Source organism: Phyllostomus hastatus, unplaced genomic scaffold (assembly GCF_019186645.2).
Source record: "Phyllostomus hastatus isolate PE091 unplaced genomic scaffold, TTU_PhHast_1.1 phas_scaffold_182, whole genome shotgun sequence".
NCBI classification, from domain to species: domain Eukaryota; kingdom Metazoa; phylum Chordata; class Mammalia; order Chiroptera; family Phyllostomidae; genus Phyllostomus; species Phyllostomus hastatus.
Genome location: NW_025334013.1, coordinates 26,548,150 through 26,791,000, shown reverse-complemented (window position 1 = coordinate 26,791,000; position 242,851 = coordinate 26,548,150). Strand labels below are relative to the sequence as shown.

The window sequence follows — 242,851 nt, the reverse complement described above, 5'->3', positions numbered from 1 at the left end:
ATGGAAACTCTCATTCATTGCTTGTGGGATGGAAAATGGTGCAGGCACTTTTGCAGACAGTGTGGCAATTTCTTATAAGACTAAACATACTCGGCATATAATCCAGTAGTCATGCTCCTTGGTACTTACCCAAATAAACTGGAAATTTATGTCCACAAAAAACCTGCATGAAAATGTTTATGGTAACTTTATTTATAATTGCCAGAACTTGGAAACAACAAAAATGTCCTTCAGTAAGTGAGTAGGTAAATAAATCGTGGCCCATCCAGACAATGGAACACCATTCAGTTGTAAAAACAAATGAGCTATCAAGCCATGAAAAGACTTGGAGGAAACTTAAATGCATATTATTAAGGGAAATCGCCAATTTGAAAAGGCTACATACAGTATGATTTCAACTATATGACATTTTTTAAAAAGCACAACTGTGGAGAGAGTAAAAAAAGAAAAGAAAGATAGAAAAACATCTGTGGTTGCCAGGAATTAGATGGAAGAAATAAATAGGCAGACCACACAAGATTTTTAGGATGGTGAAACTATTCCGTATGATATTATGATGTCACCATACAGTTGTCAAAACCCGTAAAATGTACATCGAGAGTGAACCCTAATGTAAGTTAGGGATTTGTGGCAATAATGGTGTGTCAACGTAGGTTAATCAATTGTGGCAAATGCGCCGACCACTCTGGTGCAAGGTCAGAAGGGGAGGAGGTCAGGGTGGGGAGGCCAGGGGTACATTTTGCGGCTAACCTAAAACTGCTCTAAAATATATAGTGATTTTTTAAAAAAGTCTTTAGCACAAGACTTTTCAGAGCCATCACTATTGGGATATTGTATCCCAGACGCACAAGAGGCATAGAACACGCAGTCTTCCCAAACCTGTCTCAGCGTTCTTGCGGAACACCTTTGAACATCTCACCTACGGCTCCACTCTCCTCTGTCCCGACCACCGTGGCCTTTGTTCAGCTCTTCTCCTCCCTCTGGTCCCCTAGATCTGGTCTTGTTTCTGCAAATACTGCTCTCAGTAGCTGCCTAAAGCTCACATCCGACCATGTCACTCGCTGCCTACAACACTTCAGGCTGAATTTCCCGTGGTACAGGAACCCCCTGCAATCTGGCCCAACCCCACCTGTCTTTCCTCTCACTGCACCCTGATTCACGTTCCTCAGAAGCATCAGACTGCTGTGCTTCCCCGAGTGTTCTGTGCCCTCGTAGGGCTCTCAGTCTTTTCACACGGTGTTCTCTGTCTGGAGCATTCTTCTGCCCACCCCAGCCCACCCACTGGTTAATCACCATCTATCCTGCAAGTCTACTGCCCCATGAGACTGTGAGCTTCTTAAGAGTAGGGACTATGTCAAATTCACTTTTTCTTATCTCTTCTTTCCAAATTCTAAAAGCTGATGGGCACTAAGGCTCGGTCCTCTTCTCATTGGGCTTTCTTGGATGACAGCATCCAGTCTCAGGGATTTATATGCCATCAGCACCCTAGTAGCTCCCAGACTCATACTTCTAGCCAAGCAGTATCCACTGCAGATGCTTACCCTTGTTCTGCTCTCTTTCTAGATCCCCACATAGCTGGCTGCTTACTCAGGCCTTAGTTCAAAGGTCACCTCCTCCTGACTTCTGCATGTAATGGTCGCATGCCCACTTTCCCCCCTTCACCTGCCTTACCTCGTATTATGTTTGAAATAAAGTAATTTATTTACTTGTTTATTGTCCACCTCCTTTACTGCCAGCATGAGAGATTGGGGAGTTTTGACTCATTGCTTTATTCCAGAGCCTAAGACGACAGTGTTTGGCACATGGTAAACACTTACCTAACATTAGTTGAATGAATTCATGCCTAACATAGGTCTGGCACATACGCCTTGCTAACGTTTCAGTGCTGTGTGCCTGATGCTGTGCTGCGTGCACCACAGGAACTGCGTCATTTAACCCTCAGTGTTGCCGTTGGCCCCGTCTCACACCGAGACATGGAATGTAGCAGTCAGCCCAGGTCACAGAGTAAGAAGGGATATGAACATTGGCAGCATGAGCCAGAGTTCGCTGTCCTAGCCGCTGTGCTCTCCTCTCACATCTGGAAGTACTGGAATGGTGTATTCAGAGGGAGGGAGGGAGGCGGGAGGGAGGGAGGGAAGTCCCCCGGGAGGGAAGGAGGATGGACGAGTGGGGGCTGGGGGTGGTACTTCCAGTTCTGGTGTCCTGTGATGCTAGCAGGTGCAGATTCCCACAGTTCCCAAGCTCAGTCTCTAGGCACCACTGGATAAACGCCCCCTTTCCGACTGCCTGAGCCTGGGCCTGGCCCTTGGGTTGCCCATACAGAATATTTTTTAACTACAGGGAACTGACCCAAAAAGCAGAAAATGTGGGTGAATTCACCCTCCTCCAAGAGCGACACACAGTAACAGCAAGCAGTCCTTCCCTGCAATATTTATTAAGGAATTTACACATACACAGGAGAAAGGCAACCAGAAATTGTGGTTCCCACAGTTGAAATCTTTTAAGCAAAGTTTTCTTGTTTTAATTTTCAAGTAGGGTGAAGAGTGACTGAGAGGAAAGCTGTCCAGGCTCTCTGCCTCGTACACCTGGAGCAGGTGGGGAAACAGAGCAGCCAGGGAGACACAGGTATAAAAGAGTGATTGGCAGGTTGGGAGAGGGGAAAGGAGGACGAGAGCCATCAGTGAGATTGCACTTTTTTAACTATAAGAAAAACTGGCAAGCCAGTTTCAGGCTGTTGATAAATTATTTCCTCTCTGTTGTAAACCTAAACCTGAAAAAACAAAAACAAAAATACCCAGAGCAGATGGGGGGAGAGTGGGAGGTGGAATCCACGCACACACACACGCACACACGCACGCACGCAGTGCACACGTTAAGCTCTGCATTCCCTCTGGTGGGGCCGGTGCTCCAGCCGCAGGCAAGGCGGAGGCAGGGAAAGGGCTGTGTGTTTTCTGTGGGACCTTCATAGAGTCTTTGGTGCTAACAAAGGCTGACAGAAGCAGCGAGTCCCGATGCCTCAGATCCAGAAAGCAACTCTGGGCTCAGGAGGGTAACATTTTTGTTCATCCTCATAGATGGGGGTTCGTCTCTCCCCAGGGGTAGGCCCAACCTGATCTAAGACCCAAGAAGTATTTAATTTTATTTCAGTACATTCTTAATTCCCATAAATCATGGGAACATGATGCTTCCCGCTTTAACCAATAATTTAAACATGTAGAAATAGTTTATTAACACACATGGAAGTAGCTCTAAACCCTCCCCTCTTTGCCTAAAACAATACCTACATGCCCCTCCAACAGTCTGAAAGGAGGGTTAACCTTGTGGGAAAGGTACTCAAAAGTGTGCACATTCCTTCCGCAGTATTAAGTGCCTTCTGCCAACAATTCCTAAGGTGCTGGTGTGGGGGAGCACTGGGGGTGCTGGGGAGGAGGTCAGGATAGCTCGGGGACATGTACAACGTAAAGCAACAGAGAGGTCTGTGTGTTTGGGAAGTGGCTGTGCTGGGCAGAATGCCAAATCCCAAATGACAGACTGAGCAATTTCTAAACCAAACAGAGAGAGGTGGGAGAAGGGGGGGGCTGGAAGAGTTGGGGAAAGAGGAGCAAGGGGCAGAGAGGGCGGAGGAGAGGGGCAGCCGCACAGGTGTTCTGTTTTTATTTCCACATCTGCGGGCTGAGAGTCTGATTTGCTGCCTGTCCATTTCCGCCGCTCATCGACTGTCCATAGCTCAGCATGCCATTGGCTCCACAGAAGTTCATCCCTGCCATCTGCTGGGTCATCTGAAAGGGAGAGAGGAGACTTTCAGACGAGGATGTGGGCATGCAGCCAGCTAGTGCAAAAGGCAGGGTAGGAGTCCTTCCGTCTGCGGGGATGGGGAGGAGGAGGCAAAGGGGAACTCTGTCGTGGCACATAAGTGCCCTGAACCGCAATAGATCATTTCAAAGACACCAGAGCTCGTAAATGAAGGACTGCTCAGAAAAGACGTGTTGACAGAGACTGATGCTCAGGGAGGGAGAGACGGAGTCCTGCGGCTAGGCCACAGAAGAGCAGCATGGGAAGTGGCTCTCTCCTTCCTTTCCAGGCTCTCATCCTAAACAGAAGGAGCCTATTGTTAATTTGCCGAGGCCAGCCCTGAGAGCAGGGAGAGACCCCCACGCCAGCGCTCCTGTCTTCTCTCCAGCAGAGAGTTATTACTGCCAGTGAAAGTGCTTGTTGCACACTCCAGAGAAAAAGAAAATGGACTGTTCAGGAAGAACAAAGGCAGGCCAATAAAAAAAAAAAAAAGACCAACGTGTCTTGAGTGTGTGAGAAGGGAAATTGGGCGACCGGAGCCCCTGGAATAGGGCCCGGGTGGGGTCGGGGCCTCTCTATGGGTTGCTTTGAAAGACTAGCCGCTGCAGTGAACAGAAGAAACAATTTATCAAAGCAAAATGCCTTAAATTTCCTATGCCTAGTACATTTTCCCCAGAAGCTTTTTCTTTAGGTCTGTTTTTCTTCCACCAACCTTTAATTTCAAGCTTACAGGAAATTTGAAAGAAATAGTACAATGAAACCCATTAAGAAACCCCTTTCTTACATTCACCAATTATCAGCATTTCACCATATTCTCTGGCCCATCTGCATAAACTGTAAACAATGTTGATGGGCACTGGAAACTGTGGGTATGGGACCTTTCACCCCGGAAGTCAGGATGCATTTCATAAGAAATAACCCTCTCCTAGAACCACAACGCAATCAACACACTCAAGAAATGCAAGATCAATACAATATTTGATACACGCTTCATTTTCAGATCTCTTTGGTCTACTTTAATCTAGAACACTTCCCCTGTCTCATTTTTCCTTTTTCCTGACATTGTTTTAAGAAGCCAGCTACTTACTTAACAGAAAATCCCTCAATTTGGATACTATATCATGTTTTCTTATGGTTGGATCCATTTTTGGCAAGAATTCTACGTCAGTGATATTGTGTGCTTCTTAAGTCTTCGTACAAGATGCCAGAAAGCACGCGATATTAAGTTGTTCCATCGCTGGTGATTTTACGCTGGATCATCAGGCCTAGGTAGTAGCTGTCATTGTGTTTTTCCATTGTAATTAATACATAATCTGAACCATATTTCTTTGAGAATATGTGAATACCCTGTTTTTCTACAATTATTAGTAGTCATTCTGCAGTAAAGGCTTTCTCTCCCTGTATCCCACACCCATTTAAAAATATATGTCACTATGGACACATGGATGTTTTTCCTGCAGCGTGTTCTAGTCTATTAGTGCCTTTCTTAGTTCAAGAGCACCCTCTTCTGTTGGCATAGTGAACTGAGTGTTTTGAGGAGGGGAGGACCGTGTGTTTCTGATTTTGGGACTCTTCCACTTCCTGTCACCACCAGGCCTCCAGAGGGCATGTCCTCCTCTTCAGTCATCCCGTCGCCCGAGAAGCAGTGCTTCCCGAGGCCACCGTCTATAATCCTGTATATTTCAGTCCCTTATTTCTGATTCTCCAAATAACCAAAGTCCTTACCTACCAGGCCTCAGACCTCTTCTCAACTTGTCTCCAATCTGGGTCGGTCTTCCTCTTTCTAGAGGATGATCTTGTCTGTCTTCTATCACCTCTGGCCTCCTGTTCCCTTTCCTCTTTTCTTTTTCAATTTTAGATTTTATTTATTTGTTTTTAGAGAAAGGGAGGGAGAGAAACATAAATGTGCAGTTGCCTCTCATGTGCCCCCAACTGGGGACCTGGCCCACAACCCAGGCACGTGCCCTGACTGGGAATCAAACCAGTGACCCTTTGGTTCACAGGCTGGCGCTCAATCCACTGAGCCACACCAGCCAGGGCTCTTTTTTTGTTGTTGTTTTGTTTTGTTTTGTTTTAGAGAGAGAAAGAGAAAGAGAGATCAGTATGTCATTCCACTTATTGATGCATTCATTGGTTAATTCTTGAATGTGCCCTGACCAAGGATCGAACCCACAACTTTGGGATGATTCTCTAATCAACTGAGCTACCCGGTTAGGGTCCCTCTCCTCTCTTCACAGCCTTCTCCGTGATGCTGGCTCCGCTGGATTTAGGTGTTTATATGCCAAGTGCCATGTAATTTGAAGTGTGTAGTATTCCGTCCACGAGACATGGTAGCCATGGTTCTGGGAGGTTTTATTTGTTCTCCTTGTCTATCTGTGTATGTTATTCTTGTTTTGGTTTTGATGAATGCATAGGGAGATTTGGATTTAGGCAGTTACCCTTATTCTACATGAACCCAGAACTCTGCAGAAAGCCTGACTTTGGAAAGAAAACCTAAGCATAAGAATGTCCCTAGTGTTATCTCATCTATTGGAAGGATACAAACTATAAGGGATAGACACAAAGCGAGATGGCCTTGAGGAAGTCTGAAAATTGAAAACTCTTGTCCCAAATAAAATAGGGTAGCTTACCTGAGTAAGGTTCCATTGCAGCTGCTGGGCTGGCTGCACCCCGTACACAGTCTGGGGCATAGCTGCCATGCCTGCCATGTAGCCCGCCTGCTGGGCGGTCATCATTCCGTTTGGCACGCCCATCACTGGAGCCTGCATACCGCCCATATAGCCTGCAGGCACGGCCATGGGGGCAACCATCCCGGAGGCTCCTGGCTGAGCTACCATGCCTACTGGTGGGGTCATCATGCTTCCCATTATGCTGTTAGGGGGTGCAACCCCAGGGAAGCCAGGGTAAGCTGTGGGATATGCCATCTGAGCAGGAGCCATGAACATCGCTGCCAAGAAAACACACACACAGATCTGTTAAGAAACCACACAAAGTCAGTCCAAAGTGTCACTGGCTATGCCTTTTGCTCTAGAATTTCTCAGGACTACTCAACTCAGAATGCTCTTTTACAAAGCAAAACAGTGAGTTAGACAGAATCCCTGCAAGGCTTGCTATGGCTTACCACCGGTGGGTTTCTGACCTCGCCACATCCCCTTTAAGGTCTAGATACAGACCTAGAATCAGATGTCACAAAGGTATGACACTGGACCCCACAGAAGAATCTGCTGATACTTTGTGGCTTCATAAGAAATGTCATTCATGCGCAGGCTTGTTTGGAGTATGATGTCACAATCCCACAGCAGCTGCCCCAACACAACGAACAACTCCCGCACTTAGTCCTCATGTCTCTGCCTGGCACGTTGGCACGACCCCCACGGAATCTACCTTGAGCAGGCATCTGCGGCGTCTGGGACCCGTACAGTGAGAGGATGGAGTCTTTAGAGAGCTGTTTCTTGCTTGTTTCTTCTGATTTGCTCCCTGGCTCTGGAAACAGGTTCAGGTTTTCAGGAACAGAGCCGGCACTCCCTGCAGTTGGCATGGAACCTACAACCTTGGGGCACAGAGCGCAGGGGGAGAATTGGATGGTCCCCAGGCGGGGTCTCCGTAGGGACCTCCCTCATCGCTCTGCTGCTTCTAACTTTTGCAATAAGAATTCATAGCTGAAGTTAATAGCCTTCTGACATTTTTATCATACAAATATCTGAAAACACCTGATAGTTAAGCTATGGAACAATACTTTGTTCTTTAACAAAACAATGTGATTTGCTAAAATAAATTACAATAAAATTTAAAAATAAAAGCAATCTATAAATGATGCAGCCAGAAGTAACTGAATTTAGATACCAGAGTAGCCATTTACTTGTTGTATATCAAGAGGTTAGTCAATAAATTTTCTGAACTAATGTTTCCTCATCTATAAAATATCCATTTTGGCCCTGACTGGTGTAGCTCAGTGGATTGAGTGCAGGCCTACGAAGCAAAGGGTCGCTGGTTCGATTCCCAGTCGGGGCACTTGCCTGGGCTGCGGGCCAGGTCCCCAGTAGGGGGTGTGCAAGAGGCAACTACACATTGATGTTTCTCACCATCTCTTTCTCCTTCCTTTTCTCTCTCTCTTTACAAATAAATAAATTAAATCTTTTTAAAAATATCCATTTTGCAGGGTTGTGGTGAAGATTTCAAATTATAAATGAAATATACAAAATAATATACAAAAACACCTAGCACTGTGTATGGTACATAGCAAATATTCCTCAAATAGTAGCCATCAAATGTTTCCAGTCTTTCATACCTACAAATTCTCTGGCAATAACTCAGGCTGAGGAGTTGACCTAAAGTATCAGTTTTTACAACCTGACACCCCTCAGACAGAAGCCCATTCAAAGGGCCCACTCTTGGGGGGCAGGAGAGAATGGAGTGAATAGTAAACTTAGGCTGTAACAGAGGCAACACAGTGTTAAGGAAAGAATCAAGAACCAAGAAAACCAAAGTTCCATTCCACCAGGGAGGCATGACTTGGATCCATGATTAAGTTATCAAAACCACCCTTTTCAGAATCCTCTTTAAATCCCGAGGAGCCCACAGGACTCACCTGTCTGGAAACCGAAGAAGAGGGGGATGGAACAGAGGCCAAAAGGTCTAAGTCCTTCTCCAGGGTATTGCTGGTCTTACTGCTCACAATGGAGCAGGCCACAGGAGCGTCTGGGAAGGAAGACCGAGGTTACAATGCAGCACTGCTCACGAAGCCCACGCCTGCCTTCTACTGTAGACACAAAGACGACCGAGAAGGCCCATATGCTCCATCATGGACCTGGAAATCCAGGCTTCTGGAATCGTCTCGCTTGGATGGCGCATCCCAAGAGAGGCCTCACCCCCCGTTCTCAAGCGCACTCCGGAGAAATGTGTAGCCCAGCTACCGGGCCCAGGGCAGCAGAAACCCAGGCCTGCAGGCTGCAACAGCACCACGGCAAGGGGGCTGGCTAGCTCCTTCCTGGCTGAGGGACAAAGCCGTGTAGGACTGATTTTCAGAGAGAAATTAAAGATATAGAAATTAGAAGCCTAAGTAGCCAATAACCTAAATCCGCAGAAATGGACTGAAATAAAGACAACCACCAGTACTGTGAAAGATAAAGAATAAGCTACACTTATAAGCTACACTGAAAGGGGCATGGTTTCTAAGACGTGGAGAAAAGTGAGCTCTAGGTGAGGGGTTGCACCTGAAAACTGAGAGGATGGGGGCAAGGCTCACAGGGGCGGGCGCAGTGAAAAGGGCTAACATGCACTGAGTGCGTAGTATGTGCCAGGCTTGGGACTGAGAGATTCAGAGGCATTATCTCACTTCATCCTTCCAACAACACCCTTGAAGTGGAGACTCAGCATCGCCACGTAACACTAAGCGGCAGGGCTGGGACCCTGGCTCCAAAGGCCGTACTGGTAACCACTGCCCCGCTCTGCCGCTCTGACAACGTCTCAGGAAACTCCACCTCGGCGCACTGCTCAGACGTACAACAACAGGAAGAACACGAGAGAACGCTCTCAGGGACAAAGACACACGCCAGAGACTCCCATCTCTACCTCTCTTCCCGGGATCAGAGAGAATTCGTCAGAATTTGTAGATTACGGGAGTGGGAAAGTCTAACTCTTACCAAGGCCCAACAAATCCACGACGGGCGCTGCGGATTTCGGGGAGCTTTTCCGAGGTAGCTGTGGGTCTTCCTTTTTCTGTGGCTGAGGTGAAAATATGTTATAGAGAGAAATAAGCAGGTGTGTTGAACCCTTTTTTCCCCTCTCCACTGCAAAACCACAGGTACTGCTGTGGTGTGGTTGCTGCTGTTCAAAGAGACTTATCAAAGAAACCAAACTCAGGAAGTGTCAGGTGGAAGAATCAGGGGGCGCGGGGCACAACTCAAACCTGAAGTGGAAAACAGAGATACCATCTGTGCTCGCCTGGCTTTCTGAAGAGACAGATCTGTCTGGAACCAAGACGAGCACAGATCGGGGAGCCGACAGAAGTTTTGGGTCCCAGGGAAAAACGAGAATAAAGTAGGTGTCTGATGGCACAAAAGCCAAAAGCCAACAAATCTCCCAGTGATTAGAAAACCTTTAATACTAAAAGGGAGATCAGTCTGAAGATTACTGAATTCACTCTGCCGGTATCACTATTGACTGTGTTCACTAGACAGTGTGATTCGGAATGATGATGAAACACTCTTTCTTAAGCAAACAGTAAAAAGTCCCCTCTCCTAAGATTCCAAGCTCTGATACTGGAGTATCTACTACTACAGCCACCGTATGTCCTGTGGAAAGAGAACAGTGTCCACTTCAATACGACAGAGCAAGAATACGAGAAGTGATTGTTTAAAATGGATCAGCATGGCCTGGCTTCTGGCCTGTTCTTAACTGCAACAGGAAATGAGGTGCAGAAGGTCTAGCAAGAGAAGGACTAGAGTAGGGGTAACATCCATTCAGAAGGTGTCGCACAGCCTTGATATTGCGGCATGGAACGTGCCTCTTGCTTAAATGCAACAGACACGGTTCCTAATCCACCATCTGGCCCCAAAGAGAAGTGTTACAGAGCAGATTAGGCCGCAATTGGCAATGGGAAAGAGGCAGAAATGGCAGCGGGCGATCTAATCCCAGTGTGGAACCCTGTAGCCCCAGGTGCAATGCGCTGCCCCACACCAGCCTCCCCACCTGCGAGCACGCCTGAGGCCGCCCACACAGTGCGGACGCTCTCCCACTTACCATTTTCACTTTCTCAAAAACGACAGGTTCCACTTTTTTCTCTGGAGCTGGCTCATTCCCTCTTTTCCACTTGTCATCTTTTTCTTTCTATAATGATTTTACAAATAAGACAAAGAACACAGGCTCAATGGTGATGAACAGTTTGCTAAATTATCATTCCAAATGTCCAAAGAGGGAACAAAAAAAATCCCTACTGAATCTGATGCAAGAGTCTGACAAGCCTGGGAGCTTCGCGGTGTGGGGCCTGAGAGCCGGCCTCGTCCGCTTCAGCCTCAGTCTCCACGAGGCATCTTTCAAACATCTCAGGCACCTACCCTCCTAGTTCTGTCTCGCGACTCTTGAAACGCACAGTGTAGGCTCTCTGCCGAGGTTAAAGCCTCTCACCCATCTGCTGCCCCTTTCCGACTCAGGTTTGCCTTGCTCATGACTTGAGCCCTCCTACCCCCAATCTTGGCATAATTCAGTAAAAGAAGTTCATGTTCAGACTAACAAATATCCTTTGTGGTTTTATAAATTCAACCATAAGTTCTCTCAATCTTTGCCTCTTTTTTAAAAACTCAGGAAATGAACTATAATTTCAAGCTTAATGATTAGGAAAACAAAAATCAAGGAAATAAAGCCAAAAAAAAAAAAGAGTAAAAGGATTAAAGTATCCCTTTCAGGGTGTCCTGAATGAGCCACCTGTATAAAGCCAAAAAGCACATCAAAAATAAAATATCAGAAAGTCTACCAGTTTGTGTTACTTTCACAGGTAGTTTCGTAACGCTTTCACAGATGCTACTGGTCACATTTTAGAAATCAAATAAACATTTAAATGTTAACCAGAACCACAAGGTAAACTCAAGAACATAGGCATATGAAAGGAAGTACTGCATACATGTGAAAATGTTCAACTTTGCTAATGATCAAAAAGTGCAAATTATGCTTTTTTTTCTGAAAGAAAGACCTTAGTAACACCTAATGTTGGCAGAGATGACATAAAACCCATACTCTGCTATAGTGCTGAGAAGACAGTATCATACAGCACAACTTTTGGAAAGTATGTTGGCATAAGTATGAAAAATGCTGAAACATATTGACCTAGATAATACCATATCTTCTAATATATTTTAAGAAAACAACCCAAAATATGGAAAAGTTCGTATGCACCATGAAATTCACCTCACAATTATTTATGTGAAGAAAAATGTAAATCATGACCTTTATGCCACAGAAGGAAAATGGTAAGATAAACTGTGATCTAAGTACATCAAATAAAAAATACTGAAGTAGCCTTTTGGCAAACAGGAGGTATTTCCCCCCCAAATGAAGACACGCGGTGGGTGAGACAGGGCGTTTTCGTGAGCAGGCCGCCCGTCCTCACGCAGCAGCCTCCCGCCTCCCATCTCCGGGATCCCATCTCCGGGATCCCATCTCCAGGACCACCTGGGATGCCCTCTTCTGGTCTCCGCTAATGTCACGTCTTCAGGTCCAATGCACAGAGGCAGGCACACAGACCACAGTATTCTAGAAAACGGATACTACAGGAAATGGATTCTATAAAGGAAGTGCGTGTGTTTTGGTTTCAAATCCTTCCTGATAAGCCATCCAAGCCATAGCTCTTCAGTGGGTTGATCTTCCTGGGAACAGTTATGGTGGCCTCCAGGTCCCTGTTCTGGATGACTCTGAGGTAAGAGTCCTTCGTACTGAGTTGAGAGGGTTCATCTTTACCTAACTGCAAGTTTTACCTTGCCTTACCTTAACCACTTACTTGCCTGTGTGGTTAATGCCTTTTCACACAACCTCAAAAATCAGTCTGGAGCTGATTCCAGTTCATTCCTTTTCATTCAACGTCAAAAGACCAATTTGGAGCTTTAAATTATGTGGAAGACCTTACAGCCCCATGTAAACTTCATGATTTTACTATCACATCCTCCACTAAAATAACTAACTAGATGGATGACAGATAAACAGGACCTGTGCTAGCATAAGAGAATCCCACACTCTCTACCCTTCGTGTGGCTCAAGAAAGTAGTCAATTATACCTAAGCAAATTTCCTGTAGAACCTTGTCAAAGCTCTCTAGGTAGTCCTATGTACTGGTTCTTTAGTTGACAGTAACCAGGCTTGTATTCTTCCTCCAGAAACCGTGCCATATTTCCTCCTGTGCGTTATGCTGGCCCTCGCTACCACACATCCTGGTCCAGACTCTGACCACGTGCCCGGGACGGAAAGTGCGCCTGGCCGCGGACAGTCTTCCAAGACCCTCCTCAGGACAAAGTGTCCCAGTGCAATCAGCCCATTGACACACAGGAAATATATGCTGCCCAAGTTGAAGAAAACTGGTGATTTAATTACATTTAATTTTGTTGACTTCATTTGTAGAAAAAATATTCATGTATGTATGTATGTATGAAGGGTTTGTGTGGCTGTGTATATATAAATAATATACATATAACATATATATGCACATACACATATAGATGTATGTACATATACTATTCTATTTGATCTCATATGCCCAGCACGTCTGAAGAAATAATTTGGAACTGGAAGTCACTAACACCCAAATACAAATCAAGGCAAAGAACTCACTGACGGTTTGCCCTGTTCACCCAGAAGCCAAAGATTTTTCCATGACATTTCATGGTCTTGATTCAGTAACTGGCCCTTTTCTACTTCTGCATCTTTTTAAATTACTTGTTGTTCAGTTACAGTTGTCCTCATTTTTCCCCCCATTACTGTCCCCTCCCCTCCCCTCCCTCATCTTCCACATCCAATGCCCCCCGCCCCCGCCGCCCACCCCGCTGTTGTCTTTGTCCACGGGTCCTTTATACACGTTCCTTGACACTTCCCCTTCTTTGCCCCATTGTCCCCCAACCCCCTCCCTTCTGGTCACTGTCAGTTCTGTTTCTATTTTGCTCATGTGTTTGTTTTGTTACTTCTGTATTTTTTAAATGATAGTTGTTTTAAGATTTTATTAATTTATCTTCAGAGAAGGGGAAGAGAGGGAGAGAAATGTCAATGTATAGGGGAAACATCCATCAGTTGGCTCTCACACACCCCCAGCTGGGCACCTGGCCTGCAACCCAGGCCTGCGCCCTGACTGGGGATCACACCGGCAACCTGTCGGTTCGCAGGCTGGCGCTCATTCCACTGAGCCACACTAGCCAGGGCTAAATTGTTGGGAACCGCCCTGACTGGTATCAGAAGCTGAAACCCCCGCCTAGCTAAGGCTAAGGGAACGCCCTTGGAACCGTGAGCCAGCAAGGAGACAAAAGCTTGTCTTCCTGGCAGGAATGCTGCTTCTGCTGCTTTATTCATAACTGAACCCCAAAAAGCTTGGTCGGTTAGCCAAAGACGGGTAAGATTCCCCACGGGGGAACGACCTAAGCCAGGCACGATCACTTTGGGAGGCCCCCCCAAAGAAGGACTTGGGGGGCTGCAGCAAAAGGGGGTGATGGACCCTCGCTCCTCGGCTTTGACATAGCCTGAGTTCTCAGCGTCTGGGAGAAAATCTCCTTATCTCTTGGTTACCTAGTTCCCTTGCTCCACCTAAGCCTGAAACAATGACAGGGTGGTGCAGCTCGGTACTGAGAAGTGCGGATTCCCCAGGGTGATCAGGCCTAAGAAAGAATATGTAAATTACTGTGAAACCTTCTTTGTTTAGAATGCTCTCAGTTGAATGAGAAGGGTCTTAGGAGGAAGTTAGTTTGTTCCTCAGTCTTACAGCTCTTTGACCCCCCAACTCAATAGACCGGCAGAGTTCTTTGTTTTCTATAGTTCCTTACTTCCCCTAATGAGTACTGTACTTTACCTGAATTATTATGCAGCATGAGCCCAATAAAAGCAGGTATGGACTGTAAATCGGCGCGCTCCCCACTAGGGGGGGTGGCCATTTCATCCCTACTTCCCCACAGAAACTAGTCTGTCTCTGTGCATGTGTTGTGTTTATCGTCGAGCCATCCACAGCGTTCCGTGGTCACTGCTGGCCGGTGACCCCACGCGCAACACTAAATGATAGTGTTTGAGCATGCTGGTAGGTGTTCTTCAAATTCTTACTGTGAGTAATAAACAGATTACTTATTATAAACAAAACTTGAAAGATTTATAACCAACCCTAAGGGCATTGATGTCCAAACTTCGGTCCATGTATTTCTTCTTCTCATATTTATCTCGAATAAATCCCTCGACAGCTCTGCAAAAAGCTCATTAAGGATAAATCAAGCAAGTCTTTCCCGCAGGATGGCTATAAAAGGTCAACCTGGACCCCGTGGAACGCCGTTCTCCTCTCTGCCTCCTGCCTCTCCACATGCAGCTTCCCGACCAGAACCGTGAAGTGTCTCCTTCGCGGTTACTGCAGGGAACCCTGTTGCCTCTGATTTGCCTTCAGAGAACTGATAGCCACAGGTGGGATTAATTTTCATGTTGACAGCAGAGGAGCCTGTGGCTGTTCTAGAATATGGATAAAGCAGCAGTCAATTACCTATTTTAGAGCCCTTACGTCTAAACAAAGGTAACTGAGTGGCCTTTAAAAATATAGACTCTTGCACCCCATGGCCAGATCCTAATCAGTGGGCTTTCTTTCTGCAGGGTCCCCAATCTGCACTGTAACAGGTGCCACCTGCACCAACCAAAATGTGAACTCTAACCAGATGGTCCACAAACCACATTTTGAGAAGCATTGCCTTTAGAGGGTTTGGTTTCGTGAACTAGGTGCTACCCTATGTTGGCAGTATGGGGGAAAGTTATTAATTGGCCAACAACAGTTAATTCTTTCACATAAAAAGGCCCTAAAAGTGACCAGTAGTTTTGCTGATTCAACACAACATATTAAACTATTTTTACCAAACAATAGCGTCAGAGATCCAAAATCTACTGGAGATGTCACTTTACAGAGGAATTCACAGCTAAAGACTGCAGTCTTAATTCCTGAATGAGTTTTCCCCACGCAAAACCGCCATTCTGACATAGAAAGTTTATGCATTCTTTTTGGGGGTCCTGGTTGCAGGAGACAGAGAAAACATAGCTACAACTAATCCACACAGATCAGATCTGACTTTGCTCAGACAGATCATGGGTCTTGAGTCTATGTGACTCTCCCAAATCACCAAAATACCACTCAGTCTTCTGAGTTGCTCCAGAAAAGATACGGGTCTATCTGAGGTCGCCGGAAGGTCTCAGGAAGGTAGGCTTCATAAAGTCGGTTGGCCTTTCCATTCCCCATCTCTTGCATGCACTGCAGTCAGAGAGATGTGAGAACACAGAATGTCAGAGCTGGGAAGAACTGGAAAACTCAACCAATGACAGCATTTTACAATTGAAGAACCAGCCTAGTGAGTGGCAGAACCAGGATTGAAACCCGTGTACTTTGATTTCTGACCCACGATTCTCTCTCCTTTGCCCCCAACCATCTGCCCCCAAAATTGTCTTTCCCAACCCCAACCCCTATGAGCTCCTCTCCCTGAAAGATCTGACACGGTATATTTAATTCAGTCATAACTCAAGATCCCATTTGAAAGTCCAAGACACGCAGCTACCAATCAAAACGTCCACTTGGCAGCAATAATCAGCGCCTCGTCGGGCAGGCAACACACAGGCAGTAACTACGTTTGGAATTTATACTACTGATTAACCTGCTCAGCTTAGTTACCAATAAATGTGTTTTAACTAGGCTTTTTTTTTTTAATTGTAGAGGGGAAAGGACGGGGAGAAACATGGATGTGACAGAGAGACATCGACCGGCTGCCTTCCACACCCGCTCCAACGGAGGAGGGAACCTGCAGCCCAGGCTGGGGCCCCTACCAGGCGCCAAACCGGCAACGCTTCGGTCTGCAGGACAGTGCCAACCCACTGAGCCACACGGGCCGAGGCTTAATAAACTCCTTAACACTTGTGAGAGATAAATCCCAGGAACTTATAAAATATTAAAATTCCCAAATGCTCCAAGGCACGTAATTTCCTTCATAAGATACAGGAAAGTGAACTGAAAAATACTGATATAGCTCAATGTTTAGACCTTTAATAAATCTACAAAAACAGCCTAAAGTATTTCTAAAGTCATGTTCTGGTTAAGAATAACCTCTTATTTCCACTATCAACTTTAGCAACGGGTTTTCTTTGGAGCAACTCTTCCACCCTCAGAAAGAGAATATTGTTTCTAATTAATTAGTACGAGAAGTCTCAGTACAGGGAGAGAACAGGGAAGACGAGGTCACACGGAGGTGCCGATCTGAGGCCAGCTGGGCTCACTGACCCAGGGTCTCACCCCCAGCCCACCAACCTGACAGCAAGCAAGAGGCACATGTGCATTTTAGCAATAAAATGTTACAAGTCTGCAAGTTAGAGGGTGTTTTTTTTAATTTTGTTTTTAGAAAATATCTAAAACTACAAATGTTAGATCTGCAAATGCCAAGAGTCTTAGAAAACAATCCAAAGATCCCCCTATCCACCCTCCTGGATACATGGGGTCCTAGACCACAGGCTATTTGCATTTTGAAGTAAGTAAAATAAAGGTAGAATAATTTGTATTTTAAATAGAAAGATGAAAAATTTCTCTATTAAGGTATGAGAATTTGGCATAAGCATTTGACAACTAAATTCTCCTGTATCTTCTTCACCTTTATGCCCAGTTTGAAGTTCATCCCGAACTACAGTAACTCACTTTGGGTCGCATAAGTACCTGAATCTGTTCTTGAGTCCACTGGTCAAGGTTAACTGATTTTACCCTGGATATGTGCACCCCCAGATTCCTGTGGATTCCAGCACATCGGATGCAGATGAACACACCGATGTTCCAGGAGGCCCATCGCGGCCCTGTGAAGGTCAGGAACAGGACAGTGAAGTACAAATTAAAACAATGTTCAAGGCCCAAGCTGTAATATTTAGATTATCAAACATTTCTGCTACAATGTAAGTGAGAGAATTGTTACCACAATCGCCTCTCTACTGGTTTTGTTCACTCCACTATGGGTCAGCTTTTTTGTTGTTGTTTTTAATTTTTTTTTAACTATATCATACAGTGGTTTTTAGTATACAGGGTGAGACAAAGATAGGTTTACAGTTGTTCATATGGAAAATATAGAATAATTAATAAATAATAATACAAGAATAAACTCTGTTTCGAGTACCCACAACTGTAAAACTACTTTTGCGCCACCCTGTATTCACACAGCTGTGCAACCGTCACCACTGTCTAATTTCAGAACATTTTCATCACCCCCAAAAGAAATCTCAAACCCATAAGCAAGCACTCCCCATTCCTCCCAACTCCTGCCTACCCCCACCCCAGGCCTGGCAACCATACATTTAATTTCTGTTTGTACAGATATGCCATTGCGTATAAATGGAAGTACACATTCTTGTGTGGAGTAGCTTTTCACAATATCTAATCATATGGGTATTGAGATGTAGATGCTATAATATTGTTGCTTACACAAAGAAAAACCCTAGGAGAACAGGGCCCAGTTATGTCGCACTGTACTCAGTCCCACATGAACAGCCCTCCCTCAAGCAACTTTTCAATGGTGGTGGGCCTGGACTCACTTTTCCTGCTAGGAAAAAAGATACAGTCATGCCATGCCAGCCCGAGGTTCAACCTGAAATTTAAAACTTTGTTTATCCTCTTCTCCCTACCAGGCCCATAAAATATGCATCCAGATGAACTTAATAGGAGAACCTTGGGCTGATGCCCCTGCTTTACCCAAATACAGAATCACCTAGACCATAGGTGGCACACACACAAGGCCCACGGGCCGAATCCAGCCCTCCACCTTGTTTTATCCAGCCCGCACCTTGTTTCTACCCAGCGGCAGTGCCGAGCTCTCACTTAACTGTTAAGCAGTAGTTACATTTACACAGTCCTAAAATTACATTCAGCCCTTTGAAGGCCACCGCGAGGCTGATGAGGCCCCCAGATACAATGAGTCTGATACCCCTGATCTAGATTCAAGACTGTCACATAAGGATGCTCACTGAAATAAAACAAGAAATCTTAGATATGTATTTTAATGAAAAACCATTACATAATCTCTCATTCCCTGCCAACTTTGCTCACCCTAATAATCACTCTGGAAAACTATCAAACTTGTCTTCATAATTTTTTGCAGGAAAAAGCAACTTACTTTTATATGATACCTGCCAAAGACTTATTGAAAAATCACTAATGTTTCCTCCTCCATCATTCCACTAGGCAGAAATTTACCACATAAAATAAGCATGATATCAAAGTTAGCAGTTATGATAAAGAGGTGAAAAGACACAAACTGATCTTCTTCAGAAAGAAACAGGACTTTGTGTTTTGAGCAACTAAGGGTGAGAGGCCAGACGCAGACAACTGTTCAGCTGGTCTGCAGTTTCGGACAGCAGTTCAATAAAGGAATGCTAGAATCATATGCCAGATTATTCTCAGAAATTTGAATCCACAGTTATTATAAGTTAGAATGCAATTTTTTGACAAGATATCACTAACACACTATGGCAAGTACTACAAACACAGACGGCGCAAATCCTCCTTATGGCCACCAGGTGGTGTGCTCTGCCGGAAACTTCACCCCAGTACTTTCCCATCGCTATGATCGCAGCAGACTCAGATTTATCTTCTAAAATGACCTTCAGTCCCTTTGAGTCCCTAGATGGATTTGCATAGTTCTGCTGTATAGCTAATCCACACACAAATGATTCACACACTTCTTCCTGTGACAGGGAGTCACATAAACACAAAACGAAAAGCTCAAACAGATATGAGTGAAATTTCACAGGAGGCTGTATGTCTATTTTAGGTTGCAGATTTCATAAAGGAATTCAGATATGATCTAAGTTATGTAGGGTTAAAAATGGGAGTAAAAGTTAATGGCTCAAGTTTCTTTACCATTTTCCATTTGTTCTAGATTCCAGAACTCATGATAAAATAGTTAAAATATATTTGTGAACAAATCCAGAAGCCAAAAACACTGATTAAAGTAAGCTGTGGAGCACAGGGAATATAGTCAGTAATGCTGTAATAGCTACGTATTACTATGTACGGTCCACACATATATAACTACGTGTAGTGTCGGACAGGTACTAGACGTATGGGGTGATCACTTCATAAGTTACATAAATGTTTAACCAGTATACTGTACATCTGAAACTAATATAATATTGAATGTCAACTGTAATTGAAACAAATTTTCTTTTATTTTTAAGAGTTAAATTAAAAAGTTAGCTAGGGAATGTGGGTTACGCTGTTGGCTCCCTGGAGAAGGCGATTCCCAGTCCTCTAAGCCACCACCATCACAACTGTGGAACTTCTCCAGACCCCCTTCCAGAGACTCTGCCTCTGAGGAACAAAAGACTAAGACCTGATACTCTGGAGCTACTAACAAGGCCGTGGTGCAGAAATACAGGCAGTAATACTTTCACGAAAAATCAGGAGAGCCTCCTCTGCCCCCTCCCACGCCCCTCCTACAACCTTTCCCCAGGGAAACAGTGATAGTTCTATCCTGGGCACTCAGCCTCCTTTAGTTTTAAGCCACTCGATTTATCAGTCAATAGCTGCATGTTCCATAAAAGGTTCTAAAATTGGAGAAGAAAAAATAAGAAACAAAAGTTACTTATATGGCTGAAAATGTGGGAAAACTGTGACATTATTAAAAGTACAGTCTTGCCCTGGCTGGTGTGGCTCAGTGGGTTGAGTGCTGACCTATGAACCAAAGGGTCGCCAGATCAGTTCCCAGTCAGAGCACATGCCTGGGTTTCGGGCCAGGTCCCCAGTAGAAGGAACATGAAAGGCAGCCACACATTGTTGTTTCTCTCCCCCTCTCTCTTTCTCCCTCCCTTCCCCTCTTTCTAAAAATAAATAAACAAAATGTTTTAAAAAATAAAAGTACAATCTTTGCACCAGATAAAACTTAGACTTGTATGTCAGCTCCATCAATAATTAGCTGTATGACGTTCAGAGAGATACTTAAACTTCCCAAAATATCGGTTTCATCATTTATAAAATGTATATAATAATATCTACCTCACAGTTCTTAGAATGCAGAGGGACAGTGGTATCAAATGAGATTTCCAGAACCTATTTCCAATTCATCCTCCTCATTGATAAGGGCTGGTTAATTCATTCATATGTATATGCCACCACTCCATACAACTCTAGAGAATGATTCTTGTTAGACAGGAATGAGTTCCAGTCCTAAAGTGTCAGAACAAAAGTTGACTGACTGAATAGAAGAAGGAATTTAACCTGGATCCAATTTCAAAGTCTTCTAGAAAACATGAAATTTTAAGCAGCTTCCTTTATCTCCCTCAAAATATTCCTTGAAAATGCACGATGCAAACCCCCAGCTGCCTCCCTTCTCTGCTACCTAGCCCACGCTGCCCCTGTGCCCGCACAAGCCTCCACTGCGCATACCAAGGAGGGCCCAGAGCTGTCAATCCGGCATGCTTGGATTCCACAGCACCTGGCACTGCTGCTACAAGGCCAGAGGACTTAAGTCTGGTGCACTTGCAAAGATAAACCAATTGTCCAGTACACATCAATCATGGCAACCAGGAGAAAAATATAAAAGATACCATTTTGAAGTTGAAAATACTGACTCTGAGAGGCAATATTCTGAACACTTTTGAAAGCAGAGGATGGACAAAAGGATGATATTAATTGGTGGTGATGAGCACAACACAACAAGGTCATGGCTCAGGAACCATAAGCAATATTAAAATTAATATATAAGCCCTAGCTGGTGTGGCTCAGTGAATTGAGTGCCAGCCTGCAAACCAAAGGGTCACAGGTTCAATTCCCAGTCAGGGCACATGCCTGGGTTGCGGGCCAGGACCTTAGTTGGGGGCCGTGTGAGAGACAACCACGTATGGATGTTTCTCTCCCTCTTTCTCCCACCCTTCTCCTCTCTGTAAAAATAAATAAAATCTTTTAAAAAATTAACGTATAATTGCAGTGATACTTCAATAAGGAATCAGTGAAAATAAAGAAGCTATATGAATGTGGGGTATGAATTAAGACTGTAGTAAGTACCAGCACCAGGGAAATCTGGGCTTACACTGACAAATACACTGGACTTTCACTTTGATGTCTCTCTAGGGATTATGACTCCATTTGTAAAATGGAAAGCACATAAGTAATATCCAATTTATATTCAAATCCTGGACAGCTTCTGCTGTCCAGTAACTTCTGGTGCTCTGCTACAAATTTCTCTTGCTGCTGAAACTTCCCCCATGACCAGAGCTGCTAGGCTTAGAAGGATTCTGGGCTTGAGAAGTCAGCAGAGATAACAACTAGAGAGTTACAGATAGAGCTTGAGCTACTATTATCATAATTACAGTTCGATGGCTTCTAACCTATGGAGTTCCAAACAAATAAATGTTGAGGGGAAAAAATGAAATATTTTAAAAATCAATGTCCATATGTAGACTTGCTGGCATCATAAAGCTGTTGAAAAGCTCTTTAAAGGTCAAGGGTGGGAGAGAAAATCTCTTCCATCTTACATCCAAGCCCTGTTGCATCTACCTTGGAAACTTTCCCAAAATCTATCCATCTCTACCTACACCTCTCATCTCTCGCCCCTAACCAGTCATTCTTTCAATAGTGTTTGAGAATCTACTATGTGCCAAGCACTCTGTGTGCTAGTTATTACAGATACATAGGCAGAGACAATAAAGATGAGATTCCCGATGCAAAGAGCTCACGGACTAACAACTAACTGGTCTCCAGACTCCCACCAGGATCTTCCTAAAACAGAAATCTCCAGCTCAGGCCTCCATGTACAAACCTTTCATGTAGTTTCATGTAAAAGGTGAAAATGCAAATGGCATAAATTTTCTAGGCACATCACAAACTGTGTTCTCTATCTCTTGCCACAAAACGTGCTCTTCCTCTATTTTTCTCCATCTTAATGAAGTCCGCCTCCAACCACTCAGATGCATCAGTCAGAAATGTGTAAATCATCTTTGATTCCTCTCTCCTTGGACCCTCATATCTACACCATCACCAAAGCCAAAACATCTCTCAAATCAGCCCCTCTCCTCTCCACGTGCAACACCACTTCCCTGCCCCACAGTCACCAGATCTCCCGGACTGGAGCAATGATCTCCTAATGTCTCTCCACTTGCACTTTCACAGTTCTTTTTCCTCCAAACCCGAGCCCAAACCATTCTCCACAAAGCAGCTCGAGCTCTTAAAGCAGCAAACGTAACTTCGTCACTCAGTTGCTTAAAACCCTTCTACAGAAGTCTTCCTTCTATCACTGTCAGACTGAAGTATAAAATCCTTAACATGGTCTCCACGGTCTTGTATGATCTGGCCCACCCCTACTTCCCCAGCCTCTCAGCTCGGACGACACCAGCGTTCTTTCATTTCCTCAAAACACCAACATGTTTTTTATTTAGGGACTTTTTACATGCTGTTCCCACTGCCAAAAAAGCTCTTTCCCCAGCCACCAGCCACCACTTGCAGCCTGGTCAGCACCCATATATCACAAAGGTCTCAGCTGCAAAGTTTCCTTCCTTGGCTCCTCAATGTAGGTCAGATTATCATCTCTCTTCCATCTTTTCTTCTTGTTTTTACATTTTATTATGGAAAATTTCAAACACATAAAAACAGAGTATAATTAACCACCAGCTTCAGCAATTGTCAATCTCTGGCCAATCTTGCTTCAGCTATACACCCTCCTACTTTTCCTCGCCCCCAATCTTGCAACATTTTCAGGCAAATCCCAAATATCACACCATTTCCTCTGTGTATAGTTTGGTATATATATATAAAAGATAAAGACTTTTTAAAGATTATAAACTTTCATTTACCCTTCACTTGTTCTAAGTCATATCACACTTTATCATATATTTATTTGGCTGCTTCACATGTCTTTGCCACTAAACTATAAGTGCCACAAGAGCAGAGAGTAGAGCTGTGACATCACTGTCATATTCCCAGCACGTAACACAGTTCCTCACACATAGCAGTGAGGCAAATTTGGGTAAAAATTAGTTAAAAGTAAGTAAAGCCTTTGACTCCCCTCTCCCACTGCCTGTAAAAATTCACCAGGGAAGCAACAGGTAAAGTACACAAAGAAATGTATGAAGAATGTTCTAATAAAAATTAGAAACATCAACATATTACACAAAGGAACTATGGTATCACCATACAATAGAGAAAACAATTTGTAGCTCTCGAATTTATTTAGAAATAAATAAATTCATTTAGAAATATCTCCATGTTATATTAATTTTAGAATCTAGTTTTAAACCAGTGTGCATAGAACAACACCATTTTTGCTTAAGAGTATGAATAAATGTACATGTAGGCACGGAAAAAGTATCTGGAAGGATATTAAAAGCTTCTGGAAGGATAAGTAAAATATTAAAAGCAAAAATATTAAAAGTATCTGGAAGGATAAGTAAAATATTAAAAGCTATTTTTTCTGGGTAGTAGGGTTACAAAATATCTATTCTCTACATTTTTATATACTCTCTGGCTGTGGGACAAGTTAAAACTCCTTCACACAACACAGAGCGCCCTTTAAGAGGCTGTGCTTTACACGTGCTGAGCGACTCATCATTCTGAACATGCCCTGCGCTTAAACCTTGGCCTGCACTGTTCTATCTGCCTGGAGTGGCTTTCTCCCCATTTCCTGCTTGACGAACTTCAAAATGTGGTCCACCATCAACTCTTTCGTGAGGCCCTCCAATGGAATAAATCTTGACCTTCTCTGTGGCTACTAAATAGTCCACTGAATGCTTTGTTCTTCTAATACTTAATGTCTTTTATAATTAGTTGCTCACAGCTCTCTCTTGCCCTAAAGAGACTGTGAGCTCTAGAGAGCAAGGAAAATGCCCCTTCACCACTGATCCCAAACACTTAACACAATGCTTGCAAATAGTACATGCAAAATGTATTTATTAAATGAATTCATCAATAGGAAAGATAAAAGTAAAAACTGCTTCCTGTTTTGGAAAATGAAGGGAGAAGTTTTCAAACCCCTCAAAGGCAGAGCTATCACACAGAAAAGGGATTAGTTTACTCAGGTGAGGCTCCCAGGGCAGAAGCAGCATCAGTGAGTGGAAGTCAATTTCAGCACACTCTGGAGAAGAATGTTCCAACGATTAAGGTTGTGTGAAAACAAATGCAGCGTATCGGGAACTAGTAGAAGCCCAGTATGTACAGATGTTCAAGCAGAGGCTGGATGACCCGCTCTCAGGGATGGGGGGGAAATGACCCCTGCACAGTAAGCCCCAGGGTCCTCCTGCTACTGCAGCTCTACTAGCTGATTTGTAGGTAACTTTTAGGTCCCTTCCTGTGTGACCTTCAGTGAATGATTCTGAAAATGCAACACAAGATGATTTATTTATGAAAATGTTAGGACTTGATGAACCTAAAAAACTGAGTCAAATTCAGTTCATGGAGCCTGTGACTAGTTTAAACATAACAAAAAACTGGCTTGTTGTAAGGAAGAATCTACTGGGGTGGTGAACACACAATACAACACACAGATGATGTTATTAGAGAATTATATACCTGAAACCTGTGTAATTTCATTAACCAATGTCACCCCAATAAATTCAATTAAAAAAAAGGAGGCCACGGCTTCAGCGATTCCCAAAGCCTCCATTAGATTCATACTGGACGTGGGTTGCTGCTGAGCAAGTCACAGCCTGGACACGAGCAGTGGTGGCTGAAGGAGCACTATTGAAGGATGGTGGTGGAGGGCGGGGAGGAGCCTGATAACTATCCATTTGCGGTTGAGGAAGGGGCTCTTAGTGATCTATTTTTCAAAGTATACAAACATGCTGCAGGTCACATTTTTAAATAAAAAAAGACCTTGTGGTTTCTTATACATTCCTTCTAATTCATCATGTTCTTTCGACTGAACTCTAGTTGTATAACATCAATTTGAAATAAAATTAAAGAGGAAGTGGATGATTTTTTTTTAAATGAGGCTGTAAGACACTGGAACACATAATAAATATCTCTACTTTAAGTAGCTAAGTCATTTATATTTGGGTGCTTTTAAGGACAGGTCAGCCCTGACCAGCATGGGTCGGTGGGTTGGGCGTCATCCCACGAACCAAGAGACCGCTGGTTTGATTCCCAGTTGGGGCACGTGCCTCATTAAAGGCCAGGTCCCTGGTTGGAGGCGTGCGAAAGGCAATTGATTAATGCTTCTCTCTCACATCAGTGTTTCACTCCCTCTCTTTCTCTCTTCCTTCCCCTCTCTCTAGAAATAAATAAATAAAATCTCCTTTTAAAAAGGACAGGTTAACTTGTGGCTGGCATAACTATATAGAGAGAAATAGTTTAGGCTTTTCTTTCTTCACAAAAGGAAGTAGGAAAAGCTATATGAGATCACTGATTATCAAATTTTGAGCCGGCTGAAGAGTAGATCACTTTGAGGTCTGTACAGTGTATCTTTAGTTCCAAAAGTATAGAATCTGTCTTAGTCAAGAAGTGTCTTAAAGCTAAATAAGGGGAAACATTGATGGCTGATAAAGGAAAGGAAATATTTAAACTTATAAAAAAATAAAGGAACAGTTTTATGTGCTGAGAAAACTGACAAAAAACAGAATCTGGGCTATCTTTTCCCCTTCTATTTTTACTCATGATTCATTTTTTTTTTCAAGACATGGAGCTGTGTACCATACTTGACTCATAATCATAAGGGAGATAACCACACTCTCTGCCTGCATTACGTGGCCATTGCACTATTTCAACCTGGACCTTTTCTCTGTCACGTCAACAGTCAAGAATTCATTACATGGACACAGGGCCTCATGGTCTGCACAGGATCCTGGGTCCCAAACTGCTGTTCAAGGACACGTTCGGCATGTTGAATCAACTAGGTGGTCTTAAAATTTTTTTTTAATTTAAATAAAAGGAAGAACGTAAATCAACAAACACTGATTTGAAAACAGGGCTTACTTCTCTTTGTCTTGGCCTGTCCTTAACTCTAGCACAAAAATTAGGAGTCCAAGTGAAGGAGTTTATTTGTTTTAAGAACAATTCTAATGCCAGTTACCTCAGTTCCACTCCTTACATCCCTGCCCCCTGTGATTCACTACAAAACACACAGAAACACCAGTGCCATCCTGGAGCATTTAAGGAGGGCTCGGAGGCATGTTTACAAACCTGTGTTCATCTACACAAAAAAGAATTCACCTAGTCCTCTTTTCCAAAATAACAATAAACAGTAACCGTGAACTTCTGTAAATACCAACATTTTAAGGAACCATGAGACCAAAATAAGGACTTACTCAACCTTTGTTCTCAGAATGCTCTGCAAGAGAAGTCCCTTTCCATCTGGTTCATTCTGCAAGAATTTTGTTTCCTTTGGTCAAAAAGAGACATTGTCACCCTGGCCTGAGTGGCTCAGTGGGTTGAGCTCAGACCTGCAAATGGAAAAGTCTCCAGTTCGATTCCTGGTCAGGTCACATCCCTGGATTGCAGGCCTTGTCCCCTGTCAGGGCATGTGCAAGAGGCAACTGATCGATATTTCTCTCACACATCAATGTTCTTCTCCCTCTCTTTCTCTCTCCCTTCCCCCCTTAAAAAAGGGGCAGGGGGACACTGTCCACAAATACCGACTGAGCTATATCAAGAGCATCTAATGAAACTTCACAGAGAATTAATCAAGGAGGGAATTTACTGCTTAGAAATAAAAAGATGCCCTGTCTGGTGTGGTTCAGTGGATTGAGCACCAGCCTGTGAACCAAAAGATTGCTGGTTCAATTCCCAGTTGGGGCACATTCCTGGGATGCCGGTGAGGTCCCCAGCTGGGGGTGTGTGAGAGGCAACTGATCTATGTTTTTCTCACACATCGATGTTTCTCTCCCTCTCTGTCTCCCTCCCTTCCCCTTCCACATTCTACTTATCCAGGGGTCAGGTATTAATAAAAGGGAAATGAACATTTCCACTGGCCTCTGGAAATAAATAAATAAAATCTTAAAAAAGAAAAAAAAAAGAAGCTTCCCAAAGTGTATGAAAACATCAGAAGTACAACTCCTGTGGAAAGACAGCTAAAGACCTAGAGAGACAATTGGAAAGAAACACTTCCTTCTATCAGAGATGGATTATGTCCCATGGGGGGAAAAGCTCAATGAAGTTGGTTGGCATCTCCATCCACTGAGAGAAAGCTCAATGAGCAAAGGAAAAAAAAAAGGTCACATGAGACAAATATTGGCTAAACAGAGTTTAGATTCCAAGCTTTCCTTTAGTGGCTCCTTCGCCCCTGCTATTGAACAAGCAGAGGCCTGAGAGGGTCAGTGTGTGTCTCTCTCCCTCCAGGAAAGGAGGAGGGTTAAACTGAGGTCTGAGGGACCCAGGGTCACGTTCAGTTGAGATTAAGCTTCCACAATAGCAGCTCCTGAACATCCACAAACACAGGAAAACATTTGCCTATCTATGTTCTCTCTCTTTAAAAGTAATTTTGATTAATCTGTTTTTAATTAATGGCTATTTATCTGATGCCACATTTGCTCTCTTATTATAATTTCTAAAATTGTATTTAATATAATGCTTAGAAGCATATTATTTGTTTCACTGCACTCCAGAATTCAACAGATAACTATTGTACTTTGACTGGAATAAAAGATCTGCTATTACTTAAACCATTTATTGAAATTCGACATGAAACAATATAAGAAAACAGTGAGCTGTTATTAAAAATCTATAAAAGTAACAATATTTATCTCAATAAAGTTTGGTTTTAAAAACAATATAGTCCTGGCTGCTGTGGCTCAGTGGATTGAGTGCTGGCCAGTGAACCTGAAGGTTGCTGGTTCAATTCCCAGTCGGGGCACATGCCTGGGTTGTGGGCCAGGTCCCCAGTTGGAGGAGTGAAAGAGGCAATGATGGATGTTTCTTTCAAACATCAATGTTTCTCTCTCTCTCTTCCCCGCTGTCTAAGAATAAATAAAATATTTTCTAAATAAAATAAAAACGATGTAAAATAGCAACAACAAAAAACTAAACACCAGCTAAACTTACTAATATTTTAATTAAGTTAGCCCTAAATGAATAGATTAATTTAGGAAAATTGGTATCATGGAATTATTTGGTTTTTGTTAAATAAGTGCTCCCACGAGAGACTAGTATAAAAGTGTGGTACATATTGCTGGATCTCCAAGTGGGAGCCTCATTCTTCCTGGAGAATGTTGAGTTTCACCTGGAGGATAATGTCTCTTATGCCAGTGTCCTGAGGAAGGGGCCTGGGGGCCTATCTACTGAGAAATGAGTGAAAGAGCCCTAAGTGAGCAGCAGCACAAGAAGGCTAGTTGGGCTTTTACCTCTAGGTCAAGTTCTCTAGAGAGTAAATTTCCGAGGGGTGGGTCCTTAGATAGCACCTCACACACAGAGGAGGACCTGGTGCCAAGAAAAAAGAAATCAAGCCAGGTAATTAAGAACCTGCACCTACAGCCAAGGCACCGAAGTCTCAGGAGTGTGAGTGGAACAGAACTGGGAACAAGCCAAGGCAAGGTCAGCAACTAAACCTTACAAGGGTGACTATTTTTTAACTTCTTATATTTTGTGGTAAATTCCCCTTTTTGCTCCCTCTCTGTACTCAAGGTTCTAAACAGTCTTCACAGGGCTGAGGGGAAAGACCAAAGGAAGTGACTGGTGTCTATAAATGAAGCAGAGCATCAGGGCAGAGGCGGCAATGTGACCACCGCTTCACTGATCCAGAAGCAGCTACCCAACGTGGGAGAGAGAAGCAGGGCACTCAGGGGCCCCTGGGGCACCTTTTTGTCTCTTCCTGTGCATTCTCCTTCCTGAATTCATATTTCGGAGATTCTCCGTTTTGACCCATAAGAAACTGGACTACTTACACTCCGAGGATCAACTTAAAGTCTCTCACAACAGCTTTACAGGGATCGTTCCATTTGCAAAACATCATTTTGTTGAACTCTTGCCCTATCCACTTCCTCCATCCCATTCCGACTCCCACGGCCCTCTGTGTTCTCCTGTGACACTCACCTACGGTTGTTCTGTTGTTGGGTGTCATTTTTGCTTTTATCTTTGTGAGCTCCCTTACAACTGCCTAATTTAGTATACTTAAAAACAAAACAAAACCCTAGTGTGGGTATTTGTGTTACGTGAACTTGAGATTTGAATCGCTGATTACTCAGAAAATCATCCAAAGGTAATAGAAATATCTTGCACAGAAAGTTAGGGGAAAGAGTGTCCTTGCTATTCCTTGTCTCGGGGTAGCCCATGATATTTTGGCTCTAGCCAATTTCCTCTGCACAAAGACTCTGCTTAAACCATGTATGAATAAGCTAGAAAAGTAGCGGCTAAGTCATAGCTTTTCTGAAAAGGGGAGGGAGGGAAGAAAAAATAGCTGCTTTCATTGGGAGCAGGAAGGAGATTATTTCATTAGGAGCTAAACAGGGAGACTATCTCAGTACAAACAATTGTTTGCCTTGAAGGCTCCATGTGGCCAATTACTCCAGCAAACGCTCAGCTGGAATGGAACCTGGAGCTTGCCAGGACCGAGGGATGGCGACTGACACAGGCTCAAGTGTCAGCTTCATCACATCATGGCTTTGGGGTCCCAGAGCATCCATCAAGATGCTCACAGAACTCACTCTACCCCAGTCAGTAAACAGCATCATTCTGCACCCAACCAGCTAATTATGTAAATTTAAAAGAGATTAAGAAAAGATAGCATTTGGGCAAATGCGAAGTTATTCAACCTAAAACTGACATTTTATAGCAAACCTAACAAGAATAAAAATTAGAACCCACAAGAGAGTTAATACACTTCAACCACTACCTCAATAGCTAACATCAGGCTCAGGGAGGAAGTGTGCATGGAGGGATTGCTGAGCTAACAGCCAGACAATCATTTCAAAGTCTGCAGGTAGACCTGATATTTCAAAGCTTGACATGATAATTAAGCTAATTTCCCCATCAATCATGGCCTCACTTCAGGTAACAAGTGCTAAATCTAACTAACTTGGTTCTCCAGAAGTCACTTTCTTCACTCCCTAGGGACATTTAGTTCTTAACATTTTTGACATTACTTCAAGTTAAAGCCTTAACTTCCTCTTTGCAATAACCAGTATCTACTCCTATTCTGAAAAACACCGAAGATGCAAAGTGAGCCTGCCCACTTGGGGTATGCACATCTTTAAAAAGAGCCATATCAGATATGGCTACTCACCAATGAGAGTACTCTTCATTCCCCAACCCCAAATAGGTAATAAGCAAAGAGGAACAAAGTAAAGATGGGCATTAAGAACAGCCCACATTCAAACAGTGCCACTCTCTTCCCTCTAGAAGAGTGATATTCAACCAAAGCAATTTTCCCACGAGGTGACTGTCAATGTCTGGAGACATTTTTAGTTGTCACAACAGGCAGGAGGTGGGCAGTGCTCCTGCCATCTAGTGAGCAGAGGCCAGGGATGCTGTGAAACGTCCCGCAGTGTACAGGCCGGCCCACAAGAAAGAAGTGTCCAAAACGTCAAGAGGACCCAGCAATTCCACTTCTAGGAATATGTCCAAAGAAACCAGCAACACCAATTTGGAAGAATATATGCACCCCTATGTTCAATGCAGCATTATTTACAACAGCCGAGATTTGGAAGCAGTCTAAGTACCCATCGGTAGATGAGGGGATAAAAAAGCTGTGGTACATTTACACAATGGAATACTATTTGGCCATAACAAAGAAGAAAATCTTAACCATTGTGACAGCAAGGATGGACCTGGAGAGCATTATGCTAAGTGAAATAAGCCAGTCAGAGAAAGACAAATACCATATGATCTCACTTATATGTGGAATCTAATGAACAAAATAAACTGACAAACAACACAGAAACAGACTCATCCATACATAGAACAGATTGGCAGCTGTCAGAGGGGAGGGGGATTGGGAGAACCGGGTGGAAAAAGTGAAAAGATTAAGAAAAAAAATGCAGACACAGACAACAGTATAGTGATTACCAGAGGGGAAGAGGCACTGGGGAGGTAGAAGAGGGTGAAGGGGGGTAAATGGTGAGGGCAGGAGACTTGGGGTGGTGAACACAGGACAATATACAGCTGATGGATTATAGAACTGTACACCTGAAACTTATATAATTTTATTAACCAATGACACCCCAATAAATTCAATAAAAATGTATTTAAATCTTTAAAAAATTAAAAAATGGACTTCTCTTTGGCCAGTACCATTAATGTTATACTCTATGCAGCATAATAAAGATCTTCAAATGAGGAATAAAAAAAAATGTCAGGAGTGCTGAGGTTGAGAGGCCTGGCTCTAGAGGGACTATTTATAAGCCACTTAGTTTGGAGCATATGAGATATAAGAATATACCAATTCTGTGGAAAAGCCTCTTGTTTTGTAACAAACAATTTAGAGTACAGAATTCCAAAGTTGTAAAGAACCTTAAGGATGACCTACTTCAAGCACAGCTGGAGAAACGAAGGCCCGGGGAGGTCAAGTCATTTACCCGAGTACACAGAAAACTCATCAGCTGGGCTGGAGTTAGAACCAGCGCTGTTATACACCCCAAATGTGTGTTATACACCCCAAGTGTGTGTTACTCACCCCAAGTGTATGTTACACACCCCAAGTGTGTGTTATACGAAAGAGGTGATGACTAATGGTCACTAAATTGATATGCTGTTCTTTCCTACTACAGCACACAATTCCCTCTCTGCTGCTGCTGGGAAGCCCGACATCTGAGATTGTGCTTGAAGGCTTATCCACACCTCTCCCGTTCCACATGCCTCTTCCTCAAAGGAAGCCTAGAAGCGGAGAAGAGTGTAAGACACTAGAGCTCAAGAACAAGCGGCCAAACAGAAAATGTTTTCCAGTTGTTTGGAGGGAAGCTCATGCCTTTCACCCAGGCAGTGGCTTTACACAGAACCTTCTGAGCCAGCACACGAACCTTGTACAAGACCATGAACGTGTGAACTTCTCTCCACCAGGGTGTGCGGCAGCTTTCCTAACACATTGGAGGAGCCCCAACTGGTGGCAAACACATAGGAAATCGGTACTGGGTTCACTGAATCACAAGGGTATCCAAACAAGCTAGAGAGCTTTCATTTCTAAACAAACAGCAGAACAGAAACGAATTCTGGGATCAAAGTACAGATGGTTAGTCCAGTGGCATGCTCAGTGTTAGTCACCAAAACAGCCCTGGCTAAAGGGAGGAGAGCAAAGTCACGATGTGCCCTTTCAAAAAGAAAACATTCACTACAGTGTTTCAAAACCTAAGTGTTTCAAAACTGGGTATAATGACATCTAGGTCAGAAAGTGTGGTGCAAGAGGGTGGGGCAAAGGTGCCAGCCATGTAAATGGAAAGAGCCTGTAAAGAGAACATCATACAGATAAACTCAAAGCAGGTCTCTAGGGGGAAAAAAAAAATCATAGCTTCAAAAGAGCCATAGCAAGGTTTTTCAGATTAAACAAACCTGTTCCTGTGGGAACAAGGACAGTCTCCAGAGCTGCTGCAAGGTTATCATGAATGTCTACGGCAACCGAGAACAGTGTCTCAATATTTACTCCCATCCCACACGAGTCCGAGGGACTGCTGTTTCAGCCTCGTGTTTCACACCCCGGGCTGCATTTTCCCCGAGACGAGGTGTCACACTACAACTCCTAGAGAGAGGACAGAGTGCTAGCTTCTCGACTGGCTCCAGTGTTCCGTGTGACACAGAGGCCAGGGCACACGAGAGAAACGGCACGAAGGAAGGGATGACCACAAAGCAGCCGTGAAAGCACCTGCTCAGCTTCCTGGAATGCCACGGATTTTCAAATACCTGAGTTAATAGTATGAAGGTGACTTTCAAAAGACAAAGCAATGTATGCACACACATGATCTGAACACACATTAATGGAACAGTAGTGTTTATGATGCAAATGTTAGACGCTATGGGCCAGACGCTGTGCGTTCAGTCTGCAGATATAAATGAGACATCCAAGGTCTGTCCAGAGGTATCCAGCCATGTAATATGAAAAATAGAGACATTTTTTAAAGAAGATACATATACAAGAAACATTGTACACAGGACAATGATGCCTCAGTCCCGTTCAAAGTAGGCACCTTGGGACCTCACACAGTTCTCCCAATCGCCATCAGTTGCTCTGTCTTATTTTCCTGAATCTCATCAATGGTATGAAATCTCTTCTCTTTCAAAGGTCATTTTAGTTTTGGGAAAAGCCAGAAGTCTCAGGGTGCCAAATCTGGGCTGTAATGGGGCTGAGTCACCTGGGTGATTTGATGTTTTGCCAAAAAAACTGCACAAGGCATCATGCATGAGGGGGTGTATTGTGGTGATGAAGCTACCCACAGCTGCAGCCTTCTGCAGATTCACTGCTCTACTTGCTTGCTCAATCATTTTGAATGCAGTGGCCACACAGTACACATGCTCACTCAGCAGCATCTACCTCCTGCACTGATTAATACACTGAAGTCGTCATTGTCCACACATGCGCATTCCAGTCCATTCTCCTTGGCTGCCAGGTTCCATCAATGTTGTGCAAACCATTCTCAGTATATTAACAATGCCTGGACTTTTCCCAGACAGACCTTGTAGTCCCTGTCTTCTTAGAATTTACAGCCTCGAGAAAAGCCTTTAAAAAATGCAGTCATGCCCAGCTGGTGTGGCTCAGTGGTTGGAGCATTGTCCCTGTAACCCAAGGGTGTGAGGTTTTAATTACTGGTGGGAACATATGACTAAGTTGGGGGTTCAACCCCATCCCATCCCAGCATAGATCCCTAGTCTGGGTTCATAGAAAGGTAACCAATCGATGCTTCTCTCTCCCTTCCTCTCTCTCTCTCTCTCTCTCAAAAAATCGTATGAAAATGTCCTCAGGTGAGTAATAAAATTAAAAAAAAAAAATGCAGCCACTATTATCACTTTTCTACCAATGGAGGGCCTCTACTCCACCTTCCCAGGGAACTGAATGTAAGCACAGGAGGCCTGTATGAACAACCTAAGATGCTAATCAATGGCACTGCAGTATGTCCACATACGAAGTGTACAATGTGGAAGACTGTGCGTGAGACATAAGAATATATCTTGGCCCATCCTGCTGTGATCATATCCCTTAAAGCTGTTCCTTAGGGTAAAGCCAGGGCCCTCCCCAGCCCTCCACTCCTTGCCTCCACAGGTGTCCACTGCTGCAAAGCAGTTCAGAACGACGGTCCCCCCCAGCAAGGCCACCTCTGCATGGGCTCAACCCAGAGGACTCCCTGATAACATTTGACAATTAGAGGGCCCAACCGGCTACTCAACTCTGAACAACCATCAGTCTAACAGCATCATAAAAGCTTACATTGTACCATTATTTAAAATACTGAAAAACTAAAACCCAAATGTCCAACAACTGGGCAGGAGCTAAGTACTGACATATTCAAACAATATACAAACAGAGCATAATAAATGTATTTAGGTGTTTTTAATGTCATGAAAAATGCTTATGATAAATACTAAGCAAAATAATTATTTTTTAAGAGTTTATTTATTTTTAGAGAGGATGAGAAGGGAGGGAGAGAGAGAGGGAAAGAAACATCAATGTGTGGTTGCCTCTGGCACACCCCCAACTGGGGACCTGGCCCACAACTCAGGCATGTGCCCTGACTGAGAACTGAACCTGCAACCTTTTGGTTCACAGGCCAGCACTCAATCTACTGAGCCAAACCAGCCAGGGCCATTAAGCAAATAATTATATAAAATTATTATGGTATAAGCTTAAGTAAAAATGGATGAAATGGAATATGGACAATATCTTGTACATCATTATATTTCATTCCCCTCCATGATTGTTATCACAAATATGAGTAACTTTCATAATCAGAAAAATAAAGTTTGTGCTTTGTAAAGAAACTACATTTAATGATGTTTAGCTAATAAGTATAAGGATTCTTCTACCTCACCCCTACCCTCCACCACCAAAAACCCCACAAGACAAAAAATAACTGCTCTGGGAGTCTGTTCCCATGGTAACAATTCTCTTCTCCCCGCCCCTTGCAAATACATAAGACATCTAATGACACTGAGCCCTATTTTTATTCTGCCTACAATATGGACCCTCGATTTGTTTTGAGTCACTTCTGTCATACCGCTTCTGTCATAGAGTAGGCTTAAAACCAAGCCAGAACGCTCAGAGGAGCTCCTCTGGAGTCTTCCTGATTCCAGAGCTGCCTTTAATGATGCCTTCTCTCACATATATGCTGGGCACGATATTATAGTCACTCTAAGAAAGACCTTTTCCCAAAATTCTCCCCGGTCAGAAACAGTCTCTCTAACCAAACTCCTCGTGCCTACCTTCAGAGAGACAAAGTGCCCAGTGCCAATCAGCTATTCTTTCAGTAAAAATGCTTTCAACATAGCAGAACAGCCTGAATCTTTTCTTTCTTTTGCAAATCAGCTGTCACACTTAAATTGGTTTCCATTAGCCGTGCTGTTTACAGCTATTTGAACAAAAGCATCATGGTAAGAACAGGGAGTTCCCTTTTTACTTCTCATTGGAGGGCATGCGTTAGTTATAACACTAGTGGTAAAGGATCAACAAGAAAAAGACACCAGCACCCCTTCCTCCTTGAGTTTTATGCTGCAGCAAAAGATGTTCCCAGCTCACAGAGAAAACTCTGTAGGAAGTTATTTTTCAAAGGTACAGAACAAGAACAACCATCTAAATAATATTAAAATGATTTTTAACTCAGGGCTGGGAGCCCTGGAGAATTTATTTCTAAATCCACACACTGTGGACTTCCACTAAGACAAGAAAAGAGGAAGAAGGTAAACAACAACATGTATTTCGTGCACGCTGCAGGAAGCAACGCTGCAGGATTAACATGTAAACCCACATCTGGGCATGTAAGCTCTCTGGTTGGGGAATGGTGGTCTTTCCATCACTAGCAACTGCTGCAAAAGACTGCATGGCTGTTTGCAAAAAAGAAAAGGTATTCTAGTCTCTCAAACCCCTGTGCTGGAAGAATAGGTTTATCAGCTACAGCTGAGAGTAGGTCTCTCTTCCTCCTATATTTGCTCTACTATTTTCAACACATCATAAAATGAGAATGTTGCACATTTGTTTTTTGGTTAAGGAGAAATGACATAAAGCCCGAGGAATCCAGTCCTCACTGTTTTGGATTAAGAAATCTCTTTCTTGAAAGTTTTGATTTGAAGTAAAAAAAAAAATCAATATGGCATCCTTCAAGTGGCTTCTGAAATCCAGTACTTGCTCAGAAACCATATTCTATATGCATTTAAAAGCAAACAAAATACCCATAGGAAATATACAAATAGGAGTGGGGAAAAGGGCTACATTCAACAAAAATGGTCAGAAAACTATTTAACATTACTTGAAAATGAAAAAAACTCAGCAACAATAAAATCCTATTACAACCCGGTGACATGTTATTTACAAAGGTGGGACTCCAGGGTGAGTTTCAGCCACACACGAGGGGAGACGGGGGTCAGGGGAATGCTGGACAAACTAAGACAACTGCCAGGGCAACCTTACGCTGATGGGTGGCCACAGCTGAAGGCAGATTTGACTCATCTCTGGGGCTTTCCACTGGGGAGGGAGCTGCGGTGCAGCCGTCAATGGACCAGCATCCACAAAGCCTGTGGGGAGATACAGGATCCAGAAGAGTGGGGTAGGGAAGGAGAAAGTTTGGAAAACCGAAGAGTCAAATACAGTAGCAAAACAGTGTACTCACTAAACCTCTTACGTTGAAACAAAGTGGCTGAAAAAAACTGCGATTCTGGAAAGCAGTCTGACACGCTTTTTATATTACACTTTAATTACTAGTAGAATTATAGTAATGCTTCTTAAGAGGAAATTAATTTTTGGAGAAAAGAGAAAAACTATGAAACCAATGCAATTTTCACTCAAACAACGAGGGCCCCTTATCTGTGGCCTCTGTGGAAAATAGCCTAAAAGCAAATGTACTCACACTCCACTGGAAACCTCTGCTGGTGGCCTACTTCCACCAATTCCATTAACGTAGCAGGGGCCCAAAGGCAGGTGACCTGGTTGACAAAAAAAGTACTTCTAGAATGCGCTGAACTTTTTTCACGGAACTCATTAAACACTTTATAATCAAGAGGAAAAAACAGTAAAAATAATTTGGGAAGTTTTGCCTTTAATTGGAACAGCAGAAACTTTCTTTATGAGGTAAAAGACTTTTCAGGTCCTGTAGAGAAGGAAGTATGGATAAATCCAGTAATCTTACCTCCCTCCGCAAGTCCATCTGAAGACGTGGGTGGGGCGGGGGCGGAGACAGACAAACCTACAAGACCAGTTAAAATATGTGGCACAAGGAAAATCAGCTCCACTGCAATTACCTTAATTATCAAAGAAAGACTAATGTGCACGTGTTACTGACTCAAGTCTTTCAGTTTGTAGATGGGACAAACTCAATGCACATACATCCTGCTAAGGCTTCCCAGAACTGACAGAGTGGGAACTTATTTTCTGAGTAACCAAACAATAAATCATGCCTGGCAGCGACCAACGGTCAGATCAGATTCAACAGAAGCCAATCTCTGTAGTCATGCACCCTAATTATATAGGCAATGACAGAGTCCTTACATCACTTCCTGAGAGTAATTATCGTTTTGGCAACAGCTATGATCCTTTAGAAGCACACAAGGTTGTATCTACCTTCTTACCTCTTGTCCAAAATAACTCAACTATTTACTATAAGAAGAAACAATACATCTTGGAGATTCCTTTTTTTTTAAGAGTTTATTTATTTAGTTTTAGAGAGAGAAGACGGGAAGGAGAAAGAGAGGGAGAGAAACATCAATATGTGGTTGCCGCTCACGTGCCCCCTGCTGGAGACCTGGCCTGCAACCCAGGCATGTGCCCTGAACTGGGAATCAAACCTCGACCCTTTGGTTCACAGGCCCACGCTCAATCCACTGAGCTACACCAGTCAGGGCCTTGCAGATTCTTTTTTAAGTGCTTTTGCTTGTTTCCACTCGGATCATACCCTTGCTCCACTCTATCACAGGGAACGGCACCTCCCTTGCCAACCAATTTCTGGGTAAGTTCCATCAGTGGCTGGTACTGATAAGGATGAGAAACAGGAGGCCCGGGGAAGCCAGGTAACGCCCTCCCCCTTACTTGATCTGAGTTCCAGCTGCCACCAGACAGCTCTTCTTTCCACGCTTCTAGCTCCCACCAGATGGCTCAGGCTTCTGGCCTTTGGTGCACCAGCACCTTCTAATTTCCTTGGGGTGCAGTAGCTCCCAGGTGTTGCTAATCTCTGGGCGGCCGCATCAGCCCATTTACCTTCTCAGCTCTTATATCATCTGTGTAACTTACTCCATATATTAAATTCCCCTAGCTTGTACCATCTATACAGGTTTCTGTTTCCCTGATGGGTCGCTGACTTTCAAAAATATTTTAAAACTTAGTTTTCCTGAAAATCAAACATTCATATAATCTATAAAAGATTTCTTCTAAGAAACCAAGGATTTATGGATGACAAAAATCAAGCCATTTGTTCAAATATTTACTGAGAACCTGGTCCATGCCGAGCACGGTTCTAGGTGCCAAGAACACTGAGGCGAACAGAACAGGCACCAAGGCCCCGCCCTCAGGGAGCTTCCGTTCTAGTGGCCATGTTAACTGTGGCTAATTACAATTTTAGAAAATGAACGTGTATAGGAATATGTCATTAACAATAGAGAGATTTGGCACAAGTGAATTCACTTTAAGGTGTTCTACTCTGCATAGACTTGATCCTACCTTTTCAATGGGGTAGCTGAACTGTCACATTCCAGAGGCCAAACAGAACTTCTTCAAAGTTAGAATCTACTTAGACTGGCCACTTGTGCTCAAACAGAAGTGCAACTGTGATAAGGGTATAAGCAGACACAATAACACAAGTCAGGCATTGAATATGCTTAGAATATAAAACGTAAGTGTCTTTTATGCAGATTCCTGCTTGGCATCTTTTTCACGGGGGAGATCATATGAAGGAATTGAGTCTGAGGCTGTTTCATAAGTCATTTTGTCCCTTGTCTATGGCACAGGTACGTTCCGTCAACATAACATATTGGACAGGCCAGCTGCAATGTACATAATGAGTAAAGTGTTGCAGCTACAAATTGCATGACATTATTTCCAAGATGGAATTTGCAGGCAAAGGAATAAAAACAGACAATGACTCATGTGGTGAACAGTTATATAGACAACTGTGCCCAAGAAAGCTGCCACCTACGTACCACAATGACATCAGATGAAAAATGCAGAAAGTGGTTTTCTGATTTGTTTGAAAGCAATAGATTTGCTGAAAAGTGTACTGAGAGATCAGACTGCACTGCCTGTTCCACGTCCTGAGCGCTGAGTGACCCCGAGCACACATCTAATGTCCAGCACCCTTAGACTGCTTGAGTATAAAAGCATGTTTAGCCTCAAAAACCAACATCACCAACTCCAGAAATGACATAATACATATTGCTGTCATTTCACTAGACTTCTCTGACATAATTTAATGTATTCGTGAAAGTGCACTTCCATGGAGATCTTGTGGGCATGGTACCCTGACCTCTCTTATGACCCAGCAATTAGAAAATGCCTCTACAATACTCATGCTTCCATCTGAGTAGCAGGTAGGCTTCCAGTAGTATGGGCATCTAAAGCATATTCATAATCTCAGTCTGCAGAGCAAATCAGCTATAGAGGTAGGACTTTAACCTTATTGGCCCCAGCCTACCTTATCCCTTGCCACTCCCCAAACGTGTAGTCAAAATACACTAAAGATCCCCCTAACCCACATACACAGGACACAGCACACCCAGCAGCCTTCACACACTGTTTCTTCTGCCCAGAATGCGAAGTCCCCTAAAGCCACATGGCAAAGTCAGGCTCATCGTTCAAGACACAGCCTACACGTCTCTTTGAAGCCACGACTTCCTGAGGCCAGCTTGTTTGCTCTCTGCAGTGCTTCCGTTTCTCCCTGTCCACAGTGCCGTAATGCTAATGACAACATTGCCTCATTCATGTGTTTACACCTCTGCTTCCTCATGAGACTGTAGAGTCCTCGAAACCAAAGACCCTAGCTTTTAATCTACATATCCTGGCCCAGTGTCTGACACAAGTGGGTGCTTTAGAAATAATTTCTGAATGAACATATGTAGTGTGGGACTGCAGGCTTGCAAAGAGTTCCCCCTAAAAGTCATGGCATTTTGTCATCTCTGTCCCACTGCCACAGGATATTTCAAGTACAAGGAGAACAAATAGGAAAGTATCTCCCAGGGAACAGGTTTAACACATTGATATTAAAAGACAACCTAATAGGGAATTGGACAAGTTACTTTCAGTAAAACTGTGTCAAGCCAACCAAAACTGTCAGAATTCAATTGTATTAGCTGTAAAACCCCAGAAAGCTATTTGATCCTGGCTGGAGAAGGCTGTTGGACTAAAGGTGGAAGCAAAACTCTTTCTGTTGTCTAGATTGGATGGGATTTTTTTAGCCTCTCAAAAGGTGCCATAGATACAGCTAAAATAATTAAAAATTGATAGGAAAGTTTATGTTCTAAGGAATGATGTTTAACAAGGAATGATTTAGCTACCAACAGAAAACAAATGTAAAGCCAAGCTAGATCAATTTACCGGAACTAACTAGGACTACTATTAGAAAATTAGGACTACTATTAGGAAATCCCAACACAAAGATTAGTTAATTAGGACTACTATTAGGAAATCCCAACACAAAGATTCCCTGGTCCAATCTTTCATACAAGTGTGAAAGAGTCAGGAAGCACCTGGAGGCCATCCTCAAGGGTTCATGCATGAAGCACAAGGGCAAAAACGCCAACACCCCCACATGTAGGAAATGGTTTGGCTTAAGGACTGGGGAATTATTGGGTGAGTCATCATAACTGTGGCTTCCAGGAATTAGAGTGTTTAAGGGTATAAAGTCAGAGAGGGAAATGAATAAAATCAAGATAAAATAAATACGATCAGCAATGTTAATAATAAATAATGCTTACATCTGTGTAACACTTTTATTTACAAAGCACTTTTATTTTCAAAGGAGGAAACTTAAACTGACAAGGTTCGTTGGTGTGCTGAAGGTCACAAAGCTAAAATAAGCAGAGTAAAGGAGTTTAAATGGCTATTTCGACATCAAGTCTACAGCTCCTTCCATTCCTCTGCTTCTTTGCCTCTTGAAAGGTGGGCTTCTAGTGCTATGGATGGGCCTGGGACATATTCTAAGATGCCTTTAATGAGATCAGATGTCTCCAAATCACTTCAGCATGTCGTTCAACTTAAACAAGTAGCCCAGGCATAGCCTTAGAAAATTCAAGGGAAAGAATGAAGAAGCCCCTCGATGTTGCAAATCTTCAGGTTATCCGTGTTATACTATTAATTGAAAAATGCCAGGTGCCATGAAGGGTGGATTACACCCACTGTTTGCACAAAAGCACTGCATAGGACTATATTTAAATGCAGTTGCTGGTCTATGCATAGATTATCTCCTAAAAGACACATAAGAAATTACCTGTAGTGGTTACTTCCAGGAAGGGAAAAGGGTGGCGAGGGAATCGGGGCAAGAGCACAACTTTCCACAGTACACATTCCCTTTTAAACCTTTGGGATTTTGAGCCCCGGCTGGTGTGGCTCAGTGGATTGAGTACCAGCCAGTGAACCAAAGGGTCACCGGTTCGATTCCCAGTCAGGGCACATGCCTGGGTTGCAGGGCAGGTCCCCAGTAGGAGACTCATGAGAGGTAACCACACATTGATGTTTCTCTCCCTCTCTGTCTCCCTCCCTTCCCCTCTTTCTAAAAATAAATAAATAAAATCTTAAAAAAAAACCTTTGGAATTTTGAACCATGTGCAAGTGCTACCTTTTTCAAATGGTAAATTGAAATTTAAGAATATAGAATGGGAATTAAAACAGAGGCAATGGTTAGGTGATCCTAGGTGACACATTTCAGAGACAGGAAGTAGCAGAAGAGAAAAGTAAAAAAGTATTACAAAGTTTCTGTCAGACTCCAGAATTCCATGTGGTATTTCAAAGTCTGAAGTAAATATTCCTCAAGACCATCGCTTTTTTTTTTCATTTTAATTCTTTCTTTTCCTCCCACTTTTTTCTTTTTAAAAATCTTTTTTGTTTTTTTTCTCTTTTACTTTCTTTTCTTTCATTTTAATTCTTTGCTCATTACACAGCTCTCAATTTTTTTTACGAACCTTGATACTGAGAAAGGAGTGTCCCAACAGTGGACACAAGTATTCAGGTCATCAGAAAGGTAGATCCTTCGGTGGTAAATAAGATAGTGTCTAGTTTAAACCTGTCACTAAGGAGGTTGATAAGGAGTTATTTCAGGCACACTGGTAAAATGCGGAACTGCAGAGCTAAAGACTAAACCTTGGACCCGTAAGACGCCACCAAGGGTCTATCATAAAACAGGACCCAGCCTCACCTAGATAGAGTCACCATGGACACACCTGGGATTTTCAGTATGTTTGTCCTATCACTTCTACTACTTAAGTCAGTCTAAAAATTTACCCTAAAGGTCACAATAACTTGAAGATTTGGGACGGTGAGGAAACCACATCTTTGGGCCTACAGCGAGCCATAGAATTTTTTGTTTAAGGCAGGGCCAAATCAGCTTCCTTTCCCACATAGTGATCGCTTCTGTGCCTTAGAGATCCCAGAAACTGGTGGGTCTTGTGTTCAAGGGAATTTTTAAAAATCCAGGACCAACAAAACTTGTACTACATAAAGAGAACACATTCTTGTTCTCTATTCTAATGTTTAAATTATGAATTTAAGCCCTGGCTGGTATGGCTCAGTGGACTGAGTGCCGGCCTACAAACTAAAGGGTCACTGGTTCAATTCCCAGTCAGGGCACATGCCTGGGTTGTGGGCCAGGTCCACAGTTGGGGCACGCGAAAGGCAACCACACATTGATGTTTTTCTCCCTTTCTTTCTCCCTCCCTTTCTCCCTCCCTCCCCCTCTGTCTAAAGATAAATAAATAAAATCTTTAAAAGTATATATAATAAATAAATAAATTATGTATTTAAAGATAATAACATCCTGCCCTGGCTGGTATAGCTCAGGGGACTGAGCACAGGCCTGCGAAGCAAAGGGTCACCAGTTCAATTCCCAGTCAGGGCACATGCCTGGGTTTTGGGCCAGGTCCCCAGTAGGCAACAGGCAACCTCTCCCTCTCCTTCTTCTCTCTCTAAAAATAAATAAATAAAATCTTAAAAAAAAAAAGAAAGAAAGAAAGAAAGAAAGACAAGTGACAAAATGGGAAGATATTAAAAAAAAGATAATAATATTCTGCCCTGGTCAGGTAGCTCAGTTGGTTAGAGCGTCCTCCCTATACTCCAAGGTGTGAGGTCAGATCCCTAGTCAGGGCATGTAAAGGAATGAGCCAATGAATGCATAAATAAGTGGAACAACAAATCGAGGATTCTCTCTCCCTCTCCCTCCCTCTCTCTCTCTCCTTTCCTCTCTCTCTCTATACAATCAATAAAAAAATAAAGATAATAACATTCTTAAGTATAAGGTTTTAAAAAGAAGAGTCATAGCCAAAGAGTTATTTTCAGAACATTACCAAAATACCTGCTCATAGACCTGCAGTTCAGGGCTAAATCGTCTAATTCAATATTAATGGATTAGCAATTACTCACCAGGTCCTGTACAATTAGCTCTCAATTTTCTGAGTAAGAAAAGACATGAGACATAGAGACAAATAAACTCAAATCCAAGTCTCACTCTAGCCAACAGTTTTTAAAATCCTCCTCCCATTAAATATATTTTTTGCCACAGGTAACAGACAACTTAGTCTACTGATGTCTCTTCTCTCCATGGTCAGACAGCTGTTCACATGATATTATGACAGCCAATGTCAGGGAAAAAGAGGGGGCACACGAGTGAGAAGAGCTGAAAGAGTGGCAGGGGTCAGATAATCCACAAACTGGGTAAACTGAGGCCTCAACAAAAGCCTTCTTGCACTGAATTGAAAGATGATGACTGACATACTGTCATCTCAATTTTAATACAGTGGCCAGGTCACTGAAGCCACAAAGCTGAAACGTAAAACTAATTTATAAAAAGAAATTGTTTCAGGAACCAGGATTCTACCATCAACAGCAGTTAATAAGGTTTACAAGCCAGCAGTTGCGAGTTCTCATTAAGAATTAACTAATGTGCCCTGGCTAGTGTAGCTCAGTGGATTGAGCATGGGCCTTCAAACCAAATGACCCCTCATTCAATTCCCAGTCAGGGCACATGCCAGGGTGGCAGGCCAGGTCCCCAGTAGGGGGCATGCAAGAGGCAACCACACACTGATGTTTCTTTCCCCTCTTTCTCCATCGCTTCCTCCTCTCTAAAAGTAAATTCAAAAAAAAATTAACTAATGTTTCATTACCTGACACCCAATAACAGTATTGATAAAGAACAATGGAAAATTTAGAGGAAGAAGTGATTAATCAAACTCTCTCTCCCATATGCTGTATTTCATTGGAATATGAGTAAGTATAAGAGTGGTATGACAAATGGGAGCGTGGGGGTGGTACCAGTCATCAAAATGGCATCTAACTCCCCAATGGAGCATGCTCACTCCAGTGGGTTGCTTCACTGTGACTCAAGATCTGTCAACTGAGGACATAGGGAATTTGAGTAAAGCCAAGAGATACACTCCTAAATTTTAAAGAGAATCTTTCTGTAGATCTAGGACAAGATCTAGCAAGAGCCAACTTAAAGAAATTAACCTCCTCAACATAAACTGATTCTAAAGCACTTTGGAAAAGGAGTTCTTGCTAATGCAAAAATTCAGGAAAGAAGTCTGGGGGTCTGCTTTCCCAACGACACACTCCATCTGGTAGAGGGCCCTAAAATAGACTGCTGGGTGTCCAGTAGCATCGATGTATCATCCCCCGTACTCCTCACACAACCTTATTTTTCTAAAATAAAAGGTAATTAGTGGAAGCATCAATTATGCATATACTTCCTTTCTCAATATTGATAAGTACAAATACATTTGAATCCTCTTGTACACTATATGCCTAATACACTATATGACAAATCCACTGCATTATGAACAGAAGTAAACTAACAACAGCTCCCAAAATGTAACTACCTCTTTCTCCCCAACCAAAGAAAACAAAAAGTCCCAGTTCCTACAATATTCTAAATACTTCAGGTAGAAAATAAGGAAACTAAATATTTATAGACATCTGTATCTATAAATTACAAGTGCAAACATTTTACTAATAAGCACGTTTCCCTATCATACTGATTTTCATTGGATCAAATCATGAATCTTTAAGGGAACAGAAAACGTGGTTATGACTCTGCCAATTTATAATAATCATATTTCACCTTTAGAAGGGAATCGTCATGGAAGCAACAAATTCAATGCATCCTTTGCTCCCTTCTCTCCAGTGATTAAACGGATCCTACACTACACCACGGCCACAATCTGCTAGTTTCTGCCACCACACACACATTAGGCCCCTAACATACTCCACAAGCCAAGGCCAGGCTGTCTAGAAATCCGCACTGTGTCACTGCATAAGGCAGTTTCCCACTGCAAAGATCCAGGAAGAAAGCCACCTAGCCACTCTGTCAGATCTCACTCAGCAAGTCTGTAAAATGACAGAAGGAGCTGCTAACCAAAAGGCAAGCAGCAAAATCACCACCTTTAAAAATCATTTAAGCACTTTTCCTCCCCATCATCATCACCTTACTTTCCTTCTCTCCCTCCCTCCCTCTCTTTCCCTTTCTCCCTCTCCCTCTGACACATTCACACACTCACTGCAGTTCACCCCCAGCTTTGCAAGCGGAAGGCTGGGAGCTCTAGGCTGCCTCTGGAATGACAACTCAGAACACATTCAGAGCCCTGAAATACAGACACACTCACCTGCACACATCACGCCACTTCCACCCCCACCGTCAGCCCCCAACACACACACACACACACACACACACACACACTCGCCCTCACAACCTCTCTCCGCACCAATCCCGGCGCTGCAGAACACCTAGCAGGCTCAGCAGCAAGAGTAGCACGAGGTTGCCATCTAGGATGATTGGGGCGGCCTAAGCTCCAGAAACACCGTACCCACACAGACCACCTCCCAGGCGCGGCCCGGAGGCTGGAGGACCTCCCGCCCGTCAGGGGTGGGGGTGGGGAGGATGCGCTACCTTTGGACTGGCAGTCCGCACAAAACTTGTTATCTTCCTCCAGCAGTAGGTTGGCCAGGACCGCCTGGTACCGATCCACGTCCTTCACCGACTTGCCCGTCATGGCCAGGGTGCCGGCGGGGGCAGAGGGCGACGCGCCCTCCTCGCCCCCAGAAACCTTGCCCCGGTCTGTAGGTGAAGACTCCCGCTTCCCCGCCCAGGGGTACCTCCTGAGCGGGGCAGAGCCCTCTCCTCCGGCCCCGCGCCCCTTCTCCGGACAGCCGCGCCCGCCCCCCTCAGCAGCCCCTCAGCAGCCCCTCAGCGCGGCGCCCCCTGGCGGGCTTAGGGAAAGACTCGAGTCCAGAGAAAGCTGCCGGACCAGGGACCCTCGGCCCATGCAAAGGGTGGTCTCGGGCCTGCTGGGTGCCGGGCACAGAGACGACCACCCGGCTTCTCTGCCTGTCTGCGTGCGGTGCGTCCCGGGCCTCGGTTTCCCAGGCAGCTGCCGCCTGCTCCGCCACCACCCCTGCCTTCTACTTCCGGCAGCTCTTCCTCTCCACCTCCACCCAGCCCCAGCCCGCGCATGCGTCCCGCCCCCACCACTTCGTACTGGGCTCTTCCCTGGGCTCCGCCTCTCAGGAACCAATCCGGGCAGAAGTGAGGGGCGGGGCTTGGGGTGGGGCGGAGGGAGGAGAGCACGCCCCATGCATGCCCTTGGAAAAGAATGAATGGAGCCTGGTAGAAAGGGAGTGGAGGGAGGGAGAGAAAGTAAAGAAAAACAGCAATGAACTTTTACTGAGGTCTCACTATGTGCCAGGCACTGTGCTAATCTCTTTACATGAATTATTGTAATATAATCCTCAAATCATCTCTGAGAGTTAAATAATCATCCTTATGTAACCTGGAGGTTAAGGATACCCCAAAGACTTCTGGCTTATTCTCTCCTTCAGCAGTAAAATAAAACGGCCAAGCTTCTAACCCACGATAAGGAAATGTCATATCCTCCCCAAATTTTGAGAGGATTCTGACCAGCTCTCACTTGGAATGGCTGCTTCCACTGAATTCTGGGTCCCCCTGTTCATTTGCCTTCCCCTTGTGACTTACTACCATCTTTGGTTTGTGTGTTTTTTGCCTGGTGCTTAGATGTTTTCTTTTTTTCCATTCCTTAAATCCTCCCCAAGTAGTCCAGTTTTGTGCAGCAGACTTTTACTGCAGGTTATTTGGAGGGAATGATGTAGAGAGAAGGGGTGATTACAGCATACCACAGATTAGCAACTACCTAAAAACAATGATTAAACACAACTGCCCAAAGCCACCTTTGCTACAAAGAATTTCTCAATGACTGTTCTTTTCTTTAGGGATCCACCTGCCATCTGGCAAATGTATTCATTCACTCATTCGGCAAATTGTTACTGAGCAACTTCCAACTTAACTATCAGGCACTTTCTGGGGAAGAGAAAACAAAGTGATCCAATCCACAGTTTTAAAAACCTCACTGGCTATCAGGGGACGAATGGATGGGGAAGCTGATGAAAGCAGATCTCAGTTATCGGGCCTCTGGCGAAACCCTCTCCTCCATCTCTCCGCTTTCTCCCAAGACAAGGCTTCCCTCAAAACATTAATCTCATCAGAGGAAAATGAAAATTTCCTATTACTTTATTAATCAAAACAATTTAATCCTGTGTTGAAACCTCTTTTAGCTTTGCCTAAGAGGCTTGACTTTAATAAGCACAAAGTCCTTTAAGGTATTTTTCCTACAGAAAATCTCAGCCCTTTGTCTAGAAGGAATTCTGCCTTCCTTCTAAGCTAATTGTCTCAACCTGACATCAGTTTACAATCTATTTTCTTACTATGTAACCTATTTAACTTTTCTTACTTTAACACCGATTTTATAAATGAGGAAACTGAGACTTAGAACAATGGCCCCATCCAGGGAAGAGCAGAGCCGGAGTTTCTAACCCCGGTGTCTGCGATTCCAGCGATTTCAGCCTCACTGCTGTCAGAGTTCTGCTTGTGTTGTCCTTTCTAGTTCTCAGGAAAACCCATCAAGATAGGTCTGAGCATAACCATTTTTCAAGAAATGATGAAACAGAAGCTAAAGTTTACCCAGTTTATTGTAGTAATTGTGCCTCGGTTCACATCCTCTATTTCCTCTTTTCACTAGGCAAATAGCCTCCCTGTCTTAGTCTAGCCCTAGTTAAACTGATCCTTCACCTCACTCTTTGGAGAGAGTTCCTAAATGACAAATCGGATTGAATCACGCCCTCCAGCTTTAAATCCTTTAACGACTCTCCATCATCTGTGACAGCGCTTCTCACGTTTTCCCATGTAATGAAGTCTGCTGGTTTAAGCACACAGACTAAGGGACCAGATGACTGTGTTTAAATCCTTGCCTTCACGACTGTGTGACTTTGATCAGCTTGCTTCACCTCTCTGTGCCCCAGTTATTTCATCTATAAAACGGGGATTGTGATGATATTGATAATACCTATTTTATAAGACTGTTGTGAAGCTTAACTGAGACGACATCTGTAATATATTTAGAACAGCTCTGGGTGCATAGTGACTAATAGACAACAATTAATGCTCTTCACAAAATATGCCTGGCTGTCTGCCTTCTGGGAACTTGGTAGGATTTTATTTCCTGTCCCTCTTACCATTAGTTGAGTGTGGCTCATGAGTGTGAGGAGAAAGGATGCGTGTCACCTCACGCCTGCAGCATTTGTTCCCTGTCTTGAGACTCCTCTGATTCTTTTCCCCTCAGGCATGTCAAGCATCAACTGTTCAAGACGGTGACTGTCTTACTCAGTTCGAAATACCACAGACTGGGTGGCTTAAAAACAGCTGAAATGCACTTCTCACAGTTCTGGAGAGTGAGAACGCCAAGATGAAGCACTGACAGATTTCAGAATCTGGTGTGGAGAGGGAGAGGATATAGGACAAGACATCTGAATTCTCATCTTCTATGGGAATATGTGGATAAGCAAAGCTGAAATTTGTAAATTCCAGGAACAATAGGTAAAAGTTGAAAACAATCGCCTCAGAGGAGTAGGAATCAGAGTAAGTAGGTGTGGGGAGGGTATTAGCATTTGTCATTAGAAGCCTTGTATAACTAGATTTTTTAAACTATGTACATGTTTAACTTTGACTTTAAAAATTTTTTTTAATTAACCTAATATTTAAAAAACTCACAGTCACCCTGGCTGGTGTGGCTCAGTGGATTGAGCACTGGCCTGTGAACCAAAAGGTCGCCAGGTCCCTAGCTGGAGGCATCACATTGATGTTTCTCTCCATCTCTTTCTCCCTCCCTCCTCCTCTCTCTAAAAGTGAATAGATAAAATCTTTTAAAAAACCACATTCCTACTATGTCCACATCCATGAGACTCTAAGACATGTCGCAAAACATTTGCTGTTGAAACAGGTTTTACCCCATGCTAAGTTAGCCTCAGATGAACATCCTGCTAGATTTTTCTCCTCTTCTGTCCTCCCCACAAAGTCCACAAAGTTTGCTTGAAAACTAAACAAATAGGACTATATTTCTCTCATAGAACAAGAAATCCAGAGGCAGACCAGGTGTGTACATCAACTCAGCTGCCTGGCAAGGCCATCAGCACCTAGACTCCATCATTCTGCTTTGCCATCATAGCCTATTGCATTTTCATCCTCACGTTCAGTGGTTCTCCAAAGGTGGTCCTCAACCTGGCGCCATCAGCCTCGCCTGGGGACTTGGTAGCACTGCAAACTCTCAGGTGCGCTCCTGACCCAGGAATCAGAAACTCTGGGGACAGGGCCCAGCGGTCTGTGTTTGGAGGAGCCCTCTGGGTGATTCTGATGCATACACGAGTTTGAGAAGCATTGCACATGCTGTCACCTCATGGTCACAAACTGGTCACCACTGCTCTAAACACCACATCATCTTCAAAGGCAGGAAGAGGAGGAATAGAGTGCCCCCAATCTGACTGTTCCTTTTATCAGGAAAGCAGACATTTTCCCAGAAGCTCCCAGCAGACTTTCTCTTAAGACTCGTTGGCCAGAACCAGGCTGCATGGCTCAACCCCTAACTACAAAGGTATTCGGGGATAGCATGCATCCGCCCCTCGGAGTGAGAGGCGGCAACAGAGAAGGGGGCTGGGAATGGCTGCAGACAGCCCGAAGGCACATCCACCACAGGGTCCATGGTGGCCAGGGCCACAGGTAAATTATTCCTGACTCCATCCTTTAAAAGTAGCAGATGATCTTGACATTCATCTGCAAAAGTAATCTTACAATTTCCAAATTCTTCAGATGGCAGGATCTACAAGATAGAAATCTCACTCTCAAACGATTAAAAAAAAAGAGAAACCTCATTCTTATCCATATTATCTGCCTTTCATGGAATAGTAGTTCTGATCATAATCCACAAGCTAAAAGAATCCTTTCCTATTCAAAATGGGCAGGGCCAGAAACAAGGAAAAAGAGAAGACAAAACATTTCAAACTGGCTCAAAGAAGCACTATTTTTTACATTTTGACACAGGGATTCGACATTGTGACTGCTTTCATACCATTGACCAAACAACCTATCAGACAAAATGCTGGCTTTTGGTACACATCACAGAACAAAAGAAGTGCTTAAGTATGCCTCCTTAATAAAGTTAGTCAGTTTCCAGGCAGTTGAGGAGGGGGACATTCCAGGCAGAGATTAGTATGCATAAAATGCAGAAGTGAGAAAGGAGAACTGAAAATTGTCACGTGCGAGGAGCACTAGGAGAAGCTGCAGAAGGAGCGAAGGGCCAGATCACAAAGAGCTGTGTGTGCTGTCCTGAGGAGGTTGGACTCCACACTGTTCCTAACGTCGCTAACCTGGTCCGCAGATGGACTTTAGCACCTTGTCAACCCTCTGAAACTATCTGAAACTATCTGACAAAATTCGTGGCTGTGTGGGTCTGTGTACTTTCCTGAGCGGTGGGCCTTAGATTTGCAAAGGTGTGTGTAACCCAAACAAATTTAAGAATCACTTCTTTGAGGAGTCAAGGAATTCGTCGTTAAATGTTTTACTCATCACCGGAATAAATTCAACAATATTCTAGATCCAGGTTAACTAGGAAAAGACAGAGCTCAGAGGGAACCAGGTTTCATTTTCCTGCCTGGAGCCCTTTCCCGTGCCGTCTCTGCAGTGGGCAGTCTCCCTCCAGCAGGCCCGAGGGAGAAGTGGCGATCCTGCCGTGTGTGTGTGTGTGTGTGTGTGTGTGTGTGTGTGTGTGTGTGTGTGAGAGAGAGAGAGAGAGAGAGAGAGAGAGAGAGAGAAACACTCGCCTGCCACAGAGCTGCTCCTCCCTCCAAAAACCTCAGTCCCTGCTCTCTGTCACTACTCCCAAATGATGACAAAGGAAGGGATGGTTCCTCTGTGAAGAGAGGCCCACCAGGTTTCCGTCACAGCTGGGTCGCTTCCCAATGGCACTCCTCCAGGAAGACACCGGAAAATGGGACAGGAGAGTGTCACATTAAAAGTCTAAATTTTAAGCAGATTCTTGGACCAGGGATTCATATCCTTCAGCTTGTTCACCTTTAGCGCCTGTCTCATCCCCAGTTGCTTTTCCAGAACCGCCTCCTTCGCCATGAAGCTCCATGAGTTGTCCCAGTTCAACATGGGGTTTTTCAGCTTTTCGACTTTTCTAACAAAGACATCATGGAGAGAATAAGGAGCTTGGCCAGCCTTTTCTATGGCTTTTCCAGTGCTATCTGGAATCAATTTACTGACCCCTTCTTTCAAGTCATTTGCCTCTACACCTCTCGGGTTATGAGTTCCATCACCTTCTTCTGGATTTGGTGGACCTGTGGATGCTGAGTACAAGAGGTTTTCCAATTCTGATTGTTGTTGTTATTGTTTTAGTAAAACCAATGCAGAATAGACGAAGCAAATAACCATCAGTATTCTTGACATCAACATGAGCTTCAGGCCCAGTGTGCCACTGTTTTTTAAGATTTTATTTATTTATTCTTTTTAGGAGGAAGGGAGGGAGGAAGAGAGGGAGAGAAATATCAATCAGTTGCCTCTCGCACACCCCCAACTGGGGACTTGACCCCCAACCCAGGCATGTGCCCTGACTGGGAATCGAACCGGTGACCTTTCAGTTCATAGGACTGTGCTCAATCCACTGAGCCACACCAGCTAGGCCATGGTCTACCATTTTTCGACCACAGAGAACATTTTGTCATGGGTAAGATCCATGCCATGGAAATTAGTCAGGCAGTTTTTGTCCTGAACATTCTCACTAATTAGCTTGCATTTTCTAAATGCAATTTCATCATTCTGCAGATGAGTGAGGCTCGTTTCAAAACATGACCCTTGAGACCATCAGATGTGATTTCGGTTCCTTGAGTTCTCGTGACTAGTGTTTTTTCCAATATTTCTTATATTGAACATAGCTGGTGCTTTCACACAGTACCCGTCTGTCTTTCTTAGAAAACAGGTCTGCCTTCTTCTTGGCTTCCTTTTAGCACCATTTGCCCTGCAGGAGGCACTGCCTTTTGCCACTGCTGCTGTTCTCGGTGCTGCTTAGAGAGTCAAAAGGGCACAAAGGAACTTCTTGTCACGAGGTGTCCCTGTGATTCCTCGTAAAAAAAAAAAAAAAAAAAAAAGGATCATTTGGATCCACTCCCAGTCCTGAGTCTTCAGAAGTCTCAACTCCAGAGGCTTGATTTCGACCATTTGTAATGAGTGAGCAAGCAAAGTGGAGCAAAATGCTATCACTTTTTTGTTTTAACTCGAAGAGAAATTACTTTACAAAAAAAATCACAGAAACAACAAAATTTTTTAAATATTTGTTTTTGAAGAAGATACAGAAATGTTCTCTACATGACTGAACCCACTGATCAATGATGGTACATCGGTTCTTTCCAATTAATTCCTGAGTTTAAGAAGCCCCTGAGGCTCTTAGCCCCTAAGGTACCACACACTTGAAATACTCACCCAGGTAGACTCATCAGACCCCGGAGTAACTTTATTGCACCCTCAGTTAATTCAGAGTAGGGACCTACTTACCCAAATATGTAACACAACGAGTGCCTGACGAGGAAGTGGCCCATTTTCAAACGACCACACAAATTCAGATTTGTGCCAATACTGCAGTCTGCCTCTTGGTTTTGTCTCTCACCAGAAAACATGTATGTTGTCCAGACTTGCCAGCTCACTCACTTCTGTTCTTTTTTTTTTTTTCTTTTCCACCTATCGATTCTATTGACTCCACTTTCCCCTGTTCTTAAAGCCCTTGCTGATAAATGGACCTCTTCTGGTCATTCTCTGACGGGCTCATAGGCTGGGGACCTCCGGTTTGCACACACCCTCTGCACCTTTGCTGACCTCCAACATAGCGCGGTGGGCCTGGTCTGACTCGCGTGCTGGCGGACCCTGACGCACAGTGGTTCTGCTTGCATACCTTATTTACTGCTGGTGTAGATAATTACTGGAAAAAGCAGTGACTCCCCTGCGGGCTCACCTGGCCCGCTCCCTGGTACTAGAGATGTGTTGCTGCAGGCTTCGTGAGGGAGTCCATTCAGTCAGTTTAGAGCACCCAGCCCGGCAGCCGCTCCATCCATGGCTTCTAGAGACTGGGATCCCAGGACCACCCACCCGCTCCTCCTCACTGGCAGGGGACTCACTCTCCACAGCCTCTGAGAGACAATCCTTGCCTTCTATCTGACTCACCAGCCCTCTGCCATTTTCAGCAGCTGCCTGTGAGATCCCCCATTGGACGAGGTGCTTCTATAAGTGACCTATGGAATACTGGCACTTGGGTTGCAGAGAAAACAACACTGTACAGGTTGTCATGAGGATTCAAAAGAGGAAAGAGCTCTCTACTTACTCTGCATGACCTCAGACGAGATACTCAACCTCTGTGTGCCTCAGCGTCCTCATCCAGAACATGGGGCTGGAAGGGTGGCTATGAAAATTAGAAATGCTATATAAGAGGTGTCTGGTATATCGTAGGTGTCTAACAGTGGTCCTTATCCTCATATTAGCTACAGCAGGTCTACTTCTGACCCCACTTTAGCACTTAAATCACAAAACCTCAAAGATTAAGTAACATGCAACACAACAAAAGGCAAAAATAGTAATCTCAGAAAAAAAATTCACAGAAATGCAATTGTAGGGAAATTTAATGAGTTAAACATCCCAGTATAAAAATAGGGTAAATGGTATGTCTGGGCACTTTAATGAAGGAACAACAAAGTGATCAATAAACACATGAAAAAATTTTGTTCTCACAAAACAAATGAATAGAATAATAAAATCTGTTTTACCTATTGTGTTGGAAAAGATTTTAAAATCATAATACCAGCAGTATATTAAATACCTCTTTAAAAATCAGACCTTGTGGGGAGAAGATATAAGGAGACTAACTGGTCATGGGAAAAAAGACTAAATCAAACATCAAAAAACAAATTAAGAAAATAAAAATAAAAACCAGAACTTGAGCTCCCATTCTAGCAGTATACGAAGGAAGCAATCCAATCAATCCACAAAGAATTGAGTGCAGTAGTTTCCTTCACAGCACTGTGTACACCTGTGCAAACACAGAGATGGTGCAGTTACATGTGCATGTGCAGAGCGGGGTGGGGGAGGGGGACCGACTGCACTGACCTCAGCACCCAGCTCCTCCATGCATGTTCTGGCGGGCACTAGAGATACAGTTATAAAAATGATTTGACATGTCATGGAAATACCAGGTCTGGAGGCTATTTTTCTAATGCAGTGTAGGAGAGAGGAGAACAAACTCTGACACCAGACTTTCCCCACTTTCCCTTCCAACTAGACACCATTTCAGTTCTTCTAAGAATCAAGATTTTCCCACACTCTGGGCCTCCACTTGCTGTTCCTTCTTTCTGGAAGAGCATGGCTTACTCTCTACCCCTCACCCCAGCTTCACCCCCCTCTTCTCTTGCCTAGCACCACACGGATCAGACCACAAGTCTAAGAGGGAACACTGGCAACATAATACACAAAGTGTAAATAAAACATAATACATAAACAGGTGTGTGTGTGTGTGTGTGTGTATATATATATATATATATATAGAGAGAGAGAGAGAGAGAGAGAGGAGTAGATATACACATAACCCTCTCAAGAACACCGTGTGTGACTGCTGGGTGGGAATAGATGGTTTGAAACTCCCCAGGGTTTGCCCTGGTAACTGCTGATGGTGGTGACACACTTACTTCCGAAGAGGATGAGTGAGTCCAGCTAAGCAGCAGAGCTTTTGTATTGCACGTGGGGGTCCAGAACTGAATCGCTGAGGATAAGGAGAAACAGACTCCTTCCCCAAAAGGCCTCCCTCTCCCACCTTCTGTTATACAGTATTCATCCTCTCTGCAAAATAAATTTTGAATAAATATTTAAAGAACTCTAGCTTACTGGGTTGCGGGCCAGGTCCCCAGTAGGAGGCGCATGAGAGGCAACCACACTGACGTTTCCCTCCTTCCCTTCCTTGCCTCTAAAGATAAATAAGTAAAATCTTTATAAAAAGAGAGGGAGGGGGAGGAGAAGAAGGAGAAGGAGGAGAAGAAGACTGACTCACGGGGGCACCAAATTAACGGCCCGCTCAAGCCACTGAAGGGAACACCCAGCGTGTTTCCGCGCATCCACAGGCTGCGGCCCAAACACCACTTTCACTGCTGCAGTCCGTGCTGAGCGCGGCCCAAACACCACTTTCACTGCTGCAGTCCGTGCTGAGCGCCCACAAGCAAACTTCTACAGAACAAATGAACAGTGGGGCGGCGAAGTCGTGCCGTGTTCTCTCGGAGGGGGTTGATAGGAAAGGCGGAAAAAGAAGCCGGTGAAATAAGAGCGTGTTTGTAACCTGGGGCTTTGTGTCCTCGCCCAGCGGCTTCCTGCCGGGGTGGGTAAGCTCGATCTAGTGGACGTGCGACCCAGTGGACGTGGCGGGACCGGGACTCGGAAGGGCTGGTTCCCAAACCCAGTTCTGCCGCCTGTGGTGCAGCTTTGGGCGACCCGCTGGGGGGAACACGAGAGGTGCTGAAGGCACTAGGTCTGTGAAACCCTTGGTGTGACTCTGATGAAAACATGTGCACTCAGAAACACAGAGTGAAGGTGTCGACTGGACCAGAACGCCGTGCTCAACCTCCCTCACAATGAAAGGAAAATGAATTACTTGGCTGTTGCCCGTTTTTGCCCATCACAGTAGCCAACACATAACAGACAGATAAGGTCTGGTGTTGGTGAGGGTGCCGAACAACAGCCAAACTTTTTGGAAAGTGTCTGGAGGCATTGGGGGGGGGGGGGGTATGTAAATGTGCACACTGCCGGACCATGCAACTCCTCTTCCGGGCAGGGATCTGCACAGATAAGAGCAGAAATACCTGAAGGAGCATATGCAGTGAACTTCGCCCCGGATCTTTGTGTCACCTTAACATACCCTGAGGCTCCAGACAGCCTGGTCTCTTCACAAGGTCCCATTCAAGGACTTCAGCGCTGGAAGACGGGAATTCCAATCTCGTATCTCAGAGAGCGATAAGATTTTCCTGAGCTGCACCGCACGTCTCCCCTGCTCTCCTGCCCGCTCTCCTGACCTCTCCCCGGCCTACCGTCCAAGCACGAGGCACTCAACCTTCCGTTCCCTTCCCCTCTTCCTCCTGCCTCTCCCGGCTGAATTCTCTGCCTGTTCTTGACTCTGAATCACAAAGCTGGGGAAACAACGGAACTTATCTAGAAGGCAAGATAGTGGCAGAGTGAGGGGACAAGCTGAGCAAAATAAACTTGAGTTTGGCGGGGAGGGATTGCTGTTCAGCTTCCGATCTGGAAACAGACGTTGGGAGCTAAAAAAAAAAAAAAAAAAAAAAAAAAAGGAAGGAACGCCAATACCCCTCATTGGTAAGATGTGGTTTTAATGCTTTGTTGTAATACACAATAGATACAGGTATTAAAAAGAAAGGGGAATCTTTATGTACTGATTAGAAAAGAAATTCAGAGCCCTAGCTGGTGTAGCTCAGTGGATTGAGCGCGGGCTGCGAACCAAAGTGTCACAGGTTCGATTCCCAGTCAGGGTACATGCCTGGGTTGCAGGCCATGACCCCCAGCAACCACACATTGATGTCTCTCTCTCTATCTCTCTATCTCCCTCCCTTCCCTCTCTAAAAAAATAAATAAATAAAATTTTAAGAAAATTAAAAGAAAAGAAATTCAGGATATTTTGACATGTTGAAGAAAAGCAAATTGTGTGTATATATATGAGAGAGAGAACTAGATTTTAAAGAGGTGGGAGTTTGAATGCTATTTCTCTATTGTTTTTACAAACAACAATAAAAAATAAAAGCAAATATGTTAAGCTTCAGATCTGAGACGTCTCCTTTCCACCCATGGGACTAACCAGGGGTGTGACAGTTGTGGCTATAAGTGTGGCCTTCTGAAGTGGGAATCGGCTGAAATGACCACAGCCCAGAGCGCGGCCTGGATCTGGCCCTCAGTGCACTCACTCCTGCCATCGTTGTTCACGGCGCATCACTCCGGCTAACGTTATCATCATCCCCTGGGACACCTCTGCCAAAATCCTTAGGTGAGAGTTCACAGAACAGCCCTGGCAGGGAAGCTCAGTCGGTTGGAGCATCATCCCTGTAGCATCCAGCAAACGCAAGAACAAATATCGGAGACTTTCAGGGTATCAAAGATGTTACTTTATTGGCCAAGTTTAACCTGCGCAGGGGCGAACTCTCAAAGTGTCCAGCGACACAGTGCCCACAAGGAGCTGCAAACGAGAGACGCGCCGAGCGCTTACAACTACGTTCTTATATAGGGGCGGGCAAGCAAGCGTTATACAGAAGCAGACGTGGCAGTTAGCAATTCGCTTACAAAGACCGCACGCGGGAATTTCAAACCAAGTATTCTTGCATAAGGCGGGAAGGCAGGCTGTTTGTTCATTAACCTAGTAATCTCCTGGCTCTAGCTAGCTAGTTTTCTATTTTCTCATTAAAAACTACAAAGCACTGCTTATCTAGCCTACCCAGGGGAGAGCGTCTGCTAGACACAGGATGTTTGCTTAACTGTACTCTGACTCTTTTATCATTTCTTTTTAGCTACAATGTGGTTCTTGTCTATTAAGGTTAAATTTAGTTCTTAATTTCCTTGTTCCCAACAATCCCATATACCCAAAAGGCTGTGGGTTTGATTCCCCGTCAGGGCACACACCTAGGCTGCGTGTTCATCCCAGGTCTGGGTGTGTAGGGGAGGCAGTCCATCAATGTTTCTCTCTCATATCAGTGTTTCTTTCTCCTTCTCTCTCTCCCCCCACCTTCCTCTGTCTCAAATCAGTAAACATATCAATAAACATATCCTCCATGAGGATTAAAAAAAGAAAGAGCTCATTCTTGGCTGGTGTGGCTCAGTGGATGGTTTGATTCCCGGTCAGGGCACATGCCTGGGTTGCAGACCAGGGCCCCAGTAGGGGGTGTGTGAGAGGCAACCACACATTGAGGTTTCTCTCCCTCTTTTCTCCCTCTCTTACCCTAAAAAAAAAAAATAAATAAATGAAAGAGGAAAACAAAAGACAGAAGCAGAGGGAGGTTTGACTGTGGAAGAATGGTCAGGGATGTAGCTTTTCTGGCTCTGAAGATGGAGAAAGCGGGTCATGAACTAAGAAAAGTGGGGAGCCTCTAGAAGGCGGAAAAGACAAGGAAATCCCTCCTCTAGAGCCTCCATGAGGGAACACAAGAGGCAAGCAAGGAGTAAAACTGAGACCGAGTCAACATCAGAGGCAGTTACAATAATCCAAGCAGAAGAGGAATGGAGTCGCAGCCAGGATGGAGAGAGGTGGGTGGACTAGATAAACATATATGAGGCATCGTGGCTGGAACATGGTGATAATGCTTCCAGGGAGGAGAGAGGGAAGAGTCAAGGCTGAAGCCCATATTTTTGGCTTAAGCAATAGGGCAGAGGGTGGGCCCATTGGCTATGTAATTAACACAGGAAGAACAGGTTTGGGGGCAAGCAGTAATTTCATTTTGGACCTATCAAGTGTGAGGTGGCCTTGGAACATCCCAGAGGCAGTTGGATAAGTGGGTCTGAGGCTCTGGGGAAAACGTCCAGATGACAGACAAAGTCAGCGGAGCGGGTTAGGTGGCCCAGGAAGAACATGGGTAGTGAAAAGGTAAGGCCCAGACAGGCCCCTTCGGCGTGGTAAACATGGGCAGAGAAAAGAAGCCCACAAAGGAGCATGAGAAGGAACAGCTAGAGATGGGGGCGGGGAGGGAACAGGACAATACAGCTCGTGGAAGCCAGCACACCGCAGTTTATCAGTGTCGCATCAGAAGTGGCGAAGAGTCAGATGGGACAAATAGGGGATCAGATGGAACCCAGATCAGGACTGGGCAGTTCCAAGGAGTTTGGAGGAGCTCGGCTCTAGCTTGGCAGGAAAGTGGAATGGTTGGCTTTCCTGCCCAGGCCTGTGAGGGCAGAGCCCAGGTAGGCAAACATGCTCAGGACTGGGGCTCAGCCTAGAATGGGCATCTGATTCCAAGAAGGGGCTCCGGCTCCTCTCACTGTGCTACGATTAGGAAGAGATTTGTGCTCTCCTACTCCACCTCACTCCAAGGGACTGACCCTCTTCTCAGCAGGAAAGAGGGAGTATGTCACCTACCCTGCACTCTGAACATTTTCCCTGTTCCCTGCCTTTGCTTACAATGTTTCTTCTACCTAAAACATTCCAAGCTTGCTGGGCACTTGAAGGGACTTGCCCAGGGTCGCACAATTAGTATGTGGTAGAATCAGGATCCAAGGATAGCTGAATACAAATTCTAAGCTCTGATTCTCCAAGAGCCACGATCTCTCCCTTGTTTACTTCCCACAGAGCTTTTTGTCTTCTCTCTCCAGTTCATTTCTTGCTTCCTGAGAAAAGGGCTTTGCTTCTACTTGTCAGCATGATGTGCTGCAGAAGGGAACCACTAGGTGACGCCAGAGTCCCAGAGAGCCCGATTTACTGCTGAGCGGGAGGTGGCATTCCCGAGGAATCAAGGACACCGTGGGAAACCAAGGAAACAGGCGGGATGCCTTCTCTACTTACCCTCTAAGCCCACGCCTCCTTCCTATCAGAGTTGAGGAGAAAGGGTCAGGAGATTGGAAGGTTAGAAAATAGAGGTCTGAGGATTGTGCACTGGAGTGGCCCAGCCCTCAAGTCAAACAAGATTTTAAGAATTCTTCCCTAAAAGGGATAGGACCAGCAAAACAACAGCTGTAGCAAGCTGGCAGCGGCGACTGGCTTTCAGCCGCACTCCTCCCCTGCCATCCATTTGTGTGCAGAGCCCACACTGCACAACCTTATGCTGGGGTCTTAGAGGAAAAGGGAAGAGTGTGCATTGCTGGTACCTACCGTGAGCCACAAATAGTGGAAACAGCTGCGTATCCTTGGGGAAATCATTTCATTCCTCCAAGCTTCCGCCTTCTTGTCTATAAAACAGAGATGACCACAGGCCCTGCATCACTGAGCAGTTGTGAGGACTTGACAAAGTGCTTATAACACAGGAGTACAGTATCTGTCACATTGAAAGTGCTCAGTATTATTATAAATATAATTGTAATAATATGTAAATGATCGATATTATTAATAAATTAGTAGTCCATAGCTACTCTTTTTATGAGGATGCCCATTCATTATTTCCTCGCACTACAAGCCTGACCCATACATGTAAGAGCACTGGGTTCGTCACTCCGAACTAAACCCTGACCACCTGCCCCTGAGAGAGAGGGCATGGTAGGGGGGCCCCAAGGGCAGCCCACAGAGCCAAGGTACACTGGGGGTCAATTCAATGACATGTGACGTGCTCACTCAGAAACCTGTGGACACCTGCCGTTTGGGAAGATAGTGATGAAATCAGTCAGACTCAGCCTCTGCTTAGACATGAGATATCTCTAATGATTAAGATTTAAAATTTTATTGAAATAAAGAATGTAAATCTTGAGTTAATATGGATGAAAGGGAAATAGAAGGGACATTTTTCTTCCCCCTATTTTTTGTCTGAACAGAAGGCGCTTCCAGGCTCTGCGAGTCCCTCAGGAGAAACGGGGCTGGCCGGTGTGGCACCAGGCTCCTCCTGCCGTCCAGGACCTGGCTTCTTGGGTCCGCATCTGCAGGCTTGTTCTTGCAGAGGAAATTACTATGGTAGGTGTAAAGACAAGCGCACACATTTGAGTTTTTGTTTATGTTTTTTGCATCTTGGAGATCATCTTAAACTTCTTTAATAATGAATTACAGTAACATATTTTCTGATTTTAAAACTTACTAATTTCCTGGTATAAAACCAACTTGGTCATGATGTATATCTTTTAAAAGGTTGTTATTTCATTCTGCTAATATTTTTTTATCCTCACTCAAGAACATGCTTATCGATTTTAGGGGGGGGAGGGAGGGAGACAGAGAGGGAGAGAAACATCAATGCGAGAGAAACACATCAATCAATCAATTATGTCTCATAGGAGCCCTGACAGGGGACCAAACCTACAGCCTAGGTGTGTGCCTTCACTGGGAGTCAAACCCATTACCTTTCAGACCTTTTGGTTTCCAGGATGATGCTCCGACTGAGCCACACCAGAGAAGGCAATCTGCTAATATTTCAAATAGAATCTTTCCATCTGTGTTCACAGGACAGATTGGCCTCTAAAATGTCTTTCTCTTACTGCACATCACTGGTTTGGATACCAAGGTTATATTAGCCCCATAAAATGAGTTCTTTATATTTTTATTTTCTAAAAACTTTATAGAAGATTCAGACTTCCAGCCAAGATGGAGGCGTAGGTAGATACACTGTGCCTCCTTGCACAATCAAAAGAAGGCCAACAACAATTTAAAAACAAAAACAACCAGAACTGCCAGAAAATTGAACTGTGTGGAAGTCTGACAAGCAAGGAGTTAAAGAAGAAACATTCATCCAGACCAGTAGGAGGGGCGGAAATGGGCAGCTGGGTGGAGAGGACTAACAGCAAGGTGGCGGCTGGTGGACTAGGGTGGTCCCACACTCGTATGCAGATAAACTGGGAGGAACAACTGAGGAGTGAGACAGCCCCACAGCCCAGAGCTCCAATGGGGAAATAAAGCCTCAAAACCTCTGACTGAAAACACCTGTGGGGGTTGAGGCAGCAGTGGGAGAAACTGCCAGCCTCACAGAAGAGTTCGTTGGAGAGACACACAGGGTCCTAGAACTTACACAAACCCACCCACCTGGGAATCAGCACCAGAAGGGCCCAATTTGCTTGTGGGTAGCAGGGGAAGTGACTGAAAGCCAGTGGGAGCTGAGCAAGTGGCACTGTTCCCTCTCAGACCCCTCCTGCACATACAGCGCAACTCAGCCATGTGGGCTGCCCCACCCTGGAGAATGCCTAAGGCTCCACCCCTTACTATGAGACCCCCCCCAAAAAAGTGGCCTAAATGAAAGAACAAATCAAAGCTTCAGAAAAAATACAACTAAGGGACGAAGAGATAGACAACATATCAGATACACAGTTCAAAACACTGGTAATCAGGATGCTCACAGAATTGGTTGAATATGGTAAAAAAATTACATGAAAAAATGAAGGCTATGCTAAGTGAAATAAGGGAAAACGTGCAGGAAAGTAACAGTGATGGAAAGGAAACTGGGACTCAAATCAACAGTTTGGACCAGAAGGAAGAAAGAAACATTCAACCAGAACAGAATGAAGACATAAGAATTTGAAAAAATGAATAAAGGCTTAGGAACCTCCAGGACATCTTTAAACATTCCAACATCCAGATCATAGGGGAACCAGAAGAAGAAGAGGGAGAGCAAGAAATTGAAAATTTATTTGAAAACATAATGAAGGAGAACTTCCCCAATCTGGCAAAGGAAATGGACTTTCAGGAAGTCCAGGAAGTTCAGAGAGTCCCAAAGAAGTTGGACCCAAGGAGGAACACACCCAGTCACATCATAATTACATTAGTCAAGATTAAAGATAAGGAGAGAATCTTAAAAGCAGCAAGAGAAAAGGAGACAGTTACCTACAAAGGAGTTCCCGTAAAACTGTCAGCTGATTTCTAAAAAGAAGCCTTACAGGCCAGAAGGGGCTGGAAAGAAGTATTTGAAGTCATGAAAGGCAAGGACCTACATCCAAGTTTACTTTATCCAGCAAAGCTATCATGTAGAATGGAAGGGCAGATAAAGTGCTTCCCAGATAAGGTCAAGTTAAGGGAGTTCATCATCAGCAAGCCCTTATTATATGAAATGTTAAAGGGACTTATCTAAGAAAAAGAAGATAAAAAATGAACACTAAAATAACAATAAACTCACAGTTATTAACAACTGAACCTAAAACAAAAACAAAAACAAAAATAAAAATGAACTAAGCAAACAACTAGAACAGGAACAGAACCACAGAAATGGAGATCACATGGAGAGTTATCAGCAGAGGAGTGGGAGGAGGAAGGAAGGAGAAAAGGTACAGAGAATAAGTAGCATAAATGGTAGGTAGAAAATAGACAGGGGGAGGGTAAGAACAGTATAGAAAATAGAGAAGCCAGACAACTTACATGCATGACCCATGGACATGAACTAAAGGGGGGAAGTCCATGTGGGAGGGGGTGTACAAGGCGGAGGGGAATAAAGGGGGGAAATGGGACAACTGTAATAGCATAATCAATGAAATATATTTTTTAAAACTTTGTAGAAGATTTAAGTTAGATAGTCCTTAAAATGTTTGATAGAGTTTGTCTTATTGATTTATAAAAGCTCTTTGTATGTTATCCATATTAATTCTTTGTCTGGCAATATGTATTTTGAATATGTCTTTTCTGTCTTTTAAATTTTTTCTATGCATTTTTATGTAAAGACATTTTATAAGTGTTATGAAGTCAAATTTAAATATCTTTTCATGATTTCATGTATTGCTCAGGAAAATTTTTCTTAACACAAAATTATTAAAATTTTTTCCTTTAGACCCTGGCTGGCATAGCTCAGTGGATTGAGCGTGGGCTGCGAACCAAAGTGTCACAGGTTCGATTCCCAGCCAGGGTACATGCCTGGGTTGCAGGCCATAACCCCCAGCAACCGCACATTGATGTTTCTCTCTCTGTCTCCCTCCCTTCCCTCTCTAAAAATAAATAAATAAAATCTTTTTTAAAAAAAGATTCTCTCTTAAAATTTTTCCTTTAGATGTCCATAGTTTGTTATTTTTACATTTAGGGCTTTAATACATTTGTTCAGGACTATAATTTTTGTATGTTGCTGTAGAAATATGACTTGAATTTTTTCTGAGTATATATATATAGTTGCCTCAACATTCATTAACTGTCTTACCCTTTCCTTATTTATCCTAAATTGAACCTTTATCATAAACTTAATATATAGACTTTTATCATAGATTAAGTGTATGTGATAAATGCGTGTGTCTTCTTCTCCCTCTCTCTCTCTCTCTCTCTCTCTCTCTCTCTCTCTCTCTCTCTCTCTCTCTCAGTTCCTGGGCTGGTAAAACACTATTTGAATCACTCACTTTGTAATATGTCTTGATCTCTGGTAGGGAAAGACCTTTCTCTTTTTTTTTTTCAAGATTTCTTGGCTATTTTCATGCTGCCTTTCTCCCAGAATCTCTTTAGAATGAGTTCGTCAAGTTTCATGAGGACTGCATTGATTTTGATTGGGATTGCATGAAGTTTATAGATTAATTTCATACCTTTGCAACATCAAGTCTTCCTATCCAGAGATGTGGAAAGATGAGTCTGTTCAGGCCTCCCTGCTCCTTAAGAGCTGTATGCAAAAAGAACAGAAAAAGAGCTGCAAGCAATTGGCTGGAAACTCTAGTCCACTAGAGTTCAAAGCCTTCCCTAAGATTTCTCTTAGCTCCAGTCTTGAGCTTTAGCTTCCACTGAATTGATTCAGGTTATAAGCCCAAGTGGGGTAGGTTGTATTTTCCAAAGATAGTTGCACCAATATGTATCCCATCCTCCCAGCTCTTCCTGAAATACGATATTGATGCTTGTCCATCAAGAGGTGAGGTCTCTGTTCTTGCCCTCTGAGCCCAGGCAGACTTTTGTAATACCCTGGACCAAAAGAAAGCAATGACACTGATGCTGTGTGACTTCTGAGGCTAGGTCCAAAAAGGCAATTCTGTTTTTGTCTGGTGTTCTCCCTCTCTCCCCCTTTGCTGCTGTGTGAGGAGTTCGGCTACCATGCCAATGAGACTCTGTAGAAAACCCACGAAGAGGTCAAGGAGAGGGCTGCCCAGGAAATGCCAGCTGTTCCAGCCTCAGCTATCCGAGGCTTCCCAGTACAGGCACCGGACATGTGAGTGAAGAAGGCTTCTGGATGGCGGCAACCCCAGCCACCATTGGCCTGCACCCTCTTAACAGGTGCCAGAGTCAGGGCTAACCTCAGAGCCATTCCTGAATTCCAGATCCAAGAAACTGTGGCCCTGAGCCACTAAGTTTTTAGGCAACTGGCTACACTGCAGTGAACAACAATATACCACCGTGTGCTGTCCGGAAGTGACACTCACCCCCTCTCCATAGTTTCACACAGAAAAGCAAACTCACACGAGGCCTTCGTGCGTTTGGCCCACAAGTGATGAAGAAATGAACAACATAAATCCAACAGACAGCTTTGGACATCCTATTTCTTAGAAATCCTTTACACACATCACCCCACCCTCCCCAGGCAAAGCCCATCATCCCTCTCTCCCCTCCTCCTCCTCCTCCCTTCTTCTTACTTCCCACTAACTACAAATTCTTCTGAACTTTGTAAGGCAGACCAGTGAAATTCTCTCAAGCCCATTTTCCCAAACTCAGCTTCAGGAACCCCCTTCAAAGCCCAGGGACCTTTGCCAGCGTGTTCCCCGGAGCTGGGACTTTCCTAGGTCCCAGAACGTAGTCACTTCGACTGTTCTGGCTGGTCTGCACATTGAGTGCAGGCCTGGGAAACAGGGGATGGTCAATAAATCATAATGAAAGCTCAGATGTATCAAGCACCTACTGTGTGCCGGCGCTACATTAAACATTTCACATGCATCATCTTATTCAATCTTCACCAAAACCCTGTAAGATAGGAACTCTTATTATTCCCTTTTACAGATGAGGAAACTGAGACCTGAAATAGTTTTAGGTGCCTGCGGTTATACTGGCAGGTAGTAACAGAGTCAGATTGCTAAGCACTTGACCAATATTGCTTAAGCGACTGAAAGGGAAGGTCAAGGATTCAGGAGAGAGGCTACACTGGACGCTGGACGCTGGACGCTGGACCTGTGGGTTCTGGAAACTCTGGTATAGAAGGTGGTGGTTGTTTCCATGAACATGGAGGATGGAGATCACCCCCAATGAGTGGAAAGGCTCAATCCTGGAGACTCCGTGCTTAAGGAAGCTGCAGAGAAGACAAAGCAATAGAAGAAGAGGGGCACGTGGTGGAAGCGGGGCGGAGGAAGACTTCCAGGTCACAACAGCCAAGGGCTGCCCCAGGTGCCAACAGCGGGTCTGGACCACTGAAGAAGGGATGAGCCTCCCTGGGGACCCCCGGGAGACTGATCTCCCAGCTGAGGCAGAAGCAGGGCGGTGAGGGAGAGGAGGAATTCTGGAGGTGGGTGGCAGACAACTCTGATAAAGAGCACAGAACTAGAGGGAGGAGGAGGATGGGGTGTTCACGGGGTGGCTGATCCGGGAAGGGCTTCGGGATGTTTTAACATGAAAGAGGCCTGCTTGTTTGTCTGTGGAGAGGAACCAGGTGGGAGGGGGCTGGGCACAGCCTGCTAAGGGTTCTGGAGTCCGCTCCACCTGGAGAGAGGACTGACCGGGCTCGCGGGGCGAAGTGGCTGGGGACGTGGGGTAAGGGATGGGCCCGGGCTGCGGGTCGAGGAGAAGGTGGTGGGCCCCGGAGGTCAGGCTGGAGTGGGGACCTTGACGGCTGTCTGCCTCCACGCACAGAAGCAGGACCGTGGCCTCCGTCCTGCCCTGCGCCGCTCCTGTATTCACAGGGCAGGGGCCTCCGGGAAGTCCAGGGCGAGGACGGAGGGTGGGCGCTGGCTGCTGGACGGAGCGGGGCGGAGCTGGGCGGAGGGCATCGGCTTCCCTGCGCGGGTCCTCTCAGGTGACAGACCCCGCGGGCCCCCAGCCCCGCCCCGCGGCATATTCCGGGGGCCGGGCCCGCGGCGTCGGAGAGCAGCCAGCGCCGCGCTCGGAGCCTCCGCCGTCTGTGCGCGCGTGGACCCAAGCCCCTTCCTCCGCCAACCCGCCGCCGCGATGGCCGCCGCGGCCGCCCCCCGCAGCCTCCTTGTCCTGCTCCAAGTGCTCGGGCTCGCCCTAGCGCAGATCGTAAGTCCGAGGGCTACTCTCGCGCCGGGGTCTGGGGAGCGGGGTCTGGGGTCCGGGGCCCAGATCCCAGGCAGGAGTTTGATGAAGGGCTTGCCCTGTCCCCCACTCTCTGTGACCCTCCCTAACCCGAGGGGTCGCTTCCAACAGTCCCGAGACGCGAGTCCCCTCAGTAGGTGCACATATAGGATGCATCCCCGCACCGTGTGGATGAGCCGGGGAGCCAGAGGGACCCTGTCCCGAGATGCTCGCCCCTGCCAGGGACAGCATCGTGGAGCAGGAGCTGGCGCTGGCTCCTGGCAACCCGGCGAACCCAGGTGGCGTGGGAGACAATGGTGCCCATTCACAGGGCTCGGCAGCCTCCGCCCCCGCCGCCTCCCAGGGGGCGCCGTCTCCAGCCAGACGCCGCTCTCGGTCGGCGACTGCCTCTCCGCGGGGCTCGCGCACTTCCAAGGGCACCTGGGGCGGCGGGTCTAACGGGACGCGGGCGCAGAGGGGCAGGGTCCAGGCGCCGTCTAGTGCCCCGTGCAGTTTGCAGCTCTCCTGCGGGGCTCCAGCCTAAGTAAGGAGGGCGCGGGCCCCTAGCACGCGCGGAGTCCCTGCCTGGGTCGGGTCTCGCTGCACGCCCCCCACCCCCAATGAAAGGGTCACCCCAGGGAGATGGAGGAGCGATGCGGCAGAGGGATGCTTTGAGTGGGAGGAGGGAACAGGCTTCCCTCCTCTACACCGCCCCCTCCCCCGCAACCGCCCCTACCTTCCCTTCAGGTTTACCCTCACCAGGGGGAGTGGAGAGGGTACATACTCACTATCCATGCTTGTTGGACATCTAAAAATAATAGTACGAGCTACCCTTCCTTGTACTATCTATGGCTTATTTGAGCCATCAGCATCTCCATCTGTTCCTCACCACGACATCGCGAGGGCAGCGTGGTACAGTGGAATCCTGGCCCCACTACTTAGTCTGGGATCTTTCGTAATCTCTGTTAGCCTGTTTCCATAAGCGCAAACTGCGCTCGAAATCGTATCCGCCTCACAGCTCCGAGCATTCAGTAAGATGCTATATGCAATGGTGCACAGCACCTGGTATACCGTAGGTTCTCAATAAACGCAAGTTTGCTGCCCCATGCCCAGCTCCCTGCACTGTCTGAAGACTGCACATTCTCTGTGTGTTTTCAGAGAGGTCCGCCAGGAGAGCGGGGCCCTCCGGGCCCCCCGGGGCCGCCGGGAGTGCCTGGATCCGACGGCATCGACGTGAGTCTCTAATCAGGGACCGAAGCGGGAGGGAGGTTGTGGACAAAGGGGAACTTTGTGGGCGTTGGGGGCGGGGATAGGATGGGTGGGTTCCTGGAGATGCAGTGTCCCAGGTTGCCAGTAGGCGGCGCCGGCCCGCACCACAAGGAACCCATTTGTTCTGCAAAACCCCCAGACCAGCCGGGAGATGCAGAGCCGATTATAGCTGCCCACAGACAAGGAGCTGCTGTGCTGCCTACCCACCACAGCTCACAGCGATTCCTTATCCCCTGCCCCACCTTTCCCTTACGTTTAAGGTGGGAGATGCCTTAATCCCTTGCGCTGCCCACTGGCACGTCTGGATGCTTCTTCAGGGTAGTTTCGGAGCCTTGGCCAGACCGCTGACCAGCAGGGGCCAGACTCCTGTCTCTTTTGCATTTCTTTCCCCAATTTAGAACCAGCTGGGCTTGTTCCCTGATCTCCCTAGCATGGTGAGAGTTAAATTCCTCATTCAGGAAGCTCCCCCAGGAGGTCAACTCCATGTTTATCCATCTGGACAGACTTCTATTCAGCCTGGTGCCCCCACCCCAAACACAGGGCCCTGGGTTCCTGCCAGCTCCCTGGCTGCCTCCGGCTCGGAGATGCCTGGAGGCCTCTCTGGGGCTGAATCTGACTCCAGGCTCTGCCTGTCCTCCACCAAGGGGCCTTTGTCACTGCTGAAAGGAGGCCCTTCCTGCCTTGGGAAGTTTGAATCTGCCCCCTTTATAGGCCCCCTTACCTCCCGGGTTTCTTGTTTTTCTGTACCAATTCAGAGGACAGCCACTGCCTATTTCACTCACTTCCCCTTCATGTTTTTCTAAAAGTTCCTTCTGCTCTGGCTGGTGTGGCTCTGTGGATTGAGCGCCGGTCTGCAAACCAAAGGGCCACCAATTCTGTTCCCAGTCGGGGCACACGCCTGGGTTGCAGGCGGGGTCCTGAGTTGGGGTTGGGGGCATGTGAGAGGCAACCACACATTGATGTTTCTCTCCCTCTCTTCCCCTCGCTCTAAAAATAAATAAATAAAATCATTTAAAAAAAATAAAAGTTTCAAGTGTCGCAGGTTCGATTCCCAGTCAGGGCACATGCCTGGGTTGCAGGCCACAGCCCCCAGCAACTGCACATTGATGTTTCTCTCTCTCTTTCTCTTTCCCTGCCCTCTCTAAAAATAAATAAATAAAATCTTTAAAAAATTAAAATAAAAGTTTCTTCTCACACTTGCCCAAATCCAAGAGGCACCAGCTCTCCAAGGTAACTGGGAGCCCACACCCCCATCTGCAGTGCCATCACCAGCGCCTTTACCCGCACTGGCAGGTCAAAAAACATGTGGACATCACCCTCTCCTGCCTGGCTGGGATTGGTCTCAATCAGCCTATGATTTTTTTTTTTGAGGGAAATAGAGCTAGTTTTCTAAAAGTGCATGGCTGAGGGAACCCAGGACAGAGGAGAAGAGAGCGAGGAGATAGGCGTGTGGGACTGGTTGGCCAGTGCCTGTGTGTGCCGGCTTGGGGTACTCGAGCCAGTGCATGCTGTCTCACCCACTTGTGTCTTGCAGGGTGACAAGGGGCCCCCTGGGAAAGCTGGCCCTCCGGTGAGTGCTGTTTCCTCTTTGGCCTTTGACTCCTTGGCCAGTTCTTGCTCTCCTCCCGCTAATATTTGCTTCACCTCTGTTTTCAAGGGACCTAAGGGAGAGCCTGGCAAACCAGGGCCAGATGGCCCGGACGGGAAGCCTGGGATTGATGTGAGTAGCATGACTCTGGCATCTTCCCTGATCTTTTGTTCAGAGTGGAGCAGCAGGAGGAGACTGCAGCTGTGAACTCCCTTTCCCTTCACGTGCCTTGTGATCTCTCACTGGACCCCCACTCCCAGGAGCACGAATCCCAGGCAGATGGGGTCCAGAGAGGGGGTCAGTTTGTCTGCAGCAGCCAAGATTCAGCCTCACATTTCTGGCCTCCAAGTATCACACTGAACGCTGTGGGCAGAGCTGTCCTGCCCACCCCGTGCTCTCCTCCTCTCTCCCCCTCCCCACCCCACCCCCTCGAAGCCCGGGTGCAGCTCAGGAGAGGAACATGATTTGGCTGATCCTAGAGTTCTCAGGCGCCCTGGGGTCATGGGCTCCTGGACACAGCCAGGGCCATTGGGCTAGTCATCGGGTTGGGAAATACACATGCGCCAGTCACCGAAAGGTGGGAGGAGGAAGAGGCCCCATGAGTTGCCTTTGCCCTGCTGGCTCAAGAGGTGCCCACCAGAGCTGCGCCCAGCCCCCGGGCCCCTGCAACTCATCCGCACCCTGCAAAGATCACAAAGCACATTGCCTTGCACATCAGTCCTCACACATCCACCCGGAGAGGTAAGCATGGTTACTAATCCATGTTGCAGGTGAAAAAACTAGGGCTTTGCAGAAGTTGCCAAGGGCAGACATCAAGGAAATGATGTCTAAGCCTTCTAGACTCCTAACCTGGGAAGCATGAGCCTGGGCTAATCAACCTTTCAGTGCTGGTTTCTCATTTTTCAAAAGGAGATAATCCTTCTGCCTGCCTGCCTCCCAGGGTTACTGTGGGAACTGGGGAAAGGAGAGTGAGGTGTCGAGGTTCCTCGGCCCTGAAGGAATAAGGAGAAAAGCAGTCTGGGCCCACCTAGGAGAGACCGCTGTACCTGCCCTGCCCATGGGTCTGGGAGCAGGTTTGCCCCTCACTGATCTGCCTTCCTCCTTCCCCAGGGTCTAACTGGAGCCAAGGGGGAGCCTGGCCCCGTTGGGACCCCTGGAGTCAAGGTAAGTGGCCTGTAAGGGCAATCTAGAGCCAGAGTTTGGGAGGGGCTGCAGGAGAGAGGAGCAGGGACCCAGGAGCCACAGCCTCTGAGCCTCTCCCATTGCTCTTGCAGGGCCAGCCCGGGCTCCCAGGTCCCCCTGGCCTGCCGGTGAGTATAACCAGCAAAAGCTTCGATGGCCCTGTATGGATAGGGAGGGGGACTTAAAGTTGGGGCCATCAACCCAATCTCCTTTCCTTCTGTTGCAGGGCCCTGGCTTCGCTGGACCTCCCGTAAGTCCTCAGGGGTGGGGCAGGGTCCCTGAGACTGCCAGGGAAGATGATAGGTACTGGCCAGTAAGGGGGAGGGGCCAGCACACACTGATGCTGTAAGGGAGGGGCAGACTTGCCAGAGAACTCTGGCCCAGCCCACTCTGAGCCTCTCCACTGGCTGTGGGATTCTCTGGTCCGTAAAGCCCGAATCTGCCAGTCTCTCTGGGGTAGGTTGCAAAAAAAGGGGGAAGGGTGCTTGGGCACCGGTCCTTACCTTTGCGCCCGGGGTGGGCTAACCCTCTGAGGCACAGTGGCCAGTGACGTCTCTGCATTTAGGGACCACCTGGACCTGTGGGCCTCCCTGGTGAGATCGGAATCACAGGCCTCAAGGTGAGCCCAGCCACCCCTCTGCTGACTCTGCCTCCTGCCTCCAAGCCTGCAAGCTAAGTGTCTCTCCAGGAGTTCCTGGGCCTGCTTCTGGCCACCAGGGAGCTCCTCCAGGTCTGGGGCAGACACCCCTCCTGCTGAGCCCGCCCTGTGGTAGGTCTTTCAGGGAGACCAAGGGCTGGGGCCATCCCTGGCCGATTGGACCTTGAGCTCCCATGAGAGCCCGGATCTCAGGAGGTGACCCGGAGAGGAGGCTGGACAGGGGTATGATTTAGGTCTCTCTCACTTCCAGGGGGATCCTGGACCAGAGGGACCAGCAGGACCCCCCGGGCCCCCTGGGAAACCGGTAAGTGTCCTCAGACCTCCCACATGGCAGTGTGTGCAGAGGAAGGAGAAAGTGCTGGAAGCAAGCCTGGGGTGGGGAAGGTTGGAGTCAGGCCTCACACCCACACATCTCCTCCAGGGCCGCCCGGGAACCATCCAGGGCCTGGAAGGCAGCGCAGATTTCCTGGTGAGAGGGGGTCCTGGGGTGAGGCTAATGCAGGGAGGGGGCGGGTCAGCTGGAGATGGGCGGAGGTGGAGCTAGCACCTTGGGCCTGGAGACAGTCGGTGGGAGATGGGGAGGGCTGTGCAGAGTGGCTCAGCCAGGTGGGGTAGGAGGAGGGTTTGGGAGCTGGCAAGATGGGGAAGCACTGCCCTGCTGGCGTGAGGCCGGCTGGTGACCACAAAGCCCTGCGGGATTTTCCTTCCAGTGTCCAACCAACTGCCCGGCGGGTGTGAAAGGCCCCCAGGGGCTGCAGGGAGTGAAGGTGAGCTCCTGGCCCTAGTCTTGGGAGGGCGGAGCAGGTGGTCAGGTGGGGACCTCATACTGAGCTTTTGCTTTAGGGGCATCCTGGGAAACGTGGGCCTCTGGGAGATCCCGGCCGCCTTGGGAAGACAGTAAGTGTGAGGGCAAAGGGCCATGGAGGGCAGGGCCTGTGGGGAGGACCCTACTGGGCCTCCCCTTCCACCTCCCTTCCCCTTCCCGGGTGGTCTCTGGGGACAGAGCTTCCAGCTGGGCAGCAGAGAGGCCCATGTTCCAGGTCAGTGTATCCCTGGGCAGGTCCCTTCTCCTTGCTGGGCCTCCATTTCCCCGTCTGCCATATGGGATTGGAAACGGATGGTACCTTTGGTTGCCTGATACTTGTCTCTCCATCTGCCTGCCTGTCTGATTACCCAATCCTGCCTTCTAGGGTCCCAAAGGAGATGTGGGTGCTTCTGGAGAGCAAGGCATCCCTGGGCCGCCGGTAAGGAGCACTTCCCCCGGCTCCTCTCCTCATCCGAGGAGACCTTGGTGGGCTCGCTCCCCTGCTCCAGCCTCTAACTTGGAACAGAGACACCTGTGCCCAACTGGCGTGTCTCTGGGTGGGGAGACGGGGGCTAAAGCTGACTGTCAGAAATTGGGGCACAGAAACCAAGTCTGTCAGTCAGCAGACTCGGCTGGGGCCCAGGATCTGCCACTGCCCCCCAAGTGACTCTGGAGCATACCTCCCTATCTCTGAGCCTCAGTCCCCTCTATGAGGTAGGGACTCAGAGGGGCATTGTGAACAGGGGGCTGGAGGCAGAGAAGGTATCATGAAGTGTCCCTGGCAATTGCCATCACTGTCCTTCTTCTGTCCTGACAGGGTCCCCAGGGTGCCAGGGGCTACCCAGGCATGGTGGGACCCAAAGGAGAGACGGTAAGTGAGTCTGGGGGGTGTCTTGCAAGAGCTGCCCCGACAGCCCTCTGGCCTCTGGGGTGCAGCCAGGGCCGACCTGCTCCCGCTTCCTCTCCCCAGGGTCCTCGTGGGTACAAAGGCATGGTGGGCTCTGTTGGCGCCGTTGGGTCACCGGTAGGTCTGCCCCTGCTCACTCCCCACACACCTCCTCCTGGCTGGAGTTTCCAGGGCTGAGGAGGGGGCGTGGCTCCCCCCCCCCACCCCCCGGGCCCATTAACCTGGATTCCCGTTTGTCCTCGCCAGGGTGAGGAAGGGCCCCGTGGGCCACCCGGACGAGCTGGGGAAAAGGGTGACGTGGTGAGTCCTCAGGCCCCTCTTGTTCAGTCAGGCCCCTGGGGAGTGCTGGGCGGGGCTCAGCTCCCCCTGAGGCCGGTGTGTGCGTGCACATGGGGGTTACTCTGGGCGTCTGTACATGGGGTGTCTGGTTCGGGAAAGGAGCATCTGCACCCCGCGCCCAGTCAGCTCCACCAGCCGCCAGCCCCGCCTGTTGCTGATCACACTCAGACTTCGGGAGGGGCCAGGAGATCCAGTCTCACGGTCACTGCGGCCAGACAGCTAAATTCCAGCAGCTCAGCCACGGGACTAATGGGATTTGGGGCAGACCCCAGTTCTCTCAGCTTTTTAAAATTTTAATTAATAGACTTTATTTCTTCTGAGCAGTTTTAAGTGTACAGAAAAATTGAACAGAAAGCAAGACTAACTATTCTTTTTTTTTAGTTTTTAGCCAAGCAAGTTTTTAAATATACACAGAAGTAGAGAATGATATAATGAACCCCCATATAAGTTATCTCCCCAAATTAACACTTTGCCACACTCACGTCATCCTTCCTTCACTTTGGTATTGCTCTGCCCTGACACTTTTCAAGCAAATCCTTAACATCATGTCATTTTACCCCTAAATACTTCTGTATACATCTCTTAAAAACAAGCACTTTATTTCACAGAATCACAATATCATTATCACAGCAACAAAATTATCAAGTGTTTCTTAACATCATCAAATAACCAATCTGTGTTCAATTTTTCCCAATTATCTCGAAAGTGTCTCCTCAGGGTTCTTGTTCAAATTAAGACGCAAACAAAGCGGTGCGCAGCGGGGCTCCCTGAGCGCTGGCCCCTCCCCCCCACGCCTCGCCCCGCCCCTGCGGTTTGGCGCTGACCTCCACTCCCTCCCGCTGGGTCCAGGGCCACAAAGGCATTCCCAGGCCCTTTTCCTCCAGCCCCTGCACAGCACGGCCTGTGCCAGAGGGACACTGTTCTCAGCTGTTCCCCTCTGTGAACAGCCAGAGGGGGGTTCAGGACCCTGAAAATGACCTCATTTCTATCCTCTCTGCAGGGAAGCCAAGGTGTTCGAGGACCCCAGGGAATAACGGGCCCAAAGGGGGCGACAGTAAGTGGCCCAGGCCCACCCAGCCAGAGGGCGGGGTCCAGCCAACTCCGTCCAAACCCCCAGAGAACCAGCCCCTGGGGACTCTAGACTGAGCTCTGTTGCAGGCGGGCTTGGTCACCTTGGGAAATGCCTCGTTTTTGTTAACCTGTAAATAAGGTGATGATGTAGGAGAGACCATGGAAAGCTTGCAGCAACCTGGGACACTTGTCACCCACACAAGGGAAGGACTGTGGTCTAGCCCCCAAAGTCCCATTCCCACTTCCACTCCCCTCCCTCAGTTGATTGGTGGGGCTTCACGAGATGACCAGACCCACTTCCTGCCTGCCCACTGATTGCAGCTGTCACAGGGGGACGTGGGTGGGTGACCTGACCCCAGGCATCTCCCCATGGTGAGTCTACCTTCCACTCTCCCCCTGAGCAGGGTCCCCCAGGCATCGATGGCAAGGACGGGACCCCAGGCACACCTGGCATGAAGGTAGGAGTAGAGGTTGCCCGTGGGATTGGGTCAAGGGTCAGGGCCCCTCCCAGCTCAGACCCAGGGCCCCATCACACTGACTTTGGAGGTCCAGGAGCCTGGGACCCTCAAGTGTGTCATCAACGCATCCCCTCTTGTCCCCGAGCCTCGGTTTCCCTGCCTGCATTCTGGTGGGAGCCGTGGACCCTCTGGTGGAACTCTCATTCATGCCTCTGGTTCTCTGTCTCCCCCAGGGTAGTGCCGGACAGGCGGGCCGCCCAGGAAACCCGGGCCACCAGGGCCTGGCGGTGAGTATGGGGAGGGGGCACGGGGGCCGCCTACCACAAACGGCTGCTTCTTTTCCCCAGAAAGACCAGGTGCTCTGTTGCCCACCTACCTCTCCATGATGACATGCGTGGCTGATGAGGTCAAAATCTACACACCCAGAGCACCTGCTCTAGTCCTTGTCCCCACCCAGCCCAGCCCTCATCCCCAACTCTGTGGCCTTTGGCCTGGCTAAGTCCTCATCATTTGAATAATTGCTCCAGCCTTCTGTTTGGCCACTCCATTCCTCCATGTTGGCCAAGTGGGATCTGACCATTTCCCCACTCCAGCACCTTCCATGGCCCTCATCGCCTCCAGGAAAGTCATTCTAGCCTAGCCTGTCTGTCAAGACACAGTTACTGAGGACCCAAGGCACCCTGAGTGGCAGAGAACAGCCACAGACAGACAGCTACAGCCCTTCCCCTGCAGCTCATCTCAGCTCTCAAGGACCGTCATAATCAGCCCAGCTTACCCTCCCGCCTCCTCAGACACTGCATCTTTTACACACCTTCTGGGAGCCCAGTCCACAGGAGCCCCCCCCGCCCTGGCTCCCCACCAGGGGTGCTGAGGCCAAGGCCTGCTAGCGTGCTCATGTGTGACTGGGCTGCTGTGTGCACCAGCGTGTGCCTGTGAGCACATAGCATGCTCTTCTCCTGTGGACCACAAATGCCTCTCTGACCCCTCCTCTCCCACCATGGCTTGGGGGCTGGGTACAGTCAAGTTCATGATGCCTGCGCCTGGGCCTGCTGCTGTTCAGCTCCCTCAAGAGGGCTGGGGACCTGAAACAAGGGTGGGAGGCAAAGCACAGATGCGTGGCACTGCCCCATGCCAGGGCGGAAACCAATGACAACTTTCTAACAGGGTGTGCCAGGTCAGCCGGGGACAAAAGGAGGCCCTGGAGACAAGGTGAGGTGACTTCAAGCTGGCGGCAGAACGGCTCCCTCTGAGCAAGGGAGCCTGGGGGCAAGGGCCCAGGGGCTTGTCATAAAGACGGAAAGGCTCAGGCCTCACCCCAAGCTCAGAGACTCAGCCGTACATGAGTTCCTCAGGACTAAGCAGGTCCCTCCTGTCACCCCTCCAAGCCCCTGCACCTCATCCCAGCTCCGTGAGACAGGATGGCCTGGCTCCGAATCCGGAGGAGAAACAAACAGGAACATCCCCGGAGCCCAGAGGACGTGGCCAAAATCACCCTCTCCCTTCCACAGTCATTTGGCTCGAGTCTGCTTAGGGGTTCACTGGGCTACTCCAAGACCGAGGGCCCCACTGGGCCACCCAGTCTGACCTTAGACTTGTGTTTTCCTGCAGGGTGAGCCAGGCCAGCAGGGCCTCCCTGGATTCTCTGGTCCCCCTGGAAAGGAGGTAAGTGCCCTCTCCTCTAACACAAGGGCTCTTGCTTTGCCACCTGCCCCACGCCTGAGGACCCTGCACTCAGCTTATGGGGTCTGGGGGAGACTATGAGATGAAGCCCTACATAGGGGTGTCCTGGGTGCCAGCCAGGGCCCTGCCACTGACCCCCTAACCCAGGGAAACTCCCTCTCCTCTCTGTACCATGCGGTAAGGGTAGAGGCGGGTTCTGTTCTGGGTATGACCTCCCCATATGACCAAGTTGACCGGGGCTAAGAATCCAGCAGACAGATTCATTCATTCAGTCATTCCATAAACATTTACCAAACGCCTGAGACTGTGCTGAGATACACAGTCTCCCACTCACACAGAGTTTACAGTTTAGCAGAAGACACAGACATTAAATAAATGACCACAGGATAACTAATTGCAATTGTGTTTGGTCCTACGAAGGAAAAGTACAAAGACCTGAAGAAAAAAACAGGGGGAAAGGGAAGGCTTCCCTGATGAAGCGAATTAGCTGTAACTCAGAGATGGGTGGGTGTTAGCCAGGTGTGGAAGGGAGGGACCCCCCCAGGGACCCCCAGGCCTTCTGCTGACCCCCAATTTCCCTGTCCCCCAGGGAGAGCCAGGGCCTCGAGGAGAAATTGGTCCCCAAGGCATCATGGGGGAGAAGGTAAGTAGTGCCCGGCACATGGCTCCTCCCTGGGGGCCTTTGCAGCTGCTGGCTCTGCTGGGCCCAGAACCTGGGTCCTCCCAATGGCTGCAGCGCTTGCCCTGTCCCGTCCACCCTTGTGTGAGGCTCCCCTAGCCCAGGCCTCGGTTGGTTTGTCTGTGAGGTGGAGCAAAGGACTTCCATGCGGGTGACAGCAGAAATGGAGGGTGCCCTGACTGTGCAGGGGGAGGCTGCCGGTGCTGGTTGCCTGGGTGTGACCCTTTCTTTCTATTTCAGGGTGACCAGGGTGAGAGGGGGCCAGTGGGACAGCCAGGCCCTCAAGGACGGCAGGTAAGTGGGGGCAACTTAGATTGGCAGTGGGGAGCATGTCCGGGCACCTCATTTGACTTACTCCTCTGGGTTCTTTTCTTTTCAGGGCCCCAAGGGGGAGCAGGGCCCCCCGGGGATTCCAGGACCACAAGGCTTGCCAGGCATCAAGGGAGACAAGGTACCAAATGGCGCCGGAAAACACCCGAGAAGGAGGCCCTAGGACCGTGGGGGGTGAGGGGGTCGGGAGGAGGCCAGATTCTTACCGAGCTTCCAAATCTTCGCAGAAAAATATCCTTCTGTGGGTCCCAGGGAGTCCTGAGGGGCGAGGTGGAGCTGCAGAGGGGGGCGTGGCCGGGAGCCGGGGTGGAGGGACCCCGTGGACCCAGCCCTTCCTGAGAGGAGAGCTCACCAAGCCCTCGACTCCCCGGCTTTCTCCAGGGCTCCCCAGGGAAGACCGGGCCCCGCGGCGGAGTGGTGAGCACCAGCGCCTCCCCTTCCCCGGCTTGGAGACGTCCCGGGGGTCGGGAGATGGGGCGCAGGGTGGAGGTGTCCCGCTCTGCTCCAACGGGGCTCTGACTCGTGGTTCTTCCTTTGCAGGGCGACCCAGGGGTGGCCGGCCTCCCAGGAGAGAAAGGCGATAAGGTGAGCCTGCCGCGGGGGAGGGGCCGGGGGGCGAGTTTCAGTGGGAGCAGCGGGTGACCCGGGCCCCCACCACCTCGTGACCGGACCGTGCTTCCTTGTGCCGGCAGGGAGAGTCTGGAGAGCCGGGGCCCAAAGGACAGGTGAGTGGTGTCCCTGCGCGCCTTTCTCCCGTCCCCCCGCCCCGCATCCCTGCCAGCAGTTGGGGCGGAGGTTGGGGGCCAGGCGGGGTGGGGCCGGGCCTTGGGGTCCTGGTTCTTCACGCCCCCTCCCCCACCCTCTCACCCTGACTCTGCTCCCGCCCCGCCCCGCAGCAAGGAGTCCGCGGAGAACCTGGCTACCGGGGCCCCAGCGGGGATGCGGGCGCCCCCGGGGTGCAGGGCTACCCCGGGCTCCCGGGCCCCCGAGGACTGGCGGGAGACCGCGGCGTGCCGGGACGGCCGGGGAGACAGGGCGTGGCGGTGAGTCGGCCCCCAGGCAGGGCAGCCTTCCCCATAGGAAATCTGTAGAATTGCTGCTCCTGTCCCGAGGCTGGGAGCTCCCACTGGAAGCCCGCGCCCCTGGGGCTGGTTCCAAGGCCCAGACCAGAGAGGGTGGGCGTGGGAGCGACAAGAGGGGTTTCAGTCAGATGCTGAAAATACTTCTGGAGAGAAACTGGGAGCAGGGAGGGGTCTCGGGGCCCTGGAGCAGCAGCCCTGGCAGCCAGGGGTTTCATCCTGAAAGGCCTTCTCTGCTTCAGGGCCGAGATGCCAGTGACCAGCACATCGTGGACGTGGTGCTGAAGATGCTACAAGGTGAGGGGAGGAGCCGGCAGCCCCTCGCTCTCCCCGGCAGGACGTCAGCCCCTGCAGAGTCTCTCCAGGTGGCCTTGCCCCGCTGTTTGGAGTCCTGAATGCTCATAGCAGCTCTGCCTCCGGGGGACTGAGGACCTTATTCATTCCCGCCAGCCTGCAGACCAGCGAGGAAGGGCGGGGTTGAACACGGGGCTTCTCTGTCTGCACACCCAGGGCTCAGGGGCTGTCAGGATGCTGTGCCTTCCCCAGTTTCTCCGGGCTGGCACCCACGTCAGACCTCTCTACCTCTCTCCCACCCCCCAGAGCAACTGGCAGAGGTGGCTGTGAGCACCAAGAGAGAAGCCTTGGGTGCAGCTGGCATGGTGGGCCCTCCTGGACCCCCTGGGCCTCCCGGGTACCCAGGCAAACAGGGACCCCACGGGCACCCTGGCCCCCGAGGCGTTCCTGGCATCGTGGGAGCCGTGGGCCAGATCGGCAACACTGGGCCCAAGGGTGAGTGTTGTCGTGCGATGGGTGGGTGGGGCCAGGCGGTGGGATTGGGCGGATGCGGGCCCCAGGGTCTTGGTGAGGCCGGCTGACTGCCCAGCCTCCTGTTTTCTCTTTCTCGGTAGCAGGTTGACAGAAACAAAAGTGCTATGCTATACCTTTGGTTTGGGGGGAGGGTTGTTTTTGTTTTGCATTTACTTAGGGGTACCCCATTAACATCTTTCCAAGTCTCTGAAGTGGGGAGGCAGGTTAACAAAACAGTGAAGCAGGCAGCTCCAGAATCACCAGGCGGGTCTGTGTCCCTCCACTTGCTGGTGGAGGCCCCGCCCGGGTCACCTGTTAACCTCCCTGGCTTTAGGTTTATCACCTGTAAAGTGGGGATATTCGTGGCGACAGCCTCATGGTGCTGTCCTGGGGATTCGTTCAGACAGAGGCGATTCACCTAGGGCGTTTAGCCCACTGCTTGGCTTGGTGAATGCCAGCTGTCCTTGAACTTCATGGGCTGTAAACAGGGTGGGGCAGAAGTACGTTTACAGTTGTGAGTTTGGGAAACAGAGAGTTTATTCTCGTATTATTATTTATTAGTCATTGTATTATTCTCCATATGAACAACCGCAAGTGTACTTTTGCCCACCCTGTAGTCTGCCCCCTTCGTCTGCACCTCCCTCCTGCATTTCCCCAGTTCTGCGGTCACTCCCAGCATTCCCCGAGTGTAAGCTAGCACAAAACAGGAATAATCGCTGGGTATGAAACAGAAATTAAATGGCGACCACAGTAGAAAAAAGTTTCCAATTCTGAAAATGAAGGCCCCCCGTCTTTCTCTGTAGGCAAACGCGGAGAGAAGGGCGACCGGGGGGACGTGGGACGTGGGCACCCCGGGATGCCGGGCCCCCCAGGGATCCCAGGTAAGACCTCGGCCCTGCCCGGCAGCAGCTGTGTCCCTCAGCTCTGGGATGACGCCCACAGACAGCTGGGTGTCGTGCATGGACACCTCGTGCTCAGCCAACTCCGCGCCATACACCCAGCTTTTGCGTCCCTTTGGGGCACCCGGAGCCCTTGGGTGGGGTCTGGACATCTGAGGACTTCTGGGTTGCACTGAAATCCACTTCATGGAGGGAAAGGCAGGGCATTTGCTCCCAAGGCTCACCGCTGACTGGGAGCTGGGAGTGGTGGACAGTCACATGCGTGTCTGGGGCAGAGTCCCTTCTTCCTGTGGTGTCCTTGGCTTTGTTGTCCCCACCTGAACAGTGGGACGCAGGAGTTCTAGAGCCAAGAGGAAGGCCTGATGTCTTGACCTTCTCCCTTTCCCAGGCCTCCCTGGCCGGCCTGGCCAGGCCATCAATGGCAAAGACGGAGACCGAGGGACCGCAGGGCCCCCGGGAGAGGCCGGCCGACCCGGCCTGCCAGGCCCTGTGGGGCTGCCAGGCTTCTGTGAGCCTGCAGCCTGCCTGGGAGCCTCAGCCTACGCCTCCGCACGCCTCACCGAGCCTGGATCCATCAAGGGGCCGTGAGCCCCAGGCCAGGACAGCACCCAGCAGGCATCCTGGGGGAAGGACGAGGTCCCCTCTGGATGGACGTGCACCCCATCCCTCAGCCCAGGACACTAGCATTCCCAGGACCTCTGTCTGGGACCCAGGAATCCTGAAGGAAAGGAAATCCTAACCCATGAGGGAAGGGAAGGGCAGGGAGGGCACTGGAGTGGAAAGGTGAGGCCAGCAGCACGGCAAGTGTCTCGGGAGAGTGCAAACTCGCAGAGGAGGGGGTGGCTTCCCTTCCCGAGCACCACTCAGACTTGTTACCAAAACAAGTACCTCTGTAATTTGTGCCATCCTCCGCTGGCCATCTTGTCCCTGGGGCCGGTGGACTGAGGTCTCTGCTGGTTCCTGACCCCATTTCACCCCTTGGACTTACCAGGTGACTGCTGATGGGTGACTACACAGCCATCATTAAGCCAGCCCCACTACTCCCCGCCCCGACCCCCGCCCATCTCAGTATTTAAGCACCCATGTCCCTTCTCTTTCGGCGTCACTCTCCCACTGCCCTCCCCTAGACCCACACAGGCCTTTCTGAAAATAAAAGCCCCCAACTTGGGCACAAACCAGGGTGTGAGTTGTTGGGCTTCATTTCTCATGGAGTGGGGGTGGGCCTCCACGGCCCCGGCACATGGCCCCGGCACGGCGGTCCCGGGCTCCTCCCTTCCTCTGGGCACGTCCTGAATTGTGAGCATTAGGATGGCCCGCGGTGTTGAGGAACATCCGTGGGGAGAACCTGGAGGTAGTCAAGACGGCGAACTGCTGTGTAACTTTGGGCAGATCCTTTCCCAGCCTTCGAACAGCGGTGGCAAGGACTCACCAAGCCTTTTTATCTCGGGAGACTGGCAATTTTCAACTGGTGCGCTACAAGAATTTTTAAAACGTTCCATACCTGACTGTTTACTCAGGGGTACTGACTCTTTTCCCTTAGACTGTCAAATAAAAAAATGACAACAGCCAACACAACAACAGCCATCCAGTGTGAATGCTCTGTTTTGAACCATAACTATATAGGTCATGTAATAGAGCTGTGTCTTATTGGTCACATTGTATAATGAGGTTGCATCTGATTGGTTAATTCTTGGTACCAGAAATCCTCATATATGTGTATAGGCACCTGATTTTTTTTTTAAGTCACTTTGGAGCAAAAAGGGTAGATAATTACTATTATCATTATTTTTGTAAATCAATCAAAATTATTCCTTTTTTTGTCAGACTGGCAAAAAATGTATTTTTTTGGTGTGCAGCACAGTTTTAGGAATTAGCGTGCCATGAAATGAGAAGGTTGAAGACTGCTGCGGTAGACCACACCCGGTGTCTGGCCGGCACCAGCACCCAGGAGGTCCCCAAGAGTTTTGGCACTCACTGTGTGCCGGCCCTGGGGCAGGGGCTGGCAGCAAAATACTAGAAGATTTGCCTCTTACCTTCCAGGGGTTCCCAGGCCCATGAGGAAAAGACATGGGTCTGGATGATGAGAGCAGAAGTGACAGTCACTAATGCCACTTCCACTAAGGGGACATGGAGCAGAGACTGGCTCCGACCTGATCTGTGCCCCTGGGGCTCCCAGCCTCGCTGCTTTGTAGGCCAGGCAGGCTGCTCCAAGCAGCAGGAGCAGGGAAGCGTGTGGCCTTTGACCTGTGCGAAGATGGCTTTCAAGGAGTGTCCAGTCCCTTTGCTCCATTATGGATTTGGGCATTTGTTCCCTCAAATGAAACGTTCTGCCTGAGGTCTGAAGCCTGGGCCCTCCTACATCTCACCTTAAACTTGGCTGTTCACCCCCACCTACGCTGGGGCATCCTTTGAACTCCCCTCGCTGGCCTGCCCCTCTCCTCCCTCCCTCACCCAGTACACCCACGTTTCAGCTCCCATGCAGTGACAGGAAACACAGGTGGGGTGGCCCTCAGGGCCACGTGGGTGGCTTTGCCCTCTGTGCTTTGGCAAATCCCAAATCACAGCATCCCAAATTCCTAAAATGCCCCAGGTTCTCATGTTTTTGTGCCTGCTGTTCCCTGGAATAGCACCCCTGCTGCCCTCCTTGTCTAGCTGATTCCTACTGCTCTTTCAAAACTTGATCTTGTCCTCTAGTAATCCGCTTCTTACGGCAACTGCCAGCCGGGCCAGGCACGTCTGCTTTTGTGCCTATTTATATCATCATAGTGGTTACAGTAAATTATTAATATCAGTATTAACAAGTATTAGTTATCAGTCACTGAGCTCATATTATGGTCAGGTACTGCACTGAACACCCTGCAAACATCCCACTCTGCCCTCCCAAGGGCCCCGTGAAACAGGCATGACCCCAACCCCACTTGTCATTTTAGAAAGTAAAACCTCTCAAACCCACTTATGCAGGGCTGTCTGATTTGGCTCCTCGTTCATCGCACCATCCTTGGATTCCTCTCCTGCTTTCTCATTTCCCCAGTATCTGACACACAGCTTGTCCTTGGACCACACCTTTTTCTCCCCTTCCTCTCGTGATCTCACCCGGCTCTGTGGCTCTAAATTCCATCCATGCCTCCCTAACCGAGACCTCTCCCCTTAGCTCAACCTTTCAAATTACTGAAGCTAAACATGCTGGAGTCAATCCCCTATCCTTCCTTCCTTCCTTCCTCTCTCCCTTCCTTTTATAGATTTTATTTATTTATTTTTAGAGTGGAGGGAAGGGAGAGAGGGAGAGAAACATCAATGTGAAAGAAATATCAATCAGTTGCCTCTTGTATGCACCCTAACCAGGGACCAAACCAGCAACTGGGGTGTGAGTCCTGACTGGGAATTGAACCAGTGACCTTTCAGTTTGCAGGACAACACCCAATTGGAGATACCTGGGTTAGAATCCATGTTGTTTCTTGTACCCCATATCTGATACAACAGCTGAAAATCCTGCTGGCTCAGCCTTTGAAATATATCCAAAATTCAACCACTACTCACCACCTCCCCTACTACTAGGCCAGTGACCGTTTTTATTTACTCTTGGAAGTACTGAGAGCCTCCCAACTGGTCCCCTGCTCATGCCCTTGCTCCTCAACACAGCAGCCAGGTGGTTCAGTTAAACTCAAATCAACCCATGTCACTCCTTGGCCTGAAGCCCTCCAATGGCTCCCACTGTGCACTAGGAAAAGCCTGAATCCCAGCAATGGCCTGTAAGGCTCTGTCAAACCCGCCTCCCTGCCCCCACTCTGACTTTGCCCCCTTGCCTTCCTGGCACACCCCATCCCGGCCACGCTGGCCTTCTGGTGTTTCTCATGGGCAGCAGGCTCACTCCCGTGTCAGGGTCTTGGCACTTGCTGTTCCCTCTTTCTGGAATGCTCTTCCTCTCAACATCTGCTTAGGTCACCAGCTCACTTCCTTCAGGTCTTTGCTCAAACGCTACCTTCAGGGGTATCATTTCATGACCACCCTTTAAAAACTGCAATCCCCACTCCCCACCATCACATGCAAACAGCTCAGGGGCTCATTTTTCTCCAAGACACGTGTCACCATTTGATACCTCTTATGTACCTGATTGTCCCCACACGGGAATGTTAACTCCATGAGGTGGGGATTTTTCTATCATAAATTACTAACGTTTCCCCAGCACCTACAGCAGAGCTGGTTACACAGCGGGGGCCTGATACTTGTTGACTGAATAACAGGTGGAGAGATAAAGGCTCAGTCGTTTCTTGCCCAACATCTGCCTAGTACAATGCTGGATTCTAGAGCCTTGGTTCTTACACTGAAATTACACCTTCCTGTTTACCAACCATCGTCCAGAGAGCCACAGGGGAGCCCCAACCTGAGGGCAGAGGCGGTTGTCTGAGATACTGGCTCATCCTGCTCATGGGGTTGGGGCAGTCCTGGATTCACAGGTTTTTAGAACACACAGGGGCATCTTCCCCTCTGCCGAATTGTTTAGGAAATCGTCCTCCCTGGCAACTGCCCTGCACAGTGCTACACCATTCCACTGCGGATCTCTTCTGCCTTCGCACCAACTGTGCTTAGCCCGACACGTCACTCATTCACATCATTGTAGTCTCAAGTCAGAAGTTTTTGTGTACAAGTTCTCTGTTTTCTTTGCACAGCACCCAAGACAGAACTTAAGGCCCTTGAGTGGTACTTAGCCTTCTGCTGCTGCTGACAGAACACTCGAAACAGTGAAAGCCACATAAAGCATACGTGGACAGAAGAATCCGAAGGACGGATGAGAAAGAACAAGTGGAAAACCTCCTCACACAGGGGGTTGGGGGAGACATTACGGACATAAAGGTAAAGGACAAGATGGGAACATCATTAGTACTAAAACTGCTGGATTAACCCCAGGGATTCTGTTCCTATCCTAAACAGATGTGGAACTTAATAGCAGCTCTCAGGCATCAGCCAAGGGCCCAGACAAACAAAGGCAGTCTACACCCAAGACAGAGACCCCGCCTTCATTCAGAGGCGGGCCCTGCTGAGGGCATGCTGTTGCATTTGAGGTCTTGCCCTCGTTCCTTCTACCCCTGCACATCTGCTGAGGGGTGCAACGTGCCACCCCTTTCTCTCCTTCGTTGGCCTCTCTGCACTTTCCCGTAACTGGTCAGTACCTCTGGAAGCTACCAGTATCCTCTGGCCATGCCTATGCCTCTGCCATCCATGAGTTACAGGTGAGCAGCTAAAAACAATTCCATATTAGAAAGCTAATTACTCCTGCCACACGTAAGGAAGTCCAAACAGGCAGCTGGAGCAGGCCAGACAGGCCCAAGACAATCTGAGGTCACAAAAACGGAGAGGGGATGGTTCTGAATGAAGCTTCTGAGAGAACACCACAAACACTGCTAACGCTCTGGGGTGGAGCAGGAGGAAGACTCCGAAGAGGCTGGCGCATGGGAGGCGCGGTGATGGCGCTGACCTCCCTCAGCACGAGGCCCGTCTCTCCCCACTGCTCTCCATGCCCTACAACTCAGTGCCTCTAGGTAATAAACATACAGCTGGGTAACAAACGACACGCACATTTCGTCAAATCAAAGACAAAGCACATCAATCTGCATTGACAATTTTAATGTTTCACTTGTGCAGAACTGAAATTTTTATTTAAAGGCACAGAAGGAAGGAAAGGCAGTTAACACAGCATGGATTCGCAATAAAGGATGCTGGATAAAAATCAGAGGACTGCTCCCCTTTTAGCCTTAGGCAAATAAATAATGCAGTACAAAACTAGATCTTTATTTTTATTGTATTTCCATGTGAAGACATCACCCAGTTATGAGCTGAGCAAAGACTTTCTGTCCAGATACCAGGGGCGCACAGCCGATCCACTTCGGACTAAATGCCCAGAAGGTAGTAAGCATGAACTGCGGGAGGGAGCTTAGGCACAAACGAGTTCTCACATAGGAGTGGACAGAGATCTGAAGCAGTCGCACACACAGCTTTGGAAACTGGAAAAGAAATCTTTCATGACATTCGTTTTAAAAAGAAAAATTATCTGCATATCAAGAAGTTTAATTTTTAAAACTGGAACCAGGCCCAATTAAATAGTACTTACAACTTATTAATTAATAAAAATTACAAAAATAAAAACCACAACTCTTCTGTCCTTGAAAGAGATAGAAAACTATATTTTTTCTTATAAGAGAATCATCAGCATTGTCACCTTTATGTCTCTTAAAATAGCATTTCTTCCGCTTTCCACATTTCATCCCTTTAAAAATAGCAAAGCCTGTTCAGGACGGTAATTTCCGCTAAGTGAATGAATACACCACCATCTACCGAGTAAAAGAGCAGAAATGAGGAAAAGGTTGAATGCTTTGCAAAATACTAGTTAACCTCTAGTGGGATCATATCCACCAGGAGGAAGGAAAGATAAAGACTGAGATTTTTTCAAAGATAAAACTCAAACCCAATGATTTAAAACACTCACTCCATACATAATTTCTACTTACAAAGCACTGTTGGAAACTCCCGATCAGCGTGTAGCAAGACAGGGAGCGGAGAAATTTGGCAGAACAGTAGGGCATATTTCTAACTGCTTTCATTTAAATAACATCGACCTTCCCAATTATTGTCTTTCTTCCTTATTTAAAACACTGATAAGCCAGATTAAATCATAACAGTGTGAAAGTAAAATCAAATCTCAATTTACAGGGACACAATGGTTCGGAACCACTGCTCCTGCACTGGACAGGACTTGGCAGGGGCGCGCCCCCCAAACACATTACATGCCAATTCCGTATAAATGTGTGAATAAATGAGTTCTGTATTTGCTCAAATAATTTGACAAGTTGATGGTAAATTCACTGTTAAAGATAAAAGTATAAGCCTTAAAATTTCATCCAGTGTTTTCATTAAGAAATGGATTATTTTTAATTTTTATTATTTTTCTATTTATTTACTTTTAGAGAGAGAGGAAGGGAGAGAGAAAGAGAGGGAGAGGAATTTCAATGTGTGAGAGATACATTGATTGGTTGCCTCTCGCATGTCCCCAACTGGGGACCTGGCCCGCAACCCAGGCATGTGCCCTGACTGGGAATCGAACCCGCGACCTTTCGGTTCACAGGCTGGCACTCAATCCACTGAGCCACACCAGCCAAAACATGGATTATTAAAATAATTTTTGAAATGAGATAGTAAATGTATTGTCATCTGGGCTTTACTGTACTTAATAATTTTCTTTAAAAAAAAGTTAAAAAAAATCAAGAGCTGGAACATGCTGTCAGGACAGGAATAATCAGAAATGTCTTCAGTTGGAGATCCTGGGCAACTCAGTCTTGTTTGGAATTTTTCAAAGCCTGAAGTCTTTCTAGTAGCGGAGGATGAGAATAATGCCACATTGAGAACAGCCAGTCAGAAACAGGGAATCCCAAGTTATCCTTGTTCAGCTTGATTAAAGCAGAATATAAGTCTTTAGCCTTCCCAAGTTTCTTAGCAAATGCATCCGCTTGAAACTCAAATCTGCGGCTTAGGACTGTTAGGCAAAAAGAAAGAACCTGAAAAGTAAATAAAAAGGTTTTAGTCACTGCCCACCTCTTTGCTGTCACTGAAGGTTCCAAGAACTAAGTGGGAGCAGAGAGGAAGGACAGCTCAGGAAAGAGAAGGAGCAGGCCCACAGCAAGATCGCTGGTATTTAGGGAACCTGGGACGGGGGAATTGTTATAAATTGAGCCTTCCTTGCCCCCCTCCCCCAGTAAATACACCAGAAACAGATATATATCCAAAAGAACGGTATCCTTACCAAAAAATACTAATTTTTAAGAGTCTGCTATTTGCCAAACACTTTACATATTTCCCAACAATCCTACAAGGTAATTACTCTTGCTCCTGTTTTGCAGGTGAGAAAGGGGAAGTTCGGAGAGGTTCGATAATTTGCTTGAGGTCACGCAGCTGGAGGTGGTAGTGCTGAAATTCTCAGTGACTCCAAAGCCCATGCACACCACCTGCCTCCGTCAGTGAAGTCCTAATAATTTATATTCAGACTTTTTTTTCTTTGTAGAGAAATATTCTTGATCACGTATCTACCTTTAAAGGATAATTACAGTCTTTACTGAGAATACTCTAAAAAATATGCTAGTTTCTAATGACAATCTCAAAATGAAATTTTCTACAATTTTCTGACCCATGGAAGCATGGCTAGAATAGATTGGGTTGGCCAAAAAGTCCATTTACTTTTTTCTGTAAACTAAGAGACACATTTTTCATTTTCACCAATAACTTCATTGATTTGGATATTTTGAGTATGTCGGCTATCTCCCACATGGTGTTGACTGTTCTCAGTTCAATCGCCATCAGCTTCAACTGTCTACTCACCACCGAGCATCATCTAGTGAGAAATCTCCAGCACGAAATTTTTCGAACCACTTTTGACACATTCAATCGGTCACAGCACCTTCTCCATACACTACACAAATCTTTTTGCATTTCAATTGCATTTTTACCTTTCTTGAAATAATAAAGCATAATATGCTGAAAATGTTGCATTTTTCTTCAATATTAAAATGGCTACACAAATATTCACCAATTTTGATTTTTTTTAAACGCACACTGACATGACAGCTGTCACAATACAATCTAACAAAATTGTTTCAAATGAAGTTAATGACAACTACATGCTACTAGAGCCATCTTATGGAAAAAATCAAAAGAACTTTTTGGCCAACCCAATATATTTCCAGTCTCCAATGGTGACAGCTACAAAGGGGATAAATTTCATCTGAAAATACAAATTTCTAAGGAAAAAAATAATTTCTTTGCACACTGAAATATTGCAGGTTGAATGACATTATTTAAGATATTCCGTATCTTAAAATACTGCAGCATTAAAAAGCATAAAAAGTCTGTCATTTGTACGTCTTATTGGCACTAGCAGCTGGGAGTTTCCAAGCGAAGTCTGTGACGTGAAGGGGAATATCTGCCCAGTGAGACCTGCTCGGAGTTGACCAGCTCCCATGTTCTGTGGAATGTACTACCACCTAATAAATTTGCTATCTTTTTGCTAAAATACAAAACAAACAAATAGAAAACCACAGTAAAGTCTGGGAGCTCCTTATATCTTCTAAGATTGTTCAAACCTAAAAACTGAACTCTGCCTGAAATTTCTCTTCAAATCTTGAATATACTTTTTAGGACAGAATCATTAACTGGGGTCGGGGAGGCATGGAGGGATATCAGTCTGTCTGGATATTAAGTGTTCCAGGTGAACTTCTTCTCTTTAAATTTTCTTTTAAAAATATTTTATTTAGCCTTTGCTGGTGTGGCTCAGTGGCTGAGTGCTGGCCTTTGAACCAGAGTCACTGGTTCGACTCCCAGTCAGGGCATATGCCTGGGTTGCGGGCCAGGTCCTTAGTAGGGGGTGCACGAGAGGCAACCACACATTGATGCTTCCCTTCCCTCTCTTTCTCACTTCCCCTCTCTAAAAATAAATAAATACAATCTTCAAAAATATTTTATTTATTTATTTTTAGAGGGGAAAGGAGGGAGAAAAAGAGGAAGAAAAACATCGATGTGTGAGAGAAACATAGATAGGTTGCCTCTTGCACGCCCCCAACTGAGAACCTGGCCTACAATCCAGGCATGTGCCCTGACTGGGAATTGAACCAGAAACCTTTCAGTCCAAAGTCCAGCGCTCAATCAACTGAGCCACACTAGCCAGGGCTGAACTGTTTTTTTTATATCTCACTGTAACACATAAATAGAGACATAAACAGATACTAATCTGCAACTATCTGCTCTTACATAGGTTTCCAAACTCTTCTTTAACAGGGCAATTTCCCCCGGAAAATCTCTTTCCTATTATGACCTCTAAAACAGTAATATTAAACATGAGATTTTCTGTTTAAATACCTAGTATTTTTGAAACAAATCTTATGGGCTCACCAACGTTTGTTTGTTTTTTTTTTTTTTTTTAAGATTTTATTTATTTATTTTTGAGTGAGAGAAGAAGGGAAGGAGAAAGAGATGGAGAACATCAAACAGTTGCCTCTCACAGGCCCCCAACTGGGGACCTGGCCTGCAACCCAGGAATGTGCCCTGACCAGGAATCGAACCAGCAACCTACTGGTTCTCAGGATGACGGCCAACCAACTGAGCCACACCAGTCAGGGCCTCTCCAAGGGTTTAAAAGTTAGTATCTCTGTGGACTAATCACATTTCAAAGTATTCTAATACCGCACATATTTACTTAGACATGTTTTGAAGTGAACTCAACTCCTCAATTCGAGGAAACAAAACAAAATCCCCCGAGCAGCCCAGTTAGATGCCACAAAGGATAACCATTCACACCACTTATAAGAGGACCCTTCTACTCTGTCAGAATCTAGTAACTCTTACTTAATGAGTAGGACTATCTGATTTCCCAGACTATGGCAGGTTAAAGAAGAAAATTACAAAGGATAGTGACCCTACTGGAAAGTCACACTGACAGTAGCAAGGATTATCAGCCTGGCTGTGAGGGAAGAGACAAGAAAATTAGTTTGACAAACAAACAAACAAACAAACACAAACAAACGGCATGACTGCTGAAAAGGCAGAGCAGTCTGGGGTCATCAGCATACACAACTCAGAGTCCTTGATTACTGAACTGTGACAGAAGACAGAAATTACAGTATCATTATAAGGCACACTGTAACCTCTTTAAGCAGTAACAAACTGTGTAAGGCACTTTACACTTTCAATAAAACTTAAAATACAAAACTAGGCGCCCCGCCCCCACCAAGGGCGTTACCTCTGCCTTCCCCCTCCTAAGCTCCAAGGCCCTTCTTTTGCCTCCAACCTGTTTCCCGAGTCCCCACAGCCCCGCTGGCTCACTCCCACCACCTCTGTAGCTGTCCAAATAAGCTTTCTCTTATCATTTGAAAACAAAAACTTAATGTATAAAATCAAAACATTTAGCGTTTAAAGATAACCTCAGTTCTCTGAACAATCTGTTTAGTTTATGTGGTCAGTGCTATATAAGTATGATCTGTTCCCCTCTTCTCCGAAGCCTTATCCTTCTCTCCCTTTTTATAAATAGAATTTGTTCAGTTTATCTTAAAACCTTCTCCCAAGAAAGTATTCTTCTGAGTGAAGGTATCTCAAGATCCCCAGTGTTATTTCTTGGTTTAATGTGGAAGCCTAATCAAATACGACATGTGATTACCATCGGATTTGTTACTAGTCTCAGTAATCTGTGTCTCATATGCACGAAGTCCCACCACTGCGCAGTCGCAGAGCAGGGGGTCTTAAAGGTCACTCACCACAGAGGACCCGATTCTGAGGCAGAGGGTCCTGGGGTGGGGCCTGGGGCTGTGTCCAGCAGGTGATCAGGGAACAGACGCAGAGGAACACCCTCCCGCAGCCCCCCCTTATCTAGCCACATACACTCAGTTGTTCCTTGTTCTGCCCCTCAGACGCGGGTTCTCACCCCAGCGCTGGTGCACGTGTGGTCTCGGACACAGCGTTCCAACAGGTCGCTTCTGTCCGCCAAGACTCTGAAGGGTGCGCTACATCAAGGTCTGCATCACTAAAGTCTAATTAATTCTCCACTTTTCTCCCTAACAGCATGCAACAAGCATTTGTTTATTTGGGCCTGGGTTTTTCTGCCCAGGTAGAAAAACTTTTTTTTTTGTATTGGCCAGTAAATCAAGGCACTGAAAGACTTTGTTTCATTTTCTTGTTAAAACTGTAGTTTTGTTGATTTCTTTTTTCACGACCCTAGGGGGTCTAGTTTTGAAACAGACAAGGGCATGTGTGAGATTATTTCAGAGATTACACATTACCTCATTGTAAGGTGAAAAAATAAACTGGAAGATGATCAACAGTCCGATGAGAGTGGGTTGGCTGTCAAAAAATCCAAATGCAGCAAAAAGCTCCTTTCGACCAATTAACACAGCAAACAAGAAGAAACACAGGAAAGAATTCATCTAGAAAGAAGGACACACGATTTCTAAGTTATCACTAAGCTGATTTCACTGTAATACCAAAAAGCAGAATGAGACATCATGGTGTGACTTTAAGAATGCTGTTAGTGTAAGGGCAGAAAAAGTTGGTTAGGTAGTTTTATAGTTTTACTTTCACTGTAAAAAGAAAATAAAATCTCCCCAAACACATGGTTTTCTCTAAAGACAGGCTAAGTGGAGCCTCCTATGATTGAGGGTTTAAAGGGGCCAAGAGTAAAGGGATATTTTCTTTCTGTAAAAAGTTAAAGGGCTAGAGGGGAGTCTGGCTTCATTTGCACTTGACCGTCATCAGACACAAGGCTTTCCACCTGACCTCAATGTGCAGGCTCAAAAGAAATGGGTTTCCCTTGAATTCTCTTTAGGACCAATGGAGCTGAACGTTGCAGTTAGAAAGGTCTGAGAAAAAGGCAGATCTATCCTCAACAATATACGAGAAGGAAGAAATTCCAAAGTCTGAACCAGTAAACTTGGAGAATAAATACCACTCCTTTCCCTTAGCAGATGTGGATCTTGGAAGCCACATATACCATATTTAGGTGTAATGTACCACCTATTTACCAGATGACCCAAAAGCTGCCAGCTCAGAGTGGGCCCAGGCATGTAAGAAGGCTCGCCAGCTGGCCCGAGATGTCCAAGCTGGACAAGCAGCTTTGCCACTCAGCCTTTAGAACTCAGCAGACCCGACACGGACAACTGCACTCACAGCGAAGGCCCTAGAATTGTAAGCTATGTGCTCCGTTTCCATCAGATGGCCATAGTCCTTCTGGAAAACCACCTCTGCTTTGCTACTGGGCTCTGCAAGGACTGACTCTTGACCATGGGACACCATGACCCTGCAACCTGAGCTGCTCCTCCTGACCTGGATGCTCTCCTGGGCCACCCAGCGAGGAGACGGGTATGCCCAGAAGCACTCCAACATCAGGCACACACAGGAGTGAGGATGAAGGAGGCTTTGAAGGCAGAAGTAAGTTAAATAAGCAGGTGGCTCATGCTCCTGGTATGCCAACTCCTGACAGCTGTCACCCCTCAGTCGACCCTTACCCTATGGAGTGCCCTATAATCATTTACGTGTGAGAAGGAAACGTGTGAGCCCGTTTTACAAAGAATACAATACACTGGCACCAGCCTGAAGTGGAATGCCGTGGCATCACAGTACCCCACGAGGATGGCCCTGGAAGACAGTGGTAAAAAGAAATTCTCTCCACGAGGAACTTTAAGAAATTTATCTAACTGTTCACTCAGTCTGGAAGCAGAGAGGGTCTAGGGTGAGGATGTAAATACTAATTCACTGGCAGTGGGCAACCTGTGGTTTGGCTGGATGATCAGCGCCTTGGGAACTAGAGGATGGCTAACAAGGAGATTTGGAAAACAGGGGCGTGGGAAAAATTAGTCCCGAGTGTGATTATTCCCGTAACAGGTGGTTCTCAAGGATCCCACGGAGAAAATGGATGTTGGCCCGTCTCTTTTCTCAGCCACTCAAGAACTGGGTCGAGGGGCCCAGGAACAAAGTGGCCAAGGAGGCAGGGATGGAGTCAGTGTGCTGGTCAACAACACAGGCATCCCCCCAATGGCTGCTGCTAGGTGCCCAATTTATTTTTTGAAGAGGCAATCAACCCCAACCCTGACAAGGTACCACACCTTAGGGACCAGCCACAGCCTCATGGTAAGCTGATTTCATTGGACCTATTTTTGAGAGACAGGCAGTGATTTTCCTTATTAGACTAAATACTTGCTTTGAACTTGGATTTGGACTTATTTAATGTCTTACTCACCATTGTGTATCTATACAACACAGCTTCAAAGCCAAGGAACTCATTTTTATACCTACAGATGTAAGGCATCAGGAAAGTGCCTACAGGGAGGGGGTCCTGAGTCTTCGTATACAATCCATCCCCAGAACCGGCTGGCCTTTAGAAAGGTACAAAGTCCTGCTTAAGGCCCAGTTAAGGCCACATGTGCTCAGATCCAGTCAGCAGGACGGAGTGCTATTTCCCCCAGAGCCTGCGAACTTGTGTGCACTCTGTGGATTTAGAGGTGTTGATACCCAGAGGGGGGATGTTGCAGGAATTGTTACTTTCTTCTTCATATACACTACATTTTCCAGTTTCTTTTCAGTGGATGTATAATGACTTTTAAATGAGGAGAAATGTTTTTTAAAAAAGAATTTATTATCTACCTTACTTAGGCCCACTCCTTTGCCCTTAACAGCTCCTGCAGCTGAATGACTCAGGAGGTAGGGATGACAATGGTGATGACAATAAACATGTTACAATACTTAGTACTTTCCAAACACTGCTACAAACTCTTTACATGCATCAGCTCATTTAATTCATTCTCACGTCAGTCCTACGAGGTACTATCATTCAGGAAGGGAATGGTGGCGGACAGGGGCCCAGGAATGTGTCTGAGGGCACCCACATCAGCAGTGCGTGAGTCAGGAGCTGTGACACAGAGTCAGGGAGCTGTGATGCGGAGCCAGGGGCCAGGCTGCAGAGTCTGTCTTAACCTCGCTACCACAAGACCTCTCCTACCTGCCATTCCTCTAATTTGGCTACCGTCCCGTAAAAAGAGAACTGTCACTCTGAACTTACCTGGCTAATAATGATGTTTTTGACTGTGTGTCCCAACTTCCAATGCCCCAGTTCATGGCCTAGCACAGCAAGTACCTCCTCGTTTTTACATCCTTGTTTCTTATTCTAAATCAAAGAAGAAATTGAAAATAAATGATTAAGAACTTTTAAACCAGTGAAAGCCCACCTTTGATTCTAACTTAAGGAAACAATCTGGCTTTTGTGCAAAACTGTTCGTTCACTTAACAAAACATTCTCTGAGCTACTCCGTGTTAGACACTGGGTTAAGCACTGAAGACAGAATCATGAACAAGACATACTATGACTTCAGGAAGCTTACAGTCTAATTCACATTAGAAAAAAATGGAAAAAACAGTCTTTATCAATACAACAGTATTAAATAAATCATGGCAAGGTCATAAGGCAGCCATATTACAGACCCACTGGAAATTCTGTTCTCAAAAACCATGTTGTGACGTGGGGAAGCCCTCACGACAAACAGTGTCAAACAACCACTATGGCCTATTAGTGACGTTTCAAAGATTATGTTCTGACGGGAAAATGGTTTAATTAGGTGAAGAAAGCAAGAAACAAAACTAAAAACACAGTCTGATTCTCATTAGGAAAAAATGTGAATGTATATGTAAAAATCCACAAATCCAGGAAACAGACTGGAAGTATTCAGTATATCAAAATGTCAACAGTAGTTTTTTTCTTATGGTAGAAGTACAGTGATGTTAACTAATTTATATCTTTCTTATATTCCAAATTTTGTACAAATAATCACGTATCACTTATGACCTCCAAAAATACACCAGAAATTGCCATGAAAAAAATTGAGACTTCCAATTTAAAATGGCAGAAAGAACATTCACATCTAATTTTAGTCCCACCAAAACCCCCAATAAAATGATAATCCCCCCCATATATATAAATGATATAAGCTGCCAAGAATGGGGCAAACAGTAGTGGTGACAACAGCAACATTTTGGAAGCAGGAGGGCAGACGGAGAAAAGAGAACCGGCCTCTTTCACACCAGCGTCTTCAAAGGGCTTAGGGAGGAATAGCAGCGGGTACCCTGGAGCTGGGGAGGAGGGTGCGGTGACTGAAATCAGAACTGGGTGAGAGCTGTTTGAGAACGGGTTAGGGCCCCAGATTCCTTCTCCAGCTCCACACCAAAAGCCAGTGGCTCCTCCTTCACCTGGGCAGAACCCTGAGGGTTTGTTGTCTGGATAGAGCAAAAGAAGAGGACCTTTCACTTGCAGGCTCACCAAGCTTGTCAATAAAAGAGACAGTGGCTGTAGGCCATCACAGCAAAATCTGCCTACAGGCAGGCCGGAGACATCTAAAATACAGGGGTGTCAGGGTTCGCAGTAAAAGGATGGATGGGACAGTGGTGACGGCTGCACTGCATTACAAATACGCACACCAAAACACAACCAAATTTGTACACTTAAAAATGGTTCAAATGGTAAATTTTATCTCAAGTTTTTTTTTGAAAAGTAAAATGATTACACAACATCTAGTAAGCATTAACCAAAGGAAAGCTGGTAGCAGTATTAATTTCAGACAAAATCAACGTAAAGGCAAAAAGCCTTCTTAAAGAAGGTCACATCAGAATGATAAAGGTTCAGTTTAATAGGAGTATACACTAATCCTAATATTTTATGTACCTAGTACTATTTCCTCAGAATATATGAATTCAAAGCTGTCAGATTTGTAAAGAAAACCTGACAAATCTATCATAATAGAGGATGTTAACATACCTCTCAATCACTGAAATATCAAGCAAATGAAATATCAACAATGATAAAAAGATCTGAACAAAATAATAAAAAGCCCAGTCTATTGGAGACATACAGCATCCTGCAACAAGCAATTAGAAAACATATATCCTAGAAAGTGAAGGCTAAAGGTTTTGAAATCAACTCCAGCTACTTAAAAGGGTGAAGTACAAAAAACAGATGAGCACAGAACTGATTGTGCTTTATACAGTTTAGAAAAATGCAGCCTAGTGGGAACACAGGCAGCAGGATTTATTGGAATCTAGATATTTCACCTCTTCTCCCCTCTTTCACCAATTCCTCATTTTTAAGGAAAATGACCACTTAAAGCAAAGCTCGTTAGATGCATAAGGAATCAATTAAAGATATTTGCAAGATAGTTTTTACATTTATTTTATCTTTTCATTCTAAACATTAGAATATAGGTCAGAGGACATTTGGTAGAGAAAGAAAAGAATGAGATAACTAACCTAGTTCTTTCAGTGTCTAAGAGAAACATGTGTACTGGTACGTTCAGGCCATGCCCACTAACCGGGAGTAATAAATTAATGCATCAATTCAGAGACATCTATTCTAAGGGGGAAAGTTAACAGGTGCAACTGAAGACTTACGTACAAAGATATTCACCGCAAGAACATTTTTTGGGGGGTAAGAATATTTTTAACAGCAGGAAATTGGTAACAACCCCTATACCCAACTAACCACAAACATAGTTAGATATGATGGTTAGTTGGATCATGAATGATTTTGTTATGGCCCCCGATGGGTGTGGCTCAGTTGGTTGGGCTTTGTCTTGCAAAGTGAAAGGCTGCTGGTTCGATTCCTAGTCAAGGCACATGCCTGGGTTGAGGGTTTGGTCAACAGCTGCTGGCTGGGGCATGGCTGAGTCATTAAGAGGTAACCAACCAATAGATGTTTCTCTCTCACACTGATATTTCTCTCCCTCTCTTTCTTTCTCCCTTCCCTCTCTCTAAAAATAAGTGAAAATAAAGTCCTTAAAATAAATAAGTGATTTTGTTATTGAGGTTTTCTAACTTTTCTATTATTTCAGTAATAAGCAAAAATATGGCTGTTTTTGTTTAATAATAATAATGATGCTAACTCCTACTCATTAGTGGCTTACACACCAGACAGTGAATATTAGGTATTTTACATACAGCTCATTCATCTCCATCTCTATAAGGCAGGTATAAGTAGCCTCATTTTATATAAATTAACACAGCTTTCAGTCTTCTGTTTTCACTAGTTACCTGCCTTCCAATACGAACTATCAATTCTTTTATAAAAACAACCAGTTCTTGCCCTGGCTGGTGTGGTTCAGTGGATGGAGTGCTGGCCCACAAACTGAAAGGTCACCAGTTCGATTCCCAGTTGGGGCACATGCCTGGGTTGTGGGCCAGGTCCCCACCTGGGAGCAACTGATCGATGTATCTCTCACACACTGATGTTTCTCTCTTTTACTCCCTTCCTTCCCCTCTCTCTAAAAGTAAATAAGTATTAAAAAAAAAAAAAACCAGTTCTCTCTCAGCGCAGGCTATAGGTCTGATGTCTGGACTAAGGAAGTTATTCAGAACGGTAGAGGGGTCACATTCAAAGACATGAATGAAAAGAGCTTAAATAAGGATCACTTTACAGAAAAGGGGGACTTACTTATTTGTCATAGAGTCTTAGGCAGAACTAGATTTTCTTCTCTTCCTACACTGATTTCATATAAATGAGCAGAAATAAACACCACACATATTTACTTATCTATAGTATTAATACTTTTCTTTTTATATAAAATTCATACACTGATTCATTCGAGCCTCACAACACCAAGCTGGACAGGACAGAAAGTATTATCTTCATTTTGGAGAGGAAGAAAGTTAAGAAAGTGAGAAACTAAAATTGCTCTGGCTGGCGTGGCTCCATTGGTGGAGCATCAGCCCATAAAACTAAAGACCGTGGGTTCAGTTCTGGTCAGGGCACATACCTAGGTTGTGGGTTCAATCCTGTCAGGGTGCATGCGAGAGGCAACTGGTTTCTTGGTTTCTCTCTCCCTCCCTTCTCCTCTTAAAAAAAAAAAGTCTTTTCTTTTTAAATTTATTGATTTGAAAGAGAAGGGGGGAGGGGGGATTGGGAGAGAGAGAGAAAAACACTGATTTGTTGTTGTACTTATTTATGCATCATTGGTTGCTTCTTGTATGTGCCCTGACTGGGGATCAAACCCGCAACCTTGGCATATTGGGACAATGCTCTAACTGAGCTACCCAGCCAAGGTGAGAAATTAAAATGTCTTGCTTGACATCGTCTTGCTAATAACAGTGGGTAAAATTCAAACCCACATCTTTGGAACCTATGCCACTTTTATTCTGTTATACTTATCAGCTAGGAAGACTTTCACCTAACCCTAGCTTTTGTAAGGGAAATACTTGTTTTCTTCTGCAAAAGGGCAGCTTTTCTGTACAGCTTTTATATGGTTTTAATTTTCCTTTTATTTAAACTGCTTTTGACACAGGTTGTTCAAATTACGTGTTCCATTTGTCTCCTGAAGGGTAAAATTCCAGAGAATAAGTTCCCCAGACATTTTTTAAAAATATTAATAGCCAGTATAGAAACACTCAGAGACTTCCGGCAAGATGGAGGCATAGGTGAACGCACTGTACCTCCACGCACAACCAAGATTAGAACAACAACAATTTAGAGGCAGAATAACACCCAGAACTGACAGAGAATTTATCTGAATGGAAGTCGGACAGCCAAGAAGTTGAAGTAGACCCGTTCACCCAGACCCGTAGGAGGGGGGGAGACGAGCAGCCAGGCGTGGGTCACGGCCACGGTGTGCAGAGTACAGGGAGAACTGGGAACAGAAAGCAACCGGGAGTGCGTAAACCATCTGGGGCGTGCAAGATCGCAGCGGGTGGACCCTGAGTATGCAAGTGGCAACTGGCGGACCCAGTGAGGCTGCAATTGTGGACCAGGGCATAGCGCGCAACCCAGGATCCCAGGGAAGGGACTGAGATCCCAGGAGAACGGAGCTACCCCCATTGTTCCCCCAGCCCCCACATACAACGTCACAATCTAGCGACTGAACACCTAAGGCTCCGCCCCCTCACCGTAACAGGAGCGATGGGGGAGGGGGAGGGGAGAGAGAGAGAGAGAGAGAGAGACATGTCTCAAACAGAAAAACAGATCAATGCCCCAGGGCTCATCCTCTTGAGCGACCAAGAGATTGCCAATCTATCAGATGCACAGTTCAAAACACTGGTGATCAGGAAGCTCACAGAATTGGTTGCTTTTGGGCACAAATTACATGAAAAAAATGCAGGTTACCATAAAAGAGATGAAGGAAGATGCATGGAGAACCAATAGTGATGGGAAGGAAACTGGGACTCAAAACAATAGAGTGGACCAGAAGGAAGAAAAAAACAACCAAACAGGAAAGAATGAAGAAATAAGAATTCAAAAAAAACGAGGAGAAGCTTAGGAACCTCCAGGACATCTTTAAACATTCCAACATCCGAATTATAGGGGTACCAGAAGGGGAAGAGGAAAAACAACAGATTGAACACGTATTTGAACAAATAATAAAGGAGAACTTCCCCAGTCTGGCAAAGGAAATAGACTTCTAGGAAATCCAGGAAGCTCAGAGAGCCCCAAAGAAGTTGGACACAAGAAGAAACACACCAAGGCACATCATAATTACATTAGCCAAGGTAAAAATGAAGGAGAGAATCCTAGAAGCAGCAAGAGATAAGGGGACAGTAACCTACAAAGGAGTTCCCATCAGACTGTCAGCTGATTTCTCAAAAGAGACCTTACAGACAAGAAGGGGCTGGAAAGAAGTATTCCAAGTCATGAAAGACAAGGACCTATATCCCAGATTACTCTATCCAGCAAAGCTTTCACTTAGAATGGAAGGGCAGATAAAGTGCTTCTCAGATAAGGTCAAGTTAAAGGAGTTCATCATCACCAAGCCCTTATTGTATGAAGTGTTAAAGGGACTTATCTAAGAAAAGAAGATAACATGTATAGTAAAAAGACAGCAAACTCACAATTATTAACAATCACACCTAAAGCAAAACCAAAAGAAACTAAGCAAACAACTAGAACAGGAACAGAACCACAGAAATGGAGATCACATGGAGGGTTAGCAACAGGGGAGTGGGAGGAGGAGAGAGGGGGAAAAGGTACAGAGAATAAGTAGCATAGATTGTAAGTTGAAAATAGATAGGGGGAGGGTAAAAATAGTATGGGAAATGTAGAAGCTAAAGAACTTATAAGTATGACACATGGACATGACTAAGGGGGGGATATGAGTGGGAGAGGGTGTACAGGGTGGAGGGGAGTGAAGGGGGGAAATGGGACAACTGTAATAGCATAATCAATAAAATATATAAAAACAAAACAAAACAAAAAAAAGAAACATTCAAAAGGTTCATAGTAGTTAGCTCTACAAGGAATTTCAGTTAACTGTAGTGTTCTTCCTTAAAGTTCTGTTGAAAATGAAACGAGTCACCTTCTCTGCATCATCCAGACCTAACACCGTCTTTGCCTTCCCCACTGTACTGCACAGTGGGGGCAGCAGCAGGTGGTGAATAAACGGCTGTTTCCTAAACATCTGCCACATCTGTGTAATCTCTATGTGACTACTTACTTAGTATCTTTTTTCCATTTTATTTTTCTTATCCTTACCTGAGAACATTTTTTTTCAGAGAAAGAGAGAGAGAGAGAGAAGAAAGAAACATTGACTGGTGGCTTTCTTCTATGTGCTTTGTCGGGGATTGAACCCGCAATCTGGGCACGTGCCTTGTCCAGAAATCGAACCTGCAACCCCTTGGTCTACGGGACAAAGCTCCAACTAACTGAGCCACACTGCCAGGGCTTAGTATCTTTCTTTAATCCAATTTACTTTTTAAAACTTAGCTTTATCCTAAATGACAATATTCATGAAATCATAACATGCTAGTTTTATTTTTCCTAATATACATTAATAAATACATAGCTATTCAAATTCAAAATACCGATATACTATCTAAAATCATCTCACCAGCCCTGACCTGCGTGGCACTGCCAGCTGAGCCTCAGCCCACAAAGTGAAAGGTTTCCAGCTTGATCTGGGTTAGGGCACATGCTTGGGTTGTGGGTTCAGGCCCCTGTTTGGGGCATGTATAAGAAGCAACTGATGGATGTATCTCTCACATCGATGTTTCTCACCTTCTTTTTCTTCCTTCCTTCCCCTCTCTCTAAAAATAAATAAATAAAATCTTTAAAAATAATATAAAATCATCTCACCGGGGGACACACACTACTAGAAGCAGCACAGCTAATGAGTGTTGAGTCCACCTTTGACCTTCTCCTTCACTCCACCGCATTGTAGCGATTACCAAGCACTTTAAATCCATCTTTTATTGTGACCCTTCCACTCATTCTGACCTTTCACTCTAGTGCAGGCCCTCATTATTTCATGCCTATCTTGGACACCTTGATGCAACAGGCCCTAGAAGCCTCTCTGCCTCCAATCTTTCCTCTATCTTGTATGCTGCCCCCAAATTCTAATCTTCCTAAAACAAGCTTTGGCATTTACTCAAGTCAATCTAAACTTCCCAGGCCACTGGAAACACCCACTCCATGTCTTCAGGAAGGAGTATTTTACAAACTGGTCCTCGCCTAACTTTCTCCATTTACGGGAATTCATTCAATCATTAGTCTCAGGATAGCCATTGTGTAGTTTTCTTTTCCTCTCAATAGCTTTATTCATTTATGTCTTCAGTGTGAAAAGGCCTATCTCCAAGTTAAAATTCTATCTAGTTCAAATATCCTTTTTAAATAACTCTGTCTGACCATTAGAACTTACATTAATTTCTTAATTTTTGAAAGCCACACCATTTCAGCCACTTAGTGTATGTATTTACCACACTTTGCTTTAAAGTATGGGCTATTTGTATACATATCTAGTCTCCTTTACTATAAGCTCTTTTAAAAATTTTATTTATTTATATTTACTTCAGAGAGAGAGAGAGTGGAAGGAGGGAGAGGGAGAGAGAGAGAGGGAGAGAGAGAGAGAGAGAAAGATGGGATGTGAGAGAGAAATATCAATTGGCTGCCTCCCTTACATGCCCGAGTCAGAGACTCAACCTGCAACTTAGGCATATGGTACGGCCAGGAATTGAACCCGCAACCCTTTGGTTTACAGGATGATGCTCCAACTAACTGTGTCACGCTGGCCAGGACTACTATAGGTTCTTTAGGTAGGACTATGTCTAATGTATCTTCATCTTGTAACTTATACATAGATGCTGAAATATTTGTAGTTATCGATGAAATAAAACAGACTCTTCAAGAAGCCAGGAAAATAACTCAAACTCCATTCAAAATGCTTCGAAGGACTATCCCATCTTTTTAAAAATTTAAGCCAAAGATTACTATTCTCATAGATACTAAAGGTCAGTAATTTTATTATGCTGCTTAAAATTAGTGAACCACTGCCTACCATCTAGGTTTGGCTATAATGTAATCCGCCCTGTATGTGGGTATCTCCTAAGCAGGACGCCTTGCTGAACTTGCATGATTCCTCAGTGCTGTAACTGGGCTCCCCGTTCTGGACTCTGGTTTTCCTATCTACAAGGCGACCTTAAAATCTCTTCCTGGCTTAAAACCCTGTGACTCGTCGTCAGACCAAATTGACTTATTCCAACATCATAAAAACCCCACTTAAAAAAAAATAAATAAAAAATTAAAGGAGGTAAGCCTCTCCCAATGCTGCCTAATCTCTTCACAGACTTTTGTTCCATCCACATATTTATAACAGACTAGGCAGTTTATTAGACCATCTTTTTAGGTCAAAATAGATGCTCAAGTGATAATAGTTATTTTCTGGTACTTAAAATATATAAAATGAACTACAAGGTATTTCAAAATACAGGGTGGGGGCAAAAGCAGGTTTACAGTTATTTGTATGGAAAATAATACAATGAATAAGCAATAATACAAGAGTAAACTCTGTTTTGTATACTCACAACTGCAAACGTACTTTTGCTCCTCCTGTATTATTTCACTTAATCTTCATGACCCTAGTGGCCCTCAACTCAGAGTGATCTTGCCCCACAAGCCCCTACCCGCTCAGATACCTGGCAATGTCCAGAGACATTTCTGGTCGTCACAATTGCTGGGGTGGTAAGGGGGGGTTGTGGTGATGTTGACACTGACATTTAGTGGGCAGAGGCCAGAGATGTTTGCTAAACATCCTACGATGCATAAGACATCCACCGACAACAAAAAATTATCTGGCCCAAATATCAACAGTGCTGATGTGAAACTTGCTGCCTTCATCTTTTAGTTAAGAAACTGACAATTTAGCCCTGACTAGTGTGGCTCAGTTGGTTGGGTATCGTCCTGCAAAGTGCAAGGTCGCTGGTTTGACTCCCAGTCAGAGCACATGCCTGGGTTGCAGGTTTGTTCCCTGGTCAGGGTGCATGCATGATATAACCGATCAATGTTTCTCTCTCACATTGATGTTTCTCTCCCTCCCTTACCCTGTCTCTAAAAATAAATAAACAAAACCTTAAAAAAATAAAAGGGAAAGAAACCAATGACTTAGAGAACTCAACTTACTTGCCCAGCATCACAGGGATCCCAAATCATCTCTTAATGACACCAAAGCCAAGAGCACATCACACATACAAATACTGGTGCCAGTTTCGGATTAAATTTGTATTGTTTCTTATCATTGTCTCCTTTCCCCCATTTAGTCTTGGTACTTCAGATTTTGCTAATCAGCACCAGCTGACCTCATCCAGGAAAGGACTCAAAAAAAGCTTTCTCGGACTCTAAGGTCAGATTTAAGAAATGTGTTTTCTGGTGTTCTCACTGCACCCAGTATACGTAGCTTCACTGTGGCAATTACCATACTGGACTGTGATGTTGTAAGCTGCTTGAGAGCAAGGATTTGCCCCATTAATCCTGTATTCCTAGTGCCAATCTGAGTATCTCAGCACAGTGTAGTTTCATAAATAAGTGTTAAACAAACAAAGAAAACTGACCTAATTACATAATGTACCCAAGGACACACAGCTACTAAATGACAGAACCAGGATTCAAATCCAAGTCTCTCCATAGCCAGAGTCTATAATTACTGTCTCAATGAAGCTACAAATTAGTGTTTATCTCTTTATCCTGCCTATGGGATTTCTTTGATCATAAACACATAAGGAATATATATAAAGTCCCTGTTTTGAAGATAGCTTATAATCATACAAATTTGCCTGTCTATGCTTCCAGTTTTAATGTGTACACTCTGCAAAGCTTGCAAGATAGTTAGCATGTAGTAACAGTGGTGACCTCTCCTAAATATCAGAATTCTAAAGGGGCCATGTCTATATTGGACAGTCTCCCTGAATTCACACTCACATAGAAATTGATGTTACTTTGAGTTGTCACAGGAAATAAACGAGAGTCTCTTAGGAAAAGAAGAACTCACTTTAACTTTAGCTTTTACTTCTTCACTGTCCCCTTCTCCATCATTGCGGGGCTCCATGCCAGACTCCTCCTGGATTTCTTTGTTTAGGACAGAATACTCTTCTAGTAGAGTGTCAAACAAAACTATTCGCTTGTTCTTGAAGAAGCCATAAAAATAAGCATTGCTGTGGGAAGAGCGTTTAGATCCTAAGGAAAAGACAGTTCAAAGCACGGAGAATAATTAAAAAGTCTGGGGTCCTTGGAAAGCCTCCTAGAAACTGCATTACTGGAAAGGATATTAACATTTTCAAATTGTGTAACGGCTGAAGACACCTGTACCAACATAAATCACCCCCAGCAGTGGGGGAGTGTCTGTTTACAACGCAGTCTGGCCCACACAGACCTCTGCTCAGCAGAGCTGTACAGCAGTAAGGAAGGAAGGAAAGCCGAAATATCCAGCTGCAGTGGAATGATTAAATTATGGTAAAGCTATGAAATGGAATATTAAGCAGTCTCCCAAAATTATGTTTTTGAAAATAAGATAGGAAAAAGCTCACCTATATACTGAGGATATAAAACTTTATGTATCTATGGTTCCATTATTATCATGGAAAAAAATGTACATGTGAACAGAAAAGCAAAAACAAAAGCCTATTAAGAGATACATCAAAATACTGAAATGTTAAAAAAAATACTGAAGTGGCTTTTAGAACTATAGATTTTTGTTCCCTCCTTTATACTTCTGTCTCTTTTCCTAGGCTTTAAAGTAAGTAAATGTAATTCTGTACTCAGAAAATCATCAGAGCTACTTTTTAAAAGACTGAAAAAAAAATGTAAAGTTTTAACAGTGGCTAATAGTGCCGAACTATGGTTTTTATTTTCTTCTTTACATACGTATTTTATTTTCTAAACATTCTATAACGTGCAGTGAATTTAGCGGTTAAAAGCAGACTTTGGGTTCAAATCTTGGCTCTGCCATGTATTAGCTGTGTAAATGGAAGAAACTTTCTTAATTTCTTTAAGCTATACTTGCCTATTCATGGTGCAAACCAATACCTACCTCATTGGATTGCACTGAGGATTACATGAGAAAGTCTAAGTAAATCAACTAGACTACTGATTTATTTATTTATGAGCCTGATGCATATAAACTACTATTACTTATATGCTTTTTAAAAAAATTATAAAACATGTTTCTCTTGAGAATTTGAGATCTCTCACTGTAAATGTGAATTTTGTATCTACTCATATTTCTAATGCAAAGTATAAGTCGTATATTTAGAGTACAGTATATTTTATTTATATGGCAGTGTGTTTGGCAGTATGTTTAGAATATGGTAAGGTTTTGATAAATAGTGGCATTTATTTACTTATTTACTTTTCAGTTTTTGTTTAATTGCTTGGACATTAAGAACCAAAAGTGGCCCAATTTTGCCAAGAATATAGGACCTTAGGATTTGGAAAGCTGTGAATCATTCTGAGGTCTTACACTTCCTTCTCCTCTCTGTCTTATCTAATTCTGATTAAAAAAAAATTAATTTAAAAATATTTCCAAGAAGCTGCTTGAATTTATTTATGGAAGCAGGCAGATGGAATGCATATAAATAAAATAAAATTAACACCTTAATATCTCCCACTGGTCCAATGATCTCAAAATGTGACCCAAGGTACACTTACACCAAAATAAGTCCAGGGTGCTAGTCAGATGTAGATGTTAGAAACACCTATGAGTAGAAACACCTACGAGACCCACGGGTGAGAATCTCTGGAAATCTTTTTTTAACAAACTCTCCAGGGAATTGTTATATAGTACTCACTAAAGCTTAAAAGCACCTGCACAATGCCCTGACTGGTATAGCTCAGTGGACTGGGTGCCAGCCTGAGAGCCAAAGGGTGGAGGGGTTCAATTCCCAGTCTAGGGCACAGGCTGGGTCCCCAGTAGGGGGTGCATGAGAGGCAACCATACATTAATGTTTCTTTCCCTCTCTTTCTCACTCCCTCCCCCTCTCTAAAAATAAATAAATAAAATATTTTAAAAAACAGAAGTCCCAGCACAAGACCATAAGCTTTTTGTATCCCTGTGCCTGGCATATAGTATACATTCGATAATGCTTGTTTACTGAATGGACTAATGATACCACTTGAGGTGTGATGTGATGTATTTGAGAACTCTTGAGAATCAAAATGTTCCATGCAAATGTAAGGCATTGCCATCTGTGTCATTTTTGTTTATGATGTTTGATTTTAACCTCTTAGCAGACCACTCTCCTTGAAACACTTTCTTTTCCAATCTCAAAGAGAACAGCATTTTCTCTTGTTTTCCTTCCTACCTCAGTGGTCTCTCCCTCTCAGTTTCTAATGCTGACTCTGCCGTGAGCCCCTCATCCATGGCATTAAACACCATCTCTGTGCCAGGTACTTCCACACCAACATTCTTGGCCCAGACCTCTCCCTAGAACTCCAAACTCATACACCCAGCTGTGTTGTTTATATTCACTTTTAAATAAATATTTTACTGTTGTTCTATTACAGTTGTCCTCATTTCCCCCCTCTGCTCTCCTCTGCCCAGCCCCCCACCCCCACTCCCACAGTTAATCTCCACACTGCTGTCCATGTCTATAGGCCATTCATACATGTTCCTTGACTGGTCATTTCCCCTTCTTTCCACCCTCATCCCCCTCCCCACTGATCACTGTCAGTCTGTTCCTTGTTTCCATGCCTCTGGTTCTATTTTGCTAGTATGTTGTTTTATTCATTAGGTTCCTCTTAAGATGAGATCATATGGTCTTTGTCTTTCACCACCTGGCTTCTTTCACTTAGCATAATATTCTCCAGTTCCATCAATGCTGTTGCAGAGGGTAGGAGTTCCTTTCTTTCTGCTGTGTAGTATTCCATTGTATAAATATACCAGTTTTTTGATCCACTCATTTACTGATGGGCATTTAGGCTGTTTCCAGCACTTGGCTATTGTATATACTGCTGCTACGCATAGGTGTTCTTTTGAATTGAAGTTTCAGGATTCTTAGGGTATAATCCCAGCAGTGTTATCGCTGGGTCAAAAGGCAGTTCAATTTGTAGGTTTTTGAGGAAACTCCATGCTGTTTTCCACAGTGGCTGCACCAGTCTGCCTTCCCACAAACATTACACTAGGGTTCCCTTTTCTCTACATCCTTGCCAGCTCGTTTCTTGATTTGTTAATGATGACCATTCTGACCAGTGTGAGATGGGATCTCATTGTGGTTTTAATTTGCATCTCTCTGATTGCATCTCTCTGAGGGACCTGGCCTGCAACCTAGGCATATGCCCTAACTGGGAATCAAACCGGCGACCCTTTGGTTCGCAGCCCGCACTCAATCGATTGAGCTACACCAGCCAAGGTGCCATTGGTATTTTAATAGGGATTGTGTTGAATCCATAGATTGCTTTGGGTAATAAGGATATTTTAATGATGTTAATTCTTCCAATCCATGAACACAGTATATGCTTCCATTTATTTGTATTGTATCTTTCTTAATTGCTTTCTTCAGTGCTCTGTAATTCTCCGAGTACAAGACTTTTACCTCCTAGGTTAAGTTTATTCCTAGGTATTTTATTTTTCTTGTTGCTATAGTACATGGGATCTTTTTCCAAGTTTCTGTTTCTGATATTTCATTGCTGGTATACAAAAATACCTTCCATTTCTGAATATTAACTTTGTATCCCACAGTTTTGCCAAATTCACTTATTAGGTTGAGTAGGTTTTTGGTGGAGACTATAGTGTTTTCTCTGTACATTATCATGCCATCTGGAAATAATGAGTTTTACTTCTTCCTTTTCAAATTGGATGCTTTTTATATCTTTTTCTTGTTTGATTGTTGTGCCTAGAACTTCCAACACTATGTTGAATAAAAGTGGTGAAAGCTGACACCCTTGCCTTGTACCTGATCTTAAGGGGAAGCTTTTAGTTTTTGCCCGTTCAGTATGATATTGGCCGTAGGTTTCTCATATGGGGCTTCATTATGTTGAGGTGTGCTCCCTCTATTCCCACTTTACTGAGTGTTATCATAAAGGGGTGCTGTACTTTATCAAATGTCTTTTCAGCATCTGTTGATATGATGTGATTTTTATTTTTTATTTTGTTTATGTGGTATATTACATTTATTGATTTGTGAATATTGTACCATCCTTGCATCCCTAGGATGAATCCCATTTAATCATGGAGTATTATCTTTTTAATGTATTGCTGGATCCAGATTGCCAATATTTTGTCGAGGATTTTAGCATCTATGTTCACTAGAGATATTGGCCTGTAGTTTTCTTTCTTTGTTGTATCTTTACCTCATTTTGGAATTAGGATAATACTGGCCTCATAAAAAGAGTTTGGGAGTCTTCCCTCTTCTTGAATTTTATGGAATAGTTTAAGAAGGACAGGAGTTAGTTCTTTAAATGTTTGGTAAAATTCACCTATGAAGCCATCTGCTCCAGGGCTTTGGTGTGCTGGGAGTTTTTTGATTACTGCTTCAATTTCACTAGTTATTATCAGTCTATTCAGGTTTTCTGCTTCTTCGTGATTCAGTTTTGGAAACTTGTACATTTCTAGAAATTTGTCCATTTCATCCAGGTTGTCCAATTTCTTGGCACATAGTCGTCAGTAGTAATTTCTTAAAATCTTTTGTATTTCTGTGGTGTTGGTGGTAACTTCTCTTTTGTTTCTGACTTTATTTCTTTGGGTCCTCTTGTTGTTTATATTCTTATGTGTGTTTTTCACCCTGCCCAGGATTGGAATCTCATTTCAGAGTTTAAGAAATTCATACCACGTCTTGTGAGAGACCTCTTGTCACTTGAGAATTCTAAAAAACCAGGTATTTGTTTCCCCAGCATCCTGGCAGCTTGCTCATGCCCTGGCTCAATCAATCAAATGTACCCACTAGGGACTCTGAATAGTTAGCTAATTAGCAAACAAGCAGGGCAGTGAGGAACTAGTTGTGTGGGTGCTAGTGGCAGGGATGTTAGGGGTGCAAACTGCTGAATCCAACAGCAGGAGGCAACAGCAATGTCCTCCCAGACTGGCTCTGCAGTGAAATTCTGAGTTCCTCGTCTCCCTAGGGAACAGCCCATTTTCCAAGCTTGGTAAACTCAACTTTCCTGGTGATTCTGTAAGCTAGCAAATATTGTTTCAATAAGCGATATTTTCCCCACTTAAGTCAGCCACAGGTAGTTTCTACTGCTTGTTTGCAACTAACTACTGCTTGCCAAATTCTTAGTTCAATGTTCAATAGTTATCTCAATATGCAACACATTCAACTTAATTTTGCATAAACCTGCTGTCTTCCAGTTTTTTCCAATATCAGGAAGCTACCATTTATCTAACTGCCCAGGCTAAAAATCTAGGTTGTTATCCTCGATGTTTCCCTTTCCCCCTTATTCCTTTCCATGTACTCTGTTAGCAAATTCTACCTCTAAAACATATCCACAGTGCACCCACTTCTGTCCATCGATCACTACTTCCCTAGACTAAGCTACCACTACCTCCTACCTGTATCACTACAACAACCTCCTAACTGCTCCCCATGCTTCTATTCTTGCCGACCCTACAATCTATTCTCCATATAGCAAACCAAGTTATTTTAAAAACACAAATCAGACCATGTTACTTTCCTGCTTAAAACCTTCAATGGCACCCTGGCTGGTGTGGCTCAGGGGAGTGAGCGCCGGCCTGACACGAAAGGGTCACCAGTTTGATTCCCAGTCAGGGCACATGCCTGGGTTGAGAGCCAAGTCCCCAGTAGAGGGCGCATCAGAGGTAACCACATACTGATATTTCTCTCTTTCTCCCTCCCTTCCCCTCAGTCTAAAAATAAATAAAATCTTTAAAAAACCTTCAATGGCTTTTCCCTTGAACTTAAAATCCAAGCTCCTTCCCCTGATTTACAAAAGTCTTTGTGGTCAGACTCTTGCCTATATCAGATTTCATGTCCTAACACTCTACTGTAATATGGCAGCCACACTGGACTTCTATCTGTTTCCTAAAGACTCAAAGCTCTGGAAGGTCTTTCTATTGATGTCAGCAGGCATGGCTCCTTCCTTCAGGTCTTAGCTTAAATTCACTTGCTCAGAGAGGTCTTGCCTGATGACCCACTCTAAAGTATCTACTCAGTAATTCTTCACACTAGTTTAATTCTCTGCTCAGCACTTGCTATCTGATATTTTCTGGGAGCAGGAATCTTGGCTCCTCACTGCAATATTCCTATGAATTTACAAATCTGTAATGTGTGTTGTTATTGTTAGTAAGAACACTCATTCATTCAAAATATTTTTGAGGACTGTTAACATTATTAACAATAAATGCATACATTACCAGTGAGTAAACTTCTGTTTAGCAAAGTTAAGTTGCTCAAATTCACAAGGTAACTGTGATAGAGCGAGGATTCAAACCCAAGACTACTGACTCCACAACCTGACCTCTGAAATTCTACCCCTCCACCTACTCAAATCTTGATTTTCTATAAGGTCCTAGCTTATATTATAACCCTACATAAGGTCCTCCCTGACTACTTCACCTGAAACCACATAGCACTTACACAGCTATCAAATACCTCTGTTACCATTAACTGTCATTTCATGCTATCTGATTATAACTGAAGTGATCAGATTAGTTTGCCCCTTCAGTAAAAGACCCTCAGAAACTGCTGTACTGATTAGTGTGCTACTAGTTTAATATTAAATAAAAGAGCAGTGATCTCAGAGGCTAAAGAAATATGAATTAGCTTATTCTCCTAACGTTTCCCCACAGAAATGTTCTGACTGCACCTTTAGTTTGGCTGTATAACCTCAGAAGCTAACCAAAGTGTAAGATTTCTATACACTCCTAGTTACTGTTAATTCATTCTTTCCAGTTATGGCCACCTCTGTTCTCCCTGGGCCCCTCAATTACATACATTTTGGTTTCTACTCCTTCATCCAATTGGTGACTTTTTAGTTTAGAGGAGGGATGGGCAAACAATGGCTTGCAGGCCCAATTCAATCTGCCATTTATTTTTATGAATAAATTTTTATTAGAACACAGCCATGCTCATGTGTTTATGTACTACCTGTGACTGCTTTGTTACTATAATGACAGAGTTAAGTAGCTGTGGCAGGTAACCTGTGGCGTGCAAAGCCTACGCTTTTCTATCGAGGCCTTTACAGAAAACGTTTGCCAAAACCATGGTTTAGAGGAAGCAAAGCTGAAACCTAGAGGGATGAAGTGACTTGTGCAGGATTCCACAGCTGGTAAGCAGCAGAGGAAGAACCGGTCTCATTTATTTACAGGGATTTTAGTTTACAGATTCTGAAAGTCATGGTACCACACAATAGTGTTAGTCCACATCTCTGTAAGCTTCCTTGAGACTTTAGTAGTCTTACGTAAGCTAATAAGACAGCTTACTTCTACCCAATAATGGTACAGTTTTTGGTAATCTGCAGGTGCAATCAGAGACCTCCTTCAGAGACACTGAAGTTTTATTGAAGGAGACAAAGCCAATAATAATGGTTTTGTTTAGGAGCCCCCAAACTAGTATTAAATGGAATCTGACTATGCAAGAGTCCAAGTTAATTACTAGGAGCCAGACAGGTAACAGAAGTTACCTAAATCAGGCTAATATACACGATATAACAAGGAGCGATTAAGGCCTTGGCCCAAAATTAAAAACAGTACTGAAAAGCCAACCAAACACAGCTTCGGGCAAGAGCAGGATTCGGTATCAGGCCACTGGTTTGATGACATGTCTGTGAACTAGGTCATCTATTCCTATCAATCTTAAAGAGCCAAAATGTAAAATCCTAACCTTTAGATAAAAATCTGAAAAACAAAAAACAAAAAACAAAAAACCCCAACACTGATTTGTTCATTTATTAAAGTTTTAAGAATAAAGTACTCAAATAAAACAAGCGAGTCAAATGAAATCTTCTTACCCCCAGTAGCCTTACCTTCAACAACATACACCTTAGTCAAAGGAAAGTCAATACTCTTTGCCATTACTTCAATTTCTTGTTTAAGCTGTCCCTCAGGTAGAGGTGTAAATTTGTCAAATAAAGGGGCAATATAATCAGCATAGATTGTGACAAGCACCTAAAAAATAAATGTCAGAACAACCTATGAATATGTTCTTAAAGAAAAACTACTCATTATACAAATTCAATGACATTAAAACAGCTATGTGATCCTAGTCTTGAGAACAGGGACCTTATCTTTCTTGCTCTGATATTCCCAGCCCCATATCGTACCAGATATTAAGTGTTCGATGAATCAAATCAAAATGAGTAGTCTCTAGGTGGTAATAACCGAAAAGTCAAATGATCCATTCAAAACTATCCTAGGGATTTCTGACACTTCATAAGCCCATAATAACTTGGAATTCTGCCTTTCAAAGTAACCATGATAGACCTGAAGTCTTTGCTAAAAAATAATTACTAGAGCTTGACTGTGTGCTGTCTGTTATTTGGTTGGTCCGCTAAAATTAATTACCTGCAGGTCACAACTGTGCACTTCAGTTGAAACAGCACTTCCTTAAGCATTTTGAAAGCATTTCCTGTGCTCTGTTCCTCTCACTTCAGTTTGCTATACAACAGATACTTGTAAATCAAACCAGTGCCCATTTTCTGATCTTGATCCCACCAGTGGGAAGTGAAACAATGAGCACCACTGTAGTTCAGGCTAAGATAAACCTCCTCATCGGTGGAGTTAAGAGATGATAGATGGTATTTTCTACAGGCTATCAACAGACAATTTTGATTGTGCTATAGTGTTTGTGTTGTGAAGCAGTTTAGAATTTGGGAAGGAGAAGAGGAAAAGAAGATGCGAGAGAGGGCAAATGAAGGGGGAACGAGCAAAAAAGGGAGGGAGAAGGAAGAGAGACGAGGAGCGGTGCCAGTCGGGGAGAGAAGGGGAGAGGAAGGGGAAAGGAAAACAGAAAAAGGGGCAGAGATGGGACAAGGGAGAGAGGGAAAAGGGAGCTAGGAGGAGGGAAGGCAAAGAAAAACCAGCTAAGTTTATGCTTTTTTTCGTCTTGTCCCTCTTCAATCTCTTCTCTTCACAACAGCCATGATTTTTAGGCAACGGAGTTCAGTTAAGAGTCACTACGTTATCAAACCATGTCATCCGTTCTGGTGGCAACCCATCAATGCATAGCCCCAAACTGCCTGACAACTGGATCATTATAAGTAACAACTAGCCTCTAGGATCTGTAATAGTCAACAGAAGGAGAACAATCTGTCAGAGTCAATTCTATTTTAATAACCAAAACCAGAAACCAAGAGGGGAATTTATGAGCACCTATTTATATTTCATCTGCTTCTTAAGAACTGTTTATGTGCCAGTGAAGTCTAAACTATACTTATCACACCAAGGAACTTTGTAAAAAAAATGAAACAAAAATTTTACTCACCAGAGAAACAACTAATGTGAACAGCCAGGCATAAATAAAAAAATAGTCACCCCCAATTTTAATAATGTAAAGCAGAAGTGAAGACACAGGCAATAAAATGCACTGAGTTACAATAAATTTTTTGATGGCATCTTTTATGAAGAATCCCAAAGTCTGAAAAAAGAAAACATCATCATAAGAAAATGAGAAATTGCTTTTTAAATGAATATAAAAAGATACATTATTAAAGCAATTAAAGAAATTAAAAGGCAGTGAGACTATAATACATGACGCTAAGCAACCTAAGACAATAAGTGTCTTGCATTTTACAGTTTAAAATAAACATTTAAATGTCATTAGCTGAAAAACACTAGACATTAGTGCTAGAAGAGTTAACGGCAAGACCTTCAACTATGCTCTTTACCATATGCAGTTCTTTTTTCTCATTTAACTCACTCTCTAAAACAGCAAATTATGTTCCAACTATTACTGGCAGAAGACAAGGGCACAAAAGGTCTTCACATTTAAAAAGAGAACATTTGCATTCTCTACCATACCTGCTGATTGAAACCATGTTTTTCTTCTATCACAAAAGTATTATAAAGACTCCACGGCAAACCAGTCAACGCACTGAAGAGTGTAGCCATCAGCAGAAACACCAAGGACTGAGTGATCTAAACACGAGGAAAAAAAAAAAACGGCAGTTTTTATAGTGTAATATTAATTCATTCTTAAAATGAATTACTGGGGAACAAATCTATGAGTACTTGCTGAGTACTTACTAGATCTCAAGCAATGTGCTTGTTTCTGTGGGTAATACAAGGTCTGAAACATCATCTATACCTTCAACATTTACTTGCTAGAGAAGGGGGTACTAAAATAAGTCCTCTCGTATTACACAGGAACTGTATGAAAGTTACCTGAAGTCATACAGACAGTTATGATTTAAAGATTTGAAGATTTGAAAATCCAGAACTTGCTCATCTATCGTCTTCTGAAACATCCCCCATTCTCCCTAGTTTATCAACATATCTTAATAATCAACCTAAAAAATGATTAAGTGGTCATTGAAATGTTGGCAATCTCCCACTGTCTGTTCTAAATATGTAAGGATATGGAAGAATAAAACTAACACTCATTTAGTAATAATTAGTGTTTATTTCTTTAAGCAGTTTGGACAATGCTCGCCATCTCAAAGTTTACATCAGCTTTGAACATTTCACCCCCTGAGTTTTCAATGTCATAAAATGTTTCTGAGGTCCTCAAATGTGAGTTTCTGCCAGTACGCCACCTCTGGGACATCTTCATCCTTTTCGTCAAAACCGCCCTCCTCACGTATACCCATGCCACCTTCACTGAGTTCTTCTGGCTGCACGTCTAACCTCTCTCTGGGCAGCAGGGTCAGCCTTCCCGGGGGCAGCTATTTCGTCTACACCTTCCCGCATGTTAGATTTGAATTTCACTTCGGTGTAACCATTTTCCATTTCCCACTAAACTTTCATCTTTGTTAGCCAATTCCCTTTCAATTACTCATTTCTTTGTAAAATGTCATGCGGATATGTAGCTGGGAGACCAGGAGGCCACAGAACACGCACTCTGCGTAACTGACTAACAGGTTGACCACTCGCTGAAATACTTTGAAAAAAGTGAAGTGATTGGTCACTGACGATTCTGAGCATCTGTTATTTGCAAGTGATCTGTGGACCAAAGAGCTAGCAGGGAAGTCTGTGCTTTATGCAGTTACTCACATAATATGCTACGGTAACTGAAATCTGAACCACGTTGTTAAGGGACTGGTGTTATTTAACTAAGCCGTGGCGATTGAAATTTGTGTATACCAGAACTGTGCAAGAAAGTACAGCCAACATCATGTGGACATTAAAGCAAACAAAGACTTATATATACAGACAGGAATAGGTCTCTAATTAAAACATTGCTAAATGCAAAAATATCATCTCAGAACATTATATAAAATATGTCCCATTCAGTTAAGAAATAGTTTAATGCACATATGTATATAAATTGTGTTCATTCATTCAATAAATATTTACGGAGTACCTACTCTGTGACTGGCATTGTCCTAGCACTAGTGACATAGCAATGAAGGACACATGTATAAAAGGTCTCTGTGCCTTTAGAGCTTAAAATTCCTGTCAAGGAGATAAAGAAAACAAATCAACAAAGTAGCTGCAGACAGTGGTAAGTGCCTTTATGAAGAAAACAAAATACGGTGACGGGCTTCACCAAGAGCATCAGGTGAATTGTATTCTAGATGCAGCGGTCAGGGAAAGCCTCTCTGAGAAAGTGACGTTTAGGGTGAGAACTGAAAAAGGAGCCAGCCGTGACATTACATAAAACCACTTTAAATCCTTTTTGAAACAATGCAGAGATTATGTAAGGAAACCGCAAGACCACATGTAACAGGTCAGGAGAAAGAGTCTGTGAAGACAGAGAGACGTCACAGGAAAAGGGGTCATAAAAGAACTCGGCCGCTTTAGAAAAAGGCATACACACAGAAAAGGGACATCAGATGAACTGAATGAAAGCGCAAGGTACCTTTCCACGTAAAAGAGATCCAGCATTTCAAAAAGGAATCAGGGCGGGGGGGGGGGGGGCGGGGGGAAGACATGACGATTTCTAAGGAAAAGTCAGGAAGCAGTGTCCCAACACCCATTACGGGTGGGAAGTCTCAAGTTCAAGGCTTTGCTTTACACTCGAGTTCCTGGAAGGGTAGGTGGCCAAGCCAAGCAGCTCAGTGGAAACTGTAGGAGATACACTCTCTGTCTTCGCCTGAAGCATCTGCTCAGTTGTGTGGCACAGAGAACCTGCTTAGTGTTCAACAACATTCGTGCTTCCCCACTCGTTGCCTAGAGTTGTTCTGAGAAGCAGCTGCCTCACCAAAGATTACCTTACCCGGCCCCCTTGTGTCTGCGAGGGAGATGACTGGCTCACAAACAAAATGAGCACACAGAGGAGAGGTGTCACCTTAGAGCCAAGGAAGTTAAGAAGAGGGTGTACATACCTCATATTCTGGCCCAAAGCCAGCACTGCTGCAGAACCGTCCAGAAAGTCTCCAGAGATAAGGGATTCCTCCAAAGAGAAGAATAAGCTATAAAACAAAGCATAGTTTGCTCACATTTGAGCAGTACCAGAAGCTATCATGTTATAAACAAAAAAGGACCCATCTCATTGAGGATAAAATATACATTTTGATGAATACAAACCAACTGAGATACTAAATTTAGACTGTTAAAAGGTTTTTGCCCATACATTTTATGTGGATGAATTGCATGATACATAAATTATATATCTCCCCATAAAGCTATTTAAAAAAAGCTTTTGCCAAAAAACCACAACAAAGGATTAAAAAAATAATCTACATGCTGCCTTCTACAAGGATTTGGCTTCACTGGCTCAAATTTTCCACTCCACCAAGAGACAGGGCCCAGGCCCCCTGTCTGATCACGTCCGCTGAAGACGCTGCAGCCTGAGTGCAGACAAACTCCCCGCAACCTCGCTGGACCACAGCCAGGAAACAAGCTTAGAAAGGCTGAAAAACTTGTCCAAACTCCCACAGCTCATGAGTGACAGAAATGGAATCCAAACCAAGCTTTATGCCTCCATAACTGGCTTCTCCTTAACAGGAAATAACCTTTTCAGCCAGGACAAAGTGTCATATTGGTATAAGTGCCAGTCGTGTCCACTTAACGAACTGGGGCAGAATGGGTCATCTGCGCCTTCGCCAGGTGAGGAAAAGGGGACTCCTGAGGCAGGAGGCAGGCTTACAGCAAAGCAGGCCCCCTTCTCAGTGCTCCCTTTCTCTTGGACAGATACATGAAAAGAGGTATTCACCAAATCACGTGGACGTTCAAATGAAGCAGCAGCTCTTAAAATTCGAAAAGAGTACATGTTACTCACAACAGATACTAAGTTTGTGGGATTCATTTTGTTAAGAGGAATCATTTATTGTTTCTCTCCGTGGAGCCTCAGGAGCACAGTGATCACCCTGCTTGGGCAGACGCTCCCTCTCCCACCAGTTCCGTCGCGGCGCCTCGTGCTCTGAGGGTCTGGGGCACTGTGATGTAGCTCACGGGTGTCCTCCCGACCTACTCTGCACTTTTAGATATGAATCCGTAAATAATACAGTGGTTTGTTTATACATGCTTTTTAAGAATGTGTATAAATGACTTGATATTGTACAACTTGCTTTTTACACTCTATATTTTTTAGATCTATCCTTGGTGAGTTTTAACTTTATTCAGTGTTATCGGCTTGTTCTCTAAAGTATTTATATCAAATTACACTCCCATCAGCAGTATCTGAGTGTTCCTGTTTCCCCACAACCTCACTCACACTTGGTGCGGTTCATCTTTTTAGATTTTTACCAGTAAGCTGGGCTGGCTTAATATCATGGGTCTCAAATACAGGCTCTCGACAGCAGCATCAGCATCACCAAGGAGTGAGTTAGAAATGCAAATACTCGGACTCTACCCCAGAACTACTGAATGAGAAACTAGAAATGAGCCTAGCAATCTCCAGGAAAATCTGATATACACCAAAATTTGAAAATCACTGTTTTAATAAATTGCTTTTAATGGCTCCCTTAGCTCTAGGCCCAGCTATTTCCACATTACTACAATTAAGTCAATTATGGACGTACATTCTTTTCCCAAAAGACACGTGCTGGCATCAGTGCACGGTATATGCTCTACTTGTTGCACTAATTGACTGGGGATGGCATCTGTTTCCTCCTACTCTCAGTACTAATAATACAGAATTAAGGGTTTATAATGCCTTTAGTGAAGGAATATTAAAGCTCCAGCTTTTAAGTAAGTATCAAGGGCAGTTTCATATGAACTTTGAAAGCATCTATGAATGCATTTGGATACTGCTGTTGCAACCTGTCTAGTACACTCTGGGGAATGAAAACCAAAGCACAGTGAACAGTAAACTTCCTCTATATTGGCCATCTCACTGAGCATGCTCCTGGGGATGTCCTACAAAAAGAACTGATGATCTCAGCAAAAACGAGTCCAGTGCTTTTATATGTATTATGTCACTGAAGCTTTGAAAAGCAGGCAGGGCAAGAGCATAGTCATCTCTATTTTACAGATGAGGCAACTGAAACTCAGAAAGGTTAATGTGCCTAAAGAGACCATATTGCTCTCTTTAGGCAATATGGTAATTGCTGTAATTACCATAGTATCTGCTGTATTAGGCACAGTAGGTGTTCATTTACATGACGTTACTCAGTCCTTGCCATAACCATGAGATCTGGTTTAATATCTACATACTTTTTTTCATCGTAAAGAGGAGAAAAGTGAGGCTCAAAGATGCTAAACTGCTCACCCAGAACCACGCAGAAACTAAAGAAGCAACGATTTGGACTTTTCTACTCTGCCCTACTCTACTCCCCAGCCATCCATTCCATTTCCTGAGAGGACATCTATGAGGCGCCACGGAAGTCGGTCTCAGAGAGGCTGGACTTCTTCTCTCTGGTTGCTCTGTCACAAATGTGTGGCACGGTGGTACCTGTGGTCACACAAGGCCTCTGCTTATGTTCCCCCAGGTAGAAAGTACCAAGACAAAAAATAAAAAGTCTAAATTAATCTTTGTACTTGTTCTTTGTGACCAAAGCATATAAGCCTATTGATTTTAATCAGCACAACACAGGCATTAGTGAACTTTTTTCAAACAGAAAAGGACTTCAAAGTAACACAAAGCGCTTCCTCACCTGTTGGTCAATGCAGCTACTAATTCCCCAAGGATAAATTTAGCCCATTCATGCTGCAGTCCCTGGAGTCTCAAGAATGGTTTCTTAATGTAATTTTAAAGATTCAGAAGAGCGGAGTTTGGAACCTAGCTCTCCCCTTTACTAGAGTCACCTGGTCTTTAATAAATGGACAAGCCATTTAATTTCCCTGAGCCTTCGCTTTCTCACCCATAAAAAGGGAATGATAATGCCTACACTTCCTACCTCAGAGCACTGTCGTGAACGTCAAATACAATAGAAACAGTGTATGAAGTGAAAATCACTACTCACACACCCGTTGTAATGGTGACCACTGCTGTTCCCAGGTTCGCCCATCAGTACTGCTTCTAGTCTGAGCCACAGCAGATCACAAAGCTCCTATTCCACACTCGTACTCCCCTGCCCCGTCCTCCCCTAGGACACACGGAGCCACTCCCATGGTCACTGGCTGCAACGACCAAGCTGTTGCCCATCTCTCCTGGAACTGTCTTACTAACGACAACAAGGAGACTGAAGATATTTTTCCTGTCATTTCATAATGGCCCTGTGGGGATAAGTCAAAGGACTTCTAAGAGTCAAACGTCAGCGAGGGAAGGTGACAGTGTCTAACTTTCCCATCTCTACTTCCATCCCTCTCTGAGGGCTGATTTCCTACCCAGGTACTGTCCCTAACAGAAGGAATGCTTCAGATAAAGTAACCAAAATCAAATACAATCCTCAATAATGCTGGCTTTCCTGGAGTGGTTGGAAGGCATCAAGTTTTGTTTTGTTTTGTTCTTAAAGATACGTTTTATTGGCTTTAGAAGGAGAGAAGAAGGGAGAGAGAGAAAAAAAAATATCAATATGAGAGAGAAACACCGATTGGTTGCCTCCAGCACATGGCCCCACCGGGGATCGAACCCACAACCTAGGCATGTGTCCTGACTGGGAATCAAACTTATAACCTTTTGTTGTATAGGACAATGCTCCAACCTACTGGGCTACTTGACCAGGGTGGAAGGCATCACATTTGAATACCAATCTTCCGTATCTCAGTAACTAAACTTGGCTTAGACTAGTAAAAATATAATTTAAAAAATCAATACTGAAAAGACTAATAACTAGTATTCACTGTCTATCCCAAAAGCCACTGCAATTTTATTTTTCAGATCATTTATTAATTCCAAGACATAACTCTTCCAGAAGTTTTGCCATTTTCCATCACGTTGAGGAAATGGGAGAGGTTTCTAATAACCTGGTTCTAACTGCATTAGTCTTACTGTTCCATGTCTGTCAAGGCAGACTTTGTGACCAGATAAGTAATTTTGTCATCATGTACTAAAGCTACCAACAGTCAGTTTCCTCTCTTTAACTGATAGCTGATCTCAACTATTTTCAATGAGGAATCTTTCCCTTAGTGGCAGTGGGGACCTAAAACAGCTCTGGAGGAAGAGATAATAAGCATGATCATAATGATGGAACTAGTAATAGCCAAGGCTTATGGTGCACTTACAGTGGATCAGGCACTGTTCTAAGCATCTTACAAATATTAACTCATTTAATCCCCTCAACACCACTATGAATGAGGAACTAATATTACCATGCAATTTTAGCAGATGAGAAAAAAGAGCTAGAAAAACACTGAGTCACTCACTTGTGGTCACATACTCAGTATGGTAGAGCTAAGATTCAAACTCAAGCCAGAGTCTGCTCTTAACTTCCGCATCATGCACTTTCAACTGTTCCCAGGGGTGGAAAACCAAGAAATGGGTTTTGGGGTAGAAAAAATCTTACTCATTTTATAAGCACATATATACATATGTATGGTACCAAAACAGATACACAGTGTTATCTGTGGTATTAAAATTTCACGGAGGGACAATTAGGAAAAAAAGTGTCTAAAAAGGTACATGGTCAGGGGCCAGGGAGGAGCGTGAAAACCAGACTGAGAAACAGTGCTCTCTCTAGTCTACACTCCACAGCCTCCTCTTCTAGCACAGAGGTTAAGACCAGCCCTGTTTTGCTAAATAAAGATGATCTGTCACTCACTGTTTCATTCAATAAATATGAATTATGTGCTTATTACAAGCTAGGCACTAGGCATAAAATGCTGAGGAGACTTTAAAGAACCCTTTCTTTAAGGAACGACCAGCCTGTCCACTAAACAGGCACATTCAATACAGCCTGGTAAGTACTCTGACAGGAATAACAACAGGATGCTACTTTCTGCAGGCTTGAGGGACAGGAGAAGTTTCCAGTGGCTCCTTAGAAGAGATCTGTCTCAGCTGGACCCCAACGGAACAGCAGGGATTAATCAGCCTCCAGCGAGTGAGCGGCACTGAAGAGGGAGAGAAAGGGTACCCCAGACAGAGATACTCACGTGTAAAAAGACTCAGAGTCATAGGAAACCAACTTGGGTACAAGCACAGTAAAGAAGGGGAAAGAATTTGCGGGAAGAAATAAAAAGATGAGGCTCCAGTAAGCAAAAATCACCTCACAAACCACACAGAAATTTGGACTGCACCCTGGAGGAGAATAACATGATCAAAATGGTTCTACAGAGTTCCTGGGGCTGCAACGTGGAAGACAGGCTGTAGTGTTAGGACGGAGGCGTGAAGATAGGTAGGGACGGCTATGAGAATAACCTACAACATAAGATTTTTCATACCTGGCCTTGGTGACAGTTGCCATATTCTATAATTGTTTTCCCCAGAAAGTTTAAAAAAAAAGTTTTATTGAACTTATTGGGGTAACATTGGTTAATAAAATTCTACAGGTTTCAAGTGTACAGTTCTACAACACATCATCTGCACGTTGCATTGTGTGTTCCCCACCCCAAGTCAAGTCTCCTTCTATCACCATGTATCCCCCTTTACCCTTTTCCACCCCCACCCCCTTTCCCTCTGGTTGTCTGTGTCTATGAGGTGTTTTTTTTCCTTAATTTCTTCATCTTTTTCACCCATCCCCCAACACCCCTCCCCTCTGACAACTGTCAGTCTGTTTTGAGCCTGTTTCTGTTTTGCTTGTTAGTTTGTTTTGTTCACTAGATTCCATATGTTAGCAAAATCATAACTAAACAGTTACGTTTCTGAGTCTTTTGCTTCACACCTATTCTATCAATAATAAAGGCCAGGAAAGCATTCTGGGATTTGTAGATGTGATATCCTCTTTTGTATCACAAGAATACAAAAAGGAAAACAAACATACAAAGTATTAAACTACTGGACAGATTGTCTTTTCAAGACATAAAGTACTCACAGTGCCTTCAATCTCTGAGTAGAGTCCTGACCAGAAGCTGAAGGTACTTTTATCCAGCTGATAGAGTCGAGACTTCTCAAACGTTTCTGAATCCATGATCTGTCCTAACTCCAGTGGTACATGAGTTGTTGTTTTATATATTCGTCTCTGAAATATTTTGAAAACACTTTAATGAAACAGTCAAACCAACTCATTATTTATTACAATAGTTACTTAGGATCAACACTGAATGGCTTACAGCATTAACTTGTCTCTTAACCCTGTTGAATTTACTTTACATATACACAAAAGTTGCATCTGATCGAGCACATTGTCCACTAAAACAACTGATGAGGAAAGTAAAAGAACAGAGAATCTGAGGCTAGCTGACTAGGTAAGATTAAAATCAGGGCTGTCATCACATTTCAGTTTGCATAAATAAACCAAAATTGTGACATTGCAAAGGGTGCCACTCAATTCAGGTGTAACATACATTCTGTAATGTAGAAAACAAATTCGTGGATGAAAGAAGGAAGCAAATATGCTAACCATGAGTATGAACAGATATTGTGGCTAATAATTACATCTGGTTCTAGAAGCCAAATTAAGAGAAATTTGAGGAATAACAGATAGAAACATATTGTCTTCAAGAAAGACAAACTTTTTCATTACATAAAATTTGGAAAGGTAATTTCAGCCCATGGGACATAATACAGGGAACAGATACCGAACAAGGTAATGGACAGCATCTTCTAAAATGGTTTTAAGACAAACGGCTTCTCTATTGTTGTGCATCTTACCAAACCCTCGCTAAGAGGTGTTACATTAAAACATAACTGAGTAAAGATACTACAGAAAAGTAGTTACTGTAACTAGGTCTATTATTAAAGTACGAAAGTGAAATGTTCAATACCATGCCTGTGTGTTTACTTTATGCAAAGTATCTTCTCAATACTTTGGCCTATAAGATTCTGTACTAATGAAGCTATCCAAAGAGCTATTGGGTCAGAGAACATTAGGTGAGAGAAACTAATGCTTTTTTCATCTTAACACCTCTTTGAATATGCTGGATGGAAAAAGAGATCAAGATACAACCCAAATATTGACAGACATAGATAAATTAAAAATTTCAATTTAAAGATTCATGCAAATGTAAAATGAGAAGAAATTTTCAGAGGAAAAAGACTGTAACGCTCAAGAAAGAGTGTTGCAGGGGTTAAACAGAGAAAGGTTTTTCTAACCATCATAGTTGACATAATTCAGCAACAGAGAAGAATGTAAGTAAAGCAAACCAGCAGTGAGAGATGGCAATAAAACAGTCAGTTAAACTTAAAAACCTATCTCATTCAAAAGTTCAGCTCTCTAATCCATCCAGCTGTGAATTATGCTCATCCCCAGGGAATTCTGAGTAACTTTCCCTTTCTACTTTACTGTTTTAATTGTTTAAACAAGGAAATATTGTTGTCTGGGTAATAAAACAACATACTCCTTTTTTTTTTTTTAAGGGAAAAGAGTTCAGATTCTTGGAAGGTTTATGAAACCTTTATTTTCATAAAATGGTTTCCTGATTCTATGGTTGAACATGATTATACAAACGTCTTGAGGAAGCTGATTGTAAAATGTTAGTATCACCCTTTGAAGGTTTATGGGTCGCTGCCAAAGATAAAAAAAGAGAAGTCTGGGGACCTTAGGGAAGCTGTGGGGCAGGCACAAAAGCTAAAGGCTGACGAGGCGGCAGCCTGCTTTCCCTTTCACCAGGCCCTAATCCGCCCGAATCCCACGATCACGTTGCGGAAAACGTCCCTGGAGCACCAGGTCCTCTCGAGACCAATCCCATCATCGGACCAAGTTAGGAAGCTCAGTAGGGACCCACAGGGCCGAGGCTGGGTACTGGGGCAGCAGCATTCAGGGACTCGGGGTCGAGACCGTGACTGGCCTAGAGCTGGCGGCGTGTCGGGGTTAGATGGGCCCTGTCTAGGCTCACCTGACGCTGTGCTAGGAAGGTCTCCCAGAGATACACCGTCCAGGAGAAGAGGAGCACGGCCCCAAAGATACGCTTCTCGGCTGGGATCTCCCACAGTGGGTCCAGAGATGCCCACATGCCCATGGCCATCTGGTTCCGCCTGCTCCTTTAAGCGTGCACCGGTACCACACCAACACAGTCCCTCAAAGCGTCGCGGCAGTGTCACAGCTATATCCGTCCCTCCCGAGAGCCCCTGCACTGACAACCGCCTCCATTCCACCCCCTAAGCGCAGCAGGCAGTGTTACACAAACACTCTTCCCCGTGCCGACGCCCCTTAGGTGCCGCCTAGTGTCTGCCGGAAGAAGACAGCTCCCGCCCCCCTCACTTCCGGCCGGAGGCGGACTGATGCCCAGAGGCCGGGCTCCGCCTCCGCCAACCCCAGCTCCGCCCCGGACTGATCTTGCAGAGCTGCGTTACACCAACATTCTGTCCCTTCCCTTGCAAGCCGAGTTCCTGCTGAGGGTTCCGGCTTACGTCCCGAGCCCCGCAGCGCGCCAGAGCTCTCCGCTCTCTAGCTTCCGGAGCAACGACTGCATCCCTTCGCTTCGGGGCTTGCCCGGATGGACTGCGGCCTGAGCCGCGTTTTCCCGGCCAGGGTAGTGAGACTGAGCGGGAACTAACGCAGAAAGGACTGCTCCACGAGCCCTGAAATAGCTGGGAAGATCGAGAGGAGCCGACGTCCCAGGCTCTAGAGACCATTCCTCTAACTAATGCTATTCGGACTGTGGTATGTTCATCCTGGAATACCTTAAGATTAAAGGTATAGTGAACAGCGAGACTAGGTATTAAAGGTGCCCTATTTTGGCCTGTAACCGGGTGTTCTGAATTCTGACATGTTAGAGAACTGTCGGTAGTGATGAGATTTTCAGTAAACATCTCGCCTCGCCGGCACAAGTGAGTCAAAGGCGGCATTTTGCCCAAGAGAGTGCTCTGGAGCAAAGCAGGGATAGCGTAGGTTAGAAATACCTGAACTGAAAGGGCCTTACTTAATCTAGGGACAAACTCCTATCAAAGCAGAACGCCATATCTGTGTCTTGGAATTCAGAAGTGAAATGTGGTCACAGGAACGACTGTTAACACATTTGTTTGATTTGAAAAGTGAAATTTTTTTCTCACCGAAGATATGTCTGACTTGGTTAATTGGATAGACAAAGAGTGGCATTGCTAATTTGCACAATCATTTATTATGAATCGAGCTAAATCTGCAGCTGCAACTAAAATATATTTAAATTACAGTGAAATTGTAGTGCTAAAGATGTGTTGAGATTAACAGTATCCTGAATTTCCCAATTCTTCCTATATGCTTCAGAATGAGAGTAATCATATACTTAAAAGTCACTTTGGAAAGTGATGGATTCTATTGACAGGATAACAAATTATTTTGCAAGTCAAATTGCTTCCAGTTCTTGGCTTTCAACAGAAATGGTGGTGGGCCTAATTGAACTGTCAGCTAATCAAAGAACATCATATGATGTTTGGCATATAACTCAGAAGGAAAACAAAGAATTGATTGACGTTCCTATAAGAAAACTAGCATTCCTGGCTTTTAGTGTGAGTGATATTTCCCAGCACTGTATCTATGAGAACAAAAAGTCTATCAGTAAAAAGCAGTCATTCAGACACGTGAATTAATTGGTGGGGAAGCCCTATCCACTTCACTGAGAGATGCATTTCCAGTAGATTTTTACATTTTATGTTTATGTATTAAAATTTGTGATATTATTTTGTGCAGATTTTTAAGTCATTCATTGTAATGATAATTATAATGATTAGTCAATTCAAAGAATTCTTTCTAATAGGTAGACCTATTTCCTATTACAGGAAAATTTTTTAGATTCTACTTTAATATGTACATACTTTTATTTCAAGCATGATTAAAGGGCTTTCTAACAAAATGTTACATTTGGATAACATTTAATGGGGAAGTGGAATAGAAATGTAAATTAGAGATGCTAAAAAAATATACAGTTAACAAATGTTAAAGAGCTTATTTGTGTAATTTTAAGTGGATGATAGTGGTTATTCAATTGTTTTGTAGATTCTGTGGGATGCATTATAAAAAGTAACTTTACAGTCTTGTCTTAAATTGTCATTATAATAATTTGCCAACATTTGCATCCATTGCAACTATTTAAGTTAATGATGAAAACTAGCTATCAACTTAAAACACGAGGGGATAAACCCTTTTTCAAAATTCTCTCTCCCTTGGGCTGTCATCACTATGCCCTCTTCAGTCCCCTTGTCTTTATCTGTCCAGGTCCGTCCAGCCTGGTGCACTTGCCGCAAAGCCTCACAGAAGCTCCTGTCACCCAAACTTTGTGGCTAAGAGCACAGGTTTAGTTCAGATGCTTGAGTGCCGGTCACAACTGTACCACATTCTAGCAAGTTGCTTAACCTCTCTGTGCATCAGTTCCTTATCAGTAAAAAGAGAAAATAGTATTTGCTTTCTCATATCGTGAGGATCAAATGAGAAACGTCATGCAAATCTCTTAGCAGTGTATCTGGCTTGCCCAATAAAGATTAGCTGCTAGCTCCCCATACTCATGAGAATTATTATCATAGTGTTGATCTGGACCCATGTATCTGAAGATACTAAGGAAGAAGCTGGTATAAAGTTTTGAAAAGTTACAACTGTAATTCACTCATTCAGTCAATAAATATTGAGTGTCTGCTAAGTACCAGACACTATCGTAGGTGCTTGGCATATAGCAGTGAACCTTTCCTCTCATGAAGCTTACTTAGTGGGCTGGGGTGGATGGGGGTTGATAGATAAGCAAATATGGAACAGAAAAAGTGGAGGAGGTGGTGAATACTCTGATGGAAAAGTAGGGAAAGGGGAAAACAGTGTGTTGGCATGAAGGGCACTACTTTATGTAAGATGGTCCAGGAAAACCTGTCAGAATAGCTGACAATTGAGCACAGACCCAACGAAAGTGAGAGAAGCTGCCAGAGTATCTGGGAAAAGTGTGCCTTGCACAAAGTGTGCTTTGAACAGCAAGTGCAAAGGCCCGAAGGTGGGACAATGCATCTTCCCATATTTGAGGACTTGTGAGAGCGTATGGAGAGTAAGCAGGAGGGGGAGTGCAGATCATGCCGTCATACACAGTCTTTTATTGAAGAACTTGACTTTTACTGAGAGTGAAAGAATAAGCGGTTGGAAGATTTTGAGTGGAGTAGCAACATGATCTCTGACTACTGTGTAGAGAGAGATAATGGGGACACAGGTGGAAACAGGGAGTCCAGTTAGGAGGCCATTTCAAGAACCAGGTGAGAGAGAATGGTGGCTTGGGCTGGGCTGATTACAGTGGAGGGAGAAGCGAATTATGGAAAGGGAATAAATCATTTGTTCCCCTTTGCAGATAGTGTTAATAGAGGGGCTGGTCTGTCTGGAGTCTGAAATAGGAGCCTCAATACAGGGTATTGTCAGGGTTTTGCCAAGAGAGACTGAATTTCAAGAACAAGGAGTCTCCTCCTTAGAGCAGTGGACACTGGTGAAGGGTAGCTCATCTACCCCCATCTAACCTGAATGACAAAATAGCTCTCAAGCCCTTTCCCTATCTTGTCTTGATTATGTGCCAAGCATCCAAGGTCCCTTAGTTGGTGCCCTGGACATAAGTGCTCTATTGTCAAGAAAACAGTGCCCTTGCTGGGATTGAGTACTTGATATTAGTCCCTTATGGTTGTGGTGTGAATCACCTCTCTTCTTGGGAGCTGAGGTCCAGGAACAAGGTGACCCCATCATTAGTTTCTACCACACTTTGCATTTAGCTCAATCTGTGTCTTCCACACAGACTACCAAATCTGTGTTACTCCCCTGTTTAAAAGTGTCCATCGCCAACAATATGAGAGGACCTTTAAATGCCTTTCATTACCTGATATCAATCTATTCTTCTAGGCCCTTCTTCAAACAGCTTCCTTTTGATATGCCCCTAGAGTGATAACCAGGTCAAAATGACTGGAACAATGCAGAAAGACACTGAAATCTAGAGAGCCCCTCCAAAAATTGAGATGTTGACTTTAAAAGACTGCATGACACTTCAGCAGCAGCAGCATGGTCAGCAACCGTCTCACCTACATTGTCAGATAATGCACACTGTTGATAACCCCCATCTGTTCCATTTGCCACATCATGAATTAAAAGCTGATTTGAGGATGAGGTTAGTGTGTCTTGCCCTGAAGCAAAAATCCTTCATTGTGGCTCTGGAAATAGTCAGTTCTTCAGCCACCATGAAACTCTCCTTGTTCTCCAGGCAAGCCCCCCTCTTTTATGGCTCTACGATGATTCCAGCAGCGGAACACCTTCCTGCTGGATACCTTCCTGTGTAAATCTTGGTGGGATAACTCCATGTGCCCTCTTTAAAGCCTTTCCTAGGTGCACCCTGTATTCACTGATGTGTTGACCTGTTCTTTGCACTGAGTACACTGCACAGTGAAGTCTCATTTTACACAAGGGTGGCATTTTAACACCAGTGCACTGGACAAAAATGATCAAAATTACCCTCAGAAATCCCTTACGAAGATGCCACGTGGAAAACTGCCGTCTTGTCTCCTGTTGAATAGCATAGCTAGTTTTAGTCCAGCACAACAATAAATCACTGTTTGTATACCACGTGAAACGTTTCATTTAGATGTCAAATACAGTGTTTCAATGAGTATAATCATGTTTATTATGGCAAGAATGCACACACTCTAAGGCTTGTGGAATAGGAGACTCACTGAGAGGACCACCTACTATGTTCCCCAGTGGGACATCTTTCTAGTCAGGGTACACACTCAAATTGGGTGTAATGACAGGTAGGTGCCTCCCTGTCAAGTTGGATTCACATATGAATTCCCCTAAATTCAAGATGTTAAAACCGTACTGTATTATAATTCCTTGTTCTGAAATTACCTCTTCAGCCAGCCAAACCGAGTGGGCCTGAAGCACTCAGGACAGATTCCTGAGGACAATCACAATGTTTAACACAGAGGAAATTTCAGTAAACTAGATAAAATTAAGCAGATTCTTTTTTGTCCACTCCCACCCTTGCCCACTTCTGAGCAATTAATGCAGTGAGACTCCTGGGCCAAACAGTTACCTTTAGGCCCAAGACCAGCACAAGGGTCAGCCGACCTTTACAGGACAATCCACAGCATTGCCCCTCAGCAGCACCGTCTTGCTGTTTTGATTATATCCAAGCCAACTTCTCCAGCATGGAGCCCAAGGCCATATCCCTGACCTTCCCAGTCCTATGGATTCGTTTGTCTGACCTCTTCTATATGACCGCTCATGGTCTCCAGCCTGCAGAGCAGGCACCACAATCTCAGGAACGGTTTTAACCACCACCACACCCAGTATCACCCCACCACACCCGAGAAGTTGGGCTGTACTGAAGAGAGAGCCAGTCCTTGCAGGGTGATTTCAGTCTAGTTCTCTGTCTTTATTGATACGCCACTGTACACGCAAGGGAAACAGTGCTTTTCTGGAGAAAGATGGGAGTCCATCACATTTCAGACGTGGACGTAAACCCTGATGTGGGCAAGGGGCTCTGGCAGTCGGAGCAGCTGCAGTAGGGCTCAGAGGAGCAGTCCCTCTTCGTGGCGGGTTTTTGGGAAATGATCATCCCCTCCAGGTTCTTCACTTTGCTTTCTACCACCTGAAGTTTCTTCAGAATTTTCTCTTGCAGCCCCAAGGACAGGGAGAAATTATTATTGTCTTGAACTGGGAGACTGGTCCCTTCTGGGTTGACCAGCAGAGCCTGAAAAAAATCTGAGCCCTTCTTGTAAAGTTTGTAGAGGGTGATTACAAACAACAACATTTTCTAAAATAAAACAACAGAAGTTTAACATTACTTGTTTATTCATATCAAATGCCAGTTTGCTATAGATGCAATAAAAAACCCCAGAAACCGAACAGTGAAAGTAAGCCCTCATCCCTCCACCCAGCCTTGTTTAACAAAATGTCTGCACCTGTATTTCATCTTTTGATCTTTACCACAAACTGGAGTGATGGGCGGGTCTGGGATTATTATTTGCACTTACTTAATACAGACGTAATAATAGATACCCTTTGCTGAGTTTGCCGCATGCAGGTCCCTTTGCTAGGAGTTTCCTTGCATGTGCCTGACCTATTTGTGTAGAAAAAAATGACTGAATAGCCATTTAGTTACCTTCCAGTTTGGACCCTGTCATTGTCCAAGGTCAGACACTTGGAAATGGTAGAGCCAGTACTGGAATCCAGGAATTCTGACTTCTAAATATATGTTATTTCGAGACACAGTGGTTTGAAGAACTGTATTTCCTGGTCACGGCAAAAAAAAACTTTTTTTCCTGTACCAGGACAGATTCCTGCCAGAATAAGAAAAATAAAACCAATCATCTTTTTTCCTTGTAATACTAGCACTGCTTATTGAGTACTTATGTGCTGAGCTTTATATATACTATATATACAGTACCTCCTTTAGTCCTCACTGCCCTGAGGGAGGCACTGCTAGCAAACCCATCCTACAGACAAGGAAACAGGGTTTGAGGCTGAGTGGTTGCTCCTGGTCACACAAGTGGTAGAACCAAGATTTAAGCCCAAGCAGTTGACTCCAGAGCTCATACTATTTACTGCTCTGTTATTCTGCTGCTTTGTCTTGGTTGAGGTTTCTGGAGGGCTGTGAATTCGTTCTTCTGATTGAACTAAACATTAACCATATGAGAGCAGAACCCAGAATTACAGATGAGAGTTTTTATTTTACCTTATATTTTTCTATTAGCCAGTTAAAATTTGTGTATGTGAATATACACACACACATATCCATGCCGGGGATTTAGGCCCGTTAGATTACGTCAAATGGGATTTGGGGGGTAGAATTGGATTTGCAATCCTAAAAGCTGGGTTCAAGTCTCAGCTTTTCCAGTCTCTGTCAGCAGGGAAATCTCTGCCAAGTTTCCTCGCCTACAAAGTGGAGGCGCCCTGCCCTGCCTCCCGTGCAGGGTTGTGGAAAATTGAGACCGTGCGGCCATGGTTCCTCAACAGAAATGACATATGGAAATAAATGAATGCTAGAGAATGATCCCGTAATAGCTTTTCTTAGCATTTTCCAAGTAAGCCAGTCACTCTTTAAGAAAGCCCTTTTTAAAACCCTGCTTCCTTTCATTTTCACTCAAGCTCAGTTCACCTCAGTTTTTCTGTCATATGAAAATAACTTCTATCCTACTTGAACAATTAAAATTAAAAAAAGAGGAAATAACTTCTATCCATTTCATGGAATTGTTAGGGTTCTCAAAGCATTTTGACTATATTGTAAGTATAGTATTCTTATTGGTGATTAAACAGAAGTATGTAAAATCCTAAATGTTTCTCATAATCCCAGCCAATTATACTCCTATTACCGAAAAGAGCCACTGTGTAGTTACGGAACCCTAGCTTGTTAAAACAAGGAAGTAATGAAAACACCATGATGACTAAGTGAGTACACGTGCCTCATCAGTTACGGACACAGTAAGAACCAGAGACCCCAGTTATCCTCACGCCACCTATGCTATTCAAAGTCCCCCAAACAGTGTCTGACGCATAGGAGACACTCAGCAATGGTCAAATAAATTTGGGGGTAAGGCTGCTTTCTCAGGTTGTGAACTTGTTTAACCTATTTTATTATAACACATGCCAAAGGCCATTGTGAGAAAGAGCATTTTTTTTAGTGCTCAAAACCTAACTAGGGGAAGTTTTAAAGGATAATTTAGTTTCAGCCAACTTCAGAGACGAAGGTTCACCCTTGCTCATCTGCATGGCCTTAAACCTGGGTGGCAGCAATATGGGAGAGAACTGATCAAGTTCCAGTATATAACTATTTAAATCCCCCTGCAACAAAAGAGTATAACCTGAAATGACTGAACACTTCGTTTCCATAAGGCATACAGTCCTATTCCCAGCAAAGTAAGAAATGAAATCTTCAGGATAACTTGCACAGCCGGAGCCAAATAACCTAGCAGCCCCAAATTTGTTTGCTGAGGCACACCAGTCTCTCCCAGAAAAGTTGCTTGCAGCCAGTTCCATGCTGAGCTCAGAGAGGCATAATCTATTTTGTCCCAGATGGAAGATGAAGGTGGAGGTGTTGACATTGTAATAAGACAGCTGCTCCAGGAGCTACATGTGCAGAGGCTTCAGGACCCTTGATGGGAGGGAGTTAGGGGAAGTGACCTGGGAGGCCAGGTGTTCTAGAGCCACTGTGAGCTGTGCTTTGTGACATCACTGTTCCAAAGGTCAGCTTGCTTCCCACTCACCCAGTGACCTTTACTCAAAACCAACCAAGTACTGGCCTGGGTTTTCAGTTCTCATATTGCTTTCTCTGATCTTTGGCAGTTCCTAGCTGTAGCATAGCACCGTCCAATAGCACTTTCTGTAAAGAAAATATATGCTCTGTCCAATATGGTAGCTACTAGTCCCTTGAAATGTATAGTGTAGCAGAGGAACTGAATTTTACATTTTATTTAATTTTAATTAAATAGCCACGTGTGACTGGTGGTCACCCTACTCGGACAGTATGTAGATCATTTCCAATCATCTATGGAATGAACAGCAGTATTTTCAGATAACAAATGAGAAAATTGATGCTATGTGGAGCTTCGAGGAGACAGGATTTAGAGAAGGCTTTCCTAAAGACTGAAAAGTTTATGTGGTAAATGCGGAGATAGGTTGTTACTGGACCATTCTGTAGCATTCCCTTTTTTCATGTCACCATTGTTTAGATATCTATTGTTTAGAAATTGTGATCTTTGGGAAGGCTTTTAACATTTGACCCTCATTTTGTTCATCTCTTTACAGAGGGGTATTCCACCTCCTTGACAATTTATAGTAGGAACAAATGGTCTAATATTGTAAACACGTAAAGAGTAGCACATTGCACTGTAAACTATCCAACATGTTATCAAATCACTTATTTACTGATTAGCACCCATCTCAGCAAGGCGATACGAAAATATAAGACGTCTGATCACTTCCAAATAAGCTTACACTGAACAGGCGGCACACAGCAAGACTCCAGAAGAGGGTTTGCACGAAGAGGAGCAGAGCGGGTACTAAGGAAAGAAAGGGTCAGTTATGACAAATAATTTTTAGAAAACACTGTTTGATGCTACTAAAAATGAACTATTTGCTCATTCTGTTTGAAAAGAAAGAACAGGAATAGTACCGTCTGATGGGGAAGGAATAACTCGTTCTTTCAGGGAGGGGAGGTTTGGCAAGTTACTTGAGGTGTCAGAGACACATCCAGAAAATGGGAGTCTAGAAAGCTGTTGGGAACATATAGTGCTTACATCAGGGAGAAATGATTTAGGAGTGATTGCTATAGATGTTAATTAAACCCATAGTCTGCTAGTGACTAACAAATAGCCAGAATCCAAAATTTTTAGTAAGGACTAAGTTACTCAGGTAAGGGTTGGGGTCTGACTATAACAGGGGTCAGAAACCATTCAAAAATGGTAACCAGAAAAGTTGTGGAGAAAGCGGGGTTGTGACTGCTGAATCATTACCTAACACTCCCCACACTCATTCGGACCCCTGTACAGAGCACTTTATACTTTACTTTCAAAGCACTTAATGCAACTATAGTGATTTGTACGGTTTTTGGATTAACATAGGTCTTCCTTGTCTGTTGTACTCAGAGGACAGGGACCACATCCACTTGACTACCGTATCTCGAGTGCTTGGTGCATAGCACACATGAAACAATTTTTAAGTAAATGTGACATCCTGTAGGAAAACTCGAGCCTAATTTGTTCATTCATCAAGCACCTGTCCCTGGATTTGTGTACTAGTTCATGTAGAGACTTTATACAGTGGCAGTGACGAGGATGTGCCTTTGACAGCACAGTAGGTCTGGGTTCAGATTTTGACTCTGCTATTCACTACCCTTGTTCCCTTGGGCAAGTGACTTAACCTGCGGCTCAATTCTTCATTTGTAAGGCAGGACTTATTCTACTTTGTAGAGCTATGATGAAAATTTGATAATTTGTGTAAAAGTACCAGGCTACACATATAGATAATGGCAACTGTTGATATTACTTGTAGTGACATTTCTGACCAAATACAAGGGACTGTAAATCTCAATAATATAAAGGTGCCTCAGAGAATCTAGGCCAAGAAACCTATCTGATTCCCCACGTGGACACCTGAAAACTCCCAATGACCAAGAATTTACCACTATGGAAGACATTGCAGCCCACCTTTACATAGTGTCCTCCAGCCACCTAGCCAGCCAGCCAGGCGGCACTCAGTCATGTCCACTCGGTAGTCTGCAACACCATGACCTAGCAGGACTTTCTGACGCACTTATCACTTATCGTATGTACCTAGCATGGTACTTTTCTGACAAATGCAACAGTTACTTTCAAACCTTCAATAGATTGTTGCCTTTCAAACAAAATGCGAAAACTAGAACATAGTTACAAGGTACCAAAATACTTGGTTCCTTGTTACCTACCCAACCCTCTCTCCTTTCCCTTTTCCATGGTTTCTTTCAACTAGACTTGTCAATGTCACTACCATGCTGGTGCACCACAAAGCCTGTGCATATAATGGAATTGTCCTCTCTGGCTAACTCCTATCCATTCTTTGAATTTCAGTTTGAACATTACTTTCTCAAGTAAGCTTTTCCTGCCTCTTTTTGGTCCCTATCACAGTCAGAGCTTCTATTGCAGCACTTTTATTTAACTATTTTTAGTATTTCATTTAATGTCTTCCTTACTAGACTCTCATCTCCATGATGCAGAAAATGTCTGTGTCATATTCAACATTCATATCCCTAGGAGCCAGCGATGGTATGTGCTTGGTAAATATTTGGCTATAGCTTTTCTGTCTCCCGTCTTCTCTTTTCCAAGCTAAATATACTAAACACAGGCTAAATCTGACTGTCCTGGTTACCTTCCTCGAAGTGGTTCAGACCTCCAAATGCAGTCTGTCACAATCTATTTCTGCACATGTACACCCAGCAAATCGAAATAAGAGTGGGCCACTCTTTCTAGACTCAGCTTTACATCATAGGAGGCTTCGCCCCTGAATCTGTAATATAAAGCCAGGAGGCATCATTCTACTGTGGGACTGGAGGTGGGAAGGAGGAAACTGAGCAACTTTCCTGACTTTCAGAAGATTCTTTAAGCAACGCTGACGTTTCACAGGCTTCATGTTGTTCCCAGAAAGGACATGCACCTGTTTTCCATCTCTTTCCTCACATGAGGAAATGCCACTATTGGACACAGGACTGGACTTGGATCTGCAAGACCTGGCTTTTACCTACACCTCAAACTTTACTTCCCCCTCTTCGCGTTCACAAACAATGCACTCAGGTTAATTACAGAACTGTGGTATTTTTGGTACTTTAAATGCCACCTGCAACTTTCCCTCTTTCTTCCTGCACGTTAAGTTCTCGCCCCTGACACTCTTCCAGTCAGAAGAGATTGGAAAATAGGCTCCTTTTCCTAGCTGTCATCCACTAGGCAAGATGCTTCATCTCTAAAGCTTCTGTCAATGAAGGGTAACAGAACCAACTTCATGGAGTTATAAAGTCAAGGTAATTTTATGGAAAGTGCAAAAATCAAAGTGTTCTTGTCCTGAATTCTCACCGAACATCCCACTTTGTATTCTAGGCCACTGCTTCTGTAACTTTTCTGTGCATATGAATTAAAATGCAGATTTGGGTCTAGAAGGTCTGGACAGTCTGCATGTCTAACAGGCTCGTAGGTCCACGCTGCTGGCCTGCTGCTGCTCTGTGATTACCGATGTGTAAGTCACCCCAGCCCTCACATTCAAGTTCCACAAGAGCAGATGACTTAACAAATTTACTTTGGTGATTTTATATCCCAAAGTATCTGGAACTATCTTTAAATATGTGTGTACTTAAACATGTGGTTAATGACTGCCTCTGTCTTCCAACAACTATGTTCTTGGCAGTGCAGCTCGGAAGTACGCCACCTGGGACTAAGAGGATAGGATGAGGATGAAATCCCTAGAAGGGCTCATCAAAAACTTCTCCATTGTTTTCTACTCTCCTTTTATATATGTGCTCATGAACATGGGGAGACACTGAGCAAGAGAATTATGGGTAAAAAGAATGAATGCAAATGCCTGGCACTATGCCTACCATCATTTTATGAGGCATTCTTATATTGGAAAAGGCTTTGAAACAAAGTATTTTCCAGTCTGTTATGAATCCCAGAGACATTAAGAAAAATAACAGTACCCAGAAGCCACATATGTGATTTTGATTTTCTGTATTGTCATACAGTCATACATACTGCTTCTAACATAAAACACTGTCTTCAATGAAGATCAAAGGAAGCAAGGCCAACTGGAATAAAAAATTATATTGGGATCAAACATTTGATCCTAAGTCCTTGAAGCAAACTCAGTTGGACTCTGAAAATTAGTTTGGTTGCACTGCAAAGGGACTCAACTAGTCCTTTCAGGGGGTAGGAGTTAGGTGTGGTTGAATGGATAGAGTTCAGTCTTAAGCAAATTAGCAGCTTTCTCTCGTATGAGATTTTCCTAATGAGGCCACCAGTTGTTTCTCATGCTCAGATCACAGAAAAGGACCTTTCAAGATTACCACCCATTATCTCCTCACTTTGTGAGGAAAATGAAGTCCACAGAAGAAATTCACTGAAGATCTCAGAGTCAGCAGTGATCTCAGCCCCTAAAGTGTCTCACTGTTCCTGCCACTTTTTCTTTCAAAAAGTTTTTTTCAGATTTTTATTTACGATTCTCAGACTATAAGACGCACCCCCCAAATTTGGGGGGAACGGGGAGGGTGATCTTACAATCCAAATGTAGCTTACCTGGCTCACTGTGGCGGGGGCCTGTTATTTATGTTATTAAGTATCTTATATTTTTTGCTTCAAAAAACTTCCCCTAAAACCTAGGTGCATGTTATAGTCCAAAAAATGTGGTATTTTTAGAGAGAAAGGAAGGAAAGAGGGAAACATCAATGTGTAGTTGCCTCTCGTGCACTCTTTACTGGGGACCAGGCCTGCAACCCAGGCACCTGCCTTGACTGGGAATCAACACAGGCGACCGTTTGGCTCACATGCCCCTGCTCAATCCACTAAGCCAGATCAGCCAGGGCTTTCAACAGATATTTTTAGACAGTCCTGTTAACTACTGTGATCTGAGTGAAGTGACAATTTGGGTGCTTTAGACTTAGGGTGAGGAGGTAGCAGAACAAAATTCCCAAAGCGCTGATAAAACAAGGCAACGTTTAAGGGTCAAACGCCTTAAAATCCTAACCACAAGCACAATAAAGGGATGTTAGAAATACCTGAGCCATTTCACTGCTAATGAAAGTGGTTGAAAACTTCATGAGGAACAGAGAATAGCTTTATTCTATTAAAGGAATACACTGCTTTCCTTGTCATTAGACACAGGTGTCCCACAGTACACTGAAACTCAACACATCCAATGACCAAATTCATATTTGCTTTCCATCCTCTTCCCCAAAACCCATTCTTTCCTTTTTATATCTCCACCTATTTGGCTACATCATTTTGTATCTTCCTCAAATTTTTTTCTTCATCCTCCAAGGCCCAAGAATATGCTCCAAATTCCTAAATTTCATTTACTCTTCCTTCTGCTTTAAATGTCAGTACAGACGCTCATCGAGTTTGTGTCAATTACTTCAGCAGTCTTATTATCTATTCCATTTCTGCCCCTCAAATCACACATTTGAAGTGATCTATATTTTGTTTAAAAATCCCTCAAAGGCTCTCTGCTGCCTATGGCCTCAAGTCCAAAATTGTGTGTTCGTGGTTTGACTCCTACCTATCTCTATAACAATCACATCCACTCCAGTGCTTCCTGTTTTTACTGCCAGCCTGTCAAATTATTTGTAGTTCCCTAGACACATGACCGCATACCTCTGAGTTTGCTATGCCCTTTATGTTCTGCTAGGCATACCCTCTCCTTTCCACCTAGATATCCTCTTGTGGGAGCTATCTTAATTCCCATAGCTCGCTACTCAATGTGAAAATTTTCTTTCCACAAAAATTTTAGGACAATAGTCATTCAAAAAGAAGCTTCATCTGAATAGGCTTATTAATAGGCAACAAAAAACTACTAGTGTAAAATAGAAATGCACATTCTAGGAAATAGGAGTGCACTTCCAGCTTATGTGTGACATGAAAACTCTTTATGAGTAAACAAGAAATGGGTGAAAAATTGTAATTTATTGAAACTCAACTCAAAAAATATAAGATGCTGTAGTGTACAATATATTACACAAAGCACCCTCAGGTGCACATTCAAGTCAAGTAAGAACTCCATATCCCTTTCCCCAGCCCTCCCACCCTGGGATCATAGTATTTGTTCCATATACAATCATGCACACTTAATTTGAAAAAGGAAGCCCCAATATATTTTGATGTATTAATTAGCACCAAACAAGAGTACAGTTCCATTTCTTATTTTTAATAAACAAAAAACCCAATCAATAAACCAACTGGAGAGCTAATGGACTCAGCCAATAGTGCTGACATAGATATTATACATTCATGTAAATACACAGCCTATTCTACCTTAAACAATGGTATGGCTGGTTCTCAGCCTTTGTTCGAGTTGGCAATTGTCCCATGTTGCAGTGTTGGAGCTAGTCTGTTTCAAAACCAAAATTGCTCTTTAGGAACTTCCTACACAAAGCTCATCTGTTTTTTTTGTTGGAAACAAGTCTAAAATTGGTGTGGAAAACTTAGATCTTTCGAGGACAACCACTGGCCGAAGATAATGAAGCTGTTTTAAGGCAAGCTCTCCACAGTCTGTTAATGCTTTGTCCAATACGACTCTCAGGTTTTCCAAGGAAGGAACTGTTGTCGTCGTCTCAGCTACTATTAAAGGTGGGATTGCAGTCAGGTTCTCGTGAATTGCAGAGTCACTGGAAGAATGAGGTATGTCAACTTCAGGGTCATTGTCATTCACCATATTATTTGCCATAACAGTCCCCGTCAAGTCATTACTGGATTGTGAAGAAGTACTTAATGTTAAGTGCTCTGAAGGCTCCCAATCATCAAAATCATCTTCTTTCTCTTCACTTTCCTGAATAAATTTCAGAAATGAAGATTCAAATCCCATAGGTTTGTAAGTCTTCAAATCAAATGACCTGGGCTGTGGGTGCTTCCTAAAATTCTCTTTTGGGGCATGGGTTGAATTTTTTACAGTGTTTTCTTGCCCTGAACTTTGCTGCCCATTTTCTGAGTCTTTGATCCTTGGTAAAGGCAGCTGGAAACTTGTGAAGTAAGTCCCATTTTCAGTCCCATCAGGATCAGGTATGGAATTTTCTATTTTACAAGGAGGAGGCTGAACTATATTACACTGTTCCAAAGAAGTGGTTTCTGAACTATGGCTGCATTTCAAAGTTCCTCTGTAAAGCAGACTATCTGCCTCAAACACTTGGTTGCTTTCAGTACATCCTTTCTGACCTCCATCCCTTTCACCTGGATGAAGGCATTCGGTGTTCTGGACAGGTATGTTGTTGTCACCCAGGGAATGGCTGTGCTTTGTGTGCTCTGACTCACAGCTTCCATCTTCTTCTTTCTTTATGTACGGCTCCATTTCAGAAGGTGGCTCCTCCTTAATTTTGGTACCGTACTTAACACAAATGACAAGATTTTCCATCTGCTGCTCTAAATAGGCACTACTCATCTGATGGGTACGTTTGTAATGCCTCACTATGCTGCTCTCCAATTTCACCACGGATAAGCATCCTTGAACCATGCAGGGGTACTGTGTATGCTCAGAATGCTCCACGCACATATGGAGGGCTTCAGCTCTTGTTTTAAAAGTAATTGGAGCTTTCTTTTCTTTCATAAGGCCACATTTTTTAGCCTTAGCATTAAATGACCTCCTGGTAGTCTGAAGTTCATGCCCCTGAGTGAGAGCTGTTTGACACACCTTTTCACTCCTTAGTAGCCTTTCATTTGCCACTTTCTGGCTTCTAAACAGATCGTCATAATAGTCCTTATGCCGGTAATAGACATGTTGAGAATAATTACTGCGATGGGTGAAAATCTGGCCACAGCCATTAAGATCACAATGAATTTCATAATCTGAATGTATTTCTCCTTCAATATTATGCTGTTCCATCAAGTGGTGCTTCAACTTGCTGAATGTATAAAACACAGCAGGGCACTGAGGCTGGTTACAGGAAAACCTTGCTGCAGATTCAGCTTCAGAAAGCACTTTAGGCTCTTCAATGTGGTCTAGATTATGAGAGTCACTACAGTGCTTAGCAAGAGCTTTGGAACACAGGAAACGTTTGTTACATTCTTTATATTTGCAAGCAAATATCTTTTTACATTTGACAAGTTCCCTTTTGGTTCTTGCTTTGTCTTTCTCTAAACACAACTGTTCTTTGTTGTACTGATGTACAGTTCTGTAATGGCGAATCAAGCCTTTTAGATTGGTGAATGAAGAGTTGCAAGTTTTATGGATACAATGGAATGGTTTGTGGTATTTATTCAAAATATAGCAGAGATTTCCTTTAGCAACAGTCCTCCTGCTACCTCTCCCCTCTCTTCCTTCTTGTTCTTCTCTATGACTACCTATTGGTGATGAAATATCAGATGTTTTACTTTCTGTTTCTTCACAAGATGACTCCAAATCTGTTTCTGAACTGCATTCATCCTTTTTAGAATGACAGTGTGGCTTCTCAGAGTTACTGCTGGGATCACCTCCAAGTTCAGCAGAACAATCATCTTTCAACCTATCTACTGAGCATGGGCCTTCATGATCACATTTTTCATTATCTAATAGTTTGTGAGTTACTCTGTCAGTGCCAATTTGATGTTTATTTTTATAATGGATCCTAAGGTGTGTTTTTCTCGTAAATGACCTTTGGCAAATATGACACTGGAATGGGGAATACCGGTGTTGAAACATGGTTAACTGGAGGACTTTTTCTTTTGAATAATTATGCTTTTTAAGATAATGCATTAACAAAGCCTCTCTGGTCACAAATTCATATTTGCATCCTTGAAGCTCACAGAAAAAAGGCTTAGCTGCCAACTGTGCAAGGTACTGACTTGGCATGTTTTCATCTTGATTCTGAAAATTAAGGTCTGCGATATTGGGTGAAACCGATTGAAGAGACTTAGCACCACTGGATGGGTACCCCTGCAATGACCCTGAGAAAGATCCATGTGTCATTGAGTTTTTCAAGCTTAAATGTTTCAAGCGCAACAGAAGTTCCAACATGGTATCCTCTGTACATGGCCTTTTAGAAGCACAAATGGAAGCTTCTGAAGAATAACCTTGATGTTCTCGTTTACATTTAGTATGAATATTGTGATCTAGGCCTCCATCTGGGGAGTCACTGTTTGTATCTGAGCTGGGTTTAGTTTCTGCATCAAACTTTACAGTTGTTTGACTGTGTTCATTACCCAAGCAGGGAAAGAGATCTTTTGTTTTTATCTTTTTGGGTTTAAAATGGTATGGATGAACCTTTCGCAGATGCTTCTGTATCCCTTTTGCATTTTTGTATGTGGAACCACAGCCATCAAAACCACAGGTAAACTTAGTCCCATCAAAACAAATTGCCACACTGGAGCATTTCTCTTTTAAGCTGGAGGACACAAAGACTTTCTCATGAGATAACAATATATCCTGCATGGTTTCAGGGTGATCCAGTGTGTCAATTAACTCTTCATTCACGGAAGCAGAAGAGCTTTGACTTAACTGATCACTGGAATTACTGTCACTGTTTTCTTTCAGATTTTCTGCAGGTTCTATTTGAGAACTAGCTGATCCTGCACAGAAAAGAAGATCCTCAGGTAAATGTGATTTATCAGTTTGGTCAAGTAGATGGGGCTGATCAAGACACTCTTGCTTTTCACCTGCTGCAGGCTCCTCAAGTTTTACTGATTTCTTCACATCTTCATTTGAACTTTCAACATTATGCATTAAGAGGTGATTCTGGTATTCAATTTTGGAATAATAGAACTTTTTACAGCCAACAAAATTACATGTGTAAGATGCATCCCTAAAGTGTTGTGCTTCATGGTGGTAAAGCTGTCCCAAGTCACTGAAAACAATATTACAGCCATTTAATTCACATTTATAACGCAGATCATCATGTTTTTGTTTATGGTTAAGTAGTTCATTCACTGATCCAAACCTAGCATAGCAATCTATGGATACACACATGTAAGGCTGAGGACCACAATGCACTTGTTCATGCTCCCGCAGGTGAAATGCAGACATGAAATGTCGTCGACAATAAGTACACTTCTCTCTTCTATTTTTCATATCCAAGTAGTGCTTAGCATTTTCATCATTATTTTGGTGTTCAGCTTTAAGATGTACACTTAAGTATTTAAATTGCTTAAACACACGGGAACAATCTGTGCCAGGACATGGATACAAATCTCTGTCTTGCAGGTGGCAATCTTCTAATTTGCTGAATGTGACATATTCATGAGACTCTCCTTTGGCTTGTTCATTCAATGACTGATTTTGCTCCAGGGCTGCAGAGGGACTCTTGGGACAAATTCCCTTTTGAGAGCCTTTCAACAGTAATCTCTTTCTAGAGGGGTCTCTTCTGCTTGGTGGCATTTTAACATGTTCCATCACATGAGGAACAAATATTTCTTTTCTCTTGAACTTTTTAATACAAACTGGACAAGTGTAAATTCCATCCTCCATGTGCATCTTAGAATGATGAAGAATCCTGGCCTCTATGCATTCCCGCTTACATAACAAACAGAAAAATTTATATTGAAGCCACCTCTGGTATCTTTCAGAAGAACCAATGGGTTTTTTATCTCTTTTCTCCTTGTGCTGATCTGTCAAATCTCTTCTTCTATATTGTTTATCTTCTTTACCTTCCTCAGAGTCACTGAGAAATGATTCTAAAACATCTGTGTCATTTATAGACATTTCGTAGCCACTGAGATCATCATCAGAATCTGAGGCCTCCTGTCCTAGGAGTTGGTGGCAGTGTCGTTTTAAAGTTTTCCAATCCCAAAACTCAGGATCAAAAGGCCAGTGGGCTTTTAAAGCTAATAAGAGCTCACATCGAAGAGAATTTGGAACTGGTGCATTTTCTTCATCAAATTTTTGATCTGGTTGCAAATAAAGTTCTTCCAACATATTAAACCCATCCAAACTGGGTTCAATTAAGAATTCTGTAAGTTGACAGGCTCGTCTAACTTCTAAATCTTCTGGTAAAAGACAAGCAATTGTTTTACAAACTGATGCCTTCATTTCTTCATCCTCACTTGATCTGAGTTGAAGAGCTCTGACACACAGTAAAATCGAAACCCCAAGACCAGCATCTTGTGCCTGCAGGGAAAGCAGGGAAGAAAAGTTATTTTTTTTTATTATAGAAAATAATGGAGTCCCTAACTCTCAAGTAATTTACCTGTGTCAGAACATATAAACAATAAAGGCAAAGGAATTCAGGATAAATAAGGTCACCAAAAGATAAAAAAAAAATTTTGTCTTAAGTTGGGTATCAAGAATAGAGTTTAAATAAATGTGTGCAAGAGGAAACATGTGTGAGTTTAATAAAGAATTCAAAGTAAGAAATTCATGCATTATGAACACTTCGGTGTTTTTAAAACCTCAAGGCTAAAATAAATGATTCTCATCTTTTCCTAAAAGAATCAATACTTCAAAGTTATAGACATACTGAATCTCAAGCTTCCCAGGGAGGAACTACAGAAATCAGAGAATCTCTCCGTAGCAGCAGGTTCTCAAAAAACAAGTCAAAAATTAGTACATACAAGATAACTTTTTTATGGGAGAGGCTGAAATAGAATGGGAATATAATATGAGCAAAGAAAAGCGGGATCATATGGCAGAATAGCTTAAAAGGCATTACTTAAGAGCACAAAATTTTGAGTCAGACTTTGTTCTTGAACCCCAGCTTCACTACAGTGACAAGTTCTTAATTCCTCAATGCCTCAGTTTCTTCATCTGTAAAATGGTAATAGCAATAGTAGTATTAGATTTCCCTAACATTATAAAAATGAAGATAATATAAAGTGATTACTACAATGTTGGCACATAGTAAATATTTAACAGAATATCATGTAAAACAACTGAGGATAAATTCCGCTGTTTAAATCAGTAATCAATTCGCTAAACAAATTATTTCATGTTGGGCACCATCCAAAGTGCTGGAAACACAAAGAAATAATTGCCATTAATTCACAGAACCCTTACTACATACATCGTAGGCACTATTCTAAATAAATTCTTTGCATACATTGTCCTTATTTTGTACACAAGAAACCAAGACTCAGGTTAGTTGCCCAAGGTAACTAGCTGGTGAGCAGAGGAACAAAGATTTAAACTTTAAAGCAATCTTTTTCCAGAATCTGAGCTCTTAACTACTTTACAGCCAGTACCGACTCCAAAGCTTAACTGACATGGCTATATCCCATGTGCCCTTAATACAACATACCAAGCCACTCTTTATTCTCTCACCTTCCTGATTTTAAAGCCACCAATTTATGCATGCCCACCAATTCCTTCAAAACCCAGCTCCACATTCCATATCCTAATTCCAAGTTCCTTGCCACTCTTTTAACAAGTAACTGCTTGGCCTATCTGTTGAGAATATAAAATGGTATTTCTAGTTGATGATGTTGTTTTTTAAGTGTTCTTACTGATTTCACAAATTTTACCATTTCAACCAGGTTACGCTTAAGAAAAAAATGGACATCCTGCCCTGGCTGGTATAGCTCAGTGGACTGAGCTCAGGCTGCGAACCAAAGGGTTGCCAGTACAGGGAGTGTGAGAGACAACCACACATTGATATTTCTCTCCCTCTCTTTTCTCTTCCTCTCTCTGTAAAATGAATAAATAAAATCTTAAAAAAAAAAAAGGACATTCTGTTTATCTCACAGTGTCTTCCAAAACAAATTAAGTAATAATAACTATTGAGAACCTATGAATTACTTTAAAATTTACCCAGCTTTCTCCAAGTCCTCTGTGCTATGACTTACAAGTGATAACCTTGTACCACATTATGCAATTTGTCAAGATCGGTCTAGTCCTGACTCTGCTGTGAACTAGGTGTATGATCCTGACAAATCACACACCTTTAATTTTTTAGCTTCTTTATTACTAAAGAGAAGGGATTAAACTACATAAAGACATTTTTGCAAAATAGTAGTGCCATATGTTTCACCAAAAGGGCCCCATGACCAAATAAACTGGATTCAAGATGGTCCCTCTTCTTATACCTTCCAATTCAAACTACAGCTGCATCTACATTCATTCTGTCATACTATTTTGAAAGTCTTCTGAGACACCCTGGATTCTCTAAAGTCTTCCCTCCACTTATGACTTTCTCAAGTCATAGAATTTAACAAGTCTTAATAAGCACCTTTAAGTGACAATTTGGTTAAGCTATTTAGAGAAAATGGAACCCTGAAAAACAAAGAGGCACTGTTACAAAGCACTCTCTCCATTATACACTGTTGCTTTCTGCAACAGACCTAATAATGCCCGCACAAGCTTTTCAGCATCATTAACCTTTTCCATCCCAAGGGCTATGTGACTGGTTGCTGGGTATCTCCCAATACCCTTTCCTCTATTCTACAAAAGCAGAACACCTGATTTTTATTTGGTTACAAAGTCACCCAGAATAATGAATATCTATCCTATCCTCCCCTGCAGCTAGATGTGGCTGTGTGTGTATATTGGAGGGAGTGAGGAAAGGTGTGTCAGAGTATGTTTTTTTTTGCCTCCTTTCTTGCTATCTGGAATGGAGACATTGTAGCTGCCTTTGGCATAGTTTTGGAATATGAGATGGAAGCTATGTGTTGACAAAGACAAAATGAATCTGGGAGCCACTAAAGCAACCCTGGCCTGTCTACTTGGATTATCTTCCTAAATGAGAGAGAAATTTTGTATCTTCTTTAGGCCACTGCTATTATAGGATTTCTACCATTCACAGCAGAACTACAACAAAATTGGTTAGATCACTGCTCTCTTTCAAAGAGCTAGAGACACCCTGGCCGAGTGGCTCAGTTCATGGGAGAGGTGTCTCATACACCAAAAGGTTGCGGATGCCTTTCCTGGTCAGGACACATACCTAGGTTGCAGGTTTGATCCCTTGTCAGGGTGCATATGGGAGCAACTGATTGATGCTTCTCTCTCTCCCTCTACCTTCCTCTCTCTAAAATCAATAAACATCCTTGGGTGAGGATTAAAAATAATTAATAAAAAGCTAGAGGTAGGTCTCTTCATTTCAAAGAAATTCTATACTCACTGTCTCCCTTCCATCTACCTGTCTATATGCTTCCTACCTTTTAGGCTAAATATCATAAATAGTATTAGAGTGGAAAAGTATGCTAGATGGGGATTAGAGAGAAATGGATTCTGGTTATACAGATATACATCAAATTCCTTTGGTCTTAGAAACCCACTTTTCCTTGTCTTCTAGCAGATTTCTCATGTTCTGTGGTTCCTTGTGGTAAGCAGAATTCTAAGGTGGTGCTCAATAGCCCTCATTTTGTATAATCTCATTCCCTAGAGTGTAAGTGGAACCCTGTAAATATGAAATTTCATTCCTATGATTACCTTAGGTTATATGGCAAAAGGGACTTTGCAGATATAAGGAAGAATCCAATTCAGTTGATCTAAAGATAGGTGGAATACCTAAGTGGGCTTGACCTAATCACTCAGTCCCTTTTAGTCTAAGTCTGGAAGTCAGATGGAGGAGATCAGATCTGAAGGAAGAGGATTCTTAGTGCCTCTGCTGGCTTGAAAAAGGCATGGAATAAAGGAGGCTTCTAGGATCTAGAAACAGATTGTGGCTAATATCAAGAAAATTAGGACCTGAATATCGTCAACAATTAAGAACGAGCTGAAAAGCAGATTTTCTACAGAGCAGCCAGATAAAAATTCAGCCTGATCAACACCTCAATTTCAGCCTTGTGATACTCTTAAGCAGTGAACCTTGCCACATTGTGCTGGATTTCTCCCCTACAAAATCATGAACTAATAAATGGGTGCTGTCTTTGTGGTAATCTGTTATGCAGCGATAGGAAACTAATACTTTCCTTAAAGATTAAAAAACACTTTTTAAAGGCCGGTTGTGACACTAATTTTTTTAAAACAAGGCAAGTTCCATAATTACTTGAACATGTCCTTTCTGTGATAGGAGACACAACTTCATTCAGTGATTAGAAATAATTATCACCTAACTTATCTGACCATGACTTTACTTCTGATAGTAGTTTTTACCTTTTCCTGTAGTCACTGGAGAAAATGAGATCAACATATTTCAAATAAAGTATAGGATATGGAATGTTACATTAAAGGAGACAGGAAATATCAAAGACACAACTTTGCCTTGATTTTAGTATAATAATAATCGTTGGGGGAAAAATAAATTAAAAATAAAAACAATTCTTGAATTTTGTGAAAGTAGTAACCCATAGAACATAACCATGAGCTATTATAAATATGGGCATATAGGGAGAACTCAGTCATAAGAATATACTAAAAACAAACAAAACAAAAACAGAGACTAGCCTAAGACTCACCCCAAATCTCTAGCCTAGTAATCTTAGCATACAGGGTGGGGCGAAAGTAGATTCACAGTGGTTCATATGGAAAAGAATACAATAATTAATATAAAAATAAACTGTGTTTCATGTACTCACAACTGTAAACCCACTTTTAACCTACCCTATATATCCATAGGGCTAAACTCAAAAAACAAGGTTTTATATATGGCAATTAATTTCATTTTCAGAAATATTTACTCCCTAAAAATACCTAACTTGTTTCTTACTTGCACAGAAGTTTACAATTTGTGCAGTTGTTTCTGAAACTGTTCTATTACTCCAAACCCCAGAAAGATGTATCACTGCAAGAAGCGGAAAAATGCAATTATATTTTCTTCATTTGTAATTATTATGTTAAGTTGTGAACAAACATGCCTGTATAAAATACAGAACACAAAGGAATACAGAATTCCTTTGTTCTAGGAAAAGCAGATGTAGGGTGGTTGAGGTGACAGCAAAGAAACATAATCTTCCTTTCCTCCAGTGGTGTGTCACTTCAAATTACTATTTTCCATTAAGAAAAACTGTGGCCCCCCCAGAAGTCAATCTACAGAAAGAGCGGTGTCCAATTATTTAAAAGGAGTGGCCTGAGAATAATCTCCACCCTCATTTCTTATGTCCAGGACAATCAGTATTAAAAGCATAAATTACTCACTTCAGTCTGTACAACTCTAATGAGGCAAAATAAATGCTGCTGTGTTTTAGCTATGACACCAAACTGACGACAGCGCTCCAAAAAAGTGTCTAAAGAAGGGTCGATTCTTCTTTGCAGTTTACTCCAAAAGAGAGTCAATTCCCTATAAAACAAAAGAATAAGGTAAAGCATTTAAAGTCACTGGTATTTGTTATCCACCTCCCCACCCTTTTTTTTTGTTTGTGAAAATAAATTGACAGTAAACAAAAACTAGGGGGAAAAAACACAAAACTAAGTACATTACCTATTGCTTCCTCCCAAGCTATTCCCACCTTGTTCCAAAGGTCTCACCCCTTACATTGGTCATTGCTCTGAGTACCCCTAGTGGGCAGGAATCATCACGTTACTACACTGTCAAAAAAATGCACACAACCAATAAATACTCTAAGGATACGCTTCTTCACGTTAATCTCACAGGGCTTTTCCAGCTCTAAAATGTCATGATGCTACTCAGGCCTGTGTTTTGAAATGTTTAAATATTACTAATAAAATTAGTAAATTGGTACTCTTGGAAAAGGCTAAAATACAAGAATCCCACAAATATCTCATTATGGAAACAGTGAAAAGCTTGAAAAGAGTAATTAAGTAAAACCTTGAATGGGTTAAGAGAAAACTCTCATGGAAAACAACTAGAAATTTAAAAATGCCAAGGATAGAAATGCTAGTTTGAATATAAAATGTGAATGCAAGGAAAGTTACTCAGTAAAACTGAAGAGAATATCACTTAAAAGTAGCTCTATTCTCTCCCTCTCTCTCTTTTTCTAAGTGATAAGTAACTATGCCTTGGATGGTGTGGCTCAGTTGGTGGGAGTGTCATCCTGTAAACCAAAGGTCCCAGGTTCAATTCCCGATCACGGCAGGTTAGGTCCCTGGGTCAGGATGCATATGAGAAGGCAACCAATTGATGTTTCTCTCTCACATCAATGCTCCTCCTCTCCTTCCCACCCCCACAGCCTGTCTCTAGAAGCAATGAAAAAAACTGTCCTCGTGTAAGGATTAAAAAAAAATAATAATAATAATAATAACCATATTATTTTCATAAACTAGTATAGAGCACTAATATCCTATTATTGCTATTAACACACTATTCCAAGAAGCTAGTTACAAATCTGAAACTTAAGAAATGACCATTATGATTATCTTGTAAGAGTGTTGCTTACAAGAATGTACTTCTTGCTCTGGCTGGTGTGGTTCAGTGGATTGAATGCCAACCGGTAAACCCAAGGGTCGCCTCATGAGAGGCAACCACACATTGATGTTTCCCCTCTATCCTTTCCCTTTTCCTCTCTAAAAATAAGTAAAATCTTAAAAAAGAAATTTATTATCTCTTTTTTATTGTTGCTCAAGTGCAGCTGTCTCCATTTTTACCCCACCATGACCCCCACCCGCAAACCTACCCGCTTTGGCTTTGTCCATTTGTCCATTTGTCCATTATGCCTGGACCCTGGTGGCTCTTCTCCTGTTATTCCCCATTTTCCCTCTCCCCACCTCCTCTATGGTTATTGTCAGTTTGTTCTTTATTGTGATGTCTCTGGTTGTATTTTGCTTGCTTCTTTACCTCTTTTTATAATAGATGAAAAATAAAAATATTTAATAGAACTTAATACTTTTTTTATACTTTTAAAGAGCTAACTGGGATTCTCATATGGTGAAATTCTTACACAGATACAAAACCTGCTTCAAAGATTAAATGAGTATGTCTCAAAAGATATATAATTAGAGCTTTTAATATTTAATGATGGTAAATTTGAACTAAAACAAATAAAATTAACTTTTAACACATTTAAATATTTGTCTTTGGCAAGCACTGCTGCTTTCCAAACCAGAAAAAGTAAAAATTGAGATAGGTCAGCTTTGAAAATAGCTAAAAGCCACGCAAGTAATTGGGATGACGGTTTATTTTTAAACTCACAAGACTGCTTTGTTCAGATGTAAGCATTTTTGTGATTAAAACTTGAGAATCATGTAAAATTCTGAAGAACAAAGGAAACGAGAGATATGCTCAGAGATAAAAAGAGTATCGATCAACATATATGTATGTGCTCTGCCCAGGTGGCTAAGTTGGTTGGAGCATTGTCCCGTACACCAAAAGGTTGTGGGTTCAATCCCTGGTCAGAGGCACATATGGGGCAACCAATCGATGTTTCTCTTTCTCGTTCTTCTTTCCTCTCTTTATAAAAGCAATAAGCATATCCTCAGGTGAGGATTAAAAAAAACAATAAAAAGCAAAGTACCTATATGTGACATCTATCCTACTTAAATAGGACAAAATTATCAAAGCCAGCAAGACCTGATTATGAAGATAAAATGGTAAAAAATAAAAACTCACTGACTAGCCAGAAGTTTAAGTAGGCAAATCTGATAATGTGATAAAAGGCAGATTGAGAATTAAGGTCTCTGATCATTAAAAAAATATCAGAATGTCTAGGGCTTGGTTTATTCCAAATTAAATATTTCAGGCTCTCATTATTTTAACTTCAAATAACCATGACCAAAAAAAGGGTATTTTGGCCCTGGCTGGTGTGGCTCAGTGGTTGAGTGCCAGCCTGTGAATCAGAGGGTCGCCGGTTTGATTCTCGGTCTAGGGCACATGCCTGGGTTGAGGACCGTGTCCCCAGTGGGGAGTGTGCAAGAGGTGGCCACAAATTGATGTTTCTCTCCCTCTCCTTCTCCCTCCCTTCCCCTCTCTAAAAATTAAAATCTTTTTAAAAAGGGTATTTTATATTTGTATACATATTTTCACATTACAATTCACAAATTCAAGACAATTACCCACCCAAACATGTCAAATGAACCTGAAACCATGATAACCCATAAATTACTCGTGAGAATGTCAGTATATGACTTTAATCACCCAATCAAATCTGCACACCTGAGCAATGAAACACTAATGAATCGTAACTTGTAGACTGTTGGGTCACCCATGCACTTGGACTAATACTTCTTCAATGAGTGCAGTAATGTGATTTTTAAAATTAGACAACCATTAAAGAATATATGAAAAATGATTCTACTATATAGATGCCTCCAATGTTCAAATGACTTACCACATTCTGAAATTAGCTCAGTGTCTACTTCAAGTCAACATACTACAAATTCATAAAACAGGAAAGGAAATTTGTTTCTATATATAGGAGGAAATACATTCTGGCAGCGATGTGGCTATTAAGCAAGAACTTTAAACTACATTGTGTTTCTGCACAGCAGGAAGCCCATAAAGTTGAGTTAACATGCCACACGAAGGTCCAGAATTTAGGCATTTTAGAAATGAGGTGGGGGAAAAAAAAACTTTGTGGAATTAAGGAATGATCATGCCATAAAGGAGGCTCCTGAAAATATGAGAAGTTGATTCTCATGACTTCTCTTTTTCTACAAAATTCAGTTACACTAAACACATGTAGATAAGTGATCTTCACCAGGTACAGGGAACTCAACTGTGAAGCACATAACATATTGATACATGGTGACCCTGGTATATCACAGTCTAGTTGGAGAGAACAGACAGAAAATTACATCTGAAGACATACAAATATACAATATATAAAGTTTAAGCTCAGATAAATTACAGAAGTAAAGGCCAACCTATCAAATACTCACTGAAAGCTTAGTGTGATTGAACCCAATGACATTATTTTTAAATAAGCAGTGGTAATTACACTGTCCCATTCAAAATGGTTATCCTTCTCACTTGCTTGGCTACTCTAATTACATTACCACGGCTAGACATCTATACAAAACTCATTCTTCCAGCAGTTCTTTGACTTTTGCAGATGATAAAAAATTTCGAGGTGGAAATGGTTAAAAAGAAAAAGAAAAAGAAAAAAAGCACCCTGGCTAGTGTGGCTCAGTGGATTGAGTGCCACTTAGTGAACCGAAGGGTCACAGGTTCCATTCCCATCAGGACACATGCCTGCATTTTGGGCCAGGTCCCCAGTTGGGGGCATGTGAGAGGCAACCACACATCGATGTTTCTTTCCCTCTCTTTCTCGCACCATTCCCCTCTCTCTAAATAAAATCTCTTTTTTAAGATTTTATTTATTTATTTTTAGAGAGGGGAGGGGGAGAGAGAGAGAGAGAGAGAAACATCAATGTGCGGTTGCTGGGAACCGTGGCCTGCAACCCAGGCATGTGCCCTGACTGGGAATCGAACCTGCGATGCTTTGGTTCGCAGCCTGCGCTCAATCCACTGAGCTACGCCAGCCAGGACTCTAAATAAAATCTTTTAGAAAAATTAATAAACCTTGTGAGATCAATACTGTGATCACTGCTATAAAATAATGTATTTTAATGTGGTTTGTAAATGTCTCTGAAGGAAATTTCTGTAAGAATAAAAAACTGTTTTGGGTGATAGTTACAGAATTTACATATCAAATATTATCTTCCATGATGATTACATTAAAGAAGGGAAGGGTTTACAGGAACAAGTATAAAGGACACATGGACAAAAACTAGGGGTAGGTGGAAATGGGAGGGAGGTGGAGAGGGCTGGGTGGGTGGGCTGAGATGGGAGTAAAAGACAGAAAATTGTACTTCAACAACAATTAAAATAAAATTTAAAAAATGACATTTACAATAAACAAATTCTAGTATGTATATATGTTTAAAATTAAGTGACTGCTGCCATGAATGGTATAGCTCAGTAGGTTGGGTGTCACCCTAGAAACCAAAAAGTCTCAGGTTCGATTCCTGGTCAGGGCAGTTGCCTGGGTTGTAGGCCAGGTCCCAGGCTGGGGGTGCACAAGAGGCAACTAATCAATGTCTCTTGCACATTGATGTTTCTCGCCTTCTCTTTCTCCCTCTCTTCCCCTCTCTGAAAATAAATATTTTTAAAGTGTCTTGTTATTATGATATCCAACGTTATTGTCATATTTTTACAAATAGCTCATAAAAAATACCACTTAAAAAAATTGAAAACAATAGAAGGATAAACAAAAAGCTTCCAGATTCTGAAATTTTAGATTCTATTTATCTTTAAATTACTTGAAACAAGCTTACTTTTAACAAAGTGTGAAATGACTTAAGACTTTCTTTCCTTTACTCATTATAGCTCCTCAGGAGGCCAACAAGAGGGAAATCACTGTTAATCCTTTCCTGCTACAGGGGAAGAGCATTAATCCTAGAGCCACTAACATCCTTAACAGGGCTAATGACAGCTGAGTGGAGAAGGAAAAAAGCATGGGTCACTGTGAAAGGGAAGCTGTATCAGGGTTATTAGATAAGAACTGTGTGACTGGTTTTGAAAACACTTTCTAACCCATCCCATATGGGATTTAATGTATACTTTGCACTGAAAACCTAACTATAACTAGCAGTTATTGTTTTCATTAGAGGCAAAGGGGTTAGCTGTGATAAGAAAAATAGAAGTTTGGCGGGGGGCAGGGGGGGAATGGAGACAAACTACTTGAACAATAAAAAATTGTGAAAAACAAAGGAAAAATAGGAGTTTGTTCTTTTAAGTGAATACATGTTTTGCTGAAGCTAAAATCTTTAATCTTTAATGCATGAAAAAAAACAAACACCTGTCTTTGATTAAGTAATCAAAAACCTCACTGCTACTTAAGAGTTTTGAAAATTTGTATCACTTCTTTTTCGGTTTCCTAACAAAATGCCCACAGTGATCATTATACAAAGTACACTTAAGTCCCTATTCCCTTTCTCATAGGAGATACAATTCTGGCATAGTGGGTTTAGTGGTAAAGACTTCAAACTGGATTCTGGTTGTGCCAAGAAGACACCCAGATTAGGTAGGAGTCAAAAGACCCGGGCTTGAATCTCAGCTCTGCCATGTGAGCCCTGAGACCTTGGGCAATCACAAGACTTCTCTGATCCCGCTGAGCTTCCACTGCCTGCCTCATCTGTGCAATGATTACTATGAGGACTGAGTGAGATAATTTACAGTATACAAATAATATTTCTATGTAAAACAGTAAACAAAAATTTAGCGATATACAAAATGCTAATAACATAAAATTAATACAAATACACACAGACACTCCAGATGGAGATGAATGAAGGCTGAGTATACAAAAAGGTTTACTAGGTTTTCCTATAAACAAAATGCTCATTCCCAACTTCATCTTTACTTCTTAATTTTGTTTCTACAGTCATCTTTAGTTTCTAAAATACTCAAGGTTCCTCTAATCAAGATTATGCAAATCTAACCCATTCTTTGAATTAAAGCTCAAATACTACCTCCTTCCTGACACTGGCGTACAGCGAGCATCTTTTTTTAACCTCCCATAAAATTACTGATACCACTAACCTGATTTCTTATTGACAGACTCTTGCATTTTAGAGGTTTCCTATGTACCAAGTTTGTCTTCTGGACCAAACAGATTCAGTACAGTTAGAATGAAAAGAACCATGGGTTACACCTACTGTTTCCTATTTAATAACTAAGTACTCAGCAGGCAAACAAGATACAAATTGAATTAAAACCAAAATAATGCATTTCTGCTATATGGTAGCAAAGTTACAAAAGAAATTACTATTCAAATGGATTACCTTCTCTACTGGAAGTTTGACCTAAAAACCTAGATAACTAATGTGTTTCCAAATAAGAGACAGAAAGTGACTACCAGAATTCTGATATAATAATGTAAAGGAAAACAACCTAACATCAATTTGTTTTGTACTGACAATTTTATCTTCAAAGAAAAAGGCACATATTGGAGTTAACGAACAACCCTCTATGGAATGATGAAGATGAGCTCAAATTTTTTCCCTTTATTTTTGGACCCTTCCAGAAAAGATTAAATCAATGATATCATTAATTAAGTGGGCTAGCTTATAAACAAAAGTTTATTCACAAGTCATCATTTAATTTGTTTGGACTTAAAATTTGGAACAAACCAATGTTTTACATACACCCTAACTGCTATGCTATGCGCTAACAAAGGGAATAAAATGTAAATATACTTACCAAGAACAATGTACACTTGCAGTTTGGAGCTGCTGCGTAAGGTAGGTCGTACAAAGAACAAATGCTGTGTTATCCTGACCCTCGGATTCCAAATTACATATGATGTCTAGTACTTCCTTGCAGTCAACCTTTGCAATCTATCAAAAATGAGATGACTAAGTCAAAAAGAAAATGGTGACTTTCCTATACACTTTGTTACATACAATATAAGCTTCTTTTCTATCCTTGATCATTGATGAAGCAAGACTTTAAAATGGCTGAGTCTTACGATAATGACCTAATGGCTGATTCTTATGGAATGAAATATTTCATATAAGAAAATTATTAAATAGAGAATAGAACAGATAATATAAGAAGTTCCACTGCAGTCCCACACAGATAAAAATATTTTAGTGCAGTTATAAAAAAAAATTACTCATGAACGCCACTGCTACATAAATGAGTCAAATTATGCAGATTAACTTCAGGTTATTTTCAGCTAAAGTACCATCATTTTTCCCCTGTATTTTCTTTCTTTTGTTCATTTTCAATTTTATTCAAGTCACTCTAGTTAATCTAGTAGAAAAATAAAGGGCTTAACCTTGCTGCCAATAGGGCTAAAAGAAGACAACTAAGACCCTGTTTTAAATGTAAATGCTATGTCATTTTCTCATACAAATAAGGAAAAAAACCTTGTGGGTGAGTTTTTCAAATAGCTGAAACACCTTTAGAAATTTGTATTTTTAATTTGCATTATTTATGAGAATCTTTAAAAAAAAAAACAAAACAAAAAAACTCCTGAGCAAATCAGTAGGATTTTCTGGGGCTTTTCTGTATACTGGTCAAACAGAATAAAACCTCTAAAGACCTTTTTCTCACTACTGCATCACTTTCCTATCTTAATAAACAGAATGTAAAGAACATAATCTACTGCATTACTGTTTCAGCATTGTAAGTGTCAATTTTACCAGGCACCAAATACACAAAACTGATCATTTCAAGACCACTGAGGTGTGCATAAGGGCAAATGAGGTATACAGACTTTAGTTCTCCCTTACAGGGTGCTATGCTCATCCACGGTTCTAAGTCGCTAATTTTAATAATACCCTCAAGGTAGCCACCACAAGGCTTCTTTCAAAACTTAGCTCAAATGTCACTCTCATAGAATCCTCCTCTAAAAATACATTAGAATCCCTGTCAAAAACTCTACTTTTAAATTCCTCTTCTGTAGCATTTATCACAACTGTAATTCAATCATTAGTTGAACAACTTATTAGCATCTGTCTTCTCTGCTGGAATGTCAAATCCATGAGGTCAAGGGCTATGTACATCTTGTTCAAAACTCAGCACTTAACAGTGTCTGGAACACAGAAGACACTCAGTAAATAGGTGCTGATGAATGGATAAATGAATCAAGTTTTAAAAGGCTCAGGTTTACAGCTAACAAACTGAACATTATACAATTCTGTGCTTTCTAATCTTTACAAATACAAGCAGTGACTTAATAAGCAATATACTGTGTGGCTAAAAGCAATTATTCTAGAACCTGATTTTGTCTATTCTCTTTCTAGCTCTGTAGCTACTAGTTATGTGATCCTGGATAAGTTGCATTAACTCTTCAATAACTTAGTTACTCAGTTTCCACATCTGTAAAATAGGAATAATAGAACCTCTCTTATTGTTAAGATTTATTATATTTTAGTATAATATGATGACTATAATTAATAATACTGTTCTGCATATTTGAAAGTTGCTGAGAGATCTTAAAAGTTCTCATCACAAGGAAAAAAACTGTAATTATGTATGGTGACAGATGTTAAGTAGACAGACTTATTGTGGTGATCATTTTCCAACATATAAAAATATTGAATCATTATGTTGTACACCTAAAACTAATATGTTATATGTCAACTATTACCTGAATAAAAAAGTATGTGTGCCGGCCCTGGCTGGCGTAGCTCAGTGGATTGAGCACAGGCTGCAAACCAAAGTGTTGCAGGTTCGATTCCCAGTCAGGGCACATGCCTGGGTTGCAGGCCATGACCCCCAGCAGCCGCACATTGATGTGTGATGTGTCTCTGTGTCTGTCTGTCTGTCTGTCTGTCTCCCTCCCCCCCTTCCCTCTCTAAAAATAAATAAAATCTTTTTTTTAAAAAAATGTGTGCCTATTAAAGTTGTAGTTAAGTCTTTTTTAAAAAGATGTTTTAAAAAGGAACTGCAAATAAAGAGCACTTTAAAAGTGATGCTAAAAATTGTTTTCATAAAATATATAAATTTTCTCTAAAGGAGGGGGAGAAAGTGAACCTTAAGAGTACTAAGAAGCATTTCAAAAGATCATTCTCAGATGCAAGATCACTCAATGTAAATTTGTATCTAACAAGTACTGGGAGGCCAAGTTAAGTTGTTAAAGCCTAAAACATAATTAAAGTTAAATTCAGCTTTCGGGGGGAAAAAAAGACCTCATCATACATTATGAAGATGAAATTTTACTGATGCCCTAAACAATCTACAGATGCCCATCCATAACTGAATTAAACAGAAGGGTCATCCAGAGAGGAAATGCCCACCACACAGTCACTTACAATTACACTGAATGAAGGACCAAAATGAGAATTCCGTAGCACATGAAAACAGCTGTTCCAGAGCTGCCACCACCTACTATCCCTACCACATTAAAGCTCCTGTCAAAAATTAAGAATTCTAACATTTCATTTAGGCTGCCATATAACCTCTCCAAGCTGAGAAACAGCATGAGAAATTCTCTAATCCACATACACAAATTAGAATAAAAATAACATACAACTGCATTTCTAGAAGTGCTCAGGTTCCCCAGTTGAGGGCTTGAGAGAAGCAACCAGTTGATATATCTCTCATACATTGATGTTTCCCTCCCTTCCCCTCTCCCTAAAAAGTAAATAAAATCTTTAAAATGATATACTTTTAACACCTCATAAGTAATACAATATGATTATTCTACTTGTACTCAACCTTTTGCAATAAACTTAAGAGCACACTAAAAACCAAACATAAGCCACAAAATGTTTTTCAGCTGTAGTGAATTAAAATGAAGGTCACTGACAAGGTTTTGAGAATTTCAGTAATTATCTAGGAAATACCTTGTACCTGGACTGATACTGAAATAATTTCTTTGTTCTTAAATATGATTCCTATCCCTGGGCTTTACATTCTTTACCTACTAAGACAAGTAGGACACATGCATCAAATAATTAAATCTCTGTTTACCATCCATCTTACCTACTAGAATATACGTTCCATGAGAGCAAAAATTTGTTTCATTCACCAGTGCATCTTCAGTGCCTACAACAGTGCCAGGCACATGTGGGGGGCAAGGAGGGGGTCATCAATAAATATTTGTCGACATGAAAGGTTACATGGTAACTTAGTGGCCATAAAATGTCAGGATGACCAAGTGGGACAGACGGAAGACAGGAAGAATAAGATGGACTAGAGTTAGAAAATAAGTTTTCAAGGAAAATAGTTTTGGGGGGATATTACGGTTTAGATGTGAAGGGTAGGGTGGCCAAAAGGAAAGATGACAGATTGAGCAAATAAATTATTAAATGTGAGAGCAACCAGAGCATATGAGAAGGGAAAAGGTTACCTGTTATAAAGAGTAATATTTACCACTTACTGCCACTAAGTGAATGAGACATTGAATTAAATAAAGTTAAGAGTTTAGGACAAAGCTAAATTGCACACTGGAAGAATAAAACCATGTCGTAAAGTTGTGCAGATTCAGCCCTGGCTGGCGTAGCTCAGTGGATGGAGCGCGGGCTGCGAACCAGGCATCACAGGTTCGATTCCCAGTCAGGGCACATGCCTGGGTTGCAGGCCATAACCCCCAGCAACCGCACATTGATGTCTGTCTCTCTCTCTCCCCCCTTCCCACTCTAAAAATAAATAAATAAAATCTTAAAAAAAAAAAAAAAAGTAGTGCAGATTCAAGCTACACAAAGGTAACCAGCCAAGGAGGTTAGTGGGGATTTAAATTCAGTCTGCTTGCAAAGCCCTGAGTATTGGCATATGGCTCCTCCTCTCAGAAGAAGGGAGACCTTTGAGAGGCAACCATGTGAATAGGGGCATAGTGGCACATGGTACTTTTTGCTAATTTCCATAAAGGTAGCATATAGGTTAATGACAGTGACAGACTGGAGAACACGGCATTTACCCTTTGGGTTTTATAGGGAATTAGAGGATTTTGCTGCTATTGTTTCTTTTGGATATATATCCAAAAGGGGTGACTTGAAATCAGTATGGTTTTTGGTTTAACTTCTATTTATTAGATTTCTCCTGATCATGAAATTATTTATAATAGAACCCTAAAAGATAAAAAACAAAAGTTATCCTTAGACCTCTTAACAACAAGGTGAGTTTTAGTCCAGTATTTTGTCTATGCACACTAACTGTACAGCATGGATTCAATGTGTCTACCTGCAAATATGTACCTATTTTAAAGAAGGGAGAGACTACACATACTGGTTATATATTCCTTCTTTTACCCTAATGTTCTGTTTACTTAAGTGAGTTTTTACCAGCCCACAAGATAGAGAGAAGGCAGGCTAACTGTAGAGGCAGAGAGTAAGAAGTAGATGTGAAAAACTAAAGGAGTTGGAAAGGTAATAATAACAACAACAACAACAACAACAACACTTCTAACTCTTACAGCATCTGTTACTTTATGCCAGGCTCTGATCTGCAAGTTTACATAAACTAAATTTTCACAACCACCGAACAATATAGGTACACTACTGTTATCCCCAATTACAGATTACAGAATTTAAAGCACAAACAGATTAAGTAACTTGCCAAAAGTTATACAGATAGTAAGAGTCCCAAGATCTACCCCCGGCAGTCTGGCTCCAGGGTCCATACTCTTAGCCAATATGTTATAGTGAGATGTTTTAATAGTAGAACACACAATAGGTTATGTCCAAATAGAAAGAAAACTGTACACCTTTGGTTTTTCCCAACTCTGTGCTCTTTGAAGACAAGAAATATGTTGATTGTTTTGTTTCTAAGGGTAGTAAATAAACATTTACTGAAGTAAAATGAATGAACCATGAGCAGAACCAGCCAAGAACTTAGAAGCATCTGAAAGGCTATTCAGGACCATTCATTCCACACCATGTTCTCACCTTAAGCCTCTTCAAAATCCTATCAAGTTCCCCCAGATCTTTCCTTATCAAAATCTATTTCATAGCGAAAGTCTGATAAACAATGATACAAAAATAGAAATCATGCATAAGCACAAGCAGTGACATTTGAAATTATCAGTGTCAAAACTTTCAGGATACAGGCATGAAGTAGCTAATGCTGGAAAATCAGGTGGCAAAGATGAAAACATATTATCTTATCTAAGAATTTTATATATATTGGTCACGTAACTTCCTGCCAGCCCTGATGCTGAATAAGGAATAAAAGAGTTGGACATAACAAGGATAATGCCTGAAAATTATCTTGTGGCAAATCCTGGGTAAAACATAATGAATTTTCTTTTGTAAATGCGTAGCTGAACACTCAAAAACGAAAAATAAATCACTAAGGGAAGAGTATTTAAGTTTGAACATCTTCCCTAATTTGATGAGTCGTTGCTAATGTCACTAAGAGTCTGAGCTTTACAAGTTACGGATAGATAACAGAACTCAGACCTGAGAACAGAAACTTGGCACTGAGATTTTCTATTAAGTTGGAGCCCCTGAAGAACTAAAAAGAGAGAGAAAGGGTGGAGTAAAATTTTTTTAAAAAGCAATAAAACCAGGGATATAATAGAAAAACTTATTTGTCAATCTTAGGCTGAATTCTGTTCGGATAAAAGAAGAATCATTTTAGAATTTATAACCTGTCCTCCAAACCTAGAGTTTGATATAACACTACTGTTGTCTAAAATCCCCAAACTGAGAAAAATACAATAAAATAAAAAGAAGATCTAGCTGGTAACAGCTGTGAATCACCAGGCAGAAGCAATCATAAAACTGCTTTGATTTATAGAAACAAATGCTAACTAAGGCCTATTAGAATTCTCAGACATAAAGCGCTCTCTACTTCCACCGACCCCACCAAAACTCAAAGTTCCAAACTATAAAAAGCAAACAGGGCCCTGGTTGGTGTGGCTTAATGGACTGAGCATCAGCCTGAGAACCAAAGGGTTGCCAGTTCGATTCCCAGTTAGGGCACATGCCTGGGTTGCAGGCCAGGTCCTCAGTTGGGGATGTGGGAGAGGCAACCACACATCAATGTTTCTCTCCTTCTCTTTCTCCCTTCCTTCACCTCTCTCTAAAGCTAAATGAATGAATGAATGAATGAATGAATAAATAAAATTAAAAAAAATAAATAAATAGAAAGCAAACAGGCCATTCCAAAAATGCAAGCAAGGACAATAAGCTGCAGAACTAGACTCCTGAGAACTTCAGATAACAGAATATAATAGAGATAGCAGAGATAACAGATAAGAGAGACTTGAACACCCCTCCAACCATGGATTTGGGGGGGGAAAAATTAAACAGAGTACAATGCATTTGATAATAATGTGTGTGTGTGTGTGTGTGTGTGTGTGTGTGTGTGTGTGTGTGAGAGAGAGAGGGAGAGAGAGAGAGAGAGAGAGAAGCATGAAGGGAGGGAAGATGGGAGAGAGAAGGATGGGAGGGACTGAGGAGGGGGAGGGAGGGGAGGGAGGAGGGGAGGGGAAGGGATGAGTCATGAAAAGACCTGAAGGTAAAGGTACAAGGGTAGGCAAAAGTAGGTTTACAGTTGTGAGTATGTGAAACGAGTTTATTCTTTTTTATTTTATTTTTTCATTATTTTATTGTTGTTCAAGTACAGTGGTCTACATTTACTCCCCACAATCCCCCCAAGTTTATTCTTGTATTATTTATTAATTAGTGTATTTATTTGCATTACGACTATAAACCTATTTTTGTCCACTCTTGTATATTGTTAAGTGAAAGAAGCCGATCTGAAAAGGCTACATACTATTTGATTCCAACTATATGACATTCTGGAATAGGCAAAACTGTGTAGATAATAAAGAGTGGTTCTTAGGAATCTGAGGGGGGAGAGAGAGATGAAAAGGCAGAATACAAGAAATTTTTAAGGCAGTAAAACTATTCTGTATGACACTGTGATGGTACATCCATGTCATTTACACATTTGTCAAAACACATAGAATGTACAACACAAAGAATGAACCCTAATATAAACTATGGGTTTTAGTTAATAACAATGTATTGGTTCACCAATTGTAAGAAATGTAACCACTAATGGCAAGATGTTAACAGGTGAAACTGAGGGTGGGTGGGAGGGTATGTATGGGAGCTCTATTTTCCACTCAATTTTTCTTTAAACCTAAATAAAACTGCTCCAAAATAATCCATTAATTTTAAATTGAATTATTTGTCTTTTTATTATTAGCTTGTAAGAGTTCTTCATATATTTTGGATTCAAGTCCTTTACCAGACATATGGTTTGCAAATATTTTCTCCCATCCTGTGAATCACTTTTCACTTGCCTGGGTGTCTTCTGATGCACAAAGTTGGATTAAGTTCTATTTATTTTTTCTTTAGTCACATGTGTTTTTGGTGTCAGATGTAAGAAACAATTGCCTAATCTGAGGTCTTAAAGATTTATTCCTGTCCTGACTGGTGTGACTCAGTGGGGTGGGTGCCATCCTGCACACCAAAAAGCCCCAGTTTGATTTCCAGTCAGGGCACGTGCCTGGGTTGTGGGTCAGGTCTCCAGTTGGGGGTGTGAGAGAGGAAACCAACTGTTGTTTCTCCCCATCTCTTCCTCTCTTTCTTTCCCTCTCTCTAAAAATAAATAAAATCTTTTAAAAAATTAAATTACAAAACCCTAAAGATTTATTTCTATATTTTCTTGTAAGTTGCTACAGTTTTAGCTCTTACATTGAAGTCCATGATGCATTTGGAGTTAATATTTGCATATGGTCCAACTCCCCTTTCCCCTCTTGAATTGTCTTGGCATCTGTGTAGAAATCAACTGACTTTAAGTGAGAGGGCTTATCTCTAGACTCTCCATTCTAGTCTGTTGATCTTTTTGCCTTTTTTTTTAATCAGTTCTGCTAAAACATACTGTCTTAATTACTGTAATGTTTTGAAACTTAAGAAATAAAAAAGTGTGAGTCCTCCAAATTCATTCTTTTACTGGACTGGCAATCCTGGGTCCCTTGAATTTTCACATGAATTTTAGGATCAGCTTGATGATTCCTATACAAAAGGAAGGTAGCATTTTAATAGAGAGACACTGAATCTGTAGATTAATATGGGGAGTACTGCCATGTTTACAATATTAAGTCTTCTGATCTATGAACATAGGCTGTTTTCCATTAATTTAGACTTTCTTGCAATATTTCGTAGCCTTCAGTGTACTAGTCTTGCACTTCTATTTTTTAATTTGTTCCTTAACTACCTTATTCTTTTTGATGCTATTGTACATGGAATTGTTCCCTTAATTTCATGTTTGCATTGTTCATTGCTAATGTATATAAGTAAAAATGACTTCTTTTAGGATTGTTCATATATAAGACCATGACATATGCAAATATACTGTACTTATTCATCTTCCTTTCCGATCTAGATGCCTTTCTTTCTTTCCTTGACTAACTGCCCTGGCTAAAATTTCCAATACAGTATCAAACAGGAGTGGCAAGAGCAAACATTCTTGTTCTGTCCCTTCCTGATCTTAGGGGAAAGCCAGTCTTTCATCATAAAATGTCAACTGTAGGGTTTCACAGATGCCCTTTATCAGGCTGAGGAAGTTCCCTACCATTACTACAATATTAAGTTTTGAGTGCTTTTACATGAAAGGGCATAGGATCTTGTGATGAGCATGTGGCTTTTATCCTTTTATTGAACGTGGTGTATTATATTGATTGATTTAAACTAACCTTGTGTTCCTGTATAAATCCCACTTGATTAAGGTGTATACTCCTTTTTATATGTTGCATACTTGTCTTACTGCTTTTTGGTGAGGATTTTTGCAGCTACATTCATTAGGGATACTGGTCTATAGTTTTCTTTCTTTTAAAGATTTTGTTTATTTATTTTTAGAGAGATGGGGAGGAAGAGACAAAGAGAGGGAAAGAAGCTGTGCAAGAGAAACACTGATTGGTTGTCACATGTCCCCAACTGGGGACCTGGCCCACAACCCAGGCATGTGCCCTGACAGGGAATTAAACCAGCAACCTTTGGGTTCACAGGCCAGTGCTCAATCTACTCAGCCACACCAGCCAGGGCTGTAGCTTCCTTTCTTACGATGTCTTTGGTTTTGGTTATCAGGATAATAATGGCCTCAAAGCATAAGTTTGGAAGCATTTCTTCTCATATTTTTTGGAAGACTTTGTAAAGGCTTGATGTAAATTCTTCTGTATATGTCCACCAGTAAAGCTATGTGTGTATAAGCTTTTCTTTGTGGTTACGTTTTTAAATTACCAATTCGATCTCTTTACTAGTCATGGGTATATTCAGATTTTCTATTTCTTTGTGACTTAATTTCAGTAGTTTGTATTATTTTAAAAATTTGTCTATTTCATTTAAGTAAATCTAATTTTTTGGTATGTAGGTCTTCACAGTATTCCCTTATAATTCTTTTTATTCCTATAAGGCTGGTACTGATGTCCTTTCATTTCTAATTTTAGTAATTCGAGTATTCTTTTTCTTGTACAGTGAACTAAAAGTTTATCAATTTTGATCTTTTCAAAGAACCAACTTTATTACTATTTTCTCTATTGATTTGGTATCCTCTATTTATTATTTACACTGTAATGTGTATTATCTCCTGCTTCCTTTGGGTTTAGTTTCCTCTTATCTAGATTTTTACAGAAGATGTTTGGGTTATCAATTTGAAACCACTCTTTTTTGAGACTGACATTTTCTAACTATAAATTTCCCTGTAAGTACTGCATTAGCTGTATTCCATTAGTTTTGACATGTTACATTTCATCATTCATCTGAACGTATTTTCTAATTTCTCTTGTGCTTTTTTCCTTTGATCCACTGCTTATTTGAGGTGTTTAATTTTCACATATTTGTGAATTCCTCAAATTTCCTTCTGTTACTGATTTCTAATTTCATTCCACTGTGACTAAAGAACATATTTTGTGTGACTTTAATCCTTTTAAATTTATCAAGACGTGTTTTGTGGCCTGATAGATGATCTACCCTACAGAATGCTCCACATGCATTTGAGAAGAATGTATATTCTGTTGCTATTGAGGTTTCTATAAATATCTGTTAGGTCTAGATTCAGATCTGATGTTGAGTCTCTCTAGCAAATTAGTTTTAATTACTGTACTTTCCACTTAAGAATCTCAAGTTAGTTTTTTTTTTTTCTCACCCGAGGATATGCTTTTTGATTTTAAAGAGATGGAAAAGAAAAGAGGAAGAAAAACATTGATCAGTTGCCTCTTGTATGCTCTCTGAGGACTAAACCTGCAACCCACGCATGTGCCCTGACCAGGAATCAAACCTGCAACCTTACAGAATGATGCTCTAACCAAATGAGCCACACCAGCCAAGGCTCAATTTGGTTCTTTTCTATAGTTTCCATTTTTTTTTTTTTTTTGCTACTATTCTCCACTTGTTCAGACATTGTTCTCATACTTTCCTTTAATTACTTAACATAGTTCCACCATTGCTTCTTTTGAGCCACCTGGTGTGCATATTCTCAGCTAAGGTCACACAAGGTGACTCTGTCTTCTTGTTTCAGTTCTCATAGTGTAACAAGTCTTTTTCACGTTCTATTTAGTGTCACTTTTTACACTTTTGTGCCTTTTTATTGGTGATTTCACTCTTTAAAATACCCCCCTAGTGCAGTACTGAAGTGCTATCTAGAGTTTCTAAGTGCAAGAGGCTGTGATGTGCCTTACAAAAGAAAATACATGTATTAAATAAGCTTCATTCGCGCATAGTGCTACTGGCTATCAGTTCAGTGATAATGAAGCAACAGTACGTATTAAATAAGTTGTCCCTATACAGAAAAACACATAAAACAAAGTTATGATCAGTTGACAAAAATGTTGTGACAAGAAGCTTGCAGAAATCTAACCTTCCATATCCCCTAGTAGTAATAGTTTCAGCATTTGCTAATTCAGTGTTTGCAGTGACCATTATAGAACATACCCTATTTTTCAGACTATAAGACATACCCCCCTGCCCACCTCCATTTGGAAGGAAAATGCAGCAGTGACCCTGCTCCACTGCTGCCCCCACCGCTCAGCGAGCCAGGCACACTACATTCAGACTATAAGATACACCCCCTTTCCTCTCAAATCTGAGGGGTGCGTCTTATAGTCCGAAAAATACAGGTAACTCATGCATGACAAGAGTTGACTGTATCTGTAACAGGTAATATAAAGTCCTTGTCTAGTTAGTTCAACATCTAGATGTCCTTAGGAACAGCTTCTTTAGGCTGCTTTTTTTACCTGTATATGAGCTATCATTTTTCTTTTTATGATAAGTGGGTATTTTAAATAATATATTGTGGCAACTCTGGAAATCTGATTCCCTCACCTCATTAGGGTTTGTTATTGTTGCTATTTATTTAGGGACTTTCCTGGAATAATTCTGTAAAGTCTGTATTGTCATCTGTGGCCACTATTAAGTCTTTGCTCATTTTACTGAGGTCAGCTGCCTATTCAACATATTCAGGGTATTTGTTTAAATGCCTTGAACAAGTAGTCTCTCTGCTTTTGCCAAACAGCTCTGTGTTTGTGTTGGGACATGCTTTCAATTTCAGTAGGCACTTTACAACGATCTTGCCCTTCATTTCCTACTTGTGCAGAGCCTCAAGGTAAACAAAAGGCGAGGGATTGGGGCCTTCTGAAGTCATTCCTTGGTAGACACACAGTCCTGTACATGCATATTACTTTCCAGAATCCAAGGAATATATCAGAGGTTTTCAAAGTCTCCTATGGACATCCCATATTCCAGTTTTTCTTTTTAATTTTTTGGCCAATCTCTTTTTAGCCTGACCAGTAATGCTTCCTCAGAACAATGGATGAAGTTGTCATGTTAATCAATTATCACTGATTGTTTTTGAGAAATGTTCTGGGGACAGAGCTCAACTCTGAGTCAAATAAAGATGGGTTCTGAAAAGGGAGTTTTTTAGAAGGTTGCCAGATAGGTCAAATGGTGACAATTTTCTGAGGATGGGCTTTTTCAGAGTTCCAAAACCATTCTATTTCCTTGGTTGGCACTAGGCTGCTGGTTTTTACAGCCACCATAGTTTCCAGGTTGTTTTCAAGGTTACTGTGAAGCTGGGGAGGGGGAGGTGGGAAGTAGTAAAAGTTAAAATGCCACCAAGCTTGCTGTTCTTACTGAAATTCATCTGTTTTTCTTGAATAAAACCTACTAGAATTGTGTTATGCTGTTAGGTAATTTCCAGAGTTCTGAAAAAGTTAATTTCAACCACTCTCTGACTTCAAATGCTGATGACTTGGAACTCTGTAATTTCCAGCTCAGACCTCTCCCCTAAGTCTCTGGTTGTGTGACTGCTATCTGCTGCTCCTTCTCCTTTGTGCTGCTGTTCTTTGTATCCCCAGGGCCTAGTAAAATCTTCCGATGGATATACATTACATGATTGAAAGGCATATCTGTACTATTTCTTACAATAACATGTGAGTCTACAACTACCTCAAAATAAAATGTCTAATTTTATTTTATTTTTTAAAAAAGATCACCTTGACTATTGTAGAAAAATGAACTGTGGGGACAAGAATAGATGCAATTATAAGACTTTCACAATAATCAATCAACTGGCATAAGAGAAGGTAGGTAGAAAAGTGTATTTGTCTTCCTAAGTTATTTTCATGCTTGGGCTACAAAGGTTAAACTAGTACTCTGGCCAGTGCTATTACTGGATTATTTTCAATACAGTACTTTCAATCTAGAATAGTGATTTCAATCTAGTATTTTCCTGATCCATCCTGAGGTGTAAGGCAAATAATTCGTTCCTAAAAATAACCTTTTAAAAACTGAAACCAGTAACTGTCTTTTCAAAAAGGAATCAGGGAAAAAAAGAATCAAAGTGGATTTAAGATTATCCATAACACAGATTACTTTCACTTGCATCCCTGAGTAGGAGAAACATGGGAGTTATAGTTAGCAGGCTTCTATTTCATGTAAACCTGGGTCTATTTTTAGGAGAATCATCCTGTTTAGTTTCAAAGATATCACCTGGAAAAAGACTTTTAAAAATCTGGCTTCTTTTAAACTGCAGCAATACCACAGACCACCACTATGTTGAGAGGTTATGTGCTGGTTTCTTAAAGAAATAAATGGTCATTAAATCCTAGAATGGTATGTATCTGAGAGAAACCTGAAATGTCCTGCTGAATTTTTAAAAACAATGTAAGTCTAACTCTCCAATGTAATCATACATAAATCAAAATACCCACACATAACCCACAAAAGTGAAAGAAGTGAGATCCAAATATGTACTTAGTCATAGGAAGATGCCCCTTCAAGATATTTTTTAAAACTCTTTAGGAGATAAAATATTTAAATAGACAAATCCTCAATTTCCTCAGAAGGCCTTTTTACCTTTAGATGTACCATAAGATGTACTTTTCAAGTATACATCTTATTCCCCATATGATTATTAATGATCAAGTAAAATTATTCATATTTTAATTTTAAATTTAATTGTACACTTCATTATTATTCTTTGTTCTAGATCCATCTTCATCTTGTTTCCTACTTAAAATACACTTGGAATTTCTATGTTCTTGTTTACTTTTTCTTCTATTCCCAAACTGAATTCCCAGTGGGTCCTGATTAAATGTATTTGCTATGTTTATCATTTATACCTAGTGACTGTGTCAATTCCCAACAGTGTTAGTTACACTGGTGAATAAATTAGGTCATGTTTGTTCCTTTCCCATCAAGAGACAGAACAAGCCTTTGCTACTGTATCCATTAATCACATTAAACACTGAAGGTGTAGTTCATTCAGGGACCAAGGCTGAAATGGACCCACCCTGTAACTGTGTCAAGAACTCTTCTGACAGATTTCTTGATTCTTCATAATAACAGAGGTGTTTCATGTTTAAAACAACATTATCATTCACAGTATATGTGGAAAACTTGGTCTTTGCAAGGATTTCCTCTTCCAGTAGTGAAAAAAATATATAGGAAAAACCTCCTTGAGACACTTCTCCACGGCCAAGTCTGTAACTTTCATTAAAATATTTTTGTATGTAAAATTAAGAGCAATGTCATCTCATTCGATTATAAATGAAGTATTTACAAACTAGAACTTGAGGATTTCATGGAGTTCTGAATTCTGGGTTCTGAATTTTGGCTTTCAAGCCTCCCTATCAATTATTCTTAATTGTATGTGTCTGGCTGAATCTTCCCCAGCAGAGGTTTCCCATTACACACACCTATTACTGTGATACCCACAGGTGCCAACATACAAATACTTCTATTCCCCGCCGCTGCTCAAGTTAATTTGACTCTTTTGAACTCAGCTGAAGTAGATGGCAAAATATGTGTGTAATTCTTCTACCTTAGAACATGTGCTGATTTCAAATTAATGAGCATCTAGTAATTCATAAGTACTTTTCCAAAGCAAATTTTAAAGATTCTCTTTAATTCTGCTGTCACTTGCAAAAGAAAGCATCACTGGATAAGAGACTAATTATGATGGTACCTGTGTTCTTTTAAAAATGATTTTATGTATGCTAAATGTTTGTGCATTAATTAATTTAATAAATCAATCCCAATCATTAGAAAATATTTTAAACCACACCTTATAAATAACTGTATAAATATGAATAGAAGGATATACCACCAAGATGCTTCCTACTGGAACATGGCTCACCAATGCTTATCAAATGACAGTAAGTTGTACAGTGGAAAGTGGGCTGGCCAGGGAGTCAGGAAGGCTGCATACTAGACTGGGCTTGGACATCAGCTTAATGCAGGTATGGCTTTGGAGGTACATCTTGGCCTTAGTTTCATCACTGGTAAAGCACAGATTACACTAAATATTTAATAGCTGTAATACACTGGAAAATCTGATTCTTATAGAGCCAGGATCAGTAAGTATTTTTTGTACAGGGTCATATAGAACACATTTTCAGCTTTGAGGGCCAAATGGTCTGTTACTCAACCCTGCCACTGTACAGAAAAAAACAGCCATGGACAATCCGTAAAACTTAATTTATAAAAACAGGTAGTTGGGTCACAGGCTGTAGTTTGCAACACAACTCTGTTTTTGTCCTATCAGCAAGACTTGTTCTTTCTTCCATTGCTAACAACTCCAATTTCTTCTTCTAAACCTCATACCTACTTTTTCTAGGTTTCTAAAACACCGTTTCAGTCATTTCACTTCCTACCCTCAAAACCTTCCTCATATCCACTGCACCAAATTTAAGCTCTAATGCCCTGGATTTTCAGAAGCATTCCTTTAGCACACCCAACAGATCTCTCTCACAAGACCTCAACACCCACTCTCTGCCCCAGGCAAGGTGTTCTCTAGGGCAAGGGTCCCCAACCCCGGGGCTGAGGACCAGTACTGGTCTGTCTGTGGCCTGTTAGGAACCACTTGGCTGCACAGCAGGAGGTGAGGGGCAAGCTAGCGTTAGCATTACTGCTTGGGCCCCACCTCCTGGCTCCTACCCCAACCCCCCCATCTGTGGAAAGACTGTCTTCCATGAAACTGGTCCTAGGTGCCAAAAAAGTTGGGGATAGCAGCTATAAGGGGTACTGGCAAAGTACACATTTCATTTCTGTCTACTACCACATTCAGTTATCCCAAAACCATTCCTTCTACCTTCCAAACCCCATCAGTATTTCAAGGTCCAACTCAAGGATCAATTTTTATAAAGCCTTTTATAAAAGTCTTTTTATTCCAGTCTACAAAGACGTTATCCCTACACTGCTACTGAATTTAGGGGCAGTATATTATGGCTTAGAATTTATCTTCCTGTAATTGTTTCTGGCAAACAAACTAGGCCATATATACTCTTTCAATTTGCCAATGCTTAATACAATGCTAGAAACAATACAGGTTTTAAATAAACAAAAGGCTGAGATATTAAAGAAAAAGTTATTGTTATAGAATGGAGAAGAATCAAATCCAAGGTCTAGCATTTTTGAGTCTTCTGAATTCTTTTGGTCTAAGAATAACCAGTACTGCATCTTACCCTGATGATTAAGTTTCCCGAACAAAATATTGCAGCTGTTTAGGAGGTGAGCAGTCTTCCATCTCATTACCCTTCTCGACATGGCAAATAAATAAATTAGCATATAGGCTTGTATTTAGTCCCTATGAGTGCCTACTCTGTGGCTAAGTATTCTTCTAGAATGCAGGGATATAGCACTGAACAAACCTATGTCTCTCTCTCTACAAAGATTTTAATATAGGGGGAGGAAGTAGAGAATAACCAAATATGATGTCCAGAAGTAGTAATATATACTACAAAGAAGAAAACCAAATAGGTAAGGGGACAAAGTAACAGAGGCCATTTAATACGGGTTTGTATTGGGTTGGCCAAAAAGTTTGTGTTTTCTTTTCAATACAATGACACTAGTAGTGCTTGGTTGTCTTTAACTTCATTTGAAACTATTTAGTTAGACTGTATCGGACAGCTGTCATATCAGCATGAATTAAAAAAAAAAAACCTCATCAAAATTGGTGAATTTTTGTGCAGCCATTTTAATACTGAAAATGGAAGGTAAGCAAATCTTCAGCATAATATGCTTTATTATCTCAAGAAAGATAAAAGTGCAACTGAAACAAAAAAATATTTGTGCACACCTAAAAAAAAAAACTTCTGCAGTATATGGAGAAGGTGCTGTGACTGACTGAATGTGTCAAAAGTGGTTTGTGAAGTTTCTTGGTACTACTGACAGACATTATGGCCAAACAAGTCTTTGCTGTGGGGCTGTCTTATGCATTAGGAGATGTTTAGTAGCACCCCTGGCCTCTACCCACTAGAAGCCAATAGTGGAGATAGGCCACATAATCAAAATATCCAAGTCAACAGTTATTGGTGAAAATGAAAAATGTCTTATGTTTTATGGAAAAAAATCATATGCACTTTTTGGCCAACCAAATATATATTTATAATAACAATGGCAAATATTTATTGAAGAATCAGGGCAGAGTAAAATAAGGGATAAGATTATTATTTTAGATGGGACAGTGAGGAGGGCCTCTCTGATATGGCAAGGGGAGATATAAAGGAATGAGCAATCCAAATTACCTTGTGGAAGGGCATTCCAGGCAAAGGAAATACTAAGTAGAAAGCTCTTGGGCAGGAATATGTTTCTCTTGTTCAAAGAGCAGCATAGACAAGGTGACTGGAGAGCAGTGAGCATTAAATTGTACAAGAGATGGTCAGAGGCCCTGGCCAGGTAGCTCAGTTGGTTAGAGTGTCATTCTGACATGCCAAGGTCATGGGTGTGATCTCCAGGCAGGGCACATACAAGAAACAACCAATGAATACATAAATAAGTGGAACAAATAACTACTGTCTTTCTCTCTGCCTTCACCTCTCTCAAATCAATAAGTAAAAATTTTTTTTTAAAAGATAGGGTAAGGGATGGTTAGAGAAGTAGGCAGGGGTCATGTCACATAGAATAAAGACTTCTGGATTTATTCTGAAAAGATGGAAGGATGTTGAATGGTTATGACCAAGGGAGCAACATGGCCTGATTAATCTAAGAGATTATTTTGGCTACTTTTGAGAATAAAATGTTGGAAGCAAGAGTGAAAACAAGTACACCAATTTGGAGGCTTCTGATTTCATCTGTGTATCCCCAATGTCTAAGACAGCACTTGATATATAAACCCTTAAATATATAACACTTAGGGCAATATTTATTATCCCATATCTTTAATATAATATACCAAACCAAGGTTTGATTCTCAGCATTACCACTTTAAGTTTGTAACCATCCACATATTACTTAATCTGAGCCTTAGTTTCCTCACCAATAAAATGGAGCTACCTCAGAGTTTTAGTGAGGATTAAATGTAACAATGTATATAAAGCACTTAGCCTAATATGCCTAACACAAGACAGGACTCAAAAAAATGGTAGTTGGTTATTCACTACCCACCCCCACCTCCAACACTGAGAATACATTTGGAAGATAAGTGACTTCATTTAAAGGGAAGTTCACAAAAACAAATAAAGCTCTTTAATAGCAGGAATACCAGGAGCTTAGTTATGGACATGTTAAATTCAAGATGCTATTAGCCATACAAGTAGAGATAGTAACCAGGCGGTTGTATATACAAGCCTGGAGTTCAGAGGAGAGAACTGGACTGGAAATAAAACATTTGGGATTTAGATCATAGCTGGTACTTACCGTCATAAGTCTAGATGAGATCACCACGGGGATAAGTATAGATAGAAAAGAGAGGACACTCAAAAACAGAGTCCTAGAGTACAGGTAGAACTGAGAAAGAACCACCAATCAGGTAGACAGAAAACCAAGAGTATGGTAACCTAGAACCAAGTGGAAAAACTGTTAAAAGTTTAAAAGACAAAGTTAAGAAGTCAGATTGAGTAAGATGAAAACTGAGAACTCCTCACTGGACTTAAGTGATGTGGTAAACTGGCAAGGGTGAATATCGTATTAAAAAATATTTAAGGAGAAAAATGTTAAACAGTAAATTTAGACAATTCATTTAAGAAATTTCTCTGAAGGGCCTGGAAAAAAATGGGGTGGTGGCAAAGTGTAATCTCAAGATTTTTTTTTTAAGATGGAAAAAACAACAACATAAATCTTTATAGCAGAGGTTGAAATTGATGACTAGGAGAGAAAAGGAGAACTGCTGTAACATTACCCTTGAGGAAGCAAGAGCAGATGGGGTTTGATATGGAAGTGAAGGGGATTGACCTAAACTGGAAGAACAGGTATAGTTCATCCTTAGTAACAGAAGAGAAGCTGTGTATATACAGATGCAGGGAGCTGAACAGATGCCATGAAAGGAGCTTATAGAAATTGTCTTATAACTAATTGCCTCAATTTCCTCAGAGATATAGGTAGAAAGTTCATAAACAGTGACATGGGACACAAATTATAGTATAGTTTAAAGAGAAAGAACAAGTATGAAAAAGTAATCTAAGAGAGTGGGAGAATGAATGAACTAAAGAAATACAGTGAGTGATTTAAAGTAAAATTAGTTGACAAGTGTTCCTTCACCCAAGTTTGGCACCACTGGTACAGGTTAGATATACAGTTTGTGGAAATTTAGGAATAAGCAGGATATGGGTTAGTCAAACAAGTACAATTAAGGGAGAGACCAACAGAGGAACTGAGGGTGTATATAAAGAGTGATAACAATGACTGATTAGAAAAACAGAGTAAAGAGGGAGGTGAGAACATGTAGAGAATGAGAAGAGTGAAAAGGTGACAGCATGAATAGATTGTTGATCCTGGTGGAGTCTTTATAGTAAAGGGAGTGAGGCAGAAAAAGAGAGTTGCATATGGAGAGGAGGATATTTATAGTTCCACCTGTCATAAAGTAAGAATTACTATATCATAGACCCAGATCTCTGGAATTCCTATACTTACTTAATAAGAAGGTTCAGTGTAGAGGTAAAATGAGAATCCATATGTCAGAACCGAATGGCAAGTAAGAGAAGTAAAGGGAAGAGACGAATTACAGCCTAGGATGTCCTCATTTTTCTCTGTATAATTTAACAAAACCTATTAGAGAAAACTAATTTTAACTTTTCTCAGGAAAACTGATTCGTGTTCAAAAAAGAATGCAATCTGAGGACCTCCAGTCAAGATGGCGGCACAGGCAGAAACGGCTCACTTCTTCACACAACCACATCAAAATTGCAACTAAAATATACAACAATCATTGCTCAGGACCACCAGAAATCGAGTTGAATGAAAGTGTGAAAACTGCCCTGGCTGGCGTAGCTCAGTGGATTGAGCGCAAGCTGTGAACCAAAGTGTCGCAGGTTCGATTCCCAGTCAGGGCACATGCCTGGGTTGCAGGCCATGACCCCCAGCAACCACACGTTGATGTCTGTCTGTCTGTCTCTGTCTCTCTCTCTCTCCCTTCCCTCTCTAAAAATAAATAAATCTTAAAAGAAAGAAAGTGTGAAAACTACAGAATTAAAGAAACCATCTCCAACCCAGATTGGCAGGAGGTATGCGGGCACAGAATGGGCTAGTCCCTCACCCAAGTGTGGTGGATAAAAATTTGAGAAGGATACTTTGGGAGTGAGGAGTCCCAGCCCCACACCATGCCCCCAGCCCAGGGTTCCTATGCCAGAAAGATATGTCCCCACAACTTCTGGCTATAAAAACCAGCAGGGATTGAGTCAGTGGAAGAAACTGCTGGAGCCCAGAGCAGTTCCTCTTAAAAGAACCCACACACAGACTCACCTACTCAGACTCATCCCCTCTGAGCTCCAGCACCAGGGTAGCAGCTTGAAAGGCAGCAGTGGAATATGGGGAAAAATTGAAGCGTCTGGCATCAAGACGAGCAGAGGCCATCGTCCCTTTTCTAAACCATCCTCCTCCCATAGAGCAGGCAAGCTGGTGCTATATCTGAGACTACATCAACCAAACTAATGTTGTTTGACCCAGCTGTGGATATCCCCAGAGACTTCGCCGCCCCCCCGCACCCAACTTCTGGGCCCACCCAAGCTGCTTTTCCATGTGAATGGCTAGTCTTAGCTCATACTTCACAACTTCCTAAATCCTATCAAACAAGCATCAGCTGGCCTCAGTAGAGTCACAGGCATGGCACTAGCAGCAGCTAGCCTAGACTCACAGCTTGGCTTCACCTGGGAATCTCCAAGTAGCAGCCATCTCAGATTGCTTGTAACTCAGGCAGGTTAGCACCAGGCAAAACATGGGTGTGGACTGACCGTGCCCTGAACCACCCAGGAAAGCCCGGGGCCAACGCACCCCGTGGACAGCTACAGACCACATCAAAGCACCACCACCCTACCCTGCCCCTGCACAGTTGATCCTCCATGGAGGCAGAGGTTGGGTGGTAAGTGGTCACAGTCCATCCCTGCAGCAGACTGGCCTGGGTAAATCCCTCCCACTATTCTGCCAACAGCAACCAAAGCTCTACTGTAAGAGAAGGGTGTACTCAGCCCACATGAAGGGTGCGCCTCGAGTATCCAGCTTGGGTGATAGTGGAGGCTGTGTCACTGGACCCTAAAGAACACCTACTACATTAGGCCACACTAGTAACACACAGAGTCAAAGCAGCTCTACCCAATACATAGAAACAAACACAGGGAGGCTGCCAAAACAAGGAGACAAAGAAACATGGCCCAAATAGAAGAACAGATTAAAACTTCAAAAAAAAAAAAAAAAAGCTAAACAAAACAGAGATAAGTAATCTATCAGATGCAGAGTTCAAAACACTGGTTATAAGGATGCTCAAAGAACTTAGTGAAGACCTCAACAGCATAAAGAAGATCCAGTTAGAAATGAAGGTTTCACTAATTGAAATAAAGAACAATTTACAGAGAAACAACAGTAGAGTAAATGAAGCTGAAAATCAAATCAATAGGGTGGAAGATAAGGAAGTAAAAGACAACCAATCAGAACAAGAAAACAATTTTAAAAAATGAGGATAGTGTAAGCAGTCTCTGGGACAACTCCGAGAGGTCCAACATTTGCATTATAGGGGTGTCAGAAGAAGAGAAGAGCAAGAAATTGGAAATCTATTTGAAAAACTAACGAAAGCACAGAGCCTCAAACAAGATGGATGCAAAGAGGCCCACTCCAAGACACATAATGAAAATGCCAAAGGTTATAGATAAAGAGAGAATCTTAAAACCAGCAAGAGAAAAGAAGTTAGTTACCTACAGGGGAGTTCCCATAAGACTGTCAGCTGATTCTCAAAAGAAATTTTGCAGGCTAGAAGGGAATGGCAAGAAATAGTCAAAGTCATGAAAAGCAAGGACCTACAACCAAGATTGTTCTACCCAGCAAAGCTATCATTTACAATCGAAGGGCAGATAAAGAGCTTCCCAGGCAAGAAAAAACTAAAGGAGTTCATCATCACCAAACCATTATTATATGAAATGTTAAAGGGATTTATTAAGAAAAAGATCAAAACTATGAACAATAAAATGGCAAAAAAAATATCTATCAGCAGGTGAATCTAAAAGAACTAAGCAAGCAAAAACAGTCGGAATCATAGATACAGAGTATTTTGATGGTTGCCAGATGGGGAGGGAGTGGGTGAAGAGGTGAGGGGATTAAGAAGTACGAACAGGTAGTTACAGAATAGCCACGGGGATGCAAAGTACAGTGTAGGAAACGGAGTAGCCCAAGAGTTATACACATGACCCATGAACATGTGGTGGTGACGCTGCCTGAGGGAGTGGGTGGTGCTGGTTGAAAGGAGGGCAAAGAGGGAAAATCAGGACAACTGTAATAGCATAATCAGTAAAATATAATTTTTTAAAAAGAATGCAATCTAAGTTTTTAAAAAGATTTAATCACTTTATTATTTTCTATGGTATCCAGTTTGTCCTCTTAATCACTGTTCAAAATATATTCATAGGTTCCAAATTCCTACATTTCTTTGCTTACAGTTCAATGTATAAAAGTAATTTAAGCTAGACTTAAGTGCCATTCTCTTTAGTTCATCCATTATTTCTGCATTTCTCAAACACAGAAAAATCATCACTTTAAGTAAAAACAAGTTTCCCATTTAAAGATTTCAAAGCAAACCATTACCCAAATATACATCCACTTGCATACTCTTTAAATTACCCACTTTTCAAATCTATCTAAGAAACAACTTTATATTCAATCTGTTGAACAGTTAAATATACTATTAAAACAGTATTTTTCAATAGCCTGAGAAAAGAGTCTTGATTTTTACCTGGCCATGCAACATTTATCAAATTCTATTAAAATTCTTAGTAAATGTGAATGACAACGGCAGTTACTTGCTTTACTCACCTCCTTAATAGCATCTTCATTGGGGAGAACAAAACATAAGCATGTGATATAGGCTTGCTGAAAAGACGACACATTGGAAATTTCTTTAGATTCTGCACATAGCTTTGATAAAGCAGTAGCCTGGGGGATGCAGTTAGATTTCAACAAATGTTTTATTCGCATTTGCAGAAAGAAAGGTCCTTCTTCTGCAATCAATTTATTGACTAGAAAAAAGGAAAAACAAAACGATTTAATAGCATACCACATAATATGTCATGGTTGTTAAGATGAAGTTTGGTATCTTTTGTTTGTTTTAGTGAATTAAAAATTCAGTTGATATAACGGAAATTGGATCTAGTCTCAATACTCATCTAATAGAGCAGAGAGCAAAATAAAATAATTTTGCTAAAGCTTCCCACACTACTTAGGTAGTTTTATTTGGAACACCAAACCTTTTAATAAAGCTATTATCATTTCATCAAAATTTATTATTTGACCTCCATCCTCATTTTCTGATAAGGGTAGTAAGAAATAGTGAAATGAACTATAGACATAAGTGCAAAAAAAAGAAGGAAGTGACCTACGTTGTATTAACAACTTACACTTATGAGGTACCAACCTTTAAACTCAGTTTTTATATACCTCTCGTTTATTCCTCACACCACCACCAAGGCAAGTCTTATCATCCCCAGTTTAAGGTTAGAAAAATTAATATTCAGAGAAATTAGGTAACTTGCCAAAAATTCCAAAGCCAGTGGTGCTCTTTCCTCTAAACCAGGCATTTCTCAAAGTGTGTTCCACCGACCAAAAGACCTGAGAGATAGTCCTAGAAAAAAAAAGGATTCCTTGGTCAAATCTCTGAACAGTCCTGCAATAAAGAAAACTGTCCGCTTTTATTTACTCCATTGCTTCCCAAACTGATTTGACCAGAGAACCCTTTTACACATATTATTAGTACAATGTAAAATCTATGTTCCTGGTTCAGTACACACTTTGGAAAATGCTGCTGAGTAGTACTAAATATTAAGCACCTGAGCACTGATTTGCACAGTGTTTCGGACAAGTCCTCAATTTATTAATAGTAGATATTCAACAAATGTGTGGCATCACTTTACATAGTATTATTTAAAGAATAGGAGTGGGAATATTGCATGTGAAGACAAGTTGTGAATGAGCAAACTGCTTTAAGTGGCTCATCTACACTAGTGTTCCTCAAACCTCAAAGTGCCTTCTGAATCACCTGGGGAATCTTATTAAAATGCAGGTTCTATTTCAGTAGGGGCTAGGATGGGACCTGAGATTTTGCTTTTCCGACAAGCCTCTGAATTGATACCCATGCCTTCAGGCCACATATGAGGTAGAAGTTACTAATACAGGTATTATTAAAACACTGGCCTAATCTTAACTATATCATCAGAATCAACTGTAGGTTTTTAAAATTCTCTTTTTTTAGCTAATACCATGTATGCACATGACACAAAACTCAAAAAGCATACAAAAATGTATACAGTTAAAAACTGCCCTCCTTCTATGCTAACCCCCGGCCCCCAGTCTACCTCCCCAAGAAACAATAACCACTTCCAATTTCTTGTTTATACTTCCAAAAAATTCCTGAATACCAAAGTCATATTTTTTCCCTTTTAATTTATCATACATATCATTCTATCATCATTGTAATTTAGAGTTATCTCAATACTTTAAACAACTGAATAGTTATTCCACCGTGTGGGTGTAATTTAACCAATCCCTACTGATACACTTACAAGTTGTTTCCAATTTTTGGCAATCCTCAATAATGCTACAATTTACAGCACTGTACCTAGACTATTCCACACACATGACTATAGATCTACAGAAAAACTTTCTACAAGTGAAGTGCTGCCAAACTGATCTCCAGAGGTTGCGCCAATTTATATTCCCACCATTTAGAGATGGAAGGTGCCATTTCCTGTGGCACTTTGAGAAGGTCTGGATGCCAAAGCTTCAACTCTGGAGATTTTGATTTAGCAGGTAGAGACTGGACCTCAGGGGTGGGTGGGTGGGTGCTTTGGTTTTAATTTCCACAGACAGCTAATATGCAGGCAAGGTTAAAAAGCATGGACAGAAAAATCATTTTCACTTGGACTTTTCCAATTTAGTCTCACAAGCACTAAACTTCACTAAAGAACTCATAACCATATCTCCCACTCAAACAGCTCTCCGTTCCTTACTTCTATTTTCAGTAATGGTATTCTCTCAATCATATAGAAATGAAAATTTGGCATCATTCTTCCCTGCCAAATCCTTTCCTCAAGGAAATCAACTTAGTTGTTGTGTCCTAGCAATTCTTTTCTAAACTCTCTCCAATCTAATTCCTCCATATTATTTCCTGCCACATCTGTCAGCTCTATTTATCTGCCCTCCCGATTGTAAGCATTTTCACAAATCCCACACCTGAAAACAGGTGTATTATCTATACAACCCTCCCCACTTTAAATCCCCGCATTTACTTCTTTCACCTCACTTAGATTTCTCTTTAAGTATAGTAATAAAAGCTTCAAGTATACAAATGTTGAGATCTCAGGTTTGGGAACCACCAATCCGAGGGTGAACCGTGACTCTGATACACACTAGCTGTGAGACCTCTGGTCAGACTGACTTCTCAGAGCCTTGAGTTTTTCATCTGTAAAAAAGTCAGTAACACCCACCACACAGAGATGAAAGAATCATAAATGAATTACTAGTAAGGCAGACAGGACACCTAGCACTGGGCTAGGCACAGAGTATACACTAAATACTAGTTGCTATTACTTGTCTCTGACAACCCTCTTATTACATTATCAAAAATTTGTGATTACCATGTCTTCTTAACTTCTGTATTCCCTATAGGACTAAACTCAATGTCTTGTATATTTAAGAAGTTTAATAAAACCATGTATTTAGTAACTGAATAGTTATCACTCCTTAATCAAAAACCTTCAATCTCCTCACCTCTGCTCAAATTCTGCCCCTAAAATCTTAACTCTGTGGCTTTGGGCATGCATAACCTCTCACCTGTTTTATGGATTAAATGAGATAGGAAAGCACTAATACAGTGTCCATCACATAACAGGCACTCTATAAACCATACCTGTTATTTCTAGAGGTAAAACTACTTTACTCAACATAGTCAACCATAATTAAACTGCTATTATCAATTTTTAACACAGATCAATCTTGCGTTTTAAAAAATCATTTTAAGTTATGTTAAAAATCAATCTTTATTTTTAAAAGGAAATCATCCATACACTAATATTTAAAGTATACACTGAGAAGTCTCACTGTCAATAGTGTACCTTTCTGTATTTTTCCCTAAATATTTTAATACAAAACAATTTTAATCATATATCCTCTTTTCCATCTAAAGTCAACAGTTGAACTGTTTTGGTACATGTCTTTACCTAATTCTTCTTTTTCTGAACCATTTAAACGTCAGCTGAAAATATCATGACAGTTTACCTTTTATATAGTTCATCATGTAAAAAATGGTAACACTTTAGGGTCCAGTTAAAAAAACAGCTTTTTCCCCCCAATTAGGAAAGCCTGTTTTTATTTTTACTGGAGACTCAAGTGGCACAAGACAATTAATTAAATGGCTTCAGAGGTAAGGGACAGAAGGGAAACAAAAATTAAACCACCAGGGGGAAGGAAGTAGGAGCTAGCCAGTTCCTTCTCAGCCTGATTTAGGGGAGAGAGTTGGTGCCTCTCCACAGTAAGGATGGATCACGTCTTTGAAACCTTGGTAGGGGGGAGAAAAGAAAGCAAAAGGCTACTGCTGTGGCACTCATAAGTCTCATGGAAAAGGGGAGAAAGCCTGTGTTTTGAAGCCATAAATTATAGGATATAAGTCAGTCGGAATATTGGCAGACACCAGTTGGTAGTAACTCTGGGTGACCTTGGAGTTGGAGTCACTTCAGTTTTGTGATGGGAGGATCCTGCTGTTGATGGGGGTCTGAGGTCTCTGGGGCTACGGGCTACCCCTACTTCCAGCTGCTGCCATCACCGCTGGCTGTAGAGGAGGTTTTGTAGGCGTTAGACCTCAGGCTGGGAACCTTCTATGGGGCTTGGCTGGGGTAATTCTCACCATCCCCACCTTCTATGGTAGGCTGTTGGGGTGGAAAGGCCTTCACTATCTGGGCCGGAATCTAGGTGGGAGAAATCCTTTATGTCTCTGCTAATCATGGCAGGCAGAAGTGTCCACAACTGGTATTTAGTACATATTCCAGCAATAAATTGGAGGGTGGGGTGGGAGAGGGTGCAGAGGGGCACACAAAACTCAAGAATTCAAGGCAGGAACAGTAAAAATCTTACAGACTATTTTTTTTTAATTCAAAATCTAAACTAAAAAGCATTTACGGAGTCCGTTAGAAGTTTAAAAATAAACATTTTTATACTTCTGATTATTACAGTATTGACCAGAAGACAATCAATGAGATGATGGCCATTGCTTTCTGAGAGTCCAATGTTAGTATCTGGGCTGTAAGAGCAGTTGAGCTGTAAAAAATGCTTTCTCATCTTATGACCTGAAATTAGGGTAAGAGTCAACTGAGAAAGCAGATAAGCCACAGGTTGCCCACCATTTATACTGTGGTTCTCAGATTAATTCCTTAGGTATGTAGGTATCCTGTACCCATTCAGTCTTATAGATAATGGGTACTTAATTAATCTTTATTGAACAGATATGGGCTGTTAGGTGAACAGTGCTTCTCCCTACTTCTTGATTTTTTTTTTTCTATGTGAAAAGGAATTAAGTACTGTTAACTCCTGAGGTGGGGTGGTGTATTTGATTAGCATGCATCAGGGGAAAATAAACTGGGGACATTTAACACAATTCCACTCTTTTTCTTGGGCACAGGCCTGCCCGCAGAGAGCATGAGTTCTTCTCTGCTCTCATCAAGACTTATCTAAACTGGGACCTGCCAAATTCTAGGATCCTTTTGAAACTATTTGGCTGTGCCCTGTAACAAATTTTATTAGTAATAAAGGTGATATTTTGGCCTCCATCTGCCTATATTTACAAAGTAATGACATTTATTGGGTACCTCAACAGAAAACAATAAACCCCAATCTCTTTGCTATTTAACAGCTCTTACTTTTTTTATTCTTTCTTCTTTGCCAGTGTAACTGATAAGCAAAGTTATCAGAAGAAAAGAAAATCTGAGTACTATTATTGGTAACCTCACTATGCAAAAAAGCTCAAATGGCACATATAGAGTACGCTGTCAAACTTGGTGAATGAATAAGCTAACTGGGATATTTTAAGGCTTTAAGAGTCAAATGGTCTGTTCTAAGACCTAAGCTAACTATTAATCAGAAGTGTAAATAAAAGCTGTTCTGAAACTCATTTTTATTCCAGAAACATATTTAACAGAATGCGATTCTTTTAATTTCCATTAACTTAAAGCAAATGAAGTCACAATTGTTGTTCATAACTACACAAGATACTTTTCTGTGTCTAACATGCAAATGTCAACTCAAATACAAAAATTTTCTGGTCTTAAACTGACAATTTTGCAAATAGAAATATTCACTCTTTACATTTATCTGCAAACACTATGTTCAAATATTTCTGAAATTTAAACAGTTTTTTCACAGTCCTCATCTGTAGCAACCAGTGAACAAGTTATGAACAAAGCACTACTATATACCAAAGTCAAGAAGCAAATTACTCATTTCTATCTCAGGAACTGTACAACATTGTTACTCAATACACTATTTTAAAATAAGTGCAAAAGGACATTAGAAGTCTACCTAAAAATGCAAGAATCCTTAGGCAAAACGTTAAATGCTAATGGTTAGTTTTTACTATTCCAAGGAGAACAGAATGGCTAGGGATACATATACAGAAAAAATTCACAAAACTTTAACCCATAAATAAATTTTAATTCTCTTAGAACTAAGTCCTCCTTCAATATAACAAGTAAGTATTAAGCCTTACCTTCTTCTGTTTCTACTGGTTGTTGAGCAAGAATTTTAAGAAGAACTGGATTTTTCCACACCCCTTCCTTGGTAACATGAACCAATATTTGTAGGTTATTATTCCCAAATTCCAATAATGCATCATGTGACTCCTAAAACAAAAAACAGCACATTTAGAAAACAGACTAATAGGCAATACAGACAGTAGTTTTGTCTTTCAAATATATCTGAATATCTATGAAAGGACCTATGTCTTGGTGGGGGGAGCTATCCTTAAAGCTTTGTGGGATTATGATGCTGCTCTCTTAAAGAATAAAACTTGGGTGTTTTCACTAAGTTAAATGGTATCTTTAAAATGTTTTCCTGAATTATCCATTTTCACTAAGTTGAAGGGTACCTTTAAAATGTTTTCCTGAATTTCCCTTAGGTAAAATTATCACAATTCATTTACATCTTTGCATTACTAAAGTATTTTATGGCCAATGACACAGCTCTGCCTTAAAGGATTCTGCAGTATTCACACAGACAACCTATTCCTTTGAACAACAATATTAAGCCCTAGTTGGTGTGGCTCAGTGGACCGAACACCAATCGGTCTGCGAACCAAAAGGTTGCCGGTTTGATCCCCAGTCAGGGCACATGCCTGGATTGCAGGCCAGGTCCCCAGGGTGGGGCTACATGAGAGGCAACCACACATTGATGTTTCTCTGTCTTCCTTCCTTCCCCCCTCTCTAAAAATAAATAAATGAGATCTTTAAAAAAACATATTATCAATTGTCATATACTTCCAACTGTTTAAATTTTTCTACCAAATGGCTTTTTAAATGACAGATAGCTCTATATAAAATGTCGTGGAAAGTCTAGGTTACTAGCTACCATTTTATCTCCTCAGAAAACAAACAAAACATAATTGCCAATAGTTTGTTCTTTAAAAGTACTTACATACACTAAGGGTAGGGAAAGGGGGGTCAGAAATTTAACTTGGCATACATGATTAAGTATATGTCTCACTGTCTTCTACTACTAGTGAGGATTATTGGTTGTTGCCAGTCTAAAATTCTCAAGGAACATAAGCTTCCATTTATTGCAATATATTCCTTTGGAGTTTAAAAAGTTCACTGACCTAAGAATGTTATCTTATATTCACTCAATTGAAATATGAAAAATAAAGTTCATTTTTCCCACTTAATTTTCACATAAAAAATTACAGGTTTTTGCCCTGGCTGGGTGTCTCAGTTGGTTGGAGCGTTATTCCTCTACACCAAAAGGCTGTGGGTTCGATCCCTGGTTGGGAGCATGTATAGGAGGCAACTGATCTCTCTCTTTCCCTTTCCCTCTCCCTCACCATCTCTCTCCCTCTCTCCCCCCTCTCTAAAACCAATGAAAGCAAGCCTTTGATGAGGATTTTAAAAAATATGTTTTTAATACAAACATATACTCTCTCAATATGCTAAGTTATCTTCTACTGAGAAAGGGTTTAAGACACAAAAATGACACAGAAAGTGACATTCCCAATTAGTACTTCACTAATAGCAATTATTTTACTAATGGTGCTCGACTTGTCGTCCTCCTTAATTTAAGACAACAGGCATTTACTTTGCACAGAAGATGAAGATTATATGTGAAAATTTCAGAATTTGCTGTGTCTGGTTACCATGTTTATGATATATAAACATACCTGTACCATAATACTTTAGTAGAAAATACTATCACCAACCATGATACACAGCAACTAAAATAAAAGCTACAGTTTGAGTTAAAAACAAAAACAGTTTTCCACTGCAACTAGCTTTCTACTACTTTTTCATCTGTTCTAAACACAAGTTTATTCTACGTAGGCATGACAAGTGTGATCTTTTGTTATAATGTATATATTTATATTATAACAAAATTACTTTAAAAATATTAAACAACATCTTCAAAAACTATGATGGAATTTTAAAAACAATTTTAAAACTTAAACTGTAAATCTACAATACAGAAATACTAGCACAAGATGTTCACTTCAGCACAATTTACAATAGCAGAGGTTTGATCAAATAATTTATGGTGCAACCACCCAACAGAACTCCAAGTAGTTATCAGAAAGGGAGATCTATTGAATATATATGCAATCCTAGACATATGTCCATGATTGCGATACTGAAATTTATAAGATATGCAGTCTTCATCCACAGTTCCTGGGCATGAAAATTCCCCACCCCTTCCCATGTAGAAGAACTGCCCTATCTGGCTGTTCCTCTGTTACATCCTTTCATAATAAACCAGTAATCTAGTAAATAAAGTGTGTCGCAGTGTCACAGGTTCGATTCCCAGTCAGGGTACATGCCTGGGTTGCAGGCCATGACCCCCAGCAACCGTACAATGTTTCTCTCTCTCTCTCTTTCCCCCTCCCTTCCCTCTCTAAAAATAAATAAAAATTTAAAATAAAAAAATAAATAAAGTGTGTCTCTGAGTTCTGTGAGCCACGCTAGCAAATTAATCGACCCCAAGGGGGTCATGGGAACCCTCTGGTTCACAGCAGCCAGTCAGAAGTATAGGTAACAACCTGGACTTGCACTTTGCACTCTGAGTTGGAGGGGGTCATTGTAATTGCCAATCTGTATAGCCAGCCAGTCAGCAGTGCAGTTAACAACCTGGGTTTGTGGCTGTTGTCTGAAATGTGTGTGGGAAGGAGGAGGGAGGCAGTCTTGTAGCACAAAATGTTTAACCAATGGAATCTGACACTCTCTTCTCTGGGCATATAGTGTCAGAATTCAGCTGAACGAATTCTTCAACACCCTGCTGGAGTCCAAGAACTGCTTGTTGGTGTGGGAAAATCACACCCTATGTTAATACTTAATGATAAAATTATTGTTTCAAAAAGTCACCAAAAATAGGGTCTCGTTTTTATTAAAAATTCCATTTAAAAAAAATTTCATTTCAGAGTTGTTTTTTAAACAGGAAAACTCTTATTTATTTACTTACTTACTTACTTATTACTTTTAGAGAGAGGGGAAGAGAGGAAGAAAGAGAGAGAGAGAAACATCAATGTGTAGTTGCCTCTCCAAGGCCCTCACGGGGTACCTGGCCCACAACCCAGGCATGTGCCCCGACGGTGAACTGAGCTGGCGACCCTTTGGTTTGCAGCCCACGTTCAATCCACTGAACTACACTAGTCAGGGCTCAGAGTGTATTTTCATATTCATAAGGGAAAGGTCTGAAAGGGTCAGACAGCTTTAAGTTATGACTGAGTGTTCTACCTGTGGTCTGTCTGCTCTGGTAAAAACTATTCTCTTAAATAAAAGCACCCTGAAAACCATATGGCCTTGTGACTTATCACTTAAAATAAGAAAACCTGAAGGTTTTACCTTTTAGATTTCAAAAGGACTATAAAATCTAAAGACTATACATCTATCTGTACCTCTACTGCATTTATTTTATTAAACATTCAAAAATACATACTAAGTATCTGATAAAAAAATTACACAGATAGGGAAAAAGTGAAATATTTTATTCAGGCATACTATCTAAGAAGAGAATAAAGAAATGAGAGTATTCTCTCTTCAAAGAATACTAATAAAAATAATAGCAACAGCCCTAATAAATTAAGTAGATTTGCCCTTCTAGAATGCCATACGCCAGGACAAAACTACTGGCAGGTCTCAGAACAAAGAGTAATGATATCAGTGTGCTATGTATGAAAGATGATTTTAGCCACTGTATAATTATGTGAGGAATTAGTACCGCATTACAGGGATTAAAATAGGCCAATAGCCCTGGCCAGGTAGCTCAGTTGGTTAGAGTGTCATCCCAATATGCCAAGGTTGCAGGTTCAATCTCTAGTCAGGGCACATACAACAATCAACCAATGAATGCATAAATAAGTAGAACAACAAATTCTTGTTTCTTTCTCTTTCTCTCTCTCTCTAAAAACTAATTAAAAAAATAAAATAGGCCAAGAACATAACAAAGAAACCTGTTCTTCCTAAAGAGAAAAAGATTAACATTATTTCATTTTGGGTGATACAGGTATATCCCAGAAAGGAAATTTCCAGGTAAGGAAGTATGTCTGTTAATATGCAGATCTTTACTTGTATCTACATGAAACAGGTCTAAGCTACTATGGAGTTTGGGTCTTTAAGGAAGCAGTTAACAGACCTCAGATATAAACTGGATCTAACTTAGGGCAAGCTTATTATTTAACGTCTCTATCTATGCCTGTCTCCCCATTTGTAAATGGAGTCAAATGATTATAAGGTTTATAATTTGATTAAAAGATACAAAACATGTAGAGTAGTGTTTGGCACATAGTAATAAATAAATGATAACTATTATTACTTATGTTATGGTTTTTTTTAAAGATTTAACTCGAGAGAGGCAGAAATGGAGGGAGAATCATCATGTGTGAGAGAAACACCGACTGCCTGCCTCTCACACCTGCCCCATCTGGGACCGAACCCACAACCCAGGCATGTTCCCTGACCAGAAATGAACTGGCAACACTTCAAGTTTCAGTACGATACCCACCCAACCAACTGAGCCACACCAGTCAGGGAATAAGTCTATTTCTTAACAAAGTTTCTCTGTCTCTACCAGTTAACAAGCAAATTGGCCTCCTGTCATTGGCAGTGCACTTTCTTTTCTTCCTACCCTACTCTCCTCCTCAACCTGCTAGTTTCTGATCTGCTCACCCTTAGAAAGCTGATAATTAGGCTAATATGAGAGCCAATGTAGCTCTCCTGTAAATAAAATGCATGAACAGAATCCCTGAAGTTTTAGGGGGAAATTACTAGATAAGTGTATGATGAATGATCCAAACATTGCTACCTTATAACCATACACAATTTTACATTTTAATAGCTTTATTCTGTATAAAATTGTTTTTGAATAATGAAAACTTTATTGTTTTCTGAGCTATGTAAAGGCAAACAAAACCAAATGAAAAAAATATTTTTCACACACCCGCTTCACCTGAATGCTCTCCCATTTCACAAACTTAGTACCAATGTATAATGAACCTGTTTTTGTTCTAAATTTCCAAATTTAATTTGCTGGGAGAAATTAATTAGGTGTCTTGGATACCTAAACAGAGACCTTTTTTGAGCCCAAATCAACTCACCTGCAGAGACTGGAGAAAGAGTACCCACACTTCATGAGGCAGTTCAGTTTCAGACACTGAAAGTAGCAATTCAAAACAGCTCCTACAATATAAAGAAATAAATCAGTACATAAAGGTGGCTCGGGTCATAATCAAACTCTATAACACTGATACTGAATATGTATTTTACAGTTGTTCAGATTTTTAATAATTTTGTTTTTTTACTCTTCAAAATTTTCTTCAACATTGTTACACTGGCTTTCAACTTTAAAGAAGAAAAACCAGGAGACTTAATAATTACATTGTTACTTTAATACATTCAGTTAAGAATATAGACCTTTTGACAACTGTAATTGAACAATAAAATAATGTAAATTAAAAAAAAGAACATAGACCTTTTATAAATCACACACTGAACAGTTTTGTTTAGTTAATTACAGTGTGGGGAGGGTGCCCATATAGGAAATAATGAAACAAACAAACTCTGTCTCTGTTCTGATTCCAGAAGACAAAAACAGGAGCTCATGCTCCTGTCAATTCAGGTGATAAAATGACAAATGCATGTAACTGCCATCTATACAAGTTCTTGTCACTTACACAGGAAGTAGAAAGATAGGCAAGGATATTTCTTTACCTCTGACAAATCAAGCAAGAAAAAAAGAGTGTTCTTCTTTCTACCCTAACCAATAATGAGAAAAAATAACAGATTTTAAAAAGGAAATGCATAGCAACTTGAATAAAGATCAGTTCGAAATACCAATAAACCAACACCTCTCTAAAATCTTGCAGAATGTTACTTTACCCTTTAGAGATTAGCATAGGTAATATAGAAAACAGACTTAGTAGGAGGAATAATGGGATTATAAAACAAGGAATGTTTGTGTTCCATCAAAGGTACAGTATTAAATGTTTTGGGTTTTGGACAATAGGGAAGAAACCAGGTGAGGCCAGAGAAAAACAAAATAAATGGACCACCCAGACTAGAAGTTATTCCAACAAACAATCTGTAAACTGAACCAAGGTGATTTCCCAGACAAAAACTAAAAGCTGCCATATTTTTTCACTTTGCAGATGAAATTACATTAGAAATATAATTTTGTCTGCTAGCTGGCAGCCAAATATTAAAATAGCAGCTAAATTATCAGGGACTCTTGGAGTGGCAATCTTATACCATACCCTGGTATTTTCTGCTAGTAAAATTACTTGTTCCAATAATGTAACTGAATTGCAGATTTCATGTTTCCCCCTTCCCCAAAATGTTCCTTTAAGACCAAAACTGCTGCCAGATACTCTGTCACTTGAATTGAACTATACCTGAGGATAGAGAAAATCTATCATTCTTGGATTCTAGGCCTCAGTAGGAAAAGACACTAGAGGCGAACAGGTTATGTTACTTGGCTTCTATGTGTTGGCCAAAAAGTCCATTTAGTTTTTTCCATAAAATAAAAGACACATTTTTCATTTTCACCTGTAATTTTATTGATTTGTATATTTTCAGCATGTTAGCTATCTCCCACTATGGCTTCTAGTGAGTAGAGACCAGGAGTGTTGCTAAACATCTCCCAATGCGTAAGACAGCCCCACAGCAAAGACTTACTTGGTCAAAACATCAATAGTACCAAGAAACTTTGTGAACCATTTTTGACATGTTCGAGCAGTCACAGCACCTTCTCCATACACTAATCTTTTCTTTGCATTTCAGTTGCATTTTTACCTTTCTTGTAATGATAAAGTATAACATGCCAAATATGTTGCATATTTTCTTCCATCTTCAATATTAAAATGCTGCACAAAAATTCTCCAATTTCAATGAGTTGTTTTTTTTTTAAATGCACACTGATATGATAGCTGTCACAAATACAGTCTAACTAAATTGTTTCAAATGAAGTTAAAGACAACTAAGCACTACTGGAACCACCTTATGGGGGAGGGGGACTTTCTGGCCAACCTAATACTTCATCTCCTGGGAACCTGCATGTGAAGTCTCAAAGCAAAGGAAATTTCATGCAAAAAGTATGACTCTAATGGTGCTTCATTGAATACCATGATGCCATAGTAACTAGAAGTTACGCAAACATTACAACCAAAAGTACTCAGTTTTAAGAATGATTTAAGTTCTCAAACTTACAGTACTAATCTGCCAAGCACTAACAGGACATCTTCACATTCAGTAGTTAAGTACGGACGTGCACTGGCAAAGCTTTGGATGGCAAGTCGATATACCTCCAGAAGATACACCATATGTTCTGATGCATTCTTGTTGCTTGCATATTGCAACAGGGTCTAAAAAAATAAAATTAAAGTTTTAATTATTTGAAAAATAAAAACACTGAAACAAACACTGTCTTTGTTCTCTTTTTTTTTTTTCTAAGAGACATGTAGACCTTTTATTTGTCTTTTAGGATCTGGCTTATTTAGAGGATTCTATTTTCATCACTTAATGAATTGTTTTTGCTGAGTTAAAGAAAAGGCAGAACTGCTCTTCTGACATGAAAATAAATTTATGAGTAGAGCCATAAATTGCCTATAATGGTTCTTTCTAGATGTCTGGAGTTACCGTCTCTAAAATCCAATGATTTTCATTAATACAACGTTAAACTGAGCATTGACCATGTCCAGGCACTGGGTATACAAGAATTAAGACTGACACCTGCCTTCTACAAAGAGACTTATTCCTGAGTATGGCCCTTAGTTCTACAGTTAAAAAAATATATATATTTTTTGCATACATAGAACTGATTAGGCTTTATTTATACTAATTTATAAAAGGTTGATGTTATAATTTATATTTAATTTTATTTTCAAAAATTAACACAAGTCAAATGTTTACTTGTTTACAGTGAGGGGGGATAGCTATATTGTTAACCCAGGATACCCCATTTATCTAAGAGGTTGTCTGATGAGCACAAAATCTAAAATAAAGGAAAACAGAGCTATAATTAGACTTGATAAATGACATGTCCAACACTAAGAATTTTCTGATAAACCATTATACATATAGTTAGAATTCTCTTAACTAACATACTGGATTATACAATCTTTATATGCCAGAATGATCAAGCCAGTTATGTTACTATACCCATTCAATTAGGCACCTTGCTTCTTTACCAGTCACTTTAGAAAAATGTGCTCCTTCTGTATTTGCCCCCACTAAACCAAATTTTAATCAGAAAAAAAAAAACAAAACACTGAATAACAAGATTATAAAACTGACCCCATAAAATTTCCCAGCTAAATGAGTAGAGAGAAGGAACACAGAATATTTATCTGTTACACAGGTAAGACTGAGCTTTACAAATTCATATTTAGTACCAGAATTTATTCTCCTTGAGGTGAGATATTAAATTGTATCCATCATTATAGGCCTAATACTCCTCCACCTACAGGACATTCTCAGTTCTCACTAAATGTTTGCTGAATACACTCACCATTTTATTCACTTCACAAATATTTATTGATAGCCTACTCTATGTACAGTGCTGGGTGCTGGGGAAAGACATGGGGGCGTATCCTCTGGGAGCTTTCAGAATGAGTCACACATGATAGTTCAAACCAAACATGCAAATTAACCAACTGCTAGCTGAAGTATGCAAAGGGCCAACCAAGTGCATGCAGATGAGGGGGGTCTTTTCACAGTCCACCTCTGTATTTAGAATGCTCCTGTCACCAACGTAATCATCCTCAGACACAGACACTCCACAAAGACTACACCAAATTACACAATTTCAAACATTCAATACCTCATGGGTATTTATGCTTACAGTTTGCTTTATACTGATTTATATATTTTTTAATTCCCGAATCTTTTTCCTGTGTTAGTACAGTGAAATAGTGACATCTCCTTAACACACTCACCATGAGCATACTCTGGGCATTTGAATAGTCACTGGAATAATCTTCACTCCCATGTTTTGTAAAAACACAAGACTTGACTTTGGGTGGTAAACACACAGTGCAATATACAGACGATGTATTACAGAAGTGTACACTTGAAACCTACGTGATTTTATTAACCAATGTCCCCCCCAAAATATTTAATGTAATTTTTAAAAATATGAATGAATTATAATTATCTAATAATATTTTAACAAGGAGTTATTTCATTAGAATAATTAAAAAGAAAAATGGGAAGTATCTTATTTTACTTTAGAAATTTAAATTTTAGACAGCAATAAAACTGAAAGAGAAAGAGGAAATAAACGATATATATAAATCCCTCAAGTTCACTGGCATTCTACAAAGACCAAATCAACATCCTCTTCTCTTTGTTCCAGTAAACTCATTTATCCCATAAATGCCTATTATGTGGCAATACTATGCTGGGTACTGGGGATGGAGACTCTATTCCTACCCTTAAAAAGCTAAATATACTGACAGATCAGATATATAGTACACAAAAATTAGCCCAATTAGGAACCATCCTTGACAATTTTAAACATTCTTACTGGGGTGCTCTCATTCTTATCCCAAACAGATTATCTCTCAAGTTCTTGCTATATACCTCGTTCAATTGCCCCCTTAGACATTCCCATTTGGATGTCCTAGTCAAATCACAAACTCGACATATCCAAAATAAACACCTTTACCAGAAAATACGCTCTTCTTTTCAGATGGCAAAGCTAAAAGATTATCTTTGAAACCACTACACCAAAGTCTGTAAATTCAACCTCAGAAATACCTTTGTTTCCTTCCACTAAGCTTTAGTTCTATAGCCAATGACCTAGACCAGGGTGCCCAACATCCTTCAACTGGACTACTACAATAGTTAACTTCTCTTGCTAAATACTCTCCATTTCTGTACATGTGTTAAATGACAACATATTTGTACATTTAAAAATTAATGCATGGACCCTGGCTGGTGTAGCTCAGTGGATTGAGCACGGGACTGTGAACCAAAGGGTTCCAAGTTCGATTCCCAGTCAGGGCACATGCCTGGGTTGCAGGCCAGATCCCCAATACGGGGTATGTAAGTGGAAACCACACATTGATGTTTCTCTCCCTCTCTTTCTCCTTCCCTTCCTCTCTCTCTAAAAATAAACAGAACTCTATAAAAATATATTAAAAATTTTTAAAGAAAGATCTACTTGGAAAAAAAATAAAAATTAATGCATGGGAGAAAAAAGACCAGAAGGAACTCACTAAAATGTTAACATGGTTATTAGCACTGGGGCAGTAGTAGGATTATGAAAATTTTTTGTTGTCTATATTCTTCTGAACTTCCCAGATTTTCTTTCACAAGCAATATTATCACATTTTGCCATGTATAATGTGCTCCCATGTATAACACACAACCATGTTTTTATACACATTACACATGGGATTATTATACCCATTATTATACCAATGGTATGTAATTGTTATAACCATGTATAATATGCATCCTTGTTTTTCCGTCAAAAATTTGGGCAAAAAGTGCACATTATACATGGCAATATATGGTGCGTTTACAAGGAAGGGAAAAATATCTCTCCTCATCCCAATTCTACCTTCATTCCGCACTGCATGGTTTCAGAGAGGTTGGCAGTATCCTGACTACTATTCTCTGAAACTATCAAGGAGGGAACTTTCTTTCAGGATGGTCATTATTTCATATAGGAATGCATTCTAATTTAAAACTCAAATCATTCAAGACTAAATTTCCCTATGGTATAATCGTATTTAATGTTTCTGAGCACAGAGTATGGGTTAGGGTTAGGCATTTTCCCAAGAGCTTTACATGCTACTAATATTTAAAACAACCTGCCCTGGCTGGTGTGGCTCAGTGGATTGAGTGCTGGCCTGTTAACCAAAGGGTTGCTGGTTCAATTCCTAGTCAGAGCACATGCCTGGGTTGTGGGCCAGGTCCTCAGTGGGGGTGGCATGCAAGAGGCAACCACATACTGATGTTTCTTTCCCTCTCTTTCTCTCTCCCTCCCCCTCTAAAAATAAGTAAGTAAAATCTTTAAAAAACATAACTCTATGAGCCAGGTGATTTACGGTCAGCACATTTGTAAAATGAGAAAACAAAGACATAGTGATGTTGCTATTTGCCTAATGACACCCAGTAAGTTAAGTGTTGAATTCAGGATTTGAACTAGGGTCACCTAGCTCCATGTGTTTTCAGAATGCACAAATTAACAACTATTTTAAGTGTACTTTTAAGTTCTGCTTTTTTCCCCACTCTGCATTAACTTTACTGATGGTTCACAAAGAAAGGACAAAAAGTATCTGGTATTTACTATTAAAACTGCATGTCCTATGGCAATAGGAAATTATGTGACTTGTAATAGAGGAGGGTTTGCATCATTTCAAAATTTGCACATAAAGCTAGAAGCCTTGTTTTGACTTTAACTTCTCAATATTTTATTAAATAAATTTGAATAAAACGTGATTGCACTATAATAGACTTCAAACAAGAGGTATCACTTAAGCTAGGTTTCTGAACTATGGGTCACTTTTGAAAATGCACAAATGAGGGAATTAGAAGGACTTCAAGTAGACAACAACTTGAACAAAGTAAAAAAAAAAAAAAAAAAACCCCTACTAGAATAGATGGTGACAGCACTTAAAACATCAACTGGTGAGGAAGCACCAGAGGTTTTCCATGAAGAGGCTATACTGGATAGGAGATGAAATAGAATGAATGGGAAAAGAACAGCTGGCGGCTTACCTTGAGAAAGGCTAGAGTAAATTGTCTTTTACATATGTTTTTAATAGGCTCCAACTCCCACTTTCTCTATCTAGTTAGCTGATTTTTTTAAACCCAGAAATATGACTGACTTATTTATCCATCTTCCTATTCATCCATCCTGATTAAATTTCACTGGATTTGGTCTATCATTCTAACCTAAAATCTGTCATGGAATTTAACTATGCTTTCTAATTTCATTTCATTTTCAACTTTTAAAAACATCTTTTACTGTTACCAGAAAAGCAGCCCTGGCTGGTATGGCTCAGTGGAATGAGTCCTGGCCTGCAAACCAAAGGGTTGCCAGTTGGATTCCCAGTTGGGGCACATGCCTGGGTCGTGGGCCAGGTCCTCAGCAGCAGTGTGCAAAAAGCAATCACGCATTGATGTTGCTCTCCCTCTTTTTCTCCCTCCTTTCCCCTATCCAAAAATAAATAAATATTAAAAAAAAGAAAAGCAATAAATTTATTTTTCAAAAAGATATAGATGGAAAAGCAAAAATTAAAATGTCAACAATCCACACTATCAGCACTCAGAAATAGACCACTACTAACAGACAATATTAAGTTTGAGAAACTTTTATGCCTAAATAAAAGCATTTTAATGGAAGCATGCTCTACATTGTTTTATAAAATCTTCAACGTCAGTATTTTTTTAAGATTTTAAAAATGTATTTATTTTTTAGAGAGGAGAAGGGAGAAAGAGAGAGAAAGAGAGAAACATCAATGTGCGGTTGCCTCTCATGCACCTCACACTGGGAACCTGGACCACAACCCAGGCATGTTGCCCTAGACTGGGAATCCAACTGGCGACCCTCTGATTCACAGGTTGGCACTCAACCACTGAGCACACCAGCCAGGGTCATCATCAGTATTTCTATGGACACAGCCTTGAATGTGTACCACAATTTACTACCCAATTCTGTTTCTGGACATTGTAGTTTCTAACTTTGCATTATTATACATAATGACAAGAGGACCCCTCTACTTAAATTTTTCCATGCAACCATGACAATTTTCTTAGGATAATGTCCCATAAATGAAATTGCTAAGTCAAAAAATGCCTAATTTTTATGGCTTTACATAATGCCAAATTCTATTCCACAAAAATTTGTTCCAATTTATATTTCTATTAGTTTAAGATAGTGACTGATGGAGGAGCTGTCACAATTATACTACAGCAAATTGATGGGGGAAATATAATGTGTTCTTTTTTTAAATACTAATTTAAAGACTTTTTAAAACTTTTTTAAAGATTTTATTTATTTTTAGAGAGAGAAGGGAGGGAAAAAGAGAGAGAGAAACATCAATGTGTGGTTGCTGGGGGACGTGGCCTGCAACCCAGGCATGTGCCCTGACTGGGAATCGAACCTGAGATGCTTTGGTTCGCAGCCTGTGCTCAATCCACTGAGCTACGCCAGCCAGGGCTTATAGTGTGCTCTTTATTCGACTTAAAATCCTTTCATTACGTTGCAATGAAATAAAATATTTCATGTTTCTTTTATGATGTAACCTGAAAATTTAATTACTACAGCATCTGCATGTATCTTCATCTGAATTATCAGTAATATTAAGTAATAAAGTTTGAATGAGAACAGCATCAACAGTTAACTTGAATTAAAAAAAAAATCAAAGAGGAGGGAACACTTCCTAACTCATTCTGCGAGGCCAGTATTTGTCTGAAACCAAAGCAAGGCAAACAGAACAGTGAAGAAAAAAAAAAACTACAGACCAATAACCCTTATTAACACTGATGCACAAACCATCAACAAAATACTAGGAAACTGAATCTCCTAGCATATTAAAATATATTATACACTGTAACCAAGTGGGGATTTATTCCTGGAATGCAAGAATGGTTCAGCATATGAAGATCAATGTACTACAGTACTCTGCCAGTTAATGACGGCTACTGCTCCTAGGTTACAAACCTGTACAGCATGTTACTGCACTGAATACTGTAGGCAATTGTAGTGCAATGGTATTTATGTTTCAAAATATATCTAAACATAGGAAAGGTATAGTAAAAATATGGTAGAAAAGATTTTAAAATGGCACACCTGTATGGAACACTTACCATGAATGGAGCTTTCAGACTAGAAATTGCTCTGGGTGAGTCAGTGAGTGAGTGATAAGAGAATGTGAAGGCCTAGAATATTAGTGATCACTACTGTAGACTTTATAAACACTGTACACTTAGGCTACACTAAATCTAATTTTAAAATGTTTTTTAAATAAATTAACCTTAGCTTACTGTAACTTTCCTTTTTAAATAACTAAATTTTTTAAACTTTTTGACTTTTGTAATAACACTTAACTTAAAACACAAACATGTTGTAGAGTTGTACTAAAGTTTCCTCCCTCCAGGGCTGGCAGAGCCAGCTGAGATTTTACTTTGGGAAAAAAAAAAAAAACACTTGATTTGGCTTTTAGTCGGGGGCATGGGTAAGAGGCAGTCCCTGAGCAGCAAACTCCTCCACCCCAAGGGTGAGCTGAGGACTGAGGCTGAGCCTCAGAATGGGTCTCCTGTGCCTGCTGCTCCTCTGCAAAGCTGCACAGTTCCTTTCCCACAGGGCTGGAGGACAGGAGAGACCACAGTAGTGGTTCACCTGAGAAGGACATCAGATGACTCAGATCCCAGCTTTCCATCTCGGGTCTCATTCTCTTCATAACCACCGTCTTGGAGGAGCTGAAGCTGGTACTGGTACGTGTGTCTGAAGGAGCCAGAGCTCCCACCAGAGATCAAGCTGGCCTGAAAGCCCAAGCCATAGGTGAGATTCCTGTAGGTTGGGTTCAGCCTACCTGAGTAACCACTGGTAGTATTGGTAATGGATACTCATGTTCTATATCCCAGACTCCATCTAGTTCTCCTCACTCTCCAGCAGTTTGTGGTAGGTGGCAATCTCCCCATTCAGGACCAGCTTGAGGGTCCTCAGAACAGCTTCCAGCTGAGACACATTGCCTGGCATCCTTGACAGCCAGCTCCCTATACTGCTCGTAATTAGTGATGGCAGCCTCCAGGGAAGCCTCTGGCCTCTGAGGCCCTCAATCTCAGCTTGGAGTCAGCTGATGTTTCAGTTCATCTCAGAAATCTCCATTTTTGTGTGATGCTGGTCACCCCCCTGCTTCCAAGCCAATGTCTGCAGCTCCTCATACTTGGTCTGATACATCATCTCAGCCTTGGCCCAGCTGTGGTTGGCCATTTCCTCGAACTGAACCTTGATCTCAGCTATGATGTCATCCAGGTCCAGAGAGAAGTTGTCCATGGACAGCTCCACAGACAGCACCATGGACATGCCAGAGATCTGGGACTGCAGATCACGAATCTCCCCTTCATACAGCTGCCTACAGAAGCTGATCTCATCAGTCAGCCCTTCTAGGCAAAACACCAGTTCCACCTTGTTCATGTAAGCTTCATCCACATCCTTCTTGATGAGGACAAATTCATTCATCTCTGGTGCTTGTCAATCCCATCCTCATAATTATTCAAGTCCTCTGCCAGCCCCTGCATAATGCCCAACTCCACTTCCAGCCTCAGTTTCACCTGGGCCAGCATGTCTAGCTGCCACTGAAGGTTGCTGATGTAGCTCTCAAACATGTTGTACATGTTACTGCAAGCCATCTTATGATGCTGCTGCAGGTTCCACTTGGCCTCCAGAATCTCATTCTGCTTCTCCAGGCTCCACATCTCATTGATGAAGGATGCAAATTCGTTGTTGAGGCTCTTGATCTGCTCCTTCTCCTGGCTGTACATAGCCTGGATGTTGGGGTCCACCTCCAGCTTCAGGGGGCTCAGCAGTCTCTGGTTCACCTGGACATCTCTAATGCTACCCATACTCACAGCCCCATCATAACCCATGGCTAGATTTATACTGGCGTCCAGGCCAACCTGGTAGTCACTGCCCACCAAGAAGAAGACTGAGGAGCCAATGCAGACGCTGGGCCCACTTGAGTACAAGCAGGTGCTGAAGGCCTGGGGGCCAGAGGTAGATACCCTGTAGGTCTTCTGGATCACCCTTGTGGACTTGGTGGAGACTGGAGTTAAGGTAAGGAGGCCAAACCAGGCAGAGATTCGAGGAGGAGCCAATAAGCTGCTTTAATATCTTCTTTCTTTTTATCCGTATTCTGTAAGTTTCCTTTCTATTTTTTAATTTTGAATATATATTTTTATTTTAAACTTTTTTGTTATTAAAAACTAAGATATAAACATACACATTAACCTACCTAGGCTTACACAGGGTCAGGATCACTATTAGCACTGCCTTTCATCTCCACATATTGTTCCACTGAAAGGTCTTCAGGGGAAATAACACTTCATGGAGCTGTGTTAATAATGCCTTCTTCTGGAATATCTTCTGAAGGACCTGCTTGAGGCTCTTCTTGAGAAAGAGTCACTTCCTTCAAAAATATGAACATGGTGATTTGCTTGGTTTATTTTTTTTTCTTCATCGTGGATTTTGTATGTAAGCAGATAATGCACCATAAACATTCTTCTCTATTAATGAAAACCTTTTGGTGTTGGGTTCCATGTTTTCAAACTTTTTAACAAGCTCGCTGATGTCTTCAAAAGCTTCTGCTAAATCCTTTACTAGGGGGTCTTCTTCTTTTTCTTCTCCTGCAGTTTCCTTTTCTTTTGCCTCTTCTTCAGCACTGTGCCCCAGTTCCAACAACTCCTCATTTAGTCAATTCCTCAGGAACCACTTCCAGGTTCTCCTCAATGTCACCCTTATCCATTTCCAAGTTAAAGTTCTTTGTCATTTCAACCATAGCCTTGTTGATTTTTGCAACCTCCTAATCCTTGGCAAATCCTTTGAAGTCTAGGATGAATCTGAGTGTCTTCAGATCCATTTACATAATCCTTGATGACATCATCTCAAGCCCAAACAAGGCTCCTGATTAAGTCATATACAATTGTAATCCTTCAATTTTACCAGTGTCTTCTCACCATCTTCCTTGCGCACACAGTAGCCTGAGCAAATGTTCTTCTCAGATAGTACATCTTAAAAGCTGCTAAACCCCTTGACCCATTGGTTGGATCAAAGAGGTAGTATTTAGAGGGAGAAACACCACTCTGATATTGGGATGAAGACTATCTATAAAAGGAGGATGGCCAGGGGCATTATTAACAATAATCAAAATCTTGAAAGGTTATGTAATTCTCCAAACAGCACTCTCTGGCATAGCAATTGAGAAAGGCATCTTAGGAGAGGATCATCCATGACTTATTGCTCCTGTAGTACACTGGCAATATGTGCTTATTAATATGCTTAAAGACCCTGGGGTCCTCTCTGTGGCAGATTTATAGTTTTCAAGAAACAGAAGTGGGTGAGCGTGTAACAGGAAGACTGGGAAGAAAGAGGAGGAGAAATTCAAATACCCCCATTTCTGGTTTAGTGAGTCACTAGTAGTGAAAGGAATTGTCTAGAATATTACTTAAGTCTGGAGATTTTAAAATCCAAGCATTATTACACTGGGAAAAAGTATTAAAATTCTGAGGCAGCTATGTAACAGAGTGACATAACATGCCTTTTGACTGTGGACTCAAACCTCTATCCCCATCACTTGTCAGCTAACTTCTCTGGGTCTTGATTTTTTTTTTAAATCAGTCAACTGAAATTGAGTACTTATTCTGAACTAGATGTTGTGCAAAAATAGTTATTTTTAAAATGTGAGCAAAAAGCATAGCAAAGTATACCATCCTAACCATTTAAGAGTACAGTTCTGTGGCAGTAACTATTTATACAGCTGACTCTTGAATAATGAGGAGGTCAAGGGCACAAACCCCCACGCAGTAAAAAATCCACCTATAACTTTGGACTTTCCAAAATGTAACTACAGTTGTCCCTCGGTATCTGTGAGGGACCAGTTCCAGGAACCACTTGGATACAAAAGTGCGTGGATGCTCAAGCCCTTTATATATAATGGTGTAGGACAATGCATACAGTCAACCCTCCCCGTCTGTTAATTCCCAACCAGAAATTGAAAATATTGTTGGTTCTTTTGTTTTATTTTTTTTTTTAAGATTTTATTTATTTTTAGACAGAGGGGAAAGGTGGGAGAAAGAGAGAGAAAAACATCAGTGTGGTTGCTTCTTGTGTGCCCCCTACTGGGAACCTGGCCTGCAACCCAGACATGTGCTCTAGACTGGGAATCAAACCAGCGACCCTTTGGTTCGCAGGCTGGTGCTCAATCCACTGAGCCACACCAGCCAAGGCTGTTTGTTTGTTTTAAAATACTGTTTTTGATGTGAGGTTGGCTAAATCCTCAGATGCAAAACCAGGGGATATAGAAAGCTAACTGTGTATTTATTGAAAACCATCTACATATAAGTGGACCCACACAGTTTAAACCCAGGTTATTCAAGCACCAATTGTACACTGTTGTGCTACCATCACCAACACCCATTCACAGAACTCTTCATTTTGCAAAACTGAAACTAAACTCATTAAACAATAACTTGCCATCCCTCAACAGCCCCTGGCAACCACCATTCTAACTTCTGTCTCTATATGCAAGACAGTTTTCATAATATACTTTCTTTTTGAAAAAGCAGAACAAGTGTGGTAATAGTAGCAGAGTAGACAAATCAATGGAAAGGAAAAGAGTCCAAAAATTGACTCACATACCTATGGCTAATTGATTTTCAACAAGGTAAAAAGTCATTTCTCAACTCAAAAAGAAAGTCTTTTTAACAAATGATGCTGGTACATTTAGATATTCATACTTTTTAAAAACACTTTCATCATCCTTTATAAAATACACAATAATTAACTCCAAATGGATTATACACCTAAATGTAAAACCTAAAACAGCCCTGGCTGGTGTGACTCACCAGATTGAGTGCTGGCCTGTGAATCAAAGGGTTGCTGGTTCAATCCCCAGTCAGGGTACATGCCTGGGTTGCAGGCCAGGTGTTCCCAGTGCAGGGCATGCTAAAGGCAACCACACATTGATGTTTCTCTCCTTCTGTTTCTCCCTCTTTCTGCCTCTCTAAAAATAAATAATCAAAATCTTTTAAAAATAAATGTAAAACCTAAAACAATAAAATTTATAGAGAAGAACATTAAGAAAATCTTTGTGGTATTGGGTTAGGCAGATTTTGTAGATATGAAAAATACAATTCATGAAAGAAAAGTTTGATCAATTAAACTTTATCAAAATTAAAAAATTAAAAACTTGTGTTCTTCAAAAGATACTATTAAGAGAATAAAAGAAAAGCCACAGCCTAAGAGAATATCTTTGCAAAGAATATATTTGTTTCTATGACCCCACCAGCTCTGTGACTGTAAAAGGGATCAACTTAACAGAAATTAACCATGGCTTGGCTGCTCTTGTGCCCACCCAGTAATGCAGGACTTTTCTTTGTTAATGTCTCAGCTAGTTTTTTCTGGAAGTTCTTGAGTGTCTCCCATGAGTTCACCAATAGTTCTGATCAGAACACATGACATCCACCATGTCATCTACCTCAGTTCATCCTTGTCAGCAGATGATCCCTATAAGCTGGTGGACAACACCTCAGTCGTTCCCCAGGCCGAAATCACCACAACAGAATCTGTCATGGCCAAGGGTGTTTTCTCCAGAGAGTCCCAAATGTATCGGAGGCAGAACGTAAGTTAGAAGTGTGAGGTCTATCCGGAAGGTATCCAGCCATGTAGTATGAAAGGGCATTTATTGAAGAAGATGCAGAATATAAGAAACACTGTACACAGGAAAATGATGCCTCAGTCCCCTTTAATAAAAGTAGGCACCTTGGGACCTCACATTGTTCTCCCAATCGCCATCAGCTGCCCCATCATATTTTCCTGAATCTCATTGACAGTCTGAAATCTCTTCCGTTTCAAAGATGATTTTATATAGTTTTGGGAAAAGCTAGAATTTGCAGGGCGCCAAATCTGGGCTATGTGGGGAGGCTGAGTCACCTGGGTGATATGATGTTTTGCCAAAAACTTTGCTTGAGACGTGATGCATGAGTGGGCACATTGTTGTGATGATGCTGCCAATCACCAGATGCCCATAGCTGCAGCCTTCTGAATCATCCAAATAGTTTCAGGGGAGGGAATGTTCATGCTTAACACAAAATCTGATGCAGATCCGTTGCTTTACTTGCTCAGTGATTTTGAATGTACATCCACATAGTACACACGCTCACTCAACGGTGCCAACCGCCCCCACTCACTACTACAGTGACACTGTCATTATTCACATATTTGCACTCCAGTCCACTCTCCTTGGCCAGGTTACACAGATGTCACACAAACCATTCTCATTTCATTAACAATGGCTGGGCTTTTTCTGGACAGACCTCATAGTAATATAAATCACCATCCCCAACCTGTCCATCCTTTGCAATCTAAGCCTCAACTTTTTTTTTTTTTTTAAAGGGAAGATATTAGCCCTGGCTGGCGTATCTCAGTGGATTGAGAGCAGGCTGTGAACCAAACTGTCGCAGGTTCGATTCCCAGTCAGGGTACATGCCTGGGTTGCAGGCCATGACCCCCAGCAACCGCACATTGTTGTTTCTCTCTCTCTCTCTCTCTCTCCCTCCTTTTCTCTCTAAAAATGAATAAATAAAATCTTTTAAAAAAGGGAAGATATTTTATAAAGAGTTCTGTGCATGCATGTGACCACACACCCCCCCATGCGCACATACCCTCCTCTCAAAACTCAACAATAAAACAATCCAATCTTTTTTAATATGCAAAAGATTGAAAAGATACTTCATCAAAGAAAATACAAGGATGGTAAATAAATATATAGAACACAGTTAACACAGTAAGTCATTAGGGAAATGCAAATTACAACCATGATGAGCTATCATTAATTTTAGAATGAATAAAATTCAAAAGATTGGCCAAAGCACATGTTGACTGGGAAATGGAAAACAAATCTACATTGTTAGTGGGAATGTAAAATGATACAACTCACTCTGAAGAACCTGTCATGTGACCCAGCCATTCTACCTGGGTATTTGAGGAGGGGAGCATTTGTCCACACAATGGCTTATACACCAAGGTTGACAACAGTTTTATCTGCAATAGCCAAAAACTGGAAATGAGCCAAATGTCTATCAACAGGTGAATAAATAAACAAATCACAATATAACCATACAATGAATGGTCAGCAATAAAAGGAATTAACTATTAACATATAAAATGTGAGTGAACTTCAAAATAATTATACTGAGTGAAAGAAGCCAAACAAAAAGAGACTATACAATTTTATTTATATAAAATTATTTTTATATAATCTATAGAGCCAGAAAGTAGATCAATAGTTGAATGAGGATGAAAAGATGTATCAAGGAGAAAGGTAAAAAATAATAAGGAGCTCTGGCTGGTGTGATTCAGTGGATTAAGAACCAGCCTGCGAACCAAAGGGTAAAGAGTTCAATTCCCAGTCAGGGCACATGCCTGGGTTGGTGGCCAGGTCCCCAGTTGGGAGCATGCAAGAGACAACCACACATTGAGTTTCTCTCCCTCTCTTTCTCCCTCCCTTCCCCTCTCTCTAAAAATAAATAAAATCTTAAAAAAATAAAAAGGAAATATAAAGGGGTGAGAAAAAACTTCTAAGGCTGATGAATATATTTATTATTTTGATTATGGTAATGGTTTCATGGGCATATATGCCAAAGCTTATCAAACTGTATATTTTTAAAAAGAGCAGTTTATTATGTCAATTACATGTCAATAAAGCTGTTTTTTGAAAAAGACAAAAGGGCCACAAACTGCACAAAATCATAAAAGGAATTTAAATAAATTTGACATTTCAGTTGTCATATTTATGATTTTTACTACAAGAAAATGTAAAACTTGGTGCATAAAGATAATACAAAATGTGAAAAGATAAACTGGAGTAAATAATTCCAAAGTAGCAGTATATGACCAACAAAGGATTAATGTCTAGAATAAAACTATTTTTTAAAAAGGCAAATAATCCAATTGAAAAATAAGCAAAAAAATAAGGTAATCCACAGGATAGTTAACTATTAATAGCAATTGAATGTACACTAAAAAGATAAACAGCTCTCCACAAGTAAACAGAAAAAGCAAAACCACAATGAGATACCACAGCCACCCACCAGAATAGCTAAAATAAAACTGCCTACACCTAGTATTGGCAAGGGTATGGGGCAGTGGTAATGTTCATACACTGAGAACTGGCATAAACTGCCACAAATACTTTGAAGAATAACTGGGTGGTATTTATTATACTTGATAATAGGCCTAGTATATGAACCTAGCAATTCCACTGTAAGCATAGACCCTAAAGAAATTTTTAAATCCTGCCCTGGCCAGGTAGCTCAGTTGGTTAGAGCATCATCACAATAGGACAAAGTTCCAGGTTCCATTCCTGGTCAAGGCACATAGAAGAAGCAACCAATGAATGCATAAATAAGTGCAACGAAACAATGTTTCTGGCTCTCTCTCTAAAAATCAATTTTCAAAATTTTTTTTCTACAAAGAAATTTTTACACCCATGTTTCAAGATATTTTTGAAAGATATCACCCACTAGTTAATATAAGCACCTCTAAATCTGTCACTAAAAGAATGGACAAATAAACTGTGATATATCTGCATAATAAAATATTACATACCAGTGAATGCATATATACAAATACAAAACTTAAAAGCATTATGTTGAATTTTAAGGCTTCAGAAGAATATATACATTACCATAATTTAATTAATGCTGAAACAAAAAAATGCATTATTATATTATAATATTGATATAAGTTAATATTATTTAAAGTTAATTGATTAAGCATTTAATTACTGCTTAGAACAAAATAATGCAATACACTGTATTAAAATGCACAAAAATTTAAAAAGTAAAGACATGCAGGGAAATGATTAAATACTCTAATCAGGATGGTAGTGAGAGGTAGATGATAATCTGTGAATGGATACATAGGTAGTGTCAATCATTTTATTTCTTAGGTTGCATTCACTTTAGTACATTCTTTATTAGTTTGTATTTCAGTGATTATCTGATTTTTATAAAGTAACATACCCTTCATAGTTCTGAGCAAAGCTGATTTTCCATCCAGGTTCCTACACCCAACCAGATTAACACTATCAAGAAACAAGAGAATGCCTCAAGAAGCTACATTCAAAATTTAAAAAAGACACGAGGGTCAGAAAACAAGGGATCTAATGAGAGAGAGAAGCAAAAACAGGTACTGAAAACAACAGCTGACAAAATGAAAATGAATTTAAAAGGGTAACATAGAAGTATAAACTCTATAAAAACATAAACATAAAGTGATTGTCCCATTAGTTCTTAAATGAAATGCAACAAATGATAATACTTTAGTAATTGTCTTTCAAAATTTCTTCCATATATCATTGCTTTTAAAGTAGGATAATAGTTTCCTAAACTTCTCCTTTAAACAATAATCTTGGATATTCTTTCATATTAATAGAGTGCCATTATTTTTTTGCCTTTTTAAATTTCATTTGAAAAAATGCTGAAATTCACAAAAAAACAAATTCACACATAATTCCACCACTTTAAAAATTTGTATGCAATAAAGAAGTTAAAAGGTTACACCTACAGTTTCATCTAACTCCACTCCCACTCTCAAATGACCCTTCTAAGCAATTTAGTACACATAGCCTTATATACATAGACAAAAGCTTTCTAATTCTTGGCAATAATCTCCTGGGCTCAAATATTTTATGACTGTAGGATGTTCAAAGGATACTTATTTTTTGGCATTTCCAAACCTAAAATATATTATAAAAGCCTCATCCAGCCCAAAATGGATTCCTGGCATTCCTGCTCTCCCTTACATTAGTAGGGTCTTCCTCTTCTTAATCACACGCTTGCTTCAAACTTTTAATTTGGCAACCAATACCAATGAAGTGGTTGTAGAAAAGTGGCACAGAAAAGGATATCTTTATAATCTATACCAAGATTATAGATTAGATTATAGATGGCAAAGAGTAATAATGTTGCCCATTCAAAACCATTTATATTAGACTTCAAAAATATGCAACAGTTAGGCATTGGGAATTGTTTTACTTATGCTCCTATTAGTTGGCAGGTGAAAAATATACACGATCAAACACTGACTACTGTTCCATTGTATCATAAGCAAATACAATATGAAAAACTGTTTAATATTTATCTTCTCCACTAGACAATAAAGTCAGAGAGCAAGAACCACGCGTTTTTTTCCATCCCTGTAGACTAGAACACCCAGCATATTGAGTAGCACATAGCAGGTATTCAGAATTATTTGCTTTTGACACTTTGCACTATTATTAAAGGATCTGCTAACTTATAAGTTTGATAAAGACAATTTTTCAGATACACATCTTTACTGAGAGAAATATGCCTGTACAGTACTAAAGCAAATTCAACTAAGTAGGTTTGATTCCAAATTCTCACTGCTTTATTAAAACCTTATAAAAGGAGAGCAGCCAAATTGTTGACCAAATTGCACTTGTAGAAACTTCAAAAAGGAAATGCTTCGATCATACATTGTAGAAGGGTGCTCATATCAAATCACAATGATATACGCTAGTCCTGAACTGTTTGGTGGTAAATAGGTATGTCAAAGGTCAGAACTTGATTGAAATTATAACCTATTCTGATCCTCAGTTAACAGACTAAGAGGGAGGTTCCCCTTTAAAGTTTTAAGCTGGAAAAACAAAGAGCTAGAAAACCTCTATAATCTTCTCCCAAACATAACATTCTATGGTTTTATAAAAACATGGCCAGCCATCTTTTTTCCAGGGACTCATATCCAATGTGTTACAAATTCAAATCACTTCTGATATATGCATATTTCAATAAAGTACATAATTTAAATCCCAAACAATAAGCCAACTTAAAATCAACAGCCAAATGAATAAAAAATATTTTACACAGAATGATCTGTTGGTTCCAACAGGCCAAATTCATTACACACACTATAAATCCCAAAAGGACACCAATATTGCCTCAATGTAATAAAAATTCACCATAAATTATGCTTCCAGTCTACAAAGCTCATCATAGGCTCTCTGAATCTAAAACTATATTAGAAAATGCTCTGTGAACATCTAGAAAACTTCTTTTTTCCTTTAATGGGCTTTACATTGACAGAAAAATGGAGGAAAGCTGTTCTACATGAAATATTCCTTTAAAACAATATTCAGGATAGAAAGGAAATTAAAAAACTGACACATTGTGGTCCTATCTGCTACCAAAAGCTATGCTAAGGGCAGTGTTACACTGTCTCATTTGACCATTATTGGGAGTAACTTTCTATTACCCCAAATTTCACGGCCAAGAAATTTCAATCCAACAAGGCAAGGTTTAAGGTCAAGAGTATTGGAAGGAACATTTAAAATGAAATCTCCTAACTTCAAATCTACTTTCTACTGCATATGTTCTCCATAAGACAATAAAACATGAAATCGACCAAATGTAATGTTTTATCCACATTCACTGTTAAACTTTATGGGATAATTTGCTCTAGATTTAACATTTTCATTTGCCAAGTTCTTTAAACACCAAAATCAAGATTTCACTATGAAGAAAAAGCCAAGTAAGGAGAGTGAACATAAGAACTAATGTAAACAAATAACCTCAATTGATATTAGTAGAGTGGTTTCCACTGGGCTGGGCATTTGCCCTATCCATTTTATAATATTAATATAAAAATATCAATGTTTTTATTTAAATTAGTTTTCAAAACTCTCATCCCTTTTATATTTTTGTTTGCTTAAAATTTATATATTGGTACTATATAAATAAAACATTAAGTATTCATTTATTTCAACTGAATGCACAAGACAATGTTTGGTGATTGATGTCTTAGAAAATAATCCTTTGTGAGTGTTTTTCAACAGAATTATACTACACTGGAAGAGAATGGAACCTTAAAAGTCATCTCATTTAAGCAGCAATGTGAGGTCCCAAATAACAAACTGATCTGGCCCAAGGTCGTACATCCAATCAGTGGCACTTTATATAAAAACATATAAAGATAACAATATTTTAAAAAGTTAGCTAATGGAAAGCACTATTTCTAGTTATTTAGCTATGATCTATCTAATGGCAGTGATAAAAGATACACACAAAGCACAGGCGTGAGTGCAATAAATGTTTGTTGGAAATCAGTATGCTGACAAATCTCTAACAACAACCAATTACTAAACGGTATCATACATTCCAATGCCTCCAGATTAGGCTGCAACTAATTCTCTGATATATTCTGCTTCTCGACAACCTCAAAGCAGTATAAAAATCTCATTATTGCATAGTCATGCTCTGTAATACACACAATCAAATTTCAATGACCCTTAACCAATAAATTTTTAAAAATAAAAACGTGAAAATAAACCTCACAGGAAAAAAAGTAAATACATAATACATGTGAAAAAAACATGCAAATGCTGTTAAATTGCAAATTAATATAATAATGTGATATAGCACTTTTTAACTATTGGATTGGCAAATATTAAAAAGTTTAGTAGAAGTCTAAGTCCAGGCAGTGAAAGAGTGTGGTAGATAATGGCCATCAGCGCAAGGGTCATTTTGTTGCTGGGAAGGGATGGCCCTTGCCCACAGTGATGGTGGTTAGCAAGATGAACTAAGGGGGGCAGATGAGAGCAGTGATTAACCAAAAGTTGACAGAAACTGGAAAAAGAGAATGCCTCTAAGAGTTGCTGAGAGCTAAATCAATTGAATGGGGCTGGCAGGATCAATTGAAGGCACACTGTACAGAAGTAATTAAAAAGGACTAGGAGAAAAATTAAAAGGACTAGAACATGCTACTGTTGATGACTTGATGGTGAAAATCACATGAAAAGGCAGAACCCTGGTACCTGACGATGCAAAGGAGAAGTTTCTACAAAGGTAAGAACACTCCTTGTTCAGCATGCCAGCTTTTAAGATTGAATTAGATTGTGTTGTTTTGTGGTCTTATTTCTGACAGTAAAACTTACCATAAATTAGGAATCGCCTTCCCAAAATACTTTTTTGTATGACGGTATACGGTTCTCAGTAATGACGCATACATTGTATTGATTCCCCCCCATGTGTTATTTTAATAAACAGCTCATGAATGAGGTTGAAGTTTCCTGGGATCTTGAAATAAATGGGACTTTTCAACAATCCACTAGATTTGTTGAGAGAAGAACTCATCAAGTAATATAGTTTAATTATTGAGCACGTGCCTATTTCTGTGCTACCAACTGAGAAGTGAGCAGCCTCTTCTGATTGTCTAGATATAGTGTGTTTCTCTTTTGAATCCCTATAATATTTTATAATATATGCCCCATCTTGTACTAAAAAAAAAAGTTTAGTAACACCAGAGTTGGCAAGGATATAATGAAACATAGACTCCCAAACACTATTGGTAGAAGTACATATTCAACTTTCATAAGCCAGCATCCATCAAAATTTAAAATAAACATTCTCTTTAATCCAGTAAGTTTCATTTCAGAAATTTATATTACCAATATAAATAACTAATGCTTAATGTTTAAGGATGTTCACTGCAACATTATTTGTGATAACAAAAAAAGAACAAAAACAGTTTAAGTATGATACATATTCAACTGTACTGATGTTGCAAATTGTTCTCAATATATTAAATTAAAAAGTAAAATGCAGAAAAGAATGTATTCGAGCTTTTAAGAATACACAAAAGACTTAATTCCCCTGGGGAGTCACTGGAGGGACTGAGGGCAGAAGGCGGCTTTTACTGTTCCCTTAAACCTTCTGTGGCATTATATGTTTTGCCTTGAACATTGCTTTTCTATTTAAAATGTTTTTTAAGATTAAGAGTGTTAGCCCCGGCTGGCATAGCTCAGTGGATTGAGCGTGGGCTGGGAACCAAAGTGTCCCAGGTTCGATTCCCAGCCAGGGTACATGCCTGGGTTGCAGGCCATAAACCCCAGCAACGGCACATTGATGTTTCTCTCTCTCTCTCTATCTCTCTCCCTTCCCTTTCTAAAAATAAATAAATAAAATCTTAAAAAAAAAAAAAAGATTAAGAGTGTTAAAGCTTTTACCACCTACAGAATTTTAAATCAATGCAGTTGCCAATGAAATACTGTGCATTTATTTTTTTTAACATAGTAGATATGTATTCTATATGGGAAAACGAGTATAATACGCTGAGTGAATTATGCAAGTTTTAGCATATAAGCTTGACATTATTTTTCTAAAATTGTAGATATATGCACATACCATATATAAAAATTCTTTAAGTATACATCCCAAACTGTTAACACAGGAAGATGTAGTAATCAGTATAAAGGGTTATGTGACAGTTTTTCACCTTAATTCTTATTTCTTACAATTAGAATGCATTCCTGAATTTCTTGGGCAATTGAAATTTTTAATAGTTTACACACACACACACACACACACACAAATATATGTATTTTTCCAAAAATCAGATAACTACACCAAGCTACTAACAATGAGAATACATGGTCCTGGACTTCCAGTAAAGATGGAGGCATAGGTATCTACCTATGCCTCCATCTTTGCCTCCCCCCTATACTTTGCCTCCCCACACAACCAAAAGAAGGACAACAAATTTAAAAACAAAAAATAACCAGAACTGCCAGAAAATTAAACTGCATGGAAGTCCAACAACCAAGGAGTTAAAGAAGAAACATTCATTCCGACTGACAGGAGGGGCAGAGACAGGCAGCTGGGGTGGAGAAGATGAGCGGCAAGGCAGCTGCTGGCTTCCCTAATCTGGCAAAGAAAATAGACTTCCAGGAAGTCCAGGAAGCTCGGAGAGTCCCAAAGAAGTTGGACCCAAGGAAGCACACACCAAGGCACATCATAATCAAATCACCCAAGATTAAGGATAAGGAGAGAATCTTAAGAGCAGCAAGAGAAAAGGAGACAGTTACCTACAAAGGAGTGCCCGTAAGACTCTCAGCTGATTTCTCAAAAGAAACCCTGCAGGCAAGAAGGGGCTGGAAAGAAGTATTCCAAGTCATGAAAGGCAAGGACCTATATCCAAGCAAAGCTATCATTTAGAATGGAAGGGCAGATAAAGTGCTTCCCAGACAAAGTCAAGTTAAAGGAATTCTTCATCACCAAGCCCTTATATGAAATGTTAAAGGGACTTATCTAAGAAGACAATGATGATAAAAACTATGAACAGTAAAATGACAACAAACTTACAGATATCAACAACTGAATCTTAAAAAAAAACAAAAACAAACTAAGCAAACAACCAGAATAGGAAAAGAATCACAGAAATGGAGATCACCTGGGGGGTAATGGGGGGGAATGGGGGAAAAGTTACAGGGAATAAGAAGCATAAATGATAGGTACAAGAGAAACAGGGGGAGGTTAAGAATAGTATAGGAAATGGAGAAGGCAAAGAACTTACATGTACAACCCATGGACATGAACTAGGGGGGGTGGGGGGATGCTGATGGGAGCGGGTGCAGAGCGGAAGGGAGTAAAAGGGAGAAAAAAATGGGACAACTGTAATAGCATTATCAATAAAATATACTTAAAAAGAGATTACACAATCCTTTCACTTTCTGCTTTATGCATTTAAACATCTTGTCTTAAGCTTTCAAAATGAGCATGTGTTAAGTGGAGTCTCACAAAGAAATATATATAGTTTTATTACTTTAAGATACCTTATATTCTTTAAAATATATATGTGAAAAAAGCAAATTAAAGAATAAAATCACAAATAAACATATGTCTATGTTATGCAACCATATACCATAAAATTGCAATTACCAAGCTAAACCATTCATTCTATTATGTCTGGTAATATTCTTCTACATGCCCATATTAATAAAGTATTACTGTGCTGGCTAATGGTATCATACTCAGGTTATTTCCTCGGGAGTAAAATTACTATGAACTCAAAGGTCAGTACAGCAAGTTACTAGAACCCCCCTCCCCGAAAAGGTACTCAGAAAAACACATTAAAGAAATCAGACTTAACACAAATGTGATGACAAACAGACAAATACATCAGTAGTTCCAAGCTAGTTATGTTGCAGAGATACTGTTACACCTGAATAAACTTGAAATGAAGATATGTCTGAAATATAACTTATTCTCAACTTCCAAAATTATAATATTTAAAATATTTTCATATAGGACAAATAACAAAACCTGCAAAAACTCTGAAGGAAATTTTCTTCATAGGAGCTCACAGTAATATTTTAGGCTAAAACTGAGGAATCAAAATTCAGTGGTGTGCAGAAACATACAACAATCAGCTCTTCACCATAGTGCTTTGCTTTACCATAATTAAAGAAAAATGCCCTGGCTGGTGTGGTTCAGTGGACTGAGTGACAGCCAGAGAACCAAAGGGTCAAACCAATTTGATTCCCAGTCAGGTCACACGCCTGGGTTTCAGGCCAGGTCCCCAGGAGGGGGGCGCTCAAGAGGCAACCACACACTGATGTTTACCTTTCTCCTCTTCCCCTCTCTAAAAATAAATAAATAAATAAATATAATCTTTTAAAAAAATACAGACATACAGACATGTGAAATACAGACATATGTATGTCTGTATATATGTATGTATATATAAACATAGATACCTACAGTTTATAAAATTACAATATATATACAGACAATATACTATATATACAATATACAACACATATACTACACACACACACACACACACACACACACACACACACACACGCACACAGCCCTACAGTTTAGGAAATAGAGGAAAAATAGCAGGGGCTCTGGAATCTAAAGACTGCCACAACTTACTAGCTGTGTGACCCTGGGAGTTACTTAATTTCTGTGGGCCTCAGTTTTCTATCTTTAAAATGAAAATAGCACCACCTACCTGAGTGCCTAGAACAAAAAAGATGCTCAGTAACTTAAATAGGCCTTCTAATTTTTCATTTAATGGCTTCTATATTGGCTTTATGTCAGCAATGAAAGTTGTAAGGAATCTATTTTTTTATACCATCTTGTTCAGGTTTCCAGTATTGTGACAATTACATCCAAAATAAATGCTTAAATCTTCTAAGCGGATCTAGTGGGAAAAAATCATTACTTTATTTGTGGAATATAAGCAACCATGGGAAGTTCTTAGAAAACATAAAAAGAGGTTCTATTGAAGCAATCAAGATACAAAGAACAATTAAGACCTCTCCCTACTGGGAAGCAGCGTAAACTGGTTGACAAAATAATGTCCCTGTTTCTTCATAAAGAGAGGTAAGATTTCCTTGTTACCCTCAAGAAGTCTAGTCAGGACTTTAAGGAAGGGAAGAGATAAAAGATCAATAAATATTGAGTACCCATTAAGTGCCAGGGACAAGTCTAGGCAATGGGTAAACAAAACAGTCAACAGTCTCACTTGCTTACATTCCAGGCAGGAAGAAAAGTAGACAATACCAGATAGCAGTCAGTGACTTGAACAAGTATAAAGCAGTATTAAGGAGTTGGAAAAATATGGGGAAGTGCTGTTTTGGATAAAATCGTCAAAGAAGACCTTTAAGACAAGTAAACAGGTGTCTAGAACTGAATGAAAACAAAGCACATGTCAGTTTACCAATGCCTTTGCAGTCTTGAAGTAGTGCTTTCTATTTAGTTTTTTTAAATTAACATTGTTCAAAAGACCATGATCAACAGGCAGACACTGAAATCACTAGAAGGTCACAGAAAACAGCAAGAGATGGGGTGGTACCACAGTAAATGACAGCACCCAAAGTTCCCACTGTCTCACAGGTCACATTTATATGTTTTGGTCATGTGCACTGCAAAGCTAATTTTTGCTATAACTACCTGTCACCTAGTTTCTATTTATACATCTCCCAAGGGAGGGCAGCACAAGAAGAAAAGATTAAGGCAGTAAAATCTTTTGTTAAAAGATTTTATTCATTTATTTTTAGAGAGAGGGGGAGGGAGGAAGAGAGGAAGAGAAACATGATGTGTGAGAGAAACATCAATCACTCGCCTCTCATACACCCTTAACTGGGGACCTCGCTGGCAACCCAGGCATATGCCCTGACTGTAGGTGATGCTCAATCCACTGAACCACACCAGCCAGGGCTAAAAATCTTTTAAAATGAATGAAATAGGTAAACCATAAGAGTCTTCATGGCCATCAACCTGAAGGAATTAATAAGACTTATCCTCCCCCATCTCAACATTTCCAAGCTGTTGTCCTATCAAGCTGCTAACTCTCCCTGAATACTATATAATGCCTCCCATTGTCTCCCTCCATCAACACTACTCTTCATTCCACACATGTAAATATGTACATTATTATATGAATGTAGGCTAAGTTGATGAGTAATGTCTTGAAGAAATGACCAAAATCTCCCATCTTCTTCCTTTACAATAATTTATGGTAATATTGCTTTTACTAGATTTTACATTAGGTGTTCCTTTTGAAGTACTCATCTTGAGTCTTTCACGAACTCCCTACAATATCATTTATTAAACAAATTAGTTTTGTGTACCCAGCATTTTATTAATTGCTAGGTACCAAGTATACAATACAAAAAAGACTAAACAAGACCCACACTTTTGTTGGTTTAGTAGTCAATCAGTACAAGAGACAAACGTGGAAACAAATATTCAGGTGCCACACTTATGTATGAGATGGTATGAGAATATACTGAGTGAAAGAACCACCTGTATCAGTCTGCTAAAATCAAAACACAGTTCTGAAAAACTTAATATTTCAGCCAGGTGTGAAAGGACAAATTGGCAGATAAGAAAAGGAAGACTCTGAAGTTAACCAGGCACACTGAGAAATAAGGTGAAAGTGGACCACCTCGCCCCCGCCAAAAAAGAGGCTGCAAAGGTGGGAGCCAGAGAGGGCAAGGTCCAGATTTTAAATGTCTGTGCATACCAGGCTAATAAGTCTGAATTTTATCTTGTCTTTGGGGAAGAAACCACTGAAGAATTTTAAGAAATAAAATGACTAACAAGGTCAAATTTAAAATTTAGAAAGAACACCAAAATGGTGTGTAGATAAGTCCAGTCAGAGGCAAGGAGATTAGTGAAGAGGATATTTTGAAGCCTGAACCAAAACAGTGACAATAAGAAAAACAAGAGTTAAAAACCACAGGTATATACAAAGTATCAAAAAAGAAAGAGAAAGAAAGAAAGAAAGAAAAGCCCAGTAAGAGAATATGTATTTAGTGAAATCAGAAAATTCCACAGAGGAAGTGACATTTGCACTGGTCCCTAAAGAAAGAACATTTGTCATGCAGAAAATGAGAGAAAAAATAGAATAGCATAACAAAAGGGAAAGACGTAAGAATGCTTGATGACTTGAGATCTTGTTGAAGTAATTCTTTCCTTTTGGAGACCATTCAGTCAGTTGGTAAATACTTACTGAAAGCCTAATTTGGCTTGGATCTTGAGGAATCAAATGAAAATTAGGACCGTCTTCCCAAACTAATGCACTTGGAAATTCACAGCAAAATTTTAATCACAGGAGTAACAGAGATCACTCTGTGGTCCATGGACTCCAAATACCCTTGAATAAATTAAGAGTAGGATTAGGGTGATGAGACTGGCTAGGTAAGAGCTGAAAAGTAAACTGTGGGCAAGGCTGTGAAGGCTTTTTATTCCAAGGCTAAGAAATCTGGGAAACTCAGACAATTCTGAGGGCACTATTTTTTACAGAGATGGTCTTATTTAGCCCAGACAACAATGTATTTTCATAGAGAACAAGAAGTACTAATATTATTCCATTTGAAAATGAGAAAACTAAAGTTAAAAAAAAAAACACCCAAGGTCACACACAGCTAGTTTAAATGGTGAAGACACTATGCCTACCTGATTTAGGCCTTTTGTAGTAAATCCCTATCCTGGAAAAACTGAAACACACATATGCAGTACTTATTTTAAGGATTAAAAACTTACAGTCACTGTTAGTGTGGATCCTAAAACTACCTCATATAAACGAGGTTTAATTATGAAACTACTTTGACTGGTATTCCCAACATATCGTATAATCATCCACCCCAATAACTTCAAGTTTGTTAATGAAGACTACTTTGAAAGTCTTCAAAATTCATGTTACAAAAATTTGAACTTTAGAGATCCTGGTTCCCAAAACATAGCAAATACTTGAGAGGATATCATCAATTTTTCAGCAAAACAAAGGAAAGACTTTTCTGGAGTTTACCTTATCCACACTGCCTGGCAGAAAATATTTTCAGAAAAGGAACTGAGGAAAAGAAGAAAAAAACAAAACCACATCCTATAGACACTGAATACAAACTTGTACTGAATACAAATTTTCACTGAATACAACTTAATCTAACTATCCTCTTCTTAGTTACTATTACTTCTGAAATTTTGTTTATATCGCCTTCACAAACTCCTGCCCAGAATGAAACAAGCTCTTCTATCCTTTCATATGTTAGTTTATTTCTTCACTTGGTGCAATTCCAAAAATAAAGCCTTTTCTTTTAAAGGCTGCAAGAGATGGAGAGAATATGATCCCATTCTGTTGCAGGAGGGATCTACTTGGCACAACCGAAGTCTCCAGGACATTTCTAAACTAAATACCTGATGAAAATACACTTGTTGGCAATTAGGCATATCCCAGAGAGCACAGGGATGTAGTGTCGGTACCCATGTTGCTGCACATTATGTGCTCCTAGCAGGCAGGCTGCAATGTCAGACATACACACAATCAGTGTTTCTTGAGAGGATGGATAAGTCTTATTTTGCCTTTCAAGTGTGAAACCAAGCCCTATTAAACCAAATTTGGATAGTGAAATTTTCCCGGGTTTATCATAAAAGTAAAAAATTGTTTCTGTACCTGATATCTAAGTTTGTTTCTGTTTCTGTATCTAAGTTGACTTTATCAGGGCTACTGGGAAAAAATGTGACAAAAATACTGTGATAAATGTTGTAAAGAATTGAACATGAACTTTCTATTTTTACTGTTTGTAGAAAACATTACCAGGAGATAAAGGTCGGAAAGCAAAATATAATTCCATCATCACAGTTTGCTCAAGGTTATCAGCTGCAGAATCACAATAAAGATCCAACTAACTCCCAATCCCACATGCTTTCTAACTACAACATCCCATCACAGGAACACCTTTTCTTATTTCACTATTACTCAAAAAAATGCCTTGGAGAAAAAAATTTAGGCCAAAAAAATCATAGAAAAGACAAATTACAAAGGTTTTTTCTCTTATTAGTATTATTTTATCCTCATCCGAGGACATTTTCTTCATTGCTTTTAGAGAGAGACAGAGAGAGGGAAACAGATACAAGAAAGAAGCATCCACTGGTTGCCTACCGTACATGCCCAGACCAGGGATTCTATGCCTGTGGACCTGGGCTCCCAGGCACCCGCACCCAGACCCTGACCAAGGATCCAACCAGTGACCTTTCAGTTACCAGATTACCTTCTACCCAACTGAGTCATACCGGCCAGGGCAGCACTTTCTTTTTAAAATTCTTTTGTGCCCTCACATCTTTAGGTTATAACCACAACTCAAGACATTAAAAGATTCATTTCAAATAAAATTGGAGCTGCAAGCACTGGCATAAAGAATACATATGTGCAATATCCAGTATCTTCTGACAAGCTTCAACATGATTGGTTACGTCCGTTCTTGTTATCTTTCTAGGAAGACAAATCAAGCTTAGAAGTCTTACCTCAAACCCACAATTTTCCTACCTTCCTCTTCACTACTCCTTTTCCAATTAGCTCTTTCTCCCAAAGCATTCTGTTCCTGGAATGCTACACAAACACACACCCCATTCATATGACTCATTTTCATCTTTCGGCATAGGACCCTCCCTCGTCACCCTATCTAAAGTGATCTCTCCCAGTTAGTTTCTTCTAATCACATATTGTAATTTGTAGTTAATCTTTTTATTTATCTTTACTAGTTAACTGTTGTTCCCATTAGGATGTCCCATGAGGGCTCTTCCCTCCCCACTATCTCCACAACACCTCCTCTCCCATCAGTACTAAAACTACATCTGAAATTGTTATTTCTACCACCTCCTCCCTAACTGTAAGCTCATCAAGGGTAAGTGCTGCCTGTTTTCTCAGCACTTTGTAAAGTGCCTGACACCATCCTCTGGAGTCAGTAAAAGTTTGTAGATTTGGATTGTAAGTGCAAATGATCATTACTAGGGAAGAAGCAAAGGACAATTAAAGCTTAACATTTCATAGTGCAGGGAAGCGCAACAGGTTGTAGACATAAAAATTGGAGTGACATAATGTATGGAAAAGATTAGCAAGGACAAAATTCCATTCAGAGATGAGGCAGGCAGCGTCTGGCTCAGCAAGAGAGAAGAGAGAAAAGCAACCAAACAAGTCAATTTTTGATTCTTTTTCAGACCAACACAGCCAATTGTCCCTCAAAATTATAAGTTTGGAACACCGCAAGTTATTCAACAGTCAACACACTATGATTATTTTGCATTCTCTAAAGCATATCAGATAAGAAGGAAAGGAGTAGCTCTGAAACTTGATATAAACGAAGTAGAAATGATAATGGCATATCTTTACACTTAACTCGAAAACATTGAGAAGAATCTCGGAGTGATCATGGAGACCAAACATCCAATAAATACGTAATCATAGGTTAGAACCAGTATGGCACAGAAATGGTCATACGACTGCCAAAAGAGATTACCCTCCACATCTTTCTTGATTCTCTTCCACTCAGATATCCTAATAACCACTACAAGGCTCCCTACCCTCAGTCACGGTAGAAAAGGCCTCAAAGGAATACGTAAGAGTCGAAAGAACGGCTTAAATGTTTTTTGGTTTTTGTTTTTAGTGCAAATAGCAACCAACAAACCGGCTCCGCAATCCCTAACCAGAAAACCCTAGATGCCTTTCAAAGAACTGTCATATCTTTTAGGGACCCAGTAGACACTGACTCTAAAGAGAAGTCTGTAGCTCCAACATATATCTCCGGATCATTCAGGGGGACAAAACAGGTTTTCTAGTTTGGAGGTCTGCACTCTACTCAGAAAAGGATCTTCTTGGCAGAAATGAGCAATCAATCCCTCCGAGGGCAATGGCGCTCCAAACACCCGGCAGGGGCACAGGCAACCGCGACAGGGCAAGGCCCTTTCAGGGAGCCGCGGGCGCCCTCCGAGCTCTGAGTCTCTCCCAGTGCAACCCGCCCTGACGGTGGCTAAAGTCGGGCAGTGGCGGAGGGGGGCCAGCAGTTGGGCTTCCGAGCTGGGCCTTCCTGGCCCGGGGGCGCGGCGAAATGCAGAGGCAGCGCCTTTCAGTCCGGCCCGGGCTACGGCCATGGATCCGGGGCCTCTTCCCCTGGCCTACCCACCCCGCCGCCCTCCGCCAGACAGCCAGTCCCTCACCTGGCAGAAGCTCCGACAGTAGTTCAAAGATGAGACCTCCGACACCTCTTGCTCCCTCAGCTCTGTCTCCAGCTGCCACAGACACGGTCTAAGTCCCGGGGCTCCTGGCGCCGGAGATGCGGGGCGCTGACTCTGAGCCATGGACTCCGTCTCGGTTCGGTCTCCAGCTCCAGCCCCCGTCGGAGCCTCAGCCCCAACCCCGGCGGCAGCGGCGGCGGCGTCTCCCTTTCCGTCCGCCATCTTCCCACGGCCCAGCAGCGCGTAGGCAACCAAGCCACGTGACTCAACCTTGGCTCCGCCCCCGTCGACCGCGCGTGGTGACGCACTCTCTGGCGACGCCGGCGCGGGTCGGATTCCGTCACTGGTTCGCTCCTCCTCTCGGCCCCCTCCGGCCCAGTGGTCTTGCCAACGCCGTGGCAACAACTGGCCTGAGAAGTGTCCAACTCAACTCCGTCCATTGCCAGTCTTTAGAGTTCTGGGGTCACCCAGCTGACATACCTGTAGACATAATCTAAGATATAAAAGGGATGACATTTCAGCTGCAATCTAAAGAATGAGAAAAAGGGAGCCCTGAGAAAAGCCTAGAGGAAAGTATCTCCAATAGGAGAAAATTAACAAGCAAAGATTCTGCGACCAAAATGAAGACTAACTCTGTGGAAACACGATTTATAATAGAGAAGGTACTACAAGTCAGTAGGGAAAGAATGACCTCTTAAATAAATGGCACTGAGACTTTTTTTCCAAAAAGGGAAGAAAATAAAATTAGATTTCTACTTCAAGCCATATCCAAAAATAAATCCCAGGTGAAATAAAGACCTACAAATATTTTTCAGAAAATATAAAACTATTGATATCAAAATGGGGAATGATTTCTTAGATAAGCTCCAAAAAGCACACACGATAAAGAAAAATGTTAGATTTGACCGCATTTACATGTGCTGCTTCAGTAATAACAGAAGTTTAAAAAGATGACATGCAAAGACAAGCCAAACACTGGATGATATTCACCATGTATAGCCAGCAGAGGATTAAGATTCAGAAAGGTTCTCAATATCAGAAGAAAAGAGGAAGCAATCCAATAGGAAAGTAGATAAAGGATATACAAAGTTCACCAAAAAAGAAATCTGAATGGCTAATAAACCCATGAAAATATATTTAACTTCACTATAACAAAGTACAAATTAAAATGAGATATACTCCCACACCCATCAGACTGGCAAAAATTTTTAATTAGTACCATGTTTTAGAATTTATGAAAATGGAACTTCATTACAGGTGGAAGTATAAATTGGTACATCACTTAGAAGAATATGTAATATTTAATAAAATTGAAAATGCACATACCTTGTGACTCAGCAATTTCTGGTAATAATAGTCTTTTTAAAGTTTTTAACATTAACTCATTTCATTCTACTAACAACACGTTCAGTTTATTTTTTTAATTGATTGATCTTAGAGATAAGAAGTGAGGAAGAAATATCAACTTCTTGTTCCATTCATTTATGCGTTCATTGGTTGATCCTTGTATATGCCCTGATCAGGGACTGAACCCACAACCTTGGTGTATGGGGATGATGCTCTAACCAAGATAACTGACCAGGGCAACAACACCCTCATTTTACAACTCAGGAAACAGAGGCACAGAGACTTTAGGTAATTTGCCCAAAGTGACAACTAACAAGTGATGGTGCCTGGAAGTCAACCCCAGTAGCTCTGCTCTGTAATCTGGTCTCCTAACCACTACATTGCTGATATTCCTTGAATGACTATTTATAAGAGTAAAATATTGGATACAACCTAAATGTTCAGTAATAGGTAAATTATGGTATATTCATACTCTGAAATATTACACATCCTGTAAATTAATAAGTGAAACCTGCATACATCAATATAGTAAACATGGAAAACATAAAGCAGGATAAAAAGAAAACTGCAAATGACATAATATACATGGCAGAAGTAGGTTTACAGTTCATATGGAAAATAATATAATAATTAATAAACAATAATACAAGAATAAACTCTGTTTAACATACAGCTATAAACAGTTGCCCCACCCTGCATTATTTCATACCATAAATTTTAAAAACATACAAAACAAAATGCTCAAGTAGTAAAAATATTAAAACAAGAGAATGCATAGGAATGGCATATACAGTCAAACCTCGGCTTTGAATGTCGTGGTTGTTGAACAATTTAGTTCTCCACCAAGTTGTTCAGTGAAAAAAAAATGTCTTAGTTATCTAACAAAACTTCGGCTCTTGATTCTCTACCAACAACACTTTCGTGCTAACACCTGTATGATCAGTCACATGTCTCTCAGGCAACATACAAAGGACATTCAGTTTTTGAACAAATTGCTTCTCAAACAGCCATCTGGAATGAATTAAGTTTGAGAATCGAGGTTCCACTGTATCACTTTTAGAATGGCAGTGCCCTGGCAAAGGAGGGAGAGAAGTGTAAGAAGCATTCACTGCACCTGTATTGTTTTATTTTTTTTATCAAAAGCAAATATTCAATCAATCATACACAAGGAGCATTATGTACCAATTATGTTCTGGGTACTTTCCCAGGTAACAGAGATTCAGAGGAGCATGCATTTTTAATGGACAAATGTGGCTACATATTAATATGTTAGATTTGAGTAGTGGGCACATATTGTATATTATTCTCTGTACTTTTAAAAAATATAAATAACTTTTGCCCTGCCTGGTATGGCTCAGTTGGTTAGAGCGTCGTCTTGGAGCAACCAAAGAGTTACAGGTTCAATTCCCAGTCAGAACACATCCTAGGTCATGGGTTCAATCCCCCGGTCAGAGCACATATGATCCCAGGTCCATTCCCATGCTAGAGGTAACTGGTCCATGTTTCTCTCTCTCTCTCCCTCTCTTTTCCTCTCTCTTTAAAATAGCAATAAAAAATGTCTTCAGGTGAGGATAAAAACATACAAATCCTTTTTGCAATACAAATAATTAAGTTTTAAAGGAAGAAAGCCAGTTTGTGTGGAGTAGGGTGCAAGAGAGAGAAAAGGTGAAGATGAGGTTGGAGAAGGAGAAAAGGGCCAGATCACATAGGGCCTTACAGCTCAAGGTTAGCAGTGGGAATTTCAATGTGACAGGCAACCCTGGAAAGCATTAAGTGGTGGTGTGATATCATCTGGTTTACACTCTTGCTGCTGTATGCACAATAGGTGGTAGGAGTGAGAAGGTAAGCATTTATCAATTATGTATGTATTTCATAATTTATCTAAACATCTCTGGCTCATCAACAGAATACCCAGACATATAAAATAATAATTAAATTCAGTTATCTTTGATATTTTGTCAATATTTGGTCATAAAAATCACAGCCCTATAATGTGTCTTTTTAAATTTTATTGTTGAAAAGGTATATTTATCAAGGTAGAAGGATAGGACATGCTTTATCTAAGAGTGTGTTGTTATCTTGGCTATAATTTCTAAATAGTTAGACCTATGGAATGTGAGCCTCCATTTGTACTCTTGTTCCCAACCCTATAAATAATAAGAGTGAACCTGCTAACTCTCACCCCAAAATCCAGACTCTGCCTCCTAACTTGTCCTTTGGCTATCTAGTAGCCATGTTACAAAAAACATGTCCAAAATGGCACCTTTCCCAGTAAGTGACGCTCTATTAATCCAGTTGCTTAAACCAAAGATTTGAAGTCATGCTCAACTCTTCTTTCTCTCACATTTCATCTGTAATCCAGTCTCTATATTGAAAATATATCCTCGAATCTGACCCTTTCTCATCTCTTCCAGCTCTACCTCCTACTCCTCCTTCTAAACTTAATAATCTTTTAAAAAAGATTTTAAAAAATTAATCTCAGAGAAAGGGGAGAAGAGAGAGAGACAACTATTATTTCTTAGATTTTATTTATTTTTAGACAGAGGGAAAGGGAGGAAGAAAGAGAGGGAGAAAAATATCAATGTGTGGTTGCCTCTCTCACACCCCCTACTGGGGACCTGGCCCGCAACCCAGGTATGTACCCTGATTGGGAATTGAATCAGCGACCCTTTGGTTCACAGTCCAGCACTCAGTCCACTGAGTCACACCAGCCAGGGCAGAAACATCTATTTGTTGTTCCACTTATTCATATACTCATCGGTTGTTTCTTGTATGCGCTCTGACTGGGGATTGAACCTGCAACCTTTGTATATTGGGACGATCCTCCAACCAACTGAGATACCTTGCCAGGACCAGTAATAATAACCTTTTTAGTGGACTAGCTATTGCTGTTCTTCTCCCACTGTAATCAATTCTCTACACAATAGCCACAATAATCCTTTTTAAACAATTCAGTTCTCATCACTCCCCCTGCTCAAAACATTCCAGTGGCTTTCCATCATCCCTATCAGAGCCCACGAAGTTCTACCCACCTTTCCAAACTCACTTCCCACTGTGTCACCTCTCACTGGGCTGCAGCCATACTGGCCTTACCATTCTTTTTTTTTTTTATTTTATTTATTGATTTTTAGAGAGAGATGGAGAGAGAGAAAGAGAGAGAGAGAAATATTGATCTGTTGTTCCACTTATTCATGCATTCATTGGTTGATTCTTGTATGTGCCCTGACCGGGGATTGAACCTGCAACCTGCAACCATGGCTTATCAGGATGATGCTCTAACCAGCTGAGCTACCCAGCCAGGGCCTGGCCTTACCATTTTTAAACAAGATAAGCCCCACGACTTTTGCTTGTACTCTTCCCTCTCTGGGGAACACTTCCTTTTTTTTTTTTTTTTAATTTCAATCAGGTTCAAGTATCACCTCAGAGAGGCATTCACTGATGACCCTATCTAAAATAGCCTTCTGTATTTCCTTGTTCTCCTTTCATTTTTTTCATATTCATTGGGTTTACATCATCACTCTTTTGTGTGTCTCCCTTTGCTAGAAGGTAAGTTATTTTTATAAAAATTGAGACATAATTGACATATAACAGAAGGTAGGGTGTCTTGTTTTATTCAATGCTCTAACCCTAGAACCTGGTACAGTAGTTCCTGGCATATTGTGGCTACTTAACATTTTTTTAGGAGGAAACTTAAAAATCTTATGATATTTAAATGAGACTGACTGAGCTCCCTTAGGGAAAGTGTAAATCAGGGGTCACCAACTCAAAACCTACATGCCTTAGGCAGGTAACCTAAGTGAATGAAGCAAGCTAGATATCACTGTTTTGGAATAGCGGGCTGCTTAAGAAATGACCCTGGCAACAGGTACTCAGGTTCGAGCAAATTATTGCTATGTAAGAAAGCAGATTCCATTTTTCTAGACCTTCTCCAAGAGAAATTGAAAATCCAGATTTTTAAATACAATTTCTCATTTGAAAAAAAAACTGCAGGCCATATAATGCTCACTTGTAGTTCAATTTGGTTTTGGCCAACAGTTGGTCCAAAAAAGGAGGAGGTACAGGATTACTCCAAAACGGGCTTGTCAGAGGCAGGATCCAGTCAGCGGAGAATGTTGAAAGGACGCCATCAAAGCGGTGGAGGGAAAACCAGAAGAGTGTGTGATACTCCTGAAGGCAAAAGAAGAGAGTAGCAGGGAGAGAATAGTCACCCGTGCAGACTGATAACAAGGGTTTGGGGGAGATGAGGACAGAAACGGGATCCCTTGACAAATCTTGGGTTTGTTGGTGACCTTGCCTACAGAAGTTTCTGTATGTCGTTGTCAGGGAGGTGTGATTGGAGAGAGTTGAAGAATTAACTCGAGCTGAAGTAGTTTTAAAAAAAGGGGGAGGAGAGGAAGTTAACCCCTTTGAGAAGTTCTTCTGTAAAAGAAGAGCATAAAAATGGGGCTGTGCTATAAGGGGGTGTGAGTTTTTGGAAAAAATTCTTACAGATAAGGAAACTCTAGAGTGTAGTTGTATGCATATGGAAATGATACAGGAAAACAGGAAATTAGGACACAGAAAAGAGAGAGGAAAAACTGCAGGAAAAAAGTCCTTGAGTAGGCAAAAGGAGATGCCATCCAGAACACAAGAAAAGGTGTGTTCTAGGAGAGAAATTAGAGACCTTTTTTTATTTTAACAGGAGGAAAGCTAGAGAATATGGGTACAGAAGCAGAGGGTGTATAGATTTGGTAGCGAAAGATTTGGAAATCACTGTCTGAGTTTTTTGGGGTTTTTCCCCTTCCCTGAAGTATGAGATAAAGTCATTAGCTCACAGTGAGGTGGGGGAAGAGAGGCAATATTGGACATTTGAGGAGAGAGAGAAACCTTTGTTAGAGCTGTTTCAGAGTAAGATAGGGAACAAAACTTGCTAGACACGTGCAGGAAGATTGTAAGGCAGTGCCAAGTACATGCATTCATCTGTTTAACAATATTCATTGCCAGTTTACTATGCTTCTTTTTCTTCTGGTGTGCGCGCACACACGTGTGGGCCAGGAACGGGAGTCGACCACGTTTCAGGTACTGTCCTAGCTAGGGGTGGAAATGTGTCACGAATAAAAGAAGTCCCTGGGCTTTGTATTCTTTTTTCCCAGAAGTTACAATACAGTTAAGTTATCTGCAGCTTTCTTCAGTCATATTCCAGTTTTAAGGCTACTACTAAGTTCTCCTTGATTGAAACTGGGTATTTCTCAATACACCATCGGGAACATATTTACAAGTGGTGATTTAAGGTAGTTTTCATTTTGCAGATTCATGTATTCAGGTTCAAAAAGCATTGTGGATTCCAACTATGGTTATAGCATTTCCTCTCAGTATAGGCAAAAAACAGAATTCTGGAGTCAGGTTTGCCAGGGTGGAATCCCAGTTCCACTGCTTACTAGTTATGTGCCTCCAGGCCATTTAATTTCCTTGAGCCTCAGGTTCCTCCTGTTAAAATGGGTGTAATAATAGCATTTATCTCATAGGAATGTGGTGGGTCTAATGAAATATTCTTGAAGTGTCCAGAACAGTGCTAGGTATATAGTAAGCACTCAATAAATATTATTACTATTGCTTCTATGAGGTTCAGTCTCAGAGAATAATTTTATTTTTTTTAAAGATTTTATTTATTTTTTAGAGATGGAAGGGAGGGAGAAAGAGAGAGAGAGAGAAACATCAATGTGCGGTTGCTGGGGGTCATGGCTTGCAACCTAGGCATGTACCCTGACTAGGAATCGAACATGCGACACTTTGGTTTGCAGCCCGCACTCAATCCACTGAGCTATGCCAGCCAGGGCAAATAATTTTAGCTTCCTTTATTTTAGACCCCCACACATACTGACTTTGGGAACAATTTATTCTCATGATTGCCCTGTGAGTGACAAAGTGATCAGAGGACAAACCTGTGTTGTGTAATACTGAATTTCTCATTTGCAAGTTCAAGAACTTGATTTTCTCATTTCACCTAGGTAGTGATTAAGTCATAAAAGCTCAGTTTACCAATTTACTCTAAAAAATATAATGGCTTCCCTATAGAAAAGTCGGGTTGGGAAACAAAGTTAGCATCAGAAGGTTGCTTAGGGAGGGTAGAATCGATGCAAGGGGAGTTAGAATATTTTAAATCACCCCCGTTTTAACACCCAGGCTTCCTCTCATAATTATTTTCTATTCCCTCTGTCTCCTCCTAGAAATCTAATCAGGTTAAATTTCAAACTCTATTAATTTGTCCTCAGGAAATTATCTTCCATCCGTCTTTTCTCTGACCCAATTCCACTTATTCATTCATGGGAATAAGAACATACAGATGACACAGTATGGTGTCCTCTAAAGGTCTGAGGGGAGCCTGGAGGGTGAGAGTTGCCAGGTGAGGGAGCAGTGTTTGTACTCCAGAGCCCCTTTTGAATGATTATCCCCCGTAACTGTCACCACTGTCTCCCTGGCCCTCTGTCTTGGACCCCTGGAGCGTTCTGTTTATTCCCCAGAAGCTTAGTGTTCCTTTCTGGGAGGGAGGCTTTCTTGCTGTGTTTTGATGAAGGGTCGGGGAATCCAATGGCAGAGAACCCCTAGAAGAGGTAAAAGCTCAAAAATCTCACAGATGCTGTTTCAGCCTTTTCTCTCCTGCCACAGATTTCCCCCAGAGAGTTATTCTTTGCTCGTCCTTTTGGGGGATTTTATATTGGTTGGACTTGGGGAAAGGGTGAGTCCTTCATTATACCACCACCTTTAGGCAAGTCCTACACTTCTCTTGCTTGGGCTATTTATTATAAGAGCATCCCAGCAGGAATCCCTGCTTCTAGGTCACCCTGCTCACCCCTGAGATTCATCTTCCTAAATTTATCTCCATTGCTTAAAATTTTTCATCCCTTTTCTTTCTCCAAATACAATAAAAATCTTCAGCGTGGCTTCTAAGTCCAGCCATTTATCACTTGCTAGTTCTAAGGGCACAGAGGACCTTGCTAGCTCACCGAACATGCCACCCACTGAGCCCCAACCCCACCCCGCGCCGTGATACACTTTTCCCGCCTTTGTGTTTCTGATCCATTTGTCACATCTTCCTGGAACTGCCTGCCATTCGTACTGAATGGAATTAAGAGATAGTGCCAACCAGGCTGGGTAGAGTGCTTCCCAGCTACAATGGCCTTTCTTCAGCCCTTCAATTGCTCATCGTTTTCTTACCTCAGGGCCTTTGTATTTATTGTTCCCTCTGTGTGGAACCTTCTTCACCTGTCTGGCTCCTTCTCGATTTTCATGGTTCTTTTCTTAAAGTAGGCCCCTTGCTTTTCTCTCTTGTAGCATCGTGTTCTGTCTCCCCTCAGAGTGGCCACCACACGCTTGCAGAGTGTTCATGTGTTCTTGTTTCCCAGTCCCCTTCAGGGCCAGGCCAGGGTAAGCACGAATATTCGCTGAATGCGTGAGTGGTTCAGTGGGTTGTAGTGCATGGAACTCCTAGGCTATAGTCACCAAAATTCCCTATATTCTCAATCTCTTCTCTGCTCTGACTTAGACCTAGCTCCTGGCTCTCCCCAAAGACCACTTCTCCCAAAGGCTGCCTGCTCTCTTGCGTTCACTTCACAGATTGGTGCCTCGTGGTCCAGAGCTGCTCTCTGTATATTTAATTACTGTAGAATTTACTTGCTATGTCTTTCCTTTTAATCTAATGAATGGTCAGGAAGATAGCCCAACAAAGTAAAAAGTAGTCATTGTTCAGACAGAGATTGAATCTGCTACTGACTGACTGGTGGTCCAGACCAAGGGTTTCTTTGGGTTTGTTTGTGTTTAAATTTCTCTCAGCCTTAAGCTTCTCCGTTTGAGTGTAACAGAAGTGGGCAGAGGTAGCAGTAGGTTGGACTAAGGAGTTAATCTACACCGCCCCCTAGAGGACATTTGTTCTGGGATAGTGGACTGGATCCCAGAAAATGTTTGAGGATCTTTGTGACCTACTGACACCCTGGAGAGAGAGGAGGGCTCCAGCCCGGCTTGTCAGAGGGAACCCCAGCACGGACAGCGGAGCCACCCCTGGCATGAACAGATGGAAAGTTCAGTGGTCTGGAAGAGGGCAGCACAGGCTTTGACGAAAGTCAGCACTTCATGAGCGGAAGAGTGACAGTGGTAGTGCCAGTTATTTCTGAGAACTGGGGAGGGGACCTCATTGAAAAACTGGATTTACTGCTACTTTAGCATATGGTGGGTTGATTAGAGCTTGGAGATTTGGGATGTTGCGAAATGTGTGATACATTTATGTTAAACATACTTAGGTGAAGTCAGGGGTATTTCTGAAGCACATATAAAGTGAAGATAATAAATACCTACCTGTCAGGGTTGTTGAGAAGATCAAAAGGCAAAATAGGTCATATAAAATGCAAACATGGTGTCTGGCACATAGTACATGCTCCGTAAATGGCAACTGCTATTATTCTTCTCGAAAATAAGGCGAACTCTCCACCTTTTTTCCTTATGCCACATGATAAATTTATTTTTTAATAATAAAGAGAATCAGGAAAAAATAGATTTAAATAAGAACATGGTCAAACTGTACACTTTTTTGTAGACAGTCCTTTGCTTTTGGGTTTAATAATAAAATACAGACATTCCATTAATAAATTAAACATGTGTAGTTAAATATATTTAAAATCCATTAATAGATGGTAATGTAATTATTTTTTAACTCTTTTTATTGTTGTTCAAGTACAGTTGTCTCCATTTTCCCCCCATCTCTCCCCGACCCCAGCCATCCCCACTTCTCACCCTTGATGCTACGGTAATGTAAGGGTCAAGGGACTATGTGGTTATCAGTAGCCAGGGGTGGAGGATAGAAATTGATCAAGAAGGGGCACACAGAACCTCTTGGGATGATGGAAATGTCCTATCAATTCTAATTCTAGCAGATGTGCTATTCAATCAAGAAATCTTGGTCCTAGCCAGGTAACTTAGTTGGTTAGAGTACTGACCCAATACACCAAGGTTGCGGGTTTTCAGGTCAGGGCACATGCAAGAATCAGCCAATGAATGCATAAGTGGGAAAACAAACTGATGCTTCTCTCTCTCTCTCTCTCTCTCTCTCTCTCTCTCACCCTTGCTCTCTCTGGAAAAAGAAAAAAATCTAATCTTGATTTTGGTCATGGTTACATGCATATATACATTTGTCAAAACTCACTGAACTGTGCATATAAGTGAGTGTTTTATTGTATGTAAGTTAAACCTCAACAGAGCTCATCTTAAAAAATGCAGTGCTTTCAGGCATTTTATTATTTTAATATTTTTAAAACTTTAATTTAAGTAGTAATTGAACTTGAAATTATTATTTTTATTATTCATTAAGTTATTATGCTGCTCAAAGAATTCCTGAATATTTATCAAATGGCTCTTGCAAGCCCATACAAGGTGACTCCAGCCCTACACTTTAGAATGCACAAAATATTTGTATTTGTGTATATGTATATCCATATACATATTTCCTAGTTGATGTCCTATTTTCTTGTCCTACTGAAATGACCTACAAGAATGATACCTTAATAGCAATGAGTATACCTAGCATCTACATTTTGACATTCAAATATCATTCTTCATTAAACAGAAACAAAAGATTCTTGGAGAAATGGTTGATTCCATGACTGGGGCAGTAAAAAATCTTACTAGTCCCTTACTAAAGAATGGAAGTGTTCAAGAATGACGATGTAGTAACCTGAATAATGGCCCTCACAGGCATCAGGTTTTAATCTCTGGAACCTGTAAATGTTACAGCATATGGAATAAGAATCTTTGCAGATGTGATTTAAATTAAGGGTCTTGAGATGGGGAGATTATCCTCAAATGTTCAGGTGATCTGTAAATGAAGTCATAAGTATCCTTTTAAGAAAGCGTCAGGGGGAAATTGCATGAAAGAAGATGAGAAGTTAGGCAGAGATAGAAGTGATTTGATTCCACAAGCCAAGGAATATCAGCAGCCGCCAGAAGCTGGAAGAGATAAGGAACAGATTCTTCCCTGTAGTCTCCAGCATGGCATTTCCCCATGAGTGGACTTGGTACTCTTATCAAAAATCATCTGACCTCCCTGACAGGCATGACTCAGTTGGCTGAGCATCATCCTGCAAACCAAAAGATTATAGGTTCAATTCATGGTCAGGGCACATGTTTGGGTTGTGGGCCAGATCCAAGTTTGGGAAGCATTTGGAGTCCTTGCAGCTGACTGGTCTGGGTAAATCCCTCCCATTGACCTGCCAACAGCAATCAAGACTCAACTATAAGAGGAGGGTGTACTCAGCCCACTCAAAAGGCACACCTCAAGTATTTAGCTTGGGTAATAGGGGAGGCTATGCCACTGTCCCTGCAGGATACCTACTACATTAGGTTGTGCTAACAAGGCATAAGTCAAAGCAGCTCTACCTAATATATGAAAACAAAATGGGGAGGCTTCCAAAATGAGGAGACAAAGAAACATGGCCCAAATGAAAGAACAGATCAAACTCCAGAAAAACAGCTAAACAAAATGGAGATAAGCAATCTATCAGAAGTAGTGTTCAAAACACTGGTTATAAGGATGTTCAAGGAACTTAGGTAGTGAGAACCTCAACAACATAAAAAAGATTCAGTCAGAAATGAAGGAACACTAATTGAAATAAAGAACAATTTACAGGGAAACAATAGTAGGGTGGATGAAGCTGAGAATCAAATCAATGATCTGGAACATAAGCAAAAATCCACCAATCAGAACAACAAGAAGAAAAGAAAATCCAAAAACATGAGGTTAGTGCAAACAGTCTCTGGGACAACTTCAAGAGGTCCAACATTTGCATTATAGGGGTGCCAGAAGGCGAAGAGAAAGAGCAAGAAATTGGAAATCTATTTGAAAAAATAATGAAAGAAAACTTCCCTAATTTGGCAAAAGAAATAAACATGTAAGTCCAAGAAGTGCAGAGAGTCCAAAACAAGATGGATGCAAAGAGGCCCACTCCAAGACATATCACATGTAGCCAGTGGCTATTTAAATATAAATTAATTAAAATAAAATGAAATTTAAAGCTCATTTACTCATTTGCTTGAGTCATATGATAACTAGTGGCTACTGTACTGGACAGCTCAGATATAAAAACTTTTCTCTCATTGCAGAAAGTTCTACTGGTCAGCATTCTTAGAAAGAGGAGTCTGACAATAAACAAGTGAACAAAAATGGACAAGAGTAGAAATTATTCTGAAGAAAATAAAACACAGTAATGTCATACAATGAATGGATGGTCTTTGGGGAAACATCTCTGAAGAGCTGATAATTGGGCTGAAAAACTAATGAAAAGAAGGAGCCAGTCACCTAAAGGTCTGGGGACAGAATGTTTCAGGAAGAGTGAGAAGTGAGTGAAAATACCATGAAGTAGGAATGAGCTTAGTGTGTTTGAAAAACAAAAAGGTCATTTTGGCTGGAACTTTGTGAGCAAAGAGAAGAGTGGTCCAAGATGAGTTTGGGGTAAAATCTGTATGGCTTCCAAGGTCATGATGAGGAGCACATGAGACCTTGGAGGAGAGCAGAGTCACAGAGCCTGACAACAGCTGTAGAATGGAGCAGAAGATGGTGTCAGAAAAATTGGTATTTCCAGAAACAAATAGAAGGAGTTGGGAGACCAGCTATTAGCATTCACATTGGATCAGGCAATAGACTCACCCAGGCAATAGGCTTACTCAGGCAAGTTGGTACTTTCACAGGGTTTCAAAGAGCTCCTCCTTGCCTCCTCCTTGCCTCCTCCTAAAGGATAGTAGATCTAAAGTTATACTCACTTAGTTGGTTCCCCCCTAGAGCAAACCTTTGGATATTGAAGGGACACAGTGTGGTCCAGGTGAGCATAGGAGAAGCTGGGAATAGGGAAGAGTCACATCCCCTTATCCTGGAGGGTTCAAAATAGAGCTATCTTCCACCCTATGTAAGATCTATTCAATCCATCATTCATCCCCTCAACAAATATTGGTTGTCTATTTATGCTATGAATTATTTTAGGTATTAAAGCTATAGCTGTAAATAAGACAAGTCCTTGTTCTTATGTAGCTTACAAAGCAGGTAATAAATTATATATAATATTAATACATGAAAAATGAAGTAGGAAGGGGAGAGAGAGTGACAGGAGTGCTTATTTTATACATATTATTTGGAGAAAGCCCTACATAGGTGATAACTGAACAGAGACTGGAATGAAGTGAGGGTGTAATCCATGCAAATACTTGGGGGAAGAGCATTCCAGGCAGAAAGAACAGGAGGTACCTCAAGGCGGGAGTCTCCTTGGTGGGCTCACGGAATAGCAGGAGGCCGTTGTGCTGGAGCTCGTTGAATGACAGTGAGAGCGGTGAGGGATGCAATCAGGCACGTGAGGCTGAAGGCTGGGTACAGATAACAAAGGGCCTTGCAGGCCATCGTGTGGACATTGGGTTTTACTTTAAGTGTGATGGGACTTACCAGCAAGTTGAGAGGAAGGAGTGACTAGATCTAATCGACATTTTTAAAAAATCACTGGCTGCTTGTGAAAAACAAATTGTAGGGACCAAAGTGGAAGTAAGGAGACTTGTTAAAAGGCCTTTGCAGGAGCTCAGTGTACAAATGACAGGCAAGGATGGCAGCAGTAGAAGCGGTGAAAACTTGTGGGATTCCAAATGCATTTTGCTGATGGGATTGAATGTGAATTATAAGAGAAAGAGAGGTGTGAAGAATAACTCCAGAGTTTTTGGTCTGAGCAACCAGGTCAGTGCAATGTCATTTACAGATCCAGGAAACCCTAGAAGTTTTCTTCGGGAAGGGGTGGGCAGGGTTGCTGTGGAGACGGGATGATCCAGAGTTCCTTTCTGACATGTTAAGTTTGAGATGAGTGTTAAACAATCAGGTAGAAATGTTGGGTAAGCACCAGAAATGCATATCTGGAGTTAAAAAAAAAAAGGAAGGAAGGAAGAGAAAATAAAAGTCAGAACTGGAAGCATAAATATAGAACTATTTAGTATATAGATTGTATGTACATATGTATTTATTTATATTATGGGAAATTCTAAGCATATACAAAAGTAGAATATAATGAATAATCATGTACCCATTACTCAGCTTAACTGATTATGAATATTTTGTTAATCTTGTTCCCTCTTCCCCCACTATGATCTAGATGGGAATATTTTTAAACAAATTCCAGACATTTATTGTTCTCCTTATAAATACTTCCATTTGTAATAGACTGCTTTTTAAAAAGATTTTATTTATTTATTTTTCAGAAAGAAGCAGAAGGTGGGAGAAAGAGAGGGAGAGAAACATCAGTCAGTTGTCTCCTGAATTCATCAAGTCACCTCCCGAAAGCGCCTGACCTGGGACCAAACCCACAATCCAGGCATGTACCCAGACTGGAAATCAAGCCAGTGACCTTGACTTTGCAGAACGATGCCCGACCAACTAACCCACATGGTCAGAGCTATAATAGATTGTTTTTTAAGTCTTTGGGCCAGGTATCACCCCGGGAGTGTGTAGAAACAGAGAATAAGTGAGAGGAGTGATTCATGATGCTCTACCTTCAGAGGTTAGGAACAGGAGGAGAAATAAGCTAAGGGGACTGAGAAGGAGCACCAAGTGAGACAGAAGGAAAAATGTGATGAGTGTAGCATCTTGGAAGCCAGGTGAAAAATGCATTTCAAGAAAGAGGGAATGATCAATTGTGCCAAATGCTGTTGAGAAGAAAAAAAAAAAAGACAAGGACTGGAGAATGACTACTAGTGATTTTTATATTATATTTTAATTGAATATGTTGGGGTGACATTGGTTAATAAAATTATATAGATTTTAGTGGGTGCCATTTTATAAAACATCATCTGTATATTGTATTGTGTATTTATAGCCAAAGTCAAGTCTCCTTCCATCACCATTTATCCCTCCTTTACCCTCACCACTAGTGATCCTTTTTTTTTCTTTCTAGTTTTACTTATTTATTTTTAGAGAGAGAGAGATGCGAAGGGAAGGGGAAAGAAAGGGAGGAAAACATCAATGTGTGGTTGCCTCTTGCACAATCCCGACCTGACTCACAACCCAGGCATGTGCCCTGACTGGGAATTAAACCAGTGACCCTTTGGTTTGCAGACCGGTGCTCAATCCACTGAGCCACACCAGCCAGGGCACCACTAGTGATCTTGATGAGAGCAGTTCAGTAGTTACATGCATACGAGTTTGATTAAAATGAGCTCAAGAGAAAATGAGAGGCAATAGAGACTTCAAGGGCACACAACTTTATAAGGAATCTTTTTTTCTCTGTAAAGATGAACTGGGAAATAGGGTTATAACCAGAGAAAGGTATAAAGTTCAAGGGAACGACATTTTAAAGAAAGGAGAAATTACAGCATGCTTGCATGCTCACAGTAATAATCAAGTAGAGAGAAATTCTGATGATGTAAAAGTGTGGGAAAAAACTTGGTTCTTTTTACTGATGTAGTAAAGAATTATAGATCAGCAAGACAGTGAGTATGCAAGCAGTTTACAAGCAGAATGTTTTCAGGGACGAGCAGGGGCATTGTTGCTGATGTGCGGGAGACAGGCAAGCCCTTTGTCCTGAGGACTTACAGAGTTGGCAAGATGTGGTGAGTGAGTTACGTACAGGTGGTGCCAGCTTCCCTCGCGGGGACGTGGCCACCTAAATGTAGGTATATACGGAGGATTGTTAGCCCAGAATTACTATCTTGGTCCAGACCACACTTGGTCATCTTGTAAAACAGAGATATGACAGGAGGCAGTTAATTAAAGTTGAGACAGCTACCCAGAGTTATTTATGGCCTCTTTCTGCAAGCACTGGGGACCCCCCTCGTAAAACAGATAGTGACGAGAGGCAGACAATTAACCAAAGTTGTTTTATGTGCTTTTTTTTTTAGCACTGTGTACCCCCTCCTCTTCCCACTTCTAGACCTTGGGATGAATACACAGTTTCAAAGACTTTCTTTCCCAGATAGTGGCAGTGATGCACACAGAATTTCAAGGGCTCCCCTCCTCCTGTGCTATCATGCATTTCCTGTGATGTTCAGAACACCTGGCAATCATATCTGACCAGGTTCAAGGCTGCTGAGTTAGTGGGTGAGACATGTCTCCCTCCTCCTCCCTGCCTTGGTTTAATATCTATCCGATCTAGCAGAAACGAGGGAGAATAATTTAATGAGCTAAGCCCTGGAGTAGGTCAGAGAAAGTGGGATCTAGGTTTTATATTATTAATTTCAGCAGCTACAGAAAATTCTGAAGACCTAGGCTTTGCCCATTGTGGGTAGGTCCCAGGCCAGAGGCATACCTCTTCCTTATAAGCACTGGTTCCAGGGAATAAATATCTTTGCCCAGAGAATGCTGGGGATGTATTGAGATAAATGGGATTCTCTGTACTTAAGGGGAGTCATCTGGATGTGTCTTATCCATTGCCGAGTCTACATTTGTCCAGTGACTCTACTAAAAGTAGTTCCTGTGCCCAGCCCCAGCTCTACAGAGATAGATCCAGGGCTAGGCATGTGTTCTAATCCAATCCAACCATATCTTTTTTAGGAATGTTAAGTTTTGCCTGAAGCTGCAATATCAAGTTTCAGCATAGCTCTGAAAAAATATTTCAGTTATGTAGAATAATAAATTCCTTCGTATCACTTACGCTAGTTTGAGTTGGATTTTCTATTACTTGCCCCCAAAGCACCCTCACTGAAGCACAAAGAAAGGCATAGTTTTCTACTGGGTTGTGCATTTATTAAACATGTTTATCGTATACCAATTCGATGTCAAGCATGCTATGGACTAGGAGTATAGTGGCAAACAAAAAGGACTGTGTTCTCAGAATCTAAAAGTAACCCTCCAGGCACCTTCTCCTTGAAGGACTCTTGGGACCTTTATTTTTTGCCCCAGGCTTCTGTGATTCAACCTTTTCTTCTCTCTTCTCAGAGCTCCTACCTCCTGCCGTCACCATGTGGGATCTTCTTTAACCAATTTTACCTAAAAGCATGTTTATCTTCCCAGCTCTCTTTGTCTTTGTCACTGTGTCAGTTGGGAATCAATCAGGGAAAAGGAAACTACTCTAGATGTTTCAAACAGGAAAGAAGTTATTTCAGGATTTACCAAACCATTAGACAGCTGGAGGATCGAAGGTCAGGGAAAGTCATCCTTTGCTCTCAGACTTGCCACTAGTTTTCAGAGTCAGAAGTGCTGGGAGTTACAGTGACTAATGCTGCATGCAGCACCAAGGTGGGCAATGTGTGGGGAAACACCTGGAGGCCAAGGCAAAACTTCTTGTCTTTCTGCTGCTGCCCAAGGAGTAATAATATATGGCTTCTGTTTCTCGTTCGCTTTTGAACTCTCATTTGAATGGTTTTCATTGGCTGGCCCTAACCTGAACTCCACTGGCAGGGGATTTTGGAAAATGTAAATCCCAAATTTCCAATCCCCGTGACATCGAAGAGCACAGAAGGGGGTCAGTGGTGTGAATTTCCAAGAAACAATCTGACACATTCATCCTCCAAAGGAAAAACCCAACCTCTGTTTATAAGGGTTTGTCTGCTAATCACAGCATAGATGCTCTCTGAAGACAGTGGGGATTTGCTTGGAGCTAGCTCCTAGAGATATTCTAGAGAGAATATTTAGCTTAACAAAAAAGCATGTCAGACTTATAAAGAAGGAAGGAGAGAGAGAACAGCAGCTTTATTCAGGCATGATTCATGAAGAGTACACTCCACCCTCATGGTGAAGTCAATTGTAGAAGTCACCAGATTGCCTGCTTTCTCCCACATACCCTGCAGAGAACCCTGCCTGATGAGCTGATAAGCACCTCCTGCTCACACAGGCTCAAGTTCAAGGAATAGGCCTATCGGACAGATACACACACAGAGGAAACTCAGACTGCTCTCTATACAGGAGTATGAGTGGGCAACCAGGCACCCAAAGAGGGGGGCAGAAAAGCAGAACAACCAAATGAACAAAACACTTCCTAAAGAAATTGTCATCTTTAGCATTAAATGTCTTCAAAGTTGTGAGGGGAGAGTATTTGAACACTTTGCAGTATTTCACAAGAGAAATAGAGCCAGACACTAGTTAATGGCAATGAAGATAGATTTTATTCAGTACTACTGCAATATGGGAGAGAGGCTTCAATAAAACTGAGCTCAACTCTAAATACAGAAAAGACACCTGGGGATTTATAAGTGGAATACCGTCTGAAGGGGTCAATGGGTGGACAATCACTAAGAGGAGACATGAAATGTAGGGTGATTCTGAATAAACTTGTCCTATAGGATTCTTGCTAAAAGCAGTCTAAGTATTGAGATATCAAGGGTGTAGAATGAAGAATTTGATCAGTTATCAACAGTGATAAGATATCAAAAATAGGGTTAATTCTTGTTAAACTTACTTAGCAGGATTCTTGCTAGAAGTGGGCTAGGCAGGCTGAGGACAGAGCCTAAAGAGGAGGAGGAGTCAAAAAGAAGGCTCAGCCCTGGCCCGTGTGGCTCAGTGGGTTGGGCATCCTCCTGCAGACCGAAAGGTCACTGGTCTGACTCCTGGTCAGGGCGCATGCCTGGGTTGCCGGCCAGGTCATGCGTGAGAGGCAACTGATGAATGTTTCCCTTGTATGTTGGTGTTTCTCTCCTTTTTCTCCCTCTCTTCCTGT

At 41.9% G+C, this 242,851-nt stretch overlaps 6 protein-coding genes and 2 pseudogenes across 10 annotated transcripts; 3 read left to right on the top strand and 5 right to left on the bottom strand.

Annotated features, from left to right (window-relative positions):
* Positions 1–2,414: 2,414 nt before the first annotated feature.
* Positions 2,415–47,188, bottom strand: SMAP2 (small ArfGAP2). Of its 3 annotated transcripts, XM_045859308.1 has the most exons (13): positions 46,638–47,188; positions 37,692–37,748; positions 37,413–37,488; positions 36,977–37,080; positions 17,194–17,327; positions 15,665–15,750; positions 14,631–14,709; positions 10,534–10,620; positions 9,435–9,516; positions 8,381–8,490; positions 7,177–7,342; positions 6,423–6,739; positions 2,415–3,779 (listed from the first exon to the last, which is right to left on the bottom strand). In XM_045859308.1, exons 1-13 carry the CDS (start codon positions 46,738–46,740, stop codon positions 3,654–3,656), a joined length of 1,527 nt encoding a protein of 508 aa, XP_045715264.1. In that variant the 5' UTR covers positions 46,741–47,188; the 3' UTR covers positions 2,415–3,653. The 3 variants fall into 3 exon arrangements, with proteins under 3 accessions (XP_045715264.1, XP_045715265.1, XP_045715266.1); XM_045859309.1 differs by lacking the exons at positions 36,977–37,080; positions 37,413–37,488; XM_045859310.1 differs by lacking the exons at positions 36,977–37,080; positions 37,413–37,488; positions 37,692–37,748.
* Positions 46,739–49,412, top strand: LOC123832077 (artemin-like). Its single transcript, XM_045859589.1, has 2 exons — positions 46,739–47,273; positions 49,381–49,412. The coding sequence occupies exons 1-2, from the start codon at positions 46,739–46,741 to the stop codon at positions 49,410–49,412; spliced, it is 567 nt and encodes a 188-aa protein (XP_045715545.1).
* A 2,701-nt stretch (positions 49,413–52,113) lies between these two features.
* On the bottom strand, positions 52,114–53,966 carry LOC123832076 (annotated as a pseudogene).
* Positions 53,967–67,076: 13,110 nt separating this feature from the next.
* Positions 67,077–82,843, top strand: COL9A2 (collagen type IX alpha 2 chain). Of its 2 annotated transcripts, XM_045859995.1 has the most exons (33): positions 67,077–67,171; positions 67,703–67,902; positions 69,076–69,150; positions 70,721–70,756; positions 70,844–70,906; positions 71,885–71,938; positions 72,049–72,084; positions 72,183–72,206; positions 72,522–72,575; positions 72,865–72,918; positions 73,036–73,083; positions 73,325–73,381; positions 73,458–73,511; positions 73,805–73,858; positions 74,237–74,290; positions 74,390–74,443; positions 74,573–74,626; positions 75,666–75,719; positions 76,141–76,194; positions 76,428–76,481; positions 77,359–77,403; positions 77,803–77,856; positions 78,464–78,517; positions 78,794–78,847; positions 78,933–79,004; positions 79,265–79,300; positions 79,424–79,468; positions 79,576–79,608; positions 79,780–79,926; positions 80,205–80,259; positions 80,563–80,751; positions 81,573–81,650; positions 82,057–82,843. In XM_045859995.1, exons 2-33 carry the CDS (start codon positions 67,831–67,833, stop codon positions 82,254–82,256), a joined length of 2,067 nt encoding a protein of 688 aa, XP_045715951.1. In that variant the 5' UTR covers positions 67,077–67,171; positions 67,703–67,830; the 3' UTR covers positions 82,257–82,843. The 2 variants fall into 2 exon arrangements, with proteins under 2 accessions (XP_045715951.1, XP_045715949.1); XM_045859993.1 differs by lacking the exon at positions 67,077–67,171 and having other exon boundaries at positions 67,620–67,902.
* Positions 82,844–88,725: 5,882 nt separating this feature from the next.
* ZMPSTE24 (zinc metallopeptidase STE24) lies at positions 88,726–127,107 on the bottom strand. Its single transcript, XM_045859900.1, has 10 exons — positions 126,785–127,107; positions 124,822–124,968; positions 118,855–118,941; positions 116,390–116,506; positions 115,854–116,006; positions 114,397–114,538; positions 106,472–106,656; positions 96,250–96,354; positions 93,479–93,622; positions 88,726–89,215 (listed from the first exon to the last, which is right to left on the bottom strand). The coding sequence occupies exons 1-10, from the start codon at positions 126,911–126,913 to the stop codon at positions 88,991–88,993; spliced, it is 1,434 nt and encodes a 477-aa protein (XP_045715856.1). The 5' UTR covers positions 126,914–127,107; the 3' UTR covers positions 88,726–88,990.
* Positions 127,108–132,307: 5,200 nt separating this feature from the next.
* On the bottom strand, positions 132,308–135,230 carry TMCO2 (transmembrane and coiled-coil domains 2). The gene is made up of 2 exons (XM_045859587.1): positions 134,673–135,230; positions 132,308–132,625 (listed from the first exon to the last, which is right to left on the bottom strand). The coding sequence occupies exons 1-2, from the start codon at positions 134,910–134,912 to the stop codon at positions 132,308–132,310; spliced, it is 558 nt and encodes a 185-aa protein (XP_045715543.1). The 5' UTR covers positions 134,913–135,230.
* A 5,756-nt stretch (positions 135,231–140,986) lies between these two features.
* Positions 140,987–224,095, bottom strand: RLF (RLF zinc finger). Of its 2 annotated transcripts, XM_045858727.1 has the most exons (8): positions 223,851–224,095; positions 194,022–194,176; positions 191,915–191,996; positions 186,833–186,965; positions 180,898–181,100; positions 157,970–158,106; positions 151,009–151,150; positions 140,987–146,109 (listed from the first exon to the last, which is right to left on the bottom strand). In XM_045858727.1, the coding sequence occupies exons 1-8, from the start codon at positions 224,088–224,090 to the stop codon at positions 141,454–141,456; spliced, it is 5,748 nt and encodes a 1,915-aa protein (XP_045714683.1). In that variant the 5' UTR covers positions 224,091–224,095; the 3' UTR covers positions 140,987–141,453. The 2 variants fall into 2 exon arrangements, with proteins under 2 accessions (XP_045714683.1, XP_045714684.1); XM_045858728.1 differs by lacking the exons at positions 191,915–191,996; positions 194,022–194,176; positions 223,851–224,095 and adding an exon at positions 181,614–181,702 and having other exon boundaries at positions 186,833–186,967.
* On the top strand, positions 213,125–213,446 carry LOC123831640 (annotated as a pseudogene).
* Positions 224,096–242,851: the final 18,756 nt, after the last annotated feature.

Bases quoted from the DNA above. Each gene is read 5' to 3' on its own strand.
- LOC123832077 (XM_045859589.1), top strand. From the start codon at position 46,739: ATGGCCAGGGTGCCGGCGGGGGCAGAGGGCGACGCGCCCTCCTCGCCC. The intron at 47,274-49,380 runs GTGAGGGGCGGG...TTTTCCCCTCAG, and splicing joins AGGAACCAATCCGGGCAGAA to GCATGTCAAGCATCAACTGT.
- SMAP2 (XM_045859308.1), bottom strand. From the start codon at position 46,740: ATGACGGGCAAGTCGGTGAAGGACGTGGATCGGTACCAGGCGGTCCTG. The intron at 37,081-37,412 runs GTGAGTACATTT...ATCTCCCCACAG, and splicing joins GCAGAGGTTTCCAGTGGAGT to GCTTTGTGGATGCTGGTCCA. The intron at 9,517-10,533 runs GTAAGTGGGAGA...TTTTCACCTCAG, and splicing joins TTTTTGAGAAAGTGAAAATG to CCACAGAAAAAGGAAGACCC.
- COL9A2 (XM_045859995.1), top strand. From the start codon at position 67,831: ATGGCCGCCGCGGCCGCCCCCCGCAGCCTCCTTGTCCTGCTCCAAGTG. The intron at 73,859-74,236 runs GTAAGGAGCACT...CTGTCCTGACAG, and splicing joins AAGGCATCCCTGGGCCGCCG to GGTCCCCAGGGTGCCAGGGG. The intron at 78,518-78,793 runs GTAAGTAGTGCC...TTTCTATTTCAG, and splicing joins AAGGCATCATGGGGGAGAAG to GGTGACCAGGGTGAGAGGGG.
- ZMPSTE24 (XM_045859900.1), bottom strand. From the start codon at position 126,913: ATGGCCATGGGCATGTGGGCATCTCTGGACCCACTGTGGGAGATCCCA. The intron at 116,507-118,854 runs GTATGTACACCC...CCTCGTGTTTAG, and splicing joins GCTTTGGGCCAGAATATGAG to ATCACTCAGTCCTTGGTGTT. The intron at 93,623-96,249 runs GTAAGTTCAGAG...CCTTCTTTCTAG, and splicing joins AAAACATCATTATTAGCCAG to ATGAATTCTTTCCTGTGTTT.
- TMCO2 (XM_045859587.1), bottom strand. From the start codon at position 134,912: ATGTCAACACCTCCACCTTCATCTTCCATCTGGGACAAAATAGATTAT. The intron at 132,626-134,672 runs GTTATACTCTTT...GTTTTATTTTAG, and splicing joins GAAGTGTTCAGTCATTTCAG to AAAATGTTGTTGTTTGTAAT.
- RLF (XM_045858727.1), bottom strand. From the start codon at position 224,090: ATGGCGGACGGAAAGGGAGACGCCGCCGCCGCTGCCGCCGGGGTTGGG. The intron at 181,101-186,832 runs GTAAGGCTTAAT...CCTTTTTTCTAG, and splicing joins ACCAGTAGAAACAGAAGAAG to TCAATAAATTGATTGCAGAA. The intron at 146,110-151,008 runs GTGAGTAATTTA...CTTTCCCTGCAG, and splicing joins TTAGAGTTGTACAGACTGAA to GCACAAGATGCTGGTCTTGG.